General features: G+C 46.9%; 5 protein-coding genes, 1 long non-coding RNA gene, 1 other non-coding gene and 2 pseudogenes across 8 annotated transcripts; 3 read left to right on the top strand and 6 right to left on the bottom strand.

Annotated features, from left to right (window-relative positions):
- Nucleotides 1-8,602: 8,602 nt before the first annotated feature.
- LOC126535644 (uncharacterized) lies at nt 8,603-9,572 on the bottom strand (annotated as a pseudogene).
- Nucleotides 9,573-30,825: 21,253 nt separating this feature from the next.
- Nucleotides 30,826-58,547, bottom strand: LOC140219378 (uncharacterized). The gene is made up of 3 exons (XM_072289152.1): nt 56,383-58,547; nt 33,075-33,140; nt 30,826-31,048 (listed from the first exon to the last, which is right to left on the bottom strand). The coding sequence occupies exons 1-2, from the start codon at nt 57,718-57,720 to the stop codon at nt 33,096-33,098; spliced, it is 1,383 nt and encodes a 460-aa protein (XP_072145253.1). The 5' UTR covers nt 57,721-58,547; the 3' UTR covers nt 30,826-31,048; nt 33,075-33,095.
- LOC126535646 (uncharacterized) lies at nt 35,472-38,026 on the top strand. The gene is made up of 3 exons (XM_050182451.3): nt 35,472-36,071; nt 36,306-36,872; nt 37,151-38,026. Exons 1-3 carry the CDS (start codon nt 35,763-35,765, stop codon nt 38,024-38,026), a joined length of 1,752 nt encoding a protein of 583 aa, XP_050038408.3. The 5' UTR covers nt 35,472-35,762.
- LOC140219430 (uncharacterized) lies at nt 37,189-39,533 on the bottom strand. Its single transcript, XM_072289227.1, has 2 exons — nt 39,301-39,533; nt 37,189-39,114 (listed from the first exon to the last, which is right to left on the bottom strand). Exons 1-2 carry the CDS (start codon nt 39,531-39,533, stop codon nt 38,331-38,333), a joined length of 1,017 nt encoding a protein of 338 aa, XP_072145328.1. The 3' UTR covers nt 37,189-38,330.
- LOC129385989 (uncharacterized) lies at nt 43,918-45,579 on the bottom strand. The gene is made up of 5 exons (XM_055073160.1): nt 45,082-45,579; nt 44,890-44,992; nt 44,691-44,824; nt 44,383-44,442; nt 43,918-44,060 (listed from the first exon to the last, which is right to left on the bottom strand). The coding sequence occupies exons 1-5, from the start codon at nt 45,311-45,313 to the stop codon at nt 43,918-43,920; spliced, it is 672 nt and encodes a 223-aa protein (XP_054929135.1). The 5' UTR covers nt 45,314-45,579.
- On the top strand, nt 48,944-52,777 carry LOC129386015 (uncharacterized). The gene is made up of 3 exons (XR_008613497.2): nt 48,944-49,832; nt 50,444-50,503; nt 52,539-52,777. It is a non-coding gene; the product is annotated as an uncharacterized lncRNA (long non-coding RNA).
- Nucleotides 58,548-67,747: 9,200 nt separating the features above from the next.
- On the bottom strand, nt 67,748-67,822 carry TRNAC-GCA (transfer RNA cysteine (anticodon GCA)). Its single transcript has one exon. It is a non-coding gene; the product is annotated as a tRNA-Cys (tRNA).
- A 5,649-nt stretch (nt 67,823-73,471) lies between these two features.
- On the top strand, nt 73,472-232,167 carry LOC126535580 (egl nine homolog 1-like). Of its 2 annotated transcripts, XM_050182401.3 has the most exons (9): nt 73,472-73,832; nt 101,201-101,486; nt 134,351-134,496; nt 179,010-179,240; nt 181,378-181,497; nt 185,061-185,200; nt 195,918-195,988; nt 210,667-210,716; nt 225,270-232,167. In XM_050182401.3, the coding sequence occupies exons 1-9, from the start codon at nt 73,653-73,655 to the stop codon at nt 225,483-225,485; spliced, it is 1,440 nt and encodes a 479-aa protein (XP_050038358.1). In that variant the 5' UTR covers nt 73,472-73,652; the 3' UTR covers nt 225,486-232,167. The 2 variants fall into 2 exon arrangements, with proteins under 2 accessions (XP_050038358.1, XP_050038360.1); XM_050182403.3 differs by lacking the exon at nt 210,667-210,716.
- A 1,984-nt stretch (nt 232,168-234,151) lies between these two features.
- LOC129386018 (uncharacterized) lies at nt 234,152-238,515 on the bottom strand (annotated as a pseudogene).
- Nucleotides 238,516-288,358: the final 49,843 nt, after the last annotated feature.

Here is a 288,358-nt window from a genome sequence, read left to right as displayed (position 1 = left end):
GTGCTCGGGATGCCCTTAAAAGTCAGTTCAGAGTGTGCCTTAACTCGATATGACTCAGCGCTACATATATTCTGCTGCGCCTCGATCGTGCTCCCGCCAGTTTGGTTGCTGTGTGGCAAACGTAGCGCCTATGTAGGCGCTACGTTTGTCACACAGCAACCAAACTGGCGGGAGCACGATCGAGGCGCAGCAGCCAGAAACCCAGTAAAGCCACAGAACACCTGGTAAAGCGGCAATACTGTTTCCGGATGGATGGATGGATGGATGATTGAGGCTCAACCCTTTGAATCGGGCGGCGGCGGCGCGCGCCTCCTAGCTTTTAATGGTTCTATATGCATGCATACCTATGTATTTACTCCTTTACTTTTGCGTTGATATTATCCACCAATCAGATAGTCTCCGTTTAGTTATTTCTACCTGTTCAAAGTCTATTCTACTTTCACTGTCTTTAAAACCCAAAGCTTTGAATAGTTCCCCGTTAGATTCAACTGCAGGGTGAAGTTGTTTACAAGCAAGTATCAGGTGTTCAGCCGTTTCTTCCTCCTCTCCACACGCCTCGCACACCAAATCTATCTCCTGGTATCTGGCTCGGTACGTTTTAGTCCGCAGTACACCTGTCCTGGCTTCAAACAACAATGAGCTTCCCTTAGAGTTATCGTAAATATTTTCTTTGTTGAACCACTGTTTAGCCTGGTGAACTGCTGTTGCTTGGCTATATTTGGTTCGGCTAGACGAAGAAACAACTCATGCGTTACTCTGCTTCGCCTTCAAGAGTGGAACGCGACAGCGTTCCCGTCGACCCGCCAAGGGGTGTAAGACAATGGGCTACGGCGCAGCGACTACGCGCCCCGCATTGGACGCGGTGAGCGTCGAGCAACGCAGCGTTCGGCGCGGCAACGAAGCTCGTTTCTAAGGCAACACCGCATTCACTAGAGGCGCTTTTGTACCGCTTTGAAGCATCGTACTCGTGGCTCAGTGGTAGCGTCTCCGTCTCACACTCCAGAGACCCTGGTTCGATTCCCACCCAGCCCATCTTGCAAGAGTTGAGCCAAAGCCACCTAGAAACAAGCGCAGCTGCTTATAGACGTTTTCATCGGGCGAGGAGGAAAGGGCGCAAGGAGAGCCTTTCCTCCTCTCTGGCTTGGGCGATCCAGCGCGGCGCTGCTTGAAAGTATTGCTGTCGCGTGCTGCGGAACCATTTCGAGATGTTTTAGTGGGTACATTGTAAAATTTACGCCATATCCGTTCATATATTGTCGTCAGGGAAGCCTTTCGGTGTATCGGTAACTACAGTGGGCGAAAATACCTCTTGGGGGCGCAAAAATGTGAAGTGCTTTATCAGTCGCGGTGTGTGTATGTGTTGCGAACTATTTTGCTTATATCGGTTTTAATTCAACAAAGAAAGCCGGTGTCTCTGTATTAGCAGCATGAAATGGTAAATATACTCACTATCTGATCGCTTGGCGTAGGGAGTAAAACAAAGCATAAGAGCGCATGCTCGTGCACGGCCAACCTAAGGCAACCACGAAACATCTAAGCGGCAGGCACTATCAAACACTTGTGATACACCGGCATCGTTCTCGCGCATTTGATGTCTAGTAGGCTTCAAATTACCGTATGTCTACGCAAGACCTTCCGGCATGAGGCCGATGGCGCTGCTCAAAACAGCGATCACTGCGGTTGGTGAACCAGCACGATACAAATGTAAGCTGTGCGCTAATTCGGCATTGCCTTTTTGGCCTGTATATAGCCATAATATATGAGAGAAATCGCATAAAAAGAATGGGATGCCTATTTTTGAGGACGAAATTTCCGTAATACGTGTGAGTGCGTCGTAGAGAACGGAACGAACACAACCGAAAAAAAAATTCGGTTATCATCCCCTTTTTTGAAAAAGCTAGTGAAAACGGGTTAACGCCGCAATACGAACTCGCGTAGTCACGCCGCACAACGTTTATAAATATATAACCGCTGATGCCATATGCTTGGACCATGCGGTATATAGAACAAATATATCTGTAATCCAGCACCTACCACTGTTTAGGACGCTCACGCAGTTCGTAAACCGTCCCTTTGCTGGACAAGCTTAATTCACACTGTAAGGTATGCTGCTATTACTTGCCAAAACTATTCAGGGGCGGAAACCTCATCCATCGAACCAAGTAGTCACACAATGTAACCTGCAGCGAACAGTTCGAACGCTTGTCAAAGTATATTAACATCACAGCTCCTATCGTAGCAGAACGGTACCTACGCTGTTACGATCGTCGCGTATGTTTCATGGCTCCTAAACCGCAGCTTAGAAATAGAGGATAATACTGCAAATAAGGCCACATCAGTGATTGGAACATTCATAAATACACAATTGATCTCCGAGGCTGATTGTGGGCTCAAATATGCGCGCACACATCGCGCTGCGTGTTCCGTCCACCTCAACGCCAGAAATTCCGGCCATGACGCCTTGAACCACTTCAGCACGTCTCACAGGACCGTTTACCACGTAGAAGACGCACGTCATACTAAACAGACCGCACGTCCGCGAAAACAAACGCCAGAACCTACCGCCGAGCGTATACCTGCCATGCAAACGACCGGTTTCACCCAAGCCAGTATGGCGCTGCTCATAGGCGGCGCCACTGCGTTCACAATATGGCGGCGCCTACGAAAAAACGGTCTATATAGACCGTTTCATCGGGCGAGGAGGATAGGGCGCGTGGAGAGCCTTTCCTCCTCTCTGGCTTGGGCGATCCGGCGCGGCGCTGCCTGAAAGTATTGCTGTCGCGTGCTGCGGAACGATTTCGAGATGTTTTAGATCTTACTTTGTGAAATTTACGCCATGTTAGTTCAGATAAGGTCGTCAGGGAAGCCTTTCGGTGCATCGGTGACTACTGTAGGCGGAAATATGTCTTGCGGGCGCAAAAATGTGACGCGCACTATCAGTCGCGGTGCGTGTATGTGTTGTTTACTATTTTGCTTATATCGATTTCAATTCAACAAAGGAAACCGGCGTCTCTGTATTACCAGTATTAAATGGTAAATCAGCTCACTGTCTGATCGATTGGCGTAGGGAGTAAAACATAAAACATAAGAGCGCATGCTCGTGCACGGCCAACCTAAGGCAACCACGAAACATTTGAGCGGCAGGCGCTATCAAATATTTGTGATACACTGGCATCGTTCTCACGCATTTCAAGTCTAGTGTGCTTGAAATTACCATATGTCTACGCTAGTCTTGCTGCATGAGGCCCATGGTGCCGCTCAACACAGCGATCACTGCGGTTGGTGAGCCAGCACGATACATATATAAGCTGTGTGCTTCGGCATTGCCTTTTTGGCCTGTATACAGCCATAATATATGAGAGGATTCGCATAAAAAGAATGCGATGTCTATTTTTGAGCGCAAAATTTCCGTAATACGTGTGAGTGCGTTGCAGAGAACTGAACGAACACAACCGAAAAAAAAAATTCGGTTATCATCCTCTTTCTCTAAAAAGCAAGAGAAAACGGGATAACGCCGCACAATGTTTATAAATATATAACCGCTGATGCCGTATGCTTGGATCATGTGCTATATAGAACAAAGATATCTGTAATCCAGCACCTACTACTGCTTAGGACGCTCGCGCAGCTCGTAAACGGTCGCTTTGCTGGACAAGCTTAATTCAGACTGTAAGGTATGCTGCTATTACTAGCCAAAACTATTTTATTCATGGGTGGAAATATCATCCATCCAACCAAGTAGTCACGCAATGTAACCTGCAGCGAACAGTTTGAGCGCTTGTCAAAGTATAACAGCAGAGCTCCTATCGTAGCAGAACGGTACCCACGCTGTTACGATCGTCGCGTATGTTTCATGGCTCCTAAACCGCAGCTTAGAAATAGAGGATAATACTGCAATAAGGTCGCATTAGTGATTGGAACATTCATAAATACACAATTGACCTCAGAGGCTGATTGCAGGCTCAAATATGCGCGCACACATCGCGCTGCGTGTTCCGTCCACCTCAACGCCAGCAGAAATACCGGCCATGACGCATTAAACCACTTCAGCACGTCTCACAGAACCGTTTACCACGTAGAAGACGCACGTCATACTAAACAGACCACACGACCGCGAAAACAAACGCCAAAACCTACCGCCGAGCGTATACCTGCCATGCAAAGCACCGCTTTCACCCAAGCCAGTATGGCGCTGCTCATAGGCGGCGCCACTGCGCTCACAATATGGCGGCGCCTACGAAAAAACGGTCTATACCGCCGCGACGCCGCGAGCGACGGCGCGAGTTGGAGCCCCGTTTCTCCTCTGTCGTGACGTCACGGTGTCACGTGGTCAGCCTTGAAGGCGACGGCGCGAGTTGGAGCCCCGTTTCTCCTCTGTCGTGACGTCACGGTGTCACGTGGTATTGAAGGCGACACCGCCGCGCCTGAGGAGCTGGGTTGAGCTCTAGTAATATGCTTCGCATAATAAACTTCAAGCCTAATCTGTCTCCTTCTGTACCACATATGTCCATTAATTCCTGCAGATCTTCTGCATTGTCAGCCATTAATACAATATCATCCGCGTACATCAGTCCTGGTAATGACTGTTCAATCAATTTTCCTTGTTTGAAAAATGATAGGTTGAAGCCGAGTCCGCTTTGCTGTATTTTGGCCTCTAAACCTTGTAGGTACAGCATAAACATCAGAGGTGACAATGGGCACCCCTGCCTAAGCCACCGCCGAATCATTACAGGCTCCGAAACCTGCTTTTCCCATTGTATAATGACCCGGTTACCTTTATAGATATCTTTTAAGAAATTGGTTACTCCATCTTGCACTCCTAAAGTTTCCAGAATGCCCCACAAGCCCTCTTGAAGTACACTGTCATAGGCTCCCTTGATGTCCAAAAAAGCCAGCCATAGGGGTCTGTGTTCCTTTTCAGCTATTTCAATGCACTGTGTTAGCGAGAACAGATTGTCTTCTAGCCTCCTATGCTTCCGGAACCCATTTTGTAGCTCTCCAAGTACCCCCTCGTTCTCTACTCATGCCTGCAGTCTGTCGTTTATAATCTTCATAACCACCCTGTAAACCACTGACGTCACTGTTATAGGCCGGTAGTTATTTATGTCAGCTTTGTCCCCCTTTCCCTTATATATCATTCTCATCCTACTTAGCCTCCATTCGTCAGGTACTTTACCATCCACTAGCATTTTGGTCACCACCTCCCTCAATGATTTCTTAGATTTCGGGCCCAATTTCTTTATTAACGTAATTGGAATACCAGCGGGGCCTGCCGATGTGCTACTTGGTACCCTCTTCTCAGCCCTTTCCCACTCTTTTTGTCCGAGCGAAAGCAGTGGGTTTACCGGGCTATCCCTCTCCGACGTACTGCATGTACCATTTCTCTGTTTTGTAAATTTTTCCCTCATCATGGTTCCTATATGCTCCATTGCCTCCTCTCCTTCTAACCGAGTGCCTTGAGCTGTTACTATATACCTCTGCTCTAGGCTTGTCCATTACCCAAGGAGTTCAGATGTTGCCAGAATTTTCTAGCTGCCTGTTTATCTTTTTTATTGCTTATTTTTGACAGCCATTGTGACCCTTTTGTCTTGATTTTCTCGTTGATCAAATAGGATGCTTCCCTTTTGCATTTTATGTAGTTTACCCATTTCCTCTCTACTTCTGCTTCAGGTTCTCCTTTACTTTTGGAATACCTGTGTTCCCTGGAGGCTTCCTGACGTTTCTTTATGGCCTTCTTAACCTCTTCATCCCACCAGCTCTTGAGTTTTCGTATCCCTTGCCTTGTTTTCCTGACTCGCGCCTTACCTAGCTCACGCTCAAATAGTCTCATTAACTTTCGGTAAGTCCAATCAGTTTCAGTACCCTCTGATATTTCCTCTTCACTTTGTTTGGCCGCTATTTCCACTTGGTTTTCTGAGTAAAAAATCACATCTGGCGTTTCCTCACGCGTCGTTCGTGCTTTAGTTTCCCTCTTAAAACTCAACTTGATACGTTTGTGGTCGCTACCTATACTTCTGGAGCCCTGTTCATCTATAATCATGGCTCCTAATCTATCCTACATCCTATGTGACATTAACGCATAATCTATTGTCGAGTGTCGACCCCTTACCTCCCTTGTTATGATCCCGTGACACTTTTCAGTAGAGTTACAGACAACTAAGTTAAGCCTCTCACACATATCCAGCAGCATGTTACCTGTGGAGTCTGTGTACCCATCCATATCTTCAACATGCGCATTCATGTCTCCTAATCCAATTACTTCACATCCTTTTCCTAGCTCATTGATGTCCGCTGCTATACAGTCCAACATTTTTTTTGTTTTCCTCTTTAGCATTTGATCCTGTCCAAAGGTATACACCAGAACACCGTGAATTCTAAGCGCGCCGCCATATTGATGAGCGCCGGTCGCGCCATCTATCCCAAGCGCCCCGAAGTAGCACGCCTGGGCTGCCACGCTGGGAGATGCGACCCGGCGCGAAAGCGAAACTTGGGCTTTTTAGCTGGGCGGAAGGCGTGTTTCGCGTTTTTTCTAACCTGTCATTTGCGCTGTCTCGATTCAATCAAACTTCAAGACCTCATGCAAGTCCGCAATGGCCACACTGAGTGCTGTGCAGACTGCAGAAGCGAATATGTCGGGTAAGTACGCTATTACGTTTGTACAAACCGCGCGCTATGTGCTAGAACACGTGTGAGCTTTTTGGCACGTAACCTGTGAAGGATTTTACAGCACTGTGTTGGTGCCATATTTTATTAAAGCACGCAGAACATTGTCCTCTGCACTTTCAGTTTGGTCTTGTTTGTCATGGTCAGTACTGGGTTGGCCGCGTTTGGCAACCAACTGGCGAGCTCGTTTGACTGCCTGATTAGCAGACGCCTGCCCATCACCACCTGCACATTGAAAACAAAATAGATGTTATAGTAAAAAGGACTGTAGTTCTTTCCCATGCCATCACTGTTGCGAAGACATTAAGTCCTCTCAAAATGAAATAGAAAATACACCAGGCCAATTGTATCGTGCAACCACTTAAGAGTACAACATTCACAACACAAGCCTACAGCACTCGAACAAGCAGCATATGATGCTAAACCTGCACTCATTGGAAAATGAGGAACTACTGTAGTTATAATGTTCAACTACATGTGCAGTCAATGCCCGTTTAACAGGGCGAGCATGACAGACGCAGGTGTTGTACAGTTGCAGAAACCATGACAGGGCACATAAAATTACCATCCCTACTTAAAGCTGCATCATCAGGGACCCCTTTGGTACAAGACAACAACCGCACCTGCATTCCAAAAAATGAATGGCTCAAATGAATTCGTTACGAATGACACCTGCAACACCAGCTCGTAAAGACAGGCGCGCTGCAAGAACACCTTCGGCGACGAGCAGTCGTCGATTACGTTTTTGTGGACGCATGCTACGTGACGAGCGGACTTCGGTTTACTGTCATTAGCAATAACGCTCACCAGCAGGGCAACATACTATTGCCTACAACTTGTCGTTCACGCTTAATGGTCATGCCGTGCACCAGCTGCAAGTATCGCTAACCGCAAACTCAACTGTTCCGCTTAACCGTAGGGAGCTCTGCCTGAATGAAAACACGAAAAGGCTTGCCTTCTCGTTATAGCCAAGGCGAAGCACCGGCACGGGATTCTGCTCTGTAGGCTTGTTGTCCAGAAAGTGCTCGGAGCAAACCTGCGTGTTACACATATTACGTTCGTAGGGCGCAAAGTTGAACGTGGCACCAAAATATACACAGATCGAATACTCACTCGTGCATTTTCACTGGGTTGGTAGTACTTCCTACTCACTGCAGCTATCCACCGGTGGCGCAGCTTGTCATTCTTCGTTGCGGACGGAAATCGGTGCAGGCTGAAAACACCGCCCCGGCACGATTCCCTACGTGTATTGTGCTCTTCGCAAACAGCGCTAAGCAACCGGCTCCTTTTCCACTGGTTATTTGGCATCCAAATGCGACGCAATGATGCCCAGATGACTTCTTGTACTTTGGATCCGCGTGAACGGGCACATTTCCGCACTTTGGAGTCCTAGAGCTAGCGCTTGCCATGTCTACTGGTCGCCGGCGAACACACTTTGGCAGCCCAGTACAATATGGCGCTGGTCGACCGGGCAATCCGGGTGCGAGAGTACGCGTTCGGTTAGTCTGGGTGCGAGGCTAGCGTATTCTGGTCTATATAAAGCCTAGAAGTGTTTTCGCCCCTGCTACTTTTCCTTTTAGCCATAAATGCTCCTTGCATTCCTGTTTGACCCTTTGCCAATTTGTATTTTTATGAATGATTGCTCCAATTCCCCCACCCTTTCTGCTACCCTGCACTCTGTTGCAGTATTCCCATGCATAATCAGGGTTACAGGGCGGTTGTTCCATGTCCCTAAGATGTGTCTCTACAAATCCATAAACCATTAAGTTCTCCTGTCTTAGTTGTTCTTCGATTTCCTCCCATTTTAGCCTATTTCTGCCACCTTGCATGTTAATGAACCCTATATCTGACTTAATTTGGCTCTTGCGCTTATTCCTGTCACCTCTCCTACAGTACCGATGTTTGCGTGTTTGTGGCTCCTGCCTCGAATCGTCCACGCCTACACTGCTTCTTTCAGGACTCTGGGTCCCCCTAAAAAAGCTGTTGCCTGGCGACCCATCCTGCCCCCTATCCTTTTGCCAGTGGCACCACTGTAGTGAATGCCATCCTGCACAAAAGGCCGGAAGCTGGTTCGGTACACGTCCCTGTTGACCTCCATCACGCTGTACCCGAGTCGTCCGCTCAGACTCCTAATGACCCGATTGGCCTCAACCACCCTCCTTTCTACCTGGTAAGCCTGGCCCTGGACCTCTGGGATAGTGCATATGGTCACATGCACCCTCCCGGAGGCCTCTCTAAGCTTACTCAGCCCAGTCTCAATGTGCATCTCAAGGTCCTGGCTTCTCCCCTTAAGCACGTCATTGAGCCCAGAATGCATAATGACCAAGCTGTCGCTCTCCGTGCTGACCTCAACTACTTCCCGCGCCTTGGTCATTGCTTCCACCATGCCCTTGCCCGCTTGCGCCTCCACCTGTAGTCGCCTGTTCGCCTTCTCTCGCCATCACGCCCTGTTCGGCCCTCCCCACATTGGAGTCCCCTATCACCAGGACCCTTCTACGTGCAAACCGTTCGACTGCAGCCAGTGTCCGCTGCCCCTCCCTTTGCGCCCGCTGGCGCCCCTGTGGCTGCAGCGTCGCCTTACTCGGGGCGCGTTGTGCAGCTTCACTATAACTACGCCGTTTCACCGGCGGCGAGCTGAGGACGGCTTGCTCTGGCTCCCTGCCTCCCACTTCGCCTGTAGGTTCTACACTACTTCCTCAGTTTTTGCCAGCACTTTGCTGTCCTGACCCGACCTTCTCCGCTGCCCGCGTCTCCAGCGCGTCGAGCCGCCTTTCCAGTTCGGAGCTCCTTTCTTTTTATTCCTCAAGCTCGGCCACGGTCCTTACTAACTGCGCGGCCTGGGCCGCCTCCAGCTTGACGAAATTGTCAACTTTAGCCTGCAGTGCTACCCGCTTCTCCTGTTCCTTCATCAGGTCTGCATTAAGCTCGTCGAACTTAGCCGCCCAATTCCCTTCCAGTTTTTGGACGGCTTCCCTGACGCCCTCGCACGACCTGCACGTGAAGCTAGACCCCTCCGCGTCTGCTAAATTCTGGAACTTAGTATCGGCGAGGAAGCACCATCGCAGGCACTCGTCGCACTGCACTTGCTCCCCGTCCCCCGCGGCCTTCACGTTCTTCGATTTCATCGCTAGGCCTACGTCCCTAGGCCCAACGAGGAAGTTCGCCAAATCACTCAAGCAAAGCCGACCTCGACCGCTATCCCAAACTAAAATAAAGAATTATCACTCCGTACCCCATGTAAGAATCCGAGGAGCTAGCTGAAAGAATAAACTAAGCCTATCAATAGGTTCCTCCTGCCAACTAGGCCTAACGGGAGAGCCGCGCCAGACCTAGACAAAGCCGGTACGCTTGCTACTCTTACCAAGAATTCAAAATTTGCACCTCTACTCCATGCAACAGAAAACACTTCAAAACACTAGCTAATAAAGCTAAAAAGTACTTAGCTACGAACGAAGTCGCTGAAGCCTCGACCACAGGAGCGTCCGTACGAACAGCTTACGACACGAGCCTCCGGATGGATGGATGGATGTTATGAGCGTCCCCTGTGGAACGGGGCTGTGGGTTGCGCCACCAAGCTCTTGCTACTATGCTGCTTAATATCCTACCTAGCTTAACCAATGAAAAAAAAAAGAAAAAAAACACTATGAACTACCGCGTCCAAACTTTCTGATCCCCTATTGCGAATTGTGCTTTTCTACGTCTCTGTCTTTTGTCGTTTCCTTACTTTTCTTCCACCAATCCTCCAATCGCCTCTTACTAATGTCTATTGCGGACCTGTTTGCTTTACCACTGCTCCCGCTGAACCCAAGGGCTTCGAGGAGGCCAGTGGTGCCTAAATCGACCGCTGGCTAGACGTCTTCACATTCTAATAAAATATGGTCCGTCGTTTCCCTAGCTTTACCGCAGCAAGCACATGCTTCTTCTTCCTTCTTATATCTCGCTTTATAGGTGCGTGTTCTAAGGCATCCCGATCTCGCTTCGAAAAGTAATGAGCTTCCCTTTGAGTTATCATAAATGGTTTCTTTCCTGATTTCGTTTTTTCCTCTTAAGTAGTTACTCATGGCAGGTTTCTTTTCCAATGCCGCCACCCATGAGATTAATTCGGCCTCTCTGACTTTCCGCTTGACCTTCCTTGTTGCTGTGTTGCCCACCCCACAGGCCGCATACTTGCTGGTAAGCTTCCTAGTTCTTTTCCTCCACTGTGAATCAATGTTTTGCCTGTACAGATACCTGAACACTCTCCCGGCCCATTTACTTTCTTCCATATTCCTCAGCCGTTCTTCATACTCAATTTTACTGCGAGCTTCCCTCACTTCAAAACTAGTCCAGCCCATATCCCCCTGGACAGCTTCATTTGTAATCTTCCCGTGAGCGCCCAATGCGAGGCGACCCACTGACCTTTGGTTCCCGTCGAGTCCTGATTGTACCCCTGATTTAAAGCAAACAACCGCATTTCCAAAAGTAAGTCCTGGAACCATTACCCCTTTCCACATACCTCGGAGGACCTCGTACCTATTCTATCCCCATAGCGCTCTGTGCTTCATTATGGCTGCATTTCTCTTCCCCTTGACTGTTATGGTTTTTTCCTGTGTTTGCATGTATCCATTGCCTTCGTTTATCCATATACCAAGGTATTTATATTCTGTTACCCGAGGTATTTCTTGGCCCTGTATCTCCACTGTCTGTTCGCTGTTTTCATTAAATACCATAACACCTGATTTTCTAACACTAAATTTCAAACCTAAATTGTTGCCTTCTTGTCCACAGATATTAGCCAGACGTTGCAAATCGCTTTGCTTGTTAGCGAGCAACACAATGTCGTCCGCATAAAATAAACCTGGGAGTTGCTGCTCTATTACTGTACCTGCCTGTTTGTATGAGAGATTAAACCCGATATTACTTCCTTCCAGCGCCCTCTCCATCCTCACCATGTACATCATAAACAGCAGCGGGGATAAAGGGCACCCTTGCCTCAGTCCCTTGTTGATATGAACTTTCTCCGCACTCCTCATCCCTTCCCATTCAACGCAAACGGTATTTTCTAGGTAAGTCTTTCTCAAAAGCTGTATACAATCGTTACCTAAGCCTTCCCCTTCCAGAATATCCCACAAAATGTTGCGGTCTACGTTGTCGTAGGCTCCTGTAATGTCTAAAAAGGCCACATACAACGGTCTGCTTTCTGCTTTTGATATTTCAATACACTGAGTAAGAACAAACAAGTTATCGTCCAAACGCCTACCTATTCTGAAGCCATTCTGAAGCTCTCCCAAAATGCCATTATTCTCTGTCCATGCTTGAAGCTTTAATTTGATTGCCTGCATTGCTAGCCTGTATATTACCGATGTAATGGTCAACGGTCTATACGAGTGAATTCTGTCTTTCTCCCCCTTACCTTTATAAATTAAATTCATTCTACTTTGTCGCCAACTGTCTGGTATCCGTCTATCTTTTAAAGTTTTTTCCACTGCTTTCACCAGAGCTTCCTTACTTTTTGGTCCTAGTTCATTTATCAGCTTAACGGGAACCTCGTCTAGCCCTGTGGCTGTGCGCTTAGGAATTTTCTCTTCCGCTTTCTTCCAGTTTAAATTTGTCAGAACCAGCTCCTTTTCCTGGGTCTCTTTCATGCTCTTTTTTTCCTCAAGTACAACCTCGTCATTGCCTTGGAAAGATTCGGCTGTTATTTTTCGGATGTAATTTATTGCCGCTTCTCCTTCTAGTCTGCTTTCATCTTCGTCTAGGATATGTTGTTGTATTGTTGTTGACTTCCTGCCTAATAATTTTATGTGGTTCCAAAATATTCTAGGTGCGGCCTTCTTTTTCTCACGTATTTCTGACAACCAACGTTCACTTTCACCTTTTAATTTTGCTTGCACCAGTATTTGAACCATAGACTTTTTCTCCCGGTGTATTTCCCATTTACTAGTTACTTCATCCTGTGACAACTGCGCCTTCTTTGCCTGCCTGTGCTCTCGAGATGCTTTCTGTCGTTCGGCGATCGCTTCTCGTATCTCCTTGTTCCACCAGCTTTTTGGTTTCTTTTTTCCTTTCCAACGAACATGTTGTTTCTCTTTCCGTATTTCTGTCGTTATTACACTTAGAAGCTCACCATATTCCCACTCTTTACTTGGCCATTTGCCAAGTTCTTCCTCAACTCTAGTGATTGTATTTGCTATTTGTTCAGCGTTCAAATTTGGACTGGCCGTTTTGCTCTCCTTGCTCTCTTTCCCAACTACATATCCAATTTTCAATATGATGCGTTTATGGTCACTCCCTATGCTGTTAAACCCTTCCTCATCGATGACCATTTCTCTCAACTTATCATGAATTCCTTCTGTCATCAGACAGTAATCAATGGCAGATTGCCGGTTTCCCACTGCCCACGTGACCTGTCCTTCACACTTAGGCCCTGATCACGATCACGATCACGAGGTTATGTTGCTCACAAAGGTCCAGCATTGACTTCCCGTTATTGTCGGTATAGCCATCTAAATCCTGTATGTGGGCATTCATGTCCCCTAATAGGACAATTTCAGCACCACTCCCGATACCCTTAATATCAGCGCTTATGCATTCCACTAACTCTTTATTCTTCTCCGTGCAATTTTTTCCGGTCCACAAATACGTAACACCCAGCCAAGTTTCTTTCCCACTCATTGTACCTGATAACCAAAGATGCTCTTGACATTGTGAATTTACTCTTTTCCATTTGGCTCCCTGATGGATGAGCGTTCCGACTCCCCCTCCCTTTTTTTCCGACTTAGTTCTGTTGCACCCTTCCCAAACATAATTCTCAATAACTGGCGGCTCTTCTGAGTCTCTAAGGTGCGTTTCTGTAACCGCATACACCCCTGTTTGTTCTCTGTGCAGCTGCTCCTCAATCTCTGCCCACTTTTCCTTTCTTCTGGCGTCCTGCATGTTTATGTAGCCCATTGCATGGCGAGCTCTTTTTCTTGTGTTCCTCCTTTTTCTATTATCGACGGCGATGCTCTTCTGATGTTCCCCTAGGGGACCTTCTTCATTACTATCTACTCTGAGCTCCTGAGCGCCCGCGGGCCCCCTAAAAAAGCAACAGCGCGACCACCAAGTCGCCAACCCACTTCTCGTGCTAACCTGTAATTGAAGTGGATGGTTTAAAACCACCACAACTTCTCACTTCCCTGTTTACTTCGACAACCTCGAAGCCTTTCTCTCGGCTCATTTTCCAGATTGCCTCATTAGCAGCCACTACGGCTCTTTGTACGTGACTGTCACGCACAGGCACCTCCGGTACCGTGCACACCACGATCTGCACCTGAGGGGATAGCTCACGCAAGTCGTCCACCCCCTTCGCCAAGCGCTGGGCTAGTCCTGGCCCTTTCCTGTTTAGGACGTCATTTAGCCCACCTGCTACTATGACGAGGTTGCGCACGTGGGCATTTTCCGCGAACTTTTCTTTTGCTCGCTCCATGATAGAACCAAGTGTGCGCCCTGGAAATGTCCCTACGGCCACTCTTCTGTCGCCTTTCACCCTCTCCACAATTGCTTTTGAGCACCCAGCCAGGTTTGGATCGCCAGCGATAATGACCATTTCACTTTCTCCTACCTCTCCCTGCTTCCCTTTGTCATTTTCCCTGTGATTCGGACTCGACAAGGGGGATTGTCCCCTGGGCTCCTGCTTTTTCCGCGTAGCGGCCTCAAGGTAGGTGCTGCTCTTTCCAGCTAACCCTTCATCACCCTGCCTGCGTTCGACGTATTTCTCTGACCCTCCCTCGCGTGTCGCATCGGGGGTCTGCGTTCCATTGTCACGCACATTGTCGTTCACAATGGCGGCTCTGTTTAGCTTTTCTGTTCCTGTTGTACAGCGCCGTCTGTGGTCGCATACTTTAGTTCACGACGCCACCGCTACGCTTATTTTCGTTGCACTGTGGAAGTTACAGTTTCCTTTCTCTAAGTTTGTATAGGTGTTCTGTGATTCAACCCGCTCACCATGGCGTCCGTTGTCCTTTCTCTTATCAGTTGTAATCCACAGTAATCAATATGTAACAGATATAACCTGGTGTCAGAAGTCGACTAACCCAACGCAGCAGCTCTTACGCCCTTCAGTGACGCGGCATCAACATTATTAAGCATGGCACTCCCGCTCATTCAACCACCCAAACATTTCGAGCCGGGCAGCAATCTCGCCGAAGCGTGGTCGGACTGGAAAGCGGCCTATCAGCTTTACGAAGCAGCATGCGAGTACAGCGCGAAGCCAGAAGCAACAAGGCGAGCACTGCTACTTCACGTCATGGGTCCAACAGCGCGGAAGGTCGTGGAGACATTCCGGTTTTCTCCGCCAGCTGAAGGTGAGCAAAGAAGCGACACAGTGGCAGCCATTTTTGCGAAGTTCGACGAGAGATACCTTCCGTACAAAAACGTGACACAAGCGACAGCCGTCTTCAACAGCATGTGTCAGAAAGAAAACCAGCCCATTGACGAGTTCATTGCTGAACTCCAGCAAGCAGCAAGATGCGACTTCGGTGACAAGCATGACCGCCTCCTGGGCGACAGGATGATCGTCGGCATTCGGGATGCAGCACTTCGAGAAAGGCTGTTTCGCGAAAGAGACTTACCACTGGAGAAAATTGTCGCGACGTGCAGAGTTGCGGAAATATCCAAGCAGCATGTGTCTTCGCTAGCAATGGCAGCGGATGGACAAGAAGTGAATGTGGACAACTTGAACAGAAAACACAAGCAAGCTCGACAACAAGCACCCGACAAGCAACAGCCGAGAGGACAACCATCGTTGCACCGAAGAAATAGTCAGCCTAGAGAAACAGTATCTCAACGCACATGCGGCAGGTGTGGAACCTTGCACCAACCCCGACATTGCCCCGCCTACGGCTCTACCTGCTACGCGTGTGGGAAGTTGGGACACTACGCGAGTGTTTGCCGTCAGAAGCAACGAACAATGCAGAGAAAAGTTCGGATGCTTGGCGCCGACCAGGGTGACGACCCCGACCAAGAACTCTTCTTGGGAAGCCTCACCGTGGACATTGTGGAAAATGCATCAGACTGGTTCGAATGCGTCGAAGTTAATGGCCGCGACGTGAACTTTAAATTCGACACGGGGTCCGACGTGAACATTCTCCCTGAGCGGCTAGTGTTGAAATGGAAGCCCCAGCCGACTATGACAACAACAAAGGCAAAAGTCACAACTTACCTCGGTGAGCAACTCGACATTGATTATGAATGTGAGCTCTCTTGCTCAGTGAAAAACAAGCAAAGCATCCTAAAATTTTTGCTAGTCAAAGAAAGCCTCAAGCCTATACTTGGAGCAGCTGCATGCACAGTGCTAGACTTGGTGCACTGAGTCAGGAACATTAAAGCAGTGGAAAAGGCGTACCTCTCAGCTTCTCAACAGCTTGAAGCCGTGCTCCAAGAATTTCCTGATGTGTTCAGAGGCACTGGCAGGCTACCTGGAGAATACAGCATACACCTCCAGCCAGATGCTAAGCCTACAGTTACTGCCCCTCGCCGTCTACCTAGTGCACTAGAAAAGACTGTGAAAGCTGAACTCGAACGAATGGAACAGAATGGCATAATCAAGCGTGTGATGGAACCAACAGACTGGGTGCATCCTATCGTCATAATCACAAAGAAAGATGGAAGTGTGCGAATCTGTCTTGACCCAAGGAGCTTAAACGCAGCCGTGAAGCGACATCACTATCTCATTCCAGTTCCAGAACTGTTTGCGCGGCTAAGTGGGTGTACAGTGTTCTCAGTTTTGGATGCTAAGAGTGCATTTTGGCAGTTAGCTCTTGACGAAAGCAGCTCGTATTTGTGCACATTTGCCACACCTTGGGGACGCTATAGGTTCCGTCGGGTACCATTTGGCCTCAATACAGCCCCTGAACTTTTTCAGCAAGCAATTGACAGTATCTTTGAACGTCAAGGCCTTGTCACGCCATACTTTGACATCTTGATCGCATCAAGAACACTTGAAGAGCATGTGGCACACTTGCGCAAAGTGCTCAGCACAGCACGAGCTAACAACCTCAAACTGAACTATGACAAACTCAAACTGGGTTTGCTCTCAGTCACCTACCTAGGACATCAGCTGACACAGCAAGGCATCACCCCTGATCCCAGTAAAGTCAAGGGGATCAATGCAATACCAGCACCAACTAGCAAAGCTGAGCTTCTTCGCTTTCTGCGAATGGCAACATACCTCATGAAGTTCGTCCCGAATTTCTCAGCTAAGACAGCCCCTTCGAGAACTTCTTAAGTCTGACATCGCATGGCACTGGACTCTTAAGATGACGGATGCATTCATTGAGATCAAGAACAAGCTGACAACAGCCCCAGTGTTGCACTATTTCGACCCAGCACAGGCTATAGCCATATCCACAGATGCAAGTTCCTATGGAATCGGCAGCGTCCTACTTCAGAATGGGCATCCAGTAGCCTATGCGTCTGCAGCACTCACACCAGCCCAGCAGCGCTATGCGCAAATTGAGAAGGAACTGTTAGCTGTGGTGTTTGCCTGTGAACAGTTTCATTATTATGTCTGTGGTCGCAACATTGTGGTTGAGACTGATCACAAACCTCTCATCGGTCTTCAGTGTAAGGATTTCCACAAAGTTTCTCCCAGGCTACAACGCCTACTACTTCGACTGCAGCGCTACAATGTGAAGTTGGTGTACGTACCTGGTAAACACTGAACAGTTGCAGACACGCTGTCTCGAGCCCCTGATCCAGCAGCAACCATTAAGACCTCAGACCAAGAGTATCAGGTTCTGACCTGTACATTGGTGCAGGCCTCAACCCCAAAGCTAGCTGAGATAAGAAGCTGCACAGCTACTGATAGCACACTTCAACGTGTAGCCTGGTACATCCAGAACGGCTGGCCTGACAAAATCTCAAAAGTTCCGCCAACAGTGAAGCCCTACTATTCAATCAGGAGGGAACTGTACACAACTGATGGATTTCTTTGTTACGGTGAACGACTTGTTGTGCCCCAGGCATGCCAAAAGGACGTACTCTCAAGGATCCACATGACCCATCGTGGCATAGTCTCGTGTAAGAATAGAGCTCATCAGAGTGTCTACTGGCCTCGAATAATCCAGGACATTGAGGAGATGGTGTCTGGTTGTGAGCTCTACCAACGCCATCCGCGAGCTAATCAGCGAGAACCGCTCCTTGACAGAGAACTGCCGACACGTCCGTGGGAAAAAGTGGCAATGGACTTTTTCCACCACAATGGTGCCACATATTTGCTTTTAGTAGACTACTACAAGTTTGTAGAGGTCAAGAAAATGTCAACAACTGCAGCCTCACCTGTGATCTCAGTGCTCAAGCACATCTATGCGCAGTTTGGCATACCTTCAGAAGTCGTGACTGATCAAGGACCTCCATTTGACTCCACTGAGTTTAGAAACTTCAACAAGGAAAGGGACATCGTCCACAAACCTACATCACCTCTTTTCCCTCGCTCAAATGGACAAGTTGAGAGAACGGTCCAGACCATAAAAGCAACAATGACTAAAGCGCTTTCTGAGGGCAAGGAACTCTCAATGGTGCTCATGAACCACAGAGCAACTCCGATGAATGGCCTCCTATCCCCAGCAGAGATGCTTATGGGAAGAAAGATCAGAACGTTTATTCCAGCCCATCCCAGAACCTTGTTACCACACTACCACCATAAGGTGCTCCAGAAGAAGCTTCAAACAAGGCAGCAGGCACAGCACAAGTACGCAGACCAGCATGCTCGAGACCTGCCCCCCTTGGGCAAAAACCTACCAGTGTGGTTCTGGCATGGAAAAAAATGGGAAAAAGCAGTCATAACCCAAGTAGGCCCAAAGCCACGGAGGTACACAGTCACAGCAGCCAATGGTCAAGCGTACATGCGCAACCGACACCACCTACGAGTGCGAAGCCACTCAAGGGATCCCGAGGAAACACCTGAAGACTACTATCCCGTTGAGGCAACAGGAGAAAGTGAGCCACACCATTCCTCACGCCAAAGTCTTCTGCCTGACCGATCCTCAGACCCGAGAACGGTGGCAACGCAAGCATTCCCGAAAAAGACGCGCTCGGGAAGACCAGTGAGAATTCCTTCAAGATTTATCCTGTGAACGTCTTCTGTGTGTTATTTTTTTGTCTTTTGTTGTCAGTTCTTGTGTGGCGGCGTGTTATGTAATCGTTAGCGCCCCCTACGTTTCCCTTTGCTAGTTGCACAATAAACGCCACTCCCAAATGGGGACAGGCCAATGCTGATTCAACCCGCTCACCATGGCGTCCGTTGTCCTTTCTTTTATCAGTTGTAATCCACAGTAATCAAGATGTAACAGATATAACACGTTCCTGCAGCGATAACCTACTTTGAATGTGCAAGTCTGCTCGCAAGGGAGCAAAGCTCACGTAGGCTTCAACATTGCACTTATGAATGCGGTGCTCTGATGAAAGAAATAGTGTTAGCTTCAATCTTTTTCATCCCGAAATGAAGTGCTGAGAGTGCGTATATACCGTATGTCCCAGCTAACTTCAGGCAGAGCTTTAACATATGCGAATGCCGCGTACTGGTCACAACCAAGGTAATGTTGTTTGCCGTAGCTTGGAGATATTCAAATTATTTTAAATCCGCCTAGTTAGGTAATGCGTAGTTAATTCACGATTATATATATATATATATATATATATATATATATTCATATATATATTCAATTGATTGTTAGTGAATTACGTAATTTAATCATTAGTTGATTAATTCACCTAGTTAGGTAATTCATTGCGACCACCAAAGGTCGCGGCTTCAACTCTCACCAACGACCGTGAGTTCGAGCGCCTTAACTATATCTTACAAACTGGGCCTTGATTAACATCGCCCTAATTGACACCAACGGTCGCGGGTTCGAAAGGTTCCCCCAGTGGTCGTGAGTTCGAGTGCCTTAACTCTATTTTAATTAACTGTGCCTTAATTAACTTCGCCTAATTCACTCTGCCTTAACTGGCGTCGTGAACTGCCTCGACTGGTTTGCTTGGGCTCCCGTGGCTTTTTTGGACCATCGTGTGGTCGCGCTAACATCGCCTCATGAGTCATACCAAGCGTTCGCATTAATAATTAATTAGTATTAAGCAGCAACAGATGATTACAACTACTAATCAGCTACTTACAGCTACTTATCAGCAACAGCTGATTAATAGAGCACAGTGGACGGCCGGGGCTGCTGCGGCCCTCGACTGTGGACTCCATAGCGCATTCTGGGGTAGCGCAGCAGCATTGTCACAGCTACGTAAGTTTTTTAAATCAATCTCCTAAAGCGAGACTATACAAACATTTAAAGACGCATCGGTGAAAACACTTGCTGAGTACGTAAGCTGCGAATTCGGAGGACCCGAACCCCTTCGCAAACGCAGAGCTGCGCCCACGTAGAGCTGCCTGCGGTGCTCCCGCCCTCTGGCGGCAAACCAAGAAACGGGGGCACCCGCGATGTACGGCGCCTACGGAGAGTTTGACAACTGAAAGGTAGGCGCTTAAAACTTCCTTCGTAGTACCACGGCCGCTCGATCCAAAAGCACAAGGTGTGGCCCGCTGCGTCGCGCCTGAACGGCGTCTCGGGCCTAGTTCTCCATGCGCCCGCTGCGGCGCCACCGCTCGGGGATGGCTTTTCGTGGCAGATTTTGTGGCGGATGGAAGTGCTTTTCGGGGCTCCGTGGCGACGACGAAATCATAAGTGTTTGTGCATGCTTTGAACTTGCTTCTGTTTTTTATTTGCTGGTTTTTTGCATTTAAATAGTAATTGGGGGTTTTTCCTTTTCTTTCCCTTTTTTTGTCTCGTATTTCGGGTGCGCGGGTGTGCTTCGTGTAAATTTATTTTGCAGGATGATTAGAGCGTCCTTTCGTGCCACGTGTTCCAACACGTGCAGCCAGGTGGGACGTTAAGTGTTTGTAGTCTTTAACTAGTAGCTTGGAAGTGGCAAGACAAATAGCTATTAGCCGTTTTACTGTGCGTGTTTGGTAGAAAAGTGAGAGCGTGGCCGCGTGGTTGAGCGCGTGCGAGAGCGTGTCATACCTTCGGTCTCCGCGACATTGTTTATTTTGAAACAGTGATGACAGTTGCTTTGCGGCATTTTGAGGATTTGGATCCTGTGCGTATCGTTTTTTTCTAAAAGGCACGTGCTCTGCATTGATATAGTATTATAGTATTTGCAAAAAGCCGTGCAATACATGGCGAAAAAGCCGGTAAAGCAGGCAGTACGGGGGGGGGGTCCCTCAAGGCAGATGAGGATACGGGTGAGAATGGAGAGGGCGTCGAAACAACCGGCACACAATGTGATGTCGATACTAGGCTGCAGAAAATGGAGGCTTTCAAGGAAGAGCTTCTCAAACAGGTGCAAGAGCTCAAAAATGAGCTAAACAGTGAGCCTGAGGCACGGAAGGTAGTTGAAAAAAGGCTTGAAGGAGCCGAGGAAAAGCTGAACAGGGCCGCCATTGTGAACGACAATGTGCGTGACAATGGAACGCAGCCCCCGACGCGACACGCGAGGCAGGGTCAGAGAAATACGTCGAACACAGGCAGGGTGATGAAGGGTTAGCTGGAAAGAGCAGCACCTACCTTGAGGCCGCTACGCGGAAAAAGCAGGGGCCCAGGGGACAATCCCCCGCGTCGAGTCCGAATTACGCGGAAAATGACAAAGGGAAGCAGGGAGAGGTAGGAGAAAGTGAAATGGTCATTATCACAGGCGATTCAAAGCTGGCTGGGTGCTCAAAAGCAATTGTGGGGAGGGTGAAAGGCGACAGAACAGTGGCGGTAGGGACATTTCCAGGGCGCACACTTGGTTCTGTCATGGAGCGAGCAAAAGAAAAGTTCGCGGAAAATGCCCACGTGCGCAACCTCGTCATAGTAGCAGGTGGGCTAAATGACGTCCTAAACAGGAAAGGGCCAGGACTAGCCCAGCGCTTGGCGAAGGGGGTGGACGACTTGCGTGAGCTATCCCCTCAGGTGCAGATCGTGGTGTGCACGGTACCGGAGGTGCCTGTGCGTGACAGTCACGTACAAAGAGCCGTAGTGGCTGCTAATGAGGCAATCCGGAAAATGAGCCGAGAGAAAGGCTTCGAGGTTGTCGAAGTAAACAGGGAAGTGAGAAGTTGTGGTGGTTTTAAACGAGACGGGATCCACTTCAATTACAGGTTAGCACGAGAAGTGGGTTGGCGACTTGGTGGTCGCGCTGTTGCTTTTTTAGGGGGCCCGCAGGTGCTCAGGAGGTCAGAGTAGATAGTAATGAAGAAGGTCCCCTAGGGGAACATCAGAAGAGCATCGCCGTCGATAATAGAAAAAGGAGGAAAACAAGAAAAAGAGCTCGCCATGCAATAGGCTACATAAACATGCAGGGCGGCAGAAGAAAGGAAAAGTGGGCAGAGATTGAGGAGCAGCTGCACAGAGAACAAACAGGGGTGTATGCGGTTACAGAAACGCACCTTAGAGACTCAGAAGAGCCGCCAGTTATTGAGAATTATGTTTGGGAAGGGTGCAACAGAACTAAGTCGGAAAGAAAGGGAGGGGGAGTCGGAACGCTCATCCATCAGGGAGCCAAATGGAAAAGAGTAAATTCACAATGTCAAGAGCATCTTTGGTTATCAGGTACAATGAGTGGGAAAGAAACTTGGCTGGGTGTTACGTATTTGTGGACCGGAAAAAATTGCACGGAGAAGAATAAAGAGTTAGTGGAATGCATAAGCGCTGATATTAAGGGTATCGGGAGTGGTGCTGAAATTGTCCTATTAGGGGACATGAATGCCCACATACAGGATTTAGATGGCTATACCGACAATAACGGGAAGTCAATGCTGGACCTTTGTGAGCAACATAACCTCGTGATCGTGATCAGGGCCTAAGTGTGAAGTACAGGTCACGTGGGCAGTGGGAAACCGGCAATCAACCATTGATTACTGTCTGATGACAGAAGGAATTCATGATAAGTTGAGAGAAATGGTCATCGATGAGGAAGGGTTTAACAGCATAGGGAGTGACCATAAACGCATCATATTCAAAATGGGATATGTAGTTGGGAAAGAGAGCAAGGAGAGCAAAATGGCCAGTGCAAATTTGAACGCTGAACAAATAGCAAATACAATCACTAGAGTTGAGGAAGAACTTGGCAAATGGCCAAGTAAAGAGTGGGAATATGGTGAGCTTCTAAGTGTAATAACGACAGAAATACGGAAAGAGAAACAACATGTTCGTTGGAAAGGAAAAGGCAAACCAAAAAGCTGGTGGAACAAGGAGATACGAGAAGCGATCGCCGAACGACAGAAAGCATCTCGAGAGCACAGGCAGGCAAAGAAGGCGCAGTTGTCACAGGATGAAGTAACTAGTAAATGGGAAATATACCGGGAGAAAAAGTCTATGGTTCAAATACTGGTGCAAGCAAAATTAAAAGGTGAAAGTGAACGTTGGTTGTCAGAAATACGTGAGAAAAAGAAGGCCGCACCTAGAATATTTTGGAACCACATAAAATTATTAGGCAGGAAGTCAACAACAATACAACAACATATCCTAGACGAAGATGAAAGCAGACTGGAAGGAGAAGCGGCAATAAATTACATCCGAAAAATAACAGCCGAATCTTTCCAAGGCAATGACGAGGTTGTATTTGAGGAAAAAAAAGAGCATGAAAGAGACCCAGGAAAAGGAGCTGGTTCTGACAAATTTAAACTGGAAGAAAGCGGAAGAGAAAATTCCTAAGCGCACAACCACAGGGCTAGACGAGGTTCCCGTTAAGCTGATAAATGAACTAGGACCAAAAAGTAAGGAAGCTCTGGTGAAAGCAGTGGAAAAAACTTTAAAAGATAGACGGATACCAGACAGTTGGCGACAAAGTAGAATGAATTTAATTTATAAAGGTAAGGGGGAGAAAGACAGAATTCACTCGTATAGACCGTTGACCATTACATCGGTAATATACAGGCTAGCAATGCAGGCAATCAAATTAAAGCTTCAAGCATGGGCAGAGAATAATGGCATTTTGGGAGAGCTTCAGAATGGCTTCAGAATAGGTAGGCGTTTGGACGATAACTTGTTTGTTCTTACTCAGTGTATTGAAATATCAAAAGCAGAAAGCAGACCGTTGTATGTGGCCTTTTTAGACATTACAGGAGCCTACGACAACGTAGACCGCAACATTTTGTGGGATATTCTGGAAGGGGAAGGCTTAGGTAACGATTGTATACAGCTTTTGAGAGAGATTTACCTAGAAAATACCGTTTGCATTGAATGGGAAGGGATGAGGAGCGCGGAGAAAGTTCATATCAACAAGGGACTGAGGCAAGGGTGCCCTTTATCCCCGCTGCTGTTTATGATGTACATGGTGAGGATGGAGAGGGCGCTGGAAGGAAGTAATATCGGGTTTAATCTCTAATACAAACAGGCAGGTACAGTAATAGAGCAGCAACTCCCAGGTTTATTTTATGCGGACGACATTGTGTTGCTCGCTAACAAGCAAAGCGATTTGCAACGTCTGGCTAATATCTGTGGACAGGAAGGCAACAATTTAGGTTTGAAATTTAGTGTTAGAAAATCAGGTGTTATGGTATTTAATGAAAACAGCGAACAGACAGTGGAGATACAGGGCCAAGAAATACCTCGGGTAACAGAATATAAATACCTTGGTATATGGATAAACGAAGGCAATGGATATATGGAAACACAGGAAAAAACCATAACAGTCAAGGGGAAGAGAAATGCAGCCATAATGAAGCACAGAGCGCTATGGGGATACAATAGGTACGAGGTCCTCCGAGGTATGTGGAAAGGGGTAATGGTTCCAGGACTTACTTTTGGAAATGCGGTTGTTTGCTTTAAATCAGGGGTACAATCAGGACTCGACGGGAACCAAAGGTCAGTGGGTCGCCTCGCATTGGGCGCTCACGGGAAGACTACAAATGAAGCTGTGCAGGGGGATATGGGCTGGACTAGTTTTGAAGTGAGGGAAGCTCGCAGTAAAATTGAGTATGAAGAACGGCTGAGGAATATGGAAGAAAGTAAATGGGCCGGGAGAGTGTTCAGGTATCTGTACAGGCAAAACATTGATTTACAGTGGAGGAAAAGAACTAGGAAGCTTACCAGCAAGTATGCGGCCTGTGGGGTGGGCAACACAGCAACAAGGAAGGTGAAGCGGAAAGTCAGAGAGGCTGAATTAATCTCATGGGTGGCGGCAATGGAAAAGAAACCTGCCATGAGTAACTACTTAAGAGGAAAAAACGAAATCAGGAAAGAAACCATTTATGGTAACTCAAAGGGAAGCTCATTACTTTTCGAAGCGAGATATAAGAAGGAAGTAGAAGCATGTGCTTGCTGCGGTAAAGCTAGGGAAACGACGGAGCATATTTTATTAGAATGTGAAAACGTCTACCCAGTGGTCGATTTAGGCACCACTGGCCTCCTTGAAGCCCTTGGGTTCAGCGGGAGCAGTGGTAAAGCAAACAGGTCCGCAATAGACATTAGTAAGAGGCGATTGGAGGATTGGTGGCAGAAAAGTAGGGAAACGACAAAAGACGGAGACGTACAAAAGCACAATTCGCAATAGGGGATCAGAAAGTTTGGACGCGGTAGTTCATAGTGTCGTTTTTTTCTTTTTTCATTGGTTAACCTAGGTAGGATATCAGGCAGCATAGTAGCAAGAGCTTGGTGGCGCAACCCACCGCCGCGTTCCAAAGGGGACGCTCATAACATCCATTCATCCATCCGGCTGCTGATATAGAGCGCCTTCACAGCTGCGTCGGCACGCGCGATCTCCACTCCAGTCAAGGCGTAAATAATGCGTTTTATATTTGGAAATTGCAGACAAAATCGTTTAAGTTGTCATTGGAAGTGCTGATTACGCCACAAACGCCAACAGATTGTCACAGGGCTGGAAATCTGTTCTAGGATACGCCTGAACACTATTCGTGACGGTTGCCCGTACGGTGCACTACCGGGTGGTGCACTTCCATCGGGAGGTTCTGCTTGAAGCAATCTATCAGTACTTTTATTCACATCTCGTGAACACGTACGCAAAGTAAAAGCGTTACATAGGTAGAACTTGTACGAGTAATTTAAGTAATTCAAACTAACTTAGATGAAATAAAAACACTTATCATTGCAAAAAATCATCAGTAGATTGTTTCTCATGAAAACGAAGCATATTGAGTGATGCTAGAGGTTATCTAAGGAGTGCGTCCCTTTAAACGAAGCTTCAAAAGGCATCTGCTTCGAACATGCTCATACCCTTTATTTGAGCACGCTTTCCATAAAATACATTCCCGCAGGATTCTTTCATTGTAGGCAGGTTTTTTTTCCCCCTGAAGTGGCCACTTGGTTGCTGATAAAAACAGCAGCTTTGTCTCGTTTTTTCCGCTCTTTGTAATATCTGAACAAAGGACTCAATTTGGTTGTTGTTTTCATAAACTAAGAGGCGCGGTTTTTCAGTTCGTCCCGTTCTGACTGCAATTTTTTCAACTCTTGTCCTTGACGGGCAAATTTTTTTTTCAATCTCCTGACTGCTTGCTTTGACTGTTCTAGGACGTCCACAATATCTAATGTAGTTTGACAGGCCTGGTCAAAAGAATAACTACGTTCAGAGCATGATTCTAAGGCAGTCTCTGGAACTAGAGCTTCCACCTCGTCGCTGAGAAACTGCAAGGCACTTTCGAAGTTGGGGCTTTCTCCTGAGCTGCCGCAATTATCGCTTGCCTCAACTACTGTGTGATCAGTAAAGTTTCTTCGATGGCATTTTTTGGGCTGCACATTCTCTTTTTGCAGGTACTGTGGATATTTGCAAAACACGGTCGTTGCCGCATTCGGAAGCAGGAGTCTAAGTTCCGTGTTCGTTCTATAGCCACTTTCTGTAAAGTGCAGGAAACATACCAGAGACCTATTGCTTGGTTCCCACTTGCTTCCTTTTCCCGACACTCCTTGGCGAGAGATATTTTTTGGCCACGTTTCTCGACGCTCCAAGTGGCAGGGGAACTCGTGATATTTCACAGTCGGCTACTTTTTGGCATTTGTGCCGCAGAGTGGCACAGAACAGTTGCGCGGCATCGCGCCACATGAACGAGGCTGGCTACGGCACACACGCACACCGAAGAGCCTTAACAAAGCACAGCAAGCACAGGCGAACTTGCTCACACACACGCACGCGAAAAAGCACGAGATTAATGCATATCGCACGAGGCAAACACGTTCTGACGCGAACCAACTTTCTCACACACACGCACGCGAAAAAACACGAGATTAGTGCATAGAGCACGAGGCAAAGACGTTGTGACGCGAGAACCAACGCGCTCCCGGCGCGAAGTCGCGAAAGCATCTCCGACCAGTGGCGCCCTCACCAAGAAAAGCGGTCGCAACTGTAAACTCGGCCGAGACGCCGCGTGCACCGCCAATAGACCGTTTTTTCCTTTGGTTTTTTCGTAGGCGCCGCCATATTGTGAACGCAGTGGCGCCGCCTATGAGCAGCGCCATACTGGCTTGGGTGAAAGCGGTCTTTTGCATGGCAGGTATTCGCAACTTTCACGTACGGTGGCGCCGTCGTGCGGCAGCGGCCGGAAACAATCGAAAGATTATACTCGCCGCTGGCTGCCGCCCGTTCGGGTGGCGTATTCGTGTTGTGTACGCTTTTCCTTCACTTTTGGTTGATGTTTTAACGCGTTCAAAGCTCCCGTGGGATACTGAAGGACACTTAACATGCTCAGAATGAGCAAACATAGAAGTAACCGTATTTGCTGCGTGCCGCAATGGGTGCCGAGAGGTAGTTATGCGGTGAGGTGAGCCTTCACTCATTCCCACCGGCTGCGTCCATGAGGAAGAAATTGATTATTAAGCTGCGGATTGGCAAAGCTGTCACAGAAGCGATGAAGGTTTGCAGTGCGCACTTCATGCCGGAGGACTTTTTTTGGAATACGACAGATGAGTGACGATTCCGAGCACTTGAAATCGCGAATAGACGCACCTCCATAAAGACACAGAGATAGCTCTATATTACGTGCAGGGAAAGAAATAATGCGCAACTAAAATGTGTTGTAGGGTGATTGATGCTTGCGTTCTTGCCACTCACGCCTTTGCGGCTACGTTGGAGCGCAAACATTCTCCGTGAAGCCTTGTACCTGCTTCAAAATTTCTTGTTCTCGTTCATGCATTCGTGCTCTGCAACGCCGGCTTGACATTCCGCCATTTTGGAATACAGAGATTAGTTTCTCATTTGTGCATCGAAGCAAAGTGACGCAGGCGTAGAGGGACCTGGAATTCGTACCTCGTCTGCCACTTCGATGCGCGGCTGTAACGTGTGCACAGGCGCGCATGACTGCACTCGTAAGGTAACAAATCCCAGTCCAACAAACGTTAAACTACTGTGCAGCGTTCGCGTCGCGAAACCCCAGCTGATCTGCGTGCATATTATTTTATAAAGATAACTGGAAGAATGAAGCGAGCATTGCCGCGGACCCGTAAATATCGGCTATGTATTGCTCAAGACGCGGTAGGACTCACGCAGGATGTAAAACTACCGCAAGAGTGTAGCTTGCACAGCACGCATAAAGCGCAATAACCAAATTACAAGGGTGAATGGTAATCGTATTAGCTCGCAAAAGTGGTCAGATATGGTTTTTTGTTTACTTCTCGTGTTCAACATCCAGCTTTGCGAACACAGGCAGGCATAACTAGACAAATTTTCGCATACAAAACGCTGCTTTTCACGCCGTCGATGTAAAGGACTTCGGTCGCGCGACACCAGGAAGCTTTCTTTTTTCTCGGCACGGCGGCTTATTCAAGCGGTCTAAGTAACAACTTGCAGAGAGCACCACACCGTATAAAAGTTCATGGTACCCGTTCAAAGAGGTCAAATTAATAGAATAGCAAATAGAAAGCACGCTCACTTCAATTAATAACACCGTCGCGGCAAAACTGAAACCACAGCTCGTGTGGTTTGCTTCGAAGCCGCGAAGTTTGTATGCAAAGGCTTTCAACAGTCACGGACGTCGACGTGCACGCTTTTATGCCGCAACACACAAGATCACCAGTGTTTAGGACTTCCTCGCCTTCATGCAGGCTTCGAATCCAGCGTTCTGCTCGCCCAATATGAGCCACTACGCAGGCTAACGACAGCGGGCGTGTAAATTGAAGAGAGATTTAAACATGACGACGCGAAACAACATGCCACTGAGCAAGACGACCGCAGCACTGCACCGACTGCTCTAGTTCTTAATCTCTCGGACAGCCATGTTGGATTTAAGGTGGCGCCCCCTATAGGCCGTGAAAGTTGCGAATACGCTTGGCGGTAGGTTCTGGCGTTTGTTTTCGCGGTCGTGCGGTCTGTTTAGTATGACGTGCGTCTTCTACGTGGTAAACGGTTCTGTGAGACGTGCTGGAGTGGTTTAAGGCGTCATAGCCGGAATTTTTGCAGGCGTTGAGGTGTACAGAACACGCAGCGCGATATGTGTGCTCGCATATTTGAGCCTACAATCAGCCTCGGAGATCAATTGTGTATTTCTAAATGTTCCAATCACTAATGTGACCTTATTGCAGTATTATCCTCTATTTCTAAGCTGCGGTTTAGGAGCCTTGATATTGGTATCGATGTGTTTCCTGGCCGTTGGCGTTCGAATACTAAGGCGGTAAAACATTTTCGAAAGCATGCTGGTTTCGTCTGCGAGTCATTACATACACTTGCTGTAAAAAGGTCTACTCTTGGCAAAGAATAGTGCCTCATTTTGTTTAGGCGTTGATTATCATAATGAATGCGGCGGAGGTTGAGGGAGTACGCTTGAAGGTACGTTTTTATGCCGTGGATCTCCATAACACCGCAAGTACGCAAACCGATGTCACAGAACACCCGATGCATCATTGTGTGTTCAGCGCTTGTTTGCTGTACGCCTACTAATTCTTCGTTTCTTCTTCAAGTGTTGTATCTTCCTTTTGTTCTTGTTCTCTTGTGCTTCACTTACAGTATATGTCGTTCCGTCAGCTGTAATGCGCATTTGCAAAACCAATACGTTTGATAAGACGCAGTGGTTATCATAATTTCACTACACATGTATTAAGCTGGTACATATGGTTCAGATACAGATACCCGTATGCGAACTTGCACGACGTTGATGCGGAGATTAGGATAATTATGACACCCGCAACCCACGAAACACGCAAGCAGCTATTCGATGTCTAAAAGATGTCTTGAACGGCTAATTCAAAAGCCTAGTAGCTGTCTAGATCAAGACATTTTGTAGCCATGGACGTCTAGAAGTACTTCAGTAAGCCCTGCTAACGTTACGCTAAAAGTTGGCTAATGGACAGCTTGACAAGAACAACTGAAGACTTTTACTATACGTTCCCTAAAATTTTTGCGGCAGCTGTTACAGTAACACGATGTTTGCCCACAGTTACAGTTTATTTTAAACGAGGCATGGACATCAGAAAAAAAAAGTTTATATTGTCGGATAGAGTGATGCACAGATAGTTTTTCCAGATGTGAACCATGGGAATAGTGTAGTACAGCCTCATTGGTCAATTAGTGCTCTTTAATTAGACCAATCAATTGAATGCCGCCTGTCAGAATTATTTTGCAAATAAAACAAGATCTGTATTGTATGCTGATATAATACCAATATTCACCCATTGACCTAAACAAGAACATCTCTGCGTGAAACACGTCATTACTGACAAAACTTCGCCCTGCTGGGTCTCCACCAAATTGAAATAGTTTCTAGCAAAGAAAAATTTTGTCAGTGATGCTGCAGTTCAGGCAAAAATTACATTCTGGTTTCAGCTACAGGGGGCACAATAGCCGTACACCAGTATACGAAACAACACTGTGCTACAATGAGTTAAGAAATAAAGGATAGTACACATCTGGAAAACACTCTGCGAACCACTCTAACTAGCAATACAAATATATTTTTTCTGATGTCCATGCTTCATTTAAAAGTAAATTGTAACTTACTTTGTGGGTGCCTCTTGTAAGGTAACGCCACATGCATGCACAGCATCACGGAGAAATAATGGCCAGTTCGGCATACCACCCATTAGTGAACTCCTTGTATGTTGCATGTTACCAGAACTGAAAGATAAATCATAATATGCTGTTATTTCTTTTCATAAACTGTACGATGAGCTTTTCATGCATAAAAGATGATTGCAAGTGAAAATGCAGCAAGACATCAACTTCACACCATGTCACATACTCATACTTTATTACCTAATAAATCAGAAAAGATGCAGGAAGTGTAATTAACAAGAGTGAGAAATAGCAGCAAAGGTGATCATGGATAAATCTTGAAGATGATTGCCGCCGCTGCCAGAGTAGGCCAGCCTTCGTAGGAGAGCACTTGCTGCCCACAAAAGCTTGCTGTCACAGGCCACGTGTGACGGTTCTTGTAGACATAGGCAAGCAATACCTGCACAGAAGAGGAAAGAAAAGGCGAGGGAGGAAATGGGAATGTTGAAATTGGAACTTCAATTAGCAATATGTGCTAAGTAAGAAGTTTGGCTCACATTAAAAATAAATTTAAGCATTCCTTTCTCTTAAATTACGGGTATCTTAAGGTATGTATGCGATGATGTTTCAAATGACTAGTATATTCCCTATCATAAGAAGCCAACAAACACTGACACCAAGGCCAACATAGGGGAAATTACTTGTGCTTAATAAACAAAATAAAGAAACGATAAATTAATGGAAATGAAAGTGGATGAAAAAACACCTTGCCACAGGTGGGAACCGAACCCACAACCTTCGCATTTCGCGTGCTATGCTATACCAATTGAGCTACAGTGGCGTCGTTTTCCCACCCACTTTCTTGGGTATTTATGTGTCCTAGCAGAAACCTGGGAGTGTTAGCCAGCGCCACAACTCAGAGATCTTGTTCCTGGCATATAGTCATTAAGTTGCATAGCAGAGTCAAAGTCAGCCTTTAAATTATTATATGGTGTTTTGTGGCTAAAAAGCCACTTATCAACCTGTCAAACAAGCCTGAAAAGCTTCCTGCAAAATATAATCCATTTAAAACAGTAATTCATTCTGCAGGTAAATGATGTACTAACTTAATTAAAAAGCTAAATAGCGTTTTATATTGTTGAACTAAAAGCAAGTTTGGCATTTTGTGCTGCCTAGCTGTTGCCTTTTTTCAAACTTAAACATGACGCAGTAGAGTAAGCAGGCAGCATGCAAAGGAGGACTGGTGATAAAGTAGTGTTCCAAAGCAACACTCCTAGCTGGATCAATCACTTTTGTTGATATATTTTCATGTGACCCTAATTGGCTTAGGGCAATACCTCACACAAATGATACACCTTGGATGATGCATCATACAATATTGAAAGTATCTCAGGATGTGATCAAACGATAACATTGCCCACTGTCTTGGAAGTGTTAACATGCTGTTTGGCAAGAAAGTGCAAAGTGATTTGTATAGGTGGCTACTTCATCAGTGCATCTATAGCCTCAGGTAATTCTGAGCATCTATGTTGACTTGCACTTGAGAAGCCACTGCACACAAAAGGGTGCATTCAAGTAATGGTCCATGCTGAATAAATGCCCACCTAGTGAAAAGGCAAATGTGGCAGGCTAATGGGCCAGGGCAAATAGATTGCTAAATTCTGATAACACCTCCAATGATATTATTGAAATAGGTGATAAGAAACAGCACAGGTAAAATTGCAGTTATGACAAAATTTTAAAAGCACCTCTGCAAACTGCTGGAACCCTCAGCATTATGCCTGTTCTACACGCACATGTTGCAGCGCAATCTATATCTCAGGCACAGGCGCCTCCACACATCACTTTGTGATCTCCTCACAATAAGGTTAAAAAACAGTCTGGCACAAGCTACCTGATGTGATTCATTTTGCAAGCGCCAGCCAAGTGCTGATGGTGGTAGAGCGAAATTGAAGTTTGTCCTTGTATGGACGCCTCGGCCCATGTTTTATCAATTCTAGCGGCAAAGCACACCTTTTACAGCACACATAAATCTTAAATTAGACTGCTTGCTGATGCTGTACAGTAAATTCCTGTAAAGAACTAAATCACACAGAAAACATTTAGAATACCAAACTAATCAAATACTGGCTTGAATACATTTGTGCATTAAGGAAGCAAGGTGTAATGTACACTGTTGCAGCAAATTTTTACTTATGTGTGGAATACTTGTATGACACAGCAGAGTTAATTTTTGAGTTCTTACATAGCAATGACTACCTACAGGTACATTTTGTAAGGCTTAGGGAAACTAATTATTAGTAGAACTGTGTATGTACACTGGCACTGAGAAATTGGTTATAATAGTGGGAGCTTATAATGGACCACTGCAAAAAAATGCCCGTTTGTGAGACACCGACCAGCTATTTTACCACGAAGCGCTGCCTGGCCTTAACCCATATAAAAATCACTGGGACGACCAGAGAGGGTACAGTACATTGGCTTACACTGATCATGATGAGGTCCCGTCATCCAGCTAGCGCCAAGGTAGTACAAGAAGGATGTCCAGCCGTCTATAGAGTAAAAGGAACAAAATAAGATAGCATCAAGTCAGTTGAAAGGCAGATTTGCAATTACAAATAAGGTGACCCAGTCACAGTCATTCATTAATAAATGCCAAGCTGTCGTGATTTCACTCCCAGATGAAGCGCCTACTAGGTTAAAGGTTTTGCTGCTTATTTAGAACAACACAAGTGAAATTTGTACATCAGCAGACGATTTAATTTGGAATTGTATGGATGAAGTAAACATTGCAGTTATATTTTTGTTTTGCTATAAAGTGGGAACGCTACAAACTGCATAGTCACTGACATAAACGCGCGCACACGCAAGAACAAAAGGGCACAAAATAGGGCGAGTTCAGCCTGGTTCAGCATTACAGCCAGCGCGTCGTCTTCGAATGCACTCCTTTCCGTTGGTTCGTGCTACGTCAACCACAAAGACTAACAAAGCAGGGCAAAGTTCTGACTGGGGTTGCGGAAGACGTGGAGCGCGGTAGTTCTGAACGGCTGAACACAAGCAGAACCCTCGTATAAAAGTAATGGCGAAAACTCGCAGGGCAGAAGAACCCATATATCAAGAATTGTCGCGGGTAACACCTAAAAATATTTACATTGTTGACGAAAAACGAAGTGCAATGTATTTCACTTACCGGAGTGCTATCCGAACGTGCGACGTATACAAAGACGCACCGAGACACGAAGGCGGCGAACGCAGATCCCGTCATTGTGGTAGTAAGCCGTCGGCGAAAACACGCAATACAGCCAATGTCACGAAGCACTGATGCAAAACACACGGCAAACAGCATCAGCACAGCTAAATGACTCCAGTTAATATTCAGTACAAATGTACAGAACGGCTTAGAATGACGCACAACTAGATAACGAACCCACGACCGAGACATTGCGGATGGCAGTGGTATGGTGGCTAGAGGGGGGTAGTGTGTCGGGCGCCTCATCCGCGCCATGGAGGAGGAGCGCGCGGAACGCGGTGAAAATTTAGCCACCGCTAGGGGCACTGCTGTGTTCGAAGGTGCCACGCTTGTGACGGCCGGGCACTGACAAGGCTTCGCCGGCTGCGTTGACGCTTCGCTGTCGCCTCTGTCGTCGTCCGTGAAATTTGTCTGCAGTGTTGGGTCGTCGCGTTGCCACACTGTTCAGACTGTTCAGACTGTTGGATGTAATGAACCCTGCCGTCAAGCCGCTCAAGCACGTGCTTTATACCTGGATGCAAAGGCGGGTATCGATCTTGCTTGCAAAAGCTTTCTGTGTTTAAAGCCCCAACTGATGTCTTGCGAAGGGAGCAGTGGGCCTGAAATATTAAACGGGCTGAAAAAGCGCTTACTAACGACAGCGTGGTTTGTCAACGGCACTTCGACGAAAGATTCGTCGAAAGGACCTACCGGCACACAGTGAACGGTGAGGTTGTGGAATTGCCGCGCGATCGTCCGCGTCTGAAAGAAGACGCCGTGCCCGCTGTGTTCCCTGAGGCACCTAAGTATTTCACGAAGAAAGCTCCGATGAAAAGGAAAGAGAAATATATGCGAGCAGCTTGGACCTGCTGCAAAACGGCAAAAGCTGAACGCAATCAACAGGCAAGACGCCCAGCAAGAAAACACCGTAGCGCATGCGCAGCTACGCCAGGGGCCAGATATACCAGATATCATTGCCTCAAATAAGCAGCACGCCGTGCAACTTGAGCGTGCGTGTCATAATGTCTGCCTACCTGATGCAACATGGAATAAGGTAACGTTTCCAAGTGAACGTTACAGTGAGTTTTTCGGAGCCAGTGAGCTCGAGGGCGAGCAGGTTGACCACATCTTGGTGCCGAATTTGGCGAAATTCAAGTCAGAAAGCAACCAACCGGAATCGTTGTGTTGCTCTGTATTCCTCAGGGGCCAATTGCGCTCACAGTGCACTGTTTCTTCGCCGGAGGAAGCGCAGTCGGTGCTCGACAGCACACATGCACTTATATTGTGTGGAGGCTGCGGCGTGAAACCAGAGAAGCAAGGAAGATATATATCGCTTGCTGGGTGTTATTTTTCCATCAAGTGCACTTACGTATGTGAAAGTAACGGCCCCTGAATTCATTGCAAATACTTGAGAAAACTGCTGCAGAATCAATTTTCACGAAAGCGACGGAACGGGAGAGAAAGTTAAAAAAATAATGAATGAAAATGTTCGGTGCAACAGAGCCCTGACTACACCATTGCCATTTCTACTTTAAAAATATAAGCTCTGCAAGGAAAAGAGAAAATTAAATTTAAATGATTTCAACACTGAACCTTCGAGAGCGAAAAATAAACACGCGAACCATTGCTTCTTATAGGGAGTATGCACTGAAACTCGGCCGCAATGTGGCGCTGCGGTTCCCCGAGCCCGGCGCCATGCTTGTGGTTGTGCCGCAGCAGCCGACGCATGCTTGCAGCTGTGTTCCGTAAGTGTTGTGTGGTGTTCCCTAGCATTTAGGTTTCTCGTGTGTTGCATGTGGCGTTGGTTGTTTGCAATACTGCTGCGTTGGAAGCTTCCTCTACGGATACACGCTGTAAAGACTTGGAAAAGTGCCCACACCGGAGCACGTTGTTGCGCGACAAAAAGCTGCTGTGTACGTCTCATTCGGCGCGACTGCAGTGTAACATGCAACTCAGCGACTACGCAAAGTCGCTGCCTGACCCCGAGCGCAGCAGATACATCATCAAAATCGCGAAATGCGGCGGAGATGACCCGTTGGCGCTGTCCGATGACCACTTTACGAACGATGTTGCTTTTTATCCAAGTGTCGACCGTGCGGACATCAGAGACTATCTAGTCCACGGGACGAGCTTCGTGACGCGGGATCAGCTAAAGAGCTATAAATCCCTGGAGGCTCATAATTACGTCACCAGTGGTCTCGTGGAGCCACCAAGAGTGAAAGTTCGTGATGGCAACGTCGTCGTCGTTGGAAAGGTAGGCTGTACTTATATAATGTACCGCATGTCAGCGGCTTGGGGCATTTTTTCAGTCGTCCAGAAATATAGCGATGGAGCAAGCAATGTATGTGGCGCCCAGTCCGTCGCACTTGTCGCTAGATCGTCGGTGAAGTTGCTGTAATGTTGTTCGTGCTTCATACGCCTGATTTCGTGTTCACAGTGTCTAATCGCGTAAGCTAAACACTGTGATGTATCTTTTCTCCCTGCGCAGGTCCGCCACTCTCAGGCGTTCAGAGATAAGCTGCTGCTGCCGTGGCTGTTGATTAAAGCTGACGGGGAAGTTTTGTGCGCGCACTGTACGTGCATGGCCGGCCTCGGGGAGGCGTGCTCACACGTTGGTGCAGTGCTCTTTTATTTGGAGGCTGTTGTGACACGCCGGGATGGTCAATCATGCACAGATGGGCAAAATGCATGGCTACCGCCTCATCTCGTCAGTTTGGAATGCCGACCGGTGGCAGAGATGGACTTCGCGTCTTCCGCAATGGAAAAACGCCGCCTGGACGACACTGAGGCTGCCCCCCGCGACCCACCAAGTGTTGAAATGCCCAAGCCGAGAGAGGACGAGATGTTAAAGTTTTTCTCGTCATTGAGTAAATCTGAGGGTAGGCCAGCACTTCTCTCGCTTGCCCAAAAATTTGCTGACCCCTACATTCCCTTGGGCTTGAAGTACCCTAAGCTCCTCCTCCGCAATCTGCAAAGGAAGCAGTGCCCAATTTCCTTGGAGGATGTACAGGCAGAATGCCGTAATGTCTTGCAGGACCTCTCAATTGAGCCTGATGTAAGTTTCTTCGTCTCTTTGTAGCTTGCTTACAGCCATACCTTGCCAAAAAAACTAATTGTGCAGGTTGTTGTTGTAATGTGCCGTGCATCCATGTGTCAGCATCTGTTCACAATTATAATTTATGCTAAACCTGCACATGCTGCCTGGGCACTTTTCAAATGTATGCAATATTGTCATGAATCTACAACATCCTTAAAGCATTACAGCAAAACTAAAAAACAATCGAAAGGATAAATATTTGTGTTTGTTTGCACATGAATTGCAATTTCCTGCAGGTGTGTGTACTGATCGAGAAGCAGACAAAGGCCCAATCTGCATCCGAGAAGTGGCATTTATTTCGGACTGGACGCATCACAGCTTCAAATGCAGGAGCGGTATTTGCAACTTCATTGACCAAGCCTTCAAAGAGCCTGCTGAAGAGACTGTGCTACCCAGAGGACTGCAAATTCCAGACTGCAGCAACTCAGTGGGGAAAGAAGAAAGAAGCTGCTGGGAGGGCAGCTTACATAGAGGCAATGCAGAAGCACCATCTAGGCTTTAAGTGTGAAATGTCTGGCCTCCACATAAGCATAGAGCGACCATTTCTGGCTGCAACTCCTGATGGCCTTGTACATTGCAATTGTTGTGGAGACGGCCTTCTGGAGATAAAATGTCCATACTCTGCAAAAGATGCACTTATTTGCGAAATTCCAGAGCGGCAACGATCTTATCTTGTAGTTGATGGCAATGATGCAAAGTTATTGAGAAACCATCATTACTTCAAGCAAGTAATGATGCAGATGTTTGTCTGCAAAAGAAACTACTGCGATTTTGTAGTATGGACACAGAAAGATATTTTTATTGAAAGAGTAATGTTTGATAAGGAGTTCTGCAACGAAATTGTGGAGAAGTGTGCATTGTATTTTGAACGAGTTCTCCTGCCTGAACTTTGTTTCCGTTATTGGACCACTGCTGCTGAAGAAGTAGTAGTGGAGCAAAGTGCAGGCAGTCAGGATGATAAATATTGCCACTGTCAGCAGCCAGAATATGGAGACATGATTAGGTGTGATGGGAAGCATTGCAGTCGACAATGGTTTCACTTTCAGTGTGTTAATTTGAAGAGGGCACCTAAATCGCGGAAATGGTTTTGTAATGACTGCAAGAAGTCGTAAAAAAAGTATTCTTATTATCTTATTATGGGGTTTTACGTGCCAAAACCACTTTCTGATTATGAGGCACGCTGTAGTGGAGGACTCCGGAAATTTCGACCACCTGGGGTTCTTTAACGTGCACCTTAATCTAAGCACACGGGTGTTTTCGCATTTCGCCCCCATCGAAATGCGGCCGCCGTGGCCGGGATTCGATCCCGCGACCTTGTGCTCAGCAGCCTAACACCATAGCCACTGAGCAACCACGGCGGGTGTAAAAAAAGTACTGTACATTTACTAGATGCTTTGCACTAAGGACACATGTCAGTCAAATGGTACAACAGTCGCACAGGTTGGTAAGTGCGGCACACACAAATACAACCTTGTCAAGTGCGCTGACTTTTATGCCGTTAAGCACCTTCGGCTCCAAAAATTCAGTGGGAAGAGTGCTTTTGAGAATGGAGTACTTGTTCCTGACTAACCCAATAACTCTTTCAACATGAATCCTAACATTTGCTAGCCTACGTGTTGCCTCAACAGAGTATGCAGTAAGCTGCGGCTTCCCTTTAGTGAAGGCTGGGATTTCCAGCTTCGCTCCACACATGCCCACGGCATCAGAGATCAAGAAACCCCTGTCAGCCAGCACAGAGTCGCCAGGTAGCAGGTTGCTAAGAATGCCACACGATTCTGTCAGCATTTTGTCACTGGTACGCCCACCCCACCCTCTTGATATGTACGTAATTACACCTTGTGGAGCGATGCCAATTAAGTACTTCACGGTGTTTGCATGCTTGTACGTAGACCATGTTAATGATCTAGGTTCCATGGCTGAAGGTCTGTCCACAAAGACTTCAAAACAATCCAGAATCACAGCTACTTTCTTGCCAAATGTTTCTTGGAATGCCATTGGCATCGTTCTTTGAAGATCTTCACGTTCTGGCCATTTGATCAGACTGCTGAGCCTAATGTAAGCAGCATCAAGCCACCTTTCTACTGTCCTCGTTACGGTTGACTGGTGAATGCCAAACCTGTAAGATAAAACTGCTGAGTTGTTATGTGCTTTAGTAAGTGTTATTGAAGCTAATGCAATAAAGTTCACCAGCACAAAATGGCTATTGCATGCTCAACTGCAGTTCTGCGTAGTGCAGGAACCTTAATGTTACAAATGAATATAGGTATGGCTGTTGCCCAGAATAAAATACCTGTATGCAAGATCTTGTAACGGGACGTTAAGCCGCAACCTCATTAGGAAAACGACCATTTCCTGAAATTTGCTCAGGCGGTTTCGTAATGTATGCCTTACATGAGGCTCAACTAAGATGTAAACAGCCTCCAAAACTGCATAATTTGGCAGCCCTGTGTAAAAAACAACCATGTCTGGGTTGCTGCGGAGCACATCCCTGTCTCCAGGGGCTGCCTTTGCCAGGCGACTGCGTGCAATATCCAGGTCATGCTGAAGGCGGTGGTTTTCTTCCTCCAGTGAAGAGATGTGGGCTGACAGCAGGTCAGCTGTCACCTCTTTGTCTATCATGCCTGCATGATAAATTGAATGTGTGATAACCATATGAAGGGAAAGCACTGGTGTCAACACAATGTATAATGATGTTACTTGTTTCAGCACCTTTACATGAGGATTTTTATTATTGTAATAAATAATGACCTTGAATCTGCCTGTCAGACTGAACTGTTTGTTATACGATTAGCTTTCAGTGCAAAAGAAACCGCATCCCTAATTTTCACACCCATAATGGTCAGATTGTACTGCACATATCGCACCTACACCAACAATAAGCAAAACGAGAACAAGATGAAAGCCGGAGCCAATGTGCCGACATGTGGACTTGCCTTTCTAAAAGTGACATGTTGCCTTGAAGAAGACAAGTCCACTTGTCGAAATGGCTCCTGATTTCATCCTGTTTTGTTCATCGTGTTGAATTTCCATCTCCCGCATTCCCTGTGTTTTTTCCACACCAACAATATAATTTTTGTTAAATATTTGAAACATTTCCAGCTTAAAGGATTGTGTTTTAATCAAGTACATTGAAGACTTTACGTCTGCTCACACCGCTTCGGCCAAAATCAGGACATGCAGGAACACAGGATTTGCAAGCTGTTGTGTCGGCAGCGGCAGGCAAGCGGGGGGCCCCGACGGGCGAACGCGCGGCTAGCGCCGGCGCAGTGAAGGAGACACGGAGCTAACTGCTCCCGATGAAAACCGGAACGAAGACTCCGCCGACCCGCGGCTGTTTATTACTTATAAAGGCTTCACACGCTAGATGACACCTCCCGATTGGTACAAGCTCGTCACATGACAGAAGGGGGGTGCGCCATCTAGCTAAACAACTACAAAACATACATGTACGATGACACAGAGATCTGACAGGGGGCGACACTATACTACATCATCCCCCCCTGGAAACAAAGCAAGCATACAGTGAAACGCGCACACAAGACGCGCACTTAAGTCCAAAGGCAATTTCAGTTCGTTCCCCCCACGTTCACACACACGTGCACCAGATGCACACAAGCACGCACTTAAGTCCACAACAAATTCAATCCATCCCTGCCCAAGTTCACATACACGTGCACCAGTCTTGGGCACCAAAACACGGGCAGTCACTCAAAGTCTGACAAGAAACAGGGCACAAAACTCACTGCACCGCAACAAGGAGCACATTTTATACCTGTGTTAATGAAACATGTGGACTGTCTGCTAAATGTCACAACGAGGCCCTTAGCCGTGGCATTTCGAAGACGGAAATACACTCTACACTACATAAACAAAATCATCGAGCCACGGAGGCCGTTTTCTGTCACGATGAGGACGCGTGCGTACCTCAGAAGAACTTTGGGGGTTGCGACGCGTATCGGTCGACTTCGAAGACCCAGTCGTCCCACTACTATTTCCCTCCCCCTGGTTGGACAATTGAATGTGGTTGTCTCTCAAAGCTGGAGAGGGTTGCCCAGGAAGCTCCTCTCGACGTCCCAACAAGTCCTGGGAGGCTACCAATTCCCCAACGGAATCAGAGACGACTGCTGACTGTGTAGACTCGGAAGTGATACAGTCAGACGCACAACTTAACTGAAGCTTATGACTATGAGAAGACTCTGTCACTACAGACAAGTCATCGGAATGACTATCCAAGTTTGAATACGAGTACAAAAAGTCCCTATTACTTGTACACAACGTACTACCTGCTGGATCCTTCACTACTGTTAACTTAGACACATGCCACGTTTGCCCATCACTAAGTACAAAAATAGATGGTCCTATCTGGGCCTTGACTTTACGAGGTTTACTGTACTTAAAAATTCCTTTCCTGTTAAATCTGATTCTGACGGTGTCTCCCACCTTGACACGAGTTGCCTGAGCACCTCTACGTTTGTCTACGTACTGTTTAGTCTGCGACTGTTTCTGCAAGACCCTTTCTTGAACTTGAGACACAAGACTGTCCTGTTCCCGTAGATCTGCACAGAGCCGCATGGTTCCATCCTTCTTGCGCACCACCACGAGTGGAGACACCCACTCAGTAGCCTCGACGCTCTCGATGACGTCGCAGTCCTCGAGACGTCGCAATTCATGTGTGACCTGGTCACGGAGAGCCAGGGGTAGTCGGCGCAACTTTGAAGATACTGGTTTCACATCTTGCTGCCGATGAATTCGGTGCACAAAGTTGTTGACGAGGCCCAACTCGTCACTGGAAAGGTGATCAAAACCCGGAGGCACACCTGTGGGGCTCTGTACTGAAGGAAGCGATGGTAGACGACATGTCAGCGACGTACCGTCGATCTGTATGCCCAAGCGTTGGATGGCGTCTAAACCCAGCAGTGATGTTCCTGTAGTCGTTACGTGGAACGTGACGGAGCATGACTTTTGGAAAAACTGGACAGTGGCTTGAAACAGGCCTTGAATGTCGATGCATTGCTTGGAGAAATTTTTCAAGTCCACTGTTTGTGACAGTCTGTGCTGTCGACCAAAGTGCTTTCCAAAATCTTCGGCCGTCATCAATGAGACAGACGCTCCCGTATCCACCGGCAGTCGCATGGAGACGCCGTTCACTACGACTGGAACTTCCAAATCTTTTTTAGTTTCAAAAGCGCTTACCGTCAAGACAGACGCGGACGGCTGCCCTGCGGAAGTCGAAGACAGCGTCTCTGCGGAAGAGACGTGTTGAACAGTACGGGTTTTTCGGCAAACTGATGCAAAATGGCCCAACGTGTGGCAGGCGTTGCACCGCCGATTCCTTGCTGGACAATTCCTGTACGTTGCAATATGCTTCGTGCTGCCACACCGATCGCATGCACCACGGTTCCCGGAGGAGCCATGTGCGAAATGTCGGCCCTCTCGGCGGCTTCCCGGAAGAAGTCGGCCCTCTCGGCGGCTTCCCGGAAGAAGTATGTCGTCTCGGCGGCTTCTCGGAAGAAGTATGTCGTCTCGGCGGCTTCTCGGAAGAAGTATGTCGTCTCGGCGGCTTCTCGGAAGAAGTATGTCGTCTCGGCGGCTTCTCGGAAGAAGTATGTCGTCTCGGCGGCTTCTCGGAAGAAGTATGTCGTCTCGGCGGCTTCTCGGAAGAAGTATGTCGTCTCGGCGGCTTCTCGGAAGAAGTATGTCGTCTCGGCGGCTTCTCGGAAGAAGTCGACCATCGTCATGGCCTCCCGGACTACGTCGGCCATCTTGGCGGCTCCCCGGAAGAAGTCGGCCATCTTGGCCCGTCGACGGAACGCCAAGCTGGGATGCTTCAATTCTTCGAACATTTTCGGAGCCGAACGCGCGGTTCGCTCGATGCAAGGCTTCTAACGAGCGTCCAATTTCTTCTGCCTTGTCCAGGGACAGGGTTTCGCCATGAGCCAGCAACTTTTCGCGAACGCTGACGTTCGCTACGCCATGTATTATCTGGTCTCGGACGCGCTCGTTGTAGGCTGTGCCGAAGTTGCACTGTACCGCCTTCTCCTTCAATGCGGTCACGAATTCCAGGAATCCCTCTTCCTCGAACTGCTTTCGACTGGTGAATTCGTGCCGTTCCGCCAGGACATTTGTTGACGCGGCGAACAGCCGGTCAAGCCGCTGCAAGAGTCTCGGAAACTCTGACGCTGGCGGGACCGCATCACTTGACGTTGACGCTGCGCCGGTCGACTGCCTTGCTGCTTCGCTTGAAGCTGACGCTGCGCTGGTTAACTGCCTTGCTGCTTCCTGCTCCTCGTCTGCAAAGTACTTCCGTTGTCCCTCACGCCCGAGAGCGCTGACGAGCGCGGAGGCTCGTCGCGCGTCCGTCCAGTCGCCACCGCCGGCCGCTTCGAGGTGGGCCTGAAAAATTTTCTTCCAGCGATACCACGGGATTAACGGTGGGCCGGGCACTTCAAGAAAAACGGGAAGGTTCGCCGTAAAAGCCATGCCGGGTAGCGTGCAGGAGACAGTGCAGGAGGCAAGCCGGAGCTCGCCGCAGGAATGGGCAAGGAAGAACAAAGGGGGCGAGAAGGCCTAGGCTCGGAAGCCTCGCGACGCCAAGTGCATCGGCGGCGTTTGCCTGCCGTGCGGACACGGGAAGGGTCGCTTCACTTACGAAGCTCGTTGGTTTCCCGGGGCTTCGGTCGGAACCGCTGCGGGAATCCCATCCTCGTCGCCAAAAGATGTTGTGTCGGCAGCGGCAGGCAAGCGGGGGGCCCCGACGGGCGAACGCGCGGCTAGCACCGGCGCAGTGAAGGAGACACGGAGCTAACTGCTCCCGATGAAAACCGGAACGAAGACTCCGCCGACCCGCGGCTGTTTATTACTTATAAAGGCTTCACACGCTAGATGACACCTCCCGATTGGTACAAGCTCGTCACATGACAGAAGGGGGGTGCGCCATCTAGCTAAACAACTACAAAACATACATGTACGATGACACAGAGATCTGACAGGGGGCGACACTATACTACACAAGCCCTAGAAACAAAACTGTGCGATACTTGCATGCAGAAGCTTGGTTATTCTGCAGATCCGCTTGCAGGTGGCACTGAGCTGTGGCTAGATTTTCTTGTAGAACTGGACATTCCAAGCATGAAGGCTCCTCGGGAGCTGCAAAATGAAAGCACGCAGAAAGGAAACAAACTAGTTGAAAAAAAGCAGTCTTCAGTGGAACCTTCGCAACAAAACACTTTGCTTGCGTGCGCAAGTCTTAACGGGCTGACTAAATGGTTTCTCCATTTACAAATTATTTTGTGTTGCATCTGCATGCACCGTTACTGTTAACAGCTTCAAACGCAGTATTCGATCAGCTGTGAGAATTCAAAGACAAACGTCCTTGCGCACATAACACAGAAGCCTAAATGAGCAATTGCCATGCTCCAGAGCTCCATACTCTCTTAAGTACGAATGCATAAATGTTTACTTAGCTTACATGCATGGCCTACAAGGTGTTGCATTGCAGTTTGTTCTGATGAGGGGGATTCTTCGTCACCTGCACAAGAAATGAACACTGTAATTTATGTGAAAGCAAGAGCGTAAACTGGACGTTGCCCCCGGCACCCTCGCCCCCCCCCCCCTTTTTTTTTAATGTTGTGCACTGCAGTAAATGCGTGCTGGCTCGCGTATATTAAATTACACAGACGCAGTACACAAGGTTCAATAATGGACAGCTTAAGGTTGGTCCAGTGCAATATGCAAATTAAAGTAGAAGAATGTAAGTGTGAAGTGACGCCTTCGTACTGAAAGAAATCTCCTCGGCCGCCGTTCCTGCAGCGATGGGCGCCGCGTTCGTGCTCGCGCTCTCCGGTCGCTGCCTTAATTCAAAGGCGTTGGCTGCAGAACTCGCGCGCCTTCGTTGCTTGAGTCGCATATACCTGTAAAAAATTAGTTCGATTAGTTCATAATCACTTGTTTGACTGCGTACAAAATTAATTTGCACCTGTCGCTTGCGCTTCTTCCAGCGTGCGTCGTGGACTTGTAGCCGAGATCGAGGCTCGGCGCCCAGTCGGGATTAGCCTCATCCATCAAATAAGCTGGTCGTCCTGAAAAATATAGCCCACTGGTACGTTACAGAGCTGCATGCAAAGAATTGCGCTAAAAAACTAAGCTTTAATGCCGCTGCCGTGCTTACCTGTGATGAAATGCGCCCCGCAAACTCGGTAATGCGTCGCCAATTCGTCCAGGTCTTTGCGACGAATTCTGCTCAGCCACAGAGCTCTGCGCCTTGAAGACAGCTCAGCTGTCCTAAGACACTGTCCTTCTTTGACTTTGGGCACGACATAGAAGCCCAGCGGTTGAAAGTTCTCATCGTTGGGTTTGTTTTTTGACCGGTTGGAACAACCGTAGACGGCGCAGTTCACCATTGCGGCTCGGCGCGCAACAACGTGCTCCGGTGTGGGCACTTTTCCAAGTCTTTACAGCGTGTATCCGTAGAGGAAGCTTCCAACGCAGCAGTATTGCAAACAACCAACGCCACATGCAACACACGAGAAACCTAAATGCTAGGGAACACCACACAACACTTACGGAACACAGCTGCAAGCATGCGTCGGCTGCTGCGGCACAACCACAAACATGGCGCCGGGCTCGGGGAACCGCAGCGCCACATTGCGGCCGAGTTTCAGTGCATACTCCCTATAAGAGAAAATATTAAGCAGTTTACACTCCAAAACGCATAAAGAAACAAACACTCACGACACAGTTTGACTGTTCGCTCATGTAAATGGATTAATTCACATGAAGTTGGCGAAAGATGTGAAATCTGGTCAATGCTGAGAAACATTTAATTATAACCTAAACGCCGCTTGCCAGTTGCGTCTATCAGAAATATTGTGGTTTTCGTTTATGTTAAGTAGCACCATTTAAAACTTCAAACGCACGCTTTTCAACGAACTAACAAAATTACTAGTTCATGTCCTGTTAACACGGACGCGGCGTGCAATTATTGGAAACAAGGTGAAAGTAAAAACACGCGGCCCAACGCGATACCGGCCAGCGCCGCTGGCACTTGTCGCGCAGCCAGCGCCATCTACGGGGGCCGCCATTTTTCATCACAAATTTGTGCACCCCTCCGCTCCCGCCCGTCACACTATCCCCCTCTAGCCACCATAGCAGTGGCCGTTTTTTTCAAACTTCCTGCCTCCCAGTGTTTCCAGCACAGAATGAGATGTCCGACAAATTTGGATTGTGCCGCCGAAGTGAAATGCAGCGCGGTGGCTCTGTCACACCGCTGTGCAACGCCGGCGTTTCGCTTCTGCTGCTGTCAGTATACCTGCGCCGCAAGCATAGAATGGTTTCCAGGCGTCGTGTGCGCGCCCCGTATGGAAAACAATAACACGCGCTTGATTGTTGATGTTCTGGTGTGAAATTATGTAATATTAAAGCCAATTAACTTATGTTGCTTCCAACGAGTTCGATTTGTCTGTGGCGTTTTTTATTCGCTAACGCCGATGGCCGACGGTAACCGCACTTTGACACGTCGTTTGGCATTTTATGCACTTTTAGACAAAAAGATCTAGAAAAGTTCTTGAGTTAGACATTCTGAATAGGTTTACCAAAACAGACTCTAGTGACACTAGTAGTGGGTTTTGCCGCAGATAGAATATATACTAGCATATTCCAAGTGCTGAGGTTATGTTTAGAAGAAATTCTATTTTCCGTCTTATCGTAGACCAAGACGCCTATAGCCGTTTGTAGCCGTTTCAAGAAGTTTTTAAGAGGTTCTGTGTTTCGTGGGAAGGAAGAGGCAGCTGACGGCCGTATAAGCTGTTGCGTTCTTTCCGCCAAACTACCCGGCCTGGTAGTGCTGTAAAGATGCTGTATAAAAGTGACACGCGGTGACAGGGAAATTATTATACTTAGCAGCCGATCGTACGTGTTGTAGCTTAGGTCTTCTTTCTTGTGCGTTTGTGCTACCCTTAATAATGAGCCATTTCTTGACTATGTTCTTGACTATGTAACCGCGTTTGTGTGGATGCGTAGACGTGTGCTTTTTGTTGTACTTGTAAAATGCAAATAAAATATTTTCAGGCTTACTCAATCTTTGGTGTCGTGTGCGTTTATTCCAGTCGAGGCCATCGTGCCACCTGGAAACCGCATTCTGTCAGTAGCCCTACACGACATGCAACAGCTGGAGCGCGGCGGCACAATTTAACTCAGGGTAACGGCGGCGCAATAAACGAAAAACCGCTCGGGATGCCCTTAAAAACAGAGTGTGCCTTAACTCGATATGACTCAGCGCTACATGTATTCTGCTGCGCCTCGATCGTGCTCCCGCCAGTTTGGTTGCTGTGTGGCAAACGTAGCGCCGACATAAATATGTAGGCGCTACGTTTGCTACACAGTGAGTGAGTGAGTGAGTGAGTGAGTGAGTGAAAAACTTTATCAGCTCTAGATTCGCTGGTCTTCTGCGGTCTTCAGATGGAATCGTCCATCTTTTAGCACAACGGTCGGTTGCCCTTAGTCCAGGGCTCCGCTGGATGCTGCTGCCAGTTGTGCTCGCCGAATCAGACCTTCTTGGTCGACCTGGCGATCGCTGGAGAGCACTCCCTCCCATTGCTCCGCACTCGGGTTTGGTATAACGGGTACCACGTCTATCTTCTGGCATGCCCACGTTATGTGGTACAGCGTGGGTGTTTCGTGGCACCAGGGGCATTTGTCATTGTATAGTGTGGGATACATTTTGCTGAGTACGTGTAGGTTCGGGTACGAGCCCGTTTGTAGCTGCCTCCACGCGACAGAGCCCTCTCTGCTAAGGGAGTTGTGCGGTGGTGGATACCGCTTTCTGCAGCCCTTGTAGTAATTTATTATTGCCGAATAGTCTTGGGGTACAGGTTCGGTCTCCTCGAGGTCGCCTACGTTGGATGCTCGGTAATAAGTGTACCCTCGAGCTATCCTGTCCGCCTCTTGGTTCCCTGCCACTCCCGTGTATCCCGGCGTCCATACTATCGTATGCCTAATTGGTTCTTCTTTTGTTTGTCGTTCTGTTATGTGGTCTCCGGAGCGGAGTATGCGGAGTGCTCCGTGCCCTATTCTGCCGCGTAGGTAGTTGCGGCACGCTGTTTGCGAGTCTGTAAGGATTGTTAGAGACCGTTTAGACCGATAGCCCTCCGCTGCCGCTAGAGCGACGGCCGCTTCTTCAGCCTCGAATATCGTACAGCCTTGTAGTGATGCGCTGGTGATCTCGCGTAGGTTCGAATCGATCACCGTTGCTACCGCGTTGCTGTTGCTCTGACCCGCTGTTCTGGCGTATGTGGCTGCGTCCACATATACCGTCGTTTCTTGGGGTGCTAGGGTCTTTTGTAGGTATTCAGCCCTCGCTTCTCTGCGTGCTTTGTGTAGGTTGGGATCCATGTTCCGGGGTATTGGTGCTACTTTTAGTGTGTTGCGATACTCATCCGGAATTGTTTCGGTCCTCTGTATCTCTTGAAGTTGATCGGCGCAGCCTAGTTTCTTCAGGAGCTCCCTGCCAGATGGGGTCTGCTGTAGTCTGCGTTGTTGGGAGACTAGTTGCGCCTCTTTCAATTCGTCGAAGGTGTTGTGTAGTCCTAAGGCTAGGAGCTTTTCGGTTGAGGTGTTGTGGGGAAAGTGGAGTGCGGTTTTGTAGGCTTTGCGTAGAATCGCGTCCGCCTGTTGTACCTCACTCTTGATGGGATTGTAGTATGGGAGGCTGTATGCTACTCGGCTGACGACCAAGCTTGTGACCAGCTTGAGTGTGTCCTCCTCTCGCATGCCGTGGCGTCCGTGTGAGATGCGCGTGATCATGCGGGCCACTTGTAGGGTGGATGCCTTGAGTAGGGCGAGGGTGGGGTGCAGCGTTGGTTTGACTGTATCCACATCCCCAGGACTCTGATGAGCGTCTTTTCCGGTATCGGCTTCCCCTGGAGGTAGACGTTGAGCTTTAACTCGTCGCTGGTGGGGACTGTGCGGTTTTGCTTTCCTCTCCAAACTCTCAGGAGCTCGGACTTCTCAGTGGAGCAGGCTACCCACGAAACACAGAACCTCTTAAAAACTTCTTGAAACGGCTACAAACGGCTATAGACGTCTTGGTCTATGATAAGACTGAAAATAGAATTTCTTCTAAACATAACCTCAGCACTTGGAATATGCTAGTATATATTCTATCTGCGGCAAAACCCACTACTGGTGTCACTAGAGTCTGTTTTGGTAAACGCATTCAGAATGTCTAACTCAAGAACTTTTCTAGATCTTTTTGTCTAAAAGTGCATAAAATGCCAAACGGCGTGTTAAAAGTGCGGTTACCGTTGGCCGTCGGCGTTAGCGAATAAAAGACGCCACAGACAAATCGAACTCGTTGGAAGCAACATAAGTTAATTGGCTTTGATATTAAATAATTTCACACCAGAACTTCAACAATCAAGGGCGTGTTATTGTTTTCCATACGGGGCGCGCACACGACGCCTGGAAGCCATTCTATGCTCGCGCAGCAGGTATACTGACAGCAGCAGGAGCGAAACGCCGGCGTTGCACAGCGGTGTCACAGAGCCACCGCGCTGCGATCACTTCGGCGACACAATCCAAATTTGTCGGACATCTCGTTCTGTGCTGGGAACACTGGGAGGCAGGAAGTTTGAAAAAACGGTCACTGCCGCCCGCAATGTCTCGGTCGTGGGCTGGTCGTGGGTTCGTTATGCCAGTTGTGCGTCATTCTAAGCCGTTCTGTACATTTATACTGGATATTAATTGGAGTCATTTAGCTGTGCTGATGCTGTTTGCCGTGTGTTTTGCATCAGTCCTTCGTGACATCGGCTGTATTGCGTGTTTTCGCCGACGGCTTACTACCACAATGGCGGGATCTGCGTTCGCCGCCTTCGTGTCTCGGTGCGTCTTTGTACGTCGCACGTTCGGATAACACTTTTTCCGGTAAGTGAAATACATTGCACTTCGTTTTTCGTCAACAATGTGAATATTTTTAGGTGTTACCCGCGACAGTTCTTGATATATGGGCTCTTCTGCCCTGCGAGTTTTCGTCATTACTTTTATACGAGGGTTCTGCTTGTGTTCAGCCGCAACACCAGTCAGAACTTTGCCCTGCTTGTTAGTCTTTGTGGTTGACGTAGCACGAACCAACCGAAAGGAGTGCATTCGAAGACGACGCGCTGGCTGTAATGCTGAACCAGGCTGAACTCGCCCTATTTTGTGTCCTTTTGTTCTTGCGTGTGCGCGCGTGTGTGTCAGTGACTATGCAGTTTGTAGCGTTCCCACTTTATAGCAAAACAAAAAAATATAACTGCTATGTTTACTTCATCTATACAATTCCAAATTAAATCGTCTGCTGATGTACAAATTTCACTTGTGTTTTGTTCTAAATAAGCAGCAAAACCTTTAACCTAGTAGGTTCTTCATCTGGGAGTGAAAACACGACAGCTTGGCACTTATTATTGAATGACTGTGACTGGGTCACCTTAGTTGTAATAGCAAATGCTATCTAATTGCACTTGATGCTATCTTATTTTGTTCCTTTCACTCTATAGACAGCTGGACATCCTTCTTGTACCTTGGCGCTAGCTGGATGACGGGACATCATGATCAGTGTAAGCCAATGTACTGTACCCTCTCTGGTCCTCCCAGTGCTTTTTATATGGGTTAAGGCCAGGGAGTGCTTCGTGGTAAAATAGCTAGTTGGTGTCTCACAAACGGGCATTTTTTTTTTTTGCACTGGTCCATTATAAGCTGCCACTATTATAACCAATTTCTCAGTGCCAGTGTACATACACAGTTCTACTAATAATTAGTTTCCCTAAGCCTTACAAGATGTACCTGTAGGTAGTCATTGCTATGTAAGAACTCAAATTAATTCTGCTGTGTCATACAAGTGTACCATACATGAGTAAAAATTTGCTACAACAGTGTACATTACACCTTGCTTCCCTAATGCACAAATGTATTCAAGCCAGTATTTGAATAGTTTGGTACTCTAAATGTTTTCTGTGTGATTTAGTTTCTTTACAGGAATTTACTGTACAGCATCAGCAAGCAGTGTAATTTAAGATTTATGTGTGCTGTAAAAGCTGTGCTTTGCCGCTAGAATTGATAAAACATGGGCCGAGGCTTCCATACAAGGACAAACTTCAATTTCGCTCTACCACCATCAGCACTTGGCTGGCGCTTGCAAAATGAATCACATCAGGTAGCTTGTGCCAGACTGTTTTTAACCTTATTGTGAGGAGATCACAAAGTGATGTGTGGAGGCGCCTGCGTCTGAGATGTAGATTGCGCTGCAACATATGTGCATGTAGAACAGGCATGATGCTCAGGGTTCCAGCAGTTTGCAGAGGTGCTTTTAAGATTTTGTCATAACTGCAATTTTACCTGTGCTGTTTTTTATCACCTATTTCAATAATATCATTGGAGGTGTTATCAGAATTTAGCAATCTATTTGCCCTAGCCCATTAGCCTGCCACATTTGCCTTTTCACTAGGTGGGAAATTATTCAGCATGGACCATTACTTGAATACACCTTTTTGTGTGCAGTGGCTTCTCAACTGCGAGTCAACATAGATTCTCAGAATTACCTGAGGCTATAGATGCACTGATGAATTTGCTACCTATATGAATCACTTTGCACTTTCTTGCGCAAACAGCATGTTAACACTTCGAAGACAGTGGGCAATGTTATCGTTTCATCACATCATGAGATACTTTCAATTTTGTGTGACGCATCATCCAAGGTGTTGCATCATTTGTGTGAGGTATTGCCCTAAACCAATTGGGATCACATGAAAATATATCAACAAAAGTGATTGATCCAGCTAGGAGTGTTGCTTTGGAACACTATTTTATCACCAGTCCTCCTTTGCATGCTACCTGCTTACTCTGTACTGTGTCATGTTTAAGTTTGAAAAGAAGACAACAGCTAGGCAGTGCAAAATGCCAAACTTGCTTTTAGTTTAACAATATAAAATGCTATTTAACTTTTTAATTAAGTTAGTACATCATTTACCTGCAGAGTGAATTACTGTTTTAAACCGATTATATTTTGCAGGAAGCTTCTCAGACTTGTTTCACAGGTTGATAAGTGGCTTTTTAGCCACAAAACACCATATAATAATTTAAAGGCTGACTCTGCTATGCAACTTAATGACTATATGGCAGGAACAAGGTCTCCGAGTTGTGGCGCTGGCTAACACTCCCAGGGTTCTACTAGAACACATAAATACCCAAGAAAGTGGATGGGAAAACGACGCCGCTGTAGCTCAATTGGTAGAGCATAGCACGCGAAATGCGAAGGTTGTGGGTTCGGTTACCACCTGCTGCAAGGTGTTCTTTCATCCACTTTAATTTCCATTAATTTATCGTTTCTTTATTTCATTTATTAAGCACAAGTAATTTCCCCTATGTTGTCCTTAGTGTCAGTGTTTGTTGGCTTCTTATGATAGGAAATATACTAGTCATCTTAACCTTAACCTTTAACCTTTTTACCTTAAGATACCCATAATTTAAGAGAAAGGAGTGCTTAAATTTATTTTTAATGTGAGCAAACTTCTTACTTAGCACATATTACTAATTGAAGTTCCGATTTCAATATTCCCATTTCCTCCCTCGCCTTCTTTTTCCTCTTCTGTGCAGGTATTGCTTGCCTATGTCTACAAGAACCGTCACGCGTGGCCTGTGACAGCAAGTTTTTGTGGGCAGCAAGTGCTCTCCTACGAAGGCTGGCCTACTCTGGCAGCTGCGGCAATCATCTTCAAGATTTATCCATAATCACCTTTGCTGCTTTTTGTCACTCTTGTTGATTACACTTTCTGCGTCTTTTCTAATTTATTAGGTAATAAAGTATGAGTGTGTGACATGGTGTGAAGTTGATGTCTTGCTGCATTTTCGCTTGCACTCATCTTTTATGCATGAAAAGCTCATCGTACAGTTTATGAAAAAAAAAATAACAGCATATTATGATTTATCTTTCAGTTCTGGTAACATGCAACGTACAAGGAATTCACTAATGGATGATATGCCGAAGAACTGGCCATTATTTCTGCGTGATGCTGTGCAAGCATGTGGCGTTACTTACAAGAGGCACCCACAAAGTAAGTTACAATTTACTTTTAAATGAAGCATGGACATCAGATAAAATATATTTATATTGCTAGTTAGAGTGGTTCGCAGAGTGTTTTTCCAGATGTGTACAATCCTTTATTTCTTAACTCATTGCAGCACAGTGTTCTGTTTCGTATACTGGTGTAATGCTATTGTGCCCCCTGTAGCTGAAACCAGGATGTAATTTTTGCCTGAACTGCAGCATCACTGACAATTTTTCTTTGCTAGAGGCTATTTCAATTTGGTGGAACCCAGCAGGGCGAAGTTTTGTCAATAATGACATGTTTCATGCAGAGATGTTCTTGTTTAGGTCAATGGGTGAACATTGGAATGATATCATCATACAATACAGATTTTGTTTCATTTGCAAAATAATTCTGACAGGCGGCATTCAATTGATTGGTCTAATTAAAAAGCACTAATTGACCAATGAGGTCTTACTACACTATTCCCATGGTTCACATCTGGAAAAACTACCTGTGCATCACTCTATCCGACAATATAAACTTTTTTTTTTCTGATGTCCATGCCTCGTTTAAAATAAATTGTAACTGTGGGAAAACGTCGTGTTACTGTAACAGCTGCCGCAAAAATTTGAGGGAATGTCTAATAAATGTCTTCAGTTGTTCTTGTCAAGCTGTCCATTAGCCAACTTTTAGCGTAACGTTAGCAGGGCTTACTGAAGTACTTCTAGACGTCCATGGCTACAAAATGTCTTGATCAAGACAGCTACTAGGCTTTTGAATTAGCCGTTCAAGACATCTTTTAGACATCAAATAGCTGCTTGCGTGTTTCGTGGGTAGCCCTCTTGCTCTGACGTAGTCCTCTACGCAGGTGGCTGCCTCTTGTAACTTCTCTTCTATCTGTCTGAGCGAGCTTGTGTTCACCCAGATGGTGATGTCGTCGGCATACATGGCATGGTGTATGTCGTCGATTTCATTTAATTGTTTTGCCAAGCCAATCATTGCTATGTTGAAAAGCGTGGGGGAGATGACCGACCCTTGAGGCGTCCCTTTGTTTGGAGTAAGGAACTTCTCTGATCGGAGCCCTCCGAGGCCAATCGTTGCCGTTCTGTTTGAAAGGAAGGCTTTGACGTAGCCGTAGACTCCTCCCGCAGTTCAGGTCGTTCATGCCCGTGAGGATAGCCTCGTGGCTTACATTGTCAAAAGCCCCCTTGATATCCAATGCCATTATTATATTCTCCCCGCTACTGGGAACGTTCCCGAGTACTTCTTCTTTGATTTGAAGCAGTACGTCTTGGGTGGATAATTTTGCTCTGAATCCAAACATGTTGTGGGGATACAGTTCGTTGTCCTCCATGTACTGTTGTAGTCTCAGCGTCACCACTCGCTCGTACAGTTTACCCAGGCACGATGTGAGCGAGATCGGTCTGAGGTTCTCAATTTGCAGTTTCTTGCCCGGTTTAGGAATCATCACTACCTCTGCATGCTTCCACTCCTCGGGGATGGTCTCAGCTTCCCAGTGTTTGTTGAGAAAGTCGGTTAATTCTGCGACTAACCCTTCACTGAGGTTGCGGATGAGTGCGTTATTTATCTTGTCTGCACCCACGGCCGTGTTTCTGGTTGTGCTTCGAATCGCTGCGTAGACCTCTTCTCGCGTGATGGGTCTGTCCAGGTTATCGTTTTCTCTTCCTCGGTAGCGCTCTGCGTAAGCTGCTGGGTTTGTGTCCCCGAAGCATTTAACGCGTACCTTATCCAGGAGTTCCGAGTCTTGTTCCTCGAACTGGTGGATGAACCGGTAGATGGTTTTGTTGTTTTCTGTCTTGGTCTTGGTCGGATCTATGAGAGCCTTGAGGGTATGCCACGTCCTCGCTGTGTTCAAAGTTCCGTTGAGGGAGTCGCTGAATTGCTGCCAATTTTGCCTTGCCAATTGCGCCGCGTACTCCTCTGCTTTCGCTGTGACTTCTGCGATCTTTATCTTTAGCTTCCTGTTATATTTTTGTTTCTTCCACCTCTTCGTGAGCCCGCGTCTAGCTTCCCACAGCTTGAGCAGTCTGGCGTCTACCTCGGGCGTCTGCGTCGTTCGCGCGATTTCTTTGGTGTACTTGCGCTGTTTTTCAATAAGCATTTTCCCCCACTCTTCTATCGATTGGATCCCGTTCTCGGCGAGATTCCTATCGCATGCGTCTCGAAAAGCGCTCCAGTCCGTAATTTTTGCCGATCCCAGCTGACGCCTTAGCCTGTCCGAAGTTACTTGCGTCTTGAGTATGTAGTGGTCACTACCTAGGTTCTCTAACAGGTTCTCCCACACTGCTTGTTCCGCTCCTCGTATGAACGTGAGGTCGGGGCAGGTGTCGGTACTAACGCTGTTTCCGATTCTGGTTGGAGTGTCTGGGTCTGTGAGGAGGTTGCAGTCGGTGTTCTCTGCTGCCTCCGCTAGCGTTTTGCCTTTTGGGTTTGCTGTTTGGTATCCCCAGCTTTTGTCCATGGCGTTAAAGTCTCCTAGGATGATTAGCGTGCTGTCTTTCGCTAATTTGCGTGCGCCATGGAAAAGCTCGTGGAATTTTGCCTTCCTCTGTTTCGGGGGGCTGTATGCATTTACAATAAATATATTGCCCCTCTTTCTTTTCTTCTTTGGTATAATTTCTACAATCACGTGCTCTACGTCGGTGTCGGCTATCCTGTCGTGGCTTATGGCGATGAGTGCCTTGCTGACTAGGGTCGCCGTTCTTCCTTTCTCTTGAGTCTCGTAACACGTGTATCCTGCGAGTGTTGGTGTCGTGCCCGTCTCTTGAAGCGATATGATGTCGGGCGGTGTTTGTTGTGTATGAATGTATTGTTGGAGGAGGCCCTGCTTCTTACGGTAGCCTCTGCAGTTCCATTGCCATATATCTAAGGTTTCTTGCTTGCTTAAAGTTGTACTGGCCATGTTTAAGCCTCGGTGTTGTTTGCGGATGTGTCGGCGAGGGATGCCAGCGCGGGGCGGTGGTAGGCCTTCTCTCTAATGTTCTCGGTAAACTTCTGCTTGTGGATGCTGCTTCGGAGCTCTGTGACTTGTAATTGCACTTGCTGCATTTGTTGCTGCATCATGTGCTGCATCATTTGCTGAATCTATGCTTTAAACGTGGCGAAATCCTCGTTGCCTGCTTGCCATGGGGCTTGCATGCATGGGTTTGTACGGTCTGTGGCTGCGGAGGGTTGTTCGACCTAAGGTCTCGCACTGCCTTCGTTAGCTCTGCTATTTGGCGTTCCAGATCTTTCTGCCTAGCGCGTGACAGCTCTAATTCGCGTCTAAGCGCTATTTTCTCCGCGTCCTCCTGTCTAGGCTGTTCGCGGTTGCTGCTTGTGTTGTTCTTTTCGTTAGCTACCCCACCCGAGTGCGGAGCAAACCAAGGGTTTTCGGCTCCCCAGCTCACCTTGACGCCGCCGCTCTTTCGGGTAGGCTCCTTCTTTGTCTTCTTCCTCTGCTGCTGCTGCTGCAGCTGGCTCCCTCCCTTAATGGCCAGGGGCGGCAGGGGCGGGAAGGACCGTGACCGGCTCCGTGAACGGCTCCGCGACGCCCGGGATCTCGAACGGCTCCGCGAAGTCTCCCCCTCCGAGCTGAACCATCTCGGCTTCTTGCCGCGGTCGTCCCGGCTGCGACGTCTGCTCTCGCGTCCGCCGCCGTTGTTGCCGCCGTTGGCCTTGCCTCGCACGTCCCTGGCTTTCTTTAGTCGGTCTTGGCACTCCCTAGATCCGGTGGCGTGGTTGCCTCCGCAGATCAGGCATCTCGGGGTACACTGGTGATCCTTTGGCGGGTTCTGCATCCCGCACTGTTTGCAAGCCTTGGCGTCCGGTGTGGGGCACACGTCGGAGCGGTGACCTTGTTGGCAGCAAACGTAGCAGATTTGTCTTGTGGGCCGGTACGGGTAGCACTTGTACTCGGCTCCGCAATAGATGACGTGTTTCGGTGTGATGGGTCCGTCAAAGGTGATGACGGCCGTCTTGGTCTTGCCTAGTCTTCGGGCGCTGTGGATGGTGACACCCTGTGTGCGCGTCCACAAGTCGGTTTTCAGTTCCTCCGGTGTCGCTCTGGGGTCCACTCCGTGTATCACGCCACGCCGGGTGTTTTCTGGTGCGGCCACGTAAGCGTTCACGTCATATGAGCGTCCCTCGATCGTGAGGCTAGTGATGCGCCTCGCGAGCTGGGCGGCCTCCTCGTTCGGCGTGCTCACGATTATTATGTTAGACCCTGTGCGGAGCCTCGTGATCAGGTCTCTTCCCTCGAACTTGTTGCTGCATGCCGCGGCTACGGCCCGGGCCACTTGAAATTGTTGGAGCGACTTGACTACGAGTCCCTTCGGTCGCAAGATAATCTTAAAATCGTCTCTGGGGAGCGGGGGCAGCCTCTGCCTAGGCTGCCGCTGCGCTCCTTTCCCGTCATTTTTCAGCGCGCCGGAAGCTGGCGCGGCAGCTGTCGGCGGTGGGGCTGGGGAATTCCCGGCGCTGGCGGCGTTCCATCCGTTCTTCCTCTGTCGATTCTTTTGGCGTTTGGTCATAACCAATTCCCAATTTGCTTCGTCTACTTTGTGAGTGTCTTGCTGCTCCTGCATGGCGGAGTCCTCGATCTCCCCGTCCGCCGAATTCTCGGAGTCGGAGGCGCCGAGGTGGTCGTCGTCCATCTCTTGCGCTTCTAGCAAATTCTGGTCTAGCCTACTCGTCGATGGCTCAAAATTCGGATATATCGTGGAGCGGGAGTCGGGTCCTGGCTGCATAGCTATCGCTGAGCGGGTCTGGCTGCCCGCAAACGCCCGTATAGTCGTGCTAAACCTCGGTAGGCTTAGCGGCGAGCGTTTCCCGTCAAAGTCCGGTAATTTGCCAAGAAATGGTCCTACCGTCTTGAAATCGGTGTCCGGGTGATCCAGCTTGTGAGCTCTCTCAGATCCAACCCAAAAGTTGGCGGCCCGGTGGGTCGAGATAGTCAGTGAGGGTCGGAATCTACGGAACCCATGCGACGAACATCCGCACTGCTCCGCTTCTTCTTCTTCCGAACCTGCTACACAGCAACTAAACTGGCGGGAGCACGATCGAGGCGCAGCAGCCAGAAACCCAGTAAAGCCGCAGAACACCTGGAAAAGCGTGTGCAAAACCCCGTTTCCGGATGGATGGATGGATGTTATATGAGCGTCCCCTTTGGAACGGGGCGGTGGGTTGCGCCACCAAGCTCTTGCTACTATGCTGCCTAATATCCTACCTAGGTTAACCAATGAAAAAAGAAAAAAAACTATGAACTACCGCGTCTAAACCTTCTGATCCCCTATTGCGAATTGCGCTTTTGTACGTCTCCGTCTTTTGTCGTTTCCCTACTTTTCTTCCACTAATCCTCCAATCGCCTCTTACTAATGTCTATTGCGGACCTGTTTGCTTTACCACTGCTCCCGCTGAACCCAAGGGCTTCAAGGAGGCCAGTGGTGCCTAAATCGACCGCTGGGTAGACGTCTTCACATTCTAATAAAATATGCTCCGTCGTTTCCCTAGCTTTACCGCAGCAAGCACATGCTTCTTCTTCCTTCTTACATCTCGCTTTATAGGTGCGTGTTCTAAGGCACCCCGATCTCGCTTCGAAAAGTAATGAGCTTCCCTTTGAGTTATCATAAATGGTTTCTTTCCTGATTTCATTTTTTCCTCTTAAGTGGTTACTCATGGCAGGTTTCTTTTCCATTGCCGCCACCCATGAGATTAATTCAGCCTCTCTGACTTTCCGCTTGACCTTCCTTGTTGCTGTGTTGCCCACCCCACAGGCCGCATACTTGCTGGTAAGCTTCCTAGTTCTTTTCCTCCATTGTGAATCAATGTTTTGCCTGTACAGATACCTGAACACTCTCCCGGCCCATTTACTTTCTTCCATATTCCTCAGCCGTTCTTCATACTCAATTTTACTGCGAGCTTCCCTCACTTCAAAGCTAGTCCAGCCCATATCCCCCTGCACAGCTTCATTTGTAGTCTTCCCGTGAGCGCCCAATGCGAGGCGACCCACTGACCTTTGGTTCCCGTCGAGTCCTGATTGTACCCTTGATTTAAAGCAAACAACCGCATTTCCAAAAGTAAGTCCTGGAACCATTACCCCTTTCCACATACCTCAGAGGACCTCGTACCTATTGTATCCCCATAGCGTTCTGTGCTTCATTATGGCTGCATTTCTCTTCCCCTTGACTGTTATGGTTTTTTCCTGTGCTTCCATATATCCATTGCCTTCGTTTATCCATATACCAAGGTCAGTGGCGTAGCTAGGTCGTCTGGCACCCGGGGCCCATAGGTCTTCTTTGTCACCCCTCCATCCTCCCCCCCATAGGTGTATCCGGCGGAAAGAGGGGTGTCTTCAGACGTAAACGACACCCCCCCCCCCTCACTGGCCCCCTTGCACCCGGGGCCCACGGCCCCCTGGCCCCCCCTGTTGCTACGCCACTGACCAAGGTGGTGTTGCTACACCACTGACCCGAGGTATTTCTTGGCCCTGTATCTCCACTGTCTGTTCAGTTTTCATTAAATACCATAACACCTGATTTTCTAACACTATATTTCAAACCTAAATTGTTGCCTTCCTGTCCACAGATATTAGCCAGACTTTGCAAATAGCTTTGCCTGTTAGCGAGCAACACAATGTCGTCCGCATAAAATAAACCTGGGAGTTGCTGCTCTATTACTGTACCTGCCTGTTTGTATGAGAGATTAAACCCGATATTACTTCCTTCCAGCGCCCTCTCCATCCTCACCATCTACATCATAAACAACAGCGGGGATAAAGGGCACCCTTGCCTCAGTCCCTTGTTGATATGAACTTTCTCCGCACTCCTCATCCCTTCCCATTCAACGCAAACGGTATTTTCTAGGTAAATCTCTCTCAAAAGCTGTATGCAATCGTTACCTAAGCCTTCCCCTTCCAGAATATCCCACAAGATGTTGCGGTCTACGTTGTCGTAGGCTCCTGTAATGTCTAAAAAGGCCACATACAACGGTCTGCTTTTGATATTTCAATACACTGAGTAAGAACAAACAAGTTATCGTCCGGGATGGAAGGTAGGAGCGTCCCCTTTGAAACGGGGCGATGGCAGTTGCCACCCTGCTCAGATTTTTATTTTGCCTGTTATTTTTATCTGTGTTGTGTGTTATTGAATTTCTCGATTTTTTTTAAATACGTCTTCCTACCATTTTAACCTTATGTCACCTCTCTGCTTTTGAGCCACCAATCCTCCAATCGCCTTTTGCTAATTTCTACCGCACCTTTATTTACATGACTATCATTATCTCTGAACCCTAGGGCCTCGGGAAGGGTGACTGTGGCCGCATCGACATCGGGGTTGATACCGTCACATTTTAGTATGAGGTGTTCCATTGTTTCTACATATTTACCACACACAGTACATGTGTCTTCTTCTTCGTTAAATTTCTTTTTATAGCTCCGCGTTCTAAGACATCCTGATCTAGCTTCAAAGAGTAGGGCACTGCCTCTTGAGTTATCATAAAACGCTTCCTTCCTGATCTGCTGTTTCCAGTATCGATATAGTTCTACACTATGCTTCTTTCCCATTGAATTTATCCAATTTTTACCTTCCACATTTTTGACCTGCCGTTTAATGCTCTGTCCTTTTTCGTCCTCGTGTCTGGCATACTTACTGGTTAGCTTTCTAGTTCTTTTCCGCCATTGTGAGTCAACGCTCTTTCTGTATAGGTATTTAAACACCTTAGCTGCCCACCTGTTATCCAATTTCCTCAGACGTCTTTCGTATAGGATTTTACTCTGAGCTTCCCGTGCTTCGAATGACGCCCAGCCCATATCTCCCTGTACTGCTTCGTTTGTGGTTTTCCCGTGGGCACCTAGTGCTAACCTTCTCACAGCTCTCTGATTTACCTCTAGTCTCGACTGAACCTCTGCCCTTAAACACAGGACCGCATTCCCGAAAGTAAGCCCCGGCACCATTACTCCCTTCCAAATGCCTCTCAGTACCTCATACCTGTTGTAACCCCACAATGCCTTATGTTTCATTATCCCGGCATCTCTTCGCCCTTTTGCTATTAGAGACTGTTCGTGCTTTTCCGTGTACATCTGCCCTTTGTTTATCCAAACCCCTAGATACTTGTATTCGGCCACTCGGGGTATTTCGTGGCCTTGTATTGTAAGCTCCTGATCAGTTGTATCGTTGAAAAACATCCCACCGGACTTAGCTGCACTAAAACTGAAACCTAAACTGTCTCCTTCGTCCCCACAGTAATTAACCAGAGTTTGCAAATCTTCCTGGCTATCTGCGAACAGTACAATATCGTCCGCATACATGAAACTCGGTAGTCGTTGCTCAACAACCTTTTCGCCTAATCTGTACGACAGATTATACCCTAGATTGCTTCGTTGTAACCTTCTTTCCATGCTTATCATATAAAGCATGAACAGCAGCGGTGATAGAGGACAACCTTGCCTTAATCCTTTGTGAACCTCGACAGTTGTCGTACTCTTGATTCCTTCCCATGTTATTTCAACATTATTTTCTCGATATAGTTCCTGTAGAAAATCAATTACCTCATTACCGATACCTTCAGCTTTTAATATGTTCCACAGGAGTTCCCTGTTCACATTGTCGTATGCACCACTTATGTCCAGGAAGGCTAAATACAGAGGTCTATTTTCCGCCTTAGCTATTTCTATGCACTGGGTAAGCACGAACAGGCTATCATCTAAGCGCCTACCACTTCTGAACCCGTTCTGAAGTTCTCCAAGTATTCTATTACTTTCTACCCATCACTGCATTTTTAATTTCACCGCCTGCATCGCCAGCCTATATATAACTGATGTTATCGTAATTGGTCGGAAAGATTTTATGTTCTTCTTATCACCTTTTCCTTTATAAATCAAATTCATTTTACTCTGTTTCCAGCTGTGCGGAATTTGCTTATTTGTTATGACTGCCTCCAATGCTTTTATCAGCGTTTCCTTGCTTCTTGGGCCAAGTTCATTAATTAACTTGATTGGAATTTCGTCTATCCCCGCGGACGTGCATTTTGGAACATTTGCCTCCGCCTTTTTCCAGTTAAGATTGGTCAATTCTAAGCTGTTTTCTATTAAGCTATTCTGTGTTGCTCCCTCACTTGGGGCGATTACCCTATCGTCTTTCCTAAATGACTCTGCTATAACTGAACCAATGTAGTTCACAGCGTCATCTCCCTCTAAACAATTTCCTTCGGCATCGTGAATCTGTTCCTCTTTTCTGTGATTAGCTTTACCCAGCCAGCTTATATGGTTCCAGAATTTTCTTGACCCCCCTTTAGTTGCATCGCGAGCTTCAGCCAGCCAGCGATCAGAGGACTGCTTTATTTTAGCCTGGACGAGGACCTGCACTTGTTGTTTCTTTTGTCGATAATATTCCCATTTTTGGCCTATTTCCTCTTCAGATAACTGCGCTCTCTTTGCTTCTCTGTGTTCCCGAGATGCCCACCGTCGTTGTTCGATGGCCTCTCTAATTTCCTTATTCCACCAACTTCGTGGCTTCCCCTTTCCTCTCCAGCGGTTTACTCCTTTTACCTCTTTTATTTTTGTACTAATGAGTAGTTCTAACTGATTATAATCCCACCTTTCCATGGGATGCTTCATTATTGCATCCTCTATGCCAGCCGCAATTTGCGCTATTTGCGCGTCATTTAATTTTGCGTACTCTTTTTGGCTTCCCTGTATTTCTCTTTTGAGTAGGGCTCCCAACTGTAGACTAATACGCTTATGATCACTTCCGAGGCTGTACTTCCCCTCTTCGTCTATTTCCATTATTGCTATAGCTTGCTATACAACCCCTGCGACATTAAGCAGTAGTCAATGGTCGTTTGTCTGTTACGGGACTCCCACGTGATTTGTCCCTCACACTTAGTTTCTCTATTTACTATAACTAGGTTGTGTCGTTCACAGAAGTCTAGCATCAACTTCCCATTACAATCTGTGTATCCATCCAGATCCTCGATGTGGCCATTCATGTCACCCAGCAGACAAATATCGGCACCTTCTCCAAACTGCTTTATATCGTCATCGAGACACTTCACTAGATCTTTGTTCTCTTGCCTGTATTTGTCCCCTGTCCCTAAATAAACTACTCCTAGCCATGCCTTTTTACCGGCAATTGTACCTGATACCCAGACATGTTCTTTGCACGTTAACTTTATTCTTTGCCAATTTGTACCTTGGTGTATGAGCATACCTACTCCTCCTCCCTTCCTCTCCGTTGTTGTCCTATTGCTCCCTTCCCAGACGTAGCCTTCAATAAGCGGTGGGTCTTCTAGATCCCTGAGGTGTGTTTCGCATAGCGCGTATACACCTACTTCTTCGTCCTTTAACTGCTGTTCTATTTTTAACCACCTCGCTCTCTTTCTACCGCCTTGCATGTTTATGTACCTGATCCTGGTGCTAAATTTATTTGTAGTTTTTTTCCTGGTCCTCCTAGTGGCCATTTTATTGGCGTCAGCCTCTATTGCACTTTCTACACTGTTTCTACCTACCCCTACGCCCCGAGGCGCAGCGGACCCCCTAAAAAAGCTACTGCCCGACCTGCCAGGCGCCAGCCGATCTCGGCTCCTAGCCTTCCATTAAAGTGGATGCCATCTCGTGTAAAGCCTCCGCCAAAGCCTGCTCTATGCACTTCTCTGTTTATGTCTGCCACTTCAAATCCTTTCTCCTGGCTTAGCTTTCTTATTTCACAATTTACAGCCACAACGTCCTTGGCAATTGCTCCGTTCCTTCCTTGTACCGTTTCCTGTTGTGCAGCGCCACCTGTGGTCGCATACTTTAGTTCACGACGCCACCGCTATGCTTATTTCCGTAGCACTGTGGATTTTTGAGAAGGCGCGATGCTGGCGCCGAGCGACGCCGTGGCGTGTTCGTCCTCGGCGTGATCGTTCTCTGCACCGCGCGTTGTTCAACATTGCTCATGTGATTGTGCGTGCGCTGCTTGTGTGTTGGTTGTAGGTTCTGTGTTACTTGGCGGAAAGCCGTGAGTAGTGGCGGTGCGGCAGTGCGGCTTTGGCCTCGGTGAGCTCTGGCAGTACAGAATCTGCGTTGTGTGACCCGTGCTTTCTTGAGAACCCGGCGGTGGTGACGATTGAAATATCGAAGTGGCCTAGCGCCTCGGCAGCGAAGTTCTGCGAACCGCGATGTGGCGTCGCCGTGTCCGACTTTGCTTAACGGACATCAAAGGATGTGCTGCTCGCTGCAAGTCATGTAAATGCGACTGCGTTGGCCGCCCACTGTTCAGCGCTGAATGTGTGTTTGGTGTGCTGTGCTTGAAACGAGTGGTGCAGCCGTGCAGCTGGTGTGGCGGAGGAGCAGAGTGGCTTAGGGGCTCCGTTTGCGCGTTCACAAACATGTGCTCCTGTCTTGGTCTCATTAGCGGCTGTCGCGGGATTGTGGTGTGCTAGCTCCTTGCCTAGTATGAAGTTTACGACGCTAACACACAGCATGTTCACGTTTTCCCGCGCTATATGTCATTTGCATGACGGCCGAGTTGAAAACGAGACATATATGTCTGCGTTCTTTGCGTTTGTGTGTTGTAAATAACTTTCTGTTGTGGAAGTTCTGGGAGTCTTATTACGCAAGGAGTGTGAACGTAAACATACACACATGTGTGTCTGAAATTTCAAATTACCCATAATACCCTTTACGACTGATAAGTGGGCTACACGTCCTGTGTGAATCAGCTACCGTATGTTGCGACGCTCTTTCGTGTGGTAGACTGATGCATGGTGCGCGTTTATTTCTGTACTGTTGTAAAAACCGTTTATTCACTCAATACAAATGTACGGCTTCTTCGCCGCAGTACATTTTAGTTACGCGGTGAAGCATACTAAAAGTGGGAGGGGGCCGCTATCAGCCAGCATAGTATGTCCACTGAGGCGACCTGAGAGGCGGCGGGTGCGCGAGTGTATAATTACAGAACTCTCATTATGTCCAGTGACAGTGGCCCCTCTTCACTTTTAGTATGCAGCACCGCATTACATTGCTTAGGCTTCACCGCGAAATATTAGTGTATTGCGAGAAAGATGATCTTTAAAATCCGAATTATGCAGCGTTTCTTTTGTAGCTTGCTACACCGCAATACAGGGGTGTAAATAAGCATCGTGCAGTAAGGCATACTAAGAGTGGAAAGGGCACATAGGTTTACACTGTGCTCATTACTTTCAATTGTGACATAATTTGCAAGTGCATCTGTGCTCGTGGTAAGCTTCATTGACAATTCTTTGTAAATTACAAATTCATATTGCAGGGAAGCTTACTAAAGCACATTCACCATTATGGTACGTGTTATTCACCTTCAATGCAGGAGCACAATGCGGATTCTTGCCCCTGCTTTTGGCTGGACTGCACACGCTCCTTGAGAATTGATTCATTTCATGGATTCATTCTTTGATTAAGCGCGAGACCTAGCAATGGGTAGCCCAAATATAGATTTGAGAAAACCAAAACGAATTCAGCAGTAATAAGCTAAAGGGTTGTTTTAGTGTAGACCAGTGGCCAAGTCCGGATATGAAAGAGGAGGAAGAAAAGCCAAGTCCTTGCACTTCAACACTGGGAGGTGCAACTCCCACAAATAAATACGACTCGTACTTATTTGACTTTTTTAAGATTACCGACTTGCATCGGCAAGTGTTCGCTTCAACAAACACTGCATGAAGTAAGCTTCCTGCGCATATTTCACCAGCTACTGCATCATTGTTTCACATTATGAGTGAAACTCATAATGAAACTCATAACTCATGAGTGAAACTCATAGTGTGTTAGTGCCCCTTCAATCGACCTGTTAGATAAGGAGACGGCTTTTTTGGATGGATAAGATTTGGATAAGGTGGCACCACTGTGCATGGTTTATATAGGTGTACTTCCTGAAAATCAAGTTGTTGAAGTTGGCGCATTGTGTTGTCGTCTCCCTTACGTCCTTGTTTGCTGGCGCTAAATATGCTTTCAATTTGCCAACACGCCCAATAAATGGCAATGAAACTGCAATTTTCTTTGTGCCACAACTTGCCCAATTTTGTGTTTAGGATGTTGGCAGTGCTATTAAGGCACTTAAATACTCGTGAACAGTAAAGAGAAAAAAAATAAAAGTAAAAATGCAGTGGCTTTTTATGCATAGACTATGCATACACCTTGTGCTCTTATGGTCATTTTTTCCTGATCCGCTTAACATTCTAAACAAGGAAAGTTTATACACACACAAGTTTACCACGGGTATCGTTGGTAAGCAAAGTATATTTATTCGGTGACATTTTCTGCAGCCCTGCTATTGGGCTTTCCTTCCTTCCTTTGCAGCTGTGCAGGAGAAGTGATGACAGTCTGACAATTTTAATCGTTGAAAGACTTAGCGAAACCTTTTTCGGGTTGTTTTTTTCTAGGTTTCGGACTCTGCACATTGCATTTTAAGGCGTGTTCTCTGTGTTGCCTTTTCTTTATGGGTAGGGCATGTCAACATTTTTTACACCATGTCAAGTATGTGGTGCCACAGACTGTTCTTAGATGGAGTCTTGCCCTTTCATTCTGTACAATATGATGTCGGTTGTTTGTGTCCAAGGCCGTTATACAGCGTGATTGTAGCATTTCGCCAAGTTTTGCCTCTGCCACCCAAGCTTGAAAGATTGCTACCCACTGCTGGTGGCATGACACACACATTTCTTTTTCAATAATAGGAAGTTTGTCACTTATTCTGTGCACTGGCTGTCTTTTGTCTCTTTGAATTGCAATCTGTTGCCTAAATTTCCTCTTGTTGCATTTCACATTAGGAATGGCTATCATAACTGAGATTTAACCATATTGCACACAATGTGGATGATATGTAATTGCAATATATGGCCACCATAAATATAATAGAAGTTAATAATTCTAGAATAGTGCCTTTGCATGGTGGTGCAGCCATGAATTGTGGCTATAAGGTACCAGTGCTGCAGGTAGCACTGCTTGTGCAGAATATAGTTAAACTCTACTACTTTCAAACATCATTGTTTTTATATGCATTTGTACAGCTTCAGTTTCTGTGAACAACACACATCTGGTGGAAGAGTGGCTTGCACCTACAGTTGGGTCCAATGAATAGCCAAATTTTTGCCTGTTTTCATGTTATGAGCATATTAGTAAAGGCAGTTGTTTTTATAGTAGCCTGTTTGCCCAGTGTAGAAGCCGCTGCAGGGTGTCAGGATCTCGTACACATCTTCAGCTTTGCAGGGGACACAGCATCTGGCACACAGTTTGTCACAGGCCATGTATTCGGGGTAAGTTGAGTTTACTCAATAGCAAAGGGAGAACCAAGCTTGTTGGATATGAAGTAAACCGCCTGTATACTCAGTGGCCTTCTTCATCTCGTGTGACATATGTGGTTATAGCGACCCTTGTTTTAAGCACTTCTTGTCCAGCAGCGGTCGTTTGCTTTTGAAACACTCGGGATAGCTTTCAGCAAGCTGGACAGGAATAACACTGAAAAACCAGCAGATGTTAATTGTCGCACTTATCCTGCGAAGCTTCGTACAGTATGATGAGGCCGTAAATGAATGAGGGTGTTCCTCAAGGCCTTGTAGCACGTCGCGAGTTTGGAGCAATATGATGTATACTACTTTTTTGATCGCATGGTATAGGTTTAGCAGGTGACGTAGTAGTTCTGCGGAATCCCGAAAGGTGGAGAGAAGTAATGAATAAAGAGAAAATCGGACATCCACCCGTTCGTAGCAATTGCTACAAAGGAAACCCATACGGGTTCCTCGAAAGAAAGGCCTCATAGTTGAAGAAAACTTCGTCCTGGTCCGGGACTCGAACCCGGGACCACTGCCTTTGCGGGGCAGCCGCTCTACCATCCGAGCTAACCAGGCGGCTAGCAGATGGCAGGGCGAAGTTGAATTTGTCGACGACACGAAGCAAAGGCAAGCGTTTGACGTAGTAGTTCTGCGGAATCCCACAAGGTGGAGGAACCCGTATGGGTTTCCTTTGTAGCAATTGCTACGAACGGGTGGATGTCTGATTTTCTCTTTATTCAGGTTTAGCAGGTGTGACCATGGTTGAAGTGCAGTGCAAGGTCAAGAAAACATATCTATGAGCAGTACCCTGGTAAAGGAGACCCTGGGAAAACTAGTGGGAAGCCTGTTGAACATCTGGTTGACCCACTTGCTGGCTCCATCAGGCAAAGTATGATAAAGAGAAGGAAGTCATCAACCTATCGGAAGGTTTTTACAAATAAGCACTGCGCTAAGGTCATAAGATGCCAACAAGTCTTAGTGCGCAGGCTATGCACGACCAACTACATATGCCTTCTGTTCGGACATTGCTCATTGTAACTAACCAGGATGGAGTGGACAAAAAACGAACAGCAGCTCCATTAAATTGGTTTCACTGGTATCAAGTGTTTTGTAAGTGTACATTGCCATAATCCCCAATGCCTTCTTGGGTGACATCAGCAAGGACCAGCTTGAGGCAAGGGGTAATAGACATCTTTATAAGCTAAAAATGCATGCATGCATGGAGAGCACACCTTGTCCAAAAAGTAGGCACTTGACGGGGGCACTGGAGAAGGAACAGATTATTTACAGCGGGCAAAGACAAGCTACTAAACACCCAACACTGTTGCCATGTAACGACCTCTGAAACAATTCCTTTTAAAGAGGAAATCATCTTTGTGAATCCATAAAGAGGGCAGATGGGCAAAGCCCCTTCAGTAATGCTGCCAGCTTCAAAAGCCCACTTTGCACATCCTGAATGCTTCCTTCTTACGACTTTGCTGGGTGCAAGCATTCTACTGTCCAAAAGCTGTCATTGAGAGCACTGTTGGTTTGGTGGCAATACAGTTCAGAAGCGACTGCAACAAACCTCCCTTCCTAGTTGGCCTGGATGCTCACGGTGCTTATGAAGCAGCACCATGAGGCAAGCAAGGTGAACGGATGCCTCCAAGCCCTTGTTCGTTTATCACACTGTTCTGTTAGTAACAACCATGAGACTTGAAACCAACAAGCTCAAGTTCAGCACTCGCGTGGTTACTGCGGAGGATCCATAAAAAGCACAAAAACAGAAAACTCAACGGAAAGGCTAAAGCACCATTTAACACTTAGTGTTGCTGCAGCCCACCCGCTTCTTTTATTTTGTCTGGTCGTGCTACATCTTTTTACTATAGATAGGCATCAACTTAGGCGATGTTGCACGTTGCACGTAGGCTCGAAAAATTGCAATGGAAGCTTCAAGTAGAAAAGGTGCCTGGAAGAAAAAAAAAGCTGTGCTGCAACCATCTCGGCAACATCCTGTCCCCTTAATAAAAATTGTGCTTTCATATCAACTTGAGCTCTCCAGTTTAGAGTAAAGTACCAGTGCACTTATGAACAATGTATCAATTCTCAAAGAGCATGTGCAGTCCAGCCAAAAGCAGGGGCAAGAATCCGCATTGTGCTCGTGCATTGAAGGTGAATAACCCGTACCATAATGGCGAATGTGCTTTAGTAAGCTTCCCTGCAATATGAATTTGTAATGTACAAAGAATTGTCAATGAAGCTTACCACGAGCACAGATGCACTTGCAAATTATGTCACAATTGAAAATAATAAGCACAGTGTAAACCTATGTGCCCTTTCGACTCACAGTATGCTTTACTGCACGATGCTTATTTACACCCCTGTATTGCGGTGTAGCAAGCTACAGAAGAAACGCTGCATAATTGGGATTTTTAAGATTATGTTTCTCGCAATACACTAATATTTTGCGGTGAAGCATACTTCGTCGTCTTCTCTCACGTCCGTGTCACTTTTTGTCGCGCAATATCATTTAAGTAATGCCAATAATGATTGGTTTGCACAGAACGTGCATAAAGAAAATTCGACGAGTAACAGTCACACATTGGGATAAGTTTCGGCAATCATCGATTGCTAAAGTACTTTCAGAGACCCTCAGAAATTCTTCCCGCTTTGCAAGAACTGCTACGGAGGAACACCACTGTAACCACAGTTGACGAGGAACAACCTCAACCGGACCTCGCCCTTTTGCAACTTTGGGCAAAGCGACGTCAGGCAGAAGTGTATGCGTCGAGGAATCCCAATGCACCAGGTAGCCGTGCACGTGCTAACCATATAGCGGCGAAGGCACGTCGGCACGAAAAGCAACTTTCTCGACGACGATGGTATGAGTGGTGTGAGAATCTTGGATCGGGCATTGGAAACAGAGCACTTTGGCGTACATTCCGGTCAATGGAATGCGGTCATAAGCAACCTGACCCTGCAGTGAGCGTTAGGTTAGCGATGCAGAGTTCGCCACATCAATTTGCAGAAGACGCTGCTAGAGCGTTTTCCCCGAAATACGATCAAGCGTCACCTATACACTGCCCCGACATTGATGAGTCTGACACAACTTCCAAATCCGAAATATCGAGCCCTTTCAGCATGGCCGAACTAATAGCGGCGATTGAAACTTCGAAGCAACGAAAAACACCTGGTCCCGATGGTATTCCTTATGAGGTTTTCAAGAACATGGAAGGAGCAGCTCTCAACGCACTTCTTCAGGCTATTAATAAAGTATGGGAGACTGGAAATGTTCCTCCTGATTGGAAGCATTCAATTGTTGTTGTGATTCCAAAACCAAGAAAGTCTCCAAATAGCCTGCAGTCTTTACGCCCAATTTCACTAACCTCAACTGTCTGCAAGCTCGCTGAAAAGATGCTGGCCACACGTGTTTCCTGGTGGCTTGAACGCCACAATAAATATCATCCTGCTCAAATTGGATTCCGTTCTTACTTGGAAACTGAAGATGGACTTTCTATCTTATCAGACGATGTTTTACAGGTTTCACCACACAGTCACGCTGTGCACACGGTAGTAGCAACAGACATAATGAAAGCTTATGACAATATAGACCAAGCAATCATTATAGCCAACCTCATCGACCTGGGACTTCCACGGCGGGTGATAAGATTCATCTACTCATTCCTTCAGAATCGCACATTTGCGATTAGAGTAGATGGAAGGCAAGAAAGATACTTCACATCGAACAGAAAAGTCCCACAAGGTTCGGTTTTGGCTCCTCTTTAACGTTGCTCTAATACCTCTAGCCTGGCAACTACATCGGATTCCAGACGTGACGTTCTTAATCTATGCGGATGCCGTCACTTCGTGGTCCGTGCATGAAGATATATCTAGACAAACTCAACAGCTTCAAGAAGCCCTTGATGTTCTGAACAACTACGCTCAGAAAGCAGGGTTGGACATTTCCGCCCAAAAATCAAGCTATGTTGTGGTGGCCAACAAGAAAGGACGCACAAGAATCACGCAGCACCCCTTTACATTTAGACTGGGCACAGTGACAATCCCTGAGGCTTCTGAGGTCTGCATACTGGGTCTCAATATTCACCACTCCGGCAGTGGTGCACACTGGCTCCGTAAAACCAGACAGAGTTCGACAAAAACACTTCACCTTATTCGTCGCATTGCAGCAAAAGCAGCTGGAGCTCGTACTGACGTAGCTCAACGGTTGGTGCATGCAGTCTTGCAGCCACGAAATTTATATCAGGCACAATTTCAACGGCTGACTTTGGCATAGCTGGCACAGTTGGAGACAATCGCGATGCTATGCGCACAATCACAGCACTGCCCCGCATCACTCCGATACCAACCTTACAGGAACATGCCCAGCTCAACACAATTACAGAGCTAATTTTGCAACGTGAAATAAAAAAGCAACTTATTCCGGCTGTCGCTGCATTGCATGCTCATTTTCAATGCGGCTCTCGGATTGACAATCAGCCCTATCCAATGCCTCCCTGGGAATTCACCAGCATCACAACTAATAAGCCAACGAAGTTACGACGCAGCGATACAACAGGTATTATTGACGAACACAATATTGTCGATGCATCATGCGCTAACACCTGCAAAGTCTATACGGATGCTGCCATTCTCCTAGACGGCGGAAGGACATCATTCCTGAGTACTACGCATAATTTAATCAGCGGCCACCAGCGCTATTTATCTACGGAAGCGAGTGCTCTAGTAATGGAACTTCAAGCCATCCACGACGCTGTGCAATATGCGACATCTAAGCTGCCTACCATCAAGCAACTAGATATCTTCACTGATTCTTTAGAGGCTATTCAGGAACTCAAGAAGATTGATAAGGCAATGGAAATCTGCGAGACAATACACACTATGAATAGTAAAACAGCTACTTGCGTCAAGGTACACTGGATTCAAGGCATTCAGAGAACCCTCACAACATTGCTGCTGACCAGCAGGCACACTGCCCTCCTAATTCTCATCTTCCGCCTATTCTCCTCCCAGCTCAACCCCTTAACTCGCTCCGAGCCCGTAAAAATTTTCTGCGGCAGGTCACACGCGCTCTTATTCCACCGTGTGTCTGCTCTATCCCCCTTCACCTTACTAGGGCGGAGGAAGTTGTGCTTAAGAGGCTTCGGGCCGGGGTGGCCTTTACACCGGCCGTTATCTCAAGGTGGAACTGGTCGCATTTACCAATGGGTGCTACGTGTCCATACTGCTCCGTTCCTGTGATGGAAGCAGATACATACCACCTAATATGGACATGTACTGGTTTAAAATCGGAACGCTCGCGTCTCCTACTGCAAGCCGGCCTCCGCTACAGTGTGACAACCAGCTATGACCGCTGGATACATGACAACAGATTCCACAAAACACTGCTTCAATTCATACACAACACAGGCCTCACAGCACGCATATAATCCACATATACGCACCAAGAATTATGCCTTAAGGGCAAGTCTTTATCGCAATAAAAAGAAAAAGTGAACATGCTGTGTGTTAGCGTCGTAAACTTCATACTAGGCAAGGAGCTAGCACACCACAATCCCGCGACAGCCACTAATAAGACCAAGAGGGAGCACATGTCTGTGAACGCGCAAAAAGAGCCCCTAAGCCACTCTGCTCCTCCGCCACACCAGCTGCACGGCTGCACCACTCGTTTCAAGCACAGCACACCAAACACACATTCAGCGCTGAACAGTGGGCGGTCGACGCAGTCGCATTTACATGACTTGCAGCGAGCAGCACATCCCTCGATGTCCGTTAAGCAAAGTCGGACACGGCGACGCCACATCGCGGTTCGCAGAACTTCGCTGCCGAGGCGCTAGGCCACTTCGATATTTCAATTGTCACCACCGCCGGGTTCTCAAGAAAGCACGGGTCACACAACGCAGATTCTGTACTGCCAGAGCTCACCGAGGCCAAAGCCGCGCTGCCACACCGCCACTACTCACGGCTTTCCGCCAAGTAACACAGAACCCACAACCAACACGCAAGCAACGCACGCACAATCACGTGAGCAATGTAGGACAACGCGCGGTGCAGAGAGCGATCACGCCGAGGGCGAACACGCCACGGCGTCGCTTGGCGCTAGCATCGCGCCTTCTGAAAAATCCCTAAACGATGCAGTCCCTAGGCACCTAGGATCAGGTCACGTGAGGGATTTTTGTACGACAAATAGACCAATGCCTTTTGAATAGACGCACGCTCGCGCCTGCGCAGCAACGACTGGCGATCCCTCAAATGAACGTCTCGTAGCAAAAGCGGTGCGAGTGCAACGTGCTTGTAATCCAAGAAGCGATGGTTGCGGTTGCTACGTGATTGTGTGCTGCTGCAGTTGTAATCTTTCAGCGCTTGCCGAGTCCTTCCGCGAAAGTATATTCTCAATTGCTGTGGCGGAATGGCCGTGGTTTCTGACGCCGAAGACATCTACTACTGTCAGTTCTGCGGCAGCACGTCTGAATTGCGCCGATGCGCACGGTGCCATCGCGTCTTCTACTGCAGCAAGGAACATCAGCGTCTGCACTGGCCCGCTCACAAGCACGTCTGCAAGCCAACCAACGCGTCGCCGCATTTACAGGTACGAGTGCCAAGTTATTCGATTTCCAGCTCTCTCCGACCACGCCGCCACTCCTGTTTCCGTGACTTGTTTGTTGACCGCACGATGAGGTCAGTGCTCTGCGTACGTGATCCTCTAGAGCATTTGGTGCCTGTTGTTTACACGAACTTCTGGAGCGCCACTTTATCGGCGTTGGTAAAGACGTAGACGCTTTGCTGTCACCGATTAAAGGGCAGTGCCTTTCTATTTGGGGCTCGAGCTGGTTGCCTAAGGACACAAACATACCGGAGCAAATATTCGCAACTAGATGATGCGTGTATGCTGCAGAAAAAAATCCAGAGATCTCTCAGCGCATCCTAATGGAATCACAAATATACCTAGTGGGCCCAGAGAAAATTGTTCATGCAAACACACAAAAACAATGCTGGGGCTGCGCTCAATAATCTGGAGAATAACATCACTGCGTCGTTCAGTTTACACCCCACGTCCGCATGCTCCAGCAACATGCTCTTTATAGGAAACTTTAGCTTTGTAAAAAAAAAATTAAAGAAATTGGGTACACATGTGGGCGCTTTGGCGAAACTTAACATAAATAACATAACACATAACATAACCTTAACACTAAATATTTTCCATAATTGCCGTTATTGTACAGGTCCGCTAGGCGAGAGCAAACAGCAATCCACATGCATAGGTACATATGTAGGTGCTTTGGCGAACCTTAACTTGCACTAAATATTTTCCATAATTGCCTTTATTGTACAGGTCCACTGGATAAGAGGAAACACTTTATTACATAGTACAGTAATCCACATGCACACACAGAGCGAGCTGAGCAGTAGGCTCTACTTTACTCTATATATAATTCTATATATAGCCCCCGGCTTCTGAAGCTAAATACTTCAAATGTGAGGTCATGAGAGTAATGCATCACAATAAAGTTAATGACAAATTTATTCTCAATCCTCAGTAACTCTGTTAACCCCATCCGTTACTAGTTACCACTATCTTGGCGTGCATGTAACTCACAGCCTCTCATGTAATTAACAATGCTAATCGCAGGCTTGGATTTCTATGTAGAAAATTTTCCTTCATTTCCTCTGATTTAAAGGCTAAATTGTATGCAACTCTAGTTAGATGAAAATTAGAATATGCTTGCTCTATTTGGGATCCATCTAGCTCTGCATTAATCACCATCCTTGAATCCGTTCAGAGCCGCACTGCCCGATATGTGCTCTCTAATTACTCTCGCTGCACCAGCGTTTCTTCAGTGAAAGCTAATTTAGGTCTACTGACACTTCGGTCACGCCGCAAGTGCTTCCGCTTAAATCTCTATCACAAAATTTTCTACACTAGCCCAACACTTAAAAATGATCTTTTCCTCCCTCTAGATTACGTGTCCTCAAGTATCGATCATAAACTCTAACTTAAAATTCCTTCATGTCACACTAACACTTGTCATGCCTCTTTTTTTGCCACAAACAAGCTGTGACTGGCACCACCTTCCCGTTTCCGTCACTGCAATCAAAGACCCTGTCGCCTTTAAAGTTGCGATTAACAATTTATTGTTTGTACACTCCTCTCTGTAATACGTTCGGGTCTTGAGAGTATCAAAATATATTGTCACAGGTATAAAACTATTTACAAGATGTATTTACAAGGCATATATAAACAGCAGCCGAGAATCCCAAGAGGCTGAGAAAGGTGTACGGCGTCAGGTGATGTAGAACTGGGTGGCATGACGGAGGTCTCGGGTATTATCTTGCGACATTGGTCACGAAGTAGAACATGGTAAGGGCCTTTGTAGCATGGAAGGAGTTTCTCGGAGAGTCCCCCTTGGCGGCAAGTAGCACGAGAGGGCCTGGTGAAAAATATGTGTCACGATGGCGGCGATTGTAGGCGTGTGGTTGAGATTCCTGCAACGCCAACAGATGAGTACGGGCAAGCTGGCGCGCATGGTCAGTGTGGGCAATGGCGTCGCGTGCACACTCGTCCTCGAATCCTGTATCAAGGGGAGGGAAGCGTCCAGTGGTAATGCTGGGTCACGACTGAAGAGTAAGTAAAAGGGGGAATACCCAGTAGTATCGTGGCGTGATGAATTACAGGCGAATGTGACATAGGGCAGCGCCACATCCCAGTCCTTGTGGTTGGGGTAAACGTATTTCGCTAGCATGTCAGTAATTGTTCGATTAAGTCACTCAGTAAGGCCGTTGGTCTGGGGATGATAGGAGGTGGCCAGTTTGTGCTTGGTAGAACATGAGCGTAGGATATCGGCGATGACTTGGGAGAGGAAAGTGCGGCCGCGATCAGTAAGGAGCTGTCGCAGGGCGCCATGTAATAAAATGATATCCCGGAGTAGGAAATCGGCGACGTTTGTTGCACAGCTTGTGGGAAGTGCCCGAGTGATGGCATAGTGTGTCGCGTAATCAGTAGGGACTGTGATCCACCTATTGCCGCAGCTAGACTCGGGGAAAAAGCAAAGGAGATCCAAACACACGCGAAAGAACGGCTCAGGTGGAATGTCAATTGGCTGTAAGTACCTGGTAGGAAGCGTTGCTGGATACTTAAAAGGATGAGGTCTGGACACCGACCAAAAATGGTTTGAAATAGTTATTTACGTTTCGGCTCCCCCACGGGAGCCTTGTTCACAATGGAAGAAGCGGCAGAGCTGGCGCCCCTTTTTATGTGCGTCTCAAAACATGATTAAGGCACCTGGCATACATGGGCGGCAGATTGCCTTCGTTGCGATTAAGAGTGTGCGCCGTGGTTTGGATGATTAGGGACTCAAGATAAAGACGCGAAGAATGATTCCGTTCCTTTGCAATCACGCGAGATTTCTCCCAGTTAATCTTATGTGATGTGGCTGCGCAGTGTTCGGCCAAGGCATTCGATGCAACATGTCGTTTCTGGACGTCATTCGTGTGTTGCTTAAGTCTTGTTTTTAAGTTGCCGGTTTCACCGATGTAGACATACCGACAGTCCACACACGGAATGACATATACCACGCCTGGGAACTTGTCCTTTTCCAAAGGGTCTTTCACATGCACGAGCTCGTGTCTAAGTTTCCAGGAGGGAACGTGCACAGCCTGCACGTCATATGACCGCAGGACGCGTGCAAGAGTCTCGCTTATGCCGGGGACGTACGGAATCGAAGCCCGTCTTTTGGGGGGTCCAGGCTGGGTGGGTACTGTGCGAGCAAGCTCGCGCCCTACTGAGTCAATGGCGTACTCAGGGTACCCGCAAGCCATTAATTCCCTCCGCACAAGTGCATTGTCCGCCATGCGGTCTTCCGCTGTTGTGCACACGTTTTTTGCCCGACGAAGAAGAGAGCTGCCAACAGACCTCTTTTGCAAAGCAGGGTGCACCGATTTGTAGTTTAGGTAGCGGCCCGTGTGAGTGTGCTTCCTAAACACCTTGAATAACTGGTTTGGCCCTTCTCGCTGCACAAGGGTGTCCAGGAACGGCAGTTGCCCTTCAGATTCCACTTCAACGGTGAACTTGATTGCTGCTTGTATATTGTTTAGGTGAGCCGTGAAAGGGTCAAGGTTTTTCCTTTGCAAAATACTGAAACAGTCGTCGACATATCTGAGGAAGACTTTAGGTGCCGGTGTAAACGAGGACAACGCTTGAGCTTCGATAGCCTCCATTGTTAGGTTAGCTACTGTGACCGAAATCGACGCACCCATTGCTGCTCCGGGTACTTGCCGATAAAATTTCTTCTGGAACGTGAAATACGTATTTGATAGGCAAAATTTTAGTAGCCTACCTAGGCCATGCACATCGATGGGGGATCTGTCAGGCAACGTCGGGTCTTTGTCAAGGGCAGCGACGCAAACTTCCATGGCCATGTCTATTGGTACGCTTGTAAACAGTGAGACCACGTCAAAAGAAACTAAGACTTCGTCGGGGTGGACACTTGTCCCTTTAACCTTGTCAATGAAGTCGTACGTGTTGCGTATGTGCGTTGCACGTTTTCCGAGTGGCGAAATGATTCTGTGAAGAAAATTTGACAGCTCGTGGAGCGGCAAACGTGTGAAGTCCACAATGGGCTTGTGCACTTTCGGTAGGCCGTATATTGCTGGAGCAGATCCATTGTGGCAAAGCAGTCTGTAGTACAACTGCTTGTGCTGAGGCGGCACCATACGGAAGACGTCGACGAGCAGTTTCTGCAGGCCCCTCTGAAGCTTGGGTGTCGGGTCTCTTGCGACGCTGGCGTACGTGTGAACGTCACTCAATAGCAAGCACATTTTTTCGATGTATTTACTCCTGTCTAGAAGGACGGTAGCGTTCCCCTTGTCGGCGGGAAGTACGACAATATCCCGATTCTCCTGCAGCCTCTTGACGGCATCACATTCTTGCTTGCACAAGGTGTCCACGGTGGGTTGGGCGTGCAACTTCGACAATACGTTTACAACGCGTGTGCGAGCCTCGTCACGGCGGGATTGGTCGACCAAGTTCACAGCGCGCTCAGCGGCGCATATTACTTTCTTCGTGTCCGTTGCAGGTCCCGTGTTGAAGTTGAGACCGAGACTTAAAACTGCCATTTCGTAGCCGTCAGGCTGGTACGAGGACAAGTTGTACACAGAGTTTTTGAGGGCATTTGGCGGACGTGCTGTGCGGCACTGCTTCAGCCTTTCTAATTTCCTGTCGTGGCATTGCTCATCTTTCTGAGTGCGAAGATTGGCTTGAAAATTTGCATGCAGTTGTATGCGTGTCACCTCTTCTGGGCAGTGATCCTTGAGACGCCGCCGAGAAAAGAAAGCATCATTCTTAAGTCTTCGTACTTGGTCCCTGCAATCCATGAACCTCGCTTGCAACAGATGCCGTTCTGCCTTGGAAACCACACTTAGTCCAAATCTCGTCGACACGGGTCTGTGAAGACGTAGCGAGCGCGGGATCAAGCGGTGGGACTTGCAGGCAAGGTTGAACGTCAGATGCCCGTTGAATGCCAGAATGCGCGTAGTCAGTGAGACGAACCGGCGAATTTCAGTGATAACTTGCTGGCCGTACGCCTGTCGCAAATGGATGAAGTCGAGAGTATGACGGAAGCCCGTCTGGTCGGGATGATGCATACTTAAAAGGATGAGGTCTGGACACCGACCAAAAATGGTTTAAAATAGTTATTTACGTTTCGGCTCCCCCACGGGAGCCTTGTTCACAATGAAAGAAGTGGCAGAGCTGGCGCCCCTTTTTATGTGCATCTCAAAACATGATTAAGGCACCTGGCATACACCTGGAAGGCACCTAGCTTTTTGCGATGTTGACAGGACTTGCAAGCAGCTACATAGCGACGTACGGAGCGTGCGAGGCCGGGCCAGTAGAAGCGCTGCGCAAGTGGTCGTCAGTGCGAGCAAAGCCAAGGTGTCTGGCACTTGGGGCGTCATAAAGCTCCTGAAGCACGGTTGAGTGAAGGTGTTGAGGAACGACAAGGAGAAGGGGAGGACTGTCAGGATGAAAACTGCATCGGTACAATATCCCGTCGTTGAGAACGAACCACCGTAATGATGGATCAGTAGGAGCAGACTCTATTCGGTCAATGAGGGTCCTCAATGCAGTGTCATGCTGTTGCTCGTTGGCCATGTCCAAAAGCTGGGAAATGGAAAGAACACTTGCGGAAGCGTCCATGTCGGCATTGGCGGGCGTGTGTACAGGGTAACGGGACAAACAGTCGGCGTCCTTGTGTAGGCGACCAGACCTATACACCACCGCATAGGAATACTCTTGTAGCCACAAAGCCCATCGTCCAAGCCTCCCTGTGGGATCTTTTAAGGACCAAAGCCAACAGAAGGCGTGGTGGTCCGAGGCAGGTCAAGACGCACAGTACTTAAAGTACATTCCATTGGTACATTCCATTGGTGAGCGCTGAATGGGTGGAGAGGAAGTCTAGGCCTAGAATGAGTTCATGGGGGCATTGGTCAAGCACAGTGAAAAGAACGACAGTATGGTGGCCGGAAATGCTCACACGTGCAGTACACATTCCGACCACGGTCACCGTGCTATCATCGGCGATTCGTACGAACCAATTAACAGCAGGCGTAACAATTTTCTTTAAATGGCGGTATAGGTGGCTGGTCATAATCGATATGTGTGCTCCGGTATCTATGAGGGCTGTGACGGGTGTGCCATCAACTTGGGCATCAAGGAGGTTATTTCTCTTGAGCAGCGTCAAAGGAGGATTTTGCAGCAAATCCCACATTGCAGCACCACCTAGAAGTGTTGCATTGCCTAGTTTTCCTGCTGGGACGGTCCTGGGTAGGTTGGCGACGGCAAGCGGTGAAGCTGGGGCGGACGTGGCTGGCGACGTTGAGGCGAGGTCGAGCGAGCATAGCGGCGAGTCGAGGTAGCAGCGTCGGAAGCGTTGTAGATGCGACAGGGTGAGGAACTTCAGGGCGGACTTGCATTCTGGAAGGAGTTTCGACGAGGGGACGGCCAACGGCTCCGGCAGTGATGGGAAACGGGACCTATTCGGCCGCAGCAGAAAGAGCCTGTCAGGTGTATGCCAGTCCGATGGATTCCTGGTAGTGTATGAATAATGGACGCTGTGAGATGGACTGCGATAGGACCGAGGCATAGGAGCAGGGTGGGTGTCAGGGCGACTCAAGGAGCAGGCGCTGGGAAGACCCATATTAGCGATTTCCTGGCGAACCACAGACTGGATGAGCAATATTGCCTCAGCAGTGTTCTTGTTCATGGGGTTCTTGTTGCCTCAGCAGCGTCTGTTGAGGCTAGGCAGGAAACGTTGCTTCGAGTTCACGGCGTTCAATTCAGGTCACATTTTCGCTTGGTGGTGAAGAACTAGATTGGTCGGTGGGGTCGGTACAGGAAGAGGTCGCTGCAGTATTTGGAAGCCACGTATACTGATTGCATATGTGGCGACTCTTCGCCTGCTCGAAGCGGCGGCATTCCTTAATGATGGTGTCGACAAGTTTCTAAAGACCAGGAGGTTGAATGCATCGTCTGTGATGCCTTTGATAATGTGCCCAATCTTGTCGGTCTCTGGCACGGACGTGTCGATTTTATGACAGAGCACTAGAAGATCGTGAATGTAGGAGACATACGTCTAGGTAGCAGTTTGGGCATGCATGGCGAGTTGTTGCTTGGCGGCTAGTTGTCGACCGGTCTGATTGCCAAAAAGTCGGACAGCTTTTCTTTGAACAAGTCCCAGCTGGTTAGCTCTTCCTCGTATGTGTATAACCACATTCGTGGTGTTCCGTCGAGATAGAACACGACGTTGGCCAGCATTATGGTCTGATCCCACCTGCTCACCTTGCTGACACGCTCATACATCTTCAACCATTCTTCAACGTCAACACCATCGAGGCCAGTGAACTTGCCGGGGTCTTGCGGCTGAGGTAGAGCAACGTACTGGGTATGCGTAGTCGCCATTGCAGCTGCAGATGCGGTGCCTTCCACTGGAAGCATGGTCCCAGGCTGGGTGAGATGTCTGCTGCGGAGCTCCGTGGCGAAGACGCGTATCCCGCACCGCCACCAGATGTCACGGGTATAAAACTATTATCAAGATGTATTTACAAGGCACACATAAACAGCAGCCGAGAATCCCGAGAGGCTGTTGCCACTTCGTCGTCTTTACCATCGACGACCTTGTCCTCTTTTCCACCGTAACAATATAAATAAAAATAAATAAATGTTTCTGGTGCTGAAAATATCCCCTGATAGCGGATATTTTAAACATGGTAACATTAAACAGATACAGCTGGTCAATTAGGTTTTGCTGGGTACCAAGCCATGTTGGTATACCGGGTAATGAAGCAGCGGATAGGTGTGCATCAATGGCAGCGCGCAAATAGATAACAAACACGTCGCTTCCATATCGGGATAGTATCACGGCTATTAGGAAGGCCTTGAAGTCAAAATGGCAACAGGAATGGGACCATTGCTTAAGCAGCAAGCTGCATCTTACTAAACCCATAATTGGTGAGTGGAAGTCGTGCACTCACCAGCAACGATTCTATGAGGTGATCCTGTGTCGACTTCGGATTGGACACACACATTTAACACACAACTTTGTCCTCCTTTGTAAGAGGTAAGTGACGTCACAGGTCCACCATTAATAAAGTATGTGTGCGTGGCAGTGTTACGAGATATTTGCATGGCCTTGCATTTATTTGAATTTAGTTGCATGCACCAATTAGAACACCACTCAGTTACGGGGTTAAGGTCGTCCTGCCGCTCTTGTGAATCGGAAGGATTAGTAATTTTAGGGTAATGAACACAGTCATCCGCAAAAAGCTTTATGGAAGAAGAAAGAATGCAGTTAGGAAGATCGTTAATATAGATTAGAAAGAGAAGTGGACCCAGGACTGAGCCTTGAGGAACACTTGCTAGTACATTAGAAAACCGAGAATTATAGTTATTAACGTTTAGAAACTGCATCCGGTTAGAAAGAAAATTTTTGATCCACTCGAGTACATTTATGTCCAAGTTACATTCAGTCAGCTTAAGCAGAAGTAAATCATGGATCACAGAGTCAAAGGCTTTGGAAAAATCAAGAAATACGCAGTCAATGTCGGTACCTAGATCAGAAATTGCAAAGAGATCGTTAGTAAATGATAAGAGCTGTGTTTCACAGTAAAAGAACTTACGGAAACCACATTGACAGGGGTTGAAAATGGAGTTTGATTCTATAAACTCAGCCAAATGTGAATATATTATATGCTCGAAAATTTTACTTGAAATGCTTGTTAGTGAGATAGGCCTGTAATTGCTGGGTAAGTGTGTGTTACCTGATTTGTGAACTGGAATCACCTTTTCCACACACCAGTTGTGTGGAAGAACAGGCTGCTGTAATGACTGAGTGAAAATGTGTGACAAAATAACAGCAGAAAATACATTAGTACACTTCAAAATTTCTGAATTTTTCAACTCATGTTCCCAGTTTTACCTAAACTGGAAATTAAATAACACATTGTAGTAGTCTCTGAATGGTTTGTGTTTGAATTTATGCTGATGGTGCCTTCATGTTACTACTTGCGTAGAGCCCCTGCAGGGGTGTTTGTGTCAGCAGGCGTTTGGTGTGTTGCAACACCACATACCAGCAACACATGAGGGTTGGACCTTCCCACATGTAGCCGTGCATGGCTTAGCCGTGTCTGGGTAAAGGGGGATCCTAGGGGTTAAGTCGATGCCAGGTGTTCGGACCTATAAGGCCCCCCGGCGGAGGCAACACACCTCTTTGGCATCTGCTCCACATAGACGGCACCTCCAGACTGACCCACCTTGAGGAAATCAGTGGTTGCCTTTTCTTGTCCCCCCCTTGAATCTGTTCGCTTTTTCTGCTGCTTTTTCATCTTTCCTGTCTTCTATTCACTTCTTTTAACTTCCTATTTTCTGGGTGGCAAGGGTTAACCATGTGTAATATATCCAGTCTTGGGTATATATATAGCAGTTGTACTTGCGGTTGTAGGTTGTAAACAGATACGGTTTATAGTTGTATTCTATGTATTTTCTATGTACTGCCCCCCTTACACTCAATGTCTCACTTTGAAGCCTGTAAGGTATTTTTAAATAAATAAATACATATATATATATATATATTGGGTTATAGTAGGAACGTACCACTGGCGCACGCAGAATTGAATATTTCTCATCCTATGACATCCCCAGGTTGGGTTCTGAGGTGGCCAACAGGCATTCCGTCTGAATAGAGTAGTGCTCCATATGGCTTCCAGTTTCCCCCCATGCCCTGATCACTTCCTGAAGAAGGGGCAAACTGTTGAAACCTTGAACTTCTTCATGAAACCAAGAGAAACATTTCCCAAGTACCCAATACATAGTCAACATGGAAGCAAGACAGTCCATGCAATATCCCCATTTGTTGTCGCAAAATGTCTGAAGCAATCAGCTCTGGTGACAAAGTATAACTAAGATGGGAAACGGTGACCTTCTTATGAAAGTGCGTGACAAGCTTCAATACAACGAACTGACAAAACTTGACGCGTTTGGTGACATTCCTGTCTCTGTGGGCCCCCGCCGGTCACTGAACACTGCGTGGTGTCATTTCTGTTGATGACCTCCTTTAACTCGGTGAAAGCGAGCTGCTGGATGGATGGCAAGACCAAAACGTGGTAAAGGTGGAACGAATTAAGTTAAGCCGCGACGACAAGGAAGTTCCAACAAAGCATGTAATAATTACGTTTGGAACAAGTGAACCCCCTGGTTCAATAGACTGAATGTTGTAAACTTCGCATACGGCCGTACATTCCCAATTTGCGCCGATGCTTCAAGTGTCAGCGTTTTGGGCATGGGTTTTAAAGCTGCTGAGGGCATGCTACTTGTGCAAAATGTGCATCTAAAGACATCTTAGACAACAGTACTTCTGCAACCCACGTACTCACAATCATGCCCATCATGGAAGAAAGAAAAAAATTAAATGATTGAACTCAAGGTCAAAATAAACATTTCATTCCCTAAAGTGCGCAAGAGGTTTTCTGCTCACAGTCAGTCGAATCCGCCTTACAGGGATGTGATGCACCGAGGAGGGGAGGGGGCAACACCACATTCTCCCGCGGCCGCCCGACTCACACGGAACGTGATGGTGGTTCCGCCATCAGCCCCTATAGCAGGAACAGCCAGTGCTGTTCTGCCTCCTGCCACAAAGGGCTCTGACTTCTGGGCCTGCCAGTCCCAGGGTCACTGCGCATGCAGACAGGCCCGAAAGAACTCAAAAGTGTGCCTGCCAAGCGGTCGTCATCGACTGCCTCTGAAGAGGCAATGGATGCAACCAGCACTCCTCCGGTGTCCCAGACACTGAAGGAACAGCATAGCTCTGTGGAGTTCACCAGGAAAAAAGAAAAATCCTGTATCACGGGGCCTGGAAAAATGTCGTGCGTGCGCTAACTTGAACTACCACCCCTCTCAATGTACAATCCAAAACGCCTCCAGTATGGCTACACAAATTATACATTGGAACGCCAGAGGTATACTCCACAATCTGGATGACATAAATCAACTCCTACACAAATTTAATCCAATAGTGCTGTGTGTGCAAGAGACACACCTCATTTCTACACAGAAACTTTCTGCGGCGATACGCCATTTACCACAACGACGCTGTCGCCGTAATAGTTGATAAGGGTGGTGCTTGCCAGTATTTAGAGCTGGAAATGCCTCTTGAGGCAGTTGCAGTCAAAGCAGTGCTTTTTAGTAAGCTGCTAATTACTTCTTTATACATCCTGCCCAGCTGTCAACTCTCCAGAACAGAATTTGAAAGCTTTATTGAACAACTTTCGAAGACCTACATTGTCATTGGTGACCTGAATTCTCAAGATGCCTTGTGGGGTAACTTGTTGTGATGCCAGCGGGTGTCTGATTGAAAATTTTCTCATAAGGACATGTGCATGTTTGCTAAATGTGAAAGAACCAACTTTTTACACTGTCACAAGCAAGGCATTTTCATCTATAGATTTAACCATTTCATCAAGTACAGTCGTGCTAAGTTGAGGGTGCTAAAGAATCTATACGGGAGTGACCATTTCCCTATTGTTATAAAATTAACAAAACGGTACGAATGCTCTCCACATGTGCCCCAGTGGAAAGTTGAGTCAACTGACTGGCAGTGATACAGAGAGATGACATATTTGACCTGGGATGACATTCATATGCTTAGTATTGACGATGCAGTGTCATATTCAACAGCATTTATTGTTGACGTAGCACCGATATATATCCTGCAAACAGTTGCATCGCCTTTGAAACAACATGTTCCCTGGTAGAATGATGAATGTAAGGAAGCGCAAAAGAAACAAAATAAGGCTTGGAATCATCTCCGTGACTCTCCCACTACAGAAAACCTTATCAGCTTTAATAAAATAAAATCTGAAGGTAGAAGAATATGCCGATGTGCTAAAGGGAAAGTTGGCCCGAATACATCTCCAGTATTAATTCTTATACAGACAAAAGAAAAGCCTGGAACAGGGTAAACAAAATAAAAGGCAGTGAAACTTATTCTCTTCCATTAGTAAATACACAAGCAGACACTCTAGAGAACCAGGCTCATTGTCTAGGAGCCCATTTCTAGCACATTTCCAGTACATCCCATTACACATATACATTTCTAAGATACTAGCGACAAGCAGAGCGACAGCCTCTGGGTTGGAAAGGCGCAGCCAGTGAAAAATACAATTGTCCATTTAGCATGGCGGAGTTTCAGGCTTCACTGAATTGTTGTAACAGGTCCGCCCGAGGAAATGACAGAATACTATATGAAATGATCAAGCAGTTGCACCCTGAAACCCACAGAGCACAACTGCCACTCTCTAACTCCATGTTCTCTGCCGGCTACATTCCGCCCACCTGGAAAGAACCAATTGTAATTCCTATTCTCGAGGGCAAGGACCCATCCTCACCCAGTAGTTATAGGCCTATTAGGCCCGAGAACGACCTAGAGGGGCGCTGTGAGCGCCGCTTGCCTGACGTCAGGGCACGGACTCGCGCCTGTCGTCTGCTGCAGTTCAGGCGGTGTTCAGACGCCTTCTGCAGGGTTTCCATTTGTTCGCTCTCGTTCCCGATGCTTGTATACTTATGACGGGCTTCTCAAATATATATTTTATTTTACGATGTCTTCATTCACGAAAATGTAATCAAGGAGCTTATTTCCCAGACAATACATTTCTCGAAGGCAACACTTTAGCGCCACCCAAGGGAGCTAAGACCAGCCGATTACAGGTTTTTCATGCGTGGATCTACACTTTCCAGTGGTAGCTCATGTGAATAATAAAAGCATAGATGCAAAATCACAGCACATAAGAATCTAGTTAAGATTCCATACCCACCATGGTGCAGTATGCGTGTCACAATTAAACGCTGACTATATATGACTTCCATATATCTTTTACAGATATCGAAGCATTTTGGAACACTGTCAATAACAAAGTACGATGTGGCGTCTTCCAAGGTGTCTGTGAGTGAGCCCAGTGAGCGTGCGCGCTGTTGCGCATCTTTGTTGATGCAAAACACACTTCCTTGCGAGATGCGGCAGGGGCAAGGCATGTACACGCAAGCTTGCATGCATCCGCAAGTGTACGTGTAGTCTTGGCTTTAGACTCTCCCGTGCGCTGCGCCTGGCCAGGCATCCCACACGCGCGCTCTCCTAATACGTCAGCATAAAGTAAGTAAACTTGCATATGTTGCAGAGAGCTAGTTGCATGTTTTTCTCTCTCGAACCTGCGAGGTGCCTTTGCACTGGCAGAAAGGTTGCGTTAGGCATTAAGTGCGCTTGCTTTAAATGCATGTGTGAGAGTCAGATTGTAGTCTCTCTGAAAAACTAGAGCACGGCCGTTCGATAGTGAGACTGCACAGTAGCAAGGTTGGTGGAACATTCACTATGCGAGGAAAAAAAAAATTTGGGGGTGCATTCATTGTGCGAGTGCGTTCATTATGCAAATAAATACTGTATACTGTACTTGGACTTTTCTCCTGTTAGTGTAAGCTGAAGCCCATGTTTTGTTTATTCTGGTTCACCCAATTTTTTAGACGTGAGACAAATAGTGTTGGAGAAACAGTAGCTGTCTCCTGAGGTTTTTTTAGTAATCGAATTCTTCTGTGAAAGCCATCGAGAACCTGGAAAAGTCTGAACGTTTAAAATGGAATTTTCTTGGCACAACCGAACCATCGAGTGTGATCGTGAAACGCTTCGTTAACAGTAAGTCGTGACAGACACATCAAATGCTTTGCTGATGTAAAGAAACAAATTGAACACTACTGGGGTATCTTCTAGATAGAAATTTGGGAAGCCTTAAAAATAATTTAGAAGTGTCTGAGTGCCTTTGCCTTTTATAAACCCATATTGCTGCAGTGACAGTCTATTGTGAATATAAAGGAGGCTATTCATAGTCATTCACATATGCTTATCTATAATTTGTGTCAAGCAAAGTAAAATTAAAATTGGCCCTATAATTTCCAACCTTGCTTTGAGATCCATTCTTAAACAGTGGTAGAATGATTTCCATTTTCATTCTGTGGAATATCACCACATGACAATATATGACTAATATTAATTACTAGCAAAACGTTTGGGATGTAGCTATAGTTTCTTCGAAGCTAAATGGCCGAGACGCTATAGGCACCGACTAACTTGTTAAGCTTAATACTAAAAAAAAAAGATTTTAGTTCACGCTTTGTCAGAAGTGGTAGATAAGCTGAGTGTAGGTTGGTCATTGGTCGTTTTTAATGAGCATGAGTTCAATTGTGTTCTTGTGAAAGTCGATATTCTGCAAAAGAAATGGTTAGAATCATTTGCTATCTTCTAACCATTAGATAAAAAGTGGGGAAAAGAATTGTTATTGATAAGCACTTCCTTTTTACCAGCAGCTCAATTTATTCATTAGGGAGCAAGTAAATGCTTCATACAGAACACCACCTCGTGTGCCACGTTCGGTGAGCCCTCCTACTGTTTCCGTGCCTCGCACAAATAAGCTGCTTACTACTCAGGAGTTCAAAGAACGTAAGCGCTGCTCCGCTGAAGCCGCTGCCCACGTCTACGCGGTGGGGGTCTGTACCGCTCACATGTAACAAAAGTTGCTGACAGAGAAAGATCACAATAATCATCATGAAATGTCACAACTTAGACAACCATCACGAGAAAGGTTACGAATTGCATTACTGTCGCCAGTCATCTCCAAAGGATGGCGCCAGTATTTTTCATGAGCCTTGCAATGCAAGTTTGTGTGATGAGGCTTGGTGATTCCATGGCCCCTTGGCTCTGGCAGACCATATGAGCGAGTTGTGCCATTGCGTGTGTATCTGCTGTGGCTCTGTCTGCCATGTACCACTGTGCATACACTCAACATGATCACTAGCATGTCCTAGTGATGGTCCGGATACACTCTTCGATAAGGCTAGTTGGTATGGACTCAAAACCTGAGATAGCGCAAGAGGGACAACGGATTAATAACTACACGGGATAAGCCCTACTTTCAGTTAAAAATATTGCAAGCCGTGCAGCAGTTATGTAGTTGCTGGCCTCTAAAGAAGGACAGGAAAAACCTAGTAAAAATTAAGGTTAGGCCACACGTTTCATTGAAAATCATATGCCTCATTTACCGGCAGCATGCTCAGACTCTAGGAATCGTAGCTTCCTGCTTGTCATTCAAATGGACAGCACTCAAACAAGGTTATCCCTCTGTTAGTCAGCACCACCACTGAAAGGTGGCACTGGCTAACACTCCCAGGGTCCTACTAGGAAACATAAGTACCCAAGAAAGTGGATGGGGAAACGGCGCCGTGGTAGCTCAATTGGTAGAGCATTGCATGCGATATGTGACGGTTGTGGAATGGTTCCCCACCTGCGAAAAGTTGTTTTTTTATCCACTTCCATTTCCATTAATTTATCATTTATTTATTTTGTTTATTAAGCACTAGTAATTTCCCCCATGTTGTCCTCAGTGTTAGTGTTTCTTGGCTTCTTACGATAGTTTAAGGATAGCATAAACTGCTGTGAACATCTCAGCCAAGTTTTGCTGTCGTATGCACTGCGTGGAGCTCTCAAGTGGATTGCGAAGTCACCTTTCTCTCAAACACTCTTTTCAGCGGAAGGCCCTGTCCTCACTCTTTTCTGCATCCTTTATTTCGTCATCGGATGCTTTATTTGGTCATTCCCTTAGACGGCTGCTATTAGCCAATAGCTGACTTGAAGCTTTGGTGAGCTACCTAGCCTAGATACCGCGGCTGCCATGGGGTGCCACCGCAAGCCCGCTGGCTAAGCGCACTGCGGCTCGCTGGGGACAACAGCGTTTGTCTTATGTTTATTGCAATGTAGGCACCAAAGGCAGAAGTCGTGGCATCTGCATTAACATCCAAAATGAAAATTGAACTGTTCACAATGGTGGCATGTAGGAGGCGGAGCGTTGTAGGGAACACCCCTTTGCAGCTCAAGGCATTGAAGAAGAAATGGGAGCACAGCGAAGGCTGTGTTTAATTGCCACTAACTCCACTTATGCCGAGCGCATTTCAGTACTTTCTGCTGCAAAATATTTCTGAAATAGCCTAATTTCACTTCAAATGCCTTCCTCTACTTCGATAAAAAGTGGTTCAAGGCCCCTTCAATGCATTGTGCAGTCTCACCTACTTTACAGGGGCGTCTGCGTCAGCAGGCATATGGTAGTTGTGGCACCACGAACCCGAGCACATGAGGGTTGGACCCTCCCGCGTGTAGCCCTGCACAGCTCAGTCGTGTCTAGGAAAAGGGGGATCCTACTGGTTGGTCTGATGCTGGGTGTTTGGACCTTTAAGGCACCCCGACTGAGGCAACACACCTCTTTGGCCTCTGCTTCACATAGATGGTGCCTCCAGACTGACCCACCTAGAGGAAATCAGCAGTCGCCTTTTCCTGTCCTCCTCTTCAATCTTCATCTTTCTCTCCCACTTTCAATCTTTTCTGGGTGGCAAGGGTTGTGTGGAGTACCAGCCTTGGTTATAATGGTTGTGTGTAGCTGGTGTTGGCAGGCCTTGTTTTACACAAATATTGTCACGTCCCTTTGTTGGGCTGCACAGTAGGCGGCTGGCACCGCTGCTGAAATTGGTTAAATCTTTATGGCTGCATCAATCCCGCAACTGCCCGATCATGCTCTTACATGCTCAACTTTGTCACAAAAACAAAATAAGCTTTTCCATGCGTCCACGTGATTCGCAGCGAATCCCCTGACAAGACCGTAACACTATCTCCTTTTCTAGTATCAAAATGCCTTACCGACACGCTGTGCCCTGGATTCAAAGCTACAAAATTGGCCAGTTGTGACTTTTTTCTCGAGGTCTGTGATAAAGTGCAAAATGACAATCTGACCAAACTTTTGTCATTTGGTGGCATCCCGGTCTGTTATGCCACATTGTTCCTTGAATAGCACACAAGGAGTCATATCAGGACAAGACTTGCTTGATTTGAGTGAAACTGAGCTCCTTGAGGGCTGCAAAGAACAGCATGTAACTAACGTACAGCATATCAAAATCGGACGTGACAACAAAGAAATCCCAACCAAACACCTCATTCTGACCTTTTGTGCAAGCACACTACCAGTGTACATAGAAGCAGGATACATCAAAATCACAGGCTTTCTGCCGAAATTTGCCATTTTCCGCAAGGACCGTGACACCTCGTCTGGTTTTGAAATAATATTTAAATGCATCGCTTGTCGGTTCAACCCTTGCTGCTTGGAAAATTAGTTACCACTTCTTGCGGGCTCTGAAAAATAGAACTTGAGGGATTGATAGATGTCCTGCCAGATCCTGACGTATTGGTGTGGTAATTACAACGCACACAATACACATTGGGCAGATTCCCGATGCGATGCAAGAGGCCAAGTAATGGAACACATCCTGTTTTCGTCAAGCATCTGCATGCGAAATAGGAAATAAACAGCATATTACGGTCTAGGCAATAATACATACAGTTCCATATAACTTAAACATAGCATCCCAGATCTTAGTACCCTTTTTAGAATGGAATGTTGCTGTGAACCCTTATGGCAGTGGTAATTTTCCTGTGTGCCTTAAACCTGCAAAAAAACATGATCCTCCCCCACATGCCCCTTGATAGAAAATTGCTTCTGCAGACTGGGAAGAATTTAAGGCAATGACAAACGAAGTGGGGCTTATAGAACATCACCTGTCCAGAGTTTATACGTTGACTGTAATGAGCCTCCTTTACAGCAGCGCAGAGTGCTACGAACTTTTTTCTACATACTCAGGATCCAGCCCTCACCACAACACATGTGCTACAAGATTGTCACACAGTGTAGCTCACGCATACACTATACAAATAAACCAAACATGATTAGGCCACTTATCCTACGATACGAGGAATATTGTCGGGATTATGACGTCCCTCGCGAAGTCCTCCAGGTTGCCATAAAGCCAAAATGTTTACCCCCGTGGTGCGATTTCACACCGTTATGCAACGGGACACTAACACATTTAAAGAAAAGAGACACACCACATGAACACATTATACAAGAATTTCATGCTCTTCATGACAAATATAAAAATTACATAAAATTTTATACTGATGGCTCTAAAATGAAAAAAACACGTGGGTGTAGGGGCAGTAACAGAAAATTGGGAAACAAGTATTCGATTACCACACCATGCCTCTGTATACACAGGTGAAGTATACGCAATATGGATGGTAGTTCTAAAGATCATCACTGACAAACATGAAAACGCAGTCATATACACAGAATTATTAAGCATACTCAAGGCTCTACACGTAAAATCTGAATGTGAACCCCTGTTAGGAGATATTTTAAACACAATAATGTCAAACAAATATAACAGGTCAGTTAGGTTTTGCTGGGTACCAAGGCATGTTGGGATGCCAGGTAATGAAGCAGCGGATAAATGCTCATCAACGGCAGCATACAAAAACATAATACAACACTTCCACATAAAGACAGTGTCAGTGCGATTTGAAAGGCCTTGACGTCAAAATAGCAATATGAATGGGACCATTGTTTAAAGGGCCCCTGAAACGGTTCGGACAAATTTTGTAGACGCGTAGGGTACAGCTTAAGTAGCACATTCGCACCACTATTTAAGTGAAGCGTTACGTATTAATGGAGCTACAAGCGATTAGGAGTTACCCTTCTCCATAGCCATGCTTTTCCTCCTCAACTCATTCGCCGAGCGAGCGGGGCTAAGCTCTGCCTTCACTGGTTTGCGTCATGATGCGAAGTCACATCGTCCACTTCCGGTTGGTTTGGAGCCCGCCCCCGCCCGCGCGAGACCTCTCCGCTAGTCGCTTGGCCGTCGAACTCAAGCGAAAGCTATTGAAGCAGCGTGCGTTGCGAGCATTCTGTCGTAGCGCCGAACGTGTCTCGTGTTCCGGTAACCACAGGCAAGCTGGTCATTTCGGCAAATGATTGGAGGCTTAAACTCAAGCTGATGAAGGAACCTTAGCATAGACGTACGTGAGCGACCTGATCGGTCTGCACGGTCCAGACACTTGTTGGCGCAGCGCTTAACCAACCAAACAAAGCCCTAATATTGCTCTAACTAAGTGAAAAACATTTTCAACATTTATAAAAACAACGTGTTGATGATTACACTCCTGCGAAAAATATACACCAGCAGCAAAGAAGAATGCAGAATGCAGAAGAATGCACCGTGCAGACCATTCACATTTGCCCTTCTGCTCATTTCATGGCTCATCCTGCTACGGCACAGTCAAGCGGCCAGACCTTGTCCTCTTGCGCTTGCGTTTGCCCTAATACCGGACTCGCGAAACGCTATTGCGTTAGTAATCTTCCGGTGTAAAGTGACGGCCACAAACGCGCAAATCCTGGCGCCAATCGGATAGCGGCAGTCCGATGCGCAGCAACCAGTTCGCTTATATGCTGCCTTGCAGAGGGACACGATGTCGGAGCTTGACATATTGCCAGTCGCTACGTTTGCAGTCCACAAGGCAACAAAGTCGAATTATAGTGCTCGCGAAAAGACTGAGACCGAATCTGACCGCGGAGTTCTCGTCAAAATGGAGTACATTGTAACACAAGCAGACGACACTTGCTGTGTGCCGGAAGTGCTTAAGTGTACCGAAAAATTTTTCTTGTGCATTCTCTTTATGTTACTTTCTTTTTATAAAAACAAATAAACTAACGTTCCAACTATTACGAAGATCATTTGTTTACCATAAAGTTGAAAAAATTATCGATCACGCGCCCTGGTCAGCCAATCGGATAGCTCGCCCCATTGACGTCATATGGGTGATTTTTGTCATATGGGTAGGGGCGGCTTAAAATTCCGCCGAGTAGTGTGCTGCGATCGGCAGCGATGTGCATTTTTAAAACCTTATAATAAATTACACGCTTTACGCGGAGCACTTAGATGCGTCAATTAATGATCAGAAGGACCAACTCGAATGACTCAGCACGTTTGTACAAAATCGTCAAAAGCGTTTCAGGGTCCCTTTAAGCAACAAGCTACATCTTATTAAACCTGTAATTGGCAAGATGAAGTCATGCAGTCAGCAGCAACGATTCTGTGAGGTTATCGTGCGTCGACTTCGGATTGGACAATCGAATCCTGGCCACGGCAGCCGCATTTTGATGGGGGTGAAATGCGAAAACACCCATGTACTTACATTTAGGTGCACGTTAAAGAACCTCAGGTGGGTGAAATTTCCAGAGGGCTCCACTACGGCGTGCCTCATAATCAGAAAGTGGTTTTGGCACGTAAAACCCCTTAGTTTTTTTTTTTTCGGAATGGGCACATGCATCTGACGCACAATTTCCTTCTTCGAAATGAAAACCCGCCAACTTGCGCAAAATGCCTTGAACCTCTTAGTCATACACATCCTAATAACATGTCCACACATTGATACACAGAGACAAAGGTTTTTACACAACCTGTATAATTTACATATACCATTACACCCTGCTCTACTACTGGGAGATGACCCCCAAGTACCATTTACTAACCTGTTCGACTTTTTAGAGAAAACGGGTTATTTACACCAGCTATAATGTAATGCAGGTTTACCTGCTCTAACGTTGCGTTTCCTTTTGTCTTGTGATTGGCGCAGCATGGTCTTTGTGCCATTAAACCCAAATTAACCAACCAACAAGCAATGACATACGTACCTCTAAACGCTCTTAATGATTTTAATATAAATGAAGCTGTTTCTTATTTTACCACTTTTATCTTTGACGCCGCATTAGAGCGCAACCCACAAATGAATGGGACTCCAAAGGAAAGGCGAGTGCCCTTGTGGAAAAAGGATTGCAGGAACGCTCAGAAAAACAGAATAAGACTTGGGCATGCTATGCCAGTCTCCAACAACTGAAAACCTTGTCAATTTCAAACATATAAACTCCCTAGAGAGACGAACACGGAGCATTGCTTAAAGAGAAAGCTGGGGAAAATACGTCACCAGCATTAATTCCAAGGTACAAGAAGGAAAAGTATGAAAACGGCTGACAAAATTAATTGGCCGTCACCCTTACGTCCTGCCTTTGGTTGATGACCAAGGCAGGAGGTAAGGCCTCCTGCCTTGGTCCGGACTCACACCCTACAACACCATTTTGAGCCTGTGTAGCTCTGAACATTATTCCGGAGTCATTCCTTAAGCAAAAACAATTAGCAGAAAGCAGACCACTAAACAGGAAGTGTAATGAAAATGAGCCTTACAACCGTTCATTAGTGTTGCCGAGTTCAGAGCTTCCATAAATTTTCAAAGCTCTACTCCCGGAGCCAACAAAATTATGTACGAGGTGATAAGGCATGCTCACTCTGACGCTCAAATGGCACTGCTGTCTCACTTTGACACTATTTGGGTGACTGGGTACTTTCCACTTGTATGGAGAGAAGCCATTGTAGTACCCATTTCAAAACAAGGTTAAGATCCATCTTCAGTGGAAAATTAGCACTCCTTTGCATTAACAGGTTATCTGCTTAGTTTATGAAAAAATGATAAATCGCAGGCTTTTACACTTTCTTGAATTAAACAAACTGCTCGATCCATATTAGTGCGGTTTGAGAGGACCTCATTCTACAACAGACAGACTTGTTCGTATAGAAGTAAACATTTGCAGTGCTTTTATACACAAACAGTTATTTGTGTCTGTCATTCTCGATGTGGAAAAAGCATATTATACAATGTGGCGGCATGGAATATTGCAAGATCTTTGAGAAATTGGTGTTCCCAGGAAAATTCTTAACCTAATGGAAAGCTACTTATCAAATCACACTTCCGTTTTAATTAGGTATATACAATTTGCACAAGAAACGGGTGCCGCAGGGAGGCGTACTCAGCTGTACACTTCTTATCATAAAAATGAGCTCCTTGTGTTTTGGGGGTCTCACCAGTACTCTTGGGATAAGGGAGTGTCAACACAGTAGTGCAAACAATCATAAGGGCATTTATTGCACCTTTTATTGACTAATGCCTGCTAACCGAGTTGCTATCCAGAAAGCATGCCGATGAGCATGCGACAAATCTATGAAGTCCGCCTCACTGCTACCGGATAGCGAGTGAATATGTTTGCCCCATGCTTGACATCAACGCCTGTTCGTTCGCATCTTCGGTCATGCGAACGGTGGCACGTTTGGACAATCATGTTGGTCCACTCCGGTGTAGGCCTCGCAAGATCGTCTTGCAGAAGCATGGATCAGTGCACGTGCGGAGGGTCCCCGCCCCTAGCCAACCCCGAGCCAAAGAGGTGGAGCCCTGTCGCTCCCGACTAACCCTGCCATTAGGTGGTGTTAGCAGCTCAACACTACTATGCAACCGCACCAACCACCGCTGTTAAGCCATGCAGTGAAGCCAGATTACAGGAGGCTGAAGCCATGCAGGGAGAAGAACATGTTAGGGGACACATGAGGGTTGCGTATCCCCACAGTGTTTAGCAATACTGTTCAGCATGTTTTATTCTGCGTATGGAGATGATGCACAGATTGGGTTCAAGTCATGTAACCTTGTAAATCTGTGAGTGACGCATTCAATTTGTTCTCAAAAAAGTGTCGAAATGGTCCAGTGAAAATGGCATTAAATAAAATGCAAATAAAAGCTCTTGTGTTCTACAGGGTCTGTCCCAAAACTTCCCGGAATGATTTTTGTAGTCGGCAACACCACCTGGCAGGGTGGGGCTTTGGGCGGAGAAATTAGTAGTCTAAGCTTTGAAACAAGACTGGTCACAATTGCCTGCGGGCACTTCAGGCAGGTCGCGCTCCGTGCAGAGGTATCTACTGCACCCTCGCCAAGAAAAAAGCTCCCACTTGCAGGAAATAGCTGCCATGGATGATGAAAATGAGGATGACGATAAAGGTGAAGACATTGCAAAGCATGTGCAGGAGTAGCAGACTAGCAACACGAAGCTCGTGCACTGGCGTGCGCACGTCACAGTTATGTGTGTTCACATGCGCAGCTGTGTTTACATCCTTCTTTGGTCCATCTCGTTGCTCTCTGAAACCCAAACTTGGACTGGTTGGTACCAACAAGACCCCAAATAATTACCCTGTCACGCATGCCAATGATGTTTTGTGCCATGATTACTGGGTCATAACTACTAATTGCAGCAGAAAGGGGTAAAAGCAGGCTGGTGAACAAGCAATTGGCAACTGCGGTGCCGATTCTAGGAACGCTAGAGGAGAGATGCTGGTAGAATTCGCAGAAAGAAATAAGCTTCGAATAATGAACACCTTTTTCAGGAAACGTAGCAACAGAAAGTTGACCTGGAAAAGCCCTAATGGTGAAACAAGGAATGAACTTGATTTCATACTTTCTGTTGATCCCAGCATAATGCAGAATGTAGAAGTGATAGGTAGGGTAGAGTGCAGTGATCATAGGTTAGTGAGGGCTAGGATTCACCTCAATTTCAAGAGAGAAAGAGTAAATTTGGTCAAGAAGAAACAGGTCAACCTAGAGGCAGTAAAGGTAAAAGCAGACAAAATGAGGCTGGTACTTGCAAACAAATATGCAGCCTTGAACAGAGAGATGATGACCTAGAGGTAATTAATGAAACTGTAGCCAGGCTGGCTTCAGAGGCAGCAATTAAAGTGGGAGGCAAGGCACCAAGGCAACCAGTAGGCAAGCTCTCCCAAAGTAACTAAGGACCTAATAAAAAAACCACAAAGAATGAAAGTGTCCTACTCAAGAGATAAGATAGAATTCGTGGAACTGTCAAAACTGATCAACAAGGTGAAAATAAGTGATATGCAAAACTATAACATGAAAAAGACTGAAGAAGCTGTAAAAAATGGACGCAGCCTGAAATCATTGAGAAGGAAACTTGGCATAGGACAAACCAAGATGTATGCACTGAAAGATAAGCAGGGTAATATCATCAAAAATCTTGAAGATGTAGTAACCGAAGCGGAAGAATTCTATACTGACCTCTACAGAGGTTCCACAGCTTCCTTAATTCTACACAAGAAAAGCAGGAAGATACCTAGAAAGAAAGGGGTCAGACAGGGAGACACAATCTCTCCAATGCTATTCACTGCACGCTTGAAGAAGTATTCACGCTATTAAACTGGGAAGGCTTAGGAGTAAGGAATTTCAGTAACACTTCATTTGGGCATGGTTGGTACATAATTCTGAACTAAACGTTAGAGCACAAACACCTAAGACGATCCACAAAAAGAAAGACACGACACACACTGGCGCTGTAAGGAGTAAGGATCGACGGTGAATATCTCGGCAACCTTCGGTTTGCCGATGACATTGTTCTATTCAGCTACAGTGCAGACGAATTACAAGAAATGATTGAGGACCTTAACAGAGAGAGTGTGAGAGTGCAAGGGGGGTTGAGGGGGAGTGTCAACAAAGTAAGGCAAAAGCAGTCGCATGTTTCTTGTGTAGGGTATCGTGCGATGTTAACATCACATTTTATGATGGCTTCTGCTTGATACATTGACTAAGCAAGCTTAAGTGCTGCAAGGAAAGAGGATGTATCTGTAAGAATTTCTAAAGGCACAGGCGTGACTAATAGATGTGGAAAGCTTCACGTCAAATATCCAAGAACAACAACTCAGTCTGTACTGGGTGGGAGAACGCTCTAACGCAATTAGGACTAGTTGCAGACGCGGACTAAAAGAGCATATACGACAGACAGTGCCTGTCCGTCGTACATGTTCTTCTTTTAGTCCGCGTCTTTGTAGTGCTGTTTCTTTTTCATGTATCGTGTTTATTTTGTTTTGCATTAAAATGTTGTCTAAAAGTACAGATTAAGAAGTATGAAGACTTATTTATTTTCTAACATGTTTTCAACACCAGGACCAGTTGGTGTCAACTAGTGCAAGCACCTTTTTCACTGCAACACATCAGGGCAGCATAACTTCGATGCTTTCAGTGGTCTTTAAGAAAATAAATTGCAGCTGGTTCTTGTTCGCTACTGTGTCTGAGAGAAGTAAAGTAAGAGCACATGAAAATGTTCACTCTAGTGCAGTGCGGGGGTTAACTCTTTTGTTGCCACGCCTATTCAAATCGATCGCCAGTGAACGATGCCTTAGAGCGCCATTTTCGACTTCTTGGAGCCATTTCTTATCCATATAAGGTAATGCAGTAAGTACAGGCACTGCACTTTCAGAATCAGTTAAAATTTTTGCACTCCGGCGATGTTGCGGTTTTTGATAGACCTTGCAAACTAATGTGCGTATGTCGTGGCGAAAAGAAGCGTGGCTGTCACCTTCTGCCACGCTCGAGAAAAAAGCATGCCGCTTACGATTACACCGCACTAGCATCAAAGTTTAGTAATCAGATGACTCCCAGCATGTCACGAAATAAATTATATCGCCGGCTTTACCTAAGTCCAGCAGTGCTGAGCGGTGATAATTAACCGAAAATGACGCCACCCGTTCAATAGTGAGCTTTTGTTTGGAGTCTGAGTCGTGTTATTCTGCCCAAGCGTATTTCTGAAGGTCTGCCGCCTGTCCAACATGCGGATCCTGCTTTTGCAGCCAATTTCCAAGAGTTTTGGTGACACTTCTCTCGTAAAATCCCGGCAAGGGCCACTGCCAGTGTCACTGCACAGTTATTGAAAGTCGCTCCTGTGGCGTCGTCCTGTGTTGTTGTGTCGCGAAAAAAGCGTCGTGATCAAAACTATGCTGCACCCGCACTTCAATTTAGTGATGATGACTCGAGCTATGATTCCGAAGGCGACAGCAAAACGGATTCAAGCTCTGATGGCAACAATGTTTTGAGTCAGCATGGGACATCCGCAGCTGTTCACCGGGGAGTTTCCTTTACGGCCTTGAGCGGTCTCCTTCCTTGTGGGTGCTTATCTGCTGACCTTTTTCCACGACCTGAGAGCTACTGATTATCTTCAGGGCGCATACTTCACTTGGTTACGATGTGCTGCCATCGGCAGCAATGAAACTACCGTTTACGCCAAGAAGGCCGTGGCACATCTTGACCCAGCACTACGGATCAGTGCAAGACAGTTCACAACGGTGTGGGATTTTTTCTACTGTTCTTCTCTGCAGAGGTGATAAAGACAGCATGCAAAAATGCAAACAGATATGCTTGGATGCATAACCTTGTAGTTGCCCAGCTACGCTGAAAGCGATCGGTCCTGGAAAAGGTACATGACTCTAGACGAACTGGTGAAGTACGTTCCTTGGACTTCTCATCGGACCATCCTCAGAAGATGCCAAAAGCAGAACTGCAAAATGTGTTACAAGGAAGTTGAACAAAAACCGCATGTGTTGTGGGAAAATTTGGAGGGCACATATGCTTCACAAAATCCTGAAACTGCTTCACCGCATGGCATGGGCGATTAACTGGTCTTAGTTTAGCTTCTGTATCCAATGAACGGCGGTGTACTGAGCATTTATCTTTTCAGACACTATTCCGGGGTTATTTACCTTGAAAATGTATATTCTGAATTCTCTTTGATAATTTTTCTGTAGATATGTTTTTTATTGTTTTTATCAACAGGCAGCAAAAATTGCGCTTTCTAGAATTTTTTTGTTTTACTTAACATTTTTTTTTGGCAATGTATATCTTTGGAAAGAGCATTTCATTACGCACTAGTTTATACTATGCAGCAATGTGTGCTGGAATATTATTTGACACATTTAAATACCTCGGCGTCACCCTTTCATACGACTTAGACTGGTCTGCTCATGTAACGCGCACTACTGCATCCGCTAACCAAACACTGGGATTCCTAAAACGCCATCTGCGTCATGCACCGCAACACGTCAAACTACTAGCATTCAAGACGCTCGTACGTCCAAAAATTGAATACGCATCCCCCATCTGGTCACCACATAAAACTTACCTTATCAATGCACTTGAAAGAATTCAGAATCGTGCGGCAAGATTCATTCATTCTTCGTATTCTTATAACACTAGCGTATCACTATTTAAAGCGCAGTCCGCCTTAAACACTCTATCATCCCAGCGTCGCATTGATTCGTTAATCCTCTTTCACAAGTTCTATTACAGTTCGCTCCATCATGCACCATATTTGCTGGCCCCACCCCCTCGCCATTCCCTGCGTACAGGGCATTCCTTGCAAGTAACCCGTCCACGCAGCCGAACTACAACCTTCTCTGCATCCTTCTTTTGCCGATCATCAAGCGACTAGAACGGCCTGCCCTGTCACATAACCGAAATCACCTGTTCGACGTTTGTTGATAAACTTAATACTAATATTCTTCATTGAACTCATGTGGCCACCAATTAAAATGCACATTTGTAAACCCCACCCCTTATGTAATACCCCCATTGAGGGGTCCTTAAGGAAATAAAAGTGAAGTGAAGTAGTTGTAAATCATATTTTTCAGAGACATAAAAAACCATTTTCTTGCGGTAACGAAAGAGTTAATGATTGTGCAACAACAATGTTAGGTTGGATTCTTGGAACATTGAGATATAGGTTGGGATTTGCAGCTTTTTATTTTGTGAAAATTTCAGGTGTGATAAATGTAATGCGCAGCACCCTCCAGCACCTGTGTCTCCGCCGCCGCTGCTTCCGGCTTCGCCTGCGCCCCCTATTGTGCCAGGTGCCGTGCCTCCGGTGATGCCTGCTGCAGTTGTGGAGTTACCAGCGCCTTCAACGGCACCACCAGTGCTCTCAGATGCTGCCAGCATTGCTGCAGACATTCCAAATTATGACCCCAATGACCCGGTCAACCAGGCTTGGTGGAACGACACCCTGTCCTCTTTAGGACTCAGCGCTGAGGGCGGCCCTGGTGGTGGCAATGATAGTGACTTGGCCAATGGTAAGAAGAGCAAGAAATGTCCTGTGTGGATTAGGCTTACTTGCCAAGTTTAATGATTTTATTCTGATGTGTTGGATCTTTAGAACTTGTTTACGATTGTCATAGTGACACAAATAATTCTACGAATTTTCATTTCAGAATCAGAATTTATTATTGGAAGTTGGGTTACATTACACTATTTAGTATACAGAAGGAGGTCCCATAGTCAAAGGTTGTATCGGGACCTCCTGTACAAAAACAGTTCTTATAGTTAATATCTCAAAGCAACAGTAGCATATAAGGAAGTACAGTAGAACCCCGCTGTTACGTTCCTCACTGCTGCGTTTTCCCGGCTGCTACGTCGTTTTCCTCCGGTCCCGGCATAGCTTCCATAGGATACTATGTATAAGGAACCCCGCTGTTACGTAGTAGCTGTGAAAACGTTCCCGCATGATACGTCGCAACTTAGCACCCCGCACCCGCCTGGGCTAAAGTAGGCAACACGTTCCAACTGCCATTTTGGCTTTTGATGAGTTTCGGCTGGGCTTGGCCGGGCTTGGCTATGAAACTGGCTGCAAGAAGCCGCACACCAGTTCGAGAGGCCGCCACTAAGTGGCCATTCGTGAAAAATGCTCTCACTATCATCACTGTGATTACGGTTACCGCATTATGGTGGCTAGAAGGGAGAGGTGACGCTAGTGTTCCTGTATATGCTCCCGCAGGGAGCAGAGTTGCGCATAGGTCCGCCGTCGTGCTCCAGCTCTGCAGCGAAGCCACTCCTCGCGCACGCAGGAGCCAAATGCCGCGCGGTGTTCCGCCTTTTTCTCTAGTGGTCGCGAGCTACAAGCGCCAATTGTTCGCAGGCGTTTAGCAAAGGGCACTTCTTAATACAGGCTACGCTCGAACGAGTCATTCGTGCAGCCGGAGGGGGTGGGCTTCCAACCAACCGAAACTTTGTATGTACCTACTATGTAAACACGCATATACAAACACACACACGAACGTACAAATAGGGGGTAGGACCGCCTTCGATTCCCCAAAATAAAATACTCCCGTGGCTCGAACAGCTCCAAAGATCGCTCGCAAACGCGCAGTACGTTGCCACAAAAAGCGGTGCAATGATTTTCAGCATGCATACGAAGTTGTCTTATCATGGTCAGAAGGCAAGAAATGTTTTAAAGAGTGTTTAAAGAAAACTTCACACACGTAAGGTGGACACTGAGCGCATTTTGGCTGCCGAAACCAGCCGATTAATGACCGTCGCCAAGAGAGCTATCATGCCTGCAGTTATGTCAGTGACCGTTAACAGAGCCTCATTTATCACTAGCCACCGCTCACAACAGCTGCACGTTTTCGATACATGCGTTGCAGACACAGATTTAAGCGCATTTCAAATGTTCACATGTGCACATTTTAAGCAAAGCTTACTTTTACGATTCATTCATACCGCAGACTAATCAACTATTTAGTAGCAGCAAATCTGCAAGTAGAAAAAGATTCAAGATGCAAGAGCTTCTAGATCAAATTTATTTCATACAAGGGAATGCATGAACGGCTGCTGGCAGCAGGCCAAGTGTGCTGGTTCTTGGAACCTTAGGGGCAGAATTCAAAGAAACTGGAAAGGCAACAAGCTATTAAGAGTAACAACAGGTTATTTTTATTGCACTAATCACATCAAGATGGCAAACGTGCAGAGTAATTATTCACACAGTGCAGACTGTAATATGACAACACATTTTTCTTGATCTCTTACCACTCAGAGAAGAGCCAGTAGTTGAAGACACTGTATCAAGTCAATGAAATCACTGAAGCAGGCTTTGGCCAAAAAGCCAGGTTACAAAGCTTTGTGACCTATCGCATCAGAGGCAAGGAAATTTTACGTCATTCAACAGTGCATTCACTCCACTCCCGCCCACAGGAAACAGCATTCACCAAAGCACAACGTAGATTTCCAGCATGTTTAATTGAACGACAAGTTTTGTTCCACTGGCACCGCGTAGAGCGCTTTACCGCCTTCCGTGTGGTTTCTGCAGTGTGGTGCGCTGCACCCCGTCATACTGGAATACAAGTGCCAGTAAGATGTGTTTCGTATCACTTCACCAAGGTCCTTGACTTCACATCGTCGAATTCCGTGCCTGAAAACCGCAGCTGCTCCTCTGAACACACGATCGACGGTACGCTGATTGCAATGGCGATGGCACTGACGGAAACGACAAGTTCGCATGTGTCGGCGATGTGCCCGTAAAGTTGGCTTCGCAGCGGCGCGGATCATTTGACGTCATTTTTCGCGCTCGACTAATAGCGGTGCGAGCGGCGCCGGAAAAGTTATGCGCAACTCTGCTCCCTGCGGGAGCATATACAGGAACACTAAGGTGACGCCAACGGCGAATGGAAGCCGCTCCTCCATTTCAAGCCGGGCGTAGGTGGCGCTGTTGGCCGTAATGCGATGCATGGTATGCGCCGCTGGCTTTGAGGACGCAGGCCTGCCGTGCATTCAACGCGTCGGCCTTTTAGTGATGTTGTTGCAAGCAATGGTTTAGCTCATTAAACGCTAGTCGAACGTGACTACGGCTGACAGAATGCAATTTTAAGCTGTGGTGGTGCAGTGGTTAGGGCGCCCGATTGTTGTGCCCAAGGATGAGGGATGGCATCCCGGCCGCGGCGGCCGCTTTTCGATGGAGGCAACAAACAAGGTGCCCGTTTACTGTGCGATGTTAGTACATGTCAAAGAATCCCAGGTGGTCGAAATTTCCAGAGTCCTTCATGCCTCCACTACGGCATCTCTCATAGCCTGAGTCACTTTGTCACGTGAAACACCACAAACAAAACCATTAAAATCGAGTGGTTGCCTCTGCAATACATCTGCTGCGTAACGCATCGGCGCATCTAAAGCATTATTCGCGAATCCTTTCAGTTTCAGGAATTGAAGGGTCCGAATGAGTCCTGTGTGGTCAAGATAGTGCATGACGACAGTAGGAGACACAGACCAAAAGAATTAGGATTGAAATATGTTTCGGGTCCGTGCGCTTGCATTTTTTTAATAACGTTGTTTATTGCCTCAGGGCATAAAGAAGTATGTAAAAAGGAAATTAAAAGTGGTATTAAATCAGAGAAAGAAAGGTTGGCTGTTCTTAGGCCGGTGCCTTCCAAAACTCCTTAAGTTTCAGTAATATGAAGCGTCAGCTTACTCCTAAAAAATGTGAATGGGGTTCAGAACAGGTAATACAAAGCATAGCAAAAATTTATTGCACATCGTAGTAATAGCAAAGCACTGCACATCATGCATTCAGGGTAATTCAAAATACAGGATATCACATTTACACATGCTTCTGTGTAATTTGAAAGTAAAACATTAAACATTGAACACCCACTAAGAAATGGGGAGGCAAGGATATCACTTTCCACTAAATAAAACATAAAGACGTTCGACCTTGAAGAAATATGCAACTTAGAGCACCCTCCCTGCTGCCTCGACTACACATAGCCGGACGTGCAGCCAGGGGCGAAGCAGTGACGCTGTCTCGCGTTTTTTGCGTTGGAATTCATCTGTTCGGCGAAGTCCGGCACTCACATTAACATGTCTGCAGCGAAACACATATTTCGCTAGAATAGCAGCTTGGGCTTGTTGGTTTTCCATCCTGCTAGTAACAGCGCAAAATGTAGACAAGGGACGAGACAAGAAGACACCACAAGCGCTGTTTTCTTTTTTTTCATCATGTGAAACAAGCACTTTTTTTCCTTTTATACACTCAAGATAGCGGTTGCACGTGCAAAAGCTCAAGTTCTTTTTTTGTCAGTAACAAGGACGGCGTGCTAACGCATTGGTCACGAAGTCTAGTAATCTCGGCCGCCTCAATTATCTCCCGGACCAGCTGGTCATTGTGTTTCTTCAGCACTTCACAGCGTCTAAATTCTGCGGCGCAATCTTTTGAGGGGCAATCCCTGATATGTATGCCAAGATTCCTGTTAGCCTGCTCGACGCTAAGTTTGTGTTCCTTCAGTCTCTCATTTGTGCATCTAGAAGTTTGCCCTACATACCTTTTTCCACATTTCAGAGGTATTGAATACACAACGGCTTCCGTGCACTCCACAAAACGATTCTGGTGATTAGTCGTGCACCCTTCCTGGTTTGTCGGCTCTTCAGCATTGACGCGTCGGCAGAGGCTTTTTAGTTTGTTCGGGGCAGTAAGCACTACATTAACACCAGCTTTGCGCCCAATCTTTTTCAGGCGGTGAGATACGTTGTGCACGTATGGCAGCGCTTGTGGTGTCTTCTTGTCTCGTCCCTTGTCTACATTTTGCGCTGTTACTAGCAGAAACACATATTGCCATAAACGAGAGAACACTTTGGCAGCCGCGAAGAAACAGGAACGCCGTCACGCCGGCCAGACACCGCGGGAAGCTGCACACGCGCGCAACCGCGTGACTGCATCGCCAAGCTGACCGCAGCGCCACCGCGGCCTTTGCGGCAGCGCATGAACGAGAGGATCGCGCTTTCTCGGCGGATATGCCGGCGCTGGCGTCACCTCCCCTTTCTAGCCACCATAACCGCATCGTTGTTGGACACGGAGAAAGGAAACTCGGGAGAGGCCCTAACGCCACTCTTTGTGAAGCTAAAGTGAAGCCGGAAGTTGGCGTTGCTCGTGGCGTTGCTCCGCCTATTGGGCCAGCTCTCCTCTCTTGTTTACATTTCTCCCACGCCGCGTTGCGCGCAACCGGGCTGCTCGGACGCGCGCGCTCCGCAGCAATACTAAACAATCGTTAGCACGTTAGCATGATTACGTCAAAGAGGGCAAAATTAACCGTGGATATTTCTTCGTCCGTTGCCATTACCGTGGCACGGTGACGACGAGGAGCACGAGCCGCATAATGCCGGAGAGTTGCCAAATCGTAGCTTTGGAGAAGCCGTCGCGGCTCTGGACCTCCTCCACAGGTACGTCGCACCTCACAGCGACGCTGACAGCAATGCGGCCTTCCAGGCTATTGAGAAACATGTGGCGATTTCTAGCGAGCGAAAGAAACGGCAAGCCACCATTATAGACTTTCTTAAGTCCTAAGCGTACTCTGTGGAAATAAATTGTCTATAGTTGAAGCTGCATTTTTTCATTCATTTTCGAAGCTTTCCTCACTGTTGCGTTTTCCCGGCTGTTACGTTTTTTTCTACCGGTCCGGTGAAAAACGTATGAACGGGGTTCCACTGTATACCAGCAATAAGAAAAGAAAGGTTACAGAACAAAATACAGGATTGTTTACAAATAATAACGTAGTATAGCATATCTCATGGTAGCAGCAAAAATGTGTGGGAGTGTGGGAACAAAATATCAAACAGTTTATTTACAACAAAACAAAAAAAATAAAAAGCGAACAACGACCGACTACAGTTATCCTTGTCATTAACCTGGCAACAAAAAAATGCGTTTTTAGTTCTCTTTTAAATTGTGATAAAGATCTTGCGTTTTTCATTATGAGATTTTTCATTATTTGCATCTGGTTTAGAGCAAAACTGAAAAAAAAAAAAAGAAATTTATGGCAAATTCAACATGCATGTTAGAATCGCTGTTAAGCAAAGCTTTCTTCAAATTTTTCAATTAAATATTGCACATTAAACACGACATGTGCAATGCTGGTTCAACGCACATTAAAATCTATGTGAAGCTAGACATTCATGAAGTGGCAGATAAATGCTTTGTACTAGGGCTGTGCAAATATCAAAAGTTCCGAATACGAATCGAATTTGAATACTTAGCTTCAAATATTGAATAATGATATGCACATGCATTTATTAAAATAGCAAGTTGGGCTAAATTGTTATCTTGGAACATTGTGAAATGCAATTTATGAAGTTATGTACATCAATATATACAAGGTGTGTTACAGTTACATTGCAGCCTATCTCATTTTGAAATAAAATCTGTCATTTTCATTTGCACTGGTGCTCTTGAATCACAGGAAGTAACAAAGCTGTCCAGAGAGTATGTTTTTGTTCATTTCCTCTGGCACAGCTTGTTGATGGGGAGTCTTGCAACATTCCAAGGCATCCTGCAGCCTCGGCTAGAGTTACAGGATTTGAATCTACCATTGCATCTTCCTCGTAGTACTCTTCTGGACGAACACTGGAAACAGTTTCCCATTCTGATAGTTAAGCACAGGTAATGAGTTCACTGTCACACTGTACATACCGTATTTACACGATTGTAAGTCGACTCGAATGTAAGTCGACCCCCCCATATCGCGTGACCGAAAAAAAAAAAAAAAAGAGCATACCCGAGGGCGCATTCGATAACGAAAATTTATTAGTAGCTGACATGGTCACTGGTCTACTCGTCTTCACTAGTGCTGCCATCGTCATCGTTGCTGCGGTCCCACAGCGCGTCGTGGTCCAGCGAAATTTCAAATTTGGCAAACGACCGCACCAGGACATCTTGCAGAACAGCAGCCCACGCCAAATGCACCCAACTACACGCAGCCGTCAGGGAGGCTCTTTTGACAGGTCCGGTTGGCGTAATTTCGCAGTCTTCTGCCGCCAGCCACTCGTTGTACTCACGGCGGAGCAGAACTTTAAAATTAAGGCGAAGGTCCGGGCTTGTTTCATGACCACGTCGCACTTCACTGGCAGGGACCGATCACGGATTTCAGCGACATACGCCGCAAGCTTAGCCTACAGCTCCGGAAAGCGTCCAGACTTTGGCACGTGGGAAATTTCTCACTTGTCGTCACAGGTGAAAATTTCGCTTCGTTGCAGTCGCCACTCTCGCACCACCCGTTTAGGAACATCGAAATTGCGGCCCGCTGTGCAGTGATTTGTTTCTTCGGCGTAAAGGATGGCAGCCCTCTTGAACGCTGCTGTGAACGAGTGCGGAACGATTAGTGGGTCTGGAGCACTCGTGACGACTGGGGAAGCATAGAAGTAGCACGTAGCCGGCAGTCAAGTGGAACGCGTCAAACCAATACCATGCCAATGCCTTCAAACAGAGAAAGACAAACCAGCGAGCGGTGTCTGCTCTTCCATGAACTACCGATACTCCCCGCAAGCGCCGCCGTTCTGAGGGTGCCGCCGCAAATGGGAACAGCGGCGCTTCCATCAACTATCGACACCCCCCCATGAGTGTTGCATGCACTGTAAAACTCTAAAAAATGTTGAAAAACCCTTCCGAAAAGCGAACAAACACGCGGGATAGCGAAAAGATACGGGTAGGGACAACATAAAATTCTAACTACGTTGTAGCTCCCGTTGGTATCGCTTTTTTTAGGCGGGGCCATGTTTCGGTTTCGATTGTAAGTCGACCCCCCAACTTCTGACTTCCAAATTTAAAAAAAGGGGTCGACTTACAATCGTGTAAATACGGTAGTCTTCAAACAAAGTGTTGCTGTCAACATCCAGCTGGTGGCGGACCTCTGTCCACATGCTGGGGGCGGTCACCTCGTCGCACTGTCCCTCTTCCTCACTTTAACCGTACAGGGGGGGAAGGGCATGATTTACGCAGCAGTTTCTAATTCTACCTGGTGTTACTGTGCACCAGTAGCCTGTGACCATCTCGGGTGCCTTCCTGACGTTGATGGGGACATTGTTGCCGATCTTTCTGTTGATCAAAATTCACTGAACAAGCCACCGTGAGTACTTAACCTTCCAGCCGTCGTCTGACCTTGACCTGCCACTGGCGTTGCAGCATAACGCTTAACGTTCTTGGATGCGTTATGAAGAGTCTGATAAAACTACGCGTTTAGTCGGCATTGTAACTGAATATCCACTTATGGTATCCCACAGTTTTTCATCCCTCCAGGTTCTCGCCACTTCGTGGTCGGCAACTTAGCTTTCGCTGCAAATCATTTTCCACACAATCCCATACCTACCCCGAAATCAGGTAAACCATCCACTGCTTGCTGTGAGGCCATGAACGTCCAGAAGCAGAGCAAATTCCTTCACTTTGCCCTGTATCATCGGGCTGGACATGGAAATGTTTTATTATTGCAGGTTATGAAGGCATACTGCAGTGGCATTGTTCACTGCTTTGAAATATCGTGTGCAGGGTCGTTTCCTGGTGGGATTGAATGAAGTTTCTTCTTCTAGCGATGCAATGTCGACAGTGCAATTCTATAATGCTTCGCAACCTCCACTCGCCTTTGACCGCTGTCCAGACGCTGAAGGGTATTGAGCTTGCCTGAAAGACAGTCGCTTCCATCTTGTCAACCTCATTACGAAAGTGGTTGCACAAACTGCAATCCTGCTGCTATTATCCAAAACGAAGATGGCCAAAGAAAACTGATGGGAAAGAAACAATAGACACGCCATGTTGCTCGTTTTCGTCTCCCGCAAGGCCGCTTTGCCTCGGTGGCGCTGTAAGCACAAGCAATGTTACGCCGCTGCTGCTTGACGGGCAATTTGGGGGGGACGGGCATCAACTATGCCAGCCCTGCAGAGTGCACAACTGCATTGAGCTGATTTCAAAAATGAGCCTGGGTCCACTGATAAAGTTCATTCAACCGAAATATTCGCTCTTCAGAAATTCCTTTAACTGAAAAATGTTTTGAAAGAATGCATAGGAAAACCGATGGAGATTTTCTAAAAGTATGTTATTTGAAATATTCGATAAATCGACATTTCTACAGCTGAGAGTTTATTGCTGTAAGTCGTTATACCAAAACATTGTGTATTTGGCTCATGTGAATAGGAAAATTTAGTAATTCCCACTAACTCTATGCTCAAACACAGGACGTACACGGAAAGTACAAAAATGAGGTACGACAAAAAAAAAAAAAATAAAGCAAACGGACTAGCACTCATATGGACATCCACACAAGGCAAGAAATGTGTTCTGTGGTCGGGACCAAAAAAAAAAAAAAAAAACGCTTTGCAGTACTTTGGAGGATGACGCAACTACAGAAAAGAAAAAAAAATTTGTTTCTTCAGTACACTATATTAACATCACCATGTAAAATACGGCTTGAGGTGTATGACATGTACAATCTCTGCGTGTGGTAACCGCCGCTTGGGCGATGCCAGGACTCCGTCTGGAATCACTTCACTGTTGACATTGCTTAGACGCCTTACTACTGTGTGTGGTCCGAAGTACTTGCTCAGGAGTTTCTCGCTGACGCCTCGCCGTCTAATGGGTCTATCACAAAAATACAACTCGGTCGCCGATCCGGCTGCCAGGTGCAAGTCGACGGAGCACAGGGGGTCCGCTTTACGCTTCGCCCCGACCTGCAAGCGAGAGGTTTTGTACAACATTGATTTATTTGGGGTTGGTCAGCCCAAGCAAGGCGCTCGGGTATCGGTGCATCGGCAATCACGAAGCAACTCGTTGAAGGGGAATAACAAAGCATTTAATCATACAGGACTGATCAAGGGCAATAAGGGAACAAATAATTTAACGGAGGAACGAACAAAATTGGCGAAAAGCAACACAATTCGAAACGCAACCAGAACACAATAATCAGGCAGGGTTACAACAAAAGCAAACAAATGAGTTTAGAGGCACACGAGTCATTGAGAGTTAACAGAAAAAAAAGGACAAGCCGGCGGACAGACCATATCGGAGCACGGGCGAAGAACGGGGAAGGCTGGGTGGTAGTCGTTGCGGCGATGGCTCGAAGGTGGCGGGCCCGGTGCGATGAAGCGCTCGCCTCGTTGGCAGGAATTTGGCCCCGCCCGCCGCAAAGACTCGCACAACCTTCTTTGCTGCCTGTTTGCAACCGACTGTATCCCTTCCCACCGAACTGCTAACGAGCCGGCGGAACACGCTGGTCAAAGACAGTGCTGCGCCCAGCGGTTATTTACAACGTTTTCCTCGGCGCCACCGAAGACAGCATGCGCTCTGCCGATTTATGGCCTGGCCATCTCCGCGATCCCAACCAGCGGAAGCGACCGAACAGTGGACACAGAGCGCACAAATCTCTTCACCGTGCGCTCTGCCTGCTCCGCTCTGGTAACCTGACACCGCGACCAAGCCCAGACTCCGTATAAGAGGACAGTGGAGCTGCCTCCGAAGAACAGCCACTTGCGCAGCTCACAAAGCTGACCGTCTCAGATGCCCCTTGACCCTGGGCAGTCGTCTCAGCCCTCTCTCGTGGCCTCCTCCCATAGCTTCGAAACGGGAGGGTCGAAGCAACGCACTCTAAAGAAATATATGTATAACATGGTCGACGCTGGTCTGTGACAGGGTCCAAACCCAAACTTGGTCACCAGACTCATAGGTAACTTGTCGATGGTGGAGATTGTACCTTAATACATCTGTACACTGCTGCTGTCTTATGTGCACACGGCCCAGTTGACGTGCTTCCTCGGCGCGTTGAATGTACTCCTCGACGTCAGGAGCTAACTGGTCGAGCTGATCGATTTCTTCAGACGAAATCATGGCGTTCAGCATAGTAGTTTGAACATCTCAACCACAAACGAGGCGAAACGGCGTGAATCATGTAGTTTCTTGTGTGGCAGTGTTGTACATCACATATGGCAGGATTTCATCCCACGTTTTGTGCTGCACATCCACGTACATAGCGATCATGTCTGCCAGTGTTTTGTTTAGTCTTTCTGTCAAGCCATTAGTCTGAGGGTGGTATGCAGTGGCCTTTTGATGACTCGTGTAACTCAACTTGAAGATGTCCAGAAGCTTCGCCGTAAATGCTGTCCCTCGGTCAGTGATGATGAATGACAGTGCGCCATGCCGAAACACAATGTGATGCATAAAAACCTGGGCAACTTCAGATGCTGTCCCGCATGGTAGTGCCTTCGTCTCAGCGTAACGTGTCAAGTAATCAGTTGTGATAATGATCTGCTTATTGCCGGAGGAAGACAAGGGAAATGGTCCAAGAAAGTACATTCCAACTTGATCAAACAGCATACGCGGAGGGTCGATGGTTTGTAGAAGGCCTGCAGGCTTGAAGGGTGGTGACTTGCGGTACTTGGACGCAAGCATTTGACGCAAGCAGTCAGTCTAGGCCCGCAGTACAGTTGTCGTACCCTGTCCAGAGTCCTTGAGTAGCTCAAGTGGCCAGATGTCGGCTGATTGTGGCAGGCTAATAGGATGTTGTCGCAGGAAACCTTGAGGCACTACTAGAAGATGTGGTTTGTCGCACGCACCTGTGTTTCTTTTGTGTAAGATGCCCTCTCGTAGGCAAAATGACGACAACTGTCGCGAAATAGGGCAAGGAATAGATGCGATGCCACCTTCTAAGTGATGATGGGCCTTAACTCGGCGTCCGATCGCTGTTTATCGAGCAGATCCGGGCCGCTGAGGGCTCCCAGGAAGGCATTGTTGTCTACCTCGTCAGGATTCCAAGATTCAACAGGTGCTTGTGATAGCATGTCAGCATGTTCATGTTTTCTGCCTGACTTGTATATGATGGTGACGTTAAACTCCTGGAGTCGCGGACTCCAACGTGCCAATCGTCCAGAAAGGTCTTGGAGGTTGGTCAACCAGCACAAAGCGTGATAATCGGTCACAACTTTAAATGGCCGCCCGTAGAGATACGACCTTAACTGTGTAGTAGCCCAGATAACTGCAAGGCACTCCTTCTCTGTGGTGGAATAATTGGACTCGGTGCATCACAGAGTGTGGCTCGCGTAGGCGATAACTCGGTCAGTCCCGTCTTGCCATTGCACCAGGATAGCTCTGAGACCAATATTGTTGGCGTCAGTGCGTATTTCTGTGCCAGCACTCTGATCAAAATGACCGAGCACGGGAGAAAACAGTCGACGTTGTAGCTCTGCAAAGGACTGTTCTTCATCAGTCCAGAGGAATGGCATGTCGTAACGCATGAAATGAAATAACGGCTCTGCAATCTTTGAAAAATTTTCAATGAAGCGTCGATAATATGCACACAAGCCCAAAAATCATTGGACACTTTGCTTGTTGGTTGGAGCTGGAAAAGCAGCTACGGCAGCAGTCTTCTCGGGATCGGGCCTCACACCTGCTGCGCTCACGACGTGACCAAGGAACTTCAGTTCCTTGTAACCGAAATGGCATTTTTCTTGCTTGAGTGCAAGATCAGCTGATCAAATAACTTCGAGTACATTCTGAAGGCATCGAAGATACTTGTCCAAAGTTTCCAAAAAGACATCATCGAGAAAGACGAGGCAGCTTTTCCATTTGAAGTCAGCGAGAACAACATCCATAATTCGCTGGAATGGGGCTGGAGCGGAACAGAGGCCGAAAGGGAGTACTCTAAATTCGTAACGACGTCACAAAGAAAAACGTGTACCCATTGCCTTGTGTCAACGATTCTCTGGGTAGGCTGAGGCGTGTGAAGTATTTCTCTTTTATCTAGAAGCACGTGCATCTTCAATTCTTGAATATTTCTGGACTTGCAGATTAACTGCTAAGAAGCAGCTGAAAGTTAAGTTTGCTGTATGAATCGTAAAAATAAGCTTTGCATAATATGTGCGCATGGGAACACTTGAAATGCTTTTAAATCTACGTGTCTGTACCGCAGATATCGAAAACGTGCAGCAGCGGTGAACGACAGTTAGCGATGAATGACAGTCATGGTTAACGTTCACTGACATAACTGCAGGCACAATAGTTCTCTTGGCGCTCCAAAATTATGTGAGCCAAAATGTGCTCACATAATTGTTCACCACACGTGTGAAGTTTTCTTTAAACACCCTTTAAAACATTTCTTGCCTTCCGGTCTCCGCGAGAAAACTTCATATGCATGCTGAAAAACATTGCACTGATTTTTGTTGCAAGGTAATATGCATTTGCACGCGAACTTTTGAGCTGTTCAAGCCGTGGGCATAGTCGAGATTCTATTTCAAGGGGGGGTCCTACTCCTTAGATGTACGTACGTGCGTGTGTTTGTATATGTGCGTGTACATATGTACACACAAACTAAAAATTTCAGGGGGTTGGCACCCCTCTGGCTACACCAATCATTCTAGCGTAGCCTGCATTGAAAAGTCATCTTGCTCAGCACTTGCAAACCATTGCCGCGTGTAGCTCGTGACCAGCAGACAAAAAAGCAAATGGAACGCCTCGCTGCATCTGCCTCCTGGGCGTGCACATGCGCATGAAGAGCTGCTTCACTGCAGAGCTGGAACACAACGGCGGACCTATGCGCAACTCTGTGGGAGCATATACAGGAACACTTAACGACTACAGCCAGAGCTCCAGAGCGCGCAATCCAGGCAGAAACAGGTGCAGTGGCTGTACAGTCGAGCCATCATATAACGGCTCCACTTGAGACAAAATTTCGCCTAAAACGAATCAAACCCGCGCAGCCCTCAAAATACATATTCTTTCAGTGGCACAAAATTGCGCATACAACGAATGTCTTTGAGCCCTGCCAATCGGCTGCAGTGGACCGATGGTGTAGGCCTGGCGCAGCAACATAACAGTGGTCTCCAAATCCTCTGTGCACCTGGGCTGTTTTCCCAAGTCTCCTCGCAGGCGAATTACCTATTTCGTGCCCCTCTCAAGTGAGCTACCCTCTCCCCACAGTCAATCCCTCTCCTCACCAGCATGTGCTGCCCACAAGTGTTGGTGTGTGGCTTCCAAGGTTGCCCTCCTGCCCATACTCGCAAACCGACTGGGCGGCGCCGTAGCATGCTTATGGAGACAGGCAAAGGCGAGAGAGTTGCGAGTGAGGAGAAGGGAGCCGAGGAGAATGCTTAAGTCCAGAAGTTTCATTTTCGGGCCATTACTGGGAAGCAGGCCTCTCCACACTAGTCTCCACACTTCTTCGCTTGAGTGTCACACGTGCACATCTGCTCCATCAATTGCAGGACTTTGTTCTTCCTGTTGGTGTGTGTGGTGCAAGCGCTTCATTCTAGTTGGCCCCCGAGTTGTATTCAGGATGGCAGACGGGAATGTCGTGCCTGCAACGGTCTTTAAACGAAAAGCACTGGACATGGCAATGAAGCGAGCAATTTCTATGGAACTGTCTCAAGGTACTAAAAACTGCAAGTTGATAAAGAAGTACGTTTCAGAATCAAGCATTTCGACATTTCTAAAGAAAAAGGAAAAGATCGCCAGCTATGCTCGATGGACAGAAATCGCCTGCGGAAAGCCATTTATGCGGACATAGAGGATTCACTGCTCAAGTGGTTCTTGGGCGCACAGGCTCGCAACATTCCAATAGATGGACCAATGATGCTGGGCAAAACCAAAAAATTTGAATTCCTGCTAGATTTTTCTGACTTCTGCCCAGGCAATGGCTGGCTGCATCAATTCAAGGTGTGGCATGGGATGTCTTTAAATCGATTGTCGGTGAGGCGGCTTCGGCAAGTGAGCAAGATGTTGGTACTTAACTTGTAACAAACCGAGCCATTATTGCAAGCTACGCAGAGAAGGATGACTACAATGCACACGAAACTGCGTTATTTTATCCGATGCTGCTAGACAAGATTTACACCATGAAAGGCGACTCGTGCTGGTGGAAAACACAGTATAGTGCATGTTACAGCGCTTCTGTCTGCTAATGTGGATGGTAGTAACTGGCACGTGCCCTTTGCAATCGTAAAATTAAGGACGCAGCTAGATGAGATAAAAGGGGCATTAGGGAAATATCTCGACAGATTCAGCGATCGGCCAGGTACAACCGAACTAATATCGCATGAAATAGAGCTGACGTCAACCGAACCCGTAAGATCAAAGCCTTACATGGTGTCTCTAGGACAGAGAGAAATTATGGAGGCAGAGATACAGCGCATGCCAGAGTTGCGAGTTATTGAGCCTACTGAGAGTGACTACACGTCATCACTAATACTTGTGGAAACCCCTAATAAGGACCGTCGTCCGTGTGTTGACTAAAGGAAGTTAAATGCCATCACTAAGGATCAGCTGTACCCGATACCCAACATTGAGGAACAAATTGAAAGAGTTAGCGCTGCTAATACATTTCAATTATATATCTCGTGCGGGGATACCGGCAAGTTCCCCTTTCAGAAAGTGCCAGCCGCTACGCTGCTTTTATCTCACCTGTTGGCACTTTTTGCCCTCTCGCCCTCAGCTTCGGGCTGAAGAACGCGCCGTTTAGCTTCTCTAAGTTAATGCATATTGTCCTAAAAGACTTGCAGGAGTTCACGTTGCCATACCTTGATGATGTAGCAATTTTTTCGGACAGCTGGGAACAGCACGTATCGCACCTCAAACAGGTGTTCTCACAGTTGAGGGAAGCCGGCTTAACGATGAAGGCGGACAACTGTTGGTTTTGCTGCTTGCAGGTTACTTATCTGGGCCATGTTGTCGGTCACGGCAGGAGATGGCCGGCCGAGCTGAAAATAGCTACGATTTGAGTATTTTCTCCGCTGCGCATGAAAACAGACGTTCATTCATTTTTGGAACTTGTGGGGTACTATCAACGGTACATTCCGAATTACTCGCAAATGGCAAGTCCTTTAACGGACGCCCTCCAAAAAGGAGCACCGAATAGCGTGCACTGGGATGAGGACAAAGAGAACGCTTTCCTTAATTTGAAAACGCTATTGGTTTCTCGTCCTGTGTTTCGCGCGCCAGGCAACGCAAAGGAACTTATAGTTCAGTGTGATGCAAGCGACTAGGGTATGGCCGTGGTACTTAGTCAGGTCGGCAACGATAACGAGGAACATCCTATCCTCTATGCCAGCCGTAAACTAACTGTAAGAGAGGAAGCCTACAGCTTTTCGGAGAAGGAATGTGCTTGTTTAGTTTGGGCAGCCCAGGAGTTGTCGTGTTACTTGTACGGATTGAAGACCGACCACTGTCCTCTGACGTGGCTCAATCAAATGTCACACAAAAATGCCCGCTTGCTCTGATAGAGCCTCACTCTCCAAGAGTACAACTTCTCCGTTAGATATAAGAAGGGAAAGTGTCATAGCAATGTGGATGGTTTGAGCAGGCTAATTTAAATTCTGCGTTTAGGGATCCCGCCTAAATTTTGGGGTTATCGTTAATTTTGTTAAGCCAAGAAGATCCCCTCTCATTTAGCAGGACTCCCTCCATGATTGCCCAATTTGTCAGCATGAAATTCCTTCCAAATTGGCGTAGCGAAATGTAGCATTCTTTGTTTCTGCATATATGTTTTCTTTAAAGCCTAGCGGGTCTAATGTGAGATCCAAGATACGTCATCTCGGCGCAGAGCTGTGTTGTGGAGTTTGTTTTACAGTTGCCTGTCCTTGTTCGATGTTTTGGGGCAGTGTCATCATTTCACAGCTGGTCGCTCTTGCCACCAGCCATTCTCTTCCTGCTCAACGGTTATCAGCACTGGCCAGTCGAGATTTTCCGGGCCATGGAGGAACTGTTACGAACTGCTGGCAAGGGTACCGACCTTCAAAATTTTCTCAGCCAGAACCAGCTGCGAGGTAGGCAAGTTCCCTAGAAGCGACCACTGAACCCTTCCCCACCTGCTGTGTTACTCGCTTTGTAGGGACGACGATGTGCCGCGTCAACACCCTCTCGGCACTGCTATGACTAAACGCGATCGGCAGACTAGGTATTGTTCATGGATTCGCCATGGCCGCTGTTTGAAGCAGAGGAGTCCCTGTAAAATATTTTGCGCTGCTGTCTCACGCAGCCTAGAAGACGCAAGGCAATGGAGAACCACGGCGGCCACTCTGCGGGGGTCAGCTCGGGGATTAAGTTGTGCCTTCTTAGGGCAAGACCCAGTTCTGCGAAGGCCGTCTCGCCTCGGTGGGAGCAGTGAAATTTGTGCGGAAGTGAGTGGGTAGCTCTCCCCCTGAAAGGCGTGTCGGCTACGATGACGTTGGATGCTCCGAATTGGCGGTGAACTGCCGTTTTTTCCTCACCTAGGGATCTAGGGAGGACAGAGTGTTTATAAGCAGCTGTTGTGGGGCTGCTGTGTGTGTTTTTTCTCTTGCAGTCATGCTAGACTGATGTACTGCAACGTCCTTATGTAGGTACTGTAAGTAAACCTGTATTCCTCGTTTTCGATGAGAACAAGTCTCTCACTTCAACAACGTCTTAACGTGGATGAGTTTGACGACGGCATGGGCCAGCTACCATCTAATTCTTGCCCGATTCCAATCCTTACAATGCTCATAGTATTTGCATCGCTCTCGGGTGGTGTTGGAATTTGTGTTTTGGGCCATCAGTTTTTAATAGAACACGTTTATACGAAATAGTATTGGTTGAACATAGCAAACTTTGCGCAATGTTGTACGCTTTTCACTGCTGCCTTTGTATTGTAATCAAGATTGTAATTTCCTGTTCAGGGACCATTGAGGTATAATAAATAAATAAAAAAATAAAAAAAGATTGATGCCTTTTTGCACAATCAGAAGTTAGGACAACAGCGTCTTTTTAATTTATAAAACGGAATGTACGCGAGGCGCCGCCTTGAAGTTTCCTCTGCGGTGCGAGTAACCAGCGAACTTAACAAGAGATGGCAGCGCCGGCGTTTGCGTCGCGCCAGCGGATATCTGTGGCGCGCGCTACGCTATCGCTAGCTAGCCGAGTTGGGCTGAGTCACTTGCGTTTCACGAGGTAGCGATAACGCGCCCTAAATGTGTGCTCATTACCACTGGTCGGTCGCGTACATTGCCTTGAGGTAGAAAACAAGCGTGTTGGTACTAATGTACAATGACTCATTCCGTTTACCAGGTACACGCATCCTATCTAATGAAGCAGACGACGGCTTGTACGCAGCAGACGACGGAAGCGAGAAGTGTTTTCGACAGAATAATCGTATGCTTTGAGCTAGCTGCTTTATTTTTACTGGGGAGGAAAACTTCTTTGCTTTCTTAAGAGCGTTAGGTTAGGTGCCTTCATTTCAGTTTATTAGGCAAAACGTGAAGTTTGCATCACATGACGAAAGCAAAACGGGGCTATCAGCACCATTTTGAATGCGTCGCGTCAACGTTAGGCCTCGAAGAACATGGCGGAATATCCAGATTAGTGCCCCCGGTTCGCATTTGGAACCGTTATTAGAGTGCGCCCCTGGGCTCCCCCACAATGCCTGTCCATCATCTTGAATAGTTAGAGAAACTACTCCCAGAGGCATGGGCAAGGCCGCGAGACACACTGTTGTTTCCTGCTTTTGTTGGGCTAGTATGTGTATAGCAGCCATGGCGAGAACACGTGCCAGCCAAGCATGAGAGTGCCGCCTGTGTGGCCGAAGAAGGGAGGAGTCCTCGCCCATGGTGCGCTAAAATTCCTCCGTGAAACTTCTGTTCAGTCGACCTTGTAGATGGCGCGATTATAGTAGCATAATAGAGGAATCCTCCTCTTCTCTTTTTTAATTGGCTGACACAACGCAGTGGAATGGAGTTCTATTGACACGTGTTTTCACCTGTGACCGCTTTTCACCGGGCACAGGACACACCTGCATGTATCGGAAGTTTCTCGAACATCATCGATGCTTCTGTCCATTGCTTGTCACCGACGCTTATGTAATCTGATTGTATGAGTGATGCGAAAAGCATGCATGCTGTAGTATTCAACGAGCAGTACGACGAGACTGTAGAGAACAAATTGCACCCCATCCACACCACGTGGTGCCACCCATTGGCCTGGGCCAGTATTTTGTAGCCATGCCTTTTCGATGATAATGCCTTTTCGTGCTTTTCGCGCCTGGTCAGTGGTTAGAGCGACGGTCTGCTCACATTATCGACGGGATCAGCCAGCCGTGAGCGGTGTATAAGACTAGCATACAATAAAGGATAACGCGTTGTTGTGATCGGCCGTTTGATCCTCCCGGCGAGCCTGAGACTTTGAGCCGGAGCGCCTGCACCTGCTGAGCGGCCAAGGCCTCTTCAAGGGGCACTGATGAGTTGCCCCCTTTCGAGCCCTCTTCCTGGCGGTGGACAGGCTGTTGTGATTGGTTGTTCAGCCCGCGACACCCTTCTGTCACGGTTTGCACGATTATGGTGAAAGGGCCGACAGCCTCGTCAAAATGGTTTTTGACACGGATGAAATATGACCAGCGTGGGAATATTTGGTTCATGAGAGCTTTCAGCAATTGGCAATGATACGGCTGTCACTTGTCAGCAACACAAACTGGCGTGTTCAAGCCAGAGATGCGCTCAGTGTGATGATACTTGAACATGTGTCCAACAGAAGTTCTTCATCATATTTTTTCATAAAGATATTATTGACTCGTGTGACGCTTCTCATCTGAAAACATGGAAGATAAATGACAGTACTCATGCGGAGAAAAATTCCACTGGTGAAATCAAGGTCACTGGTTCGACAATAGGCCGTACTGGCCACATTTTGATGGCGGCGATCTGCAAAATTACCCTTGTTTGAAGCATTGTGAACCCTCGGTGACGTGACAAAGGAAGCACATGTTGTGAAATATGCGCGAATCATATTCTACTGACAAGACTGTGGAGCCGATGGCTTGTTTCATGCCTGCGTATCTGAAATTGGGCAAAAACACCGCCAAGCGACCTAGCCTTTATATCTACATACATACATAATGTTACTGTGATGAAAGAGTGCTGTGTAATATGGGTTTTTTGTTGTAGTGTACGTACATTTTTTCCTTTGTCCTTCGTTTGGATACATAACCTGATCATACATAACCATACATAGCAGACCTCAAGGTCTAGGCATTATGAAACATCGTTCCAGCGCACAATTAAACACGGACGAGGGGGTCCTCCCTATTTTGATGTTTTATGCATGTTTCTAATCAATACATTCTTTTTGTCATTTGCGCACATGCGCCCTGGCAGTGTTTCAGAGTAAAATCGACTTGAGTGTTCACTGCTGAAGTGGGGATTGCAGATGCCCTACAATTTGATTTGTGACTATAAACGAACCTAGCAGACGATTTGCAAATATATGGAAGTTGGCAGCCCTAAAACGCCCTACCTTCTAAAAAAAGCTCACCAACAGTTGACCGTTCCGAAAAACGAACGCCACGTAGATCGTATTTATCGATTACGGCATGTTTTGGCAGGCTATTCAAACCTTATGGCAATTTCGCTTTTCAATATACTATTCTATTACTTCACTAAAAGTCGAGCTCGAACTTATTGCAAAAAGATTTGCATATTGCATTGTCATAATAAGTAACGTTAAAGGGCCCCTGAAACGGTTCAGACAAATTTTGTAGACGCGTAGGGTACAGCTTAATAGAACATTCGCACCACAATTTAAGTGAAGCGTTACGTATTATTGGAGCTACAAGCGATTAGAAGTTACCCTCCTCCCTAGCCATGCTTTTCCTCCTCAACTCGTTCGCCGAGCGAGCGCTGCTAAGCTCCGCCTTCACTGGCTTGCGTCACGATGAGACGTCGCATCGTCCACTTCCGGTTGTTTTGGAGCTCGCCCCTGCCCGCGCGAGACCTCGCCGCTAGCCGCTTGGCCATCGACCCCAAGCGAGAGCTATCAAAGCAGCGTGCATTGCGAGCATTCTGTCGTAGCGCCGAACATGTCTTGTATTCCGGTAACCACAGTCAAGCTGGTCATTTCGGCAAATGAGTGGAGGCATAAACTCAAGCTGATGAAGGAACTTTAGCGTAGACGTACGTGGGCGGCCTGATCGGTCTGCACGGTTCATACACTTGTTGGCGCGGCGCTTAACCAGCCAAACTAAGCGCTAATATTGCTCTAACCAAGTGTAAAACATTTTAAACATTTATAAAAAACAATGTGTTGATGATTACACTCCTGCGAAAAATACACACCAGCAGCAAAGAAAAATACATTTCGTTGCTGCTACTGTGTATGGTTGAGCTCTGTGCCACCAGGTGGCTGCACCGTGCAGACCATTCACATTTGCCCTTCTCATCTCATGGCTCATTCCGTTGCGGCACAGTCAAGCGGCCAGACTGTCCCCTTGCGCTTGCGTTTGCCCTAATACCGGACTCGCGAAACGCTATTGCGTTAGTAATCTTCCGGTGTAAAGTGACGGCCACAAACACGCAAATCCTGGCGCCGATCGGATAGCGGCAGTCCGATACGCAGCAGCCAGTTCGCTCGTACGCTGCCATGCAGAGGGACACGATGTCGCAGCTTGACATATTGCCAGTCGCTATGTTTGCAGTCTACAAGGCAACAAAGCCGAATCATAGTGCTCGCGAAAAGACTAAGACCGACTCTGACCGCGGAGCTCTCGTCAAAATGGAGTACATTGTAACACAAGCAGACGACACTTGCTGTGTGCCGGAAGTGCTTAAGTGTACTGAAATATTGTTCTTGTGCATTCAGTTTATGTTACTTTCTTTTCATAAAAACAAATTAACTAACATTCCAACTATTATGAAGATCATTTGTTTACCATAAAGTTGGAAAAATTATCGGTCACGCGCCCTGGTCAGCCAATCGGATAGCTCGCCCCAATGACGTCGTATGGGTGACTTCGGTCATATGGGTAGGGGCGGCTTAAAATTTCGCCGCGCAGTGCGCTGCGATCGGCAGCGATGTGCATCTTTAAAACCTTATGATAAATTACACTCTTTACGTGGGGCACTTAGATGTGTCAATTAATGATCAGAAGGACCTACTCTAACGACTCCGTACGTTTGTAGAAAATCGTCAAAAGTGTTTCTGGGTCCCTTTAAGGAGAAAACATGTGACGAAGCGCACGAGAAAGAGCAGCTCATATGTTAATAATGATGAATACATAATAAAACATCAGTTTAGTACATACAGTATGCAGATAAGGGTCCCAAAATCAACGGACGAGAAAAATGAAAAGGGAGCCTCGTGGCCACCTTTATTGCGAATGCCCCGTCTATTTGTTTTTTCATGCCATTTCATAGTTGCGCAACTCATACCCCCCTCCTCCCAAAACGTGTAAATAATGAAAGGATCCGAAATACAGCCTTATTAGCTATAGTGTCTTGTTCATGTGTTGTTTTGCACAATAGAGAGTTTTAGAATAGGGGCCCCAAATGTTTTGGGGCCCCAAAGAAATAGCGTCGAAGCCACTGCGCATGCGCGAGACGCAAACTGCGTTAGGGTTTTGCGTTGGGAACGCTATTTCACCGATTTAGCGGGAGCCCAAATAGCGGTCCCAAAAGCTTTGCGTCAACAAACCTGGCGGCACCTATCGAAGCGATGGCTCTAACCTACCACCAAAGTGGGTTGGATTCGCAGTAACGCGTGAAGTTCGCAAGCTAGGAGAAGTGACTGTGGTTATCAGTTTCTCTCAACTAGCGTGTGTTACGAAGATTGATTCATTAGATGCTGCTGATTCCGAATTGAATTGTGGATTTTATGGCTCATAGGCCTAACACGGCTAAGCTTGGCTGGTGAAGGCACGTAAAGTTGGTTTTGTTGCTCAAGACTAAGCGCAACTAATTGCTGCTTGAAGAATAACCTCTAAATTGTAATGAAACGCGAATACACGCAAGTCAAAATTACTATTCCTATCATAAAATGGTATATTTTACTTAATTATTTCTAATAGTTTTTCTTAGACGCCGTAGTGGCGCTGTCAGCGCAAGACGCTTTCCGCAAGCTCAAAGCCCTATTCTAAAACTCTTCACTCCTGTGTGCCCCAACGGTAACACCCGCAAAGCTCTTTGGGGCCCCAAAATAATGGGGCCCCATTCTAAAACTCTCTCATACCATACATGTCGAGAAAGTGTGACAAAGAACATTGCTATGTGCTTCCGTTATCTTCGCTTTTCTGTACTGCAATCTATTGAGCGAGTTTCTACGTCCTTGAATTAAGCTAGGAATGTAATAGAGTGAAAAAATTACATCACATATCAATGAAGACTAACGCCTGCTTTAGCAAAGCCTTCAAATAAAAGAAAGGAAGAAAGCAGCAATAGCAAAATTTGTTCTACAAGAATGCGCCTTTTTGACGAGATACCTTCAAATTTTCGACGTGTACGAGAACAGCATCCTCTCGGCAGACGAAAGCGTACGTGCGCACTTTTGGCCACGGCCTGCCTGTCGCGCAGAACAAGACGGCGCTGGTCACGCAATGTGATAGTGTGCCGAGTTATCACTTTCCCTCCTCTATACTATTTACCCTATCCTCCTGCTTGTCGATGTTCAGCTGTCAGCCATTCGCATTGTCAGGCCAGCAAAACTCCCCTCAGCCTTTTCTTCTCACAACCACGAATAAAATCCACACCTTGTCATCTGCACGTGGTAAGTGCATCGGGATGGCCAGGCAGCCGATCGCAAAGACAGGGAATGGACAAAAAGAACCCGGGACACGGACGCATTCGTCTTTCCAGGCATGTCTCATTGTCGCGGAGACACTGAGGTCGACAGATACCCTGCTTTTCTTTTGTGTATTTTTCCTTCACGCTACTGAGATTCCTAAATAGACACTAATCAACTAGCGCTGCAGAGGCAACCTGCAGGAAGCTTCATGGTGAGAAGGATTTTGTTATACTATTCTTCAATTGTATTCCTATTGTCACGTAGTAGTGACGGCAAACACAGTCGGCGATCGTCGAAATCTGATCAGCGGCAAAAGACGTCGGCTGTTGTACATGAATCATCGAAGGTTCAGAGTAATCCCTGCTTCCTGCGTGTGTTCCAGTAAGTACTAGAGAATTCGCGTCGCTCATACAATCAGATTTCATAAGCATCGGTGACAACAAACAACGGATGGAAGCATCGATAACGTTCGAGAAACTTCCGATACATGCAGGCGTGTCCTGCTCTGAGCGATAACGCTGTGCTACATCGGCAAAGAGCATTCTTGCAGTCATGACTGAGTGGCGTCGCCTGGTGGGGGAATATGAACTACTCGCAAGATGGCTGCCGTAGTACCACCACCTTAACACCTTATAACACCCGAACTAAGCTTTTCAAATATTCTTTCTTTCCACGCACCATAAGAGATTGGAACAGCCTACCTTTCCACAGTTATCTAAGGCTGATTTTTTAGAACATGTAAGTCTTTAACATCACTGGCATTAATGTACTGCGAATTTATACCTACACTTATCTGTTTTCTTGTGTTCGGTTATCCTGTGTCTCGTTGGTTGCAGTAATGGCCTCGTAAAATGTTTTTTTTTCTTTCTTTTTGTGTGTGTATTTGCATGTTGCTACGCTTTATATGTTGCTTTATATCATTGTGTTGCTACGCTTCATTGCCCTGCACTTGATGTTACTATTTGCTAATATTTGTACGGTTCATGCTTTTTTCTTTTCATTTTTCTGCTTTTACAATTATTACTCCTCTTTGTTGTTAGGTGTATGATCGTGTTATATGCCGATATTTGTACGCGTTGCTCTCATATATTATGTATTCTTGCCCCTCCTGCTTGGGCCCTCTTTCGGGCCTGCAGTATTCTGTAAATAAATAAATAAATATCTTTAAGGATATACACGGGCCGAGCTCCGGGCATGATCCTTGCGCATGATACTATAAATCCCCCTTATTTTATAAAGAAAGAACAATTGTCCAGTACTTGAAGAGGCAAAAGTTACAAAGATGGCACTCGGGCATCACTGTTAGTCACCAATATCATTCAATGCCTAAAGTTCCTATCATACATTAGCCGCTGTGGTGGTCTGCACTGTCTTCGTGGCCACCTTGGGACAGGACTTGGCGACTGGCGTGTTGGCGCACTTTGTACTGCAGACGTTGGCACGGGCGATGTCTGTGTTCTGGGAGGCTGGAGAGCCTTTTCTAGAGGAGGCTCGTCATTGTCACTGTCGATTGCACTGCAGAATTATGCCACCTTTCGTGATCACCTCATATGACCTGAAAGTGCTGAACAGTTGCAGCACATTTGCTTTGGTGGACCATCTACCATTCTTAATGCGGACAGAACCTCCCACGTTCACTGTAGGGAGGGATGCCCTGGAATGGTCAATTTGGCAGCGCTTGAGGACATTGCGGGCAGGACTGCCTTGGACGTCTGGGAGTGTTGTCCGCAGCCTGCTTCCCTGCAGCACCTCTGCAGGTGCTGGACCGTATTCCAGTGGTGTCGTCCTTTAAGCAGGAATTCCTAGTCAAAAATCTTTTGTTTCTGTAGTTTTTGTCAAAATTCTCTTTACTTGGACGCCCTTTTCCACGAGGCCATTGGATCGTGCTTACTGCGGGCTTGAGGTTCTTGAAATCATATGCCAAGGAAAACTGCGAATTCATGGCTTGTGAATTGTGGCCCATTGTCAGAGCAGACCTCGTCCAGTATTGCCATACCTAGCAAAGATATGGCACTTGTCATTTCGATTAGAGTTTTTGATGACATATCCGCTAGCTGTTCCACTTTGGGGAAGTTGGACAATGTGTCATAGATGTACAAGTATAACCTACTAACATACTGAAATATGTCTATTCCTAGCCGGTACCATGGCTGGTTTGGCACTGGTCGCATATTTAGGGGCTCTCAAGGTCGATTGTGTGCATGTTTTTTGCATACTGCAAACTTTTGCACAACAGCTGTTATGTCTGCATCGATTCCGGGCCAGAAGACAAGGCCTCTTGCTTTGCACTTTTTTGGCAGCCATTTTTTGAATGCTGATGGCGATATGGTAACACGGATTTAGGGTCGTACTCGATTCTAACACACATGCAATTTTTGGACCCGTTTTATTGGAAAAAAGGTACGCGTTAGATTCGAATAAATACGGCATTTTGATAAATTTGGGAGTTGGTGACAAATGATATGGTTTTGTGCCACGTACGTCGACAATATCTTAACATCGGCGGTATGAATTAAGTGCAGCCAGGCACGCTTTTCTGCATACTCCACCCCTGCAGCTGATAGCGTTGCCCGCACTGGGACAACGCTATCAGGAAAAGTGCCAGCAGCAGGTCACCGAAACTCGACATTGTGCAACTTGCAATGCTGAACACGTGGGAAGACAGCTTACATGGCGCCACGCTGTCTCGGCACGCCCACTCTTTGGACATGCGACAGATTACCTCTAAAGCAGAGTGTGGACTGCGTATACACTCTGGTAGAAATTGAGACAGGTACCAATCATCCCCCCACTCTGCCCCCTCACATGTGCTTAATCGTGTTACCACGAGATTGCGCAGGAAGGCGTCACTTGTGAAGCCACCATCTTTCTTGTCTCACCCTCACGCACTTTCACTCGCACTTAAAGCACATAGTGCGTGGGGCGCAATAGGATCTTATCGCACTTCAGCAGTTGCTGTTGTCGCATGGTGCGTGATTTGAGAGGTGCATTTGAAAGCAGCCACTCGTAGTTCAATCATTTGACCACTTGCATCTGCAGAAGTTTCCATTTATTGTCTCGGCATTCCTTTGCAGCGGCAGTGAAATGTTGTTATATGGAAATTATGTACACACACTTGGTTATATTGAGGTTATGATGTAAAGCAGTGATTTGGGCTTATTGGTAAGACATCGTGAGGCTTATAGCGCGTTAAAATAGACAAGGACGAAAGTGAGACGTGACACACACAGGCGCTAACTTGCAACAATCTTTATTTCGAGCAAGGGACCCATACATATATACAACTTTTTCACGTACATCATACATGCGCTGTTTGCAAAAAAACCCTTACACACTATTACACACTATTACGATAACTCTTTGCGGGAAAGGGCAATTGATGGTTTGGACAAAATGATTGATATGCTTGGCGATAACTGTGTGTCTAAACCATCAATTGCCCTTTCCCGCAAAAAGTTATCATACCTGCGCAGTAGTGTGTAAAGGTTTTTTTTGCAAACAATGCATGTATGATGTACGCGAAAAAGTTGTATATATGTATGGGTCCCTTGCTCGAAATAAAGATTGTTGCAAGTTAGCGCCTGTGTGTGTCACGTCTCACTTTCGTCCTTGTCTTTTTTAACGCGCTATAAGCCTCATGAGGTTAAGAAAAATTAAATACTTTGTTATATCGAGAATTTCGTCTTCTTGAAGTTTGTCATATCGGGGTTTAACTGTACTGTGTTTCCCAACAACATGGCAGCATTGAGGCTTCCCACTTGGATTCTAATTCACCCAGGATAGTTGCTCTCTGTCGTGACAGCCAGAAATAAATGGTAAAATCAGTTATTCCTTAATCTCATCTTATGCCGAAGATAATGTATAAGTGCTCTTTCATTGTTACTGTTCAAATCGGTTGTTTCACAGGCCACGAAAGTGGGAAAGCGTGTCAACTTCCCTCTAACAGATGGCACCGCACCATTTAGCATCAATCAGTGGTGTCATCTGTTTGGTGGAAATTGACGCACTTTTTCACGTCGATGATGTCCCTCTAAGCCTAGCAGCATTCATGCAAACAATCGATCTGAATAATAGCAGTGAAACAGCGCTTATACAGTCTGCTGTTGTTACAACGGACCCTGATAATTTGACAAAAACTGTCGGTTTTATTCGAAGTCCTTAATATCCGAGATGCCCCTCTACCAAAACTTTCTTTATGATGTCTAACAACTTTATTGCAAAGATTGAGTGACGAACGTCCGAAGTAAAAAACAAAGAGAAAGTCGCAGTTTTGCCGGAAAGGCAAAGCATCAATTGCAATTACAAGTTAAGCAAGATAAGCATGGCAGCAACAGCGAGCGAATTGACCTTCGTGCTGTCTCTCGCTTTAACCCGAATTAACCGTCAAAAGCACAGCACAAGCGCACTTTGTCCTCATTGCAGATCGCTTTCAAGATATGGCAGCCATGCCATTAACAGCAGCCACCGGAGTAGAACCCCCCACCCCCTGTGCCTCGCGTGCAAGAGATGGCGCGCTACCACCTCACTTTCCTCCCTCCCTCGCCACCTCATGTCGGCACAGCAAAGTCTATTCTATATAATCTCGATTTTGACAAAAATTCCTGCTAATTTCGTTCACTGTAGCCGATAGTCCGTTGTAGTGCAGTCTGTTAAAAGTGAACTTTGTTGCATTAATAAAATAGGCAGACCAAACTAAGGCTGAAATATGGTCCGTTATATTCGAAAGTCTGTTGTACGTAGGTCCATTGTAACGAGCGTGTAGACTATACTTTGTTCTCAGTGGGAGATGAAACTAAGCAATTACACATTTTACCATTTATTTCTTGCTGTCACTATGAAGAGCAAGTATCAGAAATGAATTAGAATCGAAGCAAAAAGCCTTGGTGCTGCCATGTTGTTGCGCAGATATGTTATGTATGCGGCAGCGCATTCAAGGATGGAAGTGCTGTGCCAGTTGTGCCATCTTGCACCGAACCATCGAGCTGCACCAACCTGCACCAAAAAACTAATTTAGAATGAAGTTGCCAAAGTTAGCAGGATTTACATGTTCAGTGGCAGCCACACAGCCATAGACATGCATTGGCTAGCACTTAGCCCTGCAATCTAAGCCTAAGCAATCTGTTTCAGCGTCGGCCTCTTTGGAGTGTGGGTATGTTTGGTAGTACAATTGTACCTAGGCCACAAGAAAATAAGAACCATTTTGTGCTATACAATGCATTACGAATGTTTTACAAAGGTGTTACACGTTTGTGTTTGTGCGGACCAGCCAAAGATGCTTTGAACTGGTATCATTTCATGGGGCATTTGGGAAGGAAAGCCACACTGAATGAATAAAGTCGTACAGTCTGCCCAAAGGGTAGCTCATCAGTTTCGTTATAGATTTTAGCATTCGATATTTCACCCTAGTGGTACATCTGCATCAATTAGTGAGTGAATGTGGTACATGTGACATTCTAAATCTATTTTGCACATGCACCATATCCGGTTACAGGGATGATAGTGCGGCATGCCAACAAACAACCTGCTTGCTTTCATGAAACTTCTTGGTCACAAATATCCTATGGCAACCACAATCGTCACTCAAATCTGCACGCTGGCTGCACTATTTTATGCCGGGTTGCACCAAACAAAATCAGGCTCTTGCCACTGCAGAACACAAGCCAATGATGTAAATTTTTGGAGTCAACCATAGTGGCGATACTGTGATCGTAATTAAACATTTGGCAAACCACAAACCTCTGAAATTGCATTCGCAGCAACGATGTTCACAACGCGACTTGTACAGATTGAGTCCGAAAATTTTAATAACTCGCGTTCAGGGCACAAAATATCATTTGCCGTTTACATGGCTTTGTGGTGCTTGTGGTAGAACTGCAAATAAGTCGGAATAATCGAGCTTATTCAAAATATTGGTAAACGTAGCTGAACGGAAAGCTAGTGAACATTTTTATCCCTGTAATGTTTTCAGAAGTATCTTTGAGGTTCTTCTTGGTAAGAGGTGTGAAATATTGGCAAACATGCAATGGCCAGTATGTCATTAACTCGCGTTCCCTCACCCAGTCTGCTCTCTTCTTATCCCCTTAACATTACACCCATCATTCTTCTTTCCATAGCTCCTTGCGTCGTCCTCAATTTAAGTAGAACCCTTTTCGTAAGCCTCCAAGTTTCTTCCCCTTAGGTCACTACTGGTAAGACACAGCTGTTATACACTTTTCTCTTCAGGGATAATGGCAACCTGCTGTTTATGATCTGCAAATGCCTGCCAAACGCACCCCAGCCCATTCTTATTCTTCTTATTATTTCAGTCTCATGATCGGTATCCGCGGTCGTTACCTGCCCTAAGTAAATGCCACATGGCTTTGTGGTGCTTGTGGTAGAACTGCAAATAAGTCTGAATAATCAAGCTTATTCAAAATATTGGTAAGCGTAGCAGAACAGAAAGCTAGTGAACATTTTTATCTTTGTAATGTTTTCAGAAATATCTTTGGGGTTCCAGTGCCTTACCACTTTCAGTGCCTCACTACCTATCGTAAACTGCTGTTCTCCTCAGAGATTGGAACTGACCACGTCCCATACTACCCTTCTGCCAGCAGTGCACCAACTTGCGCTGCAATCAGACCCGGCATCACGCCAGTCACTGCTACTGCAGGGGCAGCAAAAACGATCACTAGTCAACCCTGAGCTCAGCACTGGGTCACTTAGCTTGTTTGGCTTTGGCATACATGTAATGTTGAAGCATTATAGAGGCGAGTTAGAAACAAACTTGCACCAGAGCCCACTAAGCTCTGCGCATGCAGTCATGGCTGCTGGTATACGGTAACGCTCTGCTAAAACTGGCTAATCATGAAGGCCAAAAAAAAAAAAGAAAAATGGCTTCGCGACTTGTTTCTGTTCTTTACGCACATTGCGATTTGAATGTAATAGGTGATGTTGGCCTACATGTCTCTTCGCAACTTGGCAAAAATCCCTTGAAGCTTGCACACTAGTTTTATCGGACCACACTTCGTACGAGACCTATGCGCAGCACCACAATGTGTGCCAAAGCCGACTAAGCTAAGTGACCCAGTGCTGAGTTCAGGGTCGCCTGCTGATCGGTTTCGCCGCCCCTGCAGTAGCAGTGATTGGTGTGCTGCCGGGTCTGATTGCAGTGTGGGTTGGTGCACTGCTGGCAGAAGGGTAGTATGGGATGTGGTCAGTTCGAATCAACCGGTACTACAGCACGGGTGTTAGCATTACTGAGTGTTTTCGCATATTTAAATGTATACGATTATGACGGAACTACAGCGTCAGTTTGAATTCAACAGAAACTTGAATTACCAAGATACTAATGTATTTATTCCCAATTATACATCTATTTGCTTTTGATTTGTTGTACCCTCAAGGCCGAAGCATTATAGAGGCAAGTTGGAAACAAGAAATACAAAGGAAAAAATAATATAAATGCATTATGTGAAACATGACAAATAAAGCATGATTAAAAGTAGCATGTGGCGAAATGGGTTCTATCTATGCAATACAGTCAATGACCGATTTTTTGGACGCCCAATTTTTCGGACATGCCTGACAATTCGGACGCCTTCGCAGCACTGCCACGTACCCTATAAAGTCATTCTATAAGAATGTCTGAAGTTTCGTGTGCTGGAACCGTTTGAGGGGGCCGTCTGATTTTCTGGACTGTTTGCCTTGACCGCAGGTCTGAAAGGGCATTAATCAAAGCCACCACCACAGCCATTTTAATTATCTCGCCGCCTCGAACCGCTGCTCTCGCTCGCAGATCCGCTGGCAGCTGTATCCATCACCGCGACAGCGCAAGGCGTAGGTGCCTTGACGCTCGCTTCCAAGCTTCTTTCTGTTTGGTGCCATGCTTTTCATTGAAAGAATTTGCCACTGTCAGCAATGGTGCCGGTATCACCTTTGTAGTCCTCGCCTGCGGCTTCGAAGCTCAGAAAACATGGCACGTTGCATATAAATAAGGCCGATTCCCAAAAATCAACTTTGCCTCAGTACAGCAATGTTACACGGCAAAGAATGCGCAAGTTATTGTGGTGAACCGTATCAAGAGTGGGAAGGGGATATTGACGGGACACAGTCTCTATTTCTTAATTATACATGCATGCACTCGCCGTCCCTGTTCACAGTACGAACACCAATATGCCTAATAAGTGTACAGACAGGCCTTCAGAGCTATTTTGCGCATGCCTGTGGCTATTGGAACCCTTGGGGACAGTAAAAGGCATGGATTCACTTTTTCGTATGTTTTCGGGGCCACTAGGGAGGCCGAAAAATCTGATGTTGACTGTATGAGCTGTAACGAATAAGCAATAAAACAACGAAATAAAATAACAACATGGTTAACATAAAGGTAGCAGGTACAGAAAGGGGTTCTATTTACACAATATTAGCTATGCATTTTTAAAAAGCTTGTGGTTTAGGATTGTAGCAACATTCTCGGGAAGGTGACACACTTGTGAAATGTGCGTGGAAGAAATGAAAGTGAAAAGGAATTATAGTTCTGAAAGAAGGTATGCTGACTTTGTTAGCATGATTTAATCTTCAAAGTATGTATTGCAGTGACTGAAGCAGTTCATTATGTAAGTCAGGGTGAAGAAATATTTTATGAAAAAACAGACTTAAGTTGTTTGAGATATGATGCGAAATAATTTGAGTTCTAACTTGATTTCATGGTGGTTATGCTTTCAGTACTGTTATAATGAGACTGGATAAACGGTACTGCGATATTCTAGACCACTTCGAGAGACGGAATAAGGTTTTCATGACTGCAATCTCAAACAGATGCAGCGTATTCCTACTTTGTATTTATTGTTGTTTTATAGAGCATAAGCTTTAAGGCAGGTCGGGTAAGCGAAAAGTTACGACAAAGAAAGCCCACGGTACTGTTAGCATTGCTTACGACTTAAGCGCAGGGAGTAGTCCAGGTAATTTTGCTGATATTGACACGTGTACTTATCTTTATCGGGCAACCACATTTCGCCGCTTAACAACTGTAATCGCACAGCGAGGGACGCGCCTGCATGTATCCGACGTTTCTGGAAAGTTATCGACGCTTCTATCCGCGTGTCTGTTGTCGCCGAACCTTGTGTTATCAGATTTCATCGCGTGACACGAATGGTGTAGAACTTTGTGGAAGACACGCGGGTCCCATCAGTTAATCTGGAACATTCGACGACTGATCTATAAAAGCCGACGCGCTTGACCCGCTAATCAGTTTTCCGACGATCGCCGACCGTGTTCGCCGCTATCGTTGTGCTGTAAGTGTAGCCTGTTTTTGTGGGCACAGGTTCGCCCAATAAAAGCTAGTTTTGTATTCCACCGTATGCTTCTTTCTTCACCGTCACTACCACGTGACAATATGTACACCAAGGTATTTGTAGCTAGTCATGGTGCCTAGCGGAATGCTGTTACACAGGTAGGTGTGTGGTGTTTGATTGCTTTGAGATACCTGCATGAATTTACATTACCACATAAAATGGTATAACATGTTTATCACCCTCTCCTATGTTGCGATATCACTACTTCAACAACAGTTTTCTTTTTCCTTGGAGTTAGTACTAAATGAAATTGCAGTGTTGTCAGATGTTGTGGTTACTTCACCTGCCATAGGTACTTTTTTAGATAAGATAAAAACTTGGACATTCTCTGACCCTCGGCTGGTAACACTATTTCCTTGTCATTACTTTTATGTGAAACTTACGTCTGTTATGAGTAATCTTTCTTGCTCCTGCATGAATGTATTTAAATAACTGTATGCATCCAACCTTATAATGACCCAACATACAGCTATCATTTAATGAAGGAACTCAGCCCAGTGCAAGGGATTGCCGCAGTAACCCTCGTACCTTGGGTTCTCTGCAGCAGCCAGGCCCGAAGCCTTGAGGCCCCCGTCGTCCAGCTGGTTCCGGCAGATGTGTGCCAACGTGATCCATGATCTCAATGCTTTCGGCATTTGTGTCATCGACAACTTCCTGGGCAATGAGCGTGGCTCAATGATATTTGACGAGGTAAGCAGTTTGCTGCACCACATTCTCACTGTGGCACCCATGCATCGTAACTGGCTTAATGTTCAGGTGTATTGTGGCACGCGGGAAAGCTGACTTTTCAGACACAGAAAGCATATGATGATGTCAGAAAATGTGAGTTTGGACAAATTAATTTAAAGGGACACAGCGACACCTTTTATAAAACGTCTGGAATATCTTTTGTATTGAAGAGCATTTTCTCTTCTATTTTCTACAATAAAATACTTTTGAAGGCACCTTGTATGATTAAAGCATCAAACTTTGCATTGCTAATCCAGACATTCAATCCTGGTCGGTATTCAAGACCAACTTTGCTCAAGTTTTCGGATCCTTATGTCTTGTGCAGCATTTGAGAGAACGAGCACAATAGCCAGCCGAGACATTCACTGTTCATATAGAAGAGATTTTTACCTCTGCAAATATTTGGATGGCTTCTATGCGCAAAACTGACAAGGTTAAAGGGGGAAGCAAGGATCACTTCGTGAGAATCGTGAAAAAAAGAAAATAGATTTTTTGTTCTTTTTATTTATGCATTTATTCGGTATACCTACATCGCCTGTATGGCATTATCGTTGGGGGGTTAAAATACAGGTGGTCACAATGAAAACATATTCAGCAACATCAAGAGAATACATCAGTAAATACAATGTTGTTTAAGCACTGAAATTCGTAAAAGCAGAAGACAAACTAACAAAGTACAAAACAAAGTAAGTAACAAAGTACAGTGGAACCCCGTTCATACGTTTTTCACCGGACCGAGGAAAAAAAACGTAACAGCCGGGAAAACGCAACAGTGAGGAAAGCTCCGAAAATGAATGAAAAAAGTGCAGCTTCAACTATAGACTATTTATTTCCATAAAAAAGGTCTAGAATGGTGGCTTGCCGTTTCTTTCGCTCGCTAGAAATCGCCACACATTTCTCAATAGCCTGGAAGGCCGCATTGCTGTCAGCGTCGCTGTGAGGTGCGACGTACCTGCGGAGCAGGTCCAGAGCCGCGACGGCTTCTCCAAAGCTTCTCCGGAAAACGCAGCAGTGAGGAACGTAACAGCGGGGTTCTACTGTAACTAACAAAAAAAAACATATGTGCAGAGATGAATAACAGAACAATCAAAGAATATGGCTCTCAACAGCATTTTCAAAACTAGAAGCTGCCATCACTTTATTAGGGAGCTCATTCCAATCGTTAATCGTGTTAGGAAAAAATGAATGCTTAAACACATTGGTACGGCACTGATAAGCTCTAATTTTGTTAGCGTAGTCTCTCCTAGATGAAACATAATGTGGCACCTTGATGAACAGTGTTTTGTCGATAGCAGTTTTACTTTTATATATACTATAAAGGAATTTCAATCTTAGGATTTTCCTGCGTGAAGAAAGAGCTTTCCAACCCGACCCTTCCCGTATTTCGTATCCTCTGATAGTAAAATTATAATTTCCTGTTGCGAACCGTTCTGCTTGCTTCTGGACGTGTTCTATTTTTTCTGTGAGGTTTTTAGTGTATGGATCCCAGATAATGCATGCATATTCTAGAATAGGCCTGACGTATGTTACAAGGTTGCCTTCAGTGATGAAGGAGAACGCTTAAAATTTCGTCGGAAAAAGTGAGGAAGACGGTAAGCTTTCGCACTAATTGAGTTACCATGATTAGCCCAGTCAAGCATTTCAGAAAATGTAACTCCGAGGTACTTAACATCCTTAGCGGTACTGAGTGCAATATTATTTACGCAATAGGAACTGTGGAATTTTTTTTTTCTTTGTAAACTGCACATGGTAGCATTTACCAGTACATTCAGAGTCATCTGCCACCGCTTGCACCAGCTAGATACTTTTTCAAGGTTGTCCTATAGGACAGACATATCAGCATGACATTTCACTGTACGATACATGATGCAGTCGTCGGCATACAGTCTAATTGTTGATTTAAGGCCTACTACTAAATCATTATTATAAACGAGGAACAAAAGTGGCCCAAGCACAGAGCCCTGAGGCACTCCTGATAGCACGTGCATTGGAGCCGATGTCACCCCATTAAGAACAACTTGATGTTTGCGCAGGTGTAAATAATCCCTTATCCAGCCGAGAATATTGTGACGCTCTTAGGTGCATAGTGGGTTCACGAATGTGACGCGCTTAGGTGCATAGTGGGTTCACGCCTCAAAAAAGAGTATGCGGGGGCACCGGAGGGTAGTGAACGAGGACGACGACGTGTGGCTGGCTGGCTGAATCTCGACAGGCGCTCAGTTGACCAAGGCCATCGCTTCTAACTCTACCCGGCTTCAAAGTAACGCCTTTTGTGGGCGTAACAGAGTGGTGGAGGTGCTGGGTACGACAGAACGTACCACGGAGTCGCAACACCTAGAACTTCGCCGGAGCCGTCGTCTTGCCGGTCTCTTGCCAACGACCTTCCCTATGGCTCAGGACGGAGGTGGACAAATGCCAGCAGTAGTTTCACCTTCTCAAAGGTCAGCGCCAGTTGGACCTTTGCGGCACTACATGGAACCACGCTCGTTCGCGGGAAAAGTGGGCGAAGACGTCGACGAGTGGCTGATGCACTACGCAAGGGTGAGCCGCTACAACCGTTGGGATTCTGTCACTCAGCTTGAATATGTTGCACTCTTTCTGAGTGAGACAGCGCTGATGTGGTATGAAAACCACGAAGACTCCCTAACAACGTGGGAGCACTTTGTCGAGGAAATTAAGAAGTGTTTTGGCGACACCCACGCCAAACAGAAACGCGCCGAGAGGACACTTGCCCAAAGAGCTCAAGCTCCTGGAGAAACATGCACTATTTACATAGAGGAAATCCTCAAGCTGTGCAAAATCGTAAATCCGCAGATGTCCGAGGAAGACAGAGTCGGACATCTCCTCAAAGAAATTGCAGAAGATGTATACAATTTCCTCATAAGTCGGGAACACGTTGATTCCGTATCAGATGTCGTGCGTCATTGCCGTACGTTTGAGACGTTGAAAACACGTCGCATTGTGCCAAAGTTTGGACGCCTGGCCAATGTGACAACCATTGCCAGCGTCGATGAGAGCCCGTCTGCCGATCTTTCGTCTACTATACGGCAGATCGTGCGTGAAGAACTGCTGCGGCACCAGGAACTTGCGCGCGACGTCATACGACAACCTGACGCTTATTACCCGCAACACATGGCGCCTGCCGCACCCTGCGCTTCCTGGCAACCGGCGGTATGTGTCACAGACGTCAACCACAGAGGTGCTCCATGGCCACGTGAGGACACATTTACGCCCGAACACCGACCAGCAGAACACCCTCGCCCCAGCAGGTTTGCACGCAGACCGACCGTTCCTCCTGTGCAGCAGGCTCAGCCGCTCCGCTCTGCTACACGACCCCCCACGGCTGAGCGCTTCGAAGGGCAGTTCATCGATCGTCGTTTACCTGTGTGCTATAGCTGTGGCGACTTGGGTCACATTGCCAGGTACTGCAATCGCCGCCAACCACCGAGGTTCGACCGATCGACGATGTCTAGGCGGTACCGCGCTCCTCTGGGCGAAACATATTCGCCCTCGCACACATATTTAGGGAGCTTGCCTCACCAGCACCCGGAGACGCTACGGAACCGTTCTCCAGCATCCGATCGCAGCTTGACACCACCACCCGCTCCTCGTGTAAGCCGGTCGCCCTCTCCGCGGCGTCGATACCCGTCGCCACCTCCGGAAAACTAGCCAGCGCGGCCGTTGGAGGTGAGGTCGCTGGACAATCTTCGATATCGACAGAGATACCTCCAACCATTTGTATGTTTAAGAATAAGGTGTTTGTATTAATTGACGGGGTTTCATCCATGGCCTTAGTGGACACGGGAGCAACCGTTTCAGTGATGAGTCTTGCGTTTAAAAGCCTCCTAGGACGAAAGGTGATGTTTCGCTGGGACCGTGCCGATACGTTTCGCGGAGTGAGTGGGGAGTTGTTGTATCCTGTGGGCGTGTGTAATGTAGACGTTACCTTGGGTGGTCAAATATTTAACGCGGAGTTCGCTGTTCTACCTCATTCTACGCATGACGTAATCCTGGGTCTTGATTTTTTGAAACTGTGTGGTGCCACCGTCGACTGCAAAACGGGTGAAATCAGTGTAGGTACGAGCTTTGCTGCGGCGTTTATGGAAGCCCCACCGTATCGTGAAAGTGTGCTTTGTGTATCCCGTGATACAGTTGTGCCTCCGTTATCCGCAACGTGTGTTTTAGTCGCCTGTTTCCCCACCACCGACGGAACGTTTGACGCTACCGTGGAGCCCGTTCACCTGAGTTGCATCAAGAGGAATGTACTGATACCGTATTGCACGCTGTCAGTTGTTCAGGGATGCACCAACTTATGGGCCGTAAACTGTTCGAGTGAACCTGCAATACTACCACAGGGTCTGAAACTTGCCGCCTACCATGAAGATCACGTGCTATCGCTCGCCATCCTTACAGAGGCCCTTGATTCTGCGGATGAGCACCATTTCGCTAATGTCTGCCCTGCGGCGCACTCCTCATTTCTGACTATGGTAAACAAGTCGCTCAGCACTAAGCAGCGTCACGAAGTGGCGAATATTCTGCTAAAACATGCCCGACTGTTTGACTTCTCCCAGCAAGAGGGACCACCATTGTTTCCTCCTTCTCGTATACACCATCGCATCGATACGGGATCTGCCCAACCGCTGCGGCAGAAACCATACAGAGTCTCACCATCGGAACGCAAGGTGATCAATGACCAAGTCCACGAAATGCTAAATAAGAATGTAATCCAAGAATCCTGTAGTCCGTGGGCAGCGCCAGTGATCCTGGTTAGAAAGAAAGATGGTACATGGCGATTTTGTGTTGACTACCGCCGCCTCAACACCATCACTAAAAAGGACGTATATCCTCTTCCGCGTATTGATGATGCTATCGACTGCCTCTCATCAGCGTCTTACTTTTCGTCTGTTGACTTGAGGTCGGGGTACTGGCAGATTCCTATGCACGAGGCAGACAGGGAGAAAACGGCATTTGTAACACCAGATGGACTTTTTGAATTTAATGTGATGCCGTTCGGGCTCTGTAATGCGCCTGCAACTTTCGAGCGCTTCATGGACAACATCCTGCGTGGTTTGAAGTGGGAAGTATGCATGTGCTATCTAGATGATGTAGTGATTTTCGGGCGCACGTTCAGTGAGCACAACGCACGTCTCGATCTTGTGCTAGACTGCTTGGACAAAGCGGGTTTGGTGCTCAACTCGAAGAAGTGTCATTTTGAAGAGCGCCAAACACTCGTTCTGGGACACCTAGTGGATAAGGACGGTATACGACCTGATCCAGCGAAGACTGCTACGGTGGAAGCCTTCAAGCAACCTCGCCATGTAAAAGAGCTACGCAGTTTCCTAGGGCTTTGCTCGTACTTCCGCCGGTTTATTCGTGGATTTGCCAACATCGCGTATCCGCTGACATGCCTCCTCCAGAAGGGCGTTCCCTTTGAATGGACTCCTGAATGTGAAGCTAGTTTTCGTGAGCTAAAGTCTCGTCTGACGTCTCATCCCATTCTCCGACACTTCGACCATGCGGCTCCCACAGAAGTTCATACGGACGCTAGCGGTATTGGCATCGGCGCCGTCCTTATTCAACGCGTCGACACCAAAGAACACGTCGTCGCCTATGCGAGTCGTTCTTTAAGTAAGTCCGAGCGTAACTACACCGTTACAGAGCAAGAATGTCTTGCAGTTATTTTCGCAGTACAGCGCTTCCGGTCGTACCTGTACGGGCGCCCCTTCACTGTGGTGACAGACCATCATTCTCTCTGCTGGCTGGTTAATCTCCGTGATCCGTCGGGCCGGCTTGCGCGTTGGACACTCCGTTTACAAGAATATAACTTTACGGTTTCTTATAAAAGCGGCCGCCGACACGCCGACGCTGACTGCCTCTCGCGCATGCCGCTTCCAACGACGGACTGCGACGCGGACAACTTCGACTGCTATATCGCATCACTGGAGCCGGGATTTCCTGATATAAATACCTTCAAGGTCGAGCAACAAAAAGACAGAACTTTAGAACCACTGCTCATTACTGCAAGGCAATCAGCACCATCCACTCGTTTCTGTGTTCGTGATGGGGTTCTTTACAAAAAGAACTATTCTACTACAGGCCCACGATATCTTCTGGTGGTCCCGGAGAGTCTCCGTGTCTCCGTCTTGCGCGCTATGCATGACGATCCAACATCTGGACATTTGGGTTCTGCCGCGAACTCTCTACCGCCTCCAAGAAAGGTTCTACTGGCCTAAAATGCGCCAGACGACCGCCCAGTATGTGTCCAGCTGCAGCGAGTGTCAACGTTATAAGCGTCCGACGAGTGCTCCTCCTGGTCAACTCCATCCAGTGCCACCCCCCAGCTCTCCCTTTGAGCAAGTTGGCATCGACCTCCTCGGTCCTTTCCCGCGTTCATCCGATGGGAATCGCTGGATTATCGTGTGTGCCGATCACTTGACACGCTACTGTGAGACAGCTGCAATACCATCGGCTACTGCAACCGAAGTGTGTATTTTTCTGCTGCGTTTTGTCATTCTCCGACATGGACCTCCCAGAGTCATCATCAGCGATCGTGGGCGGCAGTTCACTGCAGACGTGGTCGAAGAGATGCTTCGTCTATGTGCTTCAAGGTTTCGACATTCCACCCCGTATCATCCCCAAACAAATGGCCTTACGGAACGCACGAACAGAACTCTTACTAACATGCTGTCCATGTATGTCGAGTCAGATCATAAGAACTGGGACAGCGTGCTACCTTTCATTACGTACGCATTTAACACCTCAAAGCATGAAGTTACGGGCTACAGTCCCTTCTTTCTTCTCTACGCTCGTCCGCCTCGTTATACACTAGACACTATCTTCCCGTTTTCCAGCCACGATAATCTTTGTATATCAGAGACAGTCTGTCTTGCTGAAGAAGCCCGACGACTTGCTTCGTTACGCACTCTTGTTTCACAAGACCGCTCGAAGGCACGCTGCGACCGCCGACGCCGACACGTGATATATGACCCCGGTGATTTAGTGTTGCTCTGGAAACCAACCAGGAAGCGTGGACTATGTGAAAAACTGCTGGCCCACTATGTTGGACCCTATGTTATTACGGAGCGCATCAGCGAATTAACCTACCGCATAGCACGTCTCACATCAAATGGCCGACGGTCAGCAAAGACTGAACTTTCGCATGTCGCCCGTTTAAAGCCCTTTATTTCTCGACAGCCTGTTTGACTTGCCCGGCGGGCTTCGTCTGCGCGGAGGGAAATGTGACGCTCTTAGGTGCATAGTGGGTTCACGAATGTGACGCGCTTAGGTGCATAGTGGGTTCACGCCTCAAAAAAGAGTATGCGGGGGCACCGGAGGGTAGTGAACGAGGACGACGACGTGTGGCTGGCTGGCTGAATCTCGACAGGCGCTCAGTTGACCAAGGCCATCGCTTCTAACTCTACCCGGCTTCAAAGTAACGCCTTTTGTGGGCGTAACAATATGTTCAGGAATGCCTAGGAATGATAATTTTAAGCAAAGTAGATTGTGCGGGATGACATCAAATGCTTTCCACAGATCAAGAAACAGTGCATCTATCTGTTCACCATGGTCCAGGCCGAGTGCAATGTCATGAGTGAGTTCGGCTGGTTGTGTTACGCACGAAAAACCAGAGCAGAACTCATGCTGAGCCGAAACCACTCGTTTTGGCATCTACAGTGCTTATTCTACACTGTATTAAAACCATTTAGCTGATAATGCACTCCAAGTGCGCGAAAAAAAATAATATTTTGTCAGTGCAGACAGTGAGAGAGGAGCTTAAAATTGTCTAAGAGCACCAAAGGTGGTGTAGCCGCCTCTAGTCTTTCCCACCACAGAGCGCAGCCTCCTTGGTATTGTCCGAAAGTTCAGAGTTCTGCCTTTTTGTTCCCACCCTCCTCACCTGCTATAGTCATGTAGGAGAAATGCAAAAGTCAAGGGCCGATCAGACGAAGTACATGATGCTTGTGGCCCTCCTATTGGTTCAGTGTGCCAGCACACTGAGAGGCACCTTATGATTGGGTGTTGCTACAGCAGTGTGCGCCGACACTGCCCGTGAGTGTTTGCATGCTAGGTCAGCTTTGAAAACATTGTTAATGTACAGTTTCTTTGTTGATCACAGCAGATCACACAGTGATCACAAGTGGTGAATTGGTGCTCGCTAAAAATAATATGAAAGTTCTAAATCAGACCCGCCTACAGAGATAACGCGCAATCCTCCTCTCTTATTATGGTGAAAAGAGGTGGTTATCCCATGGTTCAAACAGGCCAGTGACAAGATAGCGCCGGATCGACCGAAGAAGTCGTTGGCGCATCATGCAATCCTGCACCGCATCTGTAATGAAGCAACAGCGAAGCAAACCATTGCCCTTTCTAGTCAAGCCGACATATGGGCGTAGTTTTACTTTGGAGACTCTACAATATATTTGTCCCCACACCCCTCTGCGCATACGCGGGTACGTGTTCATGCACTTAATGTCAACATCAGCAGAGACAGCACACTTGTTCCTTAAAAAGGAAACATGAAACAGCGGCGGCGGCATGGCTCACATGAAAGCTATGTTGACGGCGTGGAACTACAAAGTGCGGGTTCAGTTTTTTGCCACGGATGTGATTTTTCCCATATGAATGTTAATGTTTCAACGTAAGTAGCTGCCAGATGTGGCCGGGAAGCTTCGCCAAACCAATACCATGCTGGGCTGCCTGGAAACGCGTTTCGAGATCGAAAAAAAAAAAAAGAGAACTTGCAGTTGTCCAATGCATCCTATGTTAATATTCAGCCCGGTGCCATTTCACTCTGCAGGACTGCACGAAATTATCTGTGGTGAATTAGAAAGATGCCCAAACTGTGCCAAATCAGAAACAGGCTAAAAAAAGTTTGTTACTGACAAGGACAGCAAATATTATAGTCCTGACATAATTTAGTATGGGTCAACTGCTTCCAAAAAAAAGTTTGAGGCTTATTTTCTAAAAGGCGTTTTTTTTTTTCTTTTCTAATTTTTTTGTGTATCTGTCAACCTATTTGCGGAAAGCAAAGCAAGATAACGGCTGGACGAATACTAAAGCGAAGCTTTCATTGCCTCTTCCTTCGACTTTTTCACTGCTGCTGCTTCTGTCTTGCACGCCGCGTCGGGGGCTGGTTGAGAATGTGTGTAATGTATGCATGGAAGGAGGCATGGGAGACCTTTCCAACGAACTTGGGGAGCATTGCAACAATGCCCTCTGGAAGGCAGTAATTAGGCGTGAGGCCCTTCCTCCCCTCAAAACTATTGCAGAAGCTGCAGTGCTTTCCTTGGTTGTGAAGCGCAATAGCCCAGAGGAGACATAAAATGATAGACAGAGGAGACGGAGAATGCGTAAAGCCAACGCCGTGACGAAATGAATGAATAACTTTTCACACATGGCAGCAGACATGGGGTGATCGCGAGAGGAGGGAAAGGTGCCGTCAGGAAGGGTGCTTCGTTTTGGGTTCTCTTCAATAAATATATACGCTACTACTAGACAAGGCGACAGTCGTGAGCAAACTAAACATATAATACATGTATTAATAATAATAATTCAAGATATGGTATGCCACGTTTCTGCTATTTCTAAAAAATAAAGACCGTGCAAATTTGCCCATGCCAACAACTGATGCAAGGTGTAAAGACTTAAAGCAGCATTAATGCACTGCAGCATCGGAGGGACAATATGCAAGTGGTGGTCTAGCGTCATCAACACTTCAGCCACAATGTCCCTACCCTGCAACCGTGGGAAAGCCGTGCTGCGTGATGGAAGCCTGGGTGGCCAGCGGGCGATGGTCCATCTGGCATAGGGCATGGCAGCGGTTATTTTCCCTAAGGCATCAATAAAAGTATTTCTCTATCTCAACCACCATACGATGCACTGTGTGAGGGAATTACAGTGCTAACACTCTCGCAGGCTACAGACAATGATCCACAACAATGCCTCAAGCAAACGCGTCTCGCTATGGACTTTGTGTACTACAGTGTTTACTCGAATCTAGGCCAGCCCAATTCTAAGCTGACCTCTGAATGTACGAAGCCAAAAAAAAAAAAGAACACTTACCTCAAATGCAGACCAAGCAAACAAACAAAAAAGTAAGGACATTACTGCATTCACAAAATTTATTTATTCAATGTGACCATGCCGAGCTCACCCCACGTCATCTTCCTTATCGCTGTCGTCATCTCGTGGCACATGCAAAAAGTGTCTCCCCTTGCCCCCTCCAATGAGAGACGTTTTTCTCATCAATGCCGACATCCCGCCTGGCTTGAACATATGGCGATACCTCTGCGGCTAGCGCAACTTTTCGTTTGAAAGCAGTACTGCAGTGGCATCACCTGTTTGGTGCCATTATGATAACACTAGAGTGTACTAAAATACGGTTGAGTGGGACAAGTGGCTGGGGCAGCGCATGCTTTGCAGTGAGGCGCGCGACGACGAAAAATACTGTGGCAGCACTGTGATCAAAGTGGATTGGGCCGCATCAAGGTCGCACCATTGGAAAGTACTGGTGATACTTCTTGGAAGGGTACTTCGTACTACTTCGCGTGCTGGCATATAGGTTCAGACTGCTCAAACAGTGTTTATATAATTGGATATGACATGTGTTTGTGCATTGGGAACAGATGCATTTTTTTCTCTTCTTTATTTCATTCTTCTTTTTTTTTCGTGCAGTGATTGCGTGTGCATCGCGGCTGCAGTGTCGGCCTTCATTCTGCTATATTATTGTACGTTTCCCTTTGAAGAACAAAAATATTTCTTCATCTTTAAGCAGCATGTATATGTCGTGGGTATTTGTACTCGTATAGTTTTCCATCAGTAGGTCTTGCAAAACGCAGACGGAAAAACATATCATTTTCCTGCTTGCCGCTTCAAACAAATAAAACGTATCTGCCCCATCTGGTGCCCTGTACTCAGATTTACGGAAAGTATTCTTATAGAAAAAGGAAAAAAGCTGCAGTGGAACATTCCATTCATGTTTCTGTCTTCCTCGCGTAACAGAATGCAAACTAATTGGTACGGGTTCTTTTATTGCGGTCATATTTCGGGTGCTAGAAATAGTTTTAGGTACTCATTATATATATGCTAATCTTCGGCCCGTAAACCGCGTGAAATTTTTTGTCCAGTCCATGCTTAAGAAGAACAACAAAAAAAGAAGAAAAAAGTGGCGTGGTAACTTAATTAGTGGGTACATGGTGGATATGGCATTGCACTGCTAAAGTCGAGCTCATGGGTTCAAACCAGGTCGCGGAATTCGATGGGAACAAAATAGAAAAATACTTGTGTACTTCGGTTTAGGTGTACGTTAAAAAACCCAGGTGGTGAGAACTGAACCGGGTGCTTCATAATCACATCGCCAGACGTAATACGCCAGAATTTCTTTAATTAAAAAATACAGAAAAAGCTGCGTTCTTCAGCTTTTTCAGGGGTGTAAGCGAAAGAAATTATTCTGGAGTCTGATTTATAAGAAAAACATGTTACGCTTATATTATATTTCATACCTAAATGTAATGCCGTTCCCAACTGCATCCGCTCAACTAAGCAGCTTCTGTATTATAAACCGCTGCTTTCAGTTATCCGGTGCACTGTCATAGGGACAATAATGAAGCAATTAAGTGGGGACACGGCTTTCGGATCGCGAAAAATTACCGAAAGAAATCGATTTTTGAAAAGCACATATTCCGTTTCTGTAATACCTTTTTTATCTGATTTCGAAATAGGAACGCTGAAAACCGCGTAGAAATGCTCAAAAAAATTTTTTAGCAGCGAACGTGAAAAAAACGTTGTTTTTCAAGCCACGATATCTCCGCAACGGCGCAACCGAGCGCCGTCATTTCGCCTGTGTTGGAAAGCGCATTTCTTCGTCTTTAGATTTGCCGCGCCAACCATCTCCTCCATTCAGAAGCAAGCATACAAAAAGCAAATGATTCTTGGCCGTTACGAGGCCTCCTATTGGCCACGCCCGTCACGTGGCCAATTGGAGCTTTGCCATTGGTCGTGTTGGCGTTGGCGGTGCGCGTCTTCTGCTACCGCGCCTTTCGGCGCACGGTGTTCGTCTGTATGTGCGGTGCATAGTTTCAGAAGCTTACATCTGATATCACCCGTGACTCGCGCGTCTGACAATCGCTTCGCATTGTTCATGAGCATGTACGGAGCGTAGTTTCGGCAACGGACTCCACAAGTGACAAGCGCCTCCTCGCATCTTGGCTCGCCGGGATCGCCAGTACTTGCGGAACGTAGGTGACTTGTGTTGTGATATGCGCCTGTGTACATATCGGCTCGCTGTCAGTGTGTGGGGAGCATTGTTTCGGAAGCTGGTTTGTGTTGTGATACGCTACTCTGGACATATCAGGTCGACGCATCCATCAGTGCTTGCGGGGCGTAGTTTCGGAAGTTTACTGGTCACCATGGGTCGGCGACCGCTGAAGTACTACAAGACGGCTCATGCTTACGGCACTCGTAAGCGAAAATCGCCGACGGTGAAGAAGACTGCTTCAAGGTCGCTTGGCAGTACTGTGCAGCATAGCGCAGAAGTCACAGACGCGCAGCCGAAGACTCCACATGCGGGCAGGATGCATACGCGTGCCGGTGATGCCGTTCAGGAACCATCGTCGAGCACTTCACACGCGGGCGAAATACCTACTTGAGTCGACGATGTTGAGCCACTTCTTACACAGGCGAAACATCTCGTGCGAGCAGCAGTGGCACCGTTGAGCTTGTCGTGCCGCGTTCCACATCGTCGTATGCATCCAGCGATCGCGCCTCGGATGTGTCCGATTATTGTCTCGGCATTTCTCACGATGTTGCAACGCTGTCTACAAGTACGGGCGGCACCATTCAGGCGCGCCTAGAGCCGAATTTTGCATCGGCCAAAGCATCCCGGGAGGTCGCCGCGATAGTGCAAGCAAAACTAAGTTCGGTGTCGGCGACCGCGCGGAAAAATGGAACTGACGGGTGAAGGCGAGGTGCTTGCTGGTACGGAACAAGCAGAGGAGTTTCTCATCGTTCAAATGACTGCCCTGAACGCGCTTCTCGGCAAATCTAAGTGCCAGCAGTGCTCCCAACCAAGACTTTCAGTTCAGCTGGGAACAAGACATGAATTAGCAGCGCAAATGATACTGACGTGCGCGTCTTGCGGCGCTGTCGCGAAGGGGTGGCGATCGCCGCGAAAGGAAGGTCCCAAAATTTTTTCTGTGGATATGAGAGCTGTACAGGCTGTTGAAGGTATTGGAAAAGGGGCAACAGCTTTGACCGATTTCTGGTCAATGATGTATGTCTCCCATAAAGGGCTGCATCATAAAACATTTCAGAAACATCTCAAGGCTGAGTTCAGACCTGCCAGTGAGACAGCAGCTGCCAATCTTTTTTCTGATGCTGTGGTGGCAGTGCGCAATGTTTACAGGGAGATGGACCCTACCTTTAATAACAACATAACAGTGGTTTATAATGGGACATGGTTAACACGTGACCATACATAGGTGTCAGCACTGTAATAAAAATTTTCACAGGACTGGTGCTTGACTGTGTGGTCCTATCAAACTGATGCCATGGTTGCATGCTTGGCCCCAAGAAGGAGATGAAGGCTAGGATGATTGGAGAGCATTGTTTGTGATGGTGGCAGTAGAACCTTTGTAGCACTCTGTCAGGCCAAGACTTATGGATTTATTCCATTTACAAAGGAGGACTGCATTAATCATGCTGTGAAGAAGAAGACACGCCTAGCGGCACAGCCGCATCGCCAACGCGTGGCTCGTGTCGGCTCGCGCTGTTGATTGCTGGCGTCCGTTTGGACAGTGCTTCGGGCTGCCTCGCCGTTCCCGGTCGCTCTGCCTTCACATTAGGCGCCACCAATAAACGTTTTCTCAATTGGTGTAGGTGCTGGGACTCAAACCCCATCGCTTGAAACCCTGGAGCTGAGGTCAAGAATGCTACCGCCCGCCATGACCGACAGCTCATCCAAAACGGCACCGACACCACAGTCCGTCACCTGCACTGGCGTTCCACGACAACGGGACCCCAAGATCTTCAGCGGTGCAGACGACGAAAACGCAGAAGACTGGTTTGCGTCATATGAGCGGGTGAGCGCACACAACAAGTGGGATGATCCAGCCAAGTTAACCCACCTCATTTTTTATCTGGCTGGTTTGCCTAACTGTGGTTTCACAACCACGAAAGTGACGTACCCACATGGTCAGTCTTCAAGACAACCTTTACGGAGGTGTTCGGCCGACCCGCTGTTCGCAAGCTGCGCGCCGAACAATGCTTGCGCGCCCGAGCACAGCAGACGTCAGAAACGTTCACAAGCTACATAGAAGACGTCGTGGACCTTTGTAAACGAGTCAACGCCGCAATGCCCGAAGCTGAGCGAATTCGCCATATACTGAAAGGCATCGATGATGGCGCATTCCAGATGCTCCTAGCCAGGAATCCGCGCACTGTGTCTGAAGTTGTCAGCCTATGCCAAAGTTACGATGAGTTAAGGAAGCAACGCGCTTCGACTCGGCGTCCTCTGGGAAGCGACGACTTGTTGGCGAGCCTTGACAACATGTACGACCCATCCTCGTTCCTTCTGCGGGTCAAGGACTTCGTGCGTGAGGAAGTTGCCCGCCAACTTTCTTTAGTGCTCTTCACTCAGGAGCCCACCTCCCGTATTCCAACCATGCTCCACACCCTCATTTCCGAAGAGGTCGCCCAAGTTGTCCCTTCCGCACACCATCAGCCGTCTGCAGCCGCGAATCTCAACTCTGCACTGGCAGTGCAGCCTGTCGCCATGCCTCTCACCTATGCGCAGCCAGTCCTGCCTGTGGCCGCGCCTCTCACGTACGCGCAGGCAGTACGCAGGCCTCCACAGGCGTCTTTCGCGACCCAGTCCCAACCGCTGCCACCGGAAGCCCATGCTGCATCTTGGACTGCACCGCGAGCTAATCCTTGGAGGACACCTTACAATCGACCTATCTGTTATTCTTGCTGCACTCCCGGACACGTCGGCCGATATTGCTGCCGTCGCCCTCAAGCGTTCGGCGACGCCTCGCGGCCCTTCCAGTACGGCAGCCAGCCATTTCGCCAATATGCCGCGCCTTCCCCCCAACTGTACGCTCGTGCTGACATCCCAGAATTTCCTTCGCGTTGCTCGCCATCCCCTTGCCGACGCTCGCTCTCCCCAATGCGTCGGCGACCCGACCCGCACCACCTGACCAGGAAAACTGAACGTCGCAGTTCAAGAGGCAAGAACTGCGCCCCATTCGAACTGCCTAAGTCCTCGCGCCTCTCCTGCTAACGTGGTCGAAATTTGTGTAGAAGGTGTTCCTGCATTCGCTCTTGTGGATACCGGCGCAGCCATTTCTGTGATAGCCGCCAAACTGTGCCGTTCGCTGCGCAAGGTGCCCACACCGCTTTCTGGACTGTCGCTTCGTACAGCAAGCGCGCAGCGCATGCAGCCTGTACTGTACGTGTGCTTATTCACAGCATTGTTTACATCGTCGAGTGTATTGTTCTTCCCACCTGCTCTCATGACGTCATCCTCAGATGGGATTTCTTATCCAGTCATAAAGCCGTGATAGACTGCACACGCGCCGAAGATTGCGACCGCCCTTCTAAACTTACCGTGCGCGAGGACACAGATATTCCACCTGGCTCCTTCGCCCTCGTACCTGTCTATTGCGATGCCATTGCTGATGCAACGGTTCTCTTCACACCGTGTGACGTCTTCGAGCCGTAAATCTCTCCCACTACCCTTCACGACGCTTGACGTGGCTGGCGGCTGCAGCAATATATACTTTTACAATCCCCTCTGTGCGCCTATTACATTGCTCGTTGGCGAATGCCTTGGCTTCGTGGAACTCCTCGACTCTTCGTCTTTGGTTGACGTCCCCGGAGACTCTCTTGATGTCGGCTCTGGCCAACCGTCTTCGATGTCCGCGCTTGAGGAAACGTCCAGGGATGCGTTCTCGAATGCCATCGCCGATACCCTCACACCTGCCGAACGCGCCGACCTTCTTGATCTCCTGCACAAATTTAGAAATTCATTCGACGTTTCACAACCTCGCCTGGGCCGCACGTCGGAAGTGCAGCACTACATTGACACCGGTTCACATCAGCCGTTACGTCAACGACCGTACCGCGTTTCTGCCGAAGAGCGTCGTGTCATTACCACCCAAGTCGAAGATATGCTGCGCCGTGATGTTATTCAACCTTCGCACAGTCCCTGGGCATCTCCTGTCGTTCTCGTTCGTAAGAAGGACGGGTCTATTCGCTTTTGCGTCGACTACCGTCGGTTAAATAAGGTAACGCGCAAAGACGTCTATCCTTTGCCGCGCATCGATGACGCCCTCGACAGTCTTCAGGGAGCAGAATTCTTCTCGTCCCTTGACTTGCGTTCAGGGTACTGGCAGGTCCCGATGGCTGCTGCCGATCGCCAGAAAACCGCATTCATTACACCTGACGGCTTATATGAATTTAAGGTGATGCCTTTCGGGCTTCGTAACGCCCCTGCCACCTTTAACGACTCATGGACAACACGCTGCGGTGCCTCAAGTGGTCTATATGTCTGTGTTACCTCGACGATGTCGTGGTTTTCTCGCCTGATTTTCCTACTCACCTGCTCCGCCTCAGACAAGTTTTGACCTGTCTAACAAACGTTGGCCTTCAACTCAACCTTAAGAAGTGCCGCTTCGCCGTGCGAGAGCTTACCATTTTAGGCCACGTTGTGTCCAAGCATGGAGTTCTACCCGATCCTGCAAAACTTCGAGCAGTCGCTGAGTTTCCGAAGCCACAGACCATCAAAGAACTTCGAAGCTTCGTGGGCCTATGCTCATATTTCCGGCGATTTGTTCAAAATTTCGCATCGATCATGGCGCCATTGACTCGGCTTCTACGCGGTGACGCCGCCCTCTCCTGCTGGTCCCCTGCATGTGACTCCGCCTTTGCTACGCTGCGTCGTCTTCTCATCTCCCCACCTATTCTTCGCCATTTCGACCCGTCAGCGGCAACTGAAGTACATACAGATGCCAGCGGGGCTGGTCTCGGCGCCGTCCTCGCCCAACGAAAGCCAGGCTACCCCGAGTACGTAGTCGCCTATGCGAGTCGCACGCCGACGAAGCCTGAGGCTAATTACAGCGTGACCGAAAAAGAGTGCTTGGCTTTAGTATGGGCACTTGGCAAGTTCCGACCATATCTGTACGGGCGCCCATTCGACTTGGTCACAGATCACCATGCGCTTTGTTGGCTCGCTAACTTGAAAGATCCCACTGGCCGCCTAGCCCGTTGGGCACTACGCATCCAGGAGTACGATATTCGCGTCATATACCGCAGCGGATGCACACACTCCGACGCAGATGCCTTGTCTCGTTCACCTTTACCTCCAGACTCGGCCTGCGGAACAACTTCTGCACATTCCGTGTCATCTCTCAACATGGACTCCTTTGCCACCGCACAACGTCGTGACCCGTGAATCGCTTCTCTTTTCGACTATCTTTCTGGATCATCGACCATCCCTGTATCCCGAACCCTCAGACGCCAAGCAGTTCATTTTGCCATTCGTGACCAGCTGCTGCACCGACGCAATTACACTCCTGAAGGTCGTCGGTGGCTTCTGGTGGTTCCCCGCAACTTAAGGTCTCAAATATGTGCCGTTTTCCACAACGATCCGCAGTGTGGCCATGCCGGAGTCTTCAAGACGTACGAACGAATTCGCCACCGCTACTACTGGCGCGGCATGTACAATTTTGTACACAAGTTTGTTCAGTGCTGTCTTGACTGTCAATGCCGCAAATCGCCGCCTTTACGCCCGTCTGGTGCCTTGCAGCCGCTCCCGTGCCTTGCCACACCCTTCGATCGAGTCGGCATCGACCTATACGGCCCGCTTCCTATGACGCCAGACGGCAATCGGTGGATCGTAGTTGCTGTTGACCATTTGACACGCTACGCCGAAACTGCTGCTTTAGCAAGTGCTACAGCGCGGGATGTAGCCTCTTTCATCCTACATCGCTTCGTGCTTCGACACGGCGCACCTTGAGAACTCCTCAGCGATCGAGGTCGCGCCTCCCTCTCCAAGGTCGTCAAAAGTTTGCTTTCGGAATGCTACATTATTCATCGGACAAGCACGGCATACCTTCCACAGACTAACGGGCTCACAGAGCGATTTAACCGCACACTTGGTGATATGCTCTCTATGTACGTGGCATCTGATCATGGTAACTAGGACTGCATCCTTCCATTCATCACGTTCGCGTACAACACCGCGATTCAGGCCACTACGGGATTTTCACCTTTCTTCCTCTTGTATGGCCGCGAGCCTACGCATACCATCGACACGCTCCTTCCATACCGTCCTGACACCTCCGAGTGTCTACCTGTGTCCGACGTTGCCCGACAAGCCGCAGAATGCTGCCAGCTAGTGCGCTCCTTTACGGCAGAGCAACAGCAGCGCCAGAAAGAAAACCGCATCGACACGCTTCCAAACACCACCTACGCTCCAGGCATTCTTGTGTGGTTGTCGGTCCCTTTCCCAACGCCGGGGCTTTCCTCGAAACTCGTCCCAAAATTCGAAGGGCCTTACCGAGTCTTGGAGCAAACATCCCCAGTGAATTTTCTCATTGAGCCCGTCACCACCTGAAGACTTGCGCCGGCGCGGACGTGACATTGTCCACGTCTCGCTTCTCAAGCCCTACCACGACCCTCTACCTCCCGATTCTTAAGGCGCCAGGATGGCTCTTTTTGTCCGGGGGGAGATTGTGAAAAAGAAGACGCGCCTCGCGGCACAGCTGCATCACCAACGCGCGGCTCGTCTTGGCTTGCGCTGTTGATTGCTGGCGTCCGTTTGGACAGTGCTTCGGGCTGCCTCGCCGTTCCCGGTCGCTGTGCCTTCGCATTAGGCGCCGCCAATAAACCTTTTCTCAATGTCAAGAAAAGGATGGGGATGACTCTGCGTGCTCTGATCACAAAAGGCAAGAAAGGGCAACCTCTTGGAGGGAAAGGTGGCCTCACTCAAGATTTAATAAAAAAACTGACAAATTACTATGGCATGGCTCTGCATGACAACGACAATGTTCAAGACATGCGAAAGCCTGTGATAGCAACATATTATCATATAACATCTGACGATGAAGACCTCCATCATGACCTTTGCCCGTAGGGGCCTCAAGGTTGGTGCCAACATCAGGCTGCAGAAGCAGAGAAGGAAGCCTCCACCTCCTCACAAGTACCGGCTTGGAAAGCATATTGCCGATGAATTGCTGCCCGTGTACCAACGTCTTTCTGACATGCAGCTTCTCAGCCGTTGCTTAGGGAAAAAACCCAAAATGCTGCCAAAAGCCTTAATTCGGTCATATGGTCACTGCTGCCAAAAGATAAAAACGCGTCATTGGTTGCGACGGAGGCAGCTGTCCATGAGGCAGTCTGCAAATACAATGCTGGGGCCCGCCATGCGTATGCTGAGTATTGTGCAACACTTGAACTACAATCGGGACGACATGCTCTTCGCAGAGCAGTGGAAAGAGATGTCTTGCCGAAAAAAAAGTCAAGCAAGGCACATGAAACCAAAGGCAGGGCACTCAAGAAGCTGCGCACTGAAAAGGACACAAAAGACTACAACCCCGGTGCCTTTTGATAATGTAAAATCTAAGGTACAACTTTGAAAGCCTTTTTCTCAACATGACTTTTCTTGATTCCTGCTTTGCTTGTGCCACTGATTTCTTCGTGTCCACTAGGTCTATTTCAGTTCTGTTTTCTTCCCTGTATTCCTGGATGTACTGTCCAGGGCATAACACTCTTGTTTTTGCAGTTTGACTTTACTACAATTAACGATTCGGCTACTTGCTCACAGCCTAAACGCCTGTGGTACAGGCACCTCTTAAAAAATGAGAACTAAAAAAAAATTGCATTGCAAATAAAAAAAATCTAAGAATGTCACGATCTCAGCCATTCAGCTTAGAATGCATTCAGGCTTGGAACACGGCCAGAAGGAGAAAAATGTACATAAAAGAGTTCTAAAGATATCTTTATAAAATTTATATACAGTAGAACCTTGTTAATCCGAAGTCCGTCAGACCGCGAAAAATCATCGAGTTAACCGGGTTTTTGAATTATCAAAAATGGACAAAAAATGAGAAACAAATGTACGAAATGTGACTGTATCAACACTGCACCTTTATTTCGCCTGAAAAACGGTCACTTGAAGTACCGTACTTACATGTTTGTAAGTCGACCCCCCCATATCGCGTGACAGGAAGAAAAGAAAAAGAAGAGCATACCAGAGGGCGAATTCGGTAATGAAAATTTATTAGTAGCTGACATGGTCACTGGACTACTCATCTTCACTAGTGCTGCCATCGTCATCGTTGCTACGGTCCCACAGCGTGTCGTCGTCCCGCGAAATTTCACATTTGGCGAACGACCGCACCACGACATCTTGTGGAACAGCAGCCCACGCCGAATGCACCCAACCACATGCAGCCGTCAGGGAGGCTATTTTGACAGGTCCGGTTGGCGTAATTTCGCGGTCTTCTGCCGCCAGCCACTCGTTGTACTCACAGCAGAGCAGGTCCTTAAAAGGTGAAGATCCGGGCTTGTTTCATGACGATGTCACACTTCACTGGCAGGGACTGATTGAGCATTTCAGCGATGTACGCCGCAAGCTTAGCCTACAGCTCCAGAAAGCATCCAGACTTCGGCACGTGAGAAATTCCTCACTTGCCGTCACAGGTGAAAATTTCGCTTCGCTGCAGTCGCCACTCTCGCACCACCTGTTCAGAAACATCGAACTTGCAGCCCGCTGCGCAGTGATTTGTTTCTTCGGCATAAAGGATGGCAGCCCTCTTGTACGCTGCTGTGAACGAGTGCCGAATGATTAGTGGGCCTGGAGCACTCATGATGACTGAGGAAGCATAGAAGTAGCACGTAGCCGGCAGTCAAGTGGAACGTGGCAAACCAATGCCTTTCGTGAAACTATAGAGATAGCTAAGCGCAACAGGCAAAGAGAAACCCGCGAGTGGTGTCTGCTCTTCCACGAAATACCGATGCTCCGCACAAGCGCCGCCGTACTGAGGGTGCCGCCGCAAATGAACAGCAGCAGTGCCATCAACTATCGACACACCCTCATGAGTGTTGTGCGCACTGTAAAACTCTAAAAAATCTTGAAAAACCCATCCGAAAAGCGAACAAACTTGCGGGATAGCGAAAAGCTACGGGTAGGGCCATAGAGCAAACATAAAATTCTAACTACGTTGTAGCTCCCGTTGGTCTCGCTTTTTTGGCGGTGCCATGTTTTGGTTTCAATTGTAAGTCGACCCCCCACATCAGGTAAAACTCTTGCTTGGGCTAGTTGGTTCGTGCTTGAAGTAGTAAAGGCAAGGCGCAGAAGACCAGGACTCGAGAAGAAGAACACAAATGACAGGACCGGCGCCACTCACAACTAAGTTTACTTTCGCAACAAGCCTGCCTTATGTAGGTTATTCACGCCGAGTCACGCACAGAACTTTAGAAGTAACATTCACCAGAAACAGAATGTTGATTTAAAGTGCCGCCTGGCTGCCACTCGGCAACTATAATGGGCTCAGAGACTGGCACACAAATTTTTTTTATTTTTTTTTGCGGATCACGAAGGCACGGAAAAATCACGGAGGCCATGGTTTAAACTGACATATTATCCAGATATGGGCATGCTGGCTGTTCAAATTATCCCGCAAAATTTGCATGCAAACTGTTGGGACCGCCGAAAACCTTTGAATTACACAGGATTTCGAATAAACTGAGTTCGAATTAAGGAGGTTTTACTGTAGTAGTGTCGCAGAAATGTTGCTGATAATCTGGCAATTTTCATAAAAATCCACGAAGAATTAAGAAGGTTGTAATCGAACGCCACGTCCCCCTTAAAGGACCAGCATGCCTCACATACACACAGAGATATCTCTAGGTCTGCTGTGTTCATTGAAGAAGGTAAGTGCGGTACCACATTGGGCACCCAGTTTTAATGGGTTGCATACATGGTGATACTGTCAAAAAAAGTTTTTCTTGCCTGAATCAAGTTAGCAGATTTACACACTGTCCCAAAACGAGGCGTTTATATTGAAGGGCAGCTGCGAGCTGGTTGAGCAGAATAGCACCCCTGTGTTAATTCTCTCGGGAACTGGTGCGCCTCTTTGCAACAGCCACGGCTTTCCAGCAGCACAATCACCCAGAATAATATCCCTCACCTGCATCGGTCCCTCACCTTCGAGACTTCAAAAGTGCTGTTATGCGTTACATTCGAACGGAAAGGGCTATTCGATAATTTTTAATAGTGAATTCTGAAGCCGAATACGATCTGAATAGTAAACACCATTCAATTAGAATATATGTTTCTACTTCATTTCACCTGCTAGCATGTTGAAGGAGGTCGCCAGACAAGCCACAGAGATTACATTGGTAAAGACTTCCCGGTCTCCCCATTCAGTCCGAGTACATATGCAATATATTTTTCCGAAGACTGTTGTTGGTAATAACGTCCAATAGTTGCCTCGATTCCTTTTCTTGGAAGGTAGATTGGTTCACCTGGCGCTGGTGCAGCTTTAAAAAGAAACATGCTTATTCCAGTTAGGAGTTTTCACTTTTTCAATCAGGGAATTTGGAGTGTTCAATAATTTTTCTCTTACATGTATGTCTTTGATATATATATGTCTATGTACCGTTAGATTTCCCTATAAGTGCCTTGGTCATCTGTGTCTCTTCATGCCATGCAGTCAATAAACCTGGTTTATTACACTATATTGTCTTCTTTGATCATTGTCCCTGATCGGTAATCCACCAACAAGAAGAGCGCGTGAAATGACACAATATCAATACAATTTTCTTTTGTAGGTTCGTGTTGCAGATAGACCGCTTCTGTGGCAAAAATTACATGCTACTTTTAGAAAACAGCGTTAAAAATAGCAGTTCGCCTGGCTAAAGCTACAATTGGTATCGGCCAACAATAGTCGCAGGTGTACCAAAGCAAGTAAAACCATAAAAAAATTTCACTGCACAGACTATATGCAAGAGAAACTGGGCGTCCGCCAGTCTCCGCGCAATGAATGCGCACTCACTTGCAGATGAGGCAATTCACAACGACAGCAAATTTGGAGACATGACGATCTATAACCAGTGCCTCGCATATGTATACATTGGAAAAAGGTGTCGATATAAATTTACAGTTGAAATAAAGCACTATTATAAGAGCATATCGGTCTCGGTATAAGAGAATCGGGCTCGGCACCCGCATCTAAATTACTTTGAATATGCTGCAAAGCAAGTCTCCACCCCAATCCAGTTCGTTCGCAGCGACCTCGCAAAATTTTTCCACAGGCAGCATAGTTGGAGAGTGCCATTCGTCCCACTCAACCATTGTCTAGTACAGTCTAGATAACACCATGCTACACGCCGATACAACACAGGTCAAAATGGCGACGTAGCTTGTGTACTTCAGTTGGCTACTGGCACAGCGAGTAGCGGCTGCTATACTGACTTTTTGAGATGGCGCTAGCTATGCACCATATTTATCATTTCCAATTATAAACTGGCCCGTTTTCCAAAATCCTAAAATCTTGGCCGACCCTAGAGTTTGGTATGATTATTTGACAAAAGAAAGCTATCGTCCTAGATTTGAATGAATACGGCATAAAAATGTCAATGCAAGGTAGCTAGCCACACTGCCATCAAATGGGCCGTCTGAAGAAAGCGATGCTCGGAGACATCGCAAGGTGGTCTTATAGTGCGTGGAATGCCCTCCCACAGACGGTTGTCCAAGCCTTCAAGAAGTGTGGCATTTCTAATGCATCAGATGGAACTGAAGGTGACTTTCTGTGGTTAGTATACAGCGATAAGGAGGTGCCGTCGAACTCCGATAGCAACCAGCCGCTAAGATTCAGCTGTGTGCGTGCCCGTGTGCCTTTTTATGTTTTTATAAAATCGTTTCAACACATTGCACTTGGACTCAGGTTCGCTACTTGATGTATGAAGTAGAATCTGGAAGAAGTAATTTTTTTTTTACATTTGGTCGGTAATATAACTGCGCGTTACTATTGGTAGCATGATAGAATCGTCCAAATACAATAGTTTAAAAAAATGATGGCGCCGTCTTGCCCTGAAATGCACATCTTTGCAAGTTTTAAAAGAGTCAACCACTGCCGCTTCTTTCACTGCCGTGCTAAGCTTTTTACAACTAGGCAATATGTAATTCCCTATAAAACAAGATCTATTAAGGCAATTAATTTGCAATTTTGCATTTAGGCTTCTAATGCTGATGTTAATGCTCTGTGGGATCGTCTCGCAAGGCTTTGGAGTGAGGCACCGGTATGGACCAACTCAGTTCGAACTTTCCACCGTTCATATGACTGGACACGCGAATGACTGGCTTTAGTGTCCGGCATGAGGCGAACATATTTACTCGATATTCTGTCGCGGCGAGTTGAAGGTCCTCGATTTGTCAGCGCCCATCAGCGTGTTCTAATAATAGTTATTTGGCTAGCTGGCATTGGTGTGTAGAAGGTTCAATAAATGCCCTTGTGGTTGTCCACACTATTGTGCGTTTGTTCCTTCGTCCCAAGGGTACATTTGAGGCCTCGTACTATAAACACGAGCAAGATGGCGACTACGCAGTTTTGAAGGCACGGAGCTGATGCACACACAGAGTGAAAACGGAACTAGTTTGCCGAGTGTGGTCGCTATCCAAGACATTATAGATGACGACTGTACAGTCGGTTATGAAGGCACGCAGCCGACGCGCTTACTGAGTCGGAACTGGGGAGTAATTGGAGATCTTCGTTGAGAACAGAACACATTCGGTCACTGCAACGTCACAAGGTGGGCGGTTCACCAAACTTGTGCGAACAAGGAGAGATGAGCCATTCGGCAAGCCATGAGCTCGCTGGAAGTTTACATGCCTCATTTGTTGTCTGCTTGGTTACAATATACTACACAACAAAATGTTTCTTGCCTTCTAATGAATAAAATATTTACCATATTTACTCGAATCTAGGCCTGCCTTGGTTCTAAGCTTACCTCTGAATGTCCGAAGCGAGAAAAAATGTAAAAAAACTTTCCTCCAGTGTAGGCCAAACAAAAAAAGTGAGGACAGCATTTACAGAATCTTAATGGCATTTATTCAATGTTAACATGCCGAGCTGCAAAGAATTGTAGGTACCTTTCCCATTCCCTTCCCGAGATCACTCCCGTCCTGAGACGACAAAAGGCCGCTAAAACTTTGTCAACAGTGGGCTGATGTGATGTAATGGATTGTTGATTTAAAACAATTAAAAAATCATCAACATACCTAAAAATGGGGGGGGGGGGTTCTGAAGTTTTTTTAGGCATGTTGACAATATTTTACTTGTTTTAAAGCAACAATTCATTGCGTCATATCAGCCCATTGTTGACAAAGATTTAGCGGCCTTTTGTTGTCCCGGGAAGGGAATGGTTTTTACTCCACAAGGTACCTTCCTGCAATTCCTTGCAATTTTTAGATCGCAAAATCACCTTGCAGACGGGTCACATCTGCTTGCTTATTAAGAGTGACGAACACAGGAGAAGGGCCGAGCAAGCGCAGAGAACGGTGAGGCCAGCATGAGCGAGTTGTGCAGCGAATGATTTCTAATGGGCGCCTAGTGTCGCTTGTTCTGGTTAATGGTATTGTGTCCCGACTTTCATGATGGCACTCAATCCAACAATTAAATTCATACAAGTGAATCTGGATCGTGCAAAGCACGCCATGGCGCCACGCATTCTGGGCACGCCACGCAAGCTCGCCCAGCTGTATCCACGCATTCTTTCTCATGGGAGCAAGGAACATGGCTGTTTTAAAGTACAGCAAAACCTCGTTAATTCGAAGTCAATGGGACCGCAAAAAATCTTCGAATTAAGCGAGTTTTCGAATTAACCGAACAGAAAAAAATATGCAACCCAGGCAAAAATATTTCGCTGCAGGAATGCATTACTTTTATTCGGCGATCTTTGGATTACTTAAATTAATCAGAGATGCTGGTTCGCCGCGTCCTGTAGTTCGAGGCTCCAAGGGTCATGTTTTCTAGTTGGCCAATTATGTGCAGCATTTGAGAATTTCTACCGTGGCACTCAACAAAACTAGATAACGTTCAGCGATCCAGTAACTTCCCCTAGAGCAGGTGCTCGTTAGCGTCTTCGTCGTCGCTGTCATATCACACATGGTCGCAGCGGTAGCGCTTCACTCTCCAAGTCTGAGTAGCACGTTTGTAGATCATTTTCAAAGTTCAGATACTCGGCGAAGCCGACTGCATGGGATTGGCTATCCTCTGCGCAGAGTGCCTTGATGCGGTTGCAATACTCGGCTCCTTCTTCATCAAATGCACATGAATAGTCAGCATCAGCATCGACTGTGCTTTTCTGTGAGAAGCCAGCGTGTTCAAAACACCGCATGATCAAAGTGGGTTCCACTTGCTTCCATGCATACACAATAAGACATATGGCCCTGAGGAGGTCGATGGAGTACTCTTTGCCGTTGTCGTAGCAAAGAAGCATGTGCTTGAGCAGGTGGTGGCGGTAAATCTTCCTTGTGTGCTGACTGACGCCTTGGTTCATTGGCTGCAAGATCAACGTGGTGTTCGGAGGAAGAAATGCCATCTGGATAGCTTTCAGGTGTGGGATGTCACCGCACGCCGGGCAGTTATCAACAACGAAAGTTACCTGTGGCCACGAACTTGCAGTCAAGCTTCTTGTATCAAGCAGAACTTCTGCTGCAGCGTTATACTTTGGGTCATTCCACGCCAACTGTCCCAACCTTAGCGCTCAACCATAAGCGATTTCTTTGAAAAACATTAAGGACTACCTACTTAAAGCAAGAAGCCTTTCTGTAAAATACTTTTGCGAAAAAAGCATTTTCAGCACTGCTAGGAAAATGTGAAGTTATTTAAAAAGTTCGAAAATATGAGTCTTAAAATGCATTGTCAAAAAATGTTTTCTTTTTAAATTAGGTGAGCACACGATTTTCCCTTGAGAATAAAGATAGGCTTTTCACCTAAAGAAGGTTTTATCAATCTTTATGTTTCCGTGAGTTTTTTATACGGCACTAAATATGCAAAATTTGGTGCATGTTGGGAATTTTTTTGCAGAAAGGTAACTTTTATCGAAAGGTTATGTTTCATAGTAACTAATTGCCAGCAAGTCGTATTGTAAGTGAAAAATAATTTGGGATGAATATAACGTGAGATTGCCTGTACAGCTGGCGACAAAGTTGCAGAAAAGTTAGTTTTAGCCTACGTTTAGTCGTAAATTTAGAATTGAGGTGGTCAGGGTAAAAATATGCTAAATAGTGTATTTATTAGAAACATTCATTGTCTACAAACTGAGAAGCATTTATCGAATTTACTTTTTGTTTAAAGCAATAACAAAATTTTTGAATTTGTGTTATACCGGTCTCTGTGCTTGCATGTGTTTCCCCTTCGTAGGAAAGCGCCCTAGCGGCAAGTATAACTTGCGTGGACGCAAAATTTCCTGAGTCGATGGAGGAACATCTAGACAAGATAATCAGCTCCTCAAGTTTTTACTCGAGTGCTTTATTAGAAATTATTAGCCGAGCCAATAAAAAATGCGAGCCCCAATAGAGTGCATTTAACCTAATGTCGCCATACACCGACAGCATGCATAGCATCATCACGTGGCATCAGAAAGTTACACCAGTGAGTACAGAGTGCAGTAATGTACACTAAGATTTAGAAATGGGCGAAAAATCTGTGAATAAGAAAAGAATCCGTAGCTTTCTTATGGCAAATATGTAGCAAATATCAGCCAACACAATCCTGTTTTAGCGACCATGTTGGCAATGATTTTAGAGGAATGATGTCGACTCGTCATTAAATGTTTTGGCATTCTTAAGTTCAAACTACTGCATTTAAAAAGATGATGGAAAGGAATAAATATGTTTAGTTGTTCGCCTTCTCTGTCTTTCTTGTTGTTAAATGTTAAATTCAGACCGAATGAGGCAGTCCACTGACCTTTGTGAAGCGCAGGATATAACATACAATCTGTGATAACTGAAGAAAAAAATGGGAAGGCTCATCCGAGCTATCAACTGTAACAAGGTTGCGGCTACAATCCTAAAACACGCTCCTATGCTCCTCAGATACATTACATTTTTTCACACAACACCTAGTATGTTAAATGCTTGCACTTCCCCTGGTGGTCTTCTTGCAGCAATGTTTAGAATAAGGTAAGAATGACGTCTCTTAGGCATTAACAGGCCACAATAATTGCTTTAAATAAAAGGAGGGAGATTTCAAGTGCAAATATTTCCGGTACCTAGAGCTACGATGTATTTCTGTAGTGGCTCTAGCAAGACATCAGAACTTTTATTGGTGATATCTGCCAGAGAAGTCGGACTATATATGCTGAAGCGTGGAAAGACTCCCCCAGATCCACCTAGAGGATTACACTTTTGACTGTGCCACTTTTGCATTATAGAATAAGAAGGGCATCAGACACTTTCCTTCGCAGTTGTGCTTAATAGTCTTTTTGTTTATGCATCCTTGGAGTGGTCGCACTCATTCTTTCATATGTCGGAACGCAGGAATAAAAAACCCATGCTATTGATTTCGCACATGTTTATTGCATCCGGCATGGAGGAAGGAGACCCAGGAGAGGCCCCGACCAGCAAGAACGTATTGGAGAGTGTGTAGCGGAAATCACGTGCTGTTTTTCGCAAAGGAGCACTGAGACGGGTACCCCAAATGTCAACATTGCCATAGCAACCGCGCTCCCGAAGTTTTCGCTGCTGCATTTGGTCTCTGAAAAGTGAGATAAGATTTTTCTGCCGGTGTCTTTTTCACAGCATATTTTGTTCACACCGACTTTGGAGTGTGGTGTGTAAGCTTGAAAGTTGTGTTTGGGTCTGTGAGGGTGAGTGTCAGCCAGCAACATATACACTCAAGCAATCACGGCGCGGTGCCACAAAAAAAAAAAAAAAAAAAGGACTGCGTCTGCATCACTAAAACTGCTACAGAAGTTTCGTAGGCTTTGTTCTGACGCGCGTCAGCAGCACACGTTTCTGGCGGTTCGTTACAATGCAAGTTCAAACTTTGCACCCATCTGCTCCGGTGAGCTGCAGAACTGCTGATATGAGGCACAAAGGAAGATAGCACACCAACCTGGCTGCACTTCCGTCTTCAAAAATGTGACGTCAGGGCCACTCCTGTTTTGTTTTTTTCCTCCATGGCATCCGAGGTTTTGCAATAACAAATGCAGCTCCCAGGGTGGCCAACTTCCCTCATATGGAAAAGAAAGCACAGAAAGAACAATAAACTGACCTGCGGTGTGCAGCGCATTTAACCCTTTGGAGGTTTTGGCCGTACATGTACGGCGGCAGTTTTCTCTTTGCCGTACGGGTACGGTTCCGACCCTCCGTTTGAAATTTCGCGCCATAATGACGATGCGAGCTCACCGGGAGGTGCTGCCACCTTTTAGCACTTACAAGATGCGTTTGAAATTGGTGCTACCTTCTTGGGGAGATAAACACAACTGATTGCTAGCTTCAGCGCGTCGCTCAGACTGCGGCAACGCCCCTTTGGCGGTTTCGGTTTCGCTACGTGATCGCAACGGAGGCGCGCGAAACATTAATTTTTTCTTTGTCGGCACTCTCTTGCAAGACGGTGGAAGTTGATTTCTATCTTCATTGGCGCTGCTCTTAGCTTGTTTATCAGCGCCGTTCGCGAGGTATTCTCGCTCTCAGTGGCAATGCGGTTTCGGTTCCGCCGCGTGATCGCAACGGAGGTGCGCGAAACATGCTTTTTCTCTTTGTCGGCACGCTCTCGCAGGGGCAGCAGAAGTTGATTTCTATCTTGATTGGCACTGCTCTTAGCTTGTTTATCACCCCCGCTCACAAGGTATTCTTGCTCTCTGCGGCAACGCGCTTACGCGAGAGGGTGCCTCAGACCTCTGCCCAAGGCAGCCGCATGCAGAGATGTCGTGTGCGCCAATACAACTCCTCGCTCCAAGAGAACAGACACGCATTTTAGGTGTGCAGATTGCGATAAGGCGCTGTGCGTAGACCCGTGTTTCAAGGAGTACCACGCTCGGAAATACTATTGAACATGTTGCAGTTCTGAGTGATGCCGACACCAAAATACTGTTCCTAATTATTTTTTACTATTTACTCCCAACTTTATACATTTCTTACGTTCAAGATCCGCAATAAAGTAATTTGACCACCTGGGAAAGTTTTTTTCAAAATAATTCGACCCTCAAAGGGTTAAGAGCAATAAGTGCGACAATGTACTCAGGCGATTGTGCACTGCTTTTGTTCATGGCGAACTGCTCCTTTTGCAAACACGCTGAAACCATCGTGTGTGGATGACGAACAATTCAAACAGTTGGATTTTGCCTGGAGATGATTTCCTTCAGTGTTGAGCATGAAGTCAGACAAACTTGAAGAGCATACTTTGATGTGGTGATACTTGCGAGTATTCTTGATGGAAATCGCATGCTTGTACCTTTCGGCGAGGAGCAGCTTCATTGTATCGATAGAGTTTTTTAGTACCCATATTGCCCTGGTGCTGAAAATATTGTTTTGTGTCCACATGAACAGCTGGTGCGGTGTAAAAATCTGATCTTCATACGGTCTTTGTAGGCTTGCTTTTGCTGCTAAACGTTTCCCTGTTCCTCCTATGCCATCACAAGCACTCTTTCCATGTGACATTGTGAAAAAGTTCCAATCGGCTTAAATTTCAAAATCTCTTTTGTGGTGGCAAAGATTGAAGAAGTTCTTTCTGTTTTTGTATTGAGAAGCAGCCCCATCGGAAAAATAGTGAATGTGTGTGATTGCAGGAAAATTGTGTCCGACTATTTTTAGTATTGCTTCGTGGAACACAAAGATGGCAGTGGTGTCGTGATCGAGACTATCGGAAATCACAACAAATGACATGATGGAAACTGGATCACAACTGCCTTCCGTGGCTCGATAATAAATAACTACTGAATGCAACTATGCCTGCATATTGACCCAGTGAAACTGCTGTGGTGCATCCTGTACTACAAAATGATAATTTTCGGCAAAATCCAATAACACATCTGCTTCATTGTTGCTTATGTTAGCTTTCAACTGTGTGAAATAGTGTGCTTGTTGTTTAACAAAATGGTGACCTTTGAGTTTCTTCAGCGTCTCCAAGAACCTTTCAAAGAACTCATCAAGTGAAGGCAGAAGTGACTCAAGACTGCACCGCATGCCGCTCACCCACTGCTTAACCACTATGCTTTCGTTCTCTTCGGCGGCAAGATTCAAGCTGTTCCTGAGCAGAGTTTTGAGGTGCTTTGTTCCTGGACAACTGCTGCAGTCGTCGAATGTGCACGGCTCACTGTCCAGTTGGCACACTGTTCCCAGTAGGTCGTCGCAGGTCTCTCTCAATCCAGAAGCATGGAGCATAAGCTTAAAATTTTGATGCTGCATACTGTGGGGATGCGAGAGCCTCACGCGTCCCCTGATCAGTTGTTTTCCCCGCATAGCTCCCGTCTCCTGTAATTGGGCTTCGGCGCGTGGCCTGGCGCCCGCGGCGGTCGATGTGGTTGAAGTGCAGTACGAGAGAGAGCGCGAGTGTTGCGCTGCTAACGCCGCCTCACGGCGGGGTTACTTGGGCACGGAAAGGAGAAGGCGCTTCCTCTTTGGCTGCGGGTCAGCGAGTGGCGTGGACGTTCCGTGCGTGCACCGATCCATGCTTCTGCGAGACCGTCTTGTGAGGCCTCATTCGAACGCGCCACCGTTCGCGTGATCATACGCGCGAATGACCAGGCGTTGGTGCCCAGCATGGGGCGAACATATTTGCTCGCTATTCGGTCACGGTGAGTCGGACTTTCATGATTTGTCGCGTGCCCATTGGCATGTTTTGTGGATAGCAACTAGGCTAGCAGGCATTGATCTATGAAAGGTGCAATAAATGCCCTTGTGATTGTTTGAACTACTGTGTTGTCATTCCTTTGTCCCAAGAGCGCGGGTGAGAATCCCACAATACAGATGCATACAGTGTGTGTGCCACATCCTCCTGCTTACACGCAATGTGTGGGTCGAAGGCTGGCAGACATAGAAAAACCGCAAGTCATTGTTGAACTTTCTTTCCAATTCTTGAACATTTCTTTTAAATTCATTAACAGAAAATGCTTTTGACGACCACGCAACACAGGTTTTTTTCCTGGAAGGCAGTGGGACACTGAGTCATCCTCATAAAATTGTTTGATCGAACAAGTAACTTCTTTGCTTAGAGGCCACCCTTTCTTCGGTGGCGGCACGCTCAGGACTCCGGAATTGGACTTGAGTTTCAATGCCTCACGTACCTGTCGCTCAGACGCGCCAGAGAAGCTCGTAATTTTATTCTGCGACTAGGATTGTGGAGCCAATGTTAGAATCTGGATTTTATTTTGGCGGGGGCCATCTTGCATGAATTCGTTCTTTAGTTAATTCATTAACCCTTTGAGGGTCGATTTTTTTCGTCATATGCAACCGCCCAGGGTCGATTTTTTATTGCAGATTTCGATTCTTCTTAGGGACCTATTTCGAAAAACATTTACCGCAATTTTTCTAGGGTGACCGTAATGTTAGAAAAAAATATTTTGCGTTGGTATATATGCACTCTTCATTCATGAATAACAACAATAAAAAAGGAAATAAACTTATAAGAATTAAAAATTTGATGCATTTTTGTACACATAGTTCAAGGCCTTGAATATGCCCACACGAGAATATTTCGCAAGACAAATGTTCCTGCTCTTACACTAATGTCTTATATGTAGATCTATAGCGTAATCGAACTGCGTAGGTGTGTGCACTAAAAAAAAAACTGTGTGGTTGTGTGCCCGTCAAAAAAGCACGTGTGACAAACTTCCGCTAATCTTCATCTTATCGCCAACCAGAGGCAATTAGTTCTCGCAAGTGTCAGAAAAAAAAAAAAAAAGCAACGGAAATGCATGCGCGGCGGCATCCTTCCTATGCGCACATCTGTGAGCACTAAACGAGCGAGAAAGAAGCGGTCGCCCTTTGAGCGATTAGGAACGAGATAGCCATCAGTTTTGCGAGCGCAAGAAGCCGTAACCGTATGCGGAACAAAGGCGAAACCGCCATCCGCCCGCACGCGCGCCACTGTGCGAGCGGTAGTATATAGACGCACGGGAGCGAACTAGTGCTAAAACAAACCATGCAATGAAAACCGAGCGAGGGTGGTGCGTGAAAAAATTCCCTGTATTCCCACGTAGTGGCAGCACATGACAGAAAATAAAGAGTTCGGAAATTGGCGCGCTTTTTAAACGTACAGATGGCGGCGTATATATACGGCATCGACCATTTTTGGACTTGTTCGCCATATATTTACATCATTGACCCTCAAAGGGTTAATGACACGTAGTCATCGAGAAGAATGTCTTGTTCCGTTTTCTTCACTGCTGTGGATGTCTCGCTCAGGCCAAGATAGGTGCACATTGTTTCCTTCAAATTCATCTGCAATTTTTTTTGCTTTGTTTTGTACATAAAATTCTCTGCGCCCCTATGCCCGCTTTCTTCTAAGAGGGCTCGCACCTACTGCTACGAGAGCCTCATTGACAGCATCTGGAATGTGGGGCGTGCGGTAGGGGTACTACTGAATAATTTTGACCAACTGCACGAGTGTTCTTGCATATTGCCTTCATTGAAATGCAGCCTCTACAAGCAGGGGGTCGAAACCAAGACCTTTATTAAGCTCAACTGGGCAATGCCATAGACACTAGGCTGCATCCTTCTGCTACGGGTACAACAAGTGCAATATAACTACTCACTAATTTCTGTTTAATGACTTCGTTTTATGTCACTCCATTAACATGATGCTTTCATTTAGTTAAAATGTCATTAGTGGACTCATAAAAACAAGAACAAGCAATCAATTTAAAGTATGTATTCAGTGTCTCATTGCTTTTGGCCTTTAGGTCATTCTGGATTTGATATGCTGGTTTAACAAAGTAATACATATGCGAATGCCAAAAAAAAAAAAATGAAACCTCGACGCCCGACATAGAGCACTTCAAACAATTAGCAATTGTTTAGGTGCTATTAAACGAAAGTCATCGCAACGTTATGAAGTTTCCTCGAAGACCAAAGATTAAGCATAAATTCGTGTGCTCAATAGTGTACGTTTCACCGAACGAAAAAACATACCTTCGTTACCACCCTCATGGCATGGTGTCGAAGGACGAGTAGACGCTTCCATGACAAAATACAAGGGCCTTCACAAAAGTGTGACAAGCACAGGTAATGTCATGAATAGAGCTTCTCCAATGGCACAACTTGTACATATCGCCAACTGAAGAGCCGCCTTCCCTCGATGTGCAAGCCACACAGGGGATATCCAGCACTCGTTTGCAAAATTTCACAGCCTTGCTTTGGAATGATCCAAGCACGTCTGCTAGGACGTCTGCCTACTAGGGCATCGTAAAGTTTCATGTGCTACTTGTTTTTTGCAGAAGAAACATGGTCGCTAAAACACGATTGTGTTGACTGATGTTTGCTACATATTTGCCGTAATAAAGCTACAGATTCTTTTCTTATTCACAACGTTTTCTCCCATTTTTAAATCTTAGAGTATGTTACTGCACCCTGTACCCACCGGTGCAACTTTCTGATGCTGCGTGGCAACGCTATGCAGGCCATCGGTATACGGAGACATCCGGTTAAACGCACTCTATTGGGGCTCGCATTTTTTATTGGCTACGCTAATAATTTCAAATAAACCACTCAAATAAACACTTCAGGAGCTGATTATCTTGCCTAGATATTCCTCCATCGACTCGGGAAGTTTTGCGTCCGTGCAAGTTCTACTTGCCACTAGGGCGCTTTCCTACGAAGGGGAAACACGTGCAAGCACAGAGACCGGTATAACACAAATCCAGAAATTTTTTATTGCTTAAAACAAAAAGTAAATTCAATTAAAGTTTCTCAGTTTGTAGGCAATGGATGTTTCTAATAAATACACTATTTAGCATATTTTTTGCAACAATGTTTTACAGAAAGACTTCTTGGTTTAAATAGATAGTCCTCAATTTTTTTCAAAGAAATCGCTGATGGTTGAGTGCCAAGGTTGGGACAGTTGGCGCGGAATGACCCCTTTGGCATCTTCGCTCACTGGCACTTCTGCACAGTTAAGAAAAAAAAAAAAAAAAACGCCACGCTAGATGCGACGCTCTTAACCACTGCACACAAAGAAACGGCGCAGACCGGTGTTGCGTGCACACACGTCGCTGCAGGCACGAAGAGAGAATCGGTGAACTGCAGCCAGTGGCAGCGGCACGGAACACGCGCTGATGCTGCGACCGTTGCGACTGCGAGGAGTGTGGAGAGTGGGGGGCGAGAGCACCTGAAAAAAACTGGTATGCCCGCTGCATTGCAGTGAAGCAGGTCTTCTCCTCTGCAGGCACGCGTTTTGGTGGTTTGCGGGGCGTGCCGTGGACTTATTTTCGTGCTAGCAGTACTATGGGTCGGCCGCTTCATCTATAAATAATTGCGATGGCTAAGTGGCATCGCCTCGTGGCCCCGAATGGCCATTGTTTCTTTGGGTTTGCGGTGAAATGGGGATCGGGAATCGCTGCATAGCACCCCAAATCTTCGAATTAATCGGGTTGCCCTAGGCCATCGGTTCGGATCATCCAGTCAAATTTACCTTCGAAAATATGGGACCGCAGAAAACTTTCGAATTATCCGGGTTTTCAAATTAACCGCGTTTGAGTTAACGAGGTTTTACTGCACATGCCAAGCTGTACACAAGATGTGCTACCATAGTTTTATATGAGTTTCTGCTGTCTTGCGGTCAGACATATGTCAGTCAGACTGGGCATTGCGTCATAAATCAGCGTGCATGGGAACATGAGCTGTCACTGAAAGGTGAAGACGGCACATTTTCCTGAGCACTGCAATCCACGTCAGTGTGAGCCACGACTGGACAATTGATACGGATTCTTGGAAGAAGCAGGGACACCACGGCACGTGAATTATTAGAGGCGTTTCATATTAAAGAGCATGGCTAGTCTTGTATTAGTGACACATCAGTTTTACTTTTGCACGCAGAAAGAAGGTTTTTGATAGCCGGCTGTGATTAGGGTGTTGCGCGGATAAAGCTGTTTGGTATGTTGCGCATTCGCGTGCATGTATATATTGCATGTGATACAGTGGAGAATAAACAGTCAAAAGTTGGCACTCCCCTTGTTCATGTACATCATGTACATGATGTACAAATCTGCCACGTCCCCTTAAGCAAACTAAAAGAACAATTGTCCGAGTGAAAGACCGCCTCAAAAAAAAAAAAAAAAAAAAAATTTTCGGCCGTCTTCTACAAAATTCCTTGCCTGGACTGCCATGCGTGCTATGTAGGCGAGACGGGGAACTTTAAAAGAAGGCTACAGCAGCATCGCAATGATGTAGCCAAAGGACACGCGGTCTCCAGCGCCCTGGCAGACCATCGCGAAAAGACTGGACACAGTATTAACTGGCATTCGGCATCTATCATCGAAAGAGAGAGAAAATTATCATCCCGATTGCTCCTTGAATCATTCTGCATACAAACTACTACTAACATGATAAACCGGACACGGGGACCTCTCCCTGAGTTGTACGCAAGCGTATTACATCTTCCGAGACGTATATAATAAAGACCACCATGCATTCGTTCATTGTGAACAAGGCAGCCGTATTGGGCGTTGAAACATCAATGTGTTTTGAATTTTTTCAGTTGCCGAGTGTACGTTTATTCAGCCATGTTCTTTCCTCACCAGACGAGTTTTTGTCAAACCCTAGACTTCATGTGCTGTTTTATTTCTGCTTCTGCCAAGAATCTTAACTCTCAGAAAAACGTGGTTTGCACATGCAGGCCTTGCAGTGCGCTGGCAAATGTGCCACACCATCTTTCATTAGATTTAGTTCATGTTCCCTGGCTCATTCATTTATGCAGCGTCCAGTCTGTCCTATGTAGGACTTGCCACACTCAAGGGGAATTTCATACACGACCCCCATGGTTCATTTCCTGTAGGACGTGCCATGTTTGTTGCCACAGTCTTGCGAACTGGTCTTCTCGCGAGTGGTTCTCGAACAGATTCGAACCAGTTTGATGGGGGCAGGAAAGGCAATGGGTACGCCATTCTGGCCTGCCACCTTCTTGAGGTTATGGGAGACCTTATGAACATAAAGAATCACTGCAGGTCTTAATGGTTCTGGCACTTTCTTCCTCCCTTGTGGTGCTGGTACCTTTAACCTTCTGCAAAATGGTTTCAGTGACTGATGTCGCCAACAAGTCAGGGAACCGTGCTGCTTTAAGTCGCTTGATCTAATTATTGAACGTGGCCTGCTTCATTCAATAACATGGGTAACGTAGGCTTGTTCAGCCTACATGGATAATGTAGGTTTGTGAACAGCCTTCACATGCATGTATGTGTATATATATTCATGGGTCACAGCCCAAACTAAATCAGTTCCTAAGTGCTGCCGATGTTGTCTTCTATGCGTCTTCCTTTTGTGTGTTTTAACTTAAGGCAAAAAACATGCCATTTAGTAAGCAACAAATGCCCTTGTTCCCTTCCATCCTTCCTTGTTTGCACCAAAGGGATCATATTTATGGTCTACTCACCCATGTAACAATCGAAGCTTCCATTGCTAGCGCCATTTTCTCAAATTAGACTCTGCATTAGATCCAGACATGCCATTCCCTAGCTGCCATTTAAACCCAGTCTAATCCACGAGACTTTTCACATGAAGCCAGTATCATAGCAAGCACGCAATCGCTCAGATGGAACACCTCTCATTGTGTCCTGCTCCCAGCAGACGGCAGGCTCGGTTTCTAAATGATTTCGCATGTCATCATTTTGATGTTGCCAAAATCGTGGCCTCGCCCCGTGGCTGACGATGTCGGTGTGGCCTAGGTCATTCACGTGAGGAGAAACTGTATGTACGTTCCGAACAACGATTTCCTATCACGTCCCTGTTTGCTACAAGCACTGGGAAGAAACTGCGGCTGCTATCAATGCGATTATAGACTGCGACTATGCAATTATGAAGGTACGTGGCCTATGGGGTGTTATACAGAGTGACAAATTCAAGAATAAAGACTTTAAAGACACAGATAGACACCAAGTGTTCCGGCATTTCCATCATTCGTGTACAGTTTCTGCTGATAACTGTGGATGCGGACTCTGGCGCTTCATTTCCGTTAGACGCTAGTGCCATTCTTGCTCCTTTGCATCACACATTTGTGGCACTCTGCACTTGCCGAGCTCTGAGGGTTGTCCGAATTAGCCAATGTGGGGCCAAATACTTTGGAACTAATGAGATTTTGATTACATTAAATAATGCATACACCTGCTGGGACCAAAATATATGTCCAAATCATCCAATTTACCAAATTAAGGAGGCTTTACTGTATAGTCATACATATGTCACGTGCAGACTTCGTGGAGGCACCGGCAGGTGGCTTAGCGTGTTCAGTGGAAAGTGCAAGAGGAACTCTGCTGAATACATGCTTCGTACATGATGCATCTCTGTGGTGGCTACACTGTGTTCTCTACAATGCTTCAATGCTCATCGCATTCATCATGATATAGGTTCTGCCGGAATTTTCTTATTGCAATGCCCTAAGGATTCATAGGGCAGGGGTTCTGAAACTAGGTTCCACAGGGCTCTGCGAGTGGAATTTTCGGGTTCTGTCAGCAGTCAGAACGAGTCCAGTCCCATCTGATACAGGCTAGTTTGCTACCAAACTGTGTTGGTTTCTACCTTATCCGAAGCAAAAACACGTGACGAGTGCTTTGATGCTTGCGAAGGGCACTGCTGCATGCTGGATGATGTGGACATGTACTCTTAGGTCTGTTATCTGTAAATCGGAGACCCTTTCACAGCACGAGTGACTTGTGGCATTTGAATGAACGAATGAGATGACCTTTTATTTCCAAAAGAGTGTTCACGGGCGTCTGAGGTTGGGGTCGCCCTAGGTGGAAGGGCGACCCCAACCTCAACCAGAAATGCTCTTCTGGTGATCATGGCCAAATGAATTTTGAATTCATTCTGAGTTCAAGCTGGATGAATACTGAATTGATTGATTCCTACATGATCTACCTGTGCAGCCATTCAGGTTATTCATTGTGACACTCATTTTATAAGTCTGAGTATATGCACATAAGTGGAAAGAGAAGTCCCATAGTGCTCTTGGAAAGATAGTGGGGTTGCCCGAGTCCAGCAACCCCTGCCATAGGGCACGACAGATTGTATGGTAGTTTAAAAAGAACAGCAAAAAGAAGTGTAAATGACAACACAAATAACTAAAAAATACAATACGTGCAGATCATTACAAAATATGTATTTATTTATTTATTTGCGATACTGCCAGTCTCAGTGAGACCAAAGCAGGTGGGAATTGTATTAGACAGTTTTACAAAAAGAAGCAAACAGGTCATGCTACATGTTACAGTAAAAGAAAAGAGAAAGAGCTTCCTTAACTGCTGCAGAAATCACCAACCTTGGCGCTCTTTGGCCATATCTGGCCCTTGTGCCACTAAACCACACACATCATCAAATCACCAATGACTGTGAAATACAATACTTTTGGTTGGTATAACAATATCGCTCAGTAAAAGATATAGTATTACTGGAATTTATTGAAAGATAGCAAATACATGATCCATGTAAGATTAGATAAGGTGTACAGCTAACAGATAACAGCGCAGAAGTGACCAGTTTGGGGCTTGAAATGCAGAAATTCCATGCAAAGAAATAAGTATTGCAGTTAAGATATGTGGGTGTGTTAAGTGCAGTCTTCCGTGTTCGATGTCTCTAGTAGGTTGATGAACGATGACAATGACGGAGAGGAAACTATGTCTGGGTGGAGGAGATTCCATTCTTTGATGGCATGTGGGAAAAGTTAGAACTTGAATGTGTCATTGCAAACACTGTACTGGTTTAGTGTAAATGGGTGCTTCTTTCACGATAGACATGATGTAGACAAAGTAATGTATTTAGCTCGGTCTATCTCATAACTGCCGTGCATTAGTTGGTAGATGAATTTTAAGCGGGCCTGTCTGGCCCTAACAGATAGTGTTTTAAGACCTGCACCAGCTAAGGGGTTTGTAGGGGAGTCATAGGGCCTTTATTTGTTAAAATGAAACTCGCAGCTTTTCTTTGCACCTTTTATAGTTTTGATATGTTGGTTGATGTGTGCGGAAACCAGATGATGTTAGCGTATTCTAAGACAGAGCGAACAAAAGTTGTATGGGCTAGTAGTCTGGTGTGCTTCGGTACAAGGCATAAACATCGTCTAAGAAAAAAAGCTTGCGTAATGCGACTGAGGTAACATTATCAATATCGTCACATAGTAGTGATGGTAAAGAAAGTAGCAGAACTGAGAATGACGAAACTAGCTCTTTATTGGGCGAACCTGTGCCCTCAAAAACAGGATACACTCAAAGAATGATGATAGCAGTGGACACAGTTGGCGATCGGCGAAAATCTGATCAGCGGGTCAAGCGCGTCGTCTTTTATACATCAGTCATTGAAGGTTCCAGAGTAATCGCTGGGACCCGTGTGCATTCAAGAAAGTTCTACACCATTCGCGTCGCACTGTGAAATCATGCAAAAAGGTGAGGCGTGCAGACAGGACACAAGAGAAGTGGACAACATGAACGCCGACTATCAACTGAAGGGAGCACTGAGGCGAAAAGAAGAAAGAAGACACAAAACTCATCGGCGCAAGCTCTGGAATGGTATCACCATGTGTCAGTCGGGTACATGTGCCGGTAATCAGATTACACAAGGTTTGGTGACAACAGACAGCGGATAGAACCATCGATAACTTTCGAGAAACTTCCGATACATACAGCCGCATTCTGCTCTGTGCGATAACATGAGGTGGTGAAAAGTGGTCACCCGATAAAGATAAACAAATACACGTGTCAATATGTAAGTTCCGTGAAAAGTCTGAAGAGAATTTCAAACCTAGGTATTTGTGGTTATTTAATTTATTCAGGAAAGTGCCACCAAGAGCGTAAGAAATTTCCCAGGGCTTCTTTTTTGTTGTAAAGGACATTCATGCAGATTTAGTGGTGTTAATTGAGATTTGCCATTCTTTACACCAATCGGACACCAAGTCGAGTGCACTGTTTAATAATAAGTGGTCTGTGTAACCAACAATTTCTTTATTAATAATACAATCATCTGCGAAGAGCTTGTCACATTTAGTGTTAGCAGTAATGTCATTAATAAAGATCAAAAATAGCAATAGGGCAAATACTGACCCTTGGAGAACACTGGAGGCGACAGCTACTGACCTGGAAGGTGTGCTAACATACTGTGTTCGATGCCATAAGAAGTATTTTATTCATGCAGTAATCTGACCATCCCCGATCGTAGCCTCTAGTTTTGCAGCTAATTTTACATAGCTTACACAATCAAATACCTCACTGAAGTCGATGATCGGTGACAGCCGTTTTGGGTGGCGCAGTGGCTTTAATGGTGGCAGTGGAGCAGGGAAGACAGTTCCAGGCCGAGTAACCTTTAAAGTGTAATGGAGCCCGAGAACATACTGGTACTACAAATAGGAATGGCGATGTTATGCTGGTGATCGATACACAGTTATAAGTGTGATGGTTGCAAAATAAGCTTGTGTCAAAGAAAGGGGTTATTAAAGATGAAGTTAGGAGGCCAAAAGAAGCATCTACAGTGGTAAAAAGCGGGCATGTCCTGTGCTACCGGGGCTTAGCGGAGAGACGAGAACTAGGAGTTGGATTCCTGATTAATCAGAATATAGCTGGTAACATACAGGAATTCTATAGCATTAACGAGAGGGTGGCAGGTTTTGTTATGAAACTTAATAAGAGGTACAAAATGAAGGTTGTACAGGTCTACGCCCCTACATCTAGTCATGATGACCAGGAAGTCGAAAGCTTCTATGAAGACGTGAAATCGGCGATGGGTAGAGCGAAAACAAAATACACTATACTGACGGGCGACTTCAATGCCAAGGTAGGCAAGAAGCACGCTGAAGACAAGTCAGTGGGGGAATATGGCATAGGCTCTAGGAATAGCAGGGGAGAGTTATTAGTAGAGTTTGCGGAACAGAATAATGTACGGATAATGAATACCTTCTTCCGCAAGCGGGATAGCCGAAAGTGGACGTGGAGGAGCCTGAACGGCGAGACTAGAAATCAAATAGACTTCATACTCTGCACTAACCCTGGCATCATACAAGATGTGGACATGCTAATAAGCAAGGTGCGCTGCAGTGACCATAGGATGGTAAGAACTCGAATTAGCCTAGACCTGAGGAGGGAACGGAAGAAACTGGTACATAAGAATCCGATCAATGAGTTAGCGGTAAGATGGAAAATAGAGGAATTCCGGGTCAAGCTACAAAACAAGTATTCGGCCTTAACTCGGGAAGAAGACCTTAGTGTTCAAGCAATGAACGACAACCATATGGGCATCGTTAAGCAGTGTGCAACAAAAGTTGGTGGTAACGTCGTTAGACAGGATATCGGTAAGCTATCGCAGGAGACGAAAGATCTGATCAAGAAACGCCAATGTATGAAAGCCTCTAACCCTACAGCTAGAATAGAACTGGCAGAACTTTCGAAGTTAATCAACAAGCGTAAGACAGCTGACATAAGGAAGTATAATATGGATAGAATTGAACATGCTCTCAGGAATGGAGGAAGCCTAAAAGCAGTGAAGAAGAAACTACGAATTGGCAAGAATCAGATGTATGCGTTAAGAGACAAAGCCGGCAATATCATTACTAATGTGGATGAGATAGTTCAAGTGGCTGGGAGCTCTCTAGAGTTTTATACAGTACCAGTGGCACCCACGACGATAATGGAAGAGAGAATAGTCTAGAGGAATTCGAAATCCCACAGGTAACGCCGGAAGAAGTAAAGAAAGCCTTGGGAGATATGCAAAGGAGGAAGGCAGCTGGGGAGGATCAGGTAACAGCAGATTTGTTGAAGGATGGTGGGCAGATTGTTCTAGAGAAACTGGCCACCCTGTATACCAATGCCTCATGACCTCGAGCGTACCGGAATCTTGGAAGAACGCTAACATAATCCTAATCCATAAGAAAGGGGACGCCAAAGACTTGAAAAATTATAGACCGATCAGCTTACTGTCAGGTGCCTATAACCTATTTACTGAGGTAATCGCAAATAGAATCAGGAACACCTTAGACTTCTGTCAAGTGAAGGACCAGGCAGGATTCCGTAAAGGCTACTCAACAATAGACCATATTCACACTATCAATCAGGTGATAAAGAAATGTGCGGAATATAACCAACCCTTATGTATAGCTTTAATTGATTACGAGAAAGTGTTTGATTCTGTCAAAACCTCAGCAGTCATGGAGGCATTACGGAATCAGGGTGCAGACGAGCCGTATGTAAAAATACTGAAAGATATCTACAGCGGCTCCACAGCCACCATTATCCTCCATAAAGAAAGCAACAAAATCCCAATAAAGAAAGGCGTCAGGCAGGGAGGTACGATCTCTCCAATGCTATTCACAGCGTGTTTACAGGAGGTATTCAGAGACCTGGATTGGGAAGAATTGGGGATAAACGTTAATGGAGAACACCTTAGTAACTTGCGATTTGCTGATGATATTGCCTTGCTTAGTAACTCAGGGGACCAATTGCAATGCATGCTCGCTGACCTGGAGAGGCAAAGCAGAAGAGTGGGTCTAAAAATTGATCTGCAGAAAACAAAAGTAATGTTTAACAGTCTCTGCAGAGAACAGCAATTTACAATAGGCAGCGAGGCATTGGAAGTGGTAAGGGAATACATCTACTTAGGGCAGGTAGTGCGGCAGATCCGGATCATGAGACGGAAATAATCAGAAAAATAAGAATGGGCTGGGGTGCATTTGGCAGGCATTCTCAGATCATGAACAGCAGGTTGTCATTATCGTTCAAGAGAAAAGTGTATAATAGCTGTGTACGGGGCAGAAACCTGGACGCTTACGAAAAGGGTTCTACTTAAATTGAGGACGACGCAACGAGCTATGGAAAGAAGAATGATAGGTGTAACGTAGGGATAAGAAAAGAGCAGATTGGGTGAGGGAACAAACGCGAGTTAATGACATCTTAGTTGAAATCAAGAAAAAGGAATGGGCATGGGCAGGACATGTAATGAGGAGGGAAGATAACCGATGGTCATTAAGGGTTACGGACTGGATCCCAAGGGAAGGGATGCGTAGCAGGGGCAGCAGAAAGTTAGGTGGGCGGATGAGATTAAGAAGTTTGCAGGGACGACATGGCCACAGTTAGTACATGACCGGTATTGTTGGAGAAGTATGGAAGAGGCCTTTGCCCTGCAGTGGGCGTAACCAGGCTGATGATGATTAAAGATTATGTTCTTGGAGACTGAGCCTGTTGTATAGTACACACACTTCTTACGTGACCCCAATCACCCCAGTATATTGGAGAGGGGAATGCAGTTTGATTTTATGCCAAGTGTATGACTGCTGGGGCTGCAGGTAGCCAGTCTCTATGGGAGGGGTGAGTTCCAGGATGGGCAGCTGGTAAAGCAGCGTGGTGACACTGTGCGCGTCATCCGGGGTGACCAAATCATCTGGCTGGAAGGCACCGAGGCTGGCTTTCCTGCTGTTGGCTTTCTGGTGCGAACTCTGGATGCCATCATCAGCCGATGCAACAACAGCAAAAAGGGGGGATTGCTGCGACAGTACCGCATCAACCAGCGCACCAAGGTGGGCCCCATTTAATTTGTTTTTGTGCTCTTAATTGGTATTGTAAAATGGGGGTTACTGCACTATAACCACATGGACAGCAGAAGTAGAAATGGACAGAACGCGCACAGACTCGCAACTGAATTTTATTGGGTGAAAGGTGACATATATATACAATGATCAAAATGACGTCATACTGATAGGCCATCCAATCGATCAGCGACTGTACTTATTTGCATAAAAGGTCAAATTTCAATACAACAAAATTTTGATATAACGTAGTGAATTGCTGATTTTACCAACTTTGTTATATTGAAGTTTAACTTTATTGCCCTCAGTGACGACAAAGTATGGTTTTGTAGCGCACTACTATATGCCATAGTGGTCCGGTCAGAAAAAGACAACAACAACGACATGTCCAGCACGCTGACAGCACGCAAGCAGTGGGATCGGCGGAATCAGGTTACCGCCTGATTGAGCAGGCTCGGTTAAATGTATAATTTGTGGACAGCAGGCACCAGCGTCTGTCTGGGCTTTTTTTTTTCACCCACAAATTGGTGACTCCGGACATTGTGTCATCACTCTCAGCTCCGGGTGTTTCAGTCGCCTCGCTGGGCCTACCGCTGCAAGGAGCTCGAGCCCCGCTGTCTTTGCAGTCTGCCTTCTATCCAGTCAGTCATGGACGCAGATTCTCCCGATCAAGTACTGCCGTCAGTGCCACTACCCCACGATCCCAAGATCTCCTCTCTCAAGCTACCGGAGCTCTGGTCGTCACACTTGGGACTTTGGTTCTTTACCATTGAATCCTTGTTCCATCTCCACCGGCTCAGTTCGCAGTTGACAATGTTTGATCTCGACGTTGGAGTGCTTCCGCCTACTACTGCTGCAGTTGTTTGCGATGTCCTATGCTCCCCGCCTATCGACCGCCCCTATGACCACCTTAAATGAACTGACAGCTGGCCAGAATGTGTTGTAAGTAATGTGCGAACTAATCTAGCTCTCAGGTGGCTGGCGTGACCCAATTTGTCTGCGCTGCACAGAATTGTTGCCGGTGATGCCATTCTCTTGTGACTGGCTATCGACGGTGTTGCCCAGCTTTTGTTCAATGTTGCCAACAGCTTCGTAGGCATCACAGAGAGAGAAAAACACTAGGAGGGAGTGTCACATCATTAAAAAAATATAAAGCAGAAATAGGCCCTCTTCGTGTGATAGATGTGTGGTAGCTTCCAGCCTCTTTAATGGTCCAGCAAGCACAGGGGCCTAATCGTTCTCTAGGTGAGTGACGTCACCTTCTTTCCCTTGAGGAGATTGAATGTGGCCAAGTGCTTCAGGCCCGGAGCATGACTAGACTCGAAGACAGTGTGAGAACTTTGTGGAAGAAGTTTTACATTTGATGGCTAAGCAATGTTAAGTGCAATATTTGATTAGTATGATAAATCTGATAGCTTTGAGGCAGGTGCTCTGCACATTGACAACGGCATGTTATGTACTTTGAAAGTGTTGTTCTTTAACATGTTGTTTGAGTCAGTATTTTCTGCTTATTGAGAAAATGGCTGAGTAGGTTAATCCACAACTGTATGACTGGCTTTCCCCATTTCGACATCATTGGGGCGAAGTGATATTGAGTGCTGCTACCCTAGAACATTTTATCTGCGAGATTAGCTTTGGCAGGAATTGTTTTATCTAGCTCCTCATAAGTGCTTCATAATGAATTTAAAGTGCTTAAAAGTGTTTCTCCTTGCTCCTCCGACCAAAAGAAGAAATTAGGTGGTCTAGACTGCTCAAAAACCTCAGGAGCATCAGTGATCACGTCCAGCTCGGCATGCTGTAGGAACTGAGGCTATACCCTGCACCAGCAGCATACTTCATGCTGTCATGCTCCGCGCCTACTCTCTCTTTAAGTGATAACTTGTGTCTGTGATTGTTGCAATGCTGTCGACCAGATGGCCTGAATCCTCTTTTTTTAATGAAGTGCAGCAAATCATTCGGCATATCAACCACTACGGACATGGTTGTACATTGTGTTTCACTTTTAGTTGCACTGAGCTGCCTGTTTAGGATTGATTAGAGATCTCTTGGTCGGGCGTGCAGTAGACATTGAAGAATCATATTGATTCGGAAAACAGCTGTGTGTTTGTTGTGCTCTTCTTTCCTGCAGGCCATGATAGCTTGCTACCCAAGCCATGGGACACATTACGTGAAGCATGTGGACAATCCAAACCAGGATGGCCGTTGTATCACCAGCATCTACTATCTCAACAAAAACTGGGATGTCCAAGTATGTCGCAGCTATTCAGATTACGTAAACATTGTGAACATGTAGAAAAGCAGCATGTGTTCATATTGTTCTGTGGGTGGTGAGAAATTTGTTTTCCGATTATGGCATCACACTGGTGTTTTGAATTGAAGCATGCAATAATTAAACATCTCCTGTGTGTATTTTTAGTGTAATTCATAAAAAATTATGAATTATGTCAAACATGTTAGCCAAGTGTTTTACACAGATCGCCCATGCGAAGACATTGTAAAGGTAATGCAAATCAGAACAAGTTATCACATACATCATATAAATTAATTAATTCTAATTTCGTTAAACATACTTTCTCAATAAATTGATGTATATCATTGTTCCAATAAAATGTGTCCTAGAAGATTTGTTGTTGAATGTGGTTGAAGGTTTCTTCTTATTTAAATTATGAGTATTGTGCGTCATTTTTTTCTGTCATTTCAAATTTCTAATTTATTATTTCATTTATGTGTCTTAATTTTAAATGAAACCAAAATAAAATGCGTCGTCTACTGTGCGTCAAGAACTTCTGTTACAATGCCTGAAAGGAATACCTTAGGTCTGTATGAAATTAACATAGAGACATCTAAGATGTCTAGGAAACTTGATGTTTATGAAACTTGATTGGAGGGCAGGAATCTGGAATTATCGGGTTTTACCCCAAAAATGACTGACTCTAGGTTATGTGTGTGTGCACTAGTTGTAGCCCTGGGAGTGTCAGCCAGCGCCACTCCCAACCTTATTATTTATGTTTTTCAATCAATAAGAACCATTCATTTCCTCTTGCTTTTCCTGGTTTCATGGTACGTTGGCTTCGTGTAACTGTAATGAACAAAACCGAAGCCCCTTGGTTCATCGGAATACAGTCGCCGACTGATTTCTCGGACTCCAAAAACTGGGACATGCTCGATTGTTCGGTCTGCTTCGCGGCACCGCCATTCTCCCCATAGACCATAATGTATAACAACTGCCGAAAATTCGGACACCTTGCAATCTCTCGTCTCATTTTTTCGGACACTCCTTGAGCTATCTCGATCGAGAGCACCATGCACAGACTCTGACTGGTGCATGGTTCGACTTGCTGAACGCCATTTTTGTTTTGAACGGAACTTCAAATCCCCACTCATCATCATCGTTTCTGCCTGGTTCGATAGAGTGGCTACAGCAGTTCCGATCTCATCTTAGTAAGCCACGCCAAGATAACCCAGCAGCTGATTTACTTCTTCATGCACGACGCTGCGAATAGGCCACATTTTTTGTTTGTGCGACTGGTGTCAGTGTGATGGCATGGTGATGTTTACTTTGTGTGCTGTGTCGAGGTTGTGATGATCCAACGCGGCATACGGAAACATCGTGTCAAGTGTCTAATGAAGCCGACAGTGCCCACGCAGACTGCGCTGGGGAGTGCCGGCAAGTGGGTGCCGGGAGGTCTAGGATTTGTCACCTTTCTATATGCTCCCTACTGATGCCGAAAATGTTCTGCCGAGACCTGCGCAATGGTTGCATTGCGATTCCGGACACCGTCTCATTTGACAGTTTCACAGGTGCTGACACTGCTGTACTGACATGTGCAGAACTCGACGACGGCGAGATCATTCGTCAGGGTTCTGCTACACCACCTGGCAACGACTCCGAGTCGGCTTCGATGACTTCGAGTACGAGCAGTGACTGTGCTTTCAGCCGCCTATAGTGACCGTACGACCCTCTCCGAGATTCAGGCTTATCTTCTGATTGCCTGTAAACGGGAGATTCAGGCTTATCTGATTGCGCGTAAACGGAACAGCGGGCAATAGTGCATTCATGATTTCTTCAAGCCTACTGCCGAGCTCAAATAAGTGCGTGGAAATAAAGGACTTATTTTTTTTTTCTTGATCTGCTTTTTCGGATATGTGTTTAGTTGGACATTTCCGCAGTCCCTGTGAGGTCCGAATAAACGGTTGACGACTGTAGTATTTAACTGAGCTGGTTGGTTCATAGGAAAGGCGAGTTTGAACAGCTCAACTGAAAAAAGAAATGAATTTAAGAAAGGACTAAGGGAGATCAGGACAAGGACATTGCTGTACTGACAACTGAGTATATTTCCACACTTGTGGCTACGTATTGCAATATCCAAAGTCATCGCCCATCCCCCGCTGCTTGAAATTCATAGAAAAAGTTCCGTGGGCCATAACTCGGGGACCAAAAAATTTTGAAAAAGCTAGAAAATATGGATTGCTTATTTGCATCTAACATGTCTTGACAAGAGATGCACTCAACTTTTATCACGGGGTGTAATCTTCGATCCCGCTAGAAAGAAGAAAGGCACGCAAGTTACAATAAAAGCTCATTCATTCGAATTCCACGGGGATCCTATGGAAATTCGAATTATACAAAATTTGAACTAATGAAAGTCAGAGAAAAAAATCGCTCGGTTAAGGCGCGTATATAGTCTGACATGGCGTAAGCACGCGCGCACACGCTACGTCACATTGACATGAACAACTTGAAGCACTGGTGCAGCCAACGTAACCGGACGCGGCCAGCGCGATCCGACGCGCCCGATGTCGAGATGGCTCTTGCTCCATCCGCGCGTTCGTCGCGCTGACTAGGGCGGAGAAAAAAAAAAATGTCGCCGACTCTCGCGAAAGTGAAGCATCGATTGCTTCGATCGGCCGTATAAACTTGTAAGCATTCGCTTACTGAATAAATTAACAAGCACTGTGTCACGTGCACACAGGTCAGCATGAACGCATCTCGCTCGATGACCACGGAAACTCGCTGAAAAACGCTGGAGTGAGGACACGCAGCAATAGCAGTGAGCGAATTGACGTTCGTACAGCTCTCGCTTCAACGCGAACGAAACATAGAAAGCAGATTGCATATGAAGCTACTGGCACTACGCGCACTCTGCAAACGTCGCAGATCGCTTTGAAGATGAGGCCCACACGGGCGCGCACTTTGGCCACGTCGCAGATCGCTTTCAAGATGCGGCGCCTGCATGGCCGCACCGTAAGCAGCAGCCGCCGAAGATCGTTCCCCCGTCCCTCCCTTGCCTCACCCCCCTGCCTCGCGCGCGACAAGAGAGGACGTGCTCCGCCCCACCTTCCCCTCTCGTGCGCGCAAGATAGAGCCGCATTCGCCGGCTCACCCTCGCACACTCGCACACAAAGGACACAGGGCGTGGCGACGGTGTTATCGTCCTTGCCGCTGATCAAAAAAGCAAAGCTGCGCGACCAGCACAGCAACAATTTTTTTTGCAAGTAGTGTCCACCGCTTCGAGTAGACAGGCTCGTAAACTAGAATTGAGCCATTTGCCACAGGCAACCTTTAAAAATTTTTCAAAGTGTTCGCTGAAACAACCTATATATGTAGCTGCAAGCGCAGCAATAAACTCAGTTGTTAGTACAGTGACGTCCTCGGCTGTTCAAAACTTGTCTTACCCTTGGTTCCCCATATTCTTCCCACACAAAGAGTTTAGTGAAGGGCCATTGATTTATTTCTGTTATTTTTACTAGTCATGCTTTGTGCCAAATCACTTGTTTAGGGAGGGTGTGATGAGCATTGGTCACGGCCAGACGCAGGGAGGCCTGCTGCGCATGTTCCCCGTGGGCCAGTCCAGCCAGGTGGCCAACATTGAGCCCCTCTTTGACCGCATGCTCTTCTTCTGGTCCGACCGCCGGAATCCGCACGAGGTGCTGCCAGCCTACTCGATCAGGTAAGCGCTGGCCCAATTCAGACGTGCCAAATTTGCTCATTGAGCATGCATTTAGTAGTCCTGACAAGGGGGTTAACTCTTCAATCTTCCATTTATTAAACAAAAAGCAGAGAAAATGCACTTTTTATGCATAAATGTTTTGTTAACGAGATGTATCTCATGAAAGAGATATAAATTGCCAGAATCAAGATCGGGGGATAAAATTGAACAAAGTTTGTGAAGATGTGCTTGTATATAATAAGAAATGTAAAAAAAATTATCAGATATGCAAAATGTATTATATTCGAACCCACTTATAATGATACCGGTTTTAATGATTATATCGGTTATAACAATGAGAAACTGCTGCACGATCAACCTTTGTATGTTTTCCATGGGGAAATATCCCGCATACTACAATGCCTCGATGCCGCATTACCGGTTATAATGATGATGTCTGGCTGCTGGGTGTCTATACTGAAAGGTAATAAAAATCCGAAATCCTTCAAAAGGAAAAGGAAAACCAGAAGTTCGAGCTGCTGCCCCAACAGTCCCCGTGCATTCATTTTCGAGCCTTCTCCACATCTCTCTCTCCCGTCGCCCTTCCACCCCTCCGAACACCAATGGGCTGTGCCCGCAGCTCTACGCCGTGCCACCCTTCGAAACACGAATGGACTGTGCCAACTGCACTGCTCCCAGATTGCTCGCTGGCTCCTCGTGCAGCACAGTTCTGCAAACAGCTGAATCGCTCACATTCGTCTTTGTTGGTTACGTCGAAATCGTCCCTGGCCACATGTTTTCTCAGCCTCGTTTGACATTGCCAAAACCAAAGATGGCTGATCTGCCCGCTGATTATCAGCAGTGCACAACGTTGAAATGAAAGCATGCCGCTATAGATTTCAAAACTTAAGTGCTTCTAATTGATGAGGCGATTGTCGCAAACATGTTTGCATTATATAGCGACGGCGACAATGGAAGAGATGACACAGTAGGGCAGGCTGCCTCAACGTTGTCCTCACAGGAGGGCTGGCAGATGATTCAGTCCCTCCAGGACTTCATTTTCATGAGGAACCTTCTTCTGCATTATGTGGAGCACCTAGATGCCTTGGAGGAGCATATCGGCAAGCTTCACTTAAATCATTGGGTCTTTTCGTGCAAACCAGTGAGAAGTATGTGGCAAGATGCTTGTGACGATGTCGCATTGGTGTTTCTTCTGGATCTCTCAAGCTGACAGGCCGCGGTGACAACCGTCTCCCATATTTTAGGAGGCCCCTTTTGGGGCCACTAAAGCGATGCCTCAGTGGAGCTCGCATACTGCTTGCCGCTTGCTGCCCGTGAGCCCTCTTTGCAGTTATAGCAGTGCCATCGCTGTCAGCTGCGACTTGTTAACAACATGCGATTGGAGCGCGCAGGAAGCGGAGTTAAACAGTTAAACGAGTCAACATAATCGGAAGCCAGATGGAGGAAGGTGGTGAAGGGGGTGGTGGACTAGTCTCCCCGCCATTATACTTTAGTTTTCTCGGAGCATCCCCCATTTTTTTTGGGATGCATCATCATCATCAGCAGCAGCCTATTTTATGTCCACTGCAGGACGAAGGCCTCTCCTTGCGATCTCCAATTACAGTAAAACCTTGTTAAACCGTACCCGCTTAAACAGTAGTTTCATTTTAAAAGCAGTAACGTCAAATCCCCAAGTAACAGCCATTGAACATGATGTGTTTTGTATCCACATGAACTGTACAAGCTTATTCCATACATAACGGTTAACACCTAGTGTTTCCACTTTTCGTCGCGCAAACACGGCGGTAGGTCGTCTCAAGCGAGTGGCCCGGCAGAACAACAAGCCTCAGAGATTAGAACGGGGGCCTCCAAGCACGCTGTGCATTTGTGTGTGAAGCCACATCAACATCAACATAATTTCGGCACCGGGCCAGTGAGTGTTGTGGCGTCGTGCAAGCAAGGACTCACATCATGCCGAAGCTTGAATAAAAAAGTCGCCAGATGCTCAGCATAGAAGAAAAATTCAACATCATTCATGCTATTGCACGTGACACAAAGAAGTGGGCGCTGGCATGCGACATGGGTCTACTGTTGACTATGGTGTGTGGCATTTGGAATGCGTAGAAGTTGCTCAGCGGCGCTACTGCGACTGCGAAGAGATGTCGGCTACGAGTTTCGACTCTTCACCATCGTTGCCTCTGTTGTTGCCAAAGTGTCGCCTAGTGGCAGTGATGAGGACGACACGGAAAGCGACAGCACGGCCGATTCAGGCCCGACAGTGGCAGAAGCTGCACATTACGCCAGCCTCATGAATGCAATTGTCGCGACAAGAACAGCACCCCACAATGAAAAAGGCGCCCCGCAGCTTCTTGCACAGAAAAACAGGCCGCAAAATTTTTCACGAAACGGCGGAAGTATGAACAAAGGCCGATGAAGCTGCGCACATCCTTGACACACTTTGGAACAGGGAAGTGTGTAACAGCATGGATCTTGCCTCGGTCCGGTTGCACTCCTTTCGGGTCAACGAGGTGTCTAAGGACGGTAATCTGGCGAAGGCCAAATTGGCACTTCGATGCGTCAAGTTGCAGACTGGCTTGGCGAAAAACGTCCAGGACTGCTGAGAGGCACTCGAGGTGTGTAGCGAACATTAGGGAGAATACTGTGACATCGTCCAAGTAGCACAGGCACGTGGACCATTTGAAACCGTGAAGAAGGGAGTCCATCATGCGTTCAAAAGTGGCAGGAGCATTACATAGACCGAACGGCATCTCTTTGAATTGATAAAGACCGTCGGGTGTTAGAAAAGCAGCCTTCTCGCTGTCGAGATCGTCCACGGCAATCTGCTAGTAGCCGGAGCGAAGGTCAATAGAGGAGAAATAGCGAGCACCGTGGAGGCAGTCAAGGGCGTCATCAATCCAAGGTAGGGGATGCACATCCTTTTTGGTAACCCTGTTAAGGTGCCGATAATCTACGCAAAAGCGCCATGAGCCATCCTTCTTTTTTACCAGTACAACAGGTGACGCCCGTGGACTACATGACGGTTCAATAATGTTCTTGGCAAGCATTTTGCGAACTTCGGCAGGAATAACTTGACACTCAGCCGGTGACACTTGATACGGGCGGCGATGAATTGGAGGGGCATCGCCGGTATTAATGCGATGTTTAACAGCTGTAGTTTGGGCCAAAGGACGATCGTTAAAGTAAAAAATATAGTGGTAGGAAAACAACGTGGTAGAGCTCACGAGCGTGGTCGGACGGCATGTCGGACGCAATCATTTTCTGTAAGTTGGCGATGGTACAAGTCGCCGACTGCGATGATAGAGGAGGATTGGCTGAATTGTCATCTACTGCAGTAGATGCTACTGAGTGATCCTCGAATGAGCAAAGCTGGACCAGTGACAGCACTTGTGTCGTCAAGCCAAAATTGACCACTGGCAGGCAGACGCAATTCGCCGTAATAGATAAAACTGTATGAGGTACTGTGATCCCGTGTGTAAGGAGGACGTCTTGCATAGGAGCCGCGATATAGTGGCCTTCAGGGACTGGTGGGTGTATCGTCAGGTCGCGCATGCGCTCATGGAACGGCCCCTTCCGATAGACTGATCAACGAAGCACGTGTCGGTTATCGGACAGTCAGCCAAAGCTATATATACCTGTAAGCATCCCTGAATAAAACGCACTTCTTGTTCTTGTTGCATCCATGCTGGTGGTCGTCACTGCGCACCGGAACATGGTGTCAGAAGTGGGGTAGAATTGCGCAAGCAGTAACGCATCGAAAGACGGGCGTCTCAGTGAACCGACAAGATGGATTTAGTGAAGCCGCCGCAACCACTGGTGCTGTCCGGGAACACCGCAAGGAATTGGTGCCTGTTCAAGCAGAGATTCGAGCTGTTCTTGCAAGCAACGGAAACGGCGAAAGCACCAAGGTCCGAGCCAGCCAAGACTGCGCTCCTGCTCACCATTGCCGGAGAGGACGCCCTAGAGGTATTCAACAATTTTTCGTTTTCGGACGACGAAAGCAAAGAGGATTATGGAACAGTGACGGGAAAGTTTGAAGAATATTGTCGGCAACAGCAAGACGAGGTGCATGAACGGTATGTCTTCCGTACAAGGACTCAAGCTGAGGGGGAGCCTATTGAGCATTTCGCTCGAGACCTCAGGAAGCTAGCCCAAAGTTGCAATTTCGGGGACCTAAGTGATTCTATGGTCAGAGACCAGATTGTTTTCGGCACCGTTAACCCGGAATTGCAAAAGAAAATGCTGAAGGTTAAGGACCTTACATTACGCAAAGCCGAAGAAATCTGCAAGGCGGAGGAAGTATGTGCCGAGCAAAACAACGCATGGGTTCAAGCAGAAAAACAAGTGGCACCAATCGAAATGCGCAGTTCGAATGTTCAGTGTGCGCAGTGCAAATGTCTGGCACACGAGGAACTCGCCTCAGGCTCCGAGGAAAGTTACGCTCAACCTGAAACGGAAGTAGCGCAGATCAAAACAAGGAGGCAATTCGAATGTTTCAAGTGCAACCGCATCCACGAACGTGGCGGGTGCCCAGCCTTTGGAAAAAAATGTTTCTCGTGTCGTGGCGCTAACCACTTTTCGGCTTGTTGTAGGAAAGGTCCTCAAATAAGTGCTGTGAGGGACGAGCACGCCGATTTTCAAATCCTGGATGTTGGCGTGGGCAACAAAGCTGATTGGGTTATCGACGCCCAAGTCACGTCCCAACTGGTGTCTCTGAAGGTAGACACGGGCTCGCAAGCCAGCTTGCTGCCTCACACCATTTTTCAAAGGCTCACGGTCAATCAGTGTTTGAAGACAAGCCCCTCTGTTCTGCGCTCATACACTGGCAACGTCATCAAGCATATCGGCGTGGCTACGCTACCAGTGACTGTGAACAACCGGAGCGAGCACTTTGACTTTTTTATCGTCAGGAAGAGCAACCAAGCCATCCTTGGGCTGTCGGCGAGCGAAACTTTAGGACTGGTGTCAGGTACTGTGGGTTCTGTTCACATGAACAGTACTGACCAAATGACGAAGGAATTCCCAGAGCTGTTTCGGGGTATCGGCTGCCTGGCACGCCCGTACCACATGGTCCTGCGGGAGGAAGCAACGCCGGTGGTCCAGCCGGTGCGACGGGTGCCCCTGGCATTGCGCGAGCCCCTCTGAGAAGAGTTGGACCGCATGGAACGTGCAGGCATTATCGTCAAAGTCAGCGAGCCGACGGATTGGGTAAGCCCCTTTGTCGCGGCAAGGAAAAAGGATGGCAAACTTCGCATATGCATTGATCCCAGGCGCATTAACGCAGGCATAAAGCGAGAGCACTATCAATTGCCAAAAAGAGAAGATATTGAGGCAGAGCTGGCCGGAGCAACATTTTTTACGCGCCTCGACGCGTACTCGGGTTTTCATCAAATCTCTCTTGATGATGCCAATTCAAGGATGTGCACAATTGGAACGCCGTTTGGTCGTTATCGCTTCTTGAGACTTCCCTTCGGAATCGCTTCCGCGCCGGAAGTATTCCAAAAAACCATGAATGAAATATTTGACCAGGCCCCAGGTGTGCGTATATATATCGACGAAATACTCGTATGGGGGAGCACGAGGGAAGAGCATGATAGCCGCCTCCGTACGGTTCTGAATTTAGCAAGGAAGGCCGGCCTAACGTTTAATGCAACAAAATGTAGATTCGGGGTGACTAAAATTGACTTTTTGGGCGATGTGATCAGCCAACACGGAATAAGTCCGAACTCAACAATGACGTCAGCAGTAAGCGAAATGCCTCAGCCAAGTGACAAAGCAGGCGTCCAAAGAATGCTGGGGGTCGTAAACTACTTCGGTAAATACATACCCCACTTGGCAGAAAGAACAACGCTACTGCGAAGCCTAATGAAGAAGGACACGGTCTGTGAGTTGTCTCAAAACCATTACAACGAGTGGCAAGCTATCTGCCGTATTCTAAGCAGTGCGCCACTGCTCGCCATATTTGATCCGACCCGAGAAACCAAAATCTCTTCTGATGCGTCACAGAATGGGATCGGCTCGGCCCTATTTCAGCGGTATGGTGACAATTGGCGGCCAGTAGCCTACGTTTCCCGGACAATGACTGAGGCGGAACAAAGATACGCCCAAATAGAAAAAGAGACAATGGCTATAACATTTGGGTGCGACCAATTTTTTCACTTCGTGTACGGTCGCAAATTTATCGTTGAAACCGACCACAGACCATTGCTAGCTATCGCGGCTAAAGCCATTGCGGACATGCCTCCAAAATTACAGCGTTTTTTCTTGCGCTTATTAAGATACGATTATGTCCTTCACTTTGTCCCAAGGAAACAACTGCTCCTGGCAGATATGCTATCCAGATCGTCGCTTGTCTCTCCCCGCAGCGTGGATAGCTTCACAGACGACGTCGACATACATGCATTGGGCGTGGCTTCAGAATTGGTGAGCAAGAAAATGTTAGACAGACTAGCAGAAGCAACAGCCGCTGACCCAGACTTGCAAATTGTGTTGCGCTGCCTTAGGAACGGCGAAGAAATTAGTGGCGCGATGAAACCGGTTTCCCCTGAGTTATCAGAAGTACAAGGCATGGTGATGAAGGGATCAAAAGTTGTTATCCCAAAGCTCATGAGACCTGAGATGCTCACTCGTATTCACGAAGGACACTTAGGCATCAATAATTGCAAAGTAACTGTCCGGCGCTTGGTGTTCTGGCTAGGACTGAGCGGGGACATCGAAAATTTGGTCAAGTCGTGCGCCGTTTGTCAGAAATACGCATATAACCAGCCCAGCGAACCCATATTACCTTGACAGATCCCAGAACATGCCTGGTACTGTGTTGGGGTTGATCTCTTCATGTACGGCGCAGACTCCTACTTATGTGTGTTTGATGCATTCTCAACTTTTCCAGAAGTCGAGAAACTAGCTGACACAACAACAGGAACTGTCATGAGTAAACTTAGTGCAGTTTTTGCACGACGGAATTCCCATGGAAGTCTGTACCGATAACGGTCCGCAGTTCTCATCCCATGAATTTGCCCTGTTCGCATCCAGATACGACTTCAAACACGTGACGTCAAGTCCACGGTTCCCGCAGTCCAATGGTCTCGCCAAGAAGGGTGTCCAAATCGTCAAAAGGATCATGAAGAAAATAAGTGAAACGAGGGAGGACTTCTGGCTGGGTCTACTCTCCTATCGTTCGGCGCCTCTTGAAGACGGCCGCTCCCCAGGAGAATTGCTTCAGGGCAGAAGGTTACGTACGCGGCTGCCAGACTTCTGGACGTGCCCCAGGAAGCAAGCACTTAGGCGCCAACCTTCACAATTGTCAAGCAGGAAACCCCTACCCGAACTCCAGAAAGATGCAGTAGTAAGAGTACGGGGAGACACATGGGACCGCAAGGCTCGAGTCATGGACCTGGTGGCGCCGAGGTCCTATCGCGTCGCTACAGAGGACAACCAAATACTCCGACGCAACCGGCAACACCTTCTAGTCACACATGAGCTTTTCCAGACAGACTTGGGAGAAGATGAATCTGAGAGCGAGGAGGTTTCCCAGGCGACGATGCCTAGGAGGGCGTCGCCATCAGAATTAACCGCAACTACACCATTTCAAGCAACGGCAGCTGCTTCACAGTCAACAATGCTGCCCACGCAAGCGGTGCCAAGGCGATCCACCCGGCAAAGACAGCAACCCAATCGTCTGCATTACGGCCGGGATTTTAAGCAAGTCTCGTATCTTACTCTCAACTTTTATAACATTATCCCGGGGGAAGATGTATCGTCAGGTCGCGCATGCGCTCATGGAACGGCCCCTTCCGATAGACTGATCAACGAAGCACGTGTCGGTTATCGGACAGTCAGCCAAAGCTATATATACCTGTAAGCATCCCTGAATAAAACGCACTTCTTGTTCTTGTTGCATCCATGCTGGTGGTCGTCACTGCGCACCGGAACAGTGGGGATGACACTAAGTCAGCGTAAGGCAGTGCCGAAGGTGGCAAGCGAACGAAGTCGACGGAACTGAGGCGACTGGGGTGTGGTTCAGCGGGATCCAGAACAGGCAGGTCAAGGCGTAGAGTACTGGCGGAACAATCGATGAGAGCAGAATGAGCGGAGAGGAAGTCTAAGCCAAGGATGATGTCGTGGGGACAATGGGCGATGACTGAATAGCACGATAGTGGAGCGATCGGCGAAGGAGACGCGGGCGGCACAGATACCAATTACGGGGGCGGCAGAAAGTTAGGTGGGCGGATGAGATTAAGAAGTTTGCAGGGACAACATGGCCACAATTAGTACATGACCGGGGTAGTTGGAGAAGTATGGGAGAGGCGTTTGCCCTGCAGTGGGCATAACCAGGCTGATGATGATGATGATGATGAATTTTTTTCCACACGCTTCAACAGTTCTAATTTTATGGCTTGCATTGCCATTCTATATATCAGTGATGTTATCGTAACTAGGCTGTGTGAGCTCGTGTTATCCTTATCAGCTTTGCCTTTGTAGATGAGGTTCTTTTTGCTTTTATGCCTTCCAACCAAAATTTCCTTCATTCTAATCACTTGCTCTGTGGCATCAGTCAGCAGTGCCTTGCTCTTTGGACCTGCGTTTGCGGCAACTGCCACGCCACGCTGCTCGTCTAGAAGGCCATGCGCGGACCTGGCATTGCCACCTTACATGGCGCAGGGCATCCAGAAATAAGTGCGATAGCGGATGGACGCACAACATGTTTCTCATTGCTCACACGCACCGGTGCACCACGCATTTTGGAGGCCACGTACAGGCTTTGCGGTGGCAGTGCTATATGACACTGAGTGTTCTTGGAGAAGCGCGAAAGAGGAATCCCACTGCAGTACACACTTCATGCATAACTCGTTTCAACAGTGGCACTATGTTGTGTCGCTATATTGATTAAATGCTAATGCATCACCGTCGGCAGTCATGAGATGGGTTCTGCCAAATTTTCTGGGGACTGCAGAGAGAGCAAAATCGATGAGTCACTTTGGTGAGAGCTGTTGATCAGTCAGGTTAAATATTCTATTTAATATTCTATTTCAATATTCTATTTAACACAACACAGGACAGACCAAAGGGGCAGCAACTACCTTGTTCTTTCTGGCAGAGCTTGTCATCATTGTCAGTGTCTTACAATTACCCAGTGGAAGAATTGGTGCTTTTGTGTGCATGGGAAAGTAAAGCTTTCAGAGTGGTGTCTTTCCTAGAGAGTCGGGACACCTTGGATAAGTGCCTGGCAAACAATGTTGTCTCTGTTACAACAGTCGAGTCTATTAAAACAATGTGCAAAGTGTTATACTTATGGAAATACATTTAACATAGGCAGTCATGAAGGGGTGTTATTGAACATGAACCAGTGGGTCACTGTAGTTGGAAGAAATACTGCAGCATCAGTGCAGTCTGTGAGTAAACATTGATGCAAGTCGTGTTATGAGAACCGAAATTTTTGTTGTAATAATAATACTATTAATAGTTCCTTGTAAGAGCTAGCCCACATAAGCCTAAGGCTTGAGCAGTGTCAGGGGAAAATGTTCATGCTCAAAATTAAATGCAGATCCCACATTAAGAAAATTAATCACATTGTTGCATGTGATTATTAAGATTTGACCCGACAAAAGCTTTTTGTTTTTGTGCGCCAATAGCCATGTTGTGGGACAAACCAAGTTCAAGATGAGCCAAACACTCGGTGTGCCAGCATTCTTGTGGTGGCACAGTGGCTGTCAGGAAACCAGCATAGACCATGGTGCCGATTGCTGTGTAGATATTTATTTTCAGGAAACTCGTGAGTTAGGAGGGCAAGTGTTGCCATCTAAACTGTGCGTGTTTGTTTCTGTTCCTTTGCTTTTGGTTCAACTTTTGCTGCTGGTTGAAAGGATTTGGCTTTCAATGTTGTGGTACTTCATGCAGGAATAACCTACCATATCCTTTCAGAAGAGTTATTCATGATATTTGTTTCACTGTGGTCCTATCCCCGCAAAAAACTTTGTGTGGCAGTGAAGGAAATTGAGTGATGTGGAAAGTTGGGCGAGTTGGTGACTAATCATCATACCGTTTGGGTGAAGCAGCGCACTGACCAGAACAAGGTAGAGAGACAGCAGCGAGTGTGTCGTGTATGTCTCTCCGCCTTGTCGTGGTCAGTGTGCTGCTTCACCCACACGGTACAAGTGAAGGAAAAGTTTACAGGGGTGGAGCATATGTGTCACTGCTACAGGTCAGGTTCTAACAGTGCTGTGAGTGCTGTCAGACAGAAAATACTCGCTTTTTGTTTTGCTTTCGTGAAGCAGATACTGAGTCCCCATAGCTTTCCACTCGTGATAGCAGAGAACTAGGGGGTGTGATGAAATTAGGAAATTTACGCGTACAAGACCGTCTCAGCTGACACAACATAGGTAATTTCATGTCGCTGAGAGACGCCTTTGCCCGTCAGTGGACATAAATAGTCTGATGATGAGGGTGATGATTCATTTACCGAAATGGCAGAGTAAAGCAAAAATATGTTTGACACACGAGTGGTGCACTTGCGTATCATTTTAGCATTAGTGCTGTAGTGATGTTTGTTTTCTGACCTGTATCACCAAAGGGTCACTTGTGCCTTCCTTCAGTGTCACAGAAAGTTGTCTGTGAGTCTTCAACATGGTGGACATGTTTTCAGTTCTTGCTTACAGCTAGTAGTTTGTCTTGATGCTCTGCAGTACAGGAAGCATAAATTTGGCGTATTTGTTGTGCACAGGTTTGCCATCACGGTGTGGTACCTGGATGCGGATGAACGAAAAAATGCACTGCGCAGGTTCCAGAGAGAACGTAAGCCAAGGCAACTCTTGCCACAGTTTCTAAGCTCTTGCTTGAACGAAAAGTCTCTTAGCCCAAAGGCAGTGGTGAACAGGTTGACACCAAAGGGAAGTGATAAATATAATTATCCTGATAAAGTATGTTTTCAATATTTCATTCTTGTTTATTTCACGATTATAGGTTGATTACAGAATGGAAAATGAACATCAAAGTTGTGTTTTCTAACTTCACACCAATACCCCAGCGCTGATACGTCTGTGTAATGTAACTGTTTTCGAAGTATCTTCTTGTGCTGCAAAATGATTGTCAGCCAAGCTTGTTGGTATTAAAACATAATGTGGCAAACAGCTCAAAAACGAGACAAAAGATTAATAAAACCGACGGCACAGTGCCCGTTTCCTTAATTCTTGCCTTTTTTTCTTCGGTTTGCCACGTTATATCTTTTTGTATCTTGGCCACCGTGGTTCAATGAAAGATCTTAACTTGATAAGTGCAGACTTTGGCTTTCCTTAGAAATGCAGTGTAGTCTACCCGTGAAAAATGAGCTAGGCCTGAGCCATCACTATTCACGGCATCACAGCGAGCTGGTGGGGGAACTTGGTCCTGGCTTGGCAGGCCTCTTCTATGAGGTGGGGTTCTACACAGGTGATCTACTGATAGTAAAGTTCGCATGAACTTTCTGCTTGGTGTCCCTGCAAAAAGTTCTAGCAATAAACTGCAGGGTTTGTCCATAAAGTAAGACTGCCTGCTGCACGACGCTGCCTTCGCCAGTAGTGCGCTGCTCCCTGGAGGCGGTTTCTGAGCTAATGGGTGAGGATCTGAAGCGGCATCAAAGCTGTGGTCGAGTTTTTGTCACGGCAGAAAACGTAAAAAAAATGGAGCGTTCGCTGAAGTAGCGGTATGAAATTAAATTTTGCTTTCGCCTGAGCAAAACCGCTTCCGAGATGCTTGTTATCGTTAAGAAGGCTTACAAAGACAGCGCCCTGTTGAGGGCCAATGTTTTCCAGTGGTTCAGGGAGTTCAAGAATGGATGGGAGACCGTTGAAGACATAGTGTGATCTGGATGCCCTTCGTCGAGTGGTTTGGACGAAAATGTGGCCAAAGTAAAAAATCTCCTGGGCCTCGATCGTTGTTTCTGTATCGGAGTAATCACCAAAGACATCGACGTGTGCAAGACAATAGTTCACAAAATTATTTCTGGGAATTTGAATGTGCAGAAGGTTTGTTTGAAATTGGTGCCAAAAGTGTTGAGTAATGAGCAAAAACAACGATGTGTTGACGTTTCCCGCGAGATGTTGGTGCAGTTAGAAAGTAAACAGGACTTTTTAGAAATCGTAATAACAGGCGAAGAATCGTGGGTGTTCCAATGCGCACCCGAAACCAAGCACCAAAGTTCGGAGTGGCACACTGCAAACTCCCCATGCCCCAAACAGAAAGAGAATGTCCAAGTCCAAGGTAAAGACAATGCTTTGACAAGCCACAATGAATTTGTACCTCCGTGACGCCTCGTGAACACCGTGTTCTACAAAGAAGTCCTTGGGCGCCTTCACAGAGCCGTCAAATGGAAACGACCGGAGATGGCCAATCGCTGGAAGCTTCACCACAACAGTGCTTCAGCCCACACCGCCTACCTGGCCGCAGCCACTGTACAGCCTCAATGTGAGCCCGGCAGACCGATGCTGTTCCCACCATACAACAGGCTGTCACAGAGTCTCTCAAAGAGGTTACGACAGCTGACTTCCAGGGAGCCTTTGCAGTGTGGGAATCGCATTGGCAGTGGTGTATCGACACCCAAGGAGACTACAGTAAAACCCCGTTAAACCGTACCCGCTTAAACAGTAGCTTCGTCTTAAAAGTAATAAAGTCAAATTCCTGACTCAGCGGCCATTGAACATAATGTGTTTTGTATCCGCATAAACCATACCAGCTTATTGCGCACGTATCGGTTAACACCTAGTGTTTCCACTTTTCGTTGCACAAACACGGCAGTGCGTCGTCTCCATCGGGCGACCCGGCAGAACAACAAGCCTCAGAAATCAGCACAACGGCTTCCAAGCGGCCTGTGCATTTGCGCGTTAAGCCACATCAACATCATTTCTGTGCCCTGCCAGAGAGCATTGTGGCTTTGTGCAAGCGAGAACTCGTGTAATGCCGAAACTCGGATATAAAAGACGCCGGGTGCTTAGCTTAGAAGAAAAATTAGACATTGTTCATGCTATCGAATGTGACGCGAAAAGTCGGCGCAGGCACACGACATGGGTCTACTGTTGACTACGGTGTGTGGCATTTGGAATGCGAAGGAGTTGCTCATTGCCTCTGTTGTTGCCGAAGTGTCGCCTAGCGACAGTGATAAGGACGACGCGGAAAGCGACAGCACGGGCGATTCAGGCCCGACAGTGGCAGAAGCTGCGCGTTACGTCAGCCTCATAAATGCAATCGTCGCGACGAGAACAGCACCCCGCAATGTAAAGGTGCCCCGCGACTTCTGCAACGCTACCGTGCCTTTGCACTGAAAATATGTAACGCCAATGAGGAATCTGCCAGGCAAGTGTTTGCCAAGGAGAGGGGGCTGGCTGAAAAGCTGGCTCACAGCTTCAGCAAGTTTGAGGCCGCTGTCGTCGCTGCGAGGCCGCCGTGGCATCAAACGAAAATAACATGTTTGTCGCGCGAAGTAAATAAATACTGCATGTTTCTCCCCTTTCATCGCACTCTCTCAGAGTTTCATTTTGGCAGGTAAGTGGGCGATCTCATGCTATTTCGGTTAAGCAGTACTACCGTATAGCGCATACTTTTTCCGAGCTCTGGCCAACTACGGTTTAACTTAGTTTCGCTGTATTTTAAAGAATTTTAGTATGTACCAATCGGATCTATAAATTGTTTTTACCAGACTCAGTCTCATTACTTTACGGACAAATCGTGTAAATTCAAGTATAAAGAAAGTTGAACAATGTTTGAAATAGTTAATTGGACAACATCTTGTCTGGCCGGCACGTAAATTTATACTATTAGAAACAGAAACAGACAACTACAGTCAAATTGATGTTGTGAAAGGGATTGACATTTAGGCTTCCATCTGGCAGCCTTTTTTAACAATTCTGAACAATGCCTACTAGGGCAAAATATAAAAAGATGAGATTGTGCCTCGTCAGCTATGGAATGTTTATAACAAGATGTGCAACATCAAAGCCTAAAAATTTAATACCTATCGAAATTAATATTTAATTTAAACTTTTCTTTTCACTGGAAGCAGTAGCACTGAGCAGGGATCTCATTAGTTTAGCATCTTTGTTGGGAACTGTTAATCTCTAGCGAGAATCCGGTCAAAGATGCATCCGTCTCCTGTGTCAGATGCTATGCCACCTCCTCAATTATTCAGCCCAGCTTGCACACATGCTCCAATGACAGCAGTTGATCCAGAACCCAGTATGAGACTGTCTAAGAGGTCAATTGCGAGCAATGTCATTCTGTGCGGTGGCTTCCAATTGCATGGGCTGCCGTTAATGCAGCCGACCCTAATTTCTTTTGATGCATGTTTACGCATTGAAGACTGTTTTTGTTCAGTTAAGATTGTCGTCCCTGCCTTTTTTTTCTGACATTTGCATCATCATTACTGTTTCAATCCTGGTGAAGGTTTGGGGAATACATGGTCGCCAGGCCACCTCGGTTGCTACTGAGCTGGCCCAATGTGTGATACGACAGTAAGAATTGGATAAGGCATTAGCAGAGTTAACAGGTCTGCAATCCAATTTTGTACTATTGCAGAAGTGACTAACGCTTGGCTAAACATGGCTCGTGATGGTGTACAGTGCAGAAAACAAAGACATACATGCAGTACACACTGCAAAGCGTTGATAGCAACAGGAGGGCTTTATAGTTAGCAGAGCAGTACATAGCCATTAGCAGCGTACTCATGAAAACTTGAGTCTTCCTTCTTTTGGAGCACTTTGAGGTGATGGTAACTCAAATTTGCCTCGTAGTGGTTTGCGCACATGAGGCTTAACCAAGCCATTGTCAACTATTGTAATTTTTTTATAGGGTCATTCCAAGCAAATTGTCCCAGACCCCAAAAGCGACCATTGTTGATTTTCCTCAAAAAATTCCGGCTAGATGGCTTTTGTGTGAATAAGGTTTTGCCCCCCCCCCCCCCCCCCCCAAAGTATCTCCGTCTAAAAAAAAAAAAATGTTTAATTACGTGAGCGCTCTTTGCAGTTTCTGGGAGGAAGCAAAAGTTGGTCGGAGGTAAGCTTTTTTTTTTATTCAAGTCGGAAAGTAGGTGCTATAACAAACTTTATTTGAGAGCATTATACTGGCATCCTTCTTTCATATTACGTTATAATTGAATGCATTTTTGGATTTTCCGCATGTATTTAGCTCAGTAAAAAATTTGCATATCATATTGACCGCAATTAAAGATGGGGACAGCGAAAGAGAACACACAAACACAACACTTTCAGTTCTCTTTCACTGTCCCGGTCTTTTTTTGCGGTCAATATGATATGAAGTAAACACCAACTAGGCCAAACTGAAGTTCTTCTGAAAAAAAGTTTCATTTTCAAAAATTTTTTTCATAAGCTGCATTAACGTTTCAGCTGCAATAATTTTGCTACCTTTTTGCCTGTTGCTACAGTGTATGCTAAAAATATCTTTGAAGTTGTCAAAAAATGACTTCTTTTGTGAGATTCAGGCCACATTTAAGCATTAAGGCCCTCCAGATAAAAATATCTCAGATAGCTCAATACACACACCGGCGTCTTAGCCTGCAATATAGAAATTTTTATTCAAGTAAATTTTGTTTGAAGCGAGAAACAAATTTTTGAAGTCTGAAACCCATGTCACCAGTAGGCACTGCATACGTGCCACCACTCTCCTTGTCGTCTGCTTCCTCCTGGTCTTCTGCCGGCCAGCAGATGGTGGCAGTACACCGGGTATTCAAAATTTAGCTTTATGGTTTTTCTAAATTTAGGCACTGGGAGGCAGGCGAAGGCCACCTGTGCAAATAAGTTGTGGCTAGGGGGACACAAAGTGAGATGATAATTATCGCTGTCAGCAGCCGAATTAACTAAAATTGAATGCAGTATTTACCCGAATGTAACACGACCCAAATTGTAACGCGATTGTCGACTTTGCGAACGCGCAAGATCAAAGACGCAAAAATACGGATGTAACACGAGAAAGAGAAACTATAGAACATGAATGTAATGTAGGAAACAAACTGTAGGAAAAGTCGAGAGCAGCTTTATTGAAGTACCTGCAAGCTATGCCTAATCTTCATCCTCGCCACTGGTGTCGCCGTCACTGTCATCATCACAGTTGGACTCCTCTTTGTCACTAGTTGTTTCCCACAGTGAATCGTCCTCACTTCCGTCAAGGGCATTTGAAATAGAACATTTCTTAAATGCGCGGTAGACTGTTTCATGAGACAGCCCGTACCAAGCAGCTGAAACCCACTGGGCAACAGTAGATGCACTCGGGCGTTTCAGTCTCCCTGCAGATGTTGAGGTAGATCCACATTCAATCCAGTCCCAATACAGCTGCCGCAAGCGATCCTTGGAACGGCTTATTCAAGCAAACATCCAAGGGCTGAAGAATGAACGTCATTCCACCCGGTATAACAACCAAATGCGTTCGGTCACGCTGCAGCTTTTCTTTCACGCCAGGTGTGAGGTGACCTCGAAAAGAATCCAGCACCAATATTGATTCTGGATGCATCAATGCACCTGGCCTTCGGTCCCAAACGCTGGAAATCCAATCTGTGATGAATTCAGAGTCCATCCAGCCTTTTTCGTGGCAGCGTACGACAACATTGTTCAGAACTGTTTCTTTCGGGATAGTCTCCCGGCAAAAATTATGAAGGGAGGGAGCTTGCGACCATCAGCCAAACATGCGAGCATAACTGTTATCCGATTCTTTTCGTTTCCAGTGCTTCTAATTCGAACTTCCTGTTCACCAGACTTGTGCACTGTCCTAACCATTGGCATATCAAGGTACACGGGGGTTTGGTCCGCATTCCCGATGTGTCCAAGTGGCATGTTGGTAGAGCGGTGGAGATCAATGACATACTGCTGAAGCGTGAGAAGTTTTGACTCGAAGTCCTCGGGTAGTTTCTGACAAATCGAGGTAGTGCGTAGAAGGGAAAAACTGGCCCTTCGCATGAACTTCCGTATCCAGCTGCGCGATCGATGCCTTGAATTGGTTTGACGCCAAGCCCGCGTCTCGTGCAAGTTCACATGCTTTGCACTAAAGCATTTCAATGCTCACACCAAGAAGTTGGCAGCATTGTTCACCAACGAAGTCCGCAAGACGACGCTCCAAATCCGGGAAGCGGCCTTTCTTGGGCCCACGGAAACCTTTTCTATGACTGTTGCAATTGAACCACTCCTGGCGATGCTTCCTCCACCCCCTTATCGACGATTCTGTCACGTGGTAGTGACGGTCAAGAAGGCAGCAAAACTGTGATTAATGAAACGAACGTTTTATTGGGCGAACTTGTGCGCACAAAAACAGGCTACACTTATAGCATAACGATAGCGGCGAACACGGTCGGCGATCGGCGAAAATCTGATCAGCAGGTCAAGCGTGTCCGCTTTCATACATCAGTTGTCGAATGTTCCAGAGCAATCGCTGGGACACGCGTGCCTTTTACAAAGTTCTACATTATTCGCGTCGCACACACATGCGATCAGATTACACAAGGTTCGGTCACAGACAGCGGATGGAAGCATCGATAACATTGCAGAAGCTTCCGATACATGCAGGCGCGTTCTGCGCTGTACGATAACATTTGTTAGGCGGTGAAACATGTCACCCGACACGTGTCAATACCCCCCTCTGTGTGTGGGCACAGGTTCGCCCAATAAAAGTTAGTTTTGTCGTTCATAGTACTGCTACTGTGTTTGTCACCACCACGTGACATCTGGTGGAGGTGCTTGTGCGTTCATGTACCGAACGCCCCCGCAAAGTCGCGATCCAAGCCCAAGGACAAAACCAACATCGCCCAAGACCAGCGTGCTAGCCGCAGACTGCAAGGACTGCCCCCAGAGCACGGACTTCTACCTGAGTCGACAAAGAAGATCGTGGTCAAAGCAACCCCAATGGCTGCCCCAGCGTCCCCCGTTATCTTACTACAACCTCGGGACCCACCGACCTTTCATGGAGCAGCGACTGAAGACCCGGAATTATGGCTGGAGACCTACAAACGAATCGCGACTTTTAACAACTGGGACTCCAACGACAAGCTGCGGCATGTATACTTTGCCTTCGAAGATGCCGCCAGAACGTGGTTTGAGAACTGGGAGTTGACCTTGACAACATGGGACCTCCTCCGTAGCGGCTTCCTGCGCACCTTTACGAGCGTCGTGCGCAATGAAAGGGTCGAAGCCATGCTTGATGCCCAAGTGCAGCTACCTAACGAGAACGTTACCATCTTCACGGAAGAAATGAACCGTCTGTTCCGCCAGGCCGACCCAGATATGCCCGAGGAGAAGAAAGTCCGCCTTCTCATGCGTGGTGTGAAGGAAGAACTTTTCGGCGCAGTGATACAAAGCCCACCGAAGACCGTAGAAGAGTTCCTTCGCGAGGCCACCAGCATCGAGAAGACACTCGAAATGCGGAACCGGCAATTCAACCGCCGTACAAACTCGTACCCACTAGAATTCAATCACTGGCCACGGATGATCTGCGCGAGACCATCAGGGCCATTGTGCGCGAAGAACTGCGCAGTCTTGCCTTCGTCGCAGCCTCAAGTGGCCTCGATCACCGACATCGTGAAAGAAGAGGTGCACCGATCGCTTGGAGTTCCTGAGGTGCAACCTGAATCACCGCAGCCCCAGCCGGAAGCGATGACCTACGCCGCCATCGCACGCCGTCAAGTTCCCCCTCTGCGACCACGCCAGGGCCCTGTAACGCCGCAATTCTGTCGTTCACCGCTGCCAGCACGGCCACCCGTCACCCAGCGCACCTATGCGAGGAAGACGGACATTTGGTGCTCTCCTGACAACCGCCCGTTCTGCTACCACTGCGGAGAAGCGGGCCATGTGTACCGCCGATGCCCATACCGGGAAATGGGACTGCGAGGGTTCGCCGTTAACGGGCTGCGACCACGGCTTGACGAACAACCTCGCGATATTGCCGGCTACCTCGCCGCCACTCAGTGGAATGCTCGACGACCGTCCCGTTCGCCGTCACCAGGCCGCTACCTGTCGCTGCTGCGCCGACCATACACTGGTCCAGCCCGGGGCCGGTCAGCGAGCCCGTATCCGGAAAACTAAAAGCAGCAACCGATGGAGGTGCAGTTGCTGTTCGTTGAACTGACGTAGATGCTCCGCCACTGATGAATACGCAGAAGAAACTACCTCGATCACATAACGACACGCCGCCGTCCCGACGAAGTGTGGAAGCAAAGAATATGACGATGAAAGATGACCTGACGATGTCACATACCAGCCACAGGTCAATGCGACGCAGCTGTGATCCCACGCCAAGACCGAACTGTAATGCAAGACAAAGAACCACCGACCTCGACGTGCTTCTCGACGGCCACGCAGTCACTGCCTTAGCCGTATATAACCTTCGCTTACAACACGGCGGTGCAAGAAACAGCACAGATCACGCCGTTCAAGTTGGTTTACAGCATGAACCCGACGACGACGCTCGACGCCATGCTGCCGCACGTCACTGACGAAGAGAATGTTGACCTCGCTACCTATCTCCAGCGGGCCGAAGAAGCCCGACAGCTCGCCCACCTACGGATCAAGAACCAACAGAGGACTGACAGCCGACACTACAACCTCCGACAACGCTTCATCGAGTAGCAGCCCTGCGACCGTGTTTGGGTTTGGACGCCTATACGCCGACGAGGACTCAGTGAGAAACTACTGCGGCGCTATTTCGGACCCTACAAGGTCATCCGACGTATTGGCGCTCTGGACTATGAGGTCGTGCCAGACGGCATTTCGCATTCGCAGCGGCGCCGCGCATGATCTGAAGTGGTCCACGTAGTGCGTCTTAAACCCTTTTACGGACGCTGACGAACTTTTCTTATTTTGTTGTTTTCTTTGCTATGTGTACTCTTCTTTGTTACTTTCGTTTGTTTGCAGCATCGGGTCGATGCTCTTTAAGAGGGGAGTATTGACACGTGTACTTGCCTATCTTTATCAGGCGACCACGTTTAACCGCCTAACAAATGTTATCGCACTGCGCAGGATGCGCGTGCATGTATCGGAAGCTTCTGGAATGTTATTGATGCTTCCATTCGCTGTCTGTGACCGAACCTTGTGTAATCTGATCGCATGTGTATGTGACGCGAATAATGGAGAACATTGTAGAAGTCATGCGAGTCCCAGCGATTGCTCTGGAACCCGCCGTGGTTGCTCAGTGGCCATGGTGTTAGGCTGCTGAGCACGAGGTCGCGGGATCGAATCCCGACCACGGCGGCTGCATTTCGATGGGGGTGAAATGCAAAAACACCCGTGTACTTAGATTTAGGTGCACGTTAAAGAACCCCAGGTGGTCGAAATTTCCGGAGTCCTCCACTACGGCGTGCCTCATAATCAGCAAGTGGTTTCCGCACGTAAAACCCCATAATTATTAAATTGATTGCTCTGGAACATTCGACGACTGATGTATAAAAGCGGACGCGCTTGACCCGCTGATCAGATTTTCGACGATCGCCGACCGTGTTCGCCACTATCGTTGTGCTATAAGTGTAGTCTGTCTTTTGGGTACAGGTTCGCCCAATAAAAGTTAGTTTTGTCGTTCACAGTATTGCTGCTGTGTTCTTCAACGTCACCACCATGTGACAATTCATTGATGTCCAGGCTTCTTGCGGCCACTGAGTTACCGACCTTTTCGGCGAGTAGAGTAGCGTTGCGTTTGAAACCAGCAGTATACTGAGTGCGAGAGCACGCCATTCTGGATGTAGGCACATTAAGCAGGCAGGAATAGACCAACGTGTCAAAGCGCTGAACAGACAATGCGGCTATGCACTGCCTGAGGAATCGGTGGCGTAGGTCGCATGGTACTATCGTGGAAACAAGCGCCCAGGATGCGCTGCCAGTGGTCCAAACGGATCGCTACGTCACTAGAATCACCTAGTCGTGTGAAAAAGGCACGTCCATTTCGCGCGCCAATCATTCGACACTCGTGTGTTTGGTCCCTCTAAGGTGATTCGTCGCTGGCGTGCTCTCGTTGGTGTCGTTTGCTCTGCCCTTTTCGCGTTAGCACCGCGTTTACGACTCACCCTGGCCGTGGTTCGCGTATTGGTTTACCGCTGAATTTGGAGTGCGTGACTTTGAAGGAGCAGGTCAATCGACACACACGTAAATGCGGCACATTAAGCGAGCTTAATAATGAGTGTTTGGTGCCTTTCTTAGCATTTTTATACCTAGTATTCAAATTTAACTCGGGGTGACTTTTCACTTCTATTCTTGGTAAAATAACTCGCGTTACATTCGGGTAAATATGGTAATTAACTTTTTCTTGACTGCAGTAAGTGGGTATGTTCGTATTGAAAAGTTAGAGGCAGTCATGTTTCTACACAGTATCAGTTGGAAGAATCCATCTAGCGTATCTGTGCTCCAAAATATCCGACTCTAAATTCGAATTGTCATTGACATGATTACGCATGCAAGAGAGTGAGGATCGGCACAAAGCTCCTCCCTGATGTGACGTGGCTGTTGCGTGCGGTGTTTAGTCTGACAGCGAGGTGGAGGCATAGGCAAAGATGGTAACTGTTCCCCTGTGCACTCCTATCTCGATGCATGTGGATCACAGATAGACTGTATGCATTTCTCAGTGATTTTTCTGTCTATCCCTCACTACACTCGGCAAACTCTTCTCTTGGTACCTCAGTCTTCGTTCACAACAGCAGTGAAACTGCTACATTTAGTTTGCGGATAAACACACTTCATTATGTTGAGGCTTAATATACATGCTTGACTTGAAGTCATAAAACTACAAGGATTTGATACACAGTAGCCGAAGGATTTTTCTGACTGAAAATTTGCACTTGATGGGCATTCTGGGCTTTATATGCACCATCAAGGCTCCCATAGAGCCAATGCATTCTCGCGACCAATTTTTCGGACAAATTTAGGCCCCAAAGTCCAATTTTCTAGACTGAATTGCTCGTTCTGCGCCACGCTACCTGATCTTGGACTCCACCATGTCGGATTTCCCGCTACCTTGGCCAGGCTTGGCTTCCAGTGGCCTGCTCTATAGCCTCCAAGATAGGGAGGTGTGCGCTATCTATAAGAGCGTGCACCATCCTCATGTCTCTGAGGCCATGCCCGCTGTTCCTTGATTGACGAAACACTCTAGGGGAATTTCTCGTTCTTTTTTGGTCAGCTCACTATGCGGGATGTTTTTTTTCCCCCTCTAAAGTTTGGTTGCTATTTCGCACGTGGGGTGTCGTGTCCACTGAGCAGGCGTCTCAGAGACGTCTCATCTTTGTGTGTTTGTGCAGCTTCGCATTTGTGTGATCGGCGCCACCTCCTGTGCCTTTGCGATAGCCAAGTGGTGAGAACAAACATGACTCGTTTCTTTAATCTCCATGGCAAGCTCCCTTGGCAGAGATAGCCAATGCGGTGAAGTTCTAGTCGACTGTCTATAGAGACGACTTCACTGTTGCGCAAATCCAAGCTAATCTGATCGCCTCCAAGCGTAGTATGAGGCAGGGCATTATCAGAGATTTTTTTAAGCCATTCTGTGCCTAATAAATTAAATTTTCTTTGGCTGAACGAGTTGTTTAGACTGTTCGATCTTTTTCGGAATATTTTTTGTTCCCCGTGAGGTCTGGAAATTCTGTAGGCTACTGTATTGAGGATTTCATTCCATTGAGGATTTCAGGCTTAATCGGTGTGTCTTTATTGATGCTGCTGCATATCTCACTGACACTTTGTTGTAAACGAGAAGAAAGGGGGTTAACCGAGGGGCCCAATTTTTATTAGTCATATCATAAGAAGCCAACAAACACTGGGAGCAGGGACAACATAGGGGAAATTACTTGTGCTTAATAAATGAAATAAAAAAAACGTAAACTAATGGAAATGAAAGTCGATAAAAAGAACAACTTGCCGCAGGTGGGGAACGATCCCAATGCAAAGGTTGTGGGATTGTTCCCCACTTGTGGCAAGTTGTTTTTTCATCCACTTTCATTTCCATTAGTTCATAGTTTCTTTATCTCATTTATTAAGCGCAAGTAATTTCCTGTATGTTGTCCTTGGTGTCAGTGTTTGTTGGCTTCTTATAAGATAATACCTTGTTGGGCATTTGTGGAATATGTGAATTTGCATGTAGATTCAACGTGAAGCCTGTTGTGTGCAAATGGGTTGCTTTGAGCTGCTGGCTGGCAATGATCTTATAGATATTGCCCGTCTCAGAAGATTTGGTATTCACTGGACTGCTGTCGCGGAAATTCTGTATGACCTCAGGTGCTTCAATTGTGTCTCGTGTCAAATTCTGAGCGACAAGGAACTCTAGAATCTGCCATTTGTTCACTTTGGCACAGTAATACACTCTCTGTTTAACCCTTTGAGGGTCGATTTTTTTCACCATATGTGACCACCCAGGGTCGATTTTTTTTACTGCAGATTCCATTCTTCTTGGGGACTTAAACGAAAAAAAAAAAAAAAAAGTATCATAATTTTTCTAGGGTGACTGTAAAGTGAGAACAAAATATTTTGTGTTGGTATATATGTACTTTTCATTCATGAATAACAACAATAAAAGAGGAAATAAACCTACAAGAATAAAAAAATTGAAAATTGATGCGTTGTTATACACATAGTTCAAGGCTTTGAAAATGCGCACATGAGAATATTCCGCAACTCTCACCTGTTCCTGCTCTTACACTAATATTTACGTCCATAGTGTAATCGAACTGCATAGGTGCGCGCACTCAAGAAAACTGTGTAGTTGTGCGCCCGTCAAAAAAGCAATAGGTGTGACAAGCTTCCACTAATTTATCTTATCGTCAACCAGAGGCATTTAGTTCTCGCGAGTATAAAAAAAATTAAAAAATAAATGGAAACGCATGCACGGCGGCATCCTTCCTATGGGCACCCTTGTGAGCACTAAACGAATGAGAAACAAGCGGTAGCCCTTTGAGCGATTAGTAACGAGATAGTGATCAGTTTTGCAAGCGAAAGAAGCTGAAACCGCCCGCAGAACAAAACGCAAACCGCCGCCTGCTTGCACGCGCGCCAATGCGCGAGCGGTAGTATATAAAACGCGCGGGAGCAAACTAGCTCTAAAACAAACCATGCAACGAAAACTGAGAGAGGGAGGTGTACAAAAAGAATTCCCTGTTTTCGCACTTAGTCACAGCACATGACAAAAAATAAAAAAGTTAGGAAATTGGCACACTTTTTAAACATACAGATGCTTTTTTGTGGCCTGTAGAAAAGCACCCATCTTGATTCCCGTGGCACGGGCACATGGTAATTTGTCCGATGTTTGTTGGTTCTTGTTCTGTTTAACGTATCGTTGAAACACTTTGCTGTAATGTCTTACTTGCAATGCCACTCCTGCCACAGAGGCACTGGGTCGCACCTCTATCTCCATATAGTGAAAAAAAAATTGCGTCGAATTTATGGGTCAAATTCATCAGTAATCGCTGGTGCTTGCATGCATTCCAGAATGTAATCCACTATTCACTTCACACATGCGATTTGGTTAGATCTTTTGCTATAGAATTGGGGACAACATTCGAGAAAGGTATGATGTACGTGAAAACGTGCCTTGCACTGAGCAACAACTTCGTAACACTGGTAGAAAATGGTCACAGGAAGAACATAAACAGTACTCGAGCAATATGATTACAATAGGACCGCATTGAATACATCAATGTGTTTCAAGTCAGCATTGTTTTCGTTGGCCTTGCATTTTGGATTTCTGTAGCATTGCTTCCTTCAGAATGCTCAAGCCTCTAACTTAGCTTCAGTGGCTATTGAACCGATTGACCTCCAAGTCGGTGTACAAGCTCAGCGCAGGAACTAAATACGAGAAATGATAATTCATGAAAAAAGCTAAAATTTGTTGAGATCAGGGGCAAAAGGGTATAAGCACTGTAAGTGCACTCATTCATCTGTGCTGTGCTTGAACAAAGGTTTTGTAAGCAACATTCCTATGCAAGTTCAAAATAAAGTAAAGAGATAGTTTGTTTAAATAATCAATTATCTTGAATCAGGGAGTTAGCATTTTATGCTGTGACTGCAGCAAACAGCGAATGTTAGCAGGGACCCTGAAGGAAATTCCCAGTGTCTTTGAATAACAGCGCAACAACATCTTTAGTGCACGCTCTTGTGAGCATTAAAGCATTCAATGAAGTGATATTTATGAGTTCTTGCTCTTTCAGTCATCAAGTGTGCCACTCCCTCTTTTATTTCAGAGCATCTGCTGGTGTTGATGACGCCACAAGTACTTAGCATTAAATTGCTGAAGTGTCTTGGGAGATTTTTCTATGAAGCCACAACACATCGTGGTTATCTGAAAGGCCTGTAAATCATTTGACACATTAATGCCTTTCTTTCAAGCACTTCCAGAACAGGCTCAAGTGCTGAAAGAAATACTTGCTATTAGTGTGTCTCATTTCTTTTTTCTTTGTGATGAGTGTTACCGTATTGTGCAATGTGCTTGTGGTATAGCTAGGCACAGAACTTGTTCAGTAACTGAAACAACCTTTTGCAATTCAGCACCAACTGATGAGCACAGTTCGATGCATCAGGTAGCTGACATTAGCATGGTAAGCACAAGCATGCCTTCTAGCTCATTTTGCTCTGCATGCATGTTTGTTTTATGTTGTGACTTGGCAATTTTGACTGCTAACTGCTTCCGAGCCCCATCCAGTGTTGTGTAAGATTTCAAAAAAGCTGTGCGTGCTTGGGAGGCTGAGAGCACAAGAGGTTCGCGCACAATACTTGTGCTGGCCATGATTCGTGTTCTTAACCCAATTGAAAGGAGATTAAAGATGATCTGATACTGTGTGTATTATTGACCTGAAGAATTTTCAATCAAGATTCCCCGCTACAAGTCTTACACTCATTCAAGCGTGTACATAAAAAAAAAACATGTTTGTATTCTTGCGTTCCTAGTGAGGTAATGTAAGCCATTTGCGAGGAAAAGACTGGAGCTACACAATGTCTTCAGCTTGGCTTGGCTTACTACTTTTACTCATCTAGCAAGCATCGCCCAGCATGAAGAAAACACTTGCAAGTTCGCACTGAGGACTTTGCTTGAGTGCATGCAGGAGGAAGGCATAATGGATGGAGGGTCCACCTGCAGAGATTAAAATGCTGGCTACCCCAGTCGCGTCAATGTCAGGACCTGTGAAAAGATGATCAGACAGGTGGAGTCAAGGGTAGGACGCAGTTGCACATAGCCAGTCAGACCAGAAAGACCAACCATTTTGCCTTATGTCTATGGCTTATCTTATTATTATTATTATTTGAGACCATGATCTAAAAACTGTTGGGAGGAAATATGGGCACGAAGCAATTCTTTTTCAGCACCAAAAAGGCTGGGCAGTGTCTACCCAAAAGTACAGAGACTGGCCAACAAGGTTAGCAAAGCTAAAGGGCGTGATCTAAAGCACTCAACCAAGTTTGTCAGTTGCAAAAAAGGAGGTGTAGTCTGTCAGCTTCCCTTGTCCTGTGGCAGAATCTACAAAGAAAAAACTGGCGGGTGTGCTAACAGGCCTTTTGTATGCATGCGTTAACACATGCCTTACGTTTGCATTCATGCTCATGCCTTAGGGAACATGAATGCAAAAGCAGCGCTTCACCACATTTAGTCCATCACATCAGCCTCCCCTGTCCTCTAGCAGAATGTACAAGGACAAATTGGCAGGTGCGTTAAGGCGGACCTTTGGGAGCACAAGTATGCACACAAAAGCAGCGCTTCATCACATTTAGCCCATCACATCGGCCTCCCTTGTCCTGTAGTAGAATTTAAAAAGGCCAAACTGTCAAGTGTGTTAATGCGGACCTTAGGAAGCACGAGTATACACTCAAAGGCAGTGCTTCATCACATTTAGCCCATCACATCTGCCTCCCTTGTCCTGTAGCAGAATCTACAAAGGACAAACTGGCAAGTGTGTTAATGCGAGCCTTAGGGAGCATGCGTATGTGTACAAAAGCAACGCTTCATCACATTTAGCCTGTCACATCAGCCTCCCTTGTCCTGTAGCAGAATCTACAAAGGACAAACTGGCAAGTGTGTTAATGCGAGCCTTAGGGAGCATGCGTATGTGTACAAAAGCAACGCTTCATCACATTTAGCCTGTCACATCGGCCTCCCTTGTCCTGTAGCAGAATCTACAAAGGACAAACTGGCAGGTGTATTAATGCGGACCTTAGGAAGCACGAGTATACACTTAAAGGGAGTGCTTGATCACATTTAGCTTATCACATTGGCCTCCCTTGTCCTGCAGCAGAATCTACTAAGGACAAACTGGCAAGTGTGGTAATGCGAGCCTTAGGGAGCACGAGTATGTCCACAAAAGCAACGCTTCACCTCATTTAGCCCACCACATCAGCCTCCCTTGTCCTGTAGCAGAATCTACAAAGGAAAAGCTGGCAGGTGGGATAATGCGGGCCATAGGAAGCACAAGTATGAACAAAAAAAGCAGCGCTTCATCACATTTAGCCTATCACAGCGGCCTCCCTTGTCCTGTAGCAGAATCTACAAAGGACAAACTGGCAGGTGTGATAACGTGGGCTGTAGGAAGCACAAGTATGAATACAAAAGCAGCGCTTCATCACATTTAGCCTGGCACATCGGCCTCTTTTGTCCTGTAGGAGAATCTACAAAGGACAAACTGGCAGGTGTGATAACGCGGGCCATAGGAAGCACAAGTATGAACTCAAAAGCAGCGCTTCATCACATTTAGCCCATCACATCGGCCTCCCTTGTCCTATAGCAGAATCTTCAAAGGACAAACTCGCAGGTGTGATGATGTGAGCCTTAGGGAGCGCGAGTATGTGCACAAAAGCAGTGCTTCATCACATTTAGCCCATTACATCGGCCTCCCTTGTCCTGTAGCAGGATCTACAAAGGGCAAATTGCCAAGTGTGTTAATGTGGACCTCAGGAAGCACGAATATACACCCAAAGGGAATGCTTCATCACATTTAGGCCAATACGTCAGCCTACCTTGTCCTGTAGCAGAATCTACAAAGGACAAACTTGGAGTTGTGGTAATGCTAACCTTGGGGAGCGTGAGTATGTGCACAAAAGCAATGCTTCATCACATTTAGCCTGTCACATCCACCTACCTTGTCCTGTAGCAGAATCTACAAATGACGAACTGGCAGGTTTGATAACGTGGGCCATAGGGAGCACGAGTATGTGCACAAAAGCAGCGCTTCATCACATTTAACCCATCACATCGACCTCCCCTGTCCTCTACCAGAATGTACAAGGACAAATTGGCAGGTGCGGTAATGCGGATCTTTTGGAGCATGAGTATGCACACAAAAGCAGCGCTTCATCAAATTTAGCCCATCACGTCGGCCTCCCTTGTCCTGTAGCAGAATCTACAAAGGACAAACTGGGAGGTGCAATAATGCGGACCTTTGGGAGCACGAGTATGCGCACAAAAGCAACGCTTCATTACATTTAGCCCATCCCATTGGCCTCTCTTGTCCTGTAACAGAATCTACAAAGGACAAACTGGCAGGTGTGATAACGCGGGTGTTAGGAAGCACAAGTATGCACACAAAAGCAGCACTTCATCACATTTAGCCTGTGACATCAGCCTCCCCTGTCCTCTAGCAGAATGTACAAGGACAAATTGGCAGGTGTGATAACGCGGGCCTTAGGATGCGCACGTATGCACACAAAAGCAGCACTTCATCACATTTAGCCTGTCACATCAGCCTCCCCTGTCCTCTAGCAGAATGCACAAGGATAAATTGTGCAGATCTTTGGGAGCACGAGTATGTTCACAAAAGCAGCGCTTCATCAGATTAGCCCATCACATCAGCCTCCCTTGTACTGTAGTAGAATCTACAAAGGACAAATTGGCAGGTGCATTAAAGCGGACCTTTGGGAGCACAAGTATGCGCACAAAAGCAACGCTTAATCACATTTAGCCCATCACATCGGCCTCTCTTGTCCTTAGTAGAATCTACAAAGGGCAAACTGGCAAGTGTGTTAATGAGGACCTTAGGAAGCACGAGTATACACTCAAAGGCAGCACTCCATCACATTTAGCCCATCACATCGGCCTCCCTTGTCCTGTAGCAGAATCTACAAAGGACAAACTGGCAGGTGTGATAACGCGGGTCTTAGGAAGCACAAGTATGCACACAAAAGGAGCACTTCATCACCTTTAGCCTGTCACATTAGCCTCCCCTGTCCTCTAGCAGAATGTACAAGGAGAAATTGGCAGGTGCATTAAAGCGGACCTTTGGGAGCACAAGTATGTGCACAAAAGCAACGCTTCATCACATTTAGCCCATCACATCGGCCTCCCTTGTCCTGTAGTAGAATCTACAAAGGACAAACTGGCGAGTGTGTTAATGTGGACCTTAGGGAGCTCGAGTATACACTCAAAGGCAGCGCTTCATGACATTTAGCCCATCACATCGGCCTCCATTGTCCTCTAGCAGAATCTACAAAGGATAAACTGGGAGATGTGATAACGTGGGCCTTAGGAAGCACAAGTATGCACACAAAAGCAGCACTTCATCACATTTAGCCTGTCACATCAGCCTTTCCTGTCCTCTAGCAGAATGTACAAGGACAAACTGGCAGGTGCATTAATGCGGGTCTTTGGGAGCACGAGTATGTGCACAAAAGCAGCGCTTTATTACATTTAGCCCTTCACATCGGCCTACCATGTCCTGTAGCAGAATCTACAAAGGACAAACTGGCAGGTGTGTTAACACAGGCCTTGGGGAGCATGAGTATGCGCACAGAAGTAGTGCCCATCACTGCAGGAACTGTACCTGCCAGCCTTTCTTTAATGAAATGCATATCCTATGCACCCACTTTTGTCAATCTACACCAGAAATTGTAGCAGCCTTCCATATAAGCAAGAATGCGGACTTATGCATTAGTCGGGCAGCTATTGCTCTCAGTGAGAAAGTAGCTCTTTTCGCAGAGCATAACTCATTGGTGCCAGGCAAATTGCACCTACACTGTTTGGCATGGCACGTGTTAAGCTTGCGTCAAGACCACGTATTATTGTATACGGTTTCAATAAAATCTTCAGTTGCAAGTCAGCTCTCATGCTTGTGTTTTCTTCTATCCCTGAGCGTTAAAGTTGCCCTTTTTCCACTATGAACATTTCTGTATTCTTAGGAAGATGCCTGCTCACAGACGGTTCCATCCTTGTATGTAGAAATGCAGGCTCCCGTGTACACTGCAGGGCTTGTCATGTGGTTTTGAAGTCTTTCTGGAATTGAGATGCTACTTTTGATCTGAATTGTACGTTATGGGATAGCATACCAAAAGTAGCCTATGCCTTGTTTCATATTAAGCCTTTGATCACTGTGCTACTTGAGATGTCCAGTGCCACGTCTTCTTTATGCTTGCGTTATTCTGAAGCCTCACCCATAAAAATGTGGCGTAAGTATGCTTTCTTATGAAATGGGATTGAGTGGCATTTCAGCAGGATTAACAGTAATACGGAGGTTTTACAACCACATGTGCTATTGACTGCCAGCAAGTGCCAATGAAGGCTTTCTTTCTACCTGAACAGTGCTTTAGGGATGTGAAGCAGTCTGGAATTGAAATACTGTACCTTTAATAGCTATCCTTTATTCAGTTGCCCCTTATTGGGTTTCTTGCATCTTGAAAACCTTGCAAAGTTTTCCAGCAAATAATTTTGAAAAATGTATATTTTGTATAAATGCAACTCTTGAAGGAAGGCAATAAGGTCTTTCTCACTGTATTTACTAGGGATGTGTGAGTACTGCATAGTAAATTTCAAATCGAATATTGAATCGAATCAAGAAAAAAATTGCCAAATATCGATAAGAATATCAGAAAATTTAGCACAGACCTTTATGCTTTGAAATTTTGTGCAAGAGACGCATTCCTGCATATGCTGTGGAGGCTGATCACATTACTTAATAAGAATCTTGCTAGCCATCACTAATTTAGGTACCTATGAATTGAGATGTATAGTATGCTCTGGTGTTCTCTTTATATAAAGAGAACACCAGATTAGTATGCCTACACTGATGACACTTCGGTTCATATACGAAGGTCTGGAAAATATTTTATTGAGGGGAGTATCTGTCAAATAGAATTTAGTGCATTACTTTTTTTTTCTCTAAAGCAGAAGAAATAAAGAAGTTGTCGTAAGTAACAATGGGGTGTTCACATTTATAGTGGGCCATACTGTGCTTAATGGCAATCTTCTATTGCTTAGAAAGCATTGCTTTCCAGTTTTCTTCGAGAAAACAGGAGACTTATTCTATATTCGCACGTAGTAGTGATGGTCGAGAATACAGTAGCAAAACTGGGAATTGTGAAACTAACTATTGGGCAAACCTGTGCCCAGAAAAACGGGGCACGCTCAAAGCACAACGATAGAGGAGAACACACTTGGCAATTGTCGAAATCTGTTGAGCAGGTCATGTGCGTTGGCTTTTATACATGGGTAATGGAATTTTCCAGAGTAATCGCTGGTGCCCGCGTGTATTCCAGAAAGTACTACACAATTTGCGTCGCTCATAGAACCAGATTACACAAGCTTTGGTGCAACGGATAGAACCATCAATAACATTTGAGAAACTCAATAACAACTCGACCATCAATAGCATTCGAGATGCATGCAGGCGCATCCTGCACTAAGCGATAACGTTTAACATTTGTTATCCCATAAAAAGCGGTCACCCTTGAAAGATAAAGAATTACGCGTGTCAATATTTATGACAGGTGGATTCTGTGGGTTATCGTTATCAGGCCAATCAGTGCGACAGACATAAGCGGCGAATGTGCATCACATCATTTGCCACTGCTCCATGCTGTCATCGGCGCCACACGGGTCGACCGCGGTCGGTTCTGATGGCAAAGAGTTCTCAAATCAGGAGGCTCATGGCAAGTTCGTGCGACGTCCCACCCCCTTTTTTTTAAAGCAAAGCTTTCTTTACCTCTTTCACTTTTTCACTGCTGCTGCTGTCTTGCCCACTGCGATAGGAAGTGGTTCAGAGCATGCATATCATGGCAGGAGCATGCAGAGAGCAAAGGCAACATGAGAAGCTCCTTTGGACATTTGCACTGCTTCGCATGTGCACAATGCCCTCCAGAGCTCCCATCCTATGTGGCAGTCAGGCCATCCATCTGGGAATACAATATTCTGCACGCGAAAACAAGCGTCTTAATGGCAGAAGCTTATGTGTTACTCTCGGCTGTAAGACACATAAAGGCATTAAAACTGCAAAAAAGCTACCTTATTTACAGACTCTCTAAGCGTAGTAAGAGCTTAAGTGTCTTTACGGAAACATATAAATGCAGTAGTCAATAACTTCTACTCATGTCTGCGCACTATGTACTGTAATTACACAACTGTAAGTCGACCCGCCCATATCGCATGTGACAGGGAAACAAACAAAAAAAGAGCATACACGAGGGCGCATTCGACAACGAAAATTTATTGGTAGCTGGCGTGGTCACAGGAGTGCTCTTCCTCACTAGTGCTACCATTGTCATCGCGGCTACAGTCCCACAGCGTGTCGTCGTCCAGCGGAATTCCTCATTTGGCAAGCTACCCACCGCACTATCTGGGACCACGAAATCTCTAATAAAGTTCATTTAATTAAGCTGCACGAAATTGGCCTTCAGTAGCAAAAGCGCAACAGACTGGTGTCATGTTCTGTCGACTGGGAATAGCACACATATACAGTACTCATTCTTACCTGTTGACTGGTAGTGAACGTCCCCTCTGTTGTAGGTGTGGTGAGAGGCTGACCATTCTCCATGTCTTTGTGCAGTGTCAAGAAGCCTAAGCTGAATGAGGAAAACACTTTAGTACTCTTGTATTGTTTTATGAAGCAGAGTCAATTTTTGATCATAAATCAGTTTGAAATCTTATACAAGGTGTCAAATTATTGCACGTTATAAGCCCACTATATTTGTAGCGCATCCTCTGACAAGAGGCTGATGCTGCGATAGTAGCGACCTGTACGGCAGATGCCTCCGTGCCCTTGTGCCTAACGGCCTTGGTGAAGCAGCAGTGCTACTTGTAGCAACATATTTTAGTGCATCACCTGTTCGTAGTGCATCGTTTCTCCATAGCATATGTCGTGTGTCATTGTCTAGTTTTAATACAAGTATATTTGTGCACTTTCCAAAGAATATTTTTTAGGCCTCTATACAGCAGTGTATCGCCCACGTCTCAACGATCATTATTCATTTATGCTACTAAATGCTACAACAGTCCAAACCTGCGATAACGAAATCGAGCAACTACGAAATTCTCGCGACAACGAAATATTTAAGTGTCCCCAGCAAATGCCCATAGGATTCAATGCATTTCATACCTCTTGACAATGAAATGTTGCTGTACTGCAATCCCTCAACAAAATTTACCAGAATGTAACCTTGCATATTACCTGCTCTGGATGGCAGGCTTTAAACTGTGCTCAGATGTGCTTGCTTTCCACTAAAATTGCATAAAATACCGCCACATTACACTTGCATGGGCACCACCATATTTGTTTACAAAAACAAGCAAGTCCCCAAAGCAATTGCATGTGCCGGAAATACGTCATGGCTGCTATCTTGTTTGTTGATCGGCTGTTTGAAATAACATGCATTTTTCTACCAACATGTAACGACGGTTTTTGCACACGTAGTGCAGTACGTAATGTATGCTTGGCGAGAAAAATGGAGCAAGGACAAGGAAATCCACGTAACACCGACGTAGAATTGCTTATGGCGATCGCAGATGGCGATTGCAGCATGGAGTGCCACACATCAGGCCATGATTGAGCGATTGTCTGGGAATATGCATCCCTTGCTTCAAAAACACCGGTTTTGGTGCCACCCGACAGGCATTGCGTGCGGATTCGGTGCCGGATTTAAATTTGTGTCGTAATCTCGATAAAGTGCCTTTGGGTATACAAGATACGGTCACTTTTGCACTCGGCACCGGACGCATTGGCACCTACGGGTGGCAGCATACGCTGGAGAAATGCTGCTGCATGTGTGGAGCACTGTTGGTCTGCATCCAGTGAGAGTCATGCAAAACCTCACAAAAGTGATTATATCTTAGAAAGCTATTGACCGAGAATACTGCTCCACCGCAATACTGCCACTGCTGATCGACGCGTGCGGCACACTTTCTGCTGTCGGCAGTGCAGTTCTATATCCTCGAGCAAAGCTTGCCAAAGTAGGCTAATGGAATTTTGACAGCAAAGTTTCACCTTGCGACTCATTGCCTATCTGCACTGTCCCATTTCGCGACAACAAATTTTTTCGCTTTCCCCGCTGATTTCGTTATTGTGAGGTTTGACTGTACTAGACCCGACAGCGGTTGCAGACAAACCAGATAAACTTAAGTTCAAGGTATGGTACGATACATTTCTGCTTTTCTGAAAAATAAACACCTTGCAAATTTGTCAAGCAGGCAACTGACACAAGACGTGCAGATTCAAAGCTGCATTAAAGCACCTTAGCATCTAGGCAACATTGTAGCACCGTAGTGTCTAGGGATTGCACGTCAGTTCAACACTTCTGTGCCTGCCATGGTAGCATTACGGCCATGGCATTGCTCGAGGTCATGGGTTCGATCCTGACCACGGCTGCCACGATTTGACGGGGGCAAAATACAACAATGCTTGTGTACTTAGACTTTCATGCTCGTTAAAGAACCTCGGGGGATCAAAACTAATCTGTAGTCTGCCACTACGGCATACCTCATAATACGATTGTGGTTTTGGCACATACAGCCCCATAATTCAATAAAAGTGTGACACTTATGTTACAATGTGATGTGCCATGTGAGGGAATGACAATGCTCAGCCCTCTCAGAGATTACAAACAATGGTGCGCAACCATGCCTCAAGGAAACACATGCCCCTTTGTGTTCTGTGTACTATACAGACAAACAGCAGTAGCGCACTCATGGTAACATCATGAATTCACTGCTTTCGTATTGCACTAGACGCTGAAGAAATTAAACATTTGCCATCAAATCACCGCTAATTATTCTTAATCGATTATCGTTTCCTTCTAGACACAGGAGGGTTTTTCCATATTTACAACAGGTGATTTTTGTGCAGGAGCGTATGCATTTGGGCTGGTTGGTTCATGATTACGAGCAATAAGAACAGCGCTAAACGACAGGACGCGTTTTATAGCAAGCGTTTTTATATCGCCCAAACGGGACGGTGCATCAATGACCGCATGTGCGAGCACTCTAACAAATTTCAAAAACGAGCAAAAGATAGTCAGTTGTCACTGCATTGCAATGAATGCGGCTGCAAGCCATTTTTCGAAGGTGTGACCTACCTGTCAAAATATCACGATGACCGCACACGCCTTATTTCTGAAGCTTTCCACATTCACGTTAGTGGCGAAGCATGTGTAAGCCTCCCGTCTATTTCTCTCCTTCCGAAGGAGATTGCCTTCCTATCGCATTAATCGCAATCCCCCTGTGCATGCCCAATTCTGTTGATTATGTGGTTTCAGATAGCGGCGGAACATATATATGCTGACTGAAAGAATAAAGACACTTTGGTTGTTAGTCAGCGCTGTTGTCTGTGTCCCTTCACTTGTCCTGTCGTCTAGCGCTGTTTTTATTGCTCGTGATTTTTGTGGGTTATCGTCACCTCGTTAAGGCCAATAATCTGCGCAACAGACAAAAGCGGGGAATGCGCATCACATCACTCGGCACCGCTCCATGTGGTCATCGGCACCGCACAGGTTGACTGTTGTCTGCACCGATGGTGAAGCGTTCTCAAATCGGGAGGCCCATGGCAAGTTCCCACTATGTCCCCTCCCCTTTTTCTTCGTTTGCCATATATGTAAATGCATCTGCAGCCGAGGGTCAGCATGCTTTTACGTGATACTTTCGAACCTGCCCTGTAAATCCAAGCTGGTCTTGTGAAGAGTCGCTTAAAGCTACGAAGAGAGACCTCAGCGCACGTATGAACGGCGTTTGGAACAAAGGCCTACGGTATTTCGCAATGATGGCGGCCATGAACATGCAATGGTCATCCTATGCACTCGCTTTTCTTGGCGGGACGATTTGTAGGCTTTATGAAGGTTGTGTGACCGCTATGAATAGAGCTTTGTTAATTCGGTAACCACAACTTTAATACCCGACATGAATCCCTGATTAGGCCGTACGGGCTTGACAGTGTGGCCAATGGTGTGGCCGTGACAAAAATTAGCTGCCAGTCGATGTGACATGTCACTAACATGGCTCATCAGTGATCAGTCGCGAAATCACGCGTACGGATTAGATTAACGGCCCTTTAAGCAGCGTTTGGGTTCGCGGTTGATCAGCTGAGAACTTCTGTGAGCACGCGTGTTCGTCTGTGTGCTCAGATGTGGGCAGAGTACTCCCAACTGTGCAAATCTGCTTGCGTGAACACTGAACTCACGTATTCAATGCGATCTGCATGCCTTCCAAAGCTCGATCTTCGCACATCGCCTCGTGCTTTCCATACGCACTGGTGTTGTAGTTCCCTCTTTCCACATCACGTTAATAATTTTGAACGCTATTGTCAACCCAGATGAATCTTGTACCGATAGAGATCGCGCGTCGTGGGAACACTGCACCCGTCAAGGTACCAACCATTCATGGATCATTCACCAAAAGTATCGATATTCTAATATAATATATTTAATTTGTGAATCGAATTATTTGAAAGTTCGCTATTCGATTTGAAATCGAATATTTGAGTATTCGCACACCCCTGGTCTTACCCCAAGCAAGAAACACAGACTCGGATGCCAAGTCTATTCAACAGAAAAATCTTGGTGGCACCCTTGCCTGAACCTAATAATGCTCCTGCAGGTTTTGTAAATGGGTTTGTGCGAGGCTCGCCCTACGATACACAGTCGGGAAAGGGCACAATGCCTTTCCACTCCGCAACGCGCAAAGGTGCTTTAGCAGGGTTTGTTGACTCTCTGCTGTGGCGCAGAGGATGCTCCGGAGTCAGATCACCAACCAACACAGGTTTGTTAGCCCAAGATTCAGCACGTTGCAACAGTCAAGGTGCTTGCAGGCAAAGGCTCACCACAAGACCGATAAAGTATGTGCGCCCAATGCGCTAGAGCTAACCACTTAGTGGTTCACCAAGTGCAAGAACGAGAAGTCGCGTGAGCAAAGGTCCCACGTAACTAGCTCGTTACAGGCCTGTGAGCACCTGCCGCTGTGGCGATGAAGCGCTCAGCAGAAGAGAGCTCAGTTAGAGAGGGTGCCCGGGGGCTGCCATTCGGCAGGCCAATCGGGGTACGTCCCGGTGACATATGCTCATGCAGTGACTTGACAACGGGAGAGAGAAGCACGGCTTGTGCTGGAAATCAGCTCCAGTGCACTAGCTGTGTCCGCCATATTGCCAATTTCGTTCGCAGTTGCCAGAGATCAAGCTAAGCACAATGGGCTAGCTGGGGGACAAGGCGCAGAAAAGCACCTTAATCCCCACAGATTCAGTATCAATTCATTCTAGAAGATATCCATTAAAAGAACCGCAAGGTAGGGAAGCAAGGCTAGACAACTTCTCTGCCTTGTTATCCATTTCGTGTACGTTTTCTAGAACAAACTCTTGGATTTTGTTATTGACTTTGGCAGCTTTCCCAACTTCCTTTCTGACCCCAACACCAGACTGCAGGAACATATGCATGTAGTATGATGCGAATTTGAATGTCCTGCATTGGTAGCACAAGGAAGGAGGCACAATTCTGATATTGTTTGCTGCGTGGCAAGTCTCCTCTCTGCAAGAGTCAGGTCCGTGTTGGCTTCTGAGGCTGCAGTTTTGCTCAGATAGTCGGCCCCATCACCATTGGGGGAAATACGATGCCTGCCGAGAAGCTTTTATGCATGAGAGTATGTAACCCATAAGAGTATGTCTCCTCGCATTTGAACAGGTCGCTACTTTTTGCTTCACTAGCTGATGCCCTTTCCTGTCTGGTAGTTTCTTCACCTGATTTCTCATCTCTGTAATACGAGGGCAAATCAGAAAGTCTTTGCCGCTATTTTTATTTTAGCTAAATTACAGCTGTAAATGTGAAGTCAACATATCCATTCCAAGCGGCGAACCTTTCTTGGACTGGTCCAGCCTTATTTGCCAGTATCTCCACGGCATGGCACTGCTCTCAGTTGTGTAAAATGGCACTTGTGCTTCACCCATGCACAGTGTACGAGCAGCGAAGTGTGATTCGTTTTCTATGGAGCAAGAGACAAACACCCATCGAAACCTACAGGGAAATGCAGTCCACGTATAGGGAAAGGTGTCTTGCTTTGAGAAGTGTGAGGTGACGGTGTTGCCAGTTCATAAAAGGCCGTGATGACTTGCATGACAATGACTGTTAGGGAGGCTGGTGCAGCGCCGATTGACAACATGGCACAGGAGCATCTCAAGTTTAGTTCTGTGATGGGACAAATGTCGTAACAAGTGTGGGAACTATGTTGAAAAATAGTTTCAAGTACGTAGAATAGTACATATGTTTGTAATTACCTGTATGCACCTTATTTTGCCTAATAAAAGATAGGGGCAAAGACTTTCTAGTTCGCCCTCTGAAGAAGCATTTCGACAGTTTGGGCAGGTCTCTGCTGAGATGTGCAGACGGTTGGCACATTCCACGGATAGAAGGGTCACTATGTTTGTGATGCTCAGAAGGTTAACTGAGAAATTTGAATTCTTAGGACAGACTAGTTTAGACTGTAACTGCCCAGCATTTCTTGGACTCAATGCCATTGTATTGAACAGTATGTAGCATGAGAGCAGCTTGATGTTTGAGATACTCACATGCCTCACATGCACTCACATGCACTCACATGCCCAGTGAAGGACTACCACTGTAATGTCGCCAAATCTTGTCTTTTTCGGTTGAGCCTTTTTGTGTTTCAGCAGGAGCAACTGACATCAATAATTTAATCATAGTTGGATTTATCCACAGCCCTTGCACAATGCATGCTTACTTGTTGGCAGTACGCATGCCTTTCAACCGTTTTGGCTATTCTTTTTTTTGACATGGTAAAGAAGCTGGTTGATCTTTCAATAAATTTTCCAGTTTGCTGTACAGTGCTTGTCCTTTTGTGTTTGTTTTTTATTCGTGTCCTCGTCTTCTTCGCACCACTTCAAGTTTTACACAAGAATAATGCTTTGGCTGGAAAAAATATGCCATTTTGAGAACTTCCTCCTCATTGGCCCTTATACCAGTGCTACATGAGTACAGAAAATGACATTAAATTGCTAATGTGAGTTGCATGATGCCGCACGACAAGTGTAGTCCATTTTTATTCAATGCATTCACTGGAAGTCATTCAATTGAGAAATGAATGCTCTTGACACCATACTTTGGGCTGTATAACTGAAACATTTGAAGCAGTGTCTATTATGTATCGACAATTTATACATAACTTTCAACTAGAATGTTCTTATCAGGAGTTGTAATGATGTGGCAGGCACTATTTTGCTCCTGGGCTTTGCATTTGTCATGCAATGGCCAAAGTTGTGTGTTCGGTTGCAATGTTGTAAAAGGCAGCAATAAACTCAAGCTAACAGCACCATAGTGTGCTTAATTTACATTTCACGTTTCACTAAGGCAGAATAAACCTGTAAATGAATATTTATTATAATTATTTCTAGAAATTTGCTCACTTAAGAATTTGCTGTCACCGAGATCATTATGTGAAATGTCAATAAATTTGAACTTTGGCTGCGCTGCCAAAAAAAGTAGTCATTTGGGAATGGAAGCCACTGAGCATGTGCTGGTGGGCTAGTTGGTTAAGCATGATTACAAAGTTGGCGCCGAATAAAACAACACACGAAGAAATGAGAAACGAGACAAGCACGTAGGTGCACTAACAACTGAGTGTTTTATTTCTTGACATAGTAATATATAACTGTTGTTACCTCACTAGGTGCGTAGTACTGAGTGTTAGGCGTGCAGTAGGCGCACTAACACTCGGTTGTTAGTGCGCCTACGTGCTTGTATCGTGTCTCCCTTCTTCGTGTGTTGTCTTATTCGGCACCGTCTTTGTAATCATGGGAATGGAAGGCATTAACAACCGAATGTCATTTTTAATGTCCGTGTGGCACAGATATTAGTGCAGGACCTGTTGGCACTTAGCCATTGTCTGTTTGCTTTCTCCCCTCCCTCTGCTACAGCCAAGCAGGTGCCAAGCTACCAGCATCAGCAGCAGGTCAGCATGTTGGAACCGTTCGCCTTTGCCAACTACCAGCCAGGAAGCCATGACGTGGCCTCAGGATTCATTGGTCACCAGTTCGGTGGACAGCGGTCATGACGACAGGCTTCCCATGAGCAACCCGGAGTGCAGCTGGAATAGCACCATCAGCAGTAGTATGGACGACTCTGTGAGCTGATGCGACACGAAAATTTGAAAGGGTGTTGCCAGCATTGCAAGCTTGAGCTTGGTGTTTGCCAATGGTTCATCCTGAATGCAGGGCTCTGCTGTGTAGACCATTAGCGCAGCTTACCATAGTGAGCATGTGCCATGCAGCTGAAAGAGAGGCTTGACCCCTGGGAAGACCTAGCTTCACCTGTCAGCCGTGCCTAATAAGGGTCACATGCTGGTGAACTTGGTAAGTAATCTAACTGTGGTGGAACCAGCAAAATAATGCTACACGGGAAGGCATACATGTGCTGCAGACTTTTCAAAGGCATAAAGTTAGTTGCGAGCTCAGCTGTTGTGAGCCATGTTGTATTGTAGGTTTCTGGCTGGTTCCACCACACTTGTAGCATGCCTAGGGAAGTGATGGTGGTCGGAAAAAAAATTGGTTTATGGCCAGCTGCTAATGAGCTGAAATGCACTGTGTAAAAGGAACAAAGAATGTCAGTTCACGTAAGCTGGTTTGGTTCCTTGAACATTTTTATGGGGGCACAGTGTGCTGTGTACAATGGCTGCTGGAGCACTGCAGGTAGGTGAAATTTGCTTCATAAAAACATGTTGTTGGCCTAGTAAGTCGGAATTGCTGTGAGATGTAATAGCTACTAAAATAATGCACGCAAACCACAGACATGAAAGAAAACAAGAAGATGACATGGGCAGCGTTTCCAAGTGATGCTGCCCATGATTGCTTTCTTTCATGTCTGTGGTTTGTGTGTGTCCTGGAATTTGTTGATAACATTGCATACAATGAAATTCCGAATTATTAATTTCTTCTTGCCTTTTGCAAATGCTCTCTCCATTCACTTGGGATTGAATTATTGTGAACTGGAGGATAAAAAAATGTCGTAGTTCCGCCTAAAAGGTGAGCATCGATTGCGATAGCAAATTATTAGACAGCTATACGAAGTAAGGTTAGTAACTTTTCGGTCATATACTCGTGTGAACATTCACTTATAACGAAAGTAACAAGCATAGTGTCACAGGCGCACAGGCAAACATGAACACATCTCATTATTACCGCGAACACTCGCAATCAAAATGCTGGCATGAGAGAGAGAGCGGCAGCAGCAGTGAGGGAATTTACCTGCGTGCTGCATCTCACTTCAGCGCTAAGTGGCGAGAACACAGTGTACACAAAGCCATCAGCCCTCGGCATGCCTAGACTCGGTACCTACCACAAATTGCTTTCAAAATAAGGCCCGCACAGCCGTGCGATATGCACAGCTGCTACCAGGGTAGAACTCCTCCGCCCTTACTGCCTTGAGTGCGATAGAAGACGGCGTGCGTCCTCCCTGCCTTCTTTCGTGCGCGGCGAGATCAAGTCACCATCCTTCTCGGCTCACCCTTGCACGCTTTCACTCGCACCCGCAGCATGTGGTGCAGATGCGACGTTATCACACTTGGACTTTATGTGGAACATCACGGAGGCAGCGTGATGTTCCGCACATGTGCTGCAATAGAATTATGGAAAACAAGTTTGGTAAGTTGAAGTTAGAGCATCAAGAGTTTGCATAGTCAAGAGCCAACTCCAAAACATCTGTTGGTGTCACCTTTACCAGAACATCAAGGGAGATGGTAGGAGGTGGAAGCAGTAAGGAAAAAAATGTCACATTTGTTTTGAAAATGACATGATAAACAAATCATGACAGAATAGTGCCTACCATTTTTTATGCTAAAGCTATTATGTGGACACTTCAGGTGAATGCATGCCATCCCCGTGATATTCTGTGTTCAGTTGAAGTGCGATGAGAATGAGTGGCCAGTGCAACGTATGCTGCAGGTGCAAATGTGAGCCAAGGATAGTGGCTGAGTGTGTGCTGTATTCCTGTGCGCCCACTGTTGGGGGGGGTCAGGTGCTGATCAAGCAAGTGCGTGTATCCTTTTCTAGCCCAGCCATGGCTGCACATGACAGTCCACAGAAATGAGCCATGGCTTGCGTGCTGCATTTTGGAGGCATTCTGCAGTGGGTGCAAGCCAGGATGATGGTTGGTGGCCTCATGTGTGCTGTCTTCTTGCACACCTAGTGTTGGTCGTTGCATAATCGAAGTTTCAGAGATGTAGTGAAGCGAATGGCAGCGTGAAGGCATTTGCCTCCCTGCTGCTGGTGCCTTTCGCCACACTGGCTTTGGGACTGCGCGTACTCGCACTCATCTAGTGAGATCTGTTCATGCTTGTCAGTGCACGAGTGACGACATGCTTGTTAATTTAATTAGTAAGCAAACATTTTCTGCAATTTATAGAGCCAGTAAAACTGGGAACATTATTTTTTGTAACCGTCTAATACTTTGCTATCGCTATCAATGCTTTGCCTTTTGGGTGAAACGGTAACTTTTCTTATAGCCACTATTATTACAACATTATTTTTCAACCCATGTACGAGTGACACATTGTTGACATGTTACTGTGTGAAGCCATGAAGTGCAAACTTCATTTTGTTCTATGGAGATCATTCTGTAACAGAGACTCTTACAAGGTGTGAGATGTCTTCTAAGCAACTAAGGTGACAGCTGTACCACAGAGTGCTGTTTTGAATAAGTTTTTTTTTTACTTGGAACATGCTGCAGTCAAGTAGACTGAGCAGAGGGGGGGGGGGGGGGGAATCAATGATTGAACATTTATGCAGTCACATTTCTGAGCTAGACAAGTGTCTAGCAAAGTGCACTACATGTGTAGCTATGCAATTTAGAGAACTCGACATGTAACAGTGTAATAAAGAAGTGTGCTGCCCATAGCAGGTTTGTTTGTAAGCCAGCCTTAAAAACGATCAAGATGTGTACATTTGAACCCGGTCATATCGAACTTGCACAAAGAAGCCTATCAGTTCTATATAGGGCATAATTCCACATAAGCCCGCTAAGGAATTGGATGTCATAAAAGCACATACCATATATAAAAGCTCTTTATTGATGAAACCAGCTTAGTTTTGCATGAACTAGTCCTGTATCTTCTGCTTGGAGAACTTCACTGCCTGCGACAGCACACACCTCTCCACATTGTCTAAAGAGTCAGAGAAGCTAAGGCTGCAACCTTCCACGTTCGCGCAGAAGTGCCGGACTAGTGCGAGTTCCCCAATCACCTCGGAGAGTGTCGGCAAAGGACCGTCATTGCTTTCCTCATTGTGCCCACTTTCACTTGTGTTCGGTACGATGCTGGCAATGCAGTCTCCGTTTTCGGGCTCTCCCGTGGTCGCGACACCATCATCTGCACCCACAAACTTGTCGACCGTTGATCCGTCAATGGCTTCCGGAAGTTCTGACAGCTCACTCCAAACTTTGGCAACACTGGCAATGGCTTTGTCGCACTCGTAAGCATTGTCAGAATCATCACCGGGCACATGGAAGCTGGCACGTCTGAAGCAGTTTAGGATGAACCATTTGCACATGGCCACCTCAATGTCTTATGCACAGCTGTGCGTACATGTCGAGCACCACGGGCACTGGGTCATTTGTCCGCTTTAGCCCTAATCTCCCCCCTTATTCTTCAAGATCTTGCTGATAGTACACCTCGGAATCTTGCATGCTGCGGCGACATCCGACTTCTTACTGCATTAGATTTGATTTATGATTTCAAGCTTCACGGCAAAAGCTAAATTCTGCCGCTTCGCGCTAGCCATCATGGCAACACTGCAGGAGAGGGCCCTATTGTGTTTGCCACAAGGTGCAAACAGAATGAGCGAGAAAAGCAGCGAGGCAACTCAGACTTGCACTATCTTGCATGACGAGGGCGCAGGAGCCTCTGATTGGCTGTCTGAGCAAAAGCTGCGGGTGGGCTAATGTCATTTTTTGCAGTGGGGGTCCCGCCAACTCGCCCAACACGGCGTGTTCAAGGCAGGGCTAAGCTGCGCCGCCGGTCTAAACCACTTTTGGGATGTGTCGCCGGGTTTCCCCACCACCACAAGGAAAAGCCAACTTCTAGGGTCACTTTTGTGCCATTTGATGTTCAATATATTCTGAGGCGCTGCTACTTTTGTTGGATGTGAGTGTAATTTTTGCTATATAAACTCACTGTAACTATACCATGTTAAGAAGTTGTTTGATATACAGGATAATTCGATGTAAATGGGTTCGATAGGGTCACTGTACCACCTGGCCCGATGCCTACATAAAGCTGTGTATATTGTTTATGTTCGCGCATTGCATTTGCTTTTTAAAGAGCTACCTTGGTTAAACCAACAAAACAGTGATGTTGTACTTAAAGCCTCTAAGGGCAACTGCAAAGTTGACGTAGGCAGTTAACATACCATTCCAGAAACCTCACAGCGCTTGTTTCGTGCCAAGAAAATACTTAGTTTAAGAGAAGATCGCATCTGAAGGGTCCCCATACCTTTAGTGAAATTCATATTGCCCACTCTTGAGCGAGGGAGTGGTGACATTGCATACGCCATCACCTCCCTTTACTGCTGTCGGTGAGTAAAATGGCACCCAACAGACGGTGCTAGAGGTCTTAGTGCAAAAGGTAAGCGCGCCACCATGGCGAAACTGAGCCAGGACAGAGCGGTGAATTGGCTGCGGCAGCTGCTCTTGGTCAAGTGGCATGGACCGTTCAGGCATCCCCCGAAATCACATGGACATGGCTTTCTCTGCTACTTGCAGTTCATGTGATTTTAGTGAGCCAGCGTAACCAGCTCAGCACTCCGTGATAGCGAAACTACTGAAACACAAAGCATGGATGGCGCCGGTGGCGAACGAAAACTAAACCTGTTTACCGCCCGCGTCATTGTCATAGGCAAAGTCAATGACTTCTTTTCTTCTACAAGCCAGGTATAACTGGAGAAGTAGCATTTCCTTCCATCTTATTATCTAATGCAATTTGTTATTATGAATCTTTGAGTATTAGGGACAGAATTGGAAGGAGTACCTTCGTTTTCAGGCTAGTACCTGAACATTGCAGGGGAGTCACAAATCGTGTTTTGCATTTACCTCAGTTATTAAATATCTGTTCATAATAATATTGACATCTTAGACATTCTCTAACATTAATCTACCATTTTAGCATGACTTAATATTCAATAAACAGAAATAGTACTAAAAGAAATCAAACATGGCTTGGTCAAGAGGGAAAACTGCTGGCTTTCACCTAGCAGTGAATTTATTTGAGAACTGAAACACTTGTGCTGGCTTCACATGTACGGAAAAAGTACCAAAAACGATACTTAGCAGTTTGTCTTTACAGGCAATGAAATTTATCACCAAATCTTATTATTAGCAACCTTGTCTGCCCTTCCTGAAGTCGACCAACTTATCACTAAGGAAATGGTTGTCGGTCTCCCTGATGAAAATATTTCCCCTGAAAGCTCATGTGCAGTGGCATTCCTGCTTCTCAGCATGTGAATTTCTTCAGAATGACAAAATATGCTCCCATCTTTCGCAGTGAGTCAATTGAATTCATTTTATTGACCAGAAAACCTTGTGACTCGTCAGAGGGGCGATCAGTTGCATATTATTGAACAAAGATTAGAAATTGGTTGCCGGGAAAGTATTTGTGATAGGCTTTATCGCCTGTGATGCAAAACGTGCCAAGTATTGTTTTTAAATGTGTTGTAGCATGTAGTGTGGTGGGTGCGACCGTTTCTCCTTGCAGCTCATTGCAGCTGGATGTTGGCACAACAGCTTTGTGAAGTTGCACGTGCCTGGCTTGTTGGACGCTGCACTTGAACATCAGGCTGGAGTTGTGGGGTTTGATTATCTAGCTATGGTGCGCTGCCTTAATTTTCAGAATGAAGTGACAGTGTGAGCTTAGCTCCCCTCGAATCCATATTATTGTTCACTGGACTCGCGCCTAGTTTTCTGTTGACCATTACTGAAAATTCTTTGCTGGCTGATGCACTATCACAAAAAGAAAGTTTCACGAACACGCTCACTTTTTATGGGCTTTTATACGTCCAGCTGTAGTCTTCAACCATGGTCACAATTAGGAAGCTTTATGTCTATTGTGCTTTGTGTTTCTAAGTTTCTGACATATTCCTCTTCTTTACCAAGCAAGCATTGTTGGAATGTTGTGTTTAAATTTTTAGGCACAGAAATATCGCAAACATGGAGCCTCAAAGTGGTACCCTTGCAAATTCAAATGCGACAAAGTCCTCTTGTGAGCCCCCTGTAGATATTTCTTGCAGAGTTGAATTTTGTTCTTTTATTAGGCAGTAAGAGCGGTCTGAGCGGAACCTATTGTTGAACCTCTATATAACAAATGTGCATAATGAATTATCGCTTATAACCAAGTAAATAAGCAGTCTCACCACTATTGCAGTGTAACATATATATGTTTATAATGACTATGGAATATAACAAGGTTCCAATGTTTTAGGGAGCCATTGCTGCTACCATGTAGAGCTGTGTATTTGCATATGTGCTTAGCCAGCGTGTTCAGAAAATGTGTTCATTTCTGGCATAACATGACAGTTGTGTTTGCCTTGCCATGGTGTGCAGATAGAATGGGCTCATTTGGCAGGGTAGTTAGTAGTTTATGGATGGCTTTGTTGGGTACAACTGGTAGGGTGCACACCAGTATTTTCATGCACATTCTGTTGACCTAGGCTGAAATCATATATGCGAGTGAAGTTGGATTCTGTTCGCATGCCTGAATACAGAAGTGCTGGATTGAGATTGCAGCTGTGCTCTGTGCAGCTTATGTAATGCTAATAAATGTATGACATTTTCTGCACTTGTTTGGATCGTTTAGTGCAAACAAGTTTTTCTCATGTTTCTGATTAGTGTCTTTGGCAAGTATTTTTGAATAGTACCTCTAAAACTTGCGCTGAGACCGAAATCTGTTTCCTATAGAGTTGCCTTTGAGACAGCTGACTCATCATCATCATCATCAGCCTGGTCATGCCCACTGCAGGGCAAAGGCCTCTCCCATACTTCTCCAACTACCCCTGTCATGTACTAATTGTGGCCATGTTGTCCCTGCAAACTCCTTAATCTCGTCCGCCCACCTAACTTTCTGCCGCCCTCTGCTACGCTTCCCTTCCCTTGGAATCCATTCCGTAACTCTTAATGACCATCGGTTATCTTCCCTCCTCATTACGTGTCCTTCCCATGCCCATTTCTTTTTCTTGATTCCAACTAAGATATCATTAACTCGTGTTTGTTCCCTCACCCAATCTGCTCTTCTCTTATCCCTTAACGTTACACCTATCCTTCTTTCTATAGCTTGTTGCGTGGTCCTCAATTTAAGTAGAACCCTTTTCGTAAGCCTCCAGGTTTCTGCCCCGTACGTGAGTACTGGTAAGACACACCTGTTATAAACTTTTGTCTTGAGGGATAATGGCAACCTGCTGTTCATGATCTGAGAATGCCTGCCAAACGCACCCCAGCCCATTCTTGTTTTTCTGATTATTTCAGTCTCATGATTCGGATCCGCAGTCACTACCTGTCCTAAGTAGATGTATTCCCTTACCACTTCCAGTGCCTCACTACCTATTGTAAACTGCTGTTCTCTTTTGAGACTGTTAAACATTACTTTAGTTTTCTGCAGATAAATTTTTAGACCCACCCTTCGGCTTTGCCTCTCCAGGTCAGTGAGCATGCATTGCAGTTGGTCCCCTGAGTTACTAAGCAAGGCAATATCAGCGAATCGCAAGTTACTAAGGTATTCTCCATTAACTCTTATCCCCAATTCTTCCCAATCCAGGTCTCTGAATATCTCCTGTAAACACGCTGTGAATAGCATTGGAGAGATCGTATCTCCCTGCGTGACGCCTTTCTTTATTGGGATTTTGTTGCTTTCTTTATGGAGGACTACGGTGGCTGTGGAGCCGCTATAGATATCTTTCAGTATTTTTACATACGACTCGTCTACACCCTGATTCCGCAGTGCCTCCATGACTGCTGAGGTTTCGACTGAATCAAACGCTTTCTCGTAATCAATTAAAGCTACACATAAGGGTTGGATATATTCCGCACATTTCTTTATCACCTGATTGATAGTGTGAATATGGTCTATTGTTGAGTAGCCTTTACGGAATCCTGCCTGGTCCTTTGGTTGACGGAAGTCTAAGGTGTTCCTGATTCTATTTGCAATTACCTGAGTAAATACTTTGTAGGCAACGGATAGTAAACTGATCGGTCTATAATTTTTCAAGTCTTTGGCGTCCCCTTTCTTATGGATTAGGATTATGTTAGCGTTTTTCCAAGATTCGGGTACGCTCGAAGTCATGAGGCATTGCATATACAGGGTGGCCAGTTTCTCTAGAACAATCTGCCCACCATCCTTCAACAAATCTGCTGTTACCTGATCCTCCCCAGCTGCCTACCCCCTTTGCATAGCTCCCAAGGCTTTCTTTCTGGGAGCTATGCAAACAGCTAACTATTCTGTGTAAACTACTAAGTTTTTCACTAAACTCATCTAAAGCACTAGCATTACTTTCAAGGCAATACCTTGAATATCCTGGTAAATGAAACCTGGTGAATGCGCGGCATTCAGTATGGATATTGCAAATTCGTATTACTCTCCACCATATGACACAATGCATACACCATTTACTGATTGCCAGGTTACTGATGCCACGGCCGGCAATAGAAAAGCCGGTGGCGACATCCTGTGACATTTTGCTAACTACAATGCATTCGATATATTTTTTTTTCCAGAAGAGGGTTATAGCGCCGAAATAACACAACACACACCAAGCGAGACGGGACAGGCGCCTGTCCCGTCTCGCTTGCTGTGTGTTGTGTTATTTCGGCGCTATAACCCTCTTCTGGAAACGTGCACCAACTAGCCCCCCAACAAGTATTACGATATATTTTTTGTTGCGTCAATGTTATTGTCCAAGAAAATTATCATAAAAGTGCGTAAGCTAACAGTTATGTCGCAGTTATGTTGAGTTGAAGTTAGGTAGAATATGTAAGTTGCAATAATAATTTTCTGTGGTCTCTGATTAGGCACTTGTCACCAGATGTCGCTACCAGTGTTGTGCGTACCATACACCTCTGCAGTTACCGAGTGAAACATGTTGGTACGAAGTTTTCAGACACAATAAAATGTCGCTAAAACTCTCTAATTCCAGGATCACACTGCATAGTGGACTTCTGTTCAACAAGCATTAGGATGGTGTAGCAATGCTCAGGTTTCCTGCCAAACTAGCAGATGAAGCAGGAGCACAGATGGCATGGTTGATAGTAGTGCACTATCGTGCTTGACAGGTCTGCACGCTCACACGATCATTGTTCTTTACAAGCACGCCTCTTATGTTACAGGGCACGAAGTACTCCTTGAAATCGAACCCGCTACTGGTCGTGGGTAAAGAGCATATAACTACACAAATGTCGCGCACTGCAGAAAGCGAGTTTCTTTAGCATGATTACTCGGTCAACAGCTACTGATTCAATGCAACAAACAGAGCCCAAGGAATTTTCTGTCAGCACTCCTTTATTGAGCGAAATGGGGAATAAACGTTTACTCACACATGTGGCGTGTCTATGGAGTTTTCTTTCCTATAAAATATTGCCCATGTATATAAAGTCAACACTAGTGAGATGGAAAAACTGGGTGTTTCTTGATAAGTCTGTGATCTGCATCGTTTCAATGGTTTATTTAGTTATACCTGTCAGCACAAAACTGCAGGGTGTGGGAAGGTGGAAAGATTGACCCCCTACATCACGGAAACCAGTTGAATCCATTGCCCGGAGGGTCTTCTTTGAGAGGCATTCGATTTCTCGGAATGGAGTTTTATACAGCAATAGTGCATAAGTACACAGAGGACACTTGAACAAGCTGTACATTGCATAAAAGTACTGTAAAAGAGTGACATAGTGGAATGAAGTATGAAAGATGCTACATTGTTAAACCATTGCCCCTTTGAGCAGCCATGTCATGTCCTAGCAAAGCAAAATACACAAGAAAAAACAGTAGAATGTAGCCAGGCTGTGAACCAGAAAAAACATTTGCAGCCCTTAAAGGGACACTAAAGTGAAAAATGATTTCTTCTGCATCAGTACATTACCGTTCTACAACACCAAAAACACCACTCTTACAACGATAAGACACTCTTACAACGATAAGACGTTTGGTAAGCGAGAAAAAGCGAAAGAACGAAATACAGGTGGTGACACCTACTGAAGTTCCCGCACCTTGGGGCTGTGACGCCTTGAATTTTGATGGCATCTTCTAGGGCCTACTAATTATATATAGCGGTACAGATTGACTACATTGGGTTCTAAAGGAACCAAATATTAAACATGGCAAGTTTCGCGAACCTTTATTCAGCCAACGCGGCCCAAATGCGAAAACATACTTTGGAATCCCTGACGTCACGCTGACGTACCGGCGCTGGGGTTTCAGCGCAAAATTCAAATACTGATACTTGGACCTTCATTTTCTCATCTAATAATCAAACTATTTTTTTTAAATGACTGCCTGCAGGGTTCTCAAACAATGCTTCATTTGTCTAAACTGATTTATTGTTTCGCTTTAGTGTCCCTTTAAACCAGCCTAAACAGATCTGTTGCACACAATAGAAAATAGCTTGCAACTTCACACGCCATTCAGCCAGTAGCTTGGGAAATTTTTTTTGACATAAAAATTATAACAGCGCAAACACATACAACCACAAAGTAACAAGGATGACACACGAGCGCTGACTGTCAACTAAATTTTATTGACGGAAGACGGATACCTTATATAAGAGGAAAGGCAGAAGTGAGGGGGGAAGGGAGTGATACATTGGGAAAATGACATTACGCATCGATGAACGAATGTGCCAGCAGTCAACAGAATCAGGCGCACAAAAACAAGAAAACTAGAAAAAGCTATAAAAAGGCGAGGGATACTAACATACAATCAAATCAGTAAGCAGTTGCTTCCAAAAATTGAAGCTCTGCAGCAAAAAGCGATACAGAAGGGGTGCTTATACACTTGCTGCCATATTTCTGTATGTGGAATGCTCCCAAACTGACGCGCCGTCGCGTCGGCACTCTTACCGAGAACCTTCGTCTCTCGCAATCGAGCTTCGCAACCTATGCATTCAAAAACGTGCGCGACCAAATGTGCGTACTTGTCCTTTAAGTTGCTTAAATTTCGGGCATGTTCCCCCAAGCATTCATTAATGCAGCGGCCGGCTTGACCGACATAAGCCTTTCCACACTTCAAGGGAATGGCGTAGACCATTCCTGTGGAACACTTGATGAACGGCTTCTCATGTTTTAGCTGACAACCTCTTTTTTTAGAGTTGCAGTTGCGTGGGCATAACTGTGCCAGCTTGTTGGGTGCAGGCACTGACAGGCTCCCAAAGTCACCTTCTCCAGGTTTTTTCACGCTCAAGTACAAGAGAACTTGGCTTTGATTGGCATAGGCTGCATTCTCTTGCCTCAACTCACACTTGTACGACCCTGTTGCGCACCTGTGGCCATTCATAAACTTATACGTAAGCCAGCCTACAAAATACACAATGTTTTTCTCGACCATTGGAGACTTCTACTGCAGCTGGCAGAGATGTGGTAGGTGTACAGAGAGGAGCATATTGAGAAAAACGAGCTGGGAGAGTGGCCAGAAGACTAGAATGTTCCAGCACAGTTGCTGCTTTCCGACAGTTTGAAAAGGTTGCTAACTAAGATGTCTAAATGCCGCCTGAAACTGCCAGCAAGACCAGTTGCTGTTCATTCCAGATTTTGTCCTAACTATTGCAAAGGTGTTTCCAAGCGCATCCTGGTTCAGGTGTCTGGTAAAGAGGTACGCCAAACCATAGCGAGAGGCCAGGTGGTTTCATAACAGCAGCAAAGCCCTCATAGTTTGGCAGAAGCCACGGATGCAAAGAGTCTGCCGTGCACAGCCTAGAGCTTTGATATTCTCGAAAACTGCAATGCACTCCTCCAAAAACTCTTTATGCACAGATCCTGCACACGTTTCAGATGCATACGGAGACTTTCCCCACTTCTGTGAAATATTTAGACTATCAAAGAGCCTGTCGATCCTCAATAAATCCGGCCGTGTGTATAGCCTCTGCTGGCCATTGCTGGAATGTTACCTGCGTGCACAATGCTGCAGCATAATGATCGCTGAATACCTGTGCTGCAAGTTTCACCGACATCTTGGAAGCAAAAGTCAAATTAAAGTGCCGGGCACTCGGCTTGGGAATGGACTGATTTTGCATTTCTCTATCCCTATCGTAAGCCTGTTATATGTACGACCTTTTAATTGTCACTGCCTACCCTGAAGTCATATTTGAACTACATATTAAACATTTGAGCAAATGTGGTGGATCAAAAATAAAGAAAAGTGATTCACCATTGATACTTAGGTACGGCTTTTCAGGGGTTACAACGTTTGAAAACAAAGAAACATTTCGGTTCCCCTAATCGCAAACCACAACTACAGGCTGTAATCCAGCTCCAACCAATATTTTGTGCCATTTGAAAAGAAGTTCATGCAGAACAGTTGCATGTGCTGCCTTATCTGCATAGAAATAGCCAAGAGGCTGCTTCCACGGCGTGCATATTCTTTTAGACATGAACACAAGGGCCTTGTTTGTGAGATTTGGACCTTGTATTGCAATGCACTGTACTCTTCAAGGCCTTCAAATCATTCGGACACTGGGTTATACGACAGCTCCTTTACGACATGCATCTCATCAAAAATTGTAGTGCAAGCCCTGTCTTGCCTTGGAAAAGACGCTGTTCGTTTGCTGATCAAGTCAAAAACTTCAGGGTAAAACCCAATCTCAGCGGTTGGCATGCAAGCCACAGCTGCAGAGACCTAACAGATAGAAGTCTTGGGAGTGTCCTACAATATATGTACCCTTTTGGACTGTGGAAGTGTAAACCTAAAGCCAAGGCTTTGTATTGGCTGCACCATCGATGGCCAAACCGGCTGACATTACGCATCTTCAGCTGAGCTTCTACAAAAGCAGCAACAGCTGGAGCTAAATGCTTACACAGACTCTCTGCCAGTTCAGCAGTTGTCTTCATGCGACGGCATTGAAGAAGCAGTCACTGTAGCCTCTTGTTGCGGTCACGGAGATGAGTGAGCTTGACTCGAAGTTTCTGAAGAGGCCGCCTTTCGTTGATAGGGCTGGGAAAAGATCCTGAAGGGTAGAAAATTGACAAAAGAGCAATAAGTTGCTGCATCTGGTTTAGTGATAGCTCCATGTAATCTTGCAGCACCAAAAAGTGTGCAATATTGTGAAAGCGTTTCAAAATCACTAACCTTCATAAGAAAGAGGCGAAGTGCTGAGCGGAGCTCCTGGTGACAGATTAGCACGTCCTGACTGTTCTGCGAGCTCTCCTGCCGTGTCAGGTTCCAGAGATGAAGCGCTTGCTTCACAGCTTGGTTGTGCAAACGTGTGGTCAGCTGCGACCACAGGATAGAGAGAACAAAATACAGTGGCACCACAGTTTGAAAGTAAAGCCAGAAACCCAACAAATAACTAAGCCCCACTAGCTGAATTAATAGTTACACTGAACCATCATCAAGCCACTGGCGTGGGAATGAGCTTGGTTCGCCATAGAGCTGGCACCATCTAAATCTGCACAGCGCAGAGTCAAGGAATTGTAGCATATTTCTGAGCCATACCTATTGGGCTGTTCCAACATATTCAGAATAACACTTGGAAAAGTTGCAGCAACTGGGACGACTTGGCTGTGGATGTACCCCGTGGCAACAGGTTCACCGGAGACAGCAGCTATCGTAGAAAGCAGCCTTTCAGTTATCACCGTTTGTGAAAGACTTGCGCCATCATGCATGCAACCTTGCTCACCTGGTTCTCCAGCACGGCACACTGATGCCAAAGTTTCGCTCGAAGATGGTGCACAGTCCATGTGGCTGCTGCATTCGCCTGAGGTGTCTGAAATGGCATCATTATTGCGAAGAGAAAAGAGAACTCGGTACCTTCATGGCTAATAATTTCCAAACAACTATACGTTCCACAGCATGCGATTAGGATATGACGTTACTCTTGAAAAAATGCTTATCTAATGAAATAATATTGCGTTTACCACAGGGAATCTTCAGGCACATATTTTGAAATATATTGTACATAATTCTTTTTACAAAAGGCGCTGGAGTGTTTACAGGTACGAAAAAAGAAAGGAAAAAATCTATCTTCTTCACACAAGTCGTCATTTCAAGAGCGGCATATACCTTAAACGTTTGATTTAAAATATAAACCGTCAATGCTTCCTCGAGTAGGCAAAGCATCGTGGCACAGCCATCCTGACCGCAGATACGCAGACGGTTCGAAGTGCATGGAGCAAGCCCTCAGGTCTCGCAGCTGCCGTAGTGCCTTCTCCAGGTTGACATTGCGGCAGAACTGCGGCCACGTTTTGCACCTGGACATGATGCAACATCCACATTATATAACTGCACAGAAATGAATACCAACTACTCCGAATGCCACGGTTCCTTTCACTGCTAACTGCAGTACATTACATCTGAACTATGGCAGTAAATGCTCGCGCCAAGCTTCTGCTCTCAGAGTGCGGTTGCGTTCGTCCTCATGCCACGTGGCTAGCTGCTTTTCCGTGCTCAAAGAGTCACGAGAGCGAAGCAACCCACCTTGGCGGTCATGTATATGTAGAAGTCAGGCAATACTTCTGCTGAGCGTATTCAGTCAAGGCACCCTCAAGGCCGCGCACATACACGTGGCTGAGTTTCGATACTTCCAGTTGCGAGGGGATCCACAAATTGGCTTCACGGTGTTCGAAAATCAAATAATGTCGTGCTCAGAGATGTCAGGCAGAACAGTTGGTTCTAAATTGGCCTTGCGGTCAGTAGCAGGCACGTGATTGCTCCCGAGAGCCCGGTATCAAGTTCACATTGGCGCCAGTCGGCTGCATGAAATTTAATAAGACAAATGGTAGGTCTCCTACGCGCACCTTAGGACTGCAAGTGTGTGCAAAGCGCCCTGCAGTTTACATAAATATCCCCGAAAGCATGAAGCCAAGTACACACGAAATGGCTACCGCCGTGAAACAGGCACGATCAGCTCGACAAAAGCTTATTGTCGCAGCACAACGCAGACAGTAGACAGAGAGACGTTCTTCAAGAACAGCAGGACAACTTGTTCAAAAACAAACAGGCCAAAGACACGTCTTTTTCATCTTCGCTAAATCTCACAGACCCACTAGATGAAGCCCGTTAATGTCCCTGTCTGCGTTGTCTGCATAGAATACACGCGCCATTTGTCCCTCCCTAAGAGAGCATCGCCCCGATGCTAGACCAGAAGTGTCACTTGCGGAAGTAACGGTCTCTCGCATAGTTATTCTCTCACATATGGCTTCATGCGGACAACGTGCACAAGTTCAGGACGGTGTGCGCGGCGCCGCGTACAATTGGGACTATCGGGAACGACCTCGTATGTAACATCACTGAGTCGGCCTGGTCCAAAGTATCGCCTTAGCAGCTTTTTGGAGAGGCCTCGTTTCCATATGGGTGTCCAAACCCACACTCTGTCGCCGATGTCATAGATTACTATTCGATGGTGAAGATCATAGCGCCCTGCGTCATAGTCTTGCTGCTGGCAGATCTGCAAGCGTACAAGCTGCCGAGCCTCTTCTGCGCGTTGCGTAAACACATCGGTGTCTGTATCAGTGTCGTCAAAGTCATGTGGAAGCATCGCATCCCACATCGTTCGTACATCCCGTCCGTGAACAAGGGTGAATGGAGTCATGCGCGTCGTCTCTTGTTTCGCCGTGTTATATCCAAAGGTGATATAAGGTAGGATGTCGTCCCAATTTTTATGTTCAACAACCATGTACATGGAGAGCATGTCTTCAATTGTTTTGTTTAGGCGTTCTGTTAATCCGTTGGTCTGTGGATGGTAGGCGGTTGACTTCCAGTGAGCCGTTCCATTTAGCAGCAAGACGTGATCTAAAAGCGCAGCCGTGAATGTGGTTCCTCCGTCTGTTACCACGACAGTTCGTGCGCCGTGTTGCAACACAACGTGCTCAATGAAAAAGCGCGCCACCTCGGCTGCTGTGCTTTTCTGGATTGCCTTTGTTTCAGCATAACGTGTGTGATAGTCGGTTGCAACGATAACAAAGCGCTTCCCTGCAGTAGAAGTAGGAAGTGGGCCCAATATATCCACTCCGATTTGATCAAATGGTCTTCGAGGAATCCGGACGGATTGAAGGAGGCCGGCTGGTTTCGACAGAGGTGACTTGCACCTCTGGCAGTCGATGCAGTAGCGAGCATGATGTTTCACGGCGGTGGCAAGTCTCAGCCAGTAGTACCTCTGCTGCACTCTGGCCAATGTTCTCGTGTAGCCTAAGCGACCAGAAGTCACCTCGTTGTGACGGGCTTGAAGTACTTCAGTACGAAGAGCTGCAGGTATGACGAGCAGATAGGGGGACCCGGTCGAAGAAAAGTTTCTTTTGTAGAGGACTTTGGCCCGCAAACAAAATGAGAACAGTCCTCTTGCGAGAACTCTAGGCAGTTTCGCAGATCTGCCCTCTAAGTAATTGATGAGTTCAAGCAACTCAGGGTCGTCGCGTTGTTGCACAATGGTGGATGTATCCAGAACACAAAGAAATGCCGAGTCTTCTTCGGGTGGAGCAGACGACTATCGGCGATCGATACGGGCAGTCAGCATCCGTATGTCGTTTCCCCGATTTGCACATGACAGTCATGTCAAACTCTTGCAGCGGTAGGCTCCAACGCACCAATCGTCCCAAAGGATCTTTAAGGTTTCTCAACCAACACAGTGAATGGTGGTCGCTGATAACTGTGAAGTGGCGGCCATACAAATATGGGCAAAATTTCATAACCGCCCATACTACGGCGAGGCATTCTTTCTCAGTTGTGGAGTAATCAGCCTCTGTGCGTGAGAGTGTTCTTGCATAGGCAAGTACTCTTTCTGTGCCCTCCTGCCGCTGCACAAGAACAGCTAACAAGCCAACATTACTGGCATCAATGTGGAACAATGTAGGAGCGGTCTCGTCAAAGTGAGCAAGCACTGGAGGCGCCTGGAGACGTTCCCGCAAGTCGTTGAATGTACCTTGGTCTTCGTCTCCCCATACAAGAGCAACGTCGTCTGTCAGGTGAGTTAACGGTGATGCAATGTGAGTAAAGTCCGCAATAAACCGCCTGTAATAGGCACAGAGGCCCAGGAAGTGCGTGACAGCCTTTTTATCGGATGGTACGGGAAACTGTGCTATGGCAGTAATTTTCTCAGGATCTGGGCGAACACCTGCTTGGCTCACAGCGTGAGTGAGAAACTGTAGTTCTGCGAAGCCAAAGTGGCACTTCTCTGGCTTCAGGGTGAGGCCAGCGGACCGTGTGGACAGCAGAACCGCTTCAAGCCATTCGAGCTGTTCCTCAAACGTTGCGGAGAACACGATGACGTCGTCCAGGTACACTAAGCAGGTTTTCCACTTCAGACCCGAAAGCACATTATCCATGAGGCGTTGGAATGTAGCAGGGGCAGAGCACAAGCCGAAAGGCAAGACTTTAAATTCGTATAGGCCGTCTGGTGTCACAAAAGCAGTTCTTTCACGGTCTCTCGGGTCTACCTCGATTTGCCAATATCCGCTTTTTAAATCCATTGAAGAGAAGTAACGCGCGTGACGAAGCCTGTCGAGTGAATCATCTATGCGGGCAAGCGGGTGGACGTCTTTCTTTGTCACCTGGTTTAGTTTTTGGTAGTCCACGCAGAAACGCAAGCTGCCATCTTTTTCTTGACTAGAACTACAGGAAATGCCCAGGGACTCATTGATGGTTGGATCAGGTCGTCTTCCAGCATTTTTGTCACTTGTTGTATGGCTTCACGTTCCCTGGGAGCCACACAATAAGGATTTTGGTGAATTGGTCTTGCTGTATCCTCTGTAATTATCCAATGCTTCGTTAGAGGCGTTTGTCTGACGCTGGACGTCGACGCAAAGCAGTCATTGAACTTGGACAATAGCGTGAGAAGCCGCTCTCGTTCGTGCTGTGACAAAGCAGTGCTGATGTCAAGTGCAGAAGCTGGGTCTTGCGTAGGCGCTTCTTCGAGTAGTGAACAGCTGCCACGAACATCCACAACACCATCAAAGTAAGCCACAGCCGTGCCCTTTGGAAGCTACCATCGCTCTGTGCTAAAATTGGTTAGCAACAGGTTCGTGCACCCATCGGTGACATTTACGATTCCTCGCGCGACCGAGATACCGTGAGTAAGGCACAACGTGGTTATTTGGTCAGCGACTCCCTCGCAATGAAACGGTGCGTCACATGCTACCGAAACAAGGGTACATGATCGAGGTGGGATGACGACGTCGTCTTCCCCTAGACGAAAGGAGTTGTGTTGCGGCGATAAGCAATGGACTAAACCAGGGCTCTTATAAAACGTCACCATGTGGTCCGGGATGTTAATTACGGCGCCATATTCTTTCAGGAAATCCATTCCAATAACCAAATCCTTACAGCACACAGGAAGAACGATGAAAGCGGCCACAAAAGAGTCCCGGATGCTAATTCTAGCAGGACATCTTCCAGTAGGCATCTGTAATTGCCCGCCTGCCGTCCTTATGTGAGGTCCCGTCTATGGCGTCTTTACTTTCTTTAGGGGGAGAACGAGATCCTGGCTCGTTATAGAGAAGTCGGCACCAGTGTCGACTAACGCTGTCACCGGCTGTCCGTCCACCAAAACATCACTGTCAGCGCTCAGAATTTCTTTGGTGTCAGGGTTTATCAGCTTCACGTCGTTCTGCAGCGAACGTGTTAGGGGCTTTTTATTGTCTTGTGGTGGGCCTGCAACCTTACCCGCAGAGGTCGCCGCCTTCAGTTTCCCCAGCAGTTGGCAGTTGTGCGGTGCAGACGCTTGTTTCGGTGCTCTTCAGAGTACGCTTGGTGACCGGGACCAGACGGATGGACGACTGCGAGAGCGCCGTGACTACGACAAATAGATCAGTTCTTTCCTTTAATATTTTGAGAATTTAGATTTCATCATCATCATCAGCCTGGCTATGCCCACTGCAGGGCAAAGGCCTCTCCCATACTTCTCCAACTACGCCGGTCATGTACTAATTGTGGCCACGTTGTCCCTGCAAACTTCTTAATCTCATCCGCCCACCTAACTTTCTGCCGCCCTCTGCTGCGCTTTCCTTCCCTTGGAAACTATTCCGTAACTCTTAATGACCATCGGTTATCTTCCCTCCTCATTACGTGTCCTGCCCATGCCCATATCTTTTTCTTGATTTCAACTAAGATATCATTAACTCGCGTTTGTACCCTCACCCAATCTGCTCTTTTCTTATCCCTTAACGTTACACCTATCATTCTTCTTTCCATAGCTCGTTGCGTCGTCCTCAATTTAAGTAGAAACCTTTTCGTAAGCCTCGAGGTTTCCGCCCCGTACGTGAGTACTGGTAAGACACAGCTGTTATAAACTTTTGTCTTGATGGATAATGGCAACCTGCTGTTCATGATCTGAGAATCCTTGCCAAACGCACCCCAGCCCATTCTTATTCTTCTGATTATTTCAGTCTCATGATCCGGATCCGCAGTCACTACCTGTCCTAAGTAGATGTATTCCCTTGCCACTTCCAGTGCCTCACTACCTATTGTAAACTGCTGTTCCCTTCCAAGACTGTTAAACATTACTTTAGTTTTCTGCAGGTTAATTTTTAGACCCACCCTTCGGCTTTGCCTCTCCAGGTCAGTGAGCATGCATTGCAGTTGGTCCCCTGAGTTACTAAGCAAGGCAATATCATCAGCGAATCGCAAGTTACTAAGGTATTCTCCATTAACTCTTATCCCCAATTGTTCCCAATCCAGGTCTCTGAATACGTCCTGTAAACACGCTGTGAATAGCATCGGAGAGATCGTATCTCCCTGCCTGACGCCTTTCTTTATTGGGATTTTGTTGCTTTCTTTATGGAGGACTACGGTGGCTGTGGAGCCGCTATAGATATCTTTCAGTATCTTTACATACGGCTCGTCTACACCCTGATTCCGCAATGCCTCCATGACTGCTGAGGTTTCGACTGAATCAAACGCTTTCTCGTAATCAATGAAAGCTATATATAAAGGTTGGTTATATTCCGCACATTGTTTTATCACCTGATTGATAGTGTGAATATGGTCTATTGTTGAGTAGCCTTTACGGAATCCTGCCTGGTCCTTCACTTGACAGAAGTCTAAGGTGTTCCTGATTCTATTTGCGATTACCTCAGTAAATAGGTTATAGGCACCTGACAGTAAGCTGATCGGTCTATAATTTTTCAAGTCTTTGGCATTGGTATTGGTATTGGGTGTTATGGCGCATAAGCAACTCAGGCTATCATGCGCCAAACACATGGTATAATTTATTTCAAAATTGGGTATCCTCAGCGAAGGTCCTTGTCCGGACAAGGACTCTGAGGAGCCCAACAAACCAAATGAAGACCTCAGCCTTCTTCTCAGGACTGAGAAAATGGGTGAGGTGTATCATAAGATGCTTGAAAAAACCGGGTAATAATTTTTAGAATTAGTAGTTCTGTGATACATCATATTTCGTTTAGGATCGCTGCGTCTTTCAAAAAACTAAAAACAGATGAAGTTTCTACTAGTGGGTTATCTCCTAAAAGCAGACTGGGATGAAAGGGAATGCGTTCATTGTAAAATACAGTAAAATATTTTTTCCTTAGCCGTTCGAGTTGTGTGCACGAGAATAAAATGTGATTTACAGTGAGTGCGTCTCCACATTTCTCACATAAGGGTTTGTCTTGTTTTGTGAGTAGAAAGTTATGTGTTAGGTGTGTGTGTCCGATGCGCAGGCGGCATAAAATTACTTCTATGAAACGTTCCTGATGCCTGCATGATCTCCATTCTCCTAGAATAGGTTTTACTAAATGTAGTTTGTTATTTTCTTCGCTATTCCATGTATGCTGCCATTTTTCTTTAAGCTTGTTTTTTACTAACTTCATGCAATCTGCATAGGGTATATTTACAGTACTGACATCCTTATGGCGGGCTTGAGCGGCGCACGCGTCAGCTCTCTCGTTGCCTCTAATTCCTTGATGGCTTGGTATCCAACAAAGCTTAATTTCGTGTCCTTGTGTTTGAGCAGTTATTATGTTATGGATTGTATTTCCTATTAAAGGTTCCCTTACGTTTCTGGCTTTCAGTGCTGTGATTGCACTTAGCGAGTCCGTGTAGATAATGCTGTTTTGAATGTTCATCTCGACTATTTTTGATACAGCCACCGAAATGGCATGACATTCGGCTGAGAAAATATACGCGCACTGAGGCAACCTGACTACATTTTCCCATTTATCTTGCACTACAGCACTTCCGACGTAAAGTGATGTTTTAGAACCGTCAGCATAAAATGCTGTTTGTTCTTTGTACTTTTTGTCTAGCGCCAAAAATTCTTGTATTATATGTTCACGTGGAGTTAGCTTTTTATGAAATTGTGTCAGTGTGTAGTCACCTACACTGGGAAAGGTGTGCCAAGGTGGTAGTGGTTCGGGTCTCTGGGCAACATCAGGCAGTGTGTCTAGAATACCTAATTCCTGGCAAATTTCTTCAAATCTGAGAATAAGGGGTCTCGTCGCATTCGGTTTGTTGTTAAAAAGCTGCTTAGACGGGCACTTCGTAACTATGGAGTAGCAGAGATGTTTTGGTAGTGAACGGGTTTTTAGGACATATGCACATGTGAGCATGACTCTTCTATCTGCGAGGGCTGGTTCGTTACATTCGACATATAGGCTGTTTATGGGTGATGTTCTGTACGCCCCACTTGCAAGGCGCAGACCTGAGTTATGAACTGGATCTAATTGCTTCAGGTAGGACGGGCGAGCTGAGTTGTATACTATGCACCCGTAATCGAGGCAAGTGCGAACTATACTGCGGTAGATGTGTAAAAGGCAGGTCCTATCAGCCCCCCAGCGTTTATGTGAAAGCACCTTTAATATGTTTAATGATTGGGAGGTTTTCTTCTTCAGGTTCTTTATGTGTGGCAAAAAGGTCAGTTTTCTGTCAAAAGTTATGCCCAGAAATTTGTGTTCACTTTTTACGGGCAATTCCGCTTCGTTCAGGTATAGTCTAGGATCTGTCTGTAGGCCACGTTTGAGTGAAAAAAGGATGGCCACCGTTTTCTGTGGGGAGAACCGGAAACCATTTCGTTCAGCCCACGTTGAAAGTTTATTTATTGTTAACTGCACTTGTCTTTCGCATGTTGCTATGTTTGAGGATGTGCAAGCTACCTGAAGATCGTCGACATAGATTGAATACATAATTGACCTTGGGATTATTTTACTGATTGAATTCATTTTAACAACAAAGAGGGTCGTGCTTAAAACACTCCCTTGGGGCACTCCATTTTCTTGAATGAAAATTCTCGACAGGGTTGAACCGAGGCGTACATGGAATGAACGGTTTGACAGGAAGTTTTTTAGGCAGTTCAGCATCCTGCCACGAATGCCAAGTTCAGCCAAATCGTGAAGAATTCCGTACCTCCAGGTTGTGTCGTAAGCTTTCTCTAAATCGAAAAAGACAGCGAGACATTGTTGTTTGTGTATAGAGGCTTCACGGACAGTGTTTTCAAGACGAACCAGGTGGTCTGTTGTGGAGCATGCCTTTTTGAAACCGCACTGATGGGCATCGAGAAGCTCACGAACTTCTAGCACGAAGGTTAATCTTATATTCACGATACTCTCAAAGGATTTTGCGAGGCAGCTGGTGAGCGCTATGGGCCTGTAACTACTGGGAGAGGTTGGCGGTTTTTCGGGCTTTAAAAATGGAACGATGATGGCCTTCTTCCAGGCTTCGGGTAGTTTACCCGATACCCACACCTTATTAAAAAAACTTAAGAGTGCCTCTACGGCAGGTTCAGAGAGGTGGGACAGCATTTGATAGTGAATTCTGTCAGGGCCGGGTGCAGTCTGTTTACCAGCGGACAAGACTGTGTTGATTTCATGAACTGTGAATAATTTATTGTATGGTTCATTTGTATATCCACTTGTAGGGAGTCTTTGTTTCTCGGCTGTGTTTTTGTACGTAAGAAATGATTCTGTGTAGTTTGATGAGCTGGTAACTGCTGAAAAATATTCACCTAAAATGTCTGCCTGTTCTTCGATGTTTGTCTGTTTACCAGGGGCTGTTAGAAGGGGAAGTGTGAAAGGGGAGTATTTACCATCTAGCTTTCGTACCTTCTCCCACATTTCTTTTGATGTGGTTGAGCTATTTATGGAAGTTACGTAATTTTGCCACGAGGTCTTTTCGGTTCTACGACGGATATATCGGGCTTGTGCTCTTGCCTTTTTAAAGTCTATGAGATTTTTCTGCGTGGGGTACCTTCGAAAGTTTCCCCATGCTTTGTTCTGTTTCTTTTTTGCTAATCTACATTCCTTTGTATACCAGGTTTTGTGGTTTTGTTTCACCACTCCAGAAGATTGAGGTATGGCCAGGAGCGCGGCAGAAATAATGTAGTTTGTGACAATTTCATTAAGTTCGTCTATACCTAAATTATGTAGATCTATTTTTTTCTAAGCTGGCATTTTCTTGAAACAGTGCCCAGTCGGCCAAATGGAGCTTCCAACGTTGTGGTTTCGTAGGGATGATTTGCGGAGATGATGTTAGGTTGATAAGAACAGGTAAATGATCGCTACCATACGGGTTGTCCAAGACATCCCATTTAAAAGCATTAAAAACAGAAGGCGACGTCAGAGACAAATATATGGAGCTCCATTTTCCTGAGCTTGGAGAGCAGTATGTGTGTTTGCCCCTGTTGTGCAGGCATATATTATTACAGAGAATAAAATCTTCTAAAATACGGCCTCTAGTGTCCGTTTGTTCGCTTCCCCACAAATTGGAGTGAGCATTAAAATCTCCGACTAACAGATATGGCTCTGGTAATTGTTTTAAAAGGTCTTCTAGGTCATGGAGCGTTACTGTCAGGTGTGGTTGGATATATATGGAGCATACTGTAATTGTTTTAAAGTGTACTACAGACACTGCAACGGCTTCAAATGTAGTCTGAAGCTTGACTTCACGAGTAGCCACACTACTTTGAACAACTATGGCAGTACCTCCAGAGAGCCTATTTGCTTGCTCTCGGTCGTGACGAAAGACTTTGTATTTACTTAAAATATTTTTATGTTTTGATCCCAAGTTTGTCTCCTGGAGACACAAAACAACCGGGGAATATACAGAAATAATATCTTTTATGTCACCGTAGTTTTTTAATATACCTCGACAGTTCCAGTGAATTAGGAACGCCATATCGAATAACTTTGACGGATGTATTTCAAAAGCTATGCTCCCGGTTTTGTGGGGCCCGTTATTGGAGTTTTTCCTCCCTTTTTGTATTCAAGGAAGTTGCGCCGCCGCTGCTGCGGAGGCGGGCTACTGCTTATATCCATCGCCTCCAGCGAGGTGATGGGTTTCCGCGGGGGTACGGATTTGTGGCTTCTCCCGATGGGGGGAAGCCCTGCGGCCTACCGGCTCAGGGGCCAGCGAGCCTTTCTTGTGTGGTAGTATGGCAGCCTTGGCTGCACCTGTCATAGTTGTGGATGGCCCTGCCTGGGCAGTGGCCTGAAGTTGGAGTGGTGTGTCGCCACTCCCACTAACTTTGGTTGCGCCAGAGGCCGCCGTCAGGTGCACCTCCGGGATGTCAATGGTGCCGACACCGGAGTGCCGTTCGGGTGGGGGACGGGGCAGGCACACATCAACAAGGGTGTACTGTGTGCCCACTGTCACCAGACGCCGCTCGGCCCCCCGGCGCACGGCGTCAACATACGACCTGGATGTCTCTTGAGTGAACTTTTTCCTTGCCTCAGGGTAAGATATGTTTTCTCGTACTTTTAGATTGATTATTTGTTTTTCTTTTTTTGAATACTTCACAGGTTCGTGAGTACGCTGCATGTGGACCGTTGCAATTTGCACACTTTGTTTCACTTGCTTGGCAGTTGTCAGTACTGTGCTCGGTTTCGGCGCATTTGGCACAGGTCTCCTTGCCTCTACATGTGTTGCTGCCATGCCCATACCTTTGGCATTTGAAACATCTCCTAGGGTTAGGGATGTATGGGCGCACTGGGCACCTGATGAATGCAACCCGGACAGACTCGGGCAAGCGAGTGCTGCCGAATGTTAGTACGATGTGAGGTGTTGTTTTTTCTTCGCCGTTGCGCCTTATATTTATGCGGCGAAGGGACGTTACTCCTTGGTCTCGCAAGTTCTCGAGGAGCTCATTTTCGTTCTCTGTCATTAGCAGCCGCTCAGAAATTACTCCCTGAACGCTGTTCAGGCTTCTGTGAGGGGTTACAGTAATGGTAAGGTCAGCAAGCTTCTTTTGGGCGAGTAGCGCATCACTTTGCTTTTTGGATTTGACTTCTACAAGCAGATCTCCTGAGGACAGTTTTTTTGCTTCATATTCTTCGCCTATGTTAGCTACTAGCCATTTCTGTATTACAAACACTGATAGAGTGGCCACGGGAGCGTTTTGCTCAACAGCGTGAACTATCAGGAACTGTGGAAAATTTTCAGCACATTTCTGAGTTGCAACTTTGATTGCTTCGGTGCGGTACCGTTTCCGGTTCCGATCGTCTTTTTTTAGAGGGGGAAATTGAGAATCCATGCGGCATGTATGGATTAAGGGTTCCTATTCTGTCACCTGTGTTTCACCCTTATAGACACAAGAAGGTCCCGGAGTCCCCCACCTGGTAAACAGACGGGGAGCCCGTCGGCCGGGGCTTGACCATGGCTCCGACCGCCACCGTTCATGGTTTCTACCCTTCACCTTACAACCTGTCGCCACGGTGCGGATTACAGCTTCGGTATGGGGGCTAAGGGTCCGTGGTGGCGCCAAGCACCATCACCTTGAGTCTCAAGGTGCCCTTGCGGGTAAGTCTTTGGCGTCCCCTTTCTTATGGATTAGGATTATAGTAGCGTTTTTCCAAGATTCCGGTGCGCTCGAAGTCATAAAGCATTGCGTATACAGGGTGGCCAGTTTCTCTAGAACAATCTGCCCACCATCCTTCAACAAATCTGCTGTTACCTGATCCTCCCCAGCTGCCTTCCCCCTTTGCATAGCTCCCAATGCTTTCTTTACTCCTTCCGGTGTTACCTGTGGGATTTCGAATTCCTCTAGACTATTCTCTCTTCCATTATCGTCGTGGGTGCCACTGGTACTGAATAAATCTCTATAGAACTCCTCAGCCACTTGAACTATCTCATCCATATTAGTAATGATATAGCCGGCTTTGTCTCTTAACGCATACATCTGATTCTTGCCAATTCCTAGTTTCTTCTTCACTGCTTTTAGGCTTCCTCCGTTCCTGAGAGCATGTTCAATTCTATTCATATTATACTTCCTTATGTCAGCTGTCTTACGCTTGTTGATTAACTTCGAAGGTTCTGCCAGTTCTATTCTAGCTGTAGGGTTAGAGGCTTTCATACATTGGCGTTTCTTCATCAGATCTTTCGTCTCCTGCGATAGCTTACTGGTATCCTGTCTAACGGAGTTACCACCGACTTCTATTGCACACTCCTTAATGATGCCCACAAGATTGTCGTTCATTGCTTCAACACTAAGATCCTCTTCCTGAGTCAAAGCCGAATACCTGTTCTGTAGCTTGATCCAGAATTCCTCTATTTTCCCTCTTACCGCTAACTCATTGATCGACTTCTTATGTACCAGTTGCTTCCGTTCCCTCCTCAGGTCTAGGCTAATTCGAGTTCTTACCATCCTATGGTCACTGCAGTGCACCTTGCTGAGAACGTCTACATCTTGTATGATGCCAGGGTTAGCGCAGAGTATGAGGTCTATTTCATTTCTAGTCTCGCCGTTCGGGCTCCTCCACGTCCACTTTCGGCTATCTCGCTTGCGGAAGAAGGTACTCATTATCCGCATATTATTCTGTTCCGCAAACTCTACTAATAACTCTCCCCTGCTATTCCTAGTGCCTATGCCATATTCCCCCACTGCCTTGTCTCCAGCCTGCTTCTTGCCTACCTTGGCATTGAATTCGCCCATCAGTATACTGTATTTTGTTTTGACTTTACCCATCGTCGATTCCACGTCTTCATAGAAGCTTTCGGCTTCCTGGCCATCATGACTGGATGTAGGGGCGTAGACCTGTACAACCTTCATTTTGTACCTCTTATTAAGTTTCACAACAAGACCTGCAACCCTCTCGTTAATGCTATGGAATTCCTGTATGTTACCAGCTATGTTCTTATTAATCAGGAATCCGACTACTAGTTTCGTCTCTCCGCTAAGCCCCGGTAGCACAGGACGTGCCCGCTTTTTAGCACTGTATATGCTTCTTTTGGCTTCCTAACTTCACTGAGCCCTATTATATCTCATTTACTGCCCTCTAATTCCTCCAATAGCACTGCCAGTGCTCGCCTCACTAGATAACGTTCTAGCGTTAAACGTTGCCAGGTTCAGATTATAATGGCGGCCTGTCCGGAGCCAGGGATTCTTAGCACCCTCTGCTGCGTCGCAGGTCTGACCGCCACCGTGGCGCGGTTGCTTCGCAGCTGCTGGGTACTGAGGGCCGCGGTTTGATTGTTGTGTTCATATAGGAGGTTGTGGCCAAGTGCTGCACCAGGGTGGTCAATCCTGCTCTGGTGAGGGAGTGCGTTACCGGTTCTGGTCACCGGGATAAGGCCACACTCCAGGCCTGTTTATGCAATTTTATCAACACGCGGATTTTTTTTAATCCGGTGGAAAATTGCGCGGCACCGGGATTCGAACCACGGACCTCTTGCACGCGAGGTGGGTGTTCTACCTCTACGCCACCGCTGCACTAGATTTAGGCTAGTTATTATATCTAGGCTAGTCAGGAGAAGTGCCTGCAGAAGTACCCGGCCGTTAGGTCAGTGACCTAACGGCCGGGTCTTCTCCGGCCGGCAGCTATAGATATGAAGGGCTCATTTTTGAGTTAACTAGTTTAGACAGGTAGTTAGTATTTCTTTTCGAGGTGATCGGTTTTTTGCGGTGGGCAGAATGTTATTTGAGCATGTGGTTGCAAGTGTTTTTTTTTTCTAGTTTTTGTGGTAGCGATAATAAGAGTGCTGCTAAAATGGCCAAGAAACTGAAGGTTAAATGCAAGGAGTGTGAGGCATCGGTGAATTGGAAAGAAACACGGTTCGAATCTGTAGAGGAGGACGAAGGCGCGGATTTTATGTGCAAATGCTGCATGCACTAAGTGCCCTGTCCAGGCGTGCATTAGGTGCACGCGTGGACAGGGCTGACGAAATGAAAACCAGCCTAGCATTACGTATGGATGCTCTAGAAAAGGAGCTACAGGTAGAGAGGGCAGAGAAGCGCAAACTCTAAGAGCAGCTTAGTGAATTGTTGGACGAAAAATTGGCTGACACCGCCATGCGAAGTCACACTGGCGGACTTTCCAGCACCAGCCATGTGGATGAGGCGTCGACAGCGACAGGAAAGAAGGTCAGGCAGGTTCAGACAGGAATAGCTACGCACACGTGGCAACTAGGAAATCGGGAGGCAATGGAGAGGAGGGGAAAAGCTAATCCCAAGGAATGAGGTCACAGTCGATGATAAGAGGCAACATAATCTGGAAGTTACGAGGGAGGCAGGGAATATCCTAGTGCTTATCGGTGGTGACGCAGTGGACGCAGTACTGAGAGAGACAAAAAGCGAACTTTCTAAGAACGTTGCAGAGCGCAATTTGGTAGTAGTAGCGGCGGGTCTAAATGATGTCCTGAATGGTGAAGCCGCAAACGTAGTGGAAAGATTAGCGGACGGAGTTGATGATTTAAGGGCGATAGCACAGCAAGTCCAGATCGTGGTATGCACAGTGCCAGAGGTGCAAAGATGGAAAGGAGAAATTACCAAGGACTTTATGGTTGTTAATCGGGAGATTAGAAAGCTAAGCCAGAAAAAACGCTTTGAAGTGGCAGACATTAACAGAGAAGTGCATAGAGCAGGCTTTGGCGGAGGCTTTACACGAGATGGCATCCACTTCAATGGAAGGCTAGGAGCCAAGATAGGCTGGTGCCTGGCAGGCCGGGCAGTAGCTTTTTAGGGGGTCCACTGCGGCTCAGGGCGTAAGGGTAGGTAGAAACAGTGTAGAAAGTGCAACAATAGAGACTGACGCCAATAAAATGGCCACTAGGCGGTCCGGGAAGAAAACTACAAAAAAGAAATTTACCAGGATCAGGTACATAAACATGCAAGGCGGTAGAAAGAGAGCGAAGTGGTTAGAAATAGAACCGCAGTTAAAGGACGAAGTAGGTGTATACGCGCTATGCGAAACACATCTCAGGGTTCTAGAAGCCCCACCGTTTATTGAGGGCTATGTCTGGGAAGGGAGCAACAGAACAACGGAGGGGAAGGGAGGAGGTGTAGGTATGCTGATATATCAAGGAACAAATTGGCAAAGAATAAAGTCAACTTGCAAAGAACATGTCTGCGTATCAGGTACGATTGCCGGTAAAAAGGCATGGCTAGGAGTAGTTTATTTAGGGACAGGGAACAAGTGCAGGCAAGAGAAAAAGGATCTAGTGAAGTGTCTCAATGACGATATAAAGCAATTTGGAGAAGGTGCCGATATTATTCTGCTGGGGGACATGAATGACCACATCGAGGATCTGGATGAATACACAGATTGTAACGGGAAGTTGATGCTAGACTTCTGTGAGCGAAACAACCTAGTTATAGTAAATAGAGAAACTAAGTGTGAAGGACAAATGACGTGGGAATCCCGTAGCAGGCAAACGACCATGGACGCTGCTTAGTCGCAAGGGATGTATAGCAAGCTTGTAATAATGGAAATTGACGAAGTGGGGAAGTACAGCCTTGGAAGTGATCATAAGCGTATTAGTCTACAGCTGGGAGCCATGCTCAAAAGAGAAATGCAGGGAAGTCAAAAAGAGTACGCAAAATTAGATGACAAACAAATAGCGCAAATAGCGGCTTGCATAGAGGAAGCAATAGAGAAACATTCCTTGGAAAAGTGGTATTATAATCAGTTATAACTACTCATTAGTACAAAAATAAAAGAAGTATGAGGAGTAAACCGCTGGAGAGGAAAGAGGAGGCCACGAAGTTGGTGGAATAGGGAAATTCGGGAGGCCATCGAACAACGACGGTTGGCATCACGGGAACACAGAGAAGCAAAGAGGGCGCAGTTATCTGAAGAGGGAATAGGCCAAAAATGGGAAGCTTATTGACAAAAGAACAAGTGCAGGTACTCGTCTAGGCTAACATAAAGCAGTCCTCTGATTGTTGGCTGGCTGAAGTTCGCAATGCAACTAAAGATGGGGACAAGAAAATTCTGGAACGATATAAGCTGGCTGGGTAAAGCGAATCACAGAAAGCTGGAACAGATTCACGATGCCGAAGGAAATTGTTTAGAGGGAGATGACGCTGTGAACTACATTGGTTCAGTTATAGCAGAGTCATTTAGGAAAGACGATAGGGTAATCGCCCCAAGTGAGGGAGCAACACAGAATAGCATAATAGAAAACAGCTTAGAATTGACCAATCTTAACTGGAAAAAGGCGGAGGCAAATGTTCCAAAATGCACGTCCGCGGGGATAGACGAAATTCCAATCAAGTTAATTAATGAACTTGGCCCAAGAAGCAAGGAAACGCTGATAAAAGCATTGGAGGCAGTCATAACAAATAAGCAAATTCCGCACAGCTGGAAACAGAGTAAAATGAATTTGATTTATAAAGGAAAAGGTGATAAGAAGAACATAAAATCTTTCCGACCAATTACGATAACATCAGTTATATATAGGCTGGCGATGCAGGCGGTGAAATTAAAAATGCAGTCATGGGTAGAAAGTAATAGAATACTTGGAGAACTTCAGAACGGGTTCAGAAGTGGTAGGCGCTTAGATGATAGCCTGTTCGTGCTTACCCAGTGCATAGAAATAGCTAAGGCGGAAAATAGACCTCTGTATTTAGCCTTCCTGGACATAAGTGGTGCATACGACAATGTGAACAGGGAACTCCTGTGGAACATATTAAAAGCTGAAGGTATCGGTAATGAGGTAATTGATTTTCTACAGGAACTATATCGAGAAAATAATGTTGAAATAACATGGGAAGGAATCAAGAGTACGACAACTGTCGAGGTTCACAAAGGATTAAGGCAAGGTTGTCCTCTATCACCGCTGCTGTTCATGCTTTATATGATAAGCATGGAAAGAAGGTTACAACGAAGCAATCTAGGGTATAATCTGTCGTACAGATTAGGCGAAAAGGTTGTTGAGCAACGACTACCGGGTTTAATGTATGCGGACGATATTGTACTGTTCGCAGATAGCCAGGAAGATTTGCAAACTCTGGTTAATTACTGTGGGGACGAAGGAGACAGTTTAGGTTACAGTTTTAGCGCAGGTAAGTCCAGTGTGATGTTTCAATGATACAACTGATCAGGATTTTAGAATACAAGGCCATGAAATACCCCAAGTGGCCAAATACAAATATCTCAGGGTATGGATAAACAAAGGGCAGATGTACACTAAAAAGCACGAACAGTCTCTCATAGCAAAAGGGCGAAGAGTTGCCAGGATAGTGAAACATAGGGCATTGGGGCGGGGGGGGGGGGGGGGTACAACAGGTATGAAGTAATGAGAGGTATTTGGAAAGGAATAATGGTGGTGGGGTTTACTTTCGGGAAGGCGGTCCTGTGCTTGAGGGCAGAAGTTCAGTCGAGACTAGAAGTAAATGAGAGAGCTGTTGGAGAATTAGCACTAGGGGCCCACGGGAAAACCACGAACGAGGCAGTACAGGGGGATATGGGCTGGGCATCGTTCGAAGCACGGGAAGCTCAGAGTAAAATCCTATACAAAAAATGCCTGAGGAATTGGGACGATAACAGGTGGGCAGCTAAGGTATTTAAATACCTATACAGAAATTGCATTGACTCACAGTGGCAGAAAAGAACTAAGAAGCTAACCAGTATGCCAGACACGAGCACGGAGAAAAAGAGCACTCAATGACACGTTAAAAACGCGGAAGGTAAAAATTTGATAAATTAAGCGGAAAAGAAGCATAGTGTTGAACTATATAGATACTGGAAACAGCCGATCAGGAAGGAAACGTTTTATGATAACACAAGAGGCAGTGCCCTACTCTTTGAAGCTAAGTCGGGATGTCTTAGAACGCGCATCTATAAAAAGAAATTTAATGAAGAACACACATGTACTGTGTGCGGTAAATCTGTAGAAACAATAGAGTACTTCATACTAAAATATTATGGTATCCATCCCAATGTAGATGCGGGCACAGTCACGCTTCCTGAGGCCCTAGGGTTCAGAGATAATAATAGTCATGTAAATAAATATGCGGTGGAAATTAGCAAAAGGCGATTGGAGGATTGGTGGCTCAAAAGCAGAGATTACATAAGGTTAAAAAGGTAGGAAGACGTATTTAAAGAAAATCGAGAATTTTGATAGCACACAGCACAGGTAAATAAAAATAGAAGACAAAATAAAAAGCTGAGCATGGTGGCAACTGCCATCAGCCCGTTTCAGAGGGGACGCTCCTAGCTTCCATCCGTCCATCCAGTCTCGGGTAACAGGATGTAAATACCTTGGCATATGGATAAACGAAGGCAATAGATATAGGGAAACACAGAAAAAAAAACCATAACAGTGAAGGGGAAGAGAAATGCAGCCATAATGAAGCACAGAGCGCTATGGGGATACAATAGGTACGAGGTGCTCCGAGGTATGTGGAAAGCTATAATCGTTCCAAGACTTACTTTTGGAAATGCGATTGTTTGCTTTAATTCAGGGGTACAATCAGGACTCGATTGGAATCAAAGGTCAGTGGGTCGCCTCGCATTGGACGCTGACGGGAATACTACAAATTAAGCCGTGCAGAGTGATATGGGCTGGAATAGTTTTGAGGTGAGGGAAGCTCAGAGTAAAATTGAGTATGAAGAACGACTGAGGAATATGGAAGAAAGTTAATGGGCTGGGAGAGTGTTGAGGTATCTGTACAGGACTGGCCACCCTGGTGCAGTACTTGGCAACAACCTCCTATATGAATGCAACAGTGAAACCCCAGCCCTCAGTCCCCAGCAGCTGCGAAGCAACTGACCATGGCGGCGGTCAGACCTGTGACGCAGCAGAGGGTGCTAAGAATCTCTGGGTCCGGACAGGCCGCCATGGGAATCTGAACCTGGCAACGTTTAACGCTAGAACGTTATCTAGTGAGGCGAGTCTAGCAGTGCTATTGGAGGAATTAGCGTGCATTTAAATGGATATAATGGGGCTCACTGAGGTTAGGAGGACAAATGAAGCATATACAGGGCTACAAAGTGCGCACGTCCTGTGCTACCGGGGCTTAGCGGAGAGATCAGAACTAGGAGTCGTATTCCCGATTAATAAGGATATAGCTAGTAACATACAGGAATTCTATAGCATTAACGATAGGGTGGCAGGTCTTGTTGTGAAACTTAATAAGAGGTACAAATTGAAGATCGTACAGGTCTACTAGATCCAGTCATGATGACGAGGAAGTCGAAATCTTCTATGAAGACGTGGAAGCGGCGATGGGTAAAGTTAAAAGAAAATACACTATACTGATGGGCTACTTCAATGCCAGAGTAGGCAAGAAGCAGGCTGGAGACAAACCAGTGGGGGAATATGGCATAGGTTATAGGGATATCAGGGGATAGTTATTAGTAGAGTTTGCCGAACGGAATAATTTGCAGATACTGAAGACCTTCTTCCGCAAGCGAGATAACCGAAAGTGGACGTGGAAGAGCCCGAATGGCGATACTAGAAATGAAAAAGACTTCATTCTCTGCGCTAACTCTGGCATCATACAAGATGTGAACGTGATCGGCAAGGTGCTCTGCAGTGACCATGGGATGGTAAGATCTCGAATCAGCCTAGACTTGAGGAGGCAACGGAAGAAACTGGTACATAAGAAGCCGATCAATGAGTTCGCCGCAAGAGGGAAAATACAGAAATTCCGGATCAAGCTAAAGAACATGTATCCTGCTTTAACTCAAGAAGAGGACCTTACTTTTGAGGCAATGAATGACAATTTTTTGAGCGTCATTAAGGGGTGTGCAATAGAATTTGGTGGTAACTTCGTTAGACAAGATACCAGTAAGCTATCGAAGGAGTCGAATGATCTGATTAAGAAACTCCAATGTATGAAAGCATCTACCCCTACAGCTAAAATAGAACTGGCAGAACTTCCCAAGTTAATCAACAAGCGTAAGATAGCTGACATAAATAAGTATAATATCGATAGAATCGAGCATGCTCTCAGCAACGGAGGAAGCCTAAAAGCAGTGTAGAAGAAACTAGGAATAGGCAAGAATCAGATGTATGCGTTAAGAGACAGAGCCGGCAATATCATCACTAATATGGATAAAACAGTTCAAGTGGCTGAGGAGTTCTATAGAGATTTATACAGTACCAGTGGCACCCACGACGATAACGGAAGAGGGAATAGTCTAGAGGATTTTGACATCCCACAAGTAACGCCTGAAGAAGTAAAGAAAGCCCTGGTAGCTATGCAAAGTGGGAAGGTAGCTGGTGAGGATCAGGTAACAGCAGATTTGTTGAAGGATGGTGGGCAGATTGTTCTAGAAAAACTGCCACCCTGTATAGACCGTTTTTTCGTAGGCGCCGCCATATTGTGAACGCAGTGGCGCCGCCTATGAGCAACGCCATACTGGCTTGGGTGAAAGCGGTCTTTTGCATGGCAGGTATACGCTCAGCGGTAGGTTCTGGCGTTTGTTTTCGCGGTCGTGCGGTCTGTTTAGTATGACGTCCGTCTTTTACGTGGTAAACGGTTCTGTGAGACGTGCTGAAGTGGTTTAAGGCGTCATGGCCGGAATTTCTGCTGGCGTTGAGGTGAACGGAACACGCAGCGCGATGGTGTGCGCGCATATTTGAGCCTACAATCAGCCTCGGAGATCAATTGTGTATTTCTGAATGTTCCAATCACTAATGTGACCTTATTGCAGTATTATCCTTTATTTCTAAGCTGTGGTTTAGGAGCCATGAAACATACACGATGATCGTAACAGCGTGGGTACCGTTCTGCTACGATAGGAGCTGTGCTGTTATACTTTGACAAGCGTTCAAACTGTTCGCTGCAGGTTACATTGCGTGACTACTTGGTTGGATGGATGAGGTTTCCACCCATGAATAAAATAGTTTTGGCTAGTAATAGCAGCATACCTTACAGTCTGAATTAAGCTTGTCCAGCAAAGCGACCGTATACGAACTGCGCGAGCGTCGATCTTAAGCAGTAATAGGTGCTGGATTACAGATATCTTTGTTCTATATAGCGCATGGTCCAAGCATACGGCATCAGCGGTTATATATTTATAAACGTTGTGCAGCGTTAGCCCATTTTCTCTTGCTTTTTAGAGAAAGAGGATGATAACCGAATTTTTTTCCCGTTGTGTTCATTCAGTTCTCTACGACGCACTGACACGTATTACGGCAATTTTGCGCTCAAGAATGGCCATCGCATTCTTTTTATGCGAACTCTCTCATATATTATGGCTGTATACAGGCCAAAAAGGCAATGCCGAAGCACACAGCTTATATATGTATCGTGCTGGCTCACCAACCGCAGTGATCACTGTGTTGAGCAGCGCCATGGGCCTCATGCAGCAAGGCTAGCGTAGACATATGGTAATTTCAAGCATGCTAGACTTGAAATGCGTGAGAACGGTGCCAGTGTATCACAAATATTTGATAGCGCCTGCCGCTCAGATGTTTCGTGGTTGCCTTAGGTTGGCCGCGCACGAGCATGCGTTCTTATGTTTTACTCCTTACGCCAATCGATCAGACAGTGAGCTGATTTACTATTTAATGCTGGTAATACAGAGACGCCGGTTTTCTTTGTTGAATTAAAATCGATATAAGCAATATAGTAAACAACACATACACGCACCGCGACTGATAATGCGCGTACACCGCGGCTGCTTATGCGGGTCACATTTTTGCGCCCCCAAGACATGTTTTTGCCTATACTGTAGTTACGATGCACCGAAAGGCTTCCCTGACGACGTTATATGAACTAACATGGCGTAAATTTCACAAAGTAAGATCTAAAACATCGCGAAATCGTTCCGCAGCACGCGACAGCAATACTTTCAAGCAGCGCCGCGCCGGATCGCCCAAGCCAGAGAGGAGGAAAGGCTCTCGGCGCGCCCTATCCTCCTCGCCCGATGAAACGGTCTATACGCAATGCCTCGTGACCTCAAGCGTACCGGGATCTTGGAAGTACGGCAACATAGTCCTAATCCATAGGAAAGGAGACGCCAAAGACTTGAAAAATTATAGACCGATCAGCTTACTGTTCCTTGTCTACAAAGTATTTACTAAGGTAATCGCAAATAGAATCAGAAACACATTAGACTTCTGTCAACCAAAGGACCAGGCAGGATTTCGTAAAGGCTATTGTTAAGGACAGGCCGCCATTGGAATATGAACCTGGCAACGTTTAACGCTAGAACGTTATCTAGTGAGGCGACTCTAGCGGTGCTATTGGAGGAATTAGAGGGCAGTAAATGGGATATAATAGGGTTCAGTGAAGTTAGGAGGCCAAAAGAAGCATATACAGTGCTAAAAAGCGGGCACGTCCTGTGCTACCGGGGCTTAGCGGAGAGACGAGAACTAGGAGGCGGATTCCTGATTAATAAGAACGTAGCTGGTAACATACAGGAATTCTATAGCATTAACGAGAGGGTGGCAGGTCTTGTTGTGAAACCTAATAAGAGGTACAAAATGAAGGTTGTACAGGTCTACGCCCCTACATCCAGTCATGATGGCCAGGAAGCCGAAAGCTTCTATGAAGACGTGGAATCGACGATGGGTAAAGTCAAAACAAAATACAGTATACTGATGGGCGACTTCAATGCCAAGGTAGGCAAGAAGCAGGCTGGAGACAAGGCAGTGGGGGAATATGGCATAGGCACTAGGAATAGCAGGGGAGAGTTATTAGTAGAGTTTGCGGAACAGAATAATATGCGGATAATGAATACCTTCTTCCGCAAGCGGGATAGCCGAAAGTGGACGTGGAGGAGCCTGAATGGTGAGACTAAAAATGAAATAGACCTCATACTCTGCGCTAACCCTGGCATCATACAAGATGTGGACGTGCTCGGCAAGGTGCGCTGCAGTGACCACAGGATAGTAAGAACTCGAATTAGCCTAGACCTGCGGAGGGAACGGAAGAAACTGGTGCATAAGAAGACGATCAATGAGTTACCTGTAAGAGGGAAAATAGAGGAATTCCAGATCAAGCTACAGAACAGGTATTCGGCTTTAACTCAGGAAGAGGACCTTAGTGTTGAAGCAACGAACGACAAGTTTATGTGCGCCACTCAGGAGCGTGCAATTGAAGTCGGGGGTAACTCGGTTAGACAGGATGCTAGTAAGCTATCGCAGGAGACGAAAGATTTGATCAAGAAACGCCAATATATGAAAGCCTCTAATCCTGCAGCTAGAATAGAACTGGCAGAACTTTCCAAGTTAATCAACTAGCGTAAGATAGCTGACATAAAGAAGTATAATATCGATAGAATTGAGCATGCTCTCAGCAACGGAGGAAGCCTAAAAGCAGTGAAGAAGAAACTAGGAATAGGCAAGAATCAGATGTATGCGTTAAGAGACAAAGCCGGCAATATCATTACTAATATGGATGAGATTGTTCAAGTGGCTGAGGAGTTCTATGGAGATGTATACAGTACCAGTGGCACCCACGATGGTAATCGAAGAGAAAATAGTCTAGAGGAATTCGAAATCCCATAGGTAACGCCGGAGCACATGAAGGTTTTGCTGGCGCGGAGGATTGCAGCCTCCGAGACTCGCAGCCTCATTCAAAGGGTGATTCATGTGCCTTTTTCTTGCGAGAAGAACGCCGATAAATTTCTCTATTGCGTAGAGAACCGCTAAAGGTTGTCCAGGTGGGTAGAGGAGTCCACCGCGGTCTTGGTGCTTTATCAGCGCCTGCGAGGGTGCCAAGGCGTTTGGCTTCGTTAACAGGCTGACGCACTCCACACAATCGATATTGTACAACTCTTGCCAAGTAGCCGCCTACCATAGCCAATGCTTCGTCATTTGGAGCAGGAAGCCGAGGCTGTTCTCGCTTGAGTCGCTCTGTGCGCTCTCTACATGCATATGCAGGAAATTCCTTGCTTGTTCCTTCCCTTGTGTTTTTCTGTTGTAGCAGCGTTGACAAGCAATCGTTGACTTCTGCTGCCATTACGTTGCTAGATCGCGCCCACGAAACACAGAACCTCTTAAGAACTTCTTGAAACGGCTACAAATGGCTATAGACGTCTTGGTCTATGATAAGACGGAAAATAGAATATCTTCTAAACATAACCTCGGCATTTGGAATATGCTAGTATATGTTATATCTGCGGTGTCACTATAGTATGTTTTGGTAAACACATTCAGAATGTCTAACTCAAGGACTTTTTTGAATCTTTTTGTCTAAAAGTGCATAAGATGACAAACGACGTGTTAAAAGTGCGGTTACCGTCGGCCGTCAGCGTTAACGTATAAAAGACGCCACAGACAAATCGAACTCGTTGGAAGCAACATAATAAGTTGGCTTTAATGTTAGATAATTTCACACCAGAACTTCAATCATCAAGGGCGTGTTATTGTTTTCCATACGGGGCGCGCACACGACGCCTCGAAACCATTCTTCTTGCTCGCGCGGCAGGAACTGACAGCAGCAGTAGCGAAACGCCGGTGTTGCACAGCGGTGTCACAGAGGCACCGCGCTGCGATCACTTCGGCAGCACGCTCCAAATTTCTCAGACATCTCATTCCGTGCTGGAAACACTGGTAGGCAGGAAGTTTGAAAAAACGGCCACTGCCCACCGCATTGTCTGTCGTGGATTCGTTGTGCCAGTTGTGCGTCATTCTAAGCCGCTTTGTACATTTATACTGGATATTACCTGGAGTCATTTAGCTGTGCTGATGCTGTTTGCCTTGTGTTTTGAATCAGTGCTTCATGACATCGGCTGTATTGCGTATTTCCGCCGATGGCTTACTACCACAATGGCGGGATCTGCGTTCGCCGCCTTCGTGTCTCGGTGCGTCTTCGTACGTCGCACGTTCGGATAACACTTTTTCAGGTAAGTGAAATACATTGCACTTCGTTTTTCGTCAACAATATGAATATGTTTAGGTGTTACCCGCGACAATTCTTGATGGATGGGCTCTTCTGCCCTGCGGTTTTCGTCATCTTTTCTTTTTTAGGAGTGTTCAGCAGTTGGCAGAGTTCTGACTGGTGTGGTTTAAGTTCGTTGCCAGCTTTGCGGGTCAATGTTGCAAGACTGCCTGCCAAGTTTGACGGGCAAAAACACCGTCAAATGTAGCAAATGCAACGACGCCGTTTCCGAAGCGCACAGACTTACCAGACATCACGCGCGCAGGCTCCCAGCTCCCGACAGTACCGGAAAGTTGCTGCATAACCCGCGCGCTTTCGAATCGCTTGCTTGTTGTGGGCCCTGTTCTCCGACGGTACGAAGCGCTTTCTTTCGCTGCACACCCTGTGGCTGGTCCGCGCGGGACGAGGCTCTCGCTGGATCTGAAACTGATACGCGTCGCATAAGGTCGCATTGATGCGCGCTCTCGCTACAACGTTAGAAAAGGGTTGCATCGCCTTGATTTGCACAGACAGCCCCCTGGGGCTTACGCCGGTCGCAATAAAGACTTTTCTGAAATAGACGCGTCGCATAACACTCGGGGCGCGATATATCGCGGCGCGCTCTCGCTGCAGCGGTAGAAAAGGGTTGCATCGCCTTGCTTTGCACAGGCAGTCTCCTGGGGCTACGCTGCTCGCAATTATACACTTTTCTGAAACTGGGACGGCGTCGCATAACACTCGGGGCGCTTTAATTTGCTGCGCGCGATCGCTGCAAGGGGGCAAAGTGTTTGCTGTGCCTTTATCTGCGTAAAGAATATTTCTGAAACGCGACGCGACACCCAGGGGCTTTCTTTCTGGCTACGCGCGCGGTTTCCGCCGCAAGTGCGTCGCGCGCCGGCGCGCATTTATCGCTACGTACCTGCAAGTTATTTTTACCTGCATGTTTCTGCTTCTTGTCTGTCACCACGCAAGGGCTGAAGCTTAAGCGCTTTCAGAACTTTCAGTCGTCACAGATGCGTAATGTTTTAAATGTTGTATTGCGAGCAGCGTAATCTCCAGGAGACTGCATGTGCAAAGCAAGGCGATGCAACCCTTTTCTAACGTTGCAGCGAGGGCGTGCATCGATATAAAGCGCCCCGAGTGTTATGCGACCGGCGTAAGCGCCAGGAGACTGCCTGTGCAAAGAAAGGCGATGCAACCCTTTTCTACCACTGCAACAAGAGCGCGCAGTGATATTGACACGTGTACTTATCTTTATCGGGCAACCACGTTTCGCCGCTTAACAACTGTAATCGCACAGCGAGGGACGCGCCTGCATGTATCCGACGTTTCTGGAAAGTTACCGACGCTTCTATCCGCGTGTCTGTTGTCGCCGAACCTTGTGTTATCAGATTTCATCGCGTGACACGAATGGTGTAGAACTTTGTGGAAGACACGCGGGTCCCATCAGTTAATCTGGAACATTCGACGACTGATCTATAAAAGCCGACGCGCTTGACCCGCTAATCAGTTTTCCGACGATCGCCGACCGTGTTCGCCGCTATCGTTGTGCTATAAGTGTAGCCTGTTTTTGTGGGCACAGGTTTGCCCAATAAAAGCTAGTTTTGTATTCCACCGTATTGCTTCTTTCTTCACCGTCACTACCACGTGACAACAAATCGCGTCCCGAGTGTTATGCGACGCGTCTCCGTTTCAGAAAAGTATTTATTGCGACCGGCGTAAGCTCCAGGAGACTGCCTGTGAAAGGCGATGCAACCCTTTTCTAACGTAGCGAGGGTGCGCATCGATATGAAGCGCCCCGAGTATTATGCGACGCGTCTGAGTTTCAGAAGTCTTTATTGCGACCGGGCGCAAGCTCCAGGAGACTGCCTGTGCAAAGAAAGCCGATGCAACCCTTTTCTAACGTTGTAGTGAGGGCGCGCATAGATGTAAAGCGCCCTGAGTATTATGCGACGCGTCTGAGTTTCAGAAGTCTTTATTGCGACCGGCGTAAGCTCCAGGAGATTGCCTGTGAAAGGCGATGCAACCCTTTTCTAACGTAGCGAGGGTGCGCATCGATATGAAGCGCCCCGAGTGTTATTCGACGCGTCTCAGTTGCAGAAAAGTCTTTATTGTGACCGGCGTAAGCTCTAGGAGACTGCCTGTGCAAAGAAAGGCGATGCAACCCTTTTCTAACGTAGCGAGGGCGCGCATCGATATAAAGCGCCCCGAGTATTATGCGACGCGTCTCAGTTTCAGAAAAGTCTTTATTGCGACCGGCGTAAGCTTCAGGAGACTGCCTGTGCAAAGAAAGGCGATGCAACCCTTTTCTAATGTAGCGAGGGTGCGCATCGATATAAAGCGCCCCGAGTGTTATGCGACGCGTCTCAGTTGCAGAAAAGTCTTTATTGCGACCGGCGTAAGCTCCAGGAGACTGCCTGTGAAAGGCGATGCAACCCTTTTTTAACGTTGTAGCGAGGGCGCGGATAGATGTAAAGCGCCCCGAGTATTATGCGACGCGTCTCAGTTTCAGAAAAGTCTTTATTGCGACCGGCGTAAGCTCCAGGAGACTGCCTGTGCAAAGAAAGGCGATGCAACCCTTTTCTAACGTAGCGAGGGTGCGCATCGATATAAAGCGCCCCGAGTGTTATGCGACGCGTCTCAGTTGCAGAAAAGTCTTTATTGCGACCGGCGTAAGCTCCAGGAGACTGCCTGTGAAAGGCGATGCAACCCTTTTCTAACGTTGTAGCGAGGGCGCGCATAGATGTAAAGCGCCCTGGGCATTATGCGACGCGTCTGAGTTTCAGAAGTCTTTATTGCGACCGGCGTAAGCTCAAGGAGACTGCCTGTGAAAGGCGATGCAACCCTTTTCTAACGTTGTAGCGAGGGCGCGCATAGATGTAAAGCGCCCTGGGCATTATGCGACGCGTCTGAGTTTCAGAAGTCTTTATTGCGACCGGCGTAAACTCCAGGAGACTGCCTGTGAAAGGCGATGCAACCCTTTTCTAACGTTGTAGCGAGGGCGCGCATAGATGTAAAGCGCCCTGGGCATTATGCGACGCGTCTGAGTTTCAGAAGTCTTTATTGCGACCGGCGTAAGCTCAAGGAGACTGCCTGTGAAAGGCGATGCAACCCTTTTCTAACGTAGCGAGGGTGCGCATCGATATGAAGCGCCCCGAGTATTATGCGACGCGTCTGAGTTTCAGAAGTCTTTATTGCGACCGGGCGCAAGCTCCAGGAGACTGCCTGTGCAAAGAAAGCCGATGCAACCCTTTTCTAACGTTGTAGTGAGGGCGCGCATAGATGTAAAGCGCCCTGAGTATTATGCGACGCGTCTGAGTTTCAGAAGTCTTTATTGCGACCGGCGTAAGCTCCAGGAGATTGCCTGTGAAAGGCGATGCAACCCTTTTCTAACGTAGCGAGGGTGCGCATCGATATGAAGCGCCCCGAGTGTTATTCGACGCGTCTCAGTTGCAGAAAAGTCTTTATTGTGACCGGCGTAAGCTCTAGGAGACTGCCTGTGCAAAGAAAGGCGATGCAACCCTTTTCTAACGTAGCGAGGGCGCGCATCGATATAAAGCGCCCCGAGTATTATGCGACGCGTCTCAGTTTCAGAAAAGTCTTTATTGCGACCGGCGTAAGCTCCAGGAGACTGCCTGTGCAAAGAAAGGCGATGCAACCCTTTTCTAATGTAGCGAGGGTGCGCATCGATATAAAGCGCCCCGAGTGTTATGCGACGCGTCTCAGTTGCAGAAAAGTCTTTATGGCGACCGGCGTAAGCTCTAGGAGACTGCCTGTGCAAAGAAAGGCGATGCAACCCTTTTCTAATGTAGCGAGGGTGCGCATCGATATAAAGCGCCCCGAGTGTTATGCGACGCGTCTCAGTTGCAGAAAAGTCTTTATTGCGACCGGCGTAAGCTCCAGGAGACTGCCTGTGCAAAGAAAGCCGATGCAACCCTTTTCTAATGTAGCGAGTGTGCGCATCGATATAAAGCGCCCCGAGTGTTATGCGACGCGTCTCAGTTGCAGAAAAGTCTTTATTGCGACCGGCGTAAGCTCCAGGAGACTGCCTGTGAAAGGCGATGCAACCCTTTTTTAACGTTGTAGCGAGGGCGCGGATAGATGTAAAGCGCCCTGAGTATTATGCGACGCGTCTGAGTTTCAGAAGTCTTTATTGCGACCGGGCGTAAGCTCCAGGAGACTGCCTGTGCAAAGAAAGGCGATGCAACCCTTTTCTAACGTAGCGAGGGTGCGCATCGATATAAAGCGCCCCGAGTGTTATTCGACGCGTCTCAGTTGCAGAAAAGTCTTTATTGCGACCGGCGTAAGCTCCAGGAGACTGCCTGTGCAAAGAAAGGCGATGCAACCCTTTTCTAATGTAGCGAGGGTGCGCATCGATATAAAGCGCCCCGAGTGTTATGCGAGGCGTCTCAGTTGCAGAAAAGTCTTTATTGCGACCGGCGTAAGCTCCAGGAGACTGCCTGTGAAAGGCGATGCAACCCTTTTTTAACGTTGTAGCGAGGGCGCGGATAGATGTAAAGCGCCCTGAGTATTATGCGACGCGTCTGAGTTTCAGAAGTCTTTATTGCGACCGGGCGTAAGCTCCAGGAGACTGCCTGTGCAAAGAAAGGCGATGCAACCCTTTTCTAACGTTGTAGCGAGGGCGCGCATATGTAAAGCGCCCTGAGTATTATGCGACGCGTCTGAGTTTCAGAAGTCTTTATTGCGACCGGCGTAAGCTCCAGGAGATTGCCTGTGAAAGGCGATGCAACCCTTTTCTAACGTAGCGAGGGTGCGCATCGATATGAAGCGCCCCGAGTGTTATTCGACGCGTCTCAGTTGCAGAAAAGTCTTTATTGTGACCGGCGTAAGCTCTAGGAGACTGCCTGTGCAAAGAAAGGCGATGCAACCCTTTTCTAACGTAGCGAGGGCGCGCATCGATATAAAGCGCCCCGAGTATTATGCGACGCGTCTCAGTTTCAGAAAAGTCTTTATTGCGACCGGCGTAAGCTCCAGGAGACTGCCTGTGCAAAGAAAGGCGATGCAACCCTTTTCTAATGTAGCGAGGGTGCGCATCGATATAAAGCGCCCCGAGTGTTATGCGACGCGTCTCAGTTGCAGAAAAGTCTTTATTGCGACCGGCGTAAGCTCCAGGAGACTGCCTGTGAAAGGCGATGCAACCCTTTTTTAACGTTGTAGCGAGGGCGCGGATAGATGTAAAGCGCCCCGAGTATTATGCGACGCGTCTCAGTTTCAGAAAAGTCTTTATTGCGACCGGCGTAAGCTCCAGGAGACTGCCTGTGCAAAGAAAGGCGATGCAACCCTTTTCTAACGTAGCGAGGGTGCGCATCGATATAAAGCGCCCCGAGTGTTATGCGACGCGTCTCAGTTGCAGAAAAGTCTTTATTGCGACCGGCGTAAGCTCCAGGAGACTGCCTGTGCAAGGCGATGCAACCCTTTTCTAACGTTGTAGCGAGGGCGCGCATAGATGTAAAGCGCCCTGGGCATTATGCGACGCGTCTGAGTTTCAGAAGTCTTTATTGCGACCGGCGTAAGCTCAAGGAGACTGCCTGTGAAAGGCGATGCAACCCTTTTCTAACGTTGTAGCGAGGGCGCGCATAGATGTAAAGCGCCCTGGGCATTATGCGACGCGTCTGAGTTTCAGAAGTCTTTATTGCGACCGGCGTAAACTCCAGGAGACTGCCTGTGAAAGGCGATGCAACCCTTTTCTAACGTTGTAGCGAGGGCGCGCATAGATGTAAAGCGCCCTGGGCATTATGCGACGCGTCTGAGTTTCAGAAGTCTTTATTGCGACCGGCGTAAGCTCAAGGAGACTGCCTGTGAAAGGCGATGCAACCCTTTTCTAACGTAGCGAGGGTGCGCATCGATATGAAGCGCCCCGAGTATTATGCGACGCGTCTGAGTTTCAGAAGTCTTTATTGCGACCGGGCGCAAGCTCCAGGAGACTGCCTGTGCAAAGAAAGCCGATGCAACCCTTTTCTAACGTTGTAGTGAGGGCGCGCATAGATGTAAAGCGCCCTGAGTATTATGCGACGCGTCTGAGTTTCAGAAGTCTTTATTGCGACCGGCGTAAGCTCCAGGAGATTGCCTGTGAAAGGCGATGCAACCCTTTTCTAACGTAGCGAGGGTGCGCATCGATATGAAGCGCCCCGAGTGTTATTCGACGCGTCTCAGTTGCAGAAAAGTCTTTATTGTGACCGGCGTAAGCTCTAGGAGACTGCCTGTGCAAAGAAAGGCGATGCAACCCTTTTCTAACGTAGCGAGGGCGCGCATCGATATAAAGCGCCCCGAGTATTATGCGACGCGTCTCAGTTTCAGAAAAGTCTTTATTGCGACCGTCGTAAGCTCCAGGAGACTGCCTGTGCAAAGAAAGGCGATGCAACCCTTTTCTAATGTAGCGAGGGTGCGCATCGATATAAAGCGCCCCGAGTGTTATGCGACGCGTCTCAGTTGCAGAAAAGTCTTTATTGCGACCGGCGTAAGCTCTAGGAGACTGCCTGTGCAAAGAAAGGCGATGCAACCCTTTTCTAATGTAGCGAGGGTGCGCATCGATATAAAGCGCCCCGAGTGTTATGCGACGCGTCTCAGTTGCAGAAAAGTCTTTATTGCGACCGGCGTAAGCTCCAGGAGACTGCCTGTGCAAAGAAAGCCGATGCAACCCTTTTCTAATGTAGCGAGGGTGCGCATCGATATAAAGCGCCCCGAGTGTTATGCGACGCGTCTCAGTTGCAGAAAAGTCTTTATTGCGACCGGCGTAAGCTCCAGGAGACTGCCTGTGAAAGGCGATGCAACCCTTTTTTAACGTTGTAGCGAGGGCGCGGATAGATGTAAAGCGCCCTGAGTATTATGCGACGCGTCTGAGTTTCAGAAGTCTTTATTGCGACCGGGCGTAAGCTCCAGGAGACTGCCTGTGCAAAGAAAGGCGATGCAACCCTTTTCTAACGTAGCGAGGGTGCGCATCGATATAAAGCGCCCCGAGTGTTATTCGACGCGTCTCAGTTGCAGAAAAGTCTTTATTGTGACCGGCGTAAGCTCTAGGAGACTGCCTGTGCAAAGAAAGGTGATGCAACCCTTTTCTAACGTAGCGAGGGCGCGCATCGATATAAAGCGCCCCGAGTGTTATGCGAGGCGTCTCAGTTGCAGAAAAGTCTTTATTGCGACCGGCGTAAGCTCCAGGAGACTGCCTGTGAAAGGCGATGCAACCCTTTTTTAACGTTGTAGCGAGGGCGCGGATAGATGTAAAGCGCCCTGAGTATTATGCGACGCGTCTGAGTTTCAGAAGTCTTTATTGCGACCGGGCGTAAGCTCCAGGAGACTGCCTGTGCAAAGAAAGGCGATGCAACCCTTTTCTAACGTAGCGAGGGTGCGCATCGATATGAAGCGCCCCGAGTGTTATTCGACGCGTCTCAGTTGCAGAAAAGTCTTTATTGTGACCGGCGTAAGCTCTAGGAGACTGCCTGTGCAAAGAAAGGCGATGCAACCCTTTTCTAACGTAGCGAGGGCGCGCATCGATATAAAGCGCCCCGAGTATTATGCGACGCGTCTCAGTTTCAGAAAAGTCTTTATTGCGACCGGCGTAAGCTCCAGGAGACTGCCTGTGCAAAGAAAGGCGATGCAACCCTTTTCTAATGTAGCGAGGGTGCGCATCGATATAAAGCGCCCCGAGTGTTATGCGACGCGTCTCAGTTGCAGAAAAGTCTTTATTGCGACCGGCGTAAGCTCTAGGAGACTGCCTGTGCAAAGAAAGGCGATGCAACCCTTTTCTAATGTAGCGAGGGTGCGCATCGATATAAAGCGCCCCGAGTGTTATGCGACGCGTCTCAGTTGCAGAAAAGTCTTTATTGCGACCGGCGTAAGCTCCAGGAGACTGCCTGTGCAAAGAAAGCCGATGCAACCCTTTTCTAATGTAGCGAGGGTGCGCATCGATATAAAGCGCCCCGAGTGTTATGCGACGCGTCTCAGTTGCAGAAAAGTCTTTATTGCGACCGGCGTAAGCTCCAGGAGACTGCCTGTGAAAGGCGATGCAACCCTTTTTTAACGTTGTAGCGAGGGCGCGGATAGATGTAAAGCGCCCTGAGTATTATGCGACGCGTCTGAGTTTCAGAAGTCTTTATTGCGACCGGGCGTAAGCTCCATGAGACTGCCTGTGCAAAGAAAGGCGATGCAACCCTTTTCTAACGTAGCGAGGGTGCGCATCGATATAAAGCGCCCCGAGTGTTATTCGACGCGTCTCAGTTGCAGAAAAGTCTTTATTGTGACCGGCGTAAGCTCTAGGAGACTGCCTGTGCAAAGAAAGGTGATGCAACCCTTTTCTAACGTAGCGAGGGCGCGCATCGATATAAAGCGCCCCGAGTATTATGCGACGCGTCTCAGTTTCAGAAAAGTCTTTATTGCGACCGGCGTAAGCTCCAGGAGACTGCCTGTGCAAAGAAAGGCGATGCAACCCTTTTCTAATGTAGCGAGGGTGCGCATCGATATAAAGCGCCCCGAGTGTTATGCGAGGCGTCTCAGTTGCAGAAAAGTCTTTATTGCGACCGGCGTAAGCTCCAGGAGACTGCCTGTGAAAGGCGATGCAACCCTTTTTTAACGTTGTAGCGAGGGCGCGGATAGATGTAAAGCGCCCTGAGTATTATGCGACGCGTCTGAGTTTCAGAAGTCTTTATTGCGACCGGGCGTAAGCTCCAGGAGACTGCCTGTGCAAAGAAAGGCGATGCAACCCTTTTCTAACGTAGCGAGGGTGCGCATCGATATGAAGCGCCCCGAGTGTTATTCGACGCGTCTCAGTTGCAGAAAAGTCTTTATTGTGACCGGCGTAAGCTCTAGGAGACTGCCTGTGCAAAGAAAGGCGATGCAACCCTTTTCTAACGTAGCGAGGGCGCGCATCGATATAAAGCGCCCCGAGTATTATGCGACGCGTCTCAGTTTCAGAAAAGTCTTTATTGCGACCGGCGTAAGCTCCAGGAGACTGCCTGTGTAAAGAAAGGCGATGCAACCCTTTTCTAATGTAGCGAGGGTGCGCATCGATATAAAGCGCCCCGAGTGTTATGCGACGCGTCTCAGTTGCAGAAAAGTCTTTATTGCGACCGGCGTAAGCTCCAGGAGACTGCCTGTGCAAAGAAAGGCGATGCAACCCTTTTCTAACATTGTAGCGAGGGCGCGCATCGATACATCGCGCCCCGAGTGTTATGCGACGCGTCTCAGTTTCAGAAAAATATTGCGACCGGCGTAAGCTCCAGGAGACTGCCTGTGCAAAGAAAGGCGATGCAACCCTTTTCTAACATTGTAGCGAGGGCGCGCATCGATATATCGCGCCCCGAGTGTTATGCGACGCGTCTCAGTTTCAGAAAAATCTTTATTGCGACCGGCGTAAGCTGCAGGAGACTGCCTGTGCAAAGAAAGGCGATGCAAACCTTTTCTAACGTAGCGAGGGTGCGCATCGATATAAAGCGCCCCGAGTGTTATGCGACGCGTCTCAGTTTCAGAAAAGTCTTTATTGGGACCGGCGTAAGCTCCAGGAGACTGCCTGTGCAAAGAAAGGCGATGCAACCCTTTTCTAACCAAGCGAGGGTGCGCATCGATATGAAGCGCCCGGAGTGTTATGCGACGCGTCTCAGTTTCAGAAAAATCTTTATTGCGACCGGCGTAAGCTCCAGGAGACTGCCTGTACAAAGAAAGGCGATGCAACCCTTTTCTAACATTGTAGCGAGGGCGCGCATCGATACATCGCGCCCCGAGTCTTATGCGACGCGTCTCAGTTTCAGAAAAATCTTTATTGCGACCGGCGTAAGCTCCAGGAGACTGCCTGTGCAAAGAAAGGCGATGCAAACCGCGCGCATAGATGTAAAGCGCCCTGAGTATTATGCGACGCGTCTGAGTTTCAGAAGTCTTTATTGCGTCCGGCGTAAGCTCCAGGAGACTGCCTGTGCAAAGAAAGGCGATGCAACCCTTTCCTAACGTAGCGAGGGTGCGCATCGATATGAAGCGCCCCGAGTGTTATGCGACGCGTCTCAGTTTCAGAAAAATCTTTATTGCGACCGGCGTAAGCTCCAGGAGACTGCCTGTGCAAAGAAAGGCGATGCAACCCTTTTCTAACGTAGCGAGGGTGCGCATCGATATGAAGCGCCCCGAGTGTTATGCGACGCGTCTCAGTTGCAGAAAAGTCTTTATTGCGACCGGCGTAAGCTCCAGGAGACTGCCTGTGCAAAGAAAGGCGATGCAACCCTTTTCTAACATTGTAGCGAGGGCGCGCATCGATATATCGCGCCCCGAGAGTTATGCGACGCGTCTCAGTTTCAGAAAAATCTTTATTGCGACCGGCGTAAGCTCCAGGAGACTGCCTGTGCAAAGAAAGGCGATGCAAACCTTTTCTAACGTAGCGAGGGTGCGCATCGATATGAAGCGCCCGGAGTGTTATGCGACGCGTCTCAGTTGCAGAAAAGTCTTTATTGCGACCGGCGTAAGCTCCAGGAGACTGCTTGTGCAAAGAAAGGCGATGCAACCCTTTTCTAACGTTGTAGCGAGGGCGCGCATAGATGTAAAGCGCCCTGAGTATTATGCGACGCGTCTGAGTTTCAGAAGTCTTTATTGCGACCGGGCGTAAGCTCCAGGAGACTGCCTGTGCAAAGAAACGCGATGCAACCCTTTTCTAACGTAGCGAGGGCGCGCATCGATATAAAGCGCCCCGAGTATTATGCGACGCGTCTCAGTTTCAGAAAAGTCTCTATTGCGACCGGCGTAAACTCCAGGAGACTGCCTGTGAAAGGCGATGCAACCCTTTTCTAACGTTGTAGCGAGGGCGCGCATAGATGTAAAGCGCCCTGAGCATTATGCGACGCGTCTGAGTTTCAGAAGTCTTTATTGCGACCGGCGTAAGCTCCAGGAGACTGCCTGTGAAAGGCGATGCAACCCTTTTCTAACGTAGCGAGGGGGCGCATCGATATGAAGCGCCCCGAGTATTATGCGACGCGTCTGAGTTTCAGAAGTCTTTATTGCGACCGGGCGCAAGCTCCAGGAGACTGCTTGTGCAAAGAAAGCCGATGCAACCCTTTTCTAATGTAGCGAGGGTGCGCATCGATATAAAGCGCCCCGAGTGTTATGCGAGGCGTCTCAGTTGCAGAAAAGTCTTTATTGCGACCGGCGTAAGCTCCAGGAGACTGCCTGTGAAAGGCGATGCAACCCTTTTTTAACGTTGTAGCGAGGGCGCGGATAGATGTAAAGCGCCCTGAGTATTATGCGACGCGTCTGAGTTTCAGAAGTCTTTATTGCGACCGGGCGTAAGCTCCAGGAGACTGCCTGTGCAAAGAAAGGCGATGCAACCCTTTTCTAACGTAGCGAGGGTGCGCATCGATATGAAGCGCCCCGAGTGTTATTCGACGCGTCTCAGTTGCAGAAAAGTCTTTATTGTGACCGGCGTAAGCTCTAGGAGACTGCCTGTGCAAAGAAAGGCGATGCAACCCTTTTCTAACGTAGCGAGGGCGCGCATCGATATAAAGCGCCCCGAGTATTATGCGACGCGTCTCAGTTTCAGAAAAGTCTTTATTGCGACCGGCGTAAGCTCCAGGAGACTGCCTGTGTAAAGAAAGGCGATGCAACCCTTTTCTAATGTAGCGAGGGTGCGCATCGATATAAAGCGCCCCGAGTGTTATGCGACGCGTCTCAGTTGCAGAAAAGTCTTTATTGCGACCGGCGTAAGCTCCAGGAGACTGCCTGTGCAAAGAAAGGCGATGCAACCCTTTTCTAACATTGTAGCGAGGGCGCGCATCGATACATCGCGCCCCGAGTGTTATGCGACGCGTCTCAGTTTCAGAAAAATATTGCGACCGGCGTAAGCTCCAGGAGACTGCCTGTGCAAAGAAAGGCGATGCAACCCTTTTCTAACATTGTAGCGAGGGCGCGCATCGATATATCGCGCCCCGAGTGTTATGCGACGCGTCTCAGTTTCAGAAAAATCTTTATTGCGACCGGCGTAAGCTGCAGGAGACTGCCTGTGCAAAGAAAGGCGATGCAAACCTTTTCTAACGTAGCGAGGGTGCGCATCGATATAAAGCGCCCCGAGTGTTATGCGACGCGTCTCAGTTTCAGAAAAGTCTTTATTGGGACCGGCGTAAGCTCCAGGAGACTGCCTGTGCAAAGAAAGGCGATGCAACCCTTTTCTAACCAAGCGAGGGTGCGCATCGATACATCGCGCCCCGAGTCTTATGCGACGCGTCTCAGTTTCAGAAAAATCTTTATTGCGACCGGCGTAAGCTCCAGGAGACTGCCTGTGCAAAGAAAGGCGATGCAAACCGCGCGCATAGATGTAAAGCGCCCTGAGTATTATGCGACGCGTCTGAGTTTCAGAAGTCTTTATTGCGTCCGGCGTAAGCTCCAGGAGACTGCCTGTGCAAAGAAAGGCGATGCAACCCTTTCCTAACGTAGCGAGGGTGCGCATCGATATGAAGCGCCCCGAGTGTTATGCGACGCGTCTCAGTTTCAGAAAAATCTTTATTGCGACCGGCGTAAGCTCCAGGAGACTGCCTGTGCAAAGAAAGGCGATGCAACCCTTTTCTAACGTAGCGAGGGTGCGCATCGATATGAAGCGCCCCGAGTGTTATGCGACGCGTCTCAGTTGCAGAAAAGTCTTTATTGCGACCGGCGTAAGCTCCAGGAGACTGCCTGTGCAAAGAAAGGCGATGCAACCCTTTTCTAACATTGTAGCGAGGGCGCGCATCGATATATCGCGCCCCGAGAGTTATGCGACGCGTCTCAGTTTCAGAAAAATCTTTATTGCGACCGGCGTAAGCTCCAGGAGACTGCCTGTGCAAAGAAAGGCGATGCAAACCTTTTCTAACGTAGCGAGGGTGCGCATCGATATGAAGCGCCCGGAGTGTTATGCGACGCGTCTCAGTTGCAGAAAAGTCTTTATTGCGACCGGCGTAAGCTCCAGGAGACTGCTTGTGCAAAGAAAGGCGATGCAACCCTTTTCTAACGTTGTAGCGAGGGCGCGCATAGATGTAAAGCGCCCTGAGTATTATGCGACGCGTCTGAGTTTCAGAAGTCTTTATTGCGACCGGGCGTAAGCTCCAGGAGACTGCCTGTGCAAAGAAACGCGATGCAACCCTTTTCTAACGTAGCGAGGGCGCGCATCGATATAAAGCGCCCCGAGTATTATGCGACGCGTCTCAGTTTCAGAAAAGTCTCTATTGCGACCGGCGTAAACTCCAGGAGACTGCCTGTGAAAGGCGATGCAACCCTTTTCTAACGTTGTAGCGAGGGCGCGCATAGATGTAAAGCGCCCTGAGCATTATGCGACGCGTCTGAGTTTCAGAAGTCTTTATTGCGACCGGCGTAAGCTCCAGGAGACTGCCTGTGAAAGGCGATGCAACCCTTTTCTAACGTAGCGAGGGGGCGCATCGATATGAAGCGCCCCGAGTATTATGCGACGCGTCTGAGTTTCAGAAGTCTTTATTGCGACCGGGCGCAAGCTCCAGGAGACTGCTTGTGCAAAGAAAGCCGATGCAACCCTTTTCTAACGTTGTAGATAGACGGGATAGTTTTATTACAGTCATCGTTCTTGCCTCAAAAATCGAGCACAAATATTCGTCGTTTCCATAGGCTTCCATTGCTAAAACTTTAACCGCTGTGGGAACAAAATTCTTACGTGCCATAGAGTGATCACTGCATTTTGCTCGCGTGGATTGTCTTCCAGAACACGTTTGTCACCTGCCTTTTTCAATAATCGTCCTGCAGCTTTTGTTATTCGCGAAAAACCCGCTCGTTTCATTGAAAACGCGCTAGCTTCGTGCCGGGCCCGCTTGGGGCGCTAGTTGGTACGTGTCCGGAAAAGCTGGATATGCTGGTAATCATAGGCGACCTCAACGCTCAGAACACGCTGTGGGGGTACCAGAGGCAGGATTGGAAGGGTCTCCAGCTGCAAACACTAATTGAACAGTGTCACCTCACACTCATCACACACCCGAACATACCGACGAGGGAAGGGAACAGCGTAGCACGCGACACAACTCCCGACCTCGCCTTCATCACTCAAACCACGCGAGCCGAATGGCTCAACACACTCGAATACCTAGGCAGCGATCACTACATATTAAACATAACACTACAGACTGGACGCCTACGCAGGCAGATTGGCACAGCTAAACTCACTGACTGGCGAAAAATCAGGGAAGCCCAAGAACAGAACGCCGACACAATCACCAACCTGGAAGACTGGTGCGACAACCTCCGTCGACATAAACAACGCCACACAAAGGAAATCGCCAGAACGGAAGAGACCCCAGAGGTGGATCCCCACTTACTACACCTGTGGGATGCCAAACGGGGCCTTACCCGCCGCTGGAAAAAACAAATATAACAGGAAACTTAATACGCGCATAGCACAAATAACAGCGGAAGCAGAAGAATATGCCATGTAACTCGCCTCCGCGAACTGGTATAGATTTTGTGACTCCTTCGGTGGCACGCTGGACACAACCAAGACGTGGCACATCCTCAAAGCGATCCTGGACCCCACCAAAACCAAAGGAGGACACAGGGCTCTGGAACGGTTACTATAAACCTACCCAGGCAGCAAACAAAACCTCATCTATGCCATCAAGACCAAGTGCTACGGAGATCCCACTTCCACACACCCATGTAGTACACCCCACACAGGACAACCCTACCCACTAATGGACGAACCTATCACCGAAAACGAAATGAGAGTGCTCATCGCAGCCACCACCCGTAACACAGCGGCGAGCACGGACCAGATCACGAATTCGATGATCAGAAACCTGAGCGACAAGTCTATCTCCACGCTCACAGCCTTTCTCAACCAACACTGGGAACAATTAAGGTACGGTGCCGGCGATGTGGAAACACGCACGAATAATCATGATCCCCAAACCGGGCAAGAAATTTGCAATTGAAAACCTCAGACCCATATCGCTCACGTCCTGCCTCGGTAAAGTGTACGAAAAATTATAAACACGAGACTACAGAGACATTTGGAAGATAACAAACACCTGCCAGACACCATGTTTGGTTTCCGCGCAGGCCTGTCCACACAAGATGTGCTACTCCAAATCAAGGAAGAAGTCCTCAGTAACGTTTCCCGCAGCGGCGAACACGTCCTAGCAATCGACATCAAAGGGGCTTTCGACAGCGTCAGCCACCAAGGAATCCTAGAAGGGCTGGCCAACACCAACTGTGGCGAGCGAACGTACAAGTATGTTCAGAGCTTCCTGAGCCACCGCACGGCGGAGCTGAAAATGGGAGAGATCTAGACTCCAGTGTACCACTCTCGCAACAAGGGCACACCACAAGGTGCTGTCATATCTCCCACGCTGTTCAACGTCGCCATGATCGGTCTCGCAAGCAAACTGCAGGACGTAGCAGGTCTTCGGCACTCAATCTACGCAGACGATATAACACTCTGGACCACAACAGGATCCCTCGTTGAAAAAGAAGAACGGTTGCAAACTGCAGCAAATCTCATCCAAGAATACGTCAGCCAACGGGGACTACAATGCTCCCCCGAGAAATCTGAGCTCCTACGAGTCTGGCGAGGCCGGGGTAACCACGCAGTCCCCACAGACCCAACAAGAAGACTCGAGGAACGCCTCAACGGGGGCCGCATACCAGAGAAGCTATTGCTGAGGGTGCTGGGCATGTGGCTGCAGTCCAACCAGCGGGCCATGTGCACACACCCTTACACCCCTCAAAATCAGTGTCAAGGGCGATATCACGCATGATATCCCTCGTAACATCCAAGAACAGAGGCATGAAGGAAAGGGACACCCTCTGACTGGTCAGTAACCTGGTGGTGAGCAGAATCACATACAGTCTGCCTTACTACCACCTCACGCAGTCCGAGACGAAGCAGGCCGACACACTTTTGAGGATGGCTTTGAAGACCGCTCTCTGCCTGCCGATGAGTACATAGACTAAAAAATTATTGGCGCCAGGGTTGCACAGCACCCTCGGCGAACTGGCAGAAGCCCATTACGTCTCGCAACAACATAGATTTCCGCAGACTCGCACGGGCCGGTAGGTCCTACAAACCTTGGGGTTCCCAGCAATAACAACACGAACCCAAGAAACCTGCTTGATACCTCGTCTTGATACCTTGATACGTTGCCCCGATACCACGCAACATGGACCCTGACCTACACTCCGGCAGGAGGAGAGCAAGGGCCCAGTACATGGAGAAAGCGTTCAGGTTCAATACCACGGCCCGTTTTACGGATGCCGCCATGTACGGGACGAACAACAAGGGCGCAGTTGCAGTGGCATGCGACCACCGAGGTCACGTTACCTCCGCTGCATCGACCCGGCCTTGCACGATTAGGGAATCCGAAGAGCTGGCCATCGCGTTAGCCATCCGCGAGGGCCTACACGCAAACCAACCACTGACGATCCTCACGGATTCCCAGCAGGCCTGCCGCAACTTTCTACAGGGAAGAATTGGAAGACCTGCTGCGCAAGTCCTAGCCGGAATACTCAAGGAGGACCCTGAGGACTTCACAACCCAAACCATCATCTGGATATCGGGCCACACTGGCATCAAGGGCAACCTGCAGGCCAACAGAGCAGCTCGAGGATTCGTACATAACCGAGCACTCATCACGCCGGCTGCAGAAGACATGGACCCTGTCGACCTCGAGTATTAAGCCATCGTGAACTACCACAGAGGGCGTCGCTTGCGATATCCACCACCCCATCGAAATCTAAAGACAGAAGATGCCGCTGCCTAGCGTAGGCTCCAGACAGGCACTTACACGAACCTACACATATACATCGGATACACCCCACAGCCTATAGGGACGAATGCCCATGGTGTGGGGCAACATCAGCCCTATATCACATTACGTGGGAGTGCATGCTACACAACATAGAACACCCAGACACGAACACCACGAGGGAGCAATGGGAGGCACTGCTGTCCAGCTCGGCCCTCGACGACCAGCTTGAGCTGAGAAGATGGCAAAAGCCAGCGGAGCCCTGGACTAAGGGCCCCGACCATTAGCGGTTTTTCTGATTATTCTTTTAATAAGGTTTATCTATCTCTCTATAACCACGGCGAGTAGGTCCACTTCGCGGGAACCACTGCTGCATGCTTGTAAACAAACATTGCGGCGCCAATGACTCCGTGTCTTTTCGCGCCTCTTTGCGGTCGCACTGGGCAGAGACCTAGAAACAGGGAAGATGCCTTGGGTCTGCCGGAGGAGGATTTCCACCGCCATTTCAGGATGAGTAAGGTGCTGGTGGGTAGGCTGTGTGCTGATATTGAGGGTGAAATCGGGACGAAGGGGCCGACCGGACTGCCGACAGAAGCGAAAGTTGTCTGTGCGCTTCGGTTTTTTTGAGACTGGGAGCTTTCAGGCTTCTGTAGGCAGTGAGGTGACTATCCAGCTCTCGCAATCCTCAATGAGCCACTGCATCAGCGCAGTAGCGCTAGCTATAACTCGCGTAGGCAAGCAAAAAGGGTGGGTAGCCTTTCCGTCCACGCCAGCGGAAAAGCAGCAGGCAGTGGCAGAATTTTTGCATCGCAGCCGAATTCCTGGTGTTGGCTGCATCGATGGAACCCTCGTTGTCATCAGTCAGCCCAGAGGCCTCAGCCCTGGTGAAACGCAGGCATTTATGACCAGAAAGGGCTACTGCTACTACGCCCTAAACACGATGTTGGTAAGTACAAGTCTGTCCACTCATTAAAACAAAATCATAATTCGCGAATTTCAGCCGCCTGCGTGGATTGTGTGCATTTGTATGCTTAAATTTGAATGCACTCAAAATCGGAGTTAGGAAACGTCATTTACATTGTCGGGTAACATGTTAACGATACCTATGAGAAACAAATTCTGCCGAGGTTTCCGCATTACTTTCTCAATATATTGCATTCTGCGTTGCTATACGGTTATTGTGGCCCTACATGAAAGACAGTTATAATTGATATATATAACAGGGATACTCGGCAAGGCAACATATAAAAGGCATCATTTGTTGTTAGAATAATGTCACCTTCACTATCTTTGCAAAAAGTTAACATGAACAGTTATTAAAATTATGCCCATATCACGTTCAAACAGTGTGCTGCTTTTATGGAAATTTCAGAGTGCATTAGAGCCATGGCTTTTTTCTACCCATTAGTTTGTCTCCTGCGTGTGTCAATCTTTATACTACCGTTGTATATTTACAGGTCTCAGATTCAAAACTGATAATCTTCGCTATTGATCCGCGGCGACCAGGATCCACTCACGATGCCTTTTGCTGGAAACACTCATTCCTGCGGAGGAGAATTGCCGAACAAGGGCTACTTCGTCCTGGGGAGTTTGTTTGGTGAGCCGTCTTATCCGAAGCAGGCAAATGTAGAGACTGAGCACAGTTTTATTTTTATTTTTCCACAGGTGACAGTGGCTACCCACTTGAGCCCTGGCCGATGACCCCTGTGCCTGGCCTTCCAAGCCTCCAGACACCAGAGGGGGCTTACAATCATGCACACTCTTCAGTGAGGACAGCTGTGGAGCGCTGCATTGGGGCGCTGAAAAGCAGATTTCGGTGCCTTCAAAGGTATCAAACTCTGCATTACAGCCCCAAGCGTTCAGTTACCATTATTGCAGCCTGTGCCGCGCTCCACAACCTGTGCCTTGATGAAGGTAATCCTTTTGACGGCTCGTGTAGCAGTGACGGCAACAGCGACAGCGAGGATAGTGAGCAGGAGGATGACACTGCTGCACAAAACGTACCGCCATCTTCCACTCGCTCCACACTATCAAAAGCTAAGGCAGTGTGGTGCCGCATTGTACATTTCTTCTCCCTATCACGCCCTCAGCACACTGCTTATTTGAGAAGAGTGCGTCAGCTTGTGATAAGGCAGCTCGCCAGGCAGAGGCAACACACCTCACAATGGTGCATGCACTACGGTGACTCAGATCTGTACTCATACGCAAAAGTAGTGATTTTTGGAAGGCTTATGCAACGTGTTCGCAGCTGGTAAGGAAATAGTAAAAAAAGGCAGGCCGTTCAATTTCGATATTCTGTGATAGGTCATGATAAACAATGTTAGGTGGCTTTCCAATACACTATAGCATATATGGTTTGGCCCAGATTGGTGGGCTGAACTTCCCCAAGCAATTCAGTCTTTGAGAGATGCCACACTGAAGGGCTCCACTAAATCTTTTTTAATGTGCACTGACATCTCGTGCAGTGCATGGGCCTGAAACATTCCGCTTCCATCGAGATGTGATTTTTGTGGGCACGTGCCTTCCACAATAGCTGCCGAGCACCATAACCACTGAGCCTCTGCAGCGGTAATAATTTATATGGCATGCATATAATTGAATACCATATTTATAAGGTGCTGTTGTCTTGCCATTAGCTCTTATTTATTTTCATTCCCTCTTTTTGTTTACGAAGCACTCAAGGTGGCGTCAGCTTTTTCCAAGAATGTCCGGCTTATGCATATGTTGTTGTGTAAGAGCATGGGCAATGTTCAGTTCAGTAACAATTGATATTGCACTTATGTTGCAATAAGTATTGTTGTCTTTATTTTTTATTTGTTTAGCTCTGAGTGCTTATTACTGTTGTATTTTTCCATTTTTAATTTGTATCCTTGAGTGTAGAACACAATTTCATCTGAACCGCGCTGTTTCTCGTGTGCACAGGTTGTATGGGGCCCTGAACTTAGTCAGGTGCAAGGAAGCACCTTTTGTTCAGGGTCCTTTAGTTTCTGTATGAGGAAACAATAAACTTCAACAACTTTAACCTCAACTTTCAGCACTATGACTGTTGTTTCTGGTCCTGTTTTCCTTCTGCATATGAGTTATACCATTGTAGCAATAGCTGCTGCTAGAAGACCTAACACAGCTGCCTAGTTTGGTATGAATAATTGACACTGAAAATAAAATCTTGCTTGCTTATGATGCACTGAGCCTCTTCATCAGTGGTCATCTTTGGCACAATCTTGGTAGAGATGAATAACGCTGCTACAAAATGTGCTCGACTGAATTATTGAGACAGAGAGCATTCTTGGTAGCCAAATTATATATCACATGGTGCTTCTTGATGACTTTGCTACTTATAGAAAAATCACCGCAGAACTTGTCTCTACGCTATGGCTATAGCAAGAAGCTGCGGCCAAATGTATGCACTACTGGCATAACCTCACAGAGTATTTGGCTGAGATAGGATAACATTGTGAAAGAAAATGATATAGTGAGCTAAAATAACAAATTGCAGTTATTATTAGTTGCACACTGCCGAGAGACTATCACAGCTGACAGGATTAACAATGCCATAACATCACAGAGTATTCGGCTGAGATAGGATAACATTGCGAAAGAAAATTATATAGTGAGCTAAAATAACAAATTGCAGTTATTGATTGCACACTGCCCACATACTATCACAGCTGCCAAGATTAACAATGTAAAATAAGGGTAGTAACAAGAAATGTACACAAAGGAATCGTGGGTGTTTTGGGTAATATAACATAACAAAGTGATGCAAACAGAAATGAGTGAAAGGCAAATATTCTTGCCTACACACAAAATGAAACGATTGCCTGGAGTAGCTGGTTTGGATAATATAGCAAAGTAAAAGGATGAAAACCAAAATGAATAAAATTGAAAGAACCTTGTCTACACACAAAAGTTCAGTTGTCTGGAGTAGCATGATAAAGTAGGATGGCAATAGTAACATTTAAAAAGAACCTGTAGAACTCGTGACAGAAGTGGAATAAAATAAAATATCCATGACGCTATTTCGCTGGAGGTTCAGCACTGATAGGGGCGACGGTGGACAGCCACTGCACTTGCTGCAGTATGAACTGCCCTGTAATTGCCAGCCGCTCCACTGCAGCAACAATACGAGCCTGGTACGTAGATTCGTTGGCCAGTGTGTTCTCTTGAATAGCTGCCATCCGCTCCAGTGCTGTGGCCTGGCGTGCTTGCGAGTCAGCCAGTGCCTCTGTAGCAACAGCCAAGCGGCGATGCAGGGTAGCTGATTGGCCCAGCATCGTCTCTGCCTCTCGCTGGAAGCTTGTCGCAACTGCACCCACCACGTTTTTAAGCTGCTGCAGTTCTTGTTTGTAGAATAGCACTGACTGTTATATTACTCTTTCTTGCTAACAACCATGCAGCAAATGGAAGATGTACATACAAATTTGATTTCAGCTGCCAAGTCTAACGACTGTTGATAGCCAGCAGCAATTTCTGGCAGGAAATCTTCAGCAGATGGCCTGCGCGATGGTGTGCACCGCTCTTGTTGCTGTCTTGTCCCTGAGGATACCCACAGAAAGGACATTGTTGCAGCGCTTCACCTATGCAGTCTAGATCTGATCATCAGATAGTGGTTTATACAATGGCATGCAATAGGGCAGCTTGATATCACTGGTGACGAATCGTGTGCATTGCTTAATTTACGTGACAAGCCACTCGTAACGGGTCGATCTCCAACAGAAACACGTGTTGTAAATCGTCCCTCGCGTGGAGTGGCTTGGTCAGCAGGTGCTGTGACGGGCTGCACAACAGTTGTTGGAGTCAGCTGGGTGCTTGGAGCACGCCCATCCAGGGACTGTGCAGAAGACGGTAGGGCACTATCCTAAGCGCACAAGGCCACCACAATAAGCAGTGGTACTTTGACTCCAAGGTCTGCTTGAATAACCTCAATAATTAATATATTGTTGCAGGAAGAAAGCAGTCCCAGGATTGTAAACTAACGTATATTTACAACTGGCGTATATGGCTTTCAGGCAACTGCCAGACTTCGTCTTCGTCTAATCCAATTCAACTTCTTCGTTCCCTTCACCGTAACATCACCCTCCCGGTGGAGTAGCTCCGTCCCGGTGCAAGTTATACAGGCTCACTTAATGGGGAGACATAGCGCTTAAGCCTGGCGACGTGAACAACATCGCTGGTGACGTTGCGATGCACTGAAGGCTGACCGACTGGGGCGATCTCGTATGTCACGTCGGACAGTTGGCGTAAGATCTGGTATGGACCAGAATACCGGGAAAGTAGTTTTTCCGACAAGCCGACACGGCGTGAAGGCGTCTAGAGAGGGGCAAGGGAACCAGGTGAAAAATGGTAGTCTCGGTGCCGAAGGTCGTAGCGTCGCTTTTGAGAAGCTTCCGAGACTGTGAGGTGATGACGGGCGACATCTCGGGCCTGGGCGGCTAAGTGAATAGCATCGCGAGCGTAACCAGTGCTGGGTGATTGTACTGCGGAAGGTAGCAACGTGTCAAAGGGCAAGGTGGGGTCGCGGCCATACAAAAGGTAAAATGGTGAAAATCCGGCAGTCTCGTGACGGGACGAGTTGTATGCGAAAGTGATGTATGGTATAGCGACGTCCCAGTCACGGTGATCGTCGGAAACGTACATGGCCAGCATTTCAGTTAGCGTGCGGTTGAGTCGCTCGGTGAGGCCGTTCGTTTGAGGGTGGTACGCGGTAGCAATCTGGTGTTCTGTAGAGCAGGAGCGGAGCAGGTCATCGACGACCTTCGATAAAAAGTAGCGGCCGCGATCCGTCAGCAACTGGCGAGGGGGGCCGTGGTGCAGGATGACGTCGTATAGTAAGAATTCGGCGACATCTGTAGCGCAGCTGGCTGGTAGCGCTCGTGCGATGGCATATCTCGTGGCATAATCGGTTGCTACAGCAATCCATTTGTTGCCTTTGATAGAAATTGGAAAGGGGCCAAGGAGGTCTAGGCCCACACGAAACAAAGGCTCTGTGGGGATGTCAATTGGTTGAATCAAACCAGCGGGAGGCATAGCAGGCGTCTTCCGGCGCTGACACAAATCGCAAGAAGCGTCATAACGGCGCACAGAGCGATAAATGCCGGGCCAGAAGAAGCGGCGCCGCAGGCGGTCGTATGTACGAGTGATGCCCAGATGTCCAGCAGTAGGAGCGTCGTGAAGTTGCTGGAGCACGGCTAGTCGAAGGTGCTTGGGAACGACTAGGAGGAGCTCCGGGCCGTCAGGACGAACGCTACGACGGTATGAAGTTCCATCGCGCAAGGTGAACAGCCGGAGGGACGGGTCATTGGGCGAGGACCTTAGGCGTTCCATAAGTGTTCAAAGAACAGGATCTTTGCGCTGCTCGTCGCCAATATGGAGGAAGCCGGAGAGGGATAGAACACTGATGTCCGAGTCTGCATCGGTATCGTCCGGTTGATCCACGGGATTGCGGGACAGGCAGTCAGCATCTTTATGCAGGCGCCCTGACTTATACATAATAGAAAATGTATATTCCTGTAGACGCAATGCCCAACGTGCAAGTCGTCCAGTTGGGTCCTTCAAAGAGGAGAGCCAGCAGAGGGCGTGATGATCGGTTACAACGCAGCAGCTTCGACCGAAAAGGTACGGCCGGAATTTCGCGACCGCCCATACAAGCGCGAGACATTCTCTCTCAGTAATGGAGTAATTTCGCTCGGGCGTGGAAAAAAGGCGGCTAGCGTAAGCGATGACATGGTCTTGGCCCTGTTGACGCTGAGCGAGGACAGCGCCGATGCCATGACCACTCGCGTCAGTTCGTACTTCAGTGGGCGCCGAAGGGTCAAAGTGTGACAGAATTGGGGAAGTTGTAAGCCGCTCAATCAGGGTAGAAAAGGCTTTCTCCTGCAGTGGTCCCCAAGAGAAACAGACGTCTTCCTTAAGAAGGTCAGTGAGAGGGTGAGCGATGTCGGCAAAATTTTTCACAAATCGCCGGAAATAAGAGCATAAGCCCAGAAAACTACGGACATCGTTTGTTGAACATGGTACAGGAAAATTTCGCACGGCGTGAACTTTCTGTGGATCAGGTTGGATTCCGGCGGCGTTTACGAGATGGCCGAGGATGTTAATTTCACGGCGACCGAAATGGCCCTTAGAGGAGTTTAGCTGAAGGCCAGCCCTGCGAAACACGGAGAG

Source organism: Dermacentor andersoni, chromosome 7, assembly GCF_023375885.2.
Source record: "Dermacentor andersoni chromosome 7, qqDerAnde1_hic_scaffold, whole genome shotgun sequence".
NCBI lineage: Eukaryota > Metazoa > Arthropoda > Arachnida > Ixodida > Ixodidae > Dermacentor > Dermacentor andersoni.
Note: the sequence above shows the minus strand (reverse complement) of the source record. Positions and strands in the feature narration are given on the sequence as shown.

Excerpts from the sequence above, each read along its gene's own strand:
- LOC126535646 (XM_050182451.3), top strand. The coding sequence starts at position 35,763 with ATGCAACTCAGCGACTACGCAAAGTCGCTGCCTGACCCCGAGCGCAGC. Across the intron at positions 36,072-36,305 it reads ACGTCGTCGTCGTTGGAAAG|GTCCGCCACTCTCAGGCGTT; the intron begins GTAGGCTGTACT and ends CTCCCTGCGCAG. Across the intron at positions 36,873-37,150 it reads ACCTCTCAATTGAGCCTGAT|GTGTGTGTACTGATCGAGAA; the intron begins GTAAGTTTCTTC and ends AATTTCCTGCAG.
- LOC140219430 (XM_072289227.1), bottom strand. The coding sequence starts at position 39,533 with ATGATAGACAAAGAGGTGACAGCTGACCTGCTGTCAGCCCACATCTCT. Across the intron at positions 39,115-39,300 it reads TTAGTTGAGCCTCATGTAAG|CCATTTTGTGCTGGTGAACT; the intron begins GCATACATTACG and ends AGCATGCAATAG.
- LOC129385989 (XM_055073160.1), bottom strand. The coding sequence starts at position 45,313 with ATGGTGAACTGCGCCGTCTACGGTTGTTCCAACCGGTCAAAAAACAAA. Across the intron at positions 44,825-44,889 it reads GGAAGAAGCGCAAGCGACAG|GTATATGCGACTCAAGCAAC; the intron begins GTGCAAATTAAT and ends AATTTTTTACAG. Across the intron at positions 44,443-44,690 it reads GGCCGAGGAGATTTCTTTCA|GTGACGAAGAATCCCCCTCA; the intron begins GTACGAAGGCGT and ends TTTCTTGTGCAG.
- LOC140219378 (XM_072289152.1), bottom strand. The coding sequence starts at position 57,720 with ATGCAGCCAGGACCCGACTCCCGCTCCACGATATATCCGAATTTTGAG. Across the intron at positions 33,141-56,382 it reads GAAAGAGCGGCGGCGTCAAG|ACGGCTGGACATCCTTCTTG; the intron begins GTGAGCTGGGGA and ends TTTACTCTATAG.
- LOC126535580 (XM_050182401.3), top strand. The coding sequence starts at position 73,653 with ATGGCCGTGGTTTCTGACGCCGAAGACATCTACTACTGTCAGTTCTGC. Across the intron at positions 179,241-181,377 it reads GCATCAACCAGCGCACCAAG|GCCATGATAGCTTGCTACCC; the intron begins GTGGGCCCCATT and ends TCTTTCCTGCAG. Across the intron at positions 181,498-185,060 it reads ACAAAAACTGGGATGTCCAA|ACGCAGGGAGGCCTGCTGCG; the intron begins GTATGTCGCAGC and ends GGTCACGGCCAG.